The sequence below is a fragment of the Tauraco erythrolophus genome, chromosome 21, assembly GCF_009769465.1.
Source record: "Tauraco erythrolophus isolate bTauEry1 chromosome 21, bTauEry1.pri, whole genome shotgun sequence".
Classification (NCBI taxonomy): Eukaryota; Metazoa; Chordata; class Aves; order Musophagiformes; family Musophagidae; genus Tauraco; species Tauraco erythrolophus.
The window spans coordinates 6080949-6297495 of NC_141485.1; the positions used below are offsets into that span (position 1 = coordinate 6080949).

At 43.2% G+C, this 216547-nt stretch overlaps 7 protein-coding genes across 13 annotated transcripts; 5 read left to right on the forward strand and 2 right to left on the reverse strand.

The window, feature by feature from the left end:
• Positions 1–3006: 3006 nt before the first annotated feature.
• On the forward strand, positions 3007–31133 carry SLC43A2 (solute carrier family 43 member 2). Of its 2 annotated transcripts, none has more exons than XM_086624457.1 (13): positions 3007–3197; positions 10613–10786; positions 11798–11853; positions 12613–12689; positions 20219–20311; positions 21128–21261; positions 21703–21905; positions 22541–22684; positions 26237–26375; positions 26817–26949; positions 27903–27976; positions 29974–30097; positions 30968–31133. In XM_086624457.1, exons 1-13 carry the CDS (start codon positions 3007–3009, stop codon positions 31127–31129), a joined length of 1704 nt encoding a protein of 567 aa, XP_086480583.1. In that variant the 3' UTR covers positions 31130–31133. The 2 variants fall into 2 exon arrangements, with proteins under 2 accessions (XP_086480583.1, XP_086480582.1); XM_086624456.1 differs by having other exon boundaries at positions 3007–3166; positions 10597–10786.
• A 6407-nt stretch (positions 31134–37540) lies between these two features.
• On the forward strand, positions 37541–63190 carry PITPNA (phosphatidylinositol transfer protein alpha). Its single transcript, XM_086624411.1, has 12 exons — positions 37541–37578; positions 42857–42887; positions 48497–48642; positions 49236–49327; positions 53071–53078; positions 54010–54084; positions 54461–54544; positions 55934–56011; positions 56955–57065; positions 58717–58839; positions 59577–59646; positions 60959–63190. Exons 1-11 carry the CDS (start codon positions 37559–37561, stop codon positions 59622–59624), a joined length of 816 nt encoding a protein of 271 aa, XP_086480537.1. The 5' UTR covers positions 37541–37558; the 3' UTR covers positions 59625–59646; positions 60959–63190.
• A 771-nt stretch (positions 63191–63961) lies between these two features.
• INPP5K (inositol polyphosphate-5-phosphatase K) lies at positions 63962–82070 on the forward strand. 3 transcript variants are annotated; one of them, XM_086624640.1, is made up of 13 exons: positions 63962–64070; positions 66668–66775; positions 67431–67539; positions 70438–70554; positions 70913–71085; positions 72469–72580; positions 73088–73197; positions 73761–73787; positions 75492–75684; positions 75933–76070; positions 76832–76915; positions 78136–78240; positions 79315–82070. In XM_086624640.1, exons 1-13 carry the CDS (start codon positions 64024–64026, stop codon positions 79411–79413), a joined length of 1422 nt encoding a protein of 473 aa, XP_086480766.1. In that variant the 5' UTR covers positions 63962–64023; the 3' UTR covers positions 79414–82070. The 3 variants fall into 3 exon arrangements, with proteins under 3 accessions (XP_086480766.1, XP_086480767.1, XP_086480765.1); XM_086624639.1 differs by lacking the exon at positions 63962–64070 and adding an exon at positions 65952–66454; XM_086624641.1 differs by lacking the exon at positions 73761–73787.
• A 17536-nt stretch (positions 82071–99606) lies between these two features.
• On the forward strand, positions 99607–146289 carry MYO1C (myosin IC). Its single transcript, XM_086624384.1, has 32 exons — positions 99607–99724; positions 122445–122596; positions 123215–123330; positions 127442–127640; positions 128544–128624; positions 129403–129582; positions 129812–129910; positions 130165–130278; positions 130803–130874; positions 131173–131292; positions 131522–131604; positions 132265–132370; positions 132755–132835; positions 133231–133322; positions 134431–134525; positions 134745–134791; positions 135076–135156; positions 135340–135445; positions 135913–136030; positions 136254–136367; positions 136549–136625; positions 136808–136876; positions 137290–137374; positions 137651–137810; positions 138566–138649; positions 140179–140272; positions 140375–140430; positions 140901–141036; positions 142552–142622; positions 143087–143184; positions 143433–143532; positions 144623–146289. The coding sequence occupies exons 1-32, from the start codon at positions 99607–99609 to the stop codon at positions 144647–144649; spliced, it is 3231 nt and encodes a 1076-aa protein (XP_086480510.1). The 3' UTR covers positions 144650–146289.
• A 616-nt stretch (positions 146290–146905) lies between these two features.
• On the reverse strand, positions 146906–171987 carry YWHAE (tyrosine 3-monooxygenase/tryptophan 5-monooxygenase activation protein epsilon). Of its 2 annotated transcripts, none has more exons than XM_086624438.1 (6): positions 171822–171987; positions 159733–159932; positions 153896–154002; positions 152877–153083; positions 151906–152042; positions 146906–147843 (listed from the first exon to the last, which is right to left on the reverse strand). In XM_086624438.1, the coding sequence occupies exons 1-6, from the start codon at positions 171883–171885 to the stop codon at positions 147791–147793; spliced, it is 768 nt and encodes a 255-aa protein (XP_086480564.1). In that variant the 5' UTR covers positions 171886–171987; the 3' UTR covers positions 146906–147790. The 2 variants fall into 2 exon arrangements, with proteins under 2 accessions (XP_086480564.1, XP_086480565.1); XM_086624439.1 differs by lacking the exon at positions 171822–171987 and adding an exon at positions 166212–166382.
• Positions 171988–175494: 3507 nt separating this feature from the next.
• On the reverse strand, positions 175495–193099 carry CRK (CRK proto-oncogene, adaptor protein). 2 transcript variants are annotated; one of them, XM_086624365.1, is made up of 3 exons: positions 192856–193099; positions 184637–185172; positions 175495–178856 (listed from the first exon to the last, which is right to left on the reverse strand). In XM_086624365.1, exons 1-3 carry the CDS (start codon positions 193097–193099, stop codon positions 178719–178721), a joined length of 918 nt encoding a protein of 305 aa, XP_086480491.1. In that variant the 3' UTR covers positions 175495–178718. The 2 variants fall into 2 exon arrangements, with proteins under 2 accessions (XP_086480491.1, XP_086480493.1); XM_086624367.1 differs by lacking the exon at positions 175495–178856 and adding an exon at positions 181701–181738.
• A 4066-nt stretch (positions 193100–197165) lies between these two features.
• Positions 197166–213878, forward strand: NCBP3 (nuclear cap binding subunit 3). Of its 2 annotated transcripts, none has more exons than XM_086624720.1 (13): positions 197166–197312; positions 199041–199106; positions 200767–200872; positions 201860–201985; positions 204288–204416; positions 206465–206538; positions 207451–207559; positions 208316–208415; positions 208735–208841; positions 209942–210227; positions 211009–211166; positions 212376–212540; positions 213056–213878. In XM_086624720.1, the coding sequence occupies exons 1-13, from the start codon at positions 197166–197168 to the stop codon at positions 213289–213291; spliced, it is 1809 nt and encodes a 602-aa protein (XP_086480846.1). In that variant the 3' UTR covers positions 213292–213878. The 2 variants fall into 2 exon arrangements, 1 of the variants encoding a protein (XP_086480846.1); XR_015222766.1 differs by having other exon boundaries at positions 197220–197312; positions 212376–212908; positions 213056–213092.
• The last annotated feature ends 2669 nt before the right edge of the window (positions 213879–216547 follow it).

A 216547-nucleotide genomic window follows, 5' to 3' on the forward strand; every position in this document is an offset into this window, starting at 1 on the left:
TTTCATCTCCTTTAACTGCCAAAAAATTCCCTGTCAATGAAGTCCAGCCGTGTATGGCCACCTCCTCTGGCCCAGGACCTCGCTGGTGGGTGCTGGGATTATGGCAGGACTAGAAATCCCGCAGAGGAAAGCTCTGCAAAATAATTTAATGTAAAAAGAGGGCAGAGCTCTGGCGAGCTCGGATGCAAAGCTGCTCTCGTGCTTGCAACGATTTTACTTTTCTGTCATGAAACAGCTGGCTGCGCTCTGGGCTGGGGGGTCCCGCGGGATCGTTACCCGCCGTTACCCGCCAGCGCTCAGCCCCGGGCTGGGTCTCAGCTGCCTGCTCCCAAAATGGCCTTTTAACGGGAGACGGCTTCTCCGCTCCCTCCTCGGGCAGGGGAGCGGGAGCGGGGGGCTTCGCAGGACGGATCCGGTGCCTGTAACCGTAATGGATGGGAAATCACGCGGGTCCCTTTACCGAAATGGCTCCGCGTGCTCGGCCGGGGCCGTAGGAGCGACAGCCGCTCCGCGTTTCCGCGGTGGGCGCAGTGCGGCTCCCCCAGCTGCCGCCCGGGGCCGGCGGAGACCGGTAGCAGCCGGCACCAAACCCCGCAGGGAATTTCCCGCCGTCCCTGCGGGGCCGCGCCGCGCCGGGAGGTGGAGCGGGCGGGCCGGCGGAGCCGCATCCCGCTCCGCGCCCGGCATCACCTCCCGCCGCCGGCGGCGTCCCGTTTTCCCCTTTTTTCCCTGTAAGGCGCCGAGCCCCATCACCGCTCGGGAGCCGCTGATCCCGGCGGTGCGGGGGGAGCGCGGAGGGGCGGTGCTGGTGTGTTTCACGGTCCCCGCGGAGGGTTCCCCCCCTCCCCGCGCCCAGCCCCGGAGCGCCGCGGCGGAAACAACGGTTGTTGCATCCGGGTGCGTGTGGCCGCCCCGGGCGGGAGAGCCCCGGTGCAGCCCGGTGCGTGACTACGGCGGGGTTCCGGGGGGGGGGGGGGGGGGGCGGTGGGTACCGGCAGGGCGGGCGGCCCGGCACGTGCCCCGGTGGCACCGGCGCTCGCGACTCGGGGCCCCGCGGCGGGCGCCGGTCATTGGTCAGGGCGGTGACCAATCAGCGGCGGCGTCTGTTTGCTCCGGTGAACGGATAAAAACCCCGGGTGGGAGCGCGGAGCGGGGCGTGGTGGCGGGTAAGTGGGGCAGATAGCGGGGTGGGGGGCGCGGGAGGTTGGTATGGGGAGATGGGGGGCTTTGTGCGGGGTGAGGGTTGTGTGGGGTGTAGGAGCGGGGTGGGGTTTGCATCGGAGAGGGGTAGCGGGGGGGCTTAAGGGGGGTTGTGGCGAGGGAAGGGGGGCGTTGGGGGGGGCCAGAGTGTGTTGGGGGGTTGGAGAGGGGGCGCGTAGGGAGGTTCGTGCGTGGGAGTGGCGCGTGTTGGAGGAAGAGGAGGATTGATGGGGAAGAGCCGGGTGTATGGGAGCGATTTGCCGGTAGGGAGCAGGGGGGGATTGGTCGGGGAAGGAGGGAGGAGGATGCAGCAGGGCTGGTTTGGGAGAGCTGGGTGCGTGGGGGGTTGATGAGGGGGCGGAGGGCAGCGTGGGGGGGCTGTTGGGGAAGAAGGGAGCGCGTGGTGGGGTGACTGGTAGGGGACAGAGGAGGCTGCGGCTCTCGCTACAGAGGATGTCTGCGCTGAGGAAGGACGTGTGGGACTAGGGGGGCGTGCGGGGGCGGGGATGAGAAAGGAGGTGCTGGAGGAAACGCGTTGTGGGCTGTGTTGGGGAGCGGACCTGCGCGGTGGGTGGGTAGGAGGGTATGGCTGCAGGCTCGCTTCCTGGGGAAGGGGTTTCTGGACCAGCTTCTGTGGCTGGAGGGTGGCCCTGTCCTCCTGGCACCCTTGCAAGCAGCTAGACCAGGTTCCCACCCTCCCAGAGCAAACCAGGGCTGGGGGCCTCTGCCCTATGGAAAGCCCTGAGAAACTGTCTTGGGCTGTGGTGTGTAGCTGGCTCGTTTCCCTTTAGTGCCTGATTGGGATGTGCTCTGGGCTGGGAAAAGGCTCAGCTTGTCTAAAATGGCCACCTGCCTTATGACCTAGGGCAGGCCCTGGTGCTGTGAACCTCAGGGCTCCCTGGAGCTGCCCCTCAGCCAGCCAGGTCTGCTCCCAAATCTGCTGCTTGTTCTCCTGGGCCCCAAGGACTGGGACAGGTGGAGTTGAAGACAGTTAATCCAGCTGCAGCATCTGTGGGGCAGCCTGGAGATTCCAGTGTGCCAAGGTGGAGCAGCATGTGCCATGGGCTCTCCTGGTCAGTGCACCTGGCTGTCTGCACAGCTAGGATGAGGCAGGATGTGGCCTGCCTTGTATCCCAGCTGGGTGGTCTGGCAGTGAGCAAAAATTTCTTCTTGAGGAGCCATCTGTGATATAAACAGCATGCATGGGACCCATGGCACGTATAGAACCCATACTCACCTTCCAGAGCAGATCTGTGCTCCTGTGTGGGGCAGAGCAGACCTGGTGGGTCACTAAAGCCACTGTTAGGGCTGTGGGGCTGCTTCCTTTCCCCAGCCTCTGCTTGCAAGCAGCCAGGAGACTGGGGTGTTAGCTGAAGCCCCCTGCTCTGACATGTGTTTCCCTGCTGCCTTGCAAGTGGGCCACCTGCCCTGTACAGGTGATGGGGGAGTGGGCTCCAGGCAGTTATGTTTGCTGCATTTTCATACCTGTTGCTCGAGAAGTGGAACGGAGTCCTTGAACGCTCCTCTGTTGTATGGTGTGTGCACTGGAGGGGCTGCTCCAAGGGCACCTGTGTTCCTCCATCCCTTCAGGTAACTTGGCAAGCTGGTACCTGCAAAAATGAGTTTTACACCTGAGTGCCTTACATTCAGCAGGCAGGTTTGCTTGCGTTCCAGCAGAGAGATCTCTTCTTAAACCATGCTTTTTTGCACTCTTTGAGCAGCATGCGCTGTGTCAGTGGACTCACTGGGCGTTGTTTTGGTCCTTGCAGGTTGAGATTCTGAAGGAAGCCATCTTCCAACGCAGCAATGGCACCCACGCTTGCTACTGCCCATCGCCGGCGCTGGTGGATGGCATTCACAGCCATCATTGAGAACCTGCTCTTCTCTGCTGTCCTGCTGGGCTGGGGGTCCCTCCTCATCATGCTGAAAGCAGAAGGGTTTTATTCGTACCTGTGCCACGAGTCGGGTAAGGATACTCTGGAGACTTGTGTGAATAAGTTGCTGCTGAAGTTTGCTGGTGTGGTTCCCTGTCTTAGGGTGGTGTGGAACTGGCTAGAGAGGGCTGAGCTCCAGGTCAGTCCTGGGGTAGAAGGAAAGGATGTGCACGCCTTTCCAAAACTGATGGTGTCCTTGTAATTGTGTAGTGTGCCTGTAGTTGCTGTTGCTTTGCCCTGATTGGAAAAGAAGCCTTAAAGATCAGGTAAAGCTTTTCTGGACAGCCTTTTCTACTTGGCCATGAGTTCTTCCTCTGCTTGGTGGCCTGGCTGATCTCTGCAAGGGAAGGCCCGATGGGTTCTAGAAGATGATTATCTGTGGGGAGGATGTCCTGAGTCTGTAGGAGGAAACTATAGGCACTCTTTCTGTAGTGGCAGGAAAGAAAAGAGCACGGGTGACAATAAGATTAGGGGAGACCAGTGTTGCTGTTGAGGAGAAGTTGCAGAACTAAATACTGCTGATGTTTTATTCCTCTCCCTCTTCAGACATCCAAAATGTGCTCAAATTGGGCTGTGTTTCTATGAGGGCTTGAGATCCACTTTCTGGTCCAGCCAGAAGAAGCGGTTGTCCATGCTGCAGACACAGCCTTGCAGGGAGAGAGGCAATCTTGTGGTGTGGGAAGAATAGCCCCAGGAAAAACAACATGTAGGTGGGCATATATGCCCAACCTGGACATGGAGAGGACTGTGGTCTGGGGAATCCATGTGGTATGGATTTGGAAAGCTGCTTTAGTGACAGGTTTACCTGTGCTTGGAGAAGGGAATAGCAAAGTGAAGAAAGGCAGGATCTAGGTGTCTGGGCTCTGTCCAGAGATATGTGATGGTGGATGAGATGAGATGAGAAGGTGGATTAGATAGACCTTTCAGGGCTGATGAGCATGAGGAGGGGAGGCGGAAGCAGTAGAGGAAGAAAAGGAGCTGGAAATAAGTGCATGGACTCTCAGTGGTAATGGCTAAGAATAGCAGGGGAAATCTGAAATGTATGGAAACAAAGTACAAGCAAAAAGTGACTGTGAAGAGTTGTGATGATACTTTGTATTTTTTCCCTCGTTCATCAGCTGCTTGTTAGGCTCTTCTCTTCTGCTTTGTGTGCCTCTGGACGGCTGCCTCAGTTTTGTAGAGCCCGGGTCAGGGCACTTGGCAAATATGCTGGTGTTTGAGCCTTCTACCAGCTGTAGTTGGCTGCTTAATCTCCAGCCTGTGCTCTGCTCATAGTGTGATGCTTCCAAGCGTGTCTGTGTCACTTGGGTGTCCAGTAGTGTTCCAGACTGGGTGAGGGAGGGTCCTCAGAGGCTGGAGACTGTTTAAGACTTCTGTCTAAGGTTGCTTTGTTCTTCCCAAGTCGTGGTGACTTCGTCACAGGCCTGTATAAGGGCATTAAACCGGTCAGGTGGAGATACTGCTCCTGAGATAAAACACATGAGAGCAGATAAGCAAATGCTGACTGTCTCTGAAAGCAGCCATTTTCCTATCTGCTTCCTGAGATGTGCCCTGTTGACAAAAGCCCTGCTTCACAGGAGGCCCACCTCCTACTCTTTGCTTTGATTGCTTTCAATTCATCTGCCTTTGCCCCAAATCAGTGAGACTCACCTTGGCTTCTCACCCATGTTTGCCAATCCGCGGTTTGTCTGGCTCTCCCCATGGGAGTGCCCGTGCCGCAGGCCACAGGGAGGATCCAGATGTTTGGACAGTGGTGAAATTGCTGTCCCGAGGGCAGTTTCTTCCTCCCAGTGACCAGCCTGTGCCCTGAGGCAGGAGAACTTAATTCCTGACAAGAAATCTATGTAGTCAAATGTTCTCATTGTCCTCAAATATCTGGCCAAGTGTGGCTGAACTCAGTGATGGCTGGTGATGAGCACTGAGGACCAGTTACGCTGGTTTCCTCATTCATCCATGCTAACTCGCTGTCTTTTGTCTGATTTTGCCCTCATTGTAATAATCCCGGTGGCTTGGTAGGGAAGAGTCCTAGCTCCAAGTGTGGGGAGAACAGACTCCTTCTTGGCTGCCCTGCTGTGGTCACTGAATGATCAGCACTGAGCGGAGTTTGACCTTTGCTGGGATTGGGATGGCCCAGTGGTTGCCTTTTTCAGCATACCTATTGAATCCTGCAGCCTGAGAGGGTACTTGGCTGGAAGGTTGGTGCAAACAAATTGTAACCAGTAGCCTTTGGGCACTTGTTGTTCCTAATGCGGCTGTGTGCATGTAAGTGTTGCAAAAAAAAATTCAGACTTTTCCTAATGAGCCAAAGGTTCTTGGCAGGGCTTTTCGTTTGTCAGCAAAAGCTCTTGCACTTTGTGATGCCTTGAATGAAAGAGAAAACTAGACCTTGTCCCTTCTGCAGGCTCTTCTCCGAAGGTAGCAGCAGCTGCCCAGAAGGTGATTGCAACTCCTGAAGAGCTCCTTGTCTTCCTGTTGAATCCCTGCCTTTCCCTGCCTGCCTTTGGCTTTTGGTGTTGGATTTTACTCAGCCACTGTGCAAACATGCGGGGTCTGCCAGACTCTAACTCAAACGTGTGAGGGTGGACATGGACAAGTAGAAAAAAAATCAATGTAAAAAAGCCAAATATTTTTAAAAGCAGTTGTGCAACATGGTTTGAGTGGGGGGTTGTACCCGTTCTGGGTGGCAGGTTTGGCCACATCCTGAGAGGTATGTTTGCAATTTGCTGACAACGAGTCTGGTAGTGGCACTTTGTTCTCAAATTAATTTTACTACACTACTACTTGGCCTTTAACCAACTGAAGCAGCATCTTTTATTTGGTGCAAACGCTGATTCCACAGTCTTTATCAGGATTCAGGCCTTATCAGCTGTTGGGGAACTTGATTTGTTCAGGGTCTTGCATTGCTGTGATGTTACTGGGATTGGCAAGCTCAAGGCTTGGGTCTTTGAGACATGTTTTTTTTTTTTTAAAAAAAAAAACAAGTCTTGAACTTGATAATCTGTTCACAATGAGCAGAGCCAGTTGGACAGAGTGCCTTCCTTTAAGATAGGGCTGCAGAAAACCAAAAGGACAATAAGGTGATTCACTTCTGGCAGGTTAATGCGCCTTGACACAGACATTAAGGAGGAAGGTGCTGCCTTACAGCTCTTTGCTTTTATTTATTTGGGGTCTGTGGTGGGCAACTTGCAGTATGAAGGTCCCTTTCAAGCTGGTAAGATTTGACGATAGCTTGTGGAAAGGCTGTGTGTGCGACCCTGTAAACAGGAAAAGAGTAAACGTGGTAAATGTTCGATTTCTACAGGAAACATGCTACGTTGATTAGCAGCTGTCAGCGGTATCGGAGAGCTGCACAGGAAGGTGCCGGCCCTGGGTGAGAATTGCTGCGAAATGAAACTGCAGCTGGGGAGAGAATGGGAGTTTAACTGGAGACTGTGCCTCAGTGATATGAGTGTTTCAGGTGGGCGCACAGAGAGCGGGTCCTGGAGGTGCAAGTGGATGGGCAGGCAGAGAGGGAAACATGAATTAATTGCATTTTTGCAGTGGTATAAAACAAGAACATCTCCTCCCAGTTCCCAGAAGTATGACACCATCCTGAAAAGAGAAAACATGTTCTTATGTGGGCAGCCTGCAGATCAGTTGTTTGCACGTCTTTCACTGTGATTTTTTTTTTTTTTTTTAACCAATGCTCCCAGACTCTTTGGCCCTGATTTATCTCCCCCCATCTTTTTACGAAAAAAAGGTGGTGGTGAGGCTGTGCAAACTGTGTCCCACAGAGCTATTGCCAGGGCGGCTGGGGGTGTCTTGCCTGCTTGGCTCAGTCTGATCCAAGAAACAAGATGAAAGGAAACCTCCTCTCTGCTGTCTGAGATGGCAGTCGCCCTTGAAAAAGCCAGATTCATTCCTCTGGTAGTGCGGTGTGTGCCTGGGATTTGAAGGGGTCAGCAAAGAGTAGTTAATGATTGACCCTCTCATGAAACCTACAGCACTTAATTTGAGAGAAAGGAAGACTTTAAATGTTCCAGTAACAGCCTGAACAAATCCCAGCGATGAGCTTGACATAAATGATTACCAAGGCAGCCTTCCTCTCACCTAAGATGTCATTCTTTAAATAGTAACTTGAACTACTAATTGGACAGTAGAAATCCTGCTGCTTGCAGAGGGAGCGCTGTAAAAATAGGCAGTATGTTCTTGTAATTGCTGGTAAAGACTTCCAGCTTCTTCTAGCTTGACAGTGAGACAGCGGTGAGCGCATCACGGACCGAGCCTGTGCTGCTGGCTTACTCGGGTGGCACTCCTGCATGTCAGACCTGGCATGCTTGCGTGCAGGTGGACTTGGCAGGAGAATCTGGGGAGGGCACCACTGTCGGCACAGAGACAGCCCTTCCCCAAAGCACTGTTGCAGGTGGAGCCAGACACGTAGGAGACTCTCCAGCAGTGTAGTGTGTGCTGATCTGGAACAGGATCTGAGCTGTGATTGAGGGGAAACTGCTGTTTGCTGTAACCAGGTGCATTAGGTAGGTGAGTAGTTAGGCAGGTTGTCTGCTCATTAATCTCCTCCTAGCTGGATGTCATATGCTGCCACTTGCTCTCATGTGTTGGTGACCTGCTGGCACATGAATCTCTGCTCCCCAGTGAGACGGCTCTTGGCTGGACCCTCTGCACGTTGCACACACCTGCAGCCCCTCCAAAACATCCTATTTATGGAGGTGGCTCGAAAAGGATCAGAGGATGTCAGGGTGCCAAGGGCTGCTTGAATCATTTCCATTACGCCTCAGTGGATCATCTCTTGTTGCTTGGGGGCTGCTTCTATTTTCACAAACAATTTGTATTTCCACATAGCACTGTTGCCTGGCCCCTCCTTGGAGCTGGCGATGAGCAGCTGTAAACAAGGTGGCTGGTACAAGTGGGTACTGAAGTTTGCTGCCCTGTTCCCAGCCTTCTTGGCTGCAGCAAGTCTTCAGAGAGGGCTAGGTTTCCTTGTCCTTTCAGAGCTGTGTCCTCTTCACCTTCCAGTGTTGCTGCCCATCCTACATGCCATCAGAGGGTCTGTTAGCAAGTGTATGCTGTGGGAGCTCCTTGGGGTTGTGCTGCAAGTCTACAGGCCAACACATTAACAGTAATTCATCTACTCCAGCTTTAAATGCAGAATATTTCTGTTTTGAGATCTCTTTGTGGGGAGGGCTGACAAGCTGTTTAACACGTGCCACCAGAGGTTGTATGGTCACTGTACTGTCCGTGTCCCTCCACCCTTTTTCCACTCCACAGCTGAGCTATCTCTGTAGAGTGCTGACACAGGGAAACCACTACCACTTTGTCACTCTTTTTTTTTTTTTCTCCTTGTTTTCCTGAGTTTAACCTCTCACCCACATCTGTTTCCTATGAATTTATCCCTGCAGAGAGCCCAAAAAGCCTTGAAGCTGTGTGCCTGTGCCTGCTTCCTGGAGATGCTGTCAGAAGTCAGTGTTTAAGATCCTGGGCAACACCGAGAGTAGATTATGAGGGAAAGATGGATTAAAAAGATTGAGATGTAGTGTGAAAACTGCAAAGAGCCTCTCAAGTCTTAAGTCTGTCCAGGACTGATTTCTAAGGATGTGATGGGAGCCTCAGGCTGGAGTGCTCTCCTCCCTGCAGAAGGGTTGTTGATGGGACATGTTGCCTGTTGGGGTTATCTCTGATGCTTACTCTGACTATCCATGGCTAGCAGGGCAAGAGAGGGGGCAGATTAAGTTATCGATGAGGAGTGCATGGCAAAGGGAAGGAACAAACAGTCATCGCTGCCCACAGGCAGTTTGACACCATCTTAGTAAAAGTGTTGGTGAGAGCAATATAAATGGAGAGAAATGCCATGTGCCTTCCCTGCAGTGCTGGGAGGGGACAGAGGAAGGTTTGCAGGCAGCTCATAAGCTGCCTCAGATATCAGCATCTGAATTCCTGCTAATACCTGATGTCTGGAAGGTGGAGTGTGATTTGTTTGCAATGGACACAAAGCTGGGAGGGTTGTTTTGGCCAGCTAGGAGAATCAGGGCGAAACCAGTAACTGTAATGGTTCTGGGGCTTGGGTAGAAGGGAAAGAGTTGCAAGACAGGGCTGCGTGATCTCGAGACGCAGAGAGGGTGAGAGCAGCCAAGGGGAGCTCCTCTATGAGCCACACCAAGGAGTGAATGTGAAGTCACTTGTACATGAGGGATTCCTGCTAATTAACTAACTAACCAGGGCTCACTGGGAATCTCTAGTCTTGCTTCATGTAGATGGTTATGTAGATGACTTCTCTCTCTATTTCTCCTTTAATATTGAACTTTTTCAGATTAATTATTAAATACGGAGGAGAGCATTTTATGTCCCTGGCTTGTGGCAGCAGTAAAAAAGCAAGAGCTTTGTCATACCAGCAAAGGTTACTTAGAAGTCAGATAAGCGTTGGGAGGAGAGGTGGAGCGCACTGGAGCTCTGGGTTAATGAAAGTCTAAAGGCACACATGCTCGCTTGAGGAGTTGTAAGCCACTTTGGGATACACTTGTAACAGGAGCAGAGTTGACATGAGGTAGTAAAACTGCTGCTGTAAGGAAAAGGGAGCTTCTTCTTTACTTTTTTTTTGTTTCAGACTGTCCTGTTTATGTCTCTGTTGCACAACATGGGCTCTGTTCAGCGTGGGAGTTTGCATGCAGAGTTCCTCATGTAAGGGCAAGAACAGAAAACTGGAGATAGAATTGATCTACATGGCTTAAACCCACTTGGAAAGAATAGAAAATGCTAATTATGGGGCAGAAGTTAAAGCTGCATCAATCCTTTAACAAATGGAGAAGGCAGGTGAGCTGCCAGCCCTCCTGGGAACAGAGTAGTTAAATCCAGGAAGGATTTTTCAGAGCCAGGGCAGTCAGGAAGCAGGGTGGCTCTGCAAAGCCATTCCTCATCCTGATGCCTGCAGTGAGAGCAGGAAGCTTTTCATCTGAGCAGGCTGTTGCCCTGTGCCAGGCCTTGTCAGCCCAGTGTCTGGACCTGAAATAACTGATATGGCTGTAGTTATCGCTCCCAGTTTTATTACGAAAAAGATCTGTGAGAATATGCCAGTTGTAGATCAGGAGGACCTTATTTTTGTATTAGTCCCTTCAGGTTCTGCTGGCTTTAGTCCTCCGTGATTGCCAGGGTCTTGTATAGTTGTTTTCAGAAATTAATGAATCTCTGTCCTTAGGTTATTACCTGGCTGCTGCTTGGGATGCTTGTGCCCTGGGTGCCTGTGCATTCTTTTTTGTTCCCACCTGAGCTCATCAGGTTTCCCTAGTCCTTCTGCTGCTCTTCTTTCCCTTCTCCATTTCACACTGGTTATAATAAAAAATAGTCCATGGAGAGTGTATGTCCAGTGTGTTGTGGCACCCTTCGTGGGGGGCTTTTCTCTCCCCTCCTTCCTGCAATGCTGCAAGCCTCATCCTAACACACCGCAATGATGATCCTCTGTCATCTCATGTAGGAAACTCCACCAGCAGCCCTGAACATGAGAACAGCACAGCCTCAGAGCACAAATGGCCTTCCTGCAACGCCCAGGATGAAATGCTGAACTTGGCCTTCACCATTGGGTCCTTCCTGCTCAGTGCGATCACACTGCCCCTGGGAATTGTCATGGACAAATACGGCCCTCGCAAGCTGCGGCTGCTTGGCAGGTTGGTGTCCTGGGCTCCCTGGGTGGGCTGAGGGGTGAATTTACACGTTGTGTGGGGCAGACGGGTGCTGTGCGTGTTGCAGGGTCCCTGCAGCCTTGGGAACTGTCTGAGGGATGCAACTGAGAGCTGCTGGCCGTGCACAGGGCACTGGAGCAGCTCTGGGGTGATTTCAGCCAGCACAGTGAATTGCTCCATATGGGGAGGGCCTGGGACTCTGTGTCTACACTTGAGCTCTTCAGTGTTGCTCTGGGCTCCCTGGCCAGATGGAGCCTGGAGGAAGAGCAGAGTCATTTGTGAGTCATGGAGGGTAGCTTTTTCCTTGAGCTGGGAGCTATGTCCTGAGAGGCACAAAACCAAGATGTTGCATCATCGTTTGCAAGCTGGGGAGTTAGCTTGGGGATAAACACGTCCTGCCTGCCTTTTCTAGGTCTCTTCTCTGCCATGTGGTGTGTGTCGCCTTCTGCCTCGGATAGCAAGGACGTTAGCTGCTTCTGTCATGGCATGTAGGGGTTAGTGACTTGTTGGGCACAGCGGACTGTGCGCTCCCAGCACTGCTAAATTTTAATGCATTGAACTGTACCAGAAACCAAACTGGCCTGTAGGCAGGGTGGGAGAAACAGGGCAAGTCTCTGACTCAGGCTCCACTAGAGAGGAGCAGGTAAAGGCTGAGAGTGCTGTGGCTGCAGCTCAAGATGAAGGCTGCTGCTGTCTTTGGTCACCTCGAGGTGAGGGCTGGCAAAGCTCTGTGCTGGGAAAACCAGCAGGGAATTTGGGTCCAGCAAGAGCTGTGTCAGTACTGGGAGGAAGAGTTGCTGCCTCAGCCCTTGTGCAAGGTTTGTCTGTAATATTTGTGTATTTCCTTGGATTTTTCTTTCCAAATCGCCGGCTTCCGTCCCTCTAACAGAAATCACACTGCGCTTGCTTAATGAGGTGCTGAGGAGGTAGAAGCGTATGTAATTTACTGCATATAAGGCTGTCTGTGAGAAACTCACGGGTTTGGGTCCCTTTCAGTGCCTGCTTTGCTGTGTCCTGTGTGCTGATCGCGTATGGAGCCAGTAACCCGGACTGTAAGTAGGCGTTTCGGTGCTGAGCTGGGAGTGGGAGGGTTTGGGGGCTGTGACTCGGCTTTTTTGGGGGAAGCAGACAAGTGTGCATGGTGCTGCATGCTTCGACTGTCACATCTCCAGCCTGTCAGGCCTTCAGTGCTGTGCTGGGGTCTTGCTGAGGACAAAAGCCAAGCATCTGCTGGTCTGTGGGAGCTCAGTGGCTCTGGGGAGGGCTGGTGTGTCACAACCTTGAGTGGAAAGTGTAGCAAGGGCCCGACATCTGAGATAGACAAGTCTCTCAGCTTTGTGTTTGGGCAGGGTCAGATCCTGTAAAGGAGCGATTCTAAACAAGTTCATGGCTTTTTCAGGATTGGGAAATGGGTAATAGCACATGACATGTAATTGGCTTTCTCACCAGGGATAGATGGAGCTTGATCCTCAAGACCAGATATTGAGATGACACTTTGAATCCAATTCTTTCAAGTAAATCTTCCTTTTAAGACCATTCAGACAAGCTGTATCAGCAAGTCTGTTCATTAGAGAAAAACTCTTCCATCCTGGAGAGAGATGATCCCATCCTGAACTCTGTCTCAGAGGACAGCCCTGGCCCTCCTGCTCTGTGTGACTGGGGAGATGGGTGCCGGGTCAAGAACAGCATGGCATGTTCTGAGGGTGTTGATCCACTGAGGTTTTCACATGTCAGGACCAAAGCCCTCAGGACTCTGTCTCTTTTCTCTCTCCACCTCAGTAAAAGCTAAGGACGTTTTTTTATTGTTGCAGCTCTGTCTGTGTTGATATTCATTGCGCTGGCTCTGAATGGCTTTGGTGGGATGTGCATGACCTTCACATCGCTTACGGTAAGTGAAGAGTTATTACCTGGCTATGTTATTCCTTACTATGGCTGTGAGCTGGGCTAGCAAGAAGAACAAAGTGGATCTTTTGCCTGTGGCTTGAATAGCACGTGTTTTTGTTTGGTACAAAGGATCAGTCACTCTTTTACCTGAAAGCCTAAGTACTAGGTGGTTATTCTAAGACTTTTTTTCCCAGTCCTCTTTTTTTAACTGTCCCTTACATCTCAGGTGAAGGTGGAGGTGGGGAAGAGGAAGTGTTTTTATCTAGGACTCAAATTGTCATACGCCTGTACATGCAGTGCTCAGCTACCTGGCACAGGCTGGACGTGTTTGCACTGGATTTAGCATTGACGTACTGCAGGAAGAATCAGCAGGGCACAAGCCCTTGCAGCTGGGTATGACCAGCTTTCTGCAAGTGCAGTTTGCATCTTGCCCCAGGAAAATGGTTGTTCTTGAGAACAAAAGCTTTTTCTCTCAAAAGGGTGAGACTCTTCCATGTTTCCTTAGAAATGCGTTGTTGAATGCACCCAGCTCCACCTGCGCAGCCTGCTTAGACCTATTTAGTCTATGAATTGCATTGCAAGCATTGATCATCAACTGTCAGCTGAATCCTTGCATTTTGAGGTTCTTTTTGCCTGGAGATAGAAGCAGTATCGTTCTCCAAGTAACTCCTTTATTTTCCACCTCGTTACTCTGATCCTTGGTCAGTATGGCTGAAACAAGGCTAGATGGAAAGTCTCCTAGAAGACAGTCTGGGAAACACTGATGTTTCTTGAGCTGTGGCTGGAAACTTTCAGATTTGGACTGCGTTACCTTGAACTTGCTGTTGAAGTAAAACTTTCTGTTGAGGTTACTTTTAGTTTAACAAGGCTCAGACACCGGCTGAACTCATGACACCTAAATTTGGCAGGGGCTGGGTTTACAGATCACTGTGTGTACTGTCATGTTGCTACTGCTGTTGCTTTCATGAATGCAAAGCTTTCAAAACTCTGTGCACATGTCAGTCTCTTGTTCATATGTAATATTCTTCACTGGAAGCCTTGACCGTGGTCCCAAAAAACTACAGGGCAAATGTCATCCTGCCACGCTGCAAAAAAAAAAAACAAGTGAGAGAGGAGCACATCAGTACTTCTGTGGGAGAGGAGAAGATTCCCATCCTGCTCCTGCCAGCATTGGTTATTGTCTCTCTGGGTGGTTATTAAGGGGTCGCAGGTTATTTTAGAGCCACTGTGATGATAGCAGGGAGAGCAAGGATAGGGCAGAAATATATTGGCTGTGCTGTGACTTTTAGCAGCAGCAGCAGAAGTAACCAAAGCCACTTATTAGCACCCTCATTAGCGAGCCAGTTCCGCAGCACTAAGGAAGCACATAGGCAGGGAAAAACTCAAATCTTCCAAGAAGAGATCCAAGCTTTGAGGAGGTCTGAAGCAAGTAGTGATGCTGTGAGTTCACATGGGGAGACCTCAGGTGGAGCCCGTCCCCTCCAGATATCAGGGTGCTTTGTAAGGAGTTGAGGTGGCTTCAGGCCTGACTTTTCAAATCCAGATCCAGGTGTAGCTTCCTGTGCCTCCCTGCAGAGCCACAGAGGCATTTCGCTACCTGAGGCACGTGAATGTGATTAAAACAGTCTAAAGTGGGAGAGAAGCACTTCTTCACCTGCATCGCGGTGTAGTTGGGGCGACGACTGTTAAAAGCAGATCTATTTTGCTCACTGGCAGCTTTCTGGTTTGTCTCTGTGTGGTTCTGCCTGCAAGCTGGGGTGCTCACAGCTGGTGTGTCAGGAGCCACCTTCTGCAGTGACATGATTATCTCTTGTGGGTCACTTCCACCTGTGGCCCATGGAGATGGAGTGTGACAGCATCGGTGGACAAGGGTCGACCAATGGATGTCATCTACCTGGACTTGTGCAAAGCTTTTGACACTGTCCCGCACGACATTCTTCTCTCTAAATTAGAGAGTCATGGGTTTGATGGATGGACCACTCGGTGGATAAGGAATTGGCTCAATGGCCGCACTCAGAGAGTAGTGGTCAACGGCTCAATGTCCAAGTGGAGACCGGTCACGAGTGGCGTCCCTCAGGGGTCCGTGTTGGGCCCGGCCCTCTTCAACATCTTTGTCGGTGACGTGGACAGTGGCATGGAGTGCACCCTCAGCAAGTTCGCCGATGACACCAAGCTGTGTGGTGCCGTTGACACACTGGAAGGGAGGGATGCCATCCAGAGGGACCTTGACAGGCTGGAGAGGTGGGCCCGTACCAACCTCATGAAGTTTAACCAGGCCAAATGCAAGGTCCTACATCTGGGTCGTGGCAATCCCAGGCATAAATACAGACTGGGTGGTGATTGGATCGAGAGCAGCCCTGAGGAGAAGGACTTGGGAGTACTGGTGGACGAGAAGCTCAATATGAGCCGGCAATGTGCTCTTGCGGCCCAGAAGGCCAACCGCGTCCTGGGCTGCATCAAGAGGAGTGTGGCCAGCAGGTCGAGGGAGGTGATTCTCCCCCTCTACTCTGTCCTTGTGAGACCTCACTTGGAGTACTGCGTCCAGTTCTGGAGCCCCCAACATAAGAAGGACATGGACCAGTTGGAGAGGGTCCAGAGGAGGGCCACGAAGATGATAAGAGGGCTGGAGCACCTTTCCTATGAGGACAGGCTGAAAGAGTTGGGGCTGTTCAGCCTGGAGAAGAGGAGGCTCCGGGGTGACCTTATAGCGGTCTTCCAGTACCTCAAGGGGGCCTACAGGAAAGATGGGGAGAGGCTGTTCAGGAGGGCCAGTTATGATAGGACAAGGGGTAATGGTTTTAAAATAGAGGGAGGTAGGTTCAGGTTGGATATTAGGAAAAAATTTTTTACTATGAGAGTGGTAGAACACTGGAACAGGTTGCCCAGAGAGGTGGTGGATGCTCCATCCCTGGAGACGTTCAAGGCCAGGTTGGACAAGGCCCTGAGCAACCTGATCTAGTTGGAGATATCCCTGTTCCTTGCAGGGGGGTTGGACTAGATGACCTTCGAAGGTCCCTTCCAGCCCTAACCATTCTATGATTCTATGATTCTAAGGGAGGCACGCAGGGATGGCAGGTCCGTGGCTTGCGGGCTCTGGGTGGTGTGGCTTGGATGTGCCGTGCTCTGCATTGCGCCCAGGAGAGGCTGAAGGGATCGCTGGAAGGGGAGCCTCAAAGATCTTTTTTAAGGATGTTTGTTACCCAGAGGCAGTGAGCGCTAATCAACTTCTGGTGCCAAGTCAACTCGTTCTGGCTGACACAGGCACTGACTGCCGAGCGCACACGTGCGTGCACAAGTCAAAGCAAGGTGACTTCCTTCTCCTGCCAGCTGCAAGTGTCCCAAAGTGCTCCAGGAAATGGGTCAAGCCCACTGGTGCATGAGCTGGTGCTCTGCCACCCCAGGCAGGCTACAATTGCTACGAAGCCTTAGCAGGGTGGCTGTGAAGAGAGCCCCTGCAGCGTGTAGGGTTGGGTTGCTCCTCAGGTGCTGTGGCTCGGGGTGCTTCAACGGGTGTCGAAACCTCCCGGGACACCTGTGTGCCTGGGCCTGGTGTGATCTGATGGGACGGCAGGAGATGGGGGGGGGGATCCTCAGTGCCTGTGCAACGGATCTCTGAGGATTACAGCCTGGGACAATACTCCACGAAGCTTTGCCTCTTGGGTTTAAAGCCTTTTTCAGTAACAAGTCCCCAGGGTGTCATGAGAGCACATGGCATGCTGCAGAGCCAAAGCAAGCTGCCGTTCCTGGGTGCCTGGCGTTGTGGCTCGGGGAGGAGGAGGAGCAAGTGAGCAGTGCTGTTTCCAGTTCTGGGAACAAGGTCAGACTGTGCCTGTTGTTAAAATGCAGAGGGGAGATTTCTGCCTCGTGACTCGATCTTGGCCAATATAAGTGAAGACTGGAAATGGAAACAGATCTGTGTTGGTGGCTCTGACAGCAACACAGGAATCTGGCGCTGGTTCTGCTCCGAAGCTATTTCTCGCAAAGAAATAAACATGTGTGATAAATTACCACAAAGAGCCTTTTATAGATTGTTTTCTGTCCTGTTTTCCTTTCAAAGAATTACAGCTGCTTCGCTCTTATTTTCTGTTACAAACAGCACCCTTTAGTCAGAGTGGGGGGGATCTCTGTGTAGGGAATCTCTGCTTGAAAATATCAGGAAAACTTAGGGCTCTGTGATCTTTTGTTTGTTGGAGAATGGGAACAGGAATATCCATATGCTGTGGACAAAGTGGGCAGTTTGAGGCTTTCCTGGAGAACATATTTTTAGTGTCTGTATAGCTTCCAAATATACCCCTGATAGGGAAAACAAAGTTTAGCTTGGACAAAAATACCATTCTTCAGTAGTCTAGTTCTCAATCCCTTGACTTTTTCCGCTGCTCTTTCAAACAGTCCTTGCAAGAGGAGGGAAACTGGGTTTGGTAATACTACTGTGGTATCATTTGCGTATGGATTGTTTCCAGGAAAAAGCTGAAAATATTATAAAAAATGGTCAAAGGTTTTAAACTTGCTATGGGGCAGATGAGAAAATAATCTGCAAGAGGAAATTTTTTTTATCAGTTTAGGATTGCATACCTGTAATAAAGGACTCCAGGAAAAACAGTTATGGTATGGCAAAGTTAAGTTAGGCCATAAAGTTAAAAATAATACGTTGAGTATTATTGACCTTAAAACAGAAGGCGTAAGAGTTTCTGTCATTGTAGGTCTTGCGGAATTGGGGCTGTCATACCAGATTGGGCAGGAGTTAGTGGAGGAGTCCCTTCTTGCCTGCAGGGATAAGATCAGAATGAGGAGCAGATCTTTTTGGTGGCAGAAAAACAAAGAGCCTGCTTGCTCTGTGGCTTGTTTTTTTTCCTCTCTATGGTTCATTTTTTCCAATGCTCACTGCTGTAAAGACAGCATGAAAAATGGGTTAGTAGATATTGTGTGTTATTTTAGTAGCTGTCTTTGGATGAGACCTGCACAGGCATTGCCAGTGCTGGCACATGCAGTCTGAGAGGGTTTCTGTCTGGGTATTTTTCCCACTATTTTTTCTCCCCTCTGTCCCTCCAGGTAGTCTCAGTTTTCTTTTCCTCCCAAGTGCTCAATGTTTGCAGTTTCTGCTTTGACTGGGTTGAATAAGACCTTAAATTTCTTATGTCAATTTTTTTTTTTAATCTGGCTGCTTGTTTGGTGCCAAATAGGATTTTAGGAAATCTCCAGCTTCTGGAGATTCTGTCCCCATCAAGGCAGAAGGAGACTTGGGTTATCCCAGACATGACTGCTTGCTTTCAGGCCTGCTCTACGTCTCCAGTAGCCCTCAGAGCAGGAGGAACCACCTGGGAGTTGCTTGTCTGCCGTATGAAAAGGGCTTATTGTGATCTCTGGGGCTCTGGGGAAAACCAGCCCGAGCCAAGAAGCAGCTGTGTTTGTGGAGCTCTTGCCCTGCCCCAAGCTCCCCAGCAGGAGCAGCTAGCTGTTTGTTGTAATTTCAGGAGATTATTTTATGTTTGGGGTATTTGAGATTAAATGAATGCCCTGACAGTGACTAGCCTTTTTGCAACCTGCAGATATTGTATTCTGCAGATGCTGTTTTCTGGGGTGTGTATTTAGGCCACTGCTTCCAAGATGAGATTTTTTTGTGCCTGGTAACAGACCTTTGGATCCTTCGCCGCTTCCTGTCTGCAGCTCCTGAAAGCAGCCTGTTGGCAGCTCTCCCACATGCAGGGATGTGGGGATGGGTGTGGGGATCCTTGCTGCAGAGGAGTGCAGCTTTTTCTGCCTCTGCCATCTGTGTCTGCTCGGGGTTCACCAGCAGCATCAGGCTCAGCACATCATTGCTGCTGTTTCCTGGCTGGGGTTACGTGAGGACCTGGAGACTGCACTGCATAGGAAGCTCTGCAGTGAGACAGAGGGATGATAAACAGCCAGATGGATCCTCGAGTGTTCCTGCACAGGAATACGCGTGTTGTAAACACGCTGGTCCTGCCGTGACACAAGCCAGATTTGCTTGCCTTATATGCTACTCCTGGGAAAGATGGATTTGTTTTTCAGCAGCGAAAGGGGAATGTGATGACAGCATTCGCTTGCTCAGACTCGGTCTAATGTTCTCTGAATCGTTTTGTTCAGTAGCATATTTAAACAGATAAAATGCTGGTTATGCTTTCAGTCCTAGAAGGCACCCGCAGTGTCCTGCTTTGAGGCTCTCTGAGGCTGACGTGGTAGTGATGCCCAAGTGAATTTGGGGAGTTAAGTGACCTGAAAAAGGAGATGGGAGGGAAATCTATCTGCCTGCAGCAGAATCTCTGCCCATTGACCAGCTTCAGGAGGTATCAGCTGAGCTCTCTGTAGCCTACAACTTTGAAGCTTCACCCTGTAATTTCCAGTTTGCAGGCCATCGTTAGTCAGTGATGGAAACTTGTTCACTTCTGGTTGTTTAGAAAAATGGGGAGTTTCTCCTTTCCCAGGAGAAGTGGGAAGGTATCACAGCTCTTTCTGCCTACTCCACTCTGCTTTTGGGTCCTGACTGGAAGCAGAGGCCGGAGAGCCAGCCTGAGAATGCTTTTGTTGTTGGGGTGGCAGAAGTGGCTGCTGTGAGTTGCTACTAGCTGCCTCTGTTGAGAACTTTGCTTTCCCAACAGATCCTTGCAGAACCAGCCTGGTCTGCTCTCAGCAATGCCATCACAACTGGTAGGAGCCCAGGCAGAAAAGTGGGGCGGGTGGCAGAAATAACGTCATGATGTACTGTTGCCTGCTTCTTGCTGCAGAATTCAGCAACTTTGCAGCTACGCTGGGCAATAAATCTTGGGTATCTAGTGTTTGTGATTGCGTTCCTGCACCTAGCTCCAAGCTGGTGTTCTTAGGCATCTGAGCCCAACTGATGGAGAAATGTTCCTCTTGTAGAGGGAGTCTGCTTTCACAGAAGCAGCCAGGGACCTAGCTAGACATGGAAATGCAAACAGCAACGCAGTTCGTGTTTGCCTCTGTTGCTTCTTGTTATAACAGGAACTTTCTGGTCTACTGCAAAGATTTGGGTGCTGACCCAAGGTGCATGAACAAGCCTGGCAGTTCAAGGTGCAGGGTGTGTTAAAGACTGTGCAGCAATCACAGCCTGTGTCTGACAACTCTTGACTAAAAAGAGGGTGATATATAGAGAACTTGGGCATATATTTTTTGGAGAGGTAAAGTGGTGGCTACAGGCTTGGGGAAAGGAACTCCTAAAGAAAGCACAAGGGCAGGAGCAAACACTCCTGTGCTAAAGGTAATCAATGAAAAGTATGCTGTCAGTCTGGAAAGAAGCAATGTCATTAAGCACATAAATCTTGGAATGTAGATGTTGCCTGACACTGGAGATATCAATGTGACCTGCAGAGTAATATCCTGAAGAGCTCAGTCATTCTTGAGTAAAACTGGCTGCTTCAGGTTCTGGTATCCAGAAGTCTTAATCCTAAATTCCAGATTTGTCTGCCATTAGCTTTGTCTTCTCAAGAAAGCCGCCTTCCCTCTTCTTCCCTTCTCTTGGCAGCAGCTTGCTTCAACCAATTTTTCTTTCCCCAGCTGCCCAACATGTTTGGTGACCTTCGTTCCACGTTCATTGCTCTGATGATTGGCTCCTATGCTTCCTCTGCTGTGACTTTTCCAGGAATCAAGGTGAGGCTGTGAAATAGTGACTCATGACTGGTGATGTTGTGTTGGAGTTTTGCACCATTTAGCAATAATGTGGCAAGAAAGAGGGACTGTTTGTTAAAGCACTTGTTTAGAGACGTGCATTTGCAAGATTCAGTTCCCGTCTGTTGAAAGACTTCCCAAGTGACTGCTTCCAGAATTGAACAAACACTGCAAAGAGAATGGTCTGTTTGCTAACAGACGGTAAAATTTTAAAGGTGCTAAGTGAAAAAACAAAGATCTTTTTTAATGAAAGGTTGCTTTTTTAAAAACTCTAGGGAGTATATAAAAGTAGTTTTAATAAATGTGTGTATTTAATCTGTGTGATTGTCACAGATGGTTGGCTTTGACTGTAGTGCAGAGCTAGCAAACAGCACCAACGGGACAGAAGAGATGGTCACTTGGGCTGCCTTGGTAGACCACTAGTGTTTCTGAACTAGAGGGGTTTCATTGCAGAGTTAGCATAAGGGGGGATATAGTAAAAGTAAGGCAGTCTCAAGTGTGCAAGGAAGTTCCTGCTGGCTTTCCAAGGAGAAGGTCCTAGATGAAAACCTTTTGATGTCAGTCATGCTGTTCTAGCTGGACATCCTGTTGTTGTTGTTGCTATAGCTGCTGTTAAAGATGTGTACATACATCTCTGTCCAAGCCTGCATGTTACAAAACTGTTCTTTGTTACCACTTGAGTTAACTCCATTTTTAAATGTTGTTCTCTTCCACAGCTTCCTCTCAGACCTCATTCAAAGAATATTGAAGTGTCTTTCTGCTCTTATAGCCAAAACCATATTCCCTTGTGATTTCCAGGTTATATATGACTTTGGGGTCTCCTTCATCCTTATTCTACTTGTCTGGGCAAGCTGTGCAGGACTAGTATTCCTCAACTGTTTCTTCAATTGGCCACTGGAGCCTTTCCCAGGACCAGAAGACATGGACTATTCGTAAGTGTCCTCTAGACTGGCCTTGAGGGCTAATCTCATTCTTAATCCTCTAGAAAGTGCTGGCACAGCTAATTTAGAGGAGTGGACAGGGAACTCCCTGGCATGTTGTTTACTGCTGCTGTTCCTTCTTAGGTTGAGGATTTCTGTCTGCCATTAGTGTAATGCCTTGACTGGTGAATATCTGTGGAAAGTTGGGCTTTCCGAAGTGTAGGAATTATGAAGGAAAATGATCTGTCAGTAGTCATAAGTATTTCTGTATTGATGTGTGCCAAATTGGCCCAGGGGAAGTATCTCTCTGTGCTCTGGATCCAGACCATTTGTGGGTTTGTAGATGAAAATGAGTGCCTTAAATCCACACATAGCCTTTCTGACTCCTGCAACTTTGCTGCCTCTGATTCCCCACCCTGTGTTGCAGCTCTCATGCTCTTTACTGCCCAACAGGGTGAAAATAAAGTTCAGCTGGCTGGGATTTGACCACAAAATCACTGGGAAGCAGTTTTACAAGCAAGTAACGACTGTGGGGCGCCGTCTCAGTGTGGGGAGCTCCATGAAGGGCCCCAAGGAGCCGACAGCCTTGCAAGAGAACAACAAGCTCTGTCTGTCTACAGTGGACCTAGAAGTGAAGTGCCAGCCTGACAACGCAGGTGTGGTTCCATGAGTGCCCCAGGGAAGCTTGTGCTGGCACAAGGCTGTTGGTCTATTTGCTCTGCTCCAGATCTCTTTAAGAGATAGCGATACACGATCCATGCATTGCCAGGGCCACACGCCAGCCACCATTATTTAAATACAAGTGCAGTTGTATAAGGCATTCTGTCCTTGTATACTTGCCTAAATATACTATATGTTGTTGCCAGCGGTGGGGACAACAGCATGGGTGACTGGTATGGCTGTGGAAGGACAGTGCAGTTGGTCACTGCTCTCTCTTAGGTAGACTGTTGCCATCATGACCAAGCCTTCCTTAATCAGGGATATGTCCAAATCAAATGGTTTGAAACTCCTTTTGCTCTAGTCCACAGAATTAGATGAGCCTTCCTACTTGCTCCCTTGCCCCAGTTACTGGTAGCCAAGCTCCAAGCATCTATAGCTGTTCATTATGGGAGTTTGTAAACCACCGAGTAGTTGTTAACTGTGAACTCCTTGGAGCTGCCACTGGCATGCAGTGTTGGAATGACTAGCTAGGAGAAGACCTTCTAACCCAGAGTTCAAAGCCTTTGCTGAAATTGTACATGTTTATGAATGTATGTTGCCTTCTTCAGAGTCTCTATTATTCCTTCTGCAGCTTCTCCCTCCTTCATGAAGAGTGTCTTCAGTCCTATCTTGTTGCTCAGCCTTATCACAATGTGTGTCACTCAGCTACGGCTCATCTTCTACATGGGGGCCATGAATACCATCCTTGAGTTTCTGTCTGGAGATGAAGATCAAGGTGGGGTAACCTGAAGACTTTTATCTGCTTCCTTGGAACCAGTACCTGACCCAGACTTGGTCCTTGCAAGAGGCCAGGGAGCCTGATTACTCAGCAGATACACTGTGTATGGCAATTAGTAGTGTCAGAGTGCAGCTGACAGCTGCTGGTAGGGTCTAGTGGAGGGCTGGAACTGGCCCAAGACAGGGGCAATGAGGTAGATGCTTGAATGTCAAGCTAATTTTAGCTCAATATCTGTTAAATGCTATTCTGTGTTGTTTTTTCAGATGGATTATTGAAAGTAGCCTCTCAGGATGAACTGCAATAATTATATTTTTTTTTTTTACTGAAAAACCCGTTTCATCAGGTATTTGCTTTGCTTATCCTAAGCCAGCACAAAGTACAGACCAGCTGACTCTCATGACTAATGGTTGGACGAGGTGTCTCAGCCCAGCAACCGGGGGTGGGAGAAGTGAAGTCATAGCTGTTTTGTGCAGCTTGGTGTGTGCCGGGGAGGCTCGGGGGTGCTCACTGCGCTGGACTTGTCTGTATTTTTAGCTCTGATTCAGTACATGGAGCAAACAGGGAAGAGTACTTTAGTTTACTGTTGAAATTACCCAGAATTGCAAAACAAGACTTGGCTTTTTTTTTTGTCCTTTGTAGTAAGATCCAGTTTGAACTTGTTAAATCTGGATTGCATGAAGCTGATAAATCAAGAGGCACTCTTCTGAAAACAGGAGTGAGCTCTGGGGGAGGAAAGAAAACTCCAAGTGCCCTGGCATTCCCTGAATTGCTTTGTTTTTTGAGCCTCTGACAGCCTGCAGCATTCAGCTCTTTATCTCCTGGCTCAGGAGCCAATTTAGACATTAAACAGTAAACAGGACAAACTTCACACTGCCTACCTTTTCCAACACAGCTTAGTTTTCTGCTTACCTTGTAACTCCTTCACATTGATTTTTTTTTTTCCCCCTCTTATCTTTCTTTTTGGATTCTTCTAGTTATTTCTTTCATTTTTTTTTCCTCCCCTCATTGGTGTTTTACAATTAATATTAACTATATATGCTGCCAATTCTGTTTAGATCAAGCTCTGTGCTAAAAAAAGGATTGTGCCCTTTGGATGTATTGCGTTTTTTTCTGTGCCACCTTTGAGATTTCTTCCTGTTTTCCCCTTCCTCCCCTGAACGCAGCCTGGGCTCGAAGTGCAGTCCGCTGTCTTGGTGTTTCCATGGCATCAGCAAAACAGTGGTATTGTCTAGTTGCAGCAGTGTCAGGCTGCAAGAGCGGTTCCAAGACACGTGCAGCTCTCTAGAAATGTAATCTGTGCGGATCAGGAGAGGATAGGACACTGCTCCTTTGGATTCCTTGTTCTTGCAGTTATTTACTTGAATGTGATTTGTTTAGAGAGCTTCCTCCACCTGCACCTGCTCTTGGGAGCACTCAGCATGGGAACAGGGAGTTGAGTCAATCCTGCAAGTGTTATGGTCAAAGAAAACCTGAATATTCTTGGGGGTAGAACAGGAGAGAAGGATTTGGGGAAAACATTCAGATAGATAGTAAAGTCTTTAAATTGCAGTGAGGCACTGTGTCCTTGAAAGTCCTGCTTCCTGTGCAGATTATGGTGACTTAGACCTGTCATGAAACCTAGAGGTGGAAAAAGCAGTCAGCCTCTGGCTACTTATCTTCTGAAAACCCCCAAAAGGTGGGGGAGAAGCAAGGAGCTCAGTAGCTCTGTAAATGACTGTATAATTCTGTTGTAGGAAGGTGGGAGAGAATAGACTTGTGTCTAGAACTTGAAATTTGACTGCATCTTTCATAAATTGTCACGTTGTTTTCAAATCTGCTAATACTTGGAGACCTTGGGTAGAATCAAGGTGGACTGGAAAACTCAGCTATATGAGGTGCTTGCTCAGGAAAGTTCTGAGGAAAAGACATGTGGAACTGTGGATATAAAGGGTTGTGCCCATGTGTGCACCCTTTGTCTGTTTGCTCTATCCAGGCTTCTAATTCTGCCGTATCTACTTCTGCTGCTATTTGTTAGATATTGTTCTATTTTTTTTTTTTCCTCCTCAGGAAAGAATATTTTTTAATATGATAGATAAATTGGGGAGGCTCTGTCTTGTAGCAGCTACTATCTTCTCTTTTCTTGCTGACCTCATAAATTTCATTCCCTGCTTCAAGCTGGCTTTTGCTCTTGCTGTTTGGAGCATGAGATTAAGTGTTCAGAATAACATGAAGAGGCAAAACATGAGTGTGGCTTGCTTCTTACCTGATATTAAAAAAAAATAACCAGACAACAGCAAATCAGCTCCAGGAGTGTTTGTAGAGGATGATGCCACCTGTCTCTCTTGGCTACAGCAGTTGCTATAATGAGATGGGATGTGGGGCCACTTCAGGGCTTGCTTTTGCAGAGGTAATGGGGGCATGAATGTGAGTTTGGAGGTTGGAGCTGGAAGTTCCTCTCAGTTCTCTTGCCAGCAACTGGAGCCAGGAAAGTATTATCAGGTGCCACGCCTGGGCACAGCAAGGCAGTCCTGCTGGGATTTGCTACAACTGTATAGGAGAGAAAGGCTTGTTGGAAGCTCCTCTCCATTACCAAGTTGATTTTGGTATAAATCCTGGCTGTACTGCTTTGGCTAGATCTAGAGATGCATTGAGAAGGACAAACTAAAATTCTTTTTGGTTGTGTTTTGCTTACAGTGCTGTAACTTGTAAGCACTCTGTGCTGAGACAGGCAGTTTCAGAATTACATCCTTATTTCAGAGCTGTGGTACACCATGACTCACCAGCCCTTCTGTGTGATGCCTTCAAATCCATCACGTGGGCTGTGGAGAGGAAGTGAAAAAACCATTGCAGGGTGGGGGAACTGTTCAGTAACAGAAGGGGACACTTTCTTCCAAGTCTGCTGGCATCAGCTTTCCCATAGCAAGCCATGTAGACACTTCTCCCATTTTTAACACATGGGGAATATTCATCAGTTTGGGTTTTTAATGGTTGCTCTCAGATGCTGTGTTTTTTGCTGCTGATCTCCTCTCCAGACTTGTCTGTTTAGCACAAAATGTGTTAGTCCTCACATTCCCAGCCTGGTTTGTCCTTGCTGGAGCTTCCCAGCTGGAGAAGGTGTAAATGGAGCTCCCAGCAAGGCAGGCGAGGAGATGACTAAGGCAGGGTTGGCTATGCAGGACACAGTGCTTGTAAGAACTTTCCCTGTTGGTCCTAGCCAGAAGAAACCTCACTGGCTAAGCAGTTGCTGGGTCCCATTCCTGGAGCCCTACTTGCTGTTGGGCTGATGCTGCTCAGAACACTAGTGCAGGATCAGAATGGTTGAAGAAAGTGTGCCCAGTATGTCCACTCTACTGTCATGCCTCTGGGAGGGGAACTGATGGAGTGGGGCTCTAGTGTCCCAGCTCCTTCAGCCCTGCCTGTTACCCTGTGAGTACACAGGGTCTGGGCTCTTAATGAGAGAGGTGATCAATGGGCAGAACGGTTTATTTTCTGTCTTTTTTTTTTCTTGTTGTTGCTACAGTATCACTTGGACTGTCAACTTTTTTAACCTTTTTTTTTTTCCCCCTGCAGTGGCTCTCTACACGTCCATTTTTGGAGTATTGCAACTGCTGTGCTTGCTGACAGCGCCTGTGATCGGGTACATCATGGACTGGCGGCTGAAAGACTGCGATGATGGCTCAGAAGAGCATGAGGAGAGCAACGCTGATCCGTGCGTAGTGTGCACCACACGGGACGTGCAGCCGCGTAGCAGGCCTCCTCTGCTCTGCGTTGCGTGTTTTGTGATGAAAGACTGAAAGAACATTGGCTCTTCAGTATAGGAAAAAAAAGCCTGAAGGAAGACTTGATAATTGCAGAGGAAAAGACCAAACTATCTTCCATGTCCACTAAGATCAGTCAAGAAGAGTAAATTTAAATAGTAGTAGGGGAGGCTCAGGATTCCCTTCTAGCCTAACAGTAAGAGTAACAGCACTGAAATAATTGCCCAAATGTTCCTCAGCTTCCAGTGATGGAGATCCCATCCTCCTTAGGGGGACGTCCCTCTAGCCAAACTGGTTTAGGTAGAGATGATGTGATATGTGGAGAATCTTGCTGTGAGTTCCAGTAGCTGCTGAAAGTGCTTTTTGTAATATAGGTTTTGCTATCCTTCCAGAAGTGACAAAAAAAAGAAAAAACGTGATCGCCAGATCCAGAAAATCACCAATGCCACCAATGCCTTTGCATTCACAAACGTCCTGCTGGTTGGATTTGGAATCACCTGTCTCATTCCTAATCTACCGTTGCAGGTGAATAAGTCAAACGGGTGGGTGTGCTGGAGGGGCTGGCAGTGTGGGTCCTGACAAAATGACAGGCAGAGCAGTGCCAGGAGGTCCTGCAAGCCAGCAGAACCAGCAAGTGGCAGGAGGGCTTTCTGGCACTGCTGGGAGACTTCTGAACTGCTTTGGGAGCCCCAGTCTGAGAGCTGAAACAAGGTAATACTATGCAGTTTGCATTTCTTGAGAAAACCTAACGAGCCAGCTACAGTTAAAATGTCAGAGCTGATCCACAGTTTATTCAAACTTTGAAGTTTCTGCAGCTGAGGTCTGTAACAACAAACGCTTTCCTATTGAGGTCCTCTCAGCAGAGCCTGTGCATTTAACCTGGACCCAATTTAAGCTGCTGACAGTCAGAAAAGTTGTTGTAAGAAGCACGGCACTGCTATATACGGGAGGTTATTTCTGCACCAAATGGTACCCGTGGGATTATAAACCTGTTAAAATATTTATTTTGCGGCACCACCTGTTTCTGGCAGAGGAGTCTAGTGATTTTACGCTGTACTTAAACATACCTTGATGACGTAGGCAAACAGATACAGTTTGTTCATACTTGCATATTGTCCACAATAACTTGTGGAAAATTAACTAAATTGGCCACAAGAGCAATGAAAAAAGCATTGTGACCCTGGCCACAGGTTGCTGGGCACGTGTCCTTGCAGCAGAGCCATCTACAAGTGAGACAGGTCTTGTGTGTGGTTAACCTCAGGGGGCACTACACGTCAGCCTTTGCAAAGTAAGGAAAACAAGTGCTTTTAGAGATGAATACAAATTTCTTCCCTTGTGCTGGTCTTTCAGGTTTTGGTTCTGGGTTCCTCAAGTCCACCTTTGTGCTAGAAAAGAGAACAGTTTTTAGGAATCGTTTTATGTTGGGGTCTGGCACACCTGGTATCTAGGACGTGACATTTTTGTGCTTCTCTTTCCAGATTCTTTCCTTCATTTTGCACACAATCGTGAGAGGATTCATCCACTCAGCTGTGGGAGGCCTCTATGCAGCTGTGTAAGTCTCTGCTTACCTATAAAATGCAGCTGGCCAGATAAACTGGTTTGGGATGATAAGCTGCCCAGGTGAGAGGGAGATAAGGAAGTGAAGTCTTCGTGGTCAGAGAGGAAAAATGATGCAACTTGTTTCCTCAGTTACCACTGGATATAGTAGTAGCTGGACTGAATTCCCAGGGGAGGCTTTCCTTGTTTAGAAACAGCTAGCCCCTTTGGCACAGCTACTGCAGGGAGAGAGGCACAGCTATATATGGGCCCCAGGTGAGACTATGCTATTGACACTAAGGTTAGAGAGAAAACTCAAGGTTTTTTTGTCTTATAATGAGTAGCTATGTGTATGTGTCCAGGTGAAACATTAACATAATTGAATACATTGCTACTGGTCTGCTCTGAAATTACAGTGGTAAAGCATTGCTCAAGACACCATTAGTGATGCCTACTCCCTCTCCCAGGATAGATCATAATCCATCCTGTTTTCAACTTATCAAAATCATCACTAGATGAATCTAAATACCCTCTTCCTTATTAAGCAAAGTTTTTGGTTTTGAAAGCGGATCTACCGCTCTGTCCTGAGCTGTTGCACAGAGGAACAGAAAGAAGCTGATGTCTTTCAGAGAACTGCAGAATCGTTGAGGTGGGAAGAGACCTCTTGAGACCATCCAGTCCAACCCTCATGCTCAAGAAGGGTCAGCTAGAGCAGGTTGCCCAGGACTGCATCCAGTTAGGTTTTGAATATCTCCATGGATGGAGACTCCACAACTCTACAGACTCCTTCTGCCAAAGATTTTGGTCCCAGTGTCCAGGGAATCCAGACTAGAAAACCTATCTAAGACTCTGTTTCAAAAATGTGTACATGTTTGGTTCCCCAGCAGCTGGAAGCAAAAGACTTTTCATAGATTTCATAGATTTTTCTAGGTTGGAAAAGAACTTAGAGATCATCCAGTCCAACCATCCCTAATCCCCGTTAAACCATATCCCCAAGTAGTTCATCCACCCTATTCTTAAACACGCCCAGGGATGGGGACTCAACCACCTCCCTGGGCAGCCTATTCCAGTGGCTGACAACCCTTTCAGAGAAGAAATACTTTCTAACATCCAACCTGAATCTCCCCTGACTAAGCTTATACCCATTTCCTCTTAATTTTGTCTTAAAGTAAATGCCTGTTGCTGTACATATCAGCTTGCTTGTAAGCTAATCCTATTTGACCATTGCAACGCTTTGGAACTTCCTGGAGTGAGGTATTTTTGCTTTGAGTGTGACTTCTTTGAATATTGGGAGGTTTTGATCCACTTCTTTCTCTTTCCAGGACTGAGCAGTGTTTAAAAAAGGTCAGGTTAAACTAAGCTTGGAAAGAAAGATGTTAGACTGTTCCTGAAATGTATTTCTCTGTTAGCAGTATCTGATATTCAGCGCTTTCCAATCAACAGTATTGTTTAGTTTGACGTAGGATCAGATCAGACTTGTCCTCTAAAAATGAAAACACATACTAACCTGTTGTGCAGGTTTCGCTCACTTCTAAGGGGAGCAAGTTGTTATGACCAGATGACAGCATTTGCTGCTGAGCAATCATTTTCACCTGGATAAAGAGGCCCTGCTTTCAACTTGTAGATATCAACACTCTTCTCCCTTTGTAGTAGGATTAGTAGTTGTATAAGCACTTCCACCTGCCTCCAGTACAGCTGCAAAACAAAAACGAGTGCTGGACCTGATACTTCTTAAGTTTGAGAGCTCAGGATGAGAACAGTCTGGAGAGGAAGGCTCCAGCCTTGTCACCAGCTGCATTGTGCTCTAGAGAGCACTGTGCACGCCATCGGGTATAGCTAAATACTCTGTAAAAGAGGTACTTGGGCATAAGTCCGGGAGTGAGAAGTTCTTCATATTGTGCCTGTCTTGGGACTGTGCTCTGTCGTGTTAGTTGACTGGGAGTGTAATCTGATATGGATCATGTGAACAATCAAGGTGACATATAATAATGCTGTTGCTTTCTCTGTTGACAGATACCCCTCTACTCAGTTTGGCAGCTTGACAGGGCTGCAGTCGTTGATCAGTGCCCTTTTCGCCCTTCTGCAGCAGCCTCTTTTTATGGCATTGACCGGACCTTTGGAAGGAGACCCTCTCTGGGCAAGTTCTTCTCAGATTTAATGTGAAGGCTTGGTGGTTAAGATGATTTTGGCTCATTTCTTGGAAAACAAAAAGACTCCTGTGCATGGACCAAGGTTAAAAACAGCTGGAATTTTACATATCCCTCAGTCTGCTGTTACCTTGTTGCTGTCCAGGAGACCCTTCCCTCTGTGAGTAATGATTCCCTGGGAGGGAAAGCCATTAACCCTTATGCTGGTGCACGGAAAGAGAGGAAGGGAGAAGGCTGCATGAGTGCTTCCTGCTAACAGCTTGTGTGGTGAGTCAAAATCTGTCAGGTAGAAGTGAGTGAATCTGTGTGGACCTCAAAATACAGCAGAAACACTCTGCTCACTTGGGAGCTATTAGCTCCAATTACCAGTAAACTTTGGTTGGCTGACACTAATGTCCAAAAAGCCAAGTGGCTATTGAGGGTAGGGCTAACGTGCTGTCTCGCTGTCTCAGTGAGAGTCTGTCTGGGCAGCTCATTAAAATCGTGACATGGGTGGTCCTGGGGAGAGTTCTGATCTCTAGGCTACATGTGCCCACTCCAGCAGCCTGTTGCTCTTCGGTCAGCAAACCTGGTGTAAAAGAACTGCAGCTCAAACAGCCCTGCCTGTTCAGTGGAACAAGATTCCTGCAGCTGTAATCTAGAATAAGAAATTATTGCAGCATTTAACCTATGCCTGTGGTCCTCTGGGCACAGGAGTGTAAATATAAAAACAGTAGAGGTTGTTGCCAATACACTGAGCAGGGCGTCTCCTGGTTTGCCCACAGCTGAGTGACGTGGGCTGGGCTCTGACGCTTAGGCATGCGTGACTGGGTTGTCATCTTCCTAGCTTGCCTAATTTTGTTTTGTCTTTTTTCTTGCAGGTGAACGTTGGCTTGCTTGGTGTGAGCTTCCTGGGTTTCTGCCTTCCACTCTACCTGGTCTGTTACAGACGCAGGCTAGAAAGAGAAAAAAAACAGAAGATGGATGATGCCAAACTTTTCTTCAAAATCAATGGCACTCCCAATGAGGAAGCCTTTGTTTAAACTGGTGCTTTGGATACAACCTCTCCTGTACAGGTTCTTACCACATCCGTGGGTTCTACCTGTGGTGTAAGCCAGGCTTTTTCCCTCCTGGCTCTGCCAGTCTTTGCTCCTCACTGGAGTGAGGGACAGACATCATGACTGAGCTTTCCTCAGATATATGGCAGGAGGAGACTTCCCACTCCTTACTCCAGAACACGGGACACTTTTCCTTTTTATAAAGGCCACACAGATATTGTGTCTTAAATTATCTCTTCATCACACTCTCCAGCAGCAGAGTCTCTGCATTGTAAATTGGGGAGAGAAGGAATAGAGGGATGGGGGAAGAGGGAAGAAAGACCATCATTTGAGTTTCTAAATGTAACACACACTGAAGTCTGTTTTCTCCCCTTCTTCCCCTAACCTTGGCTGACATTGTCTCAGATGCAAGCTGCACTCTCCTCCCTCCCTGAGGCTTCATAATGGTCTTTCTGCTTGAAATGTAGCTGGACCTAGTGGTTTTACTGTCTATCCAGACATATCCCAGACTGTTTCTGAGGCAGGGATGGAAATTTTATTCCTATGTGTATGAGCACAGCTTCAGTGTATTGCTAAGTGTTGGCTGCTAGCACTGACAGCTCCCAAACCTTTTATTACTGCAAATGACACAGACTGAGCAATGGATCTGCCTTCCACACTGAAGTGAAGAGCCTAGTGGACTGCTTGGTCCTAGACTAAGCCTTCAAAGGCCTGGAATTCCTCTTCTTCCTGGCCTGCAAACCACCTGTACACTTTTTAAACTGTCTGCAGTCCTGGAACCTTTGAGATAGGAATTGGATCTTGTTTACCGATGAAGTGCTTTGAGACTTGATGCCTTTTGCCTCTTCTTCCCTCTGGCATGACCCTGGGAGAGGAGCAGCAGCATGTATTTAGTGGAAAAACTTCTTGAAGCTGAGTTCCGGGGCTCCAAATACCTTGGTGTTCACATGTTGTGAGCTGACTTGCTGTTGAAAAGAATCAAGAGCGCAGAACACTCCTTTGTGTCTGGTAACTGGATCCTGTGGACATATGGCAGGGCGATGCGGTAATGTAATTCTTCCTCTAGCCATAGCTTATTTACGTTGTTCTGATAATAGCCTGCAAGCTGCTGAACACCAGGTTGCTGCGACTGACCAAAAAGCTGCTGGTTTGGGTGTATTAAGAGCCTTCTATGATGTTGATGCTCTGTCTGGACAGAGTACATGGTGATTGATTGTGTGGTGAAGGTGGCTTACAGAGCAATACATGTGGGTAGAGGTGCCCCAGGCCTGTTCACCATAGAAGGAATACAAAGGGAATTCTTAACCTGCTTGTTTTTACAGAGGTTTTCCTAAAGTTGGCTTTTCTGCCCTTAACCTTCTTGTTGAGGTCAGTAGCTCAGGATCTGTAGGCTTGTGACTAGCATCACGGCACCATTTGGACCTGCTCAGAGTAGGACTGTGCAGCGCTGAGGACGAACATCACCAGCGGGTGCGCAGCAGTGTACGCACTGGGCTGGGCTGAGCTAGTGGCTGTGGGAAGTTTGGGGGCAGAAATAGAACAGTTATGAAGATGTAGCGGTGGTGCTTTCTGAACTGCCAACTCCTGCAAAACTGCAAAGCCTGGCAGGGAATAAGTCATTCAGCTTCTTTATGCCTGGTTGGAAAAGTACAAGACTCAATCGCAGCCCCGTTAGAGCTAAGATGGGGATTAGAAACAGCAGTGCACCCGGACCTTCCCTTGAGAAATTACCTGGGAACTGGCTGTTAACTCCTCTACTGATGGTTTGAAGAATGCGGATGTTCAGCCCAGCCAGGCCTTCACCTTCCCGAAATAATAAGCTTGGTGACTTCTTGCCCGGAGCCTCGCAGGACCGCTGGGCAGGGAGTCCCTGGCTGGTGGCCCTGCCAGCCCAGGGTGCCAAGGCAGGTTCGTGGGACAGCAGCGCCATCTCGAGTCACGGCCTCCCGCCAGCCTCCTGCGGCCAGCTGAGATGCTACTCCACTCCACGGTACCTTTTAGTCTTCAGCCACTCATTTGGAAATGACTTGCCACTTGAGTATTTTACACATTCGTGGAATTTTTTTAATGTGTTGCCTTTATTAAATGTGTTTGTTCCAAGACAGGCTTATTGCCTCCTGTCAACGCTTTACTCTTCTAGAACTTTTTGTCTTTTGTTAGCCTTTAGCTTTGGTGATGATTTAGCGACCTTCCCAGCTCTTTTCTTTTGTGTCAAGCAATAATTAAGGGGGCAGAGTTTTGATTAATTTTCCTGTTCACCTGGCATTCTTAAGTACATGTTCAGAGACCCACCAGCAGTAGTACAGCTTGCCTAGATTTCCAGAGGGCTTTCTGCAGATTTCTGCATTTCATGTTACTACACTTACTCCTAGATATTTTGAGAAGATTCCTACTCTTGCTCCAAGATATTTGTGATACGACAATGACAGATTAAGTGTGGCTTTTTTTAGTATGAGCTCAGACAGGTGAATATCTGAGCACAGTCCTCAGACTCAGTGTCTTAAAATAGAGACAGCTGTTGGAGGGTGTCGGTGTGCTAACTTAGCATTACTTCCACCTCAGTTTCAGAACATTGAATGTTGATAGCTTCCACTCTTATGTCACTTGGATTCCTGATATAAATGTCTTTGCAAAATGGCAGAATAGAGTGGCATATTTTCATGAAGTTGCAGTGGAGATGCCGCTGCCTTTGCAGTATGTGCAGCTAAACTAAACAAAGACAGTCCTTTTATTCCTGCCATTCACCTCCCTGCTGCAGTTCCCTGCTCCTGCCCTTTATTAGGAATCTCCTCTAACACAGTTTCATCTGATAAAATGGTGGACATATGTGCTTACTGTCTCTGCTGATGTGCCATGGTGTCCAGAAGCTGCTGGTCAGCTGTCAGGAAGAGAGCTCTTGCCTTTGAGTCACAGTTTCAAGCTCTGCAGATTGTGCATAAAGTGTGCCTTTGGCTGGCAATCACAAGGACTAGTGGGTACACAATGAAGTTTCAGTTGTTCGGAGTTGAACAGACAAACAGGAGTGCTTTCTCATGCAGCACGAAGTCCAACTGTGGAATTCATTGCTGCAGAACGTAGTGGGGAGCAGAAGTAGAAATATTTTTTTAAAAACAGGCTGGTTAAACAATGGTCTGATGCATCCACTAACTCAGGGAGATTTTAAGTTGCTGTATATAAGAAAATTATGCCAAGGAAAGATTACTTTTCTACATGCTCTGTCTCTTAAGAATTGGTCGAAGATGAAGAAAATATATGCTGGGCTATGTGAAACACTGGTCTGATCTTGTGGGGTTTAATCTGACAGTTCTGAACCAAACTACTTTTAAAAGCAGTTTCAAACTTGTCTATCAAAAAAATCGTATCTGCATGCAAGATCATAGAATCATAGAATGGTTTGGGTTGGAAGGGACCTCAAAGATCATCTAGTTCCAACCCCGCTGCCAAGATGTGCAAATACTTTACCGACTGTGGCATAACTGCTTCAATGCTGCACCTCCTGTGGGGTAAAGGGGCCTCAGAGGACAGAGTATTCTGGCTTCAGCCTCTCCTAAATGTTGTCTTGCACAGTGCAGATGCAAAACCATGGGGATGGTCCTGCTACGCATAGTTGTTCACAGGCAGTTTGCCTTGTTCTTTGATGCTTATGAAAAGGTAATTGTGGATTTCTTACGTTTGGAGTGGAAAACAGCATTGCTGCTTCCTACCCAAGTGATGCAAGGCCAAGAGAATTCCTGATGCACTCCTCTATGCGCATGAGCCACCTTGTGGAAAAAATGAATGGGCTACCAAAGACTAGAGCGCCACATCTAATTAAATCAATAATGCATTTACCTGTATAACTCAAATATAGGTCAATGTGTTTAACTACTTTCGTAATTCCTAAATGCTAGAGTTTGTGGGGTTTTTTTAATGCCCCTTGTACCCCCTTACCCTCATCCGTATGAGAAGCGCAAGGAGGGTGGTCACGGGAAGGACCTCATCTCCTCCAACAGAAGCATCCTCAAGGAAAGAGAAACCTGATCTGTGAGTACTTCCTGTTTGTAGGAGCCCTTAGAGTCAAGGGTGCTGCTGTGTAAAGGTGATTGCACCTTCTGGAAACACTGCTCCTGGCCTCTACAGACTCTCACATGCATTTAATATGCAACTGTATTAAAAAAAAAAATAATAATAATGGGGCAGGGAGGGTGACAGCTTTTTCATTTCACTAATCTGTCAGTACCTAAGCCCCATCGACACGGTCTTTATAGCACTAATACAATGATGCTGTCAAAAGCAGCAGAGAAAAATCTGTGCTGTTTTGCCGAATAGGGACACTTAAAACTTTACTCAGTTACTGTCATACAGTATCTGGATCCTTGAGATGAAACTGGACACAGACGTCTGAAAAAAAAAAACACAACAAAACAACCCAAATCTTGCTGAGACTACAATTTAACTGTAATGCTGCTACAGCCATTGAAATGTTTCACTCCCACAACAAAGCCTGGCCTCTTCATGCTCTTGTCTAAAAAGGAAAATTGTAGGATAATGAGATGTTAACTAAGTCAGTAAATGACTAAAATGTTTTAAAGTAGGAGATTCCCCTCCTGACAGGCTGGTGAATTTGCAAAATGTGCCACAAAATATAAAGCAGATACTGTAGAGTAAAAAGAACGGAATCTTTAAAACCACAAGTTGTGGGTTTTTCTCCTTTTGAATCTTTCGTGCATCTGCAGAGCTTTTGGTATTCCCTACTTCCCAGTTTAGAAGTGCAAGGTATTCATAACGGAAACGAGTATTACAGTAGGACTCCTGATAGGAAAGGACTGGGTTTTTTTTAAACAAATAACAATCAAAAAGACACTTCTGATTTATATTTCACGTTATCTTCTCTGGAATAGGTGAAACAATGCTGTGTTATGTAGATGCATTCTTTCATGTTAATTATAAACCCTACAGGTCCTTGTTGTTCTACCTGTTCTGCTCAGCCTGTCTCTGTACAATCTGTTTTAATCAAGTGTCTTCTACTCCACGTTGTCATCCTTCCTTCCTACTGTTGCTTGTCACTTCCTTGTGCCTGACCCTCTCTGACTCACTTTTATTCCTAGGACAAAACCCTTTTTTTCAGAAAAAAACCTCTTTTTAACCTGACAGCATTAGCCACCTCTACCTCCTCTGGTTCACAAGTTGTTTGGTTTTTTTTGTAGTGTTTGTCAAAGTTGAATTGTAAGCTCCTTGGGGCAGGCCTATGTCATCTTCTCTGTGTTTGTAAGGCGATGTGTGCTCTTGCAGTACTATATAAAAATAAATGTGGTATTAACTTAATCATTAGTTTGCCTTTTGAGGTTGAACATAATAAAGGTATCGCTTGGTTCCTAACGAGGTGACGTAAGCACCAATGTTACACGGTGTCATCTGCCGAAGGGCATGATTGTTGAATGTTTGCTTGACTTTTTCTTCTCCAGGTTAGGAGACGTCAATTAATCTCTAGTGGAGGAAAAAAAATAGTATGTTAAAAATATATATATTTAAATAATGTATAAAGCAGGTTGAGAAAGATCAAGCTCAGTTAGACAGGGTGAACTGGTATCAAATAGTGAAAAATGAACGAAAAATGAACGCCTGGGGCCTGAGACGGGCATGGTGCAGGAGAGATGCAGGTGTCGGTGGGAAAAGTGTGTATTTTGGTTATCCGTGCTTGAGCCTGGTGCTGCTAAACGTATGGCGTTTGATTTTTTCCAATCAAATAAAGACAATCCCTGCTCTGTGATTCCAGGGACAACCGGAGCTCTTCAGCTGTTACTGAGTACACGCCACGTCAAAGGTTGTTTTTTGAAATTGTCTTCTAACAGATATCTGGGGTTATCCTTACTGCCGAGTAGAGCTGGGGTGGCGGCAGTCCTGAAAAAGAAAGAAAACTTGAAAATGACGTAAATGACGACCCGGTGACGCGGCGGAGACGCGCTCACCCCACCCGACCGCGGGCTCGGCTTCCCGCCGGCTCTTCGCGCGCACCCCCGCGCCGTTTGCCGCCCTCCGGAGCCAAAAGCGGCTTTTGGTCGCTGATCGCGCGCAGCGGTTCGCACCGGGAGCGAACCGCGCTCCGCGCGCGCCGGCGGCGGCAAAGCGGCGGGAGCGCGCGGACGCACGCGCCCCCGCGGAGGGCGGGCCGGCCTCGCGCTCGCTCCCCCCTCCGCGGCCAATGCCCTCGCGCGCGCCGCTGAGGTAAGCACGCCTGCGTGGCGCCGTGACGCAGCCGTTGCCGCAGAGACGCCCCGCCTCCCTCCCGCCGCTCCGGCCCCCCCCCACCCCCCTCCCCGCCGCCTCCCCTCCCGCCGCCCCGTCCCGGTGCGGCGCGGTCCAGCGGAGCGGCCGGGAGGCGCCTGTCACCTTCAGCGGGGCCGGCCCGGGCGGGAGGCGCGCGGCGGCGCCGCCATGGTGCTCATCAAGGAATAGTGAGTGTGGGGAGCGACCCCCCGGCCCCCTTGGCCCCTCCGGCTGCGCCCCGGTCACCCCCCATCTCTGCTCCCGGTGGTGCTCGCCCGGGCCTGGCGCGGTGACCGGCCGCGGGGGGCGGCCCGGCCTTACCCTGCACTGCGGCCGGCGTCGGGCCGCGGGGAGGGAGGGGGGGGAGCGCTGTGTGAGGGCTGCGGCGCCGGTGGGGGCGGGAGTGAAGGTCACGGCGGCAGCGGGGCGGGGGCGGCCCGGGAGCCGGCGGTGCCCGCGGTACCCTCCGCTTGGGCGGGCACCGGCCTCCCGCCGCCTGCCTCCGCGCACCGCCGCCGCGGCTCCCCAGTGCCCAGTTTGGGGAGCCCTGCGGCGGGCGGCCCGGTTCGTGCCCCCCAGGGCTGCCCCGGCCCCGCGTCTTCACCTCCGGCTCCTCGCCGAGGGCGGGCGAGTGTTCCCGGTGGCCCGGCGTGGAACTGACGGCGCCGAGGGCCGTGCCGGAGCCCGGCTCGCACCCGGGCCGGGTCAGTCCCAGCGGTTTCGGTGGGAGCCGGCGGCATCGCGCCCCGCTCGCGTTGTAGCAGGGCTCCGCGGGGAGCCCGGTGTTTAATCCCCTTCCTCTCCTTCAGCTGTGTAGTTAATTCCCAAATAGAGACTCGTGCCAGAAATCAGGTAGCTCCAAAATATTTTTTTTTTTTGTGTGTGGAAACCTCACCTTGGAGTTAGTTCACTGCTGTCCCCGAGGCTGCTGCGGTCGTTCTGCCCCGCGATGGGGAAGAAGGGATGGAAAACAGACTGTGTCGTGACTCTGTGTGTGTGTAACTATTTATTAGTCACATCAGTCCTTCCTTCAGCTGCTCCATGCTCGCTGGCATGGGACGCTCTTTTGGACCGGTGTGCTTTGGCTGGGTGTCTTTGAGCTCTGCGTACCACTGCACCCACTGCTTTCCTGAATTCTTGACGTTAACTTAAGTGCATTCTTAATTTAAGTGCATTCTGTCCTTTCAAATTTCTTTTGACTGATTGAAAGGACTTTTTTTTTTTTCTCCTTACAGAAGACAGCTGTGATCCCAATCATTAAGTGGGTTTTCAGGTCTTCTCTTGGACACGTTTATCTGCATGGCAGCGTCCTCTTGATAGCAATTACTTGCCAGATCATGGACCATTCTGTGGATTTAAATATTAAAACTATGTTGGGGGTTGTACTGGTCCTTGTAGTTGTTGTTAATCTTGACGAACTCATTTTTTTTCCACCAATCCCGAGACCTTTGCTATTTTTATCCAACAATAGAGATGTAGAATTTAAGAGCGGCAGCAGAGATGGTCTTTGTAACATAGAGACACCGTTACCTTCTGAAATGTTAAACTGGATAGCAGACAGAAGCCTGGGCTGAGTGCTTAGTTTGAGGTGTATGAAAAGATAATTAGCTTGTTCTTCTATCACATCTGTTTATTGCTATTTTGGTATTAATTTAGTTGGTTAATGTGCTTTTCCTCTTACAGCTCCTGTCTGGTTTATTTTTGTTCACATTCACGTATCTTTTTCGTGCTTCTGCCTACAATCTCTTGCCTTGTACTGCAGTAAAGCTCACTTACCAGTGAGCTATGCTGCCTACAGAGCGTCTCGTAAAGATGGGAACATATGTACTTTGAATCTTCAGATTTCTGAGACTATGAGAAGTTCATTTTGATGGTGATCACTTCCAAAGTTGTTTTGCTTGATATGATTGTTTACCTCACCAAATCAACATATCTACTGGTCTTTCAGACTGCCTGTTCCAGAAACAAAGTATGAAGTGTAAATGTTAAGACTAAAGGTTAAAAGACCAGAATTACTACATTTTTTTTCTTTTTACAGGCTTCCATTTCTATTTTCAGAAGGGTCACCAAAGCTATTAAGCCTTGTTGTTAGCTATATTGTCCTGTTTCTTTTCTTCCCTTCTTTGTGTCTTTATTAGGACATATGTAGCTCTAAGGACAGTCAAGGTTGCTGCTGTACTTTAAAGATGTGCATTTATTTTTGATTTCTTGGGATTCCCAGCCAGCTCTAACAGTTGCACACTATGGGTTGTGTCACTGTATTGGTTCCAGTAGAAATCTTCCTTGATGTTGAATGTGAAAGTTGCCCATTTTACCTGCTGTTTGAGATGTTTTTTGACTACATCTCATGTTCCAGGAAGCAGTTGTTTAAGGCGTATAGGAACTACTCATTTTGGTGTGACCTAGATGTTTGAAGTACTTTGCTATTGTTTTATTAGTTCTCGTTGCCCCATCGCTGCACACAGGTACCTTACTGCCTGCCTAGTGTAGGTGGTAAAAATATAAGTGAGCTGTAACTGCGTGTCATCTGAGCAGATTATTCTTCCATCTCTGTGACCCCATGTCACTTCCTCCCTACTAAATCAAATGGGTGTTATTATGTGCTCCATAGGTATTTTAGGAGACGCTACAGAAATAGGGCGATGTATCAAAAACCTGATGTCACATCTTTTATCGTCAGACAATGTGTTATCTTTTCTGTACAGTTTCTTCTACTGAGGGTTACGCAGTGATAGCTTTAATGTTTTCATTTGATGTCCGATCAATCTTTCAGGCTTATCTTTTCTTTCTACCTATCCATGCTACAGATAAGCTGCATGGGTTTTGTTCCTTTGTTTGGTTGTTTTTTTTAGGGTGCAGGGTTTGTAAGTGCTGGTTGGGGTCTTGCTTCCTCTCCATATTTTGATTTAAACTGTGTCGAAAGACCTTGAGGAGAATCAGAGTGTAGAGACTCACTTCCCTTTCCTGTGAAGTGACGATAATGACACTGACCTTCTCTGCAGCTGTACTTCCCTTTGCTGTCTTTTGAGGCAGATTTTCATCTAGGAGGGATCTTAAATGTCTTCATAATTTTCAGGCCTTTGATGTGGCAGGCAACTGCATCATAGAATTTGTCGTAACTTGATCAAGTTCTGTCCCAAAGTTAGGAGTCTTTGTTCCCATTGCTGCTCCTGCGAAGCTTTTCCTCTGGATCCTCTTCAGTAGTCTTCCCTCCTCCTTCTTTATCACTTGGCTATGTGTAAGTGTTAGTCATCCCCCGCCGCCTTGGTTTGCTAGGGTAAACAAATTGTGAACTATTTAACTTCTTTGTGTTTCTTTTTCTCTGGACATTGAACTCTTAAGATAATATTCAGATCTAGTGTCTTCCAGTTTCCTGAACGGAATTTCATTAGCTTACATCAATCTTTTTATGCCAGGCTTTCTAAAGAGAGATATTTGAACTCCATTCCAAAGCCATTGTTTCTTCCCTGTTTCTTGGTCTTTCACCATTACTTATCATCCCATCCCTCTTTTCCTTCTTGCTGCAGTTTTATCCAGTTAACTAACCTAATGTCATGCTTGATGGCATGGTCTACCTGTGGAAATCCATCTTCTGGTTTTTGTTCTCCCATATGTAAAGAACACCATACTGAGTTGGACCAAAGGTCCTCTTCCATCTTGCCTTCTTTCAGATATTTTTAGGAAACAATATACAAATAGTGAGTAGAATGATTGTTGTTCAGTATGTTCTACCCGTAAGTGGCGTACAGACTTCCATGAGTTGATCAAATCCCATTTTAAAATTGCTTATACTTGTGTTTGGCAAGGAGTCCCCTAACTTAAGTATGCATGATGTAAAGAAGTACACTGGATTGGTCTTAAATTTGCTGCCTTATGATTTTTACTCTTTCTTGAGTTGTTCTATTGTCAGACATAGTCATTGTTCCTTCTCCATTCACTCTCTCACACCATTCATGACTCTCTAATGCTCTACAGAGTCTTAACCCTTTAGCTGTTTTTTCTTCCAAGCTGAAAAGCCTAGTCTAACTACTTTCTGCTCACACAGAAGCTTCTTCCCATCTCCAGTCATCATTTTTGCCTTCTTTCACTTATTCTTTATCCTCTTTGAGATGGGGTGACCAGAACCAGACCAGAACTATATGCAATATTGAAGATGTTGATGCAGGAGAGATCATAGTGGTGTAACTGTCTTTTTTTTGTGTGTGTATGTATGGTGTTACAGTTTCTGATGATGTGCTGACTTTTGAACTGCTGCTGAGCTGATGTTTCTAGATGTTTTTCCATAAGGACACAGAGATACTTGTTGGTGATAACTAATTTGGGGCTCATTAACCCCATGTGTTGGGGAAAGCAAGTGCCTATAGTGCATTATTCTGCTTTTATTGACACTGAACAACTTCTGCAGTTCTCAGTGGCTCTTTCTGCAGTACTTTGCAGCCAGCATAAAGCATTGCTGTCGTAAATAATCTTGCATAATCTGTAAATTTTTGCTCCTCTTACAGTTTGTTTTTTTGCTTTCTTGCTGGCAACATTCCTCTAGTGTAGAAAAAATCAATTTTTGCCAGTATTGCATTTTAAAAATAGGTTTATTAATAAAGAGGACTTTTTCCTGATTTCATTATATCCTAATTTCTTTGAGACTAATTCCCAAAGAACTGGGAATTCTTTGGCCTATGGTAGCCATATACATTTCATATCTGTATCTTGCTTTGGTTCCGTATTTCCACATAATCTTTACTGAAAGCAGACCTCAAATACAAATCTAGTTTTGGAGATAGATATAATATTTTTAAAGGCCTTAACATGCATGCATTTTTATCAGCTTTAAACTTAGCTTTATTTTTGTCTTTTTCAAGAAATCTCAGCGTGACTTCTGGCAGTTTTCACTCTGTAGTCCAGTCAGTTGAGTCTAAGAGGAGGCATTCAGGAAACCACAATGTGAAAAAAAAAAAAGTGACTCATGTATAGAAATGGCAACACCTTCCTTTGCAGCCAGCTCTGAGAAAGCCTTCCGTATAGTTCTCTATTCCAGTAGGAAACAACTGGGTAGGACATCTGAGCCATGGCCTGTGACTGTCACCGATCTCGGCAAAATTGTTGATGCTCTACAACTTGCTGAGAAGTAAGATGTGACTGTGGGAAGAACGTAGCGAAAAGGAACGTGCAACTGTTTTGATGCTGTGTAGATTTGTAGGCTGGTAAAATATTACCAGTAAGGGTCTGTGAAAATTGTATAGTTTTAGCATAATTGCAATCCTAAACTCTACCATGTATTGATTCTCTCTGAGGCTGTTACATAAACAGTCTTGGGACTAGAAAGTAAGCACTAGGGATGCTAGCACTAGGTGGATGCTGGAATGCTGGGGGAGAGGGGATCTGTGTAGCCATTCCTGCGAGGAATGTGTCATGCAGATTTTGCAGCTGCAGGGATACTTGTTAACTTTCTGTTTCTTTATTCCCTTTCAGCCGCGTTATCCTGCCTGTGTCTGTGGAGGAGGTAAGTCCTTTTCTTCCTGCTTCCTTTCTTTAGGACTGTAAATAAACTTGCGATCAAAGCAGTTTGTATGAAAAAAAAACCACAAAACTGCAGAATGCAAAGAGAAGGATGTATCTGTCTTCGGGACCCCTGTGTGCTGTTACTCATTCACCATCATTTTGACCAAATAATTGAATTTCTTTGAGCCTGAGAGTATTGATTATCTCTCCTGTATTTTCAGATGTGTTGATTACAAATCTTGACTTGTCAGACTGCTCTCAAGTGCAGTTTCCTTTTGATTAATACTACTGTTCTTTTTTTCTGTTTGTTTGGGGTTTTTTTAACATGAAGAGGAAGCTTTAGTACAAATTTAAATTATGCTTTAAACTGTGTTTTGCCAGAACCCTTTTGTTTTAAACTCTTAGACAAAACTCAACAATTTCTTCTGATTTGTGAGGCTGGTATAGCAAAAGAAAGATTTTGTATATATTTCCTAAGACTCTTTAAGACCTGTCTTCTCTAGCTCTTGCAGGAAGAAAACTTTCTTTTTATTTAGGTAAAGCTCTAATTGAGAGAAGAAACATAGTTTATAATGGAGATGATTTTGATCACCAAACTGCCTACGGAATAGCTGTGCAGAGCCTGTGGCTGAATTCCCTGCTGTTTTCTCTGACAGTTGTAGCTTGCTTTTCCTTACTCCCTTCTGCATTGAACACCACTCTTGCACAGAATCTGATCATATAAACGTTTTCCAATTTTTTCATGTTCATACTAGCAAGGTAGATGAGAAATTGAAATGACTGAGTCACTGACTCTATAGAACTTCTGTAGTGGTTTCCTTCTTCTGGATGTATTTTTTTTTCTGGTGATTCTTGACTGTAAGCCTTAGGTTTGTGAGCTCTGATCGAGGGCTTGTTCTAACTCTTAGGAACAGCTGTGGTAACAGCACTCTTGTTCATTTTTCTTTCCCCTGAATATAGCAGCTTCTGTGGCATAGACAGTGGTGAGCTGGATCGTGGCAGCACTGTTTTAAGCATATCTCTTTTATAACTCACTACTCTTTTGACAGAACACAGTTTAGAACTTGATGTAGTGTATTCCTGCAGCCATGAGGCTGGCTAGTAAAAGCAAAGCAATGTTTTAACGAGTTCCTTGTTCCTGTGGATCAGTCTGCTATGACAGGCATCACATGCTGATGGAAAGCCTAGACCTCTGATCAGAGAGTGGTTTTAGGTCTATGTTCTATGTTGGTGCAAGAATGAGACTTAATTCCAAGTCTGTCTGTTGCTTACTCCTGGCCTGTAGCTTATGTGTTTTCTGCATGAATCTGTTTCAAGCAGTTTTAACAGAAGTCTGACTAAAGTATTAGAGGAGATAAGTTTGCATCTTTTCTTGTGCCTGAGTGCTACTTGTGTGAGGAAGTCCTTGACAAAGAAATGACCAACATGATAAGCTTTAGCAAGCAAGCAAAGGATGCAGACTTGCAAGTTAGAGAAAGCTGTGGGTAAATGGTGCAGTACCGCAGAGCTCAATAAACAGAAGGCCTTAGCCTGAGTAAGAGGAGCCCTGCCTCGTAGCGATATGCCTCCTCGGTATCAAGCTGTGAAAAGAGAAAGTCAAAGCATCGCTATACAGATTGTTTCTTTGAGGAGGTTAGACTGGATGGAACCCAGCACAGGGTTTTTCTGAGTTCTCTGATACTGGGATTAACCTTCATCCAGTTAAAGCGAGTCCCTTGCTATGCTCTTTTCCCTCCCTGGCTGGCTGTTCAGTGCCAGGCGTGTTGGAACCTTGTGTGGAAGCTGCCTGTGTGGAAAATTGACGTTTTGGGCAGTATATAAATCTGTTGATCTCCAGCAACCTCCTTGTCTAAGAATGCCCTGGGGCCATCTGTTTCAGAAGTATTCCTCTCCTCTGGATCGGAGGAGTTCCAGAGAGTTGAGTAACCTGCTGAAAAGTCTATAAAGTGAAGAGCAAATAAACATCATTAGAAGAGAAGGAAGGAAAGTAGTAGAGAGACCACCTTAACGTGCTTGGATGTGCATAGACCGCCAACTTGAACAAACTTAATTTCTCGGCAAACTTGCGTATTGTCACCATGTCCCCCGAGTGACGCCCCTCTTCGAGATCTGGTGGTTCTCATGTGATGGGCCAGATTTCAGGAAACAGTTCCCTCAGTGGAAGGAGTTTTTCAGTTCACTAAGCTTTGGATATGTACTTGTGTGATATGGTAGTTTTAAAGATATGCTTGAGAAGAGAGGTTATTTCCAATATTGACTGAAAGGATGACTACTGCTTTGTGTCTTTCTTCCTCCCCCTTCCTGTGTGGAAAGATGCTGACACGTCTGTACCTCGCTTGGTCACTGCGCTGCTGTCTGTACTACAAAACAGCTGTTGCAGCTTCATTGCTTTCAAAGATTTCCTTGCGCACAAAACTCTAAATAGGGCTCTGGAGACTTGTTGTGGCTCTTGATGGTGTAGCTGCTCATTAAGCATCCCTGGCTAGCAAGAGAGCTTCTGATTTCACTTTTCTACGGGCAATTTTTGCTCGAAAGACTGAAGAGTTTATGCCTTCTGCATGCAAATTGTTGCCAGAGGTCTGATGCCAGTGTGTAAGATAGGGAATTAAATTAATTGTGACTCTGAGGCATAATAGGGCTCAGGGAGTCTTTTGTGTCATTCTGCGATATGCCAGGGACTCCGTGTTCAGTCTCCTCACCCCTGGCAAATGGAGCTTAACTGATAGTAAGGAATTCAAGAGAAAACCAGTGATCAGGAAGACATTGGAAAGATGTGACTTAATGAATAGAGAGATCAACGCAGAATAGTTAGCCAAGTAACTGCTAAGATGGGAACAAAATGGTGGAGGAGAAGCCCTGGTGATGACTAAAACTTGAAGGCTGGGATGTAGGAGTTAGGCTGTAGCAGACTGTCTTCTGCTGGGAAACTCTGCCAAAATGGGGTCCTGCTCAAGTGCAGGCTGCGAGCTGCATTCCTGTGTTGTTTTATACATTGTCGCACTGCAGGGAGCAAAAAGCAAAAAATCTTGTTGTGTCTTAGATGCAAACCTTTTACTTTTGTGCTCTGACCAACATCACGTTGCACAGTGCCAACTTTGAGAGCGTGGACTGGAGCGGCTGTGTGGGTGTCCTGCCAGCTGCCACTTTGAAATGCTGGTATGGATTAGAGCTGTGTGTACACGTTCTGTGCTGCCTCTTTGTTCCTCTCACATGGGAAGGAGCTTGCCAAACACAAAGGACTCTTATTTATTAATTGGGTTCATAGCTGCTTTCAGGAGAAAAACCGTTCTTGAAGACGGCTGCATTGAGATCAGGCCTTCTGAAAGAAATTTGGTGAAATTTGGTGAAGATATGCTGTCAGCTGTATAAGAGGTGTTGTGGCACAGATCAAAACAGATAACTTTCTGCAGAAGAGAAGGCTTTCAGGAGCTCTCAGGTCTGCAGGGATGGGTCTGCCTGACACTTAGGACTTCATGGAGCCAGAATCTGTTTTTCTGTTAACTTTTGCAGGCAGATGCTGTGGGGTTTGTTCGTTGGGACAGTTTTATTTGGGCCTTTTCCTCCTTTATCAATGCGATTAAAGGATCAGAAATAACAGGGAAGATTAAGTGATGAAGATGCCAAACCAAAGGGCTTATCCTCTTAGTGTGTGAACTTTGACCCACGTATTTAAAAGGGAGAAGTGAATGAGAGACTGTTACTCAGAGGAATTAGTTTGTGCCCCTGGATACCTGTCCTGAGACTTGCTGCAAAGTAGTCACAGCCATTCAGTCCTCCCCTCTAATGCTGTAGTTGCCCAACTCATGTTAAATTCTCTTCTCTGTGAGTGTACATGTGACTCTCACTCTACTAAACCAACTTACTTCTAAGATTTCACAAGTCTTATGTTTTGATTTTCTGGAGAGAGGTGAGTATTCTGTTTTGTACGGGTCATCTGTAGGGAGTCATAAGGAAAGCAATGTAGTGTAGGAAATGTCAGAAGGCAGAGAGTTGTGTCGCAGCCCGAAATCCAGACTGAAACCCAGTCTGCTGATGACAGTGCAGAAACTGTCCAACCAAGTGAGGAGGCCTAGTATAACCTGGGCCGGTATCTTCTGGGGAGAACCAGCAGAGCTTATAGCTTGAAAATACCCTGTGGATTGCTTTTCTTATAGATTACTTTTCCTGGATGGCTGTTTGTTTAGTTTTCAGGGATAGTCTGACAGGTAGGCAGGCTTACTTAATGTGCCTGTGTGTTGGACTTGAGACTGTATAGAGCACTTGTTTCAATCCCTCTGGCATGCTTTTTGCCCTGCCCCAGATTAACTGAGGCCAGGACATCTAGCCTATTACTGGTTTACCATCCTGCTACTCTCCCAGTAGGAATACACGTTTTCTTGGTTTTTGTTAGCACCAGATGGTACAAAACACCCTAGAGCTTGGGTACTGTTTTTATTTTGGATGCTTTGACAACAAAATTTTAATCACTCTAGAAATCTTCCTTCATTGCTAAAGATGTACCAGCCCAGTGAAGTATTTCTGGGTTGCCAGCTCTGAGCAGTATTCCACTTTTCCAGCCTGGGTCTCAGTGTAGGGGGTGGTAAGAGCTATTCCTGATTCTGAACAACAGCCCTGTGCTGGTGAAAAGGAAGACGGCCTAATGGGCGTTCCATTGCTTTGTAGCTATGTTTTGGAGTTTTTTGGGGGTTTCGGTGGTGTTGATTTTTCAATCGTTACGCTTCTGATGGCTAACACTGCGGATTACCCTTTCAGGCTGCCTCTCTGTACTGCCTTTGACAGTAGTTGCCGTTTTGCTCGCTTTCAGTTCTGAAGACTTAACTCTCTTTTGTTTGAACGCTTCCTTTTTCCTCTAGCTTCTTTGTCCTTAAGCCCTGCCTGCTCGTCTAACTCTGCCTCAGAGGCCTGTGTGGATTTTCTTCATTTGATCGTGTTTGTTTTGAGCTCTGCATCCCCTTTCTTAGCTACCAGAGGCAAGAGTGTATTAGTCTTGACATCTTCTGTAGAGAAGAATGTTCTGTTTTGCTCATATTCTTGATTTTCCTCTGCTCTGCCCTGTGAAACATTTGGGCACGCTTCCTATGAAAGAGATGATATAGTACAAAGTCGTTTGAGTGATTCCTGGGAAATAGTGTTGCCATTTTGTCAAAACCTTCATGTGAAGTTCTTTGGGATTCTTCTGAATAAAGTGGTGGATGCATGTACTGGCAGGGTGTTATTTTACATTTGACCTGAACAGTTGGGACTGTGTGCCAAAGAGATTGAAAACCAATGGATTTTGCTATGCTGTGCCTGAAATCTCCTGCATTTTCTTTAAATGTTGTCCTGAAGCTCCTTTAGTCTGTTTTACTTTCTCCTCAATTTGTGTTGGTTTGCAGCTTGAGATTTAAGAGTTAAAGGTAACTGTTCTATTGGCAGTGCTTTCCTTCTAACTACCACTCCAGCTTTCTATATCAAAACGAAATTAAATGAGCTACTTATCTGGACACACAAGTGGATGTCCTTTTCTCTGCCTTCTTTCCTGATAATAAATTTCTCCTTGCCTTCTTCTGATAAAGTTTCTACTTCGGCTAAATTATACCTATCACAATAATGTCTTTCTAACTTCTTTAGTATCAAGTGGGACAGCTGTATTCTGTAGCAGAAGCCAGTAAAAATGAAACTGGTGGAGGTGAAGGAGTGGAGGTCCTGGTGAACGAACCGTACGAAAGAGATGGAGAGCGTGGGCAGTACACACACAAGATCTACCACTTACAGAGGTGCGTGAAACATTTTATTCCCAGAGTCAGGCAAGGTTCCTCAGGCAAGAGGAACTGGAGGAAGATGCGATAGGGTTGCAGCGACTGTGTAAATCGCAGATTATGTAAAGTCTGAAAGATGTAGGGGTAAGACAGGTGTGTAACAGCAGCTGGCATATGGTATGGCTGGAAGTGAGCATCACTGGTACGCCTATCCGCCCCTCTAAGTATGGCTGTTGTCCCAAGAAAATCTCGCTCTGATCTTTTCAAAGCAAGTATGATCCTGTTACCCGGTATTTTGATACTTGAATTTGTCTAAAGAGCAAAATGCCTCCTAGATTTCCACCTGTTTTCAGCCTCCTTTTTTTCCTTCTGTTTTTCTTTCGTTTCATTATGTAAAGAAGTTTAGATTAACCTGTCCTAATCAGTAGTCTCTGGAAATCATTGTACTGTGAGTGGGGAGAACCCCCCCCAATTGCACCCGTGTGCACATGTGCAAGACTCTAGTGTCTGCATTTCGGGTGATGTTCTGCCTGTCTCGGTGTGTCTGGGACATAGCTCTTGTTACATGTATTTCTTGTCAATGCCTGCCTTCCTGTTTCCAAATTCTGCAGCAAAGTGCCAACATTTGTGAGAATGCTGGCCCCTGAAGGAGCTCTGAATATACATGAAAAAGCGTGGAATGCCTATCCCTACTGCAGAACTGGTGAGTGCATGGGGAAGGACTGTGGGCTGCTGGCTTTTTGGTTTCTTGGGAGTGGGGAGGAGGGCAGGAGGCAACCAGTAGGGAAGCTGTTTTAGCTCTTACCTTAGATTTCTGTTCTCTAAGCCGTTTCTGTGGTCAGGAAAAGCAAAATGTAGTGCTGTGAACTTAAACACCCTTCTCTGATGTGCTGCTAATGAATGACGGTGGAAATGAACAGACCACGAAATGGATGTTCGTCCTACTAAAGGAAGAGATGTGTAACGCTAGTGAAATGAGTGTACGAAGGATGATTTTTATGTGCTCAAGCGCAGCATAACCTGGTGGGGAAAAAAATGGAACATGAAAGAGGGGAACGAGGAAAATCTTGGTTGCCTCTTGCTCAGTGCAGTTTGATGGCAGCGACAGTGTTACGTGACTGAAATTTGCTCAGTTGCAGTATTCGAGGTCAGTGAAGGTTGAACAGGTGATGCTACAGTTGCTTCTGGGTTGGAGAAGTGACACAGATATCCAAATCTCATCCAACAAGCGTGCAGTGAATCCATCTGTAAAGTCTGGGGTGAGGCTCTGGAAGCTGTGTGAAGTGGTGAAATAACGTCAAACCCATTTTGCACAGGAATGTTTAGTATCTTATTTACTCTCTGAAGCTATCAGCCACAATGTTTAACCACTACTGGTTTTCCGGTCTTTGTTGCTGTAGGAACTGCGAATTTGACTTTGCCTCCAAACTTATGAAGTATTTCTGGCTGTGTTTTATGCTGTTCGTATCTTTGAAGGATACATTTTCTGTTATTTGGTAGTGGTACAGTTGCTATGGGAACTGTAAACTTAAAAATTCCAACTGTTCTTGAAACTATAGAAAAAATTACTGTTTTTCAACAATTTACTTAAGAGAATTTTGAATGAAGTGTTTGAAAAGAAGGAAAAAGCTTTGCAGTGGAGGAGGATAACGTTACTTCAGTACGTGAAATTGCATGCAGCAGTCTAGTGGAATGGATGTTTCGAACACAGAATTCAAATACTGTCGTCAGCAACTGCAGAATAAGGTTTTTAATGTGTCACAATTAAAGATGCTGAAACAAGGTTATTTACAACCGATCTTTCTCATTTTTATGCAGTTTTCTTGCTGCATATTACTTAAATTAGCTAGTAAATGTCTAGTTTATTACCATTTTAAGTACACTGAACTGGTTTATATGCAAACAGTTATTTTATTAATTCTTTAAATTGTGGAAACAGATCTGACTAAGTTGACTCCAATAGGTTTTGTTGCTAGCTGTGTCCTCCATCAATTTCTGAAACAAAGGTATGGAGTTAACTTGTTTTGTCCCTCTTAGCTGCTTATTCTTCAGGTACACACTGCTAGCATTCTACTTAAGTGGAAAAAATGTGATACTAAAATCAAGTACAAGACTTTCCAACGCAGTCGAAGAGATTTCAGATTTTGGTATGCTAGAAATGATAACATAACAAAAAACAAATCCTCAACAGTAATAAACACGGATATAATATGAGATAGAAAGTGCTTTGCTGTGGGGGTTGGAGCAGAAGGCAGTTTTTATGCGGAGGCTGACAAATCTGTTTAGAGAATCTGCCAGCCTGATGTGAATCAAGGAAAGCACAGAAAAGTTGCTGAAACCTTCACTTGCTAGTCCTGGGCAGGAGGGAAGAACCCATGTATGTGGTGCAGGCTGCCTTGTGCATTATCATTTTACTTTGGGACTCACTTGGATATTTCGGTCATATGTGAGAAGACTCGATGACCTCATGGGAATATTTGTGCAACATGAAATGCTGTGCTGGCTTTCAGTCTTCTCACTAGAGTTTGAGACTTAAGAGCCAGGGACACAGTAAGAACTAAACCTGGTTTGACTGTGCAGGAGTTGGTCGTAGTTCTGCCTGTGCCCTCCTGTACCACGGTGATATTAGAGTGCTGCTCTCTAGAACGCTGCTTACGTGCGTATCTGCCATCACATCAAGCCTTTTAAGTTTGAATAAAGCAGTACTTTTAGTTAATCTCATATAATTTAAAAAAAATACCATGATGCACAGTTATCCTTCTTACATTTCCCAGTATCTCCTCTGAAAAGCTCAGTTATTACTTTAATATGCATATTATATACCATTATTAATACAGAAGCACTGCAAGTTGAAGGAATTGAGATGCCTAGCTTAGAAATTCCTGCAGTTCTGCAGACGTGTTTGTGCTGTAATACGTTGGGTTTATGTACTTCGAATAGAAGCCTTGCTTTGCTCCTTTGAGAGTGTGAACTGTAAATTAGATTGTCATTGTATGCATTTACAACTTCTACAGCAAAAACGAAGTGAGGATTGCCTGATGGTTATAACTGTGGGCTGGTGCCAAGAACAGTGTTCTTGGTTCTTTTCTGCAGTCTGACTTAAATATTGATGTTGCTTAAGTGTTTTTAGAAAAGCAATTTGGTGTGTGTTCCACTCTTCTGGGTGTCAGCATGAGATGCCTGTGGCCAAATGTCAAGAAATTGAGAAGTTATAACTGCAGCTGAAATGTGTAGGAGTTGCTGCTGTAGCACCTCAAGTGCAGGCTGTTATTTGTAGCAAGCTGAGCATCTAAGTTTTAATGGACATTTCTAAAGACTTTCATTTGTTTGCTTTACAAATGAGGAGTCTTCTCCATAGAGAAGAAATTAGGAAGGTGAATTAACCTGTTTTAAGATACCTCCATAGTCATGGAAAAGCAGTTTGTCATGGGAAGGCTCTGATTTATAATTACTGCTGGTTTATTCAGTATTTTGCGTGGACTAGAAGGAAGAAACTCCTCCTTGCAGAAATAATGAAATGTTCTTTGAGATTAAGTTCAGCCTTTTAAAAATTAGCCTCAGCTCTGCTTGCTTGTTCTCTCCCTCCACCCCAGCATGTCAGTCTACATAGTTAGCCTTCTGTAAATTGTTGTAAAAAGCAATTTTCAAATTGTTACGGGTTTAGAGCAGTCCAAGGCCGAGCAGTAGGCAATGGAGGTAGCTGGATGTGTGTGATAGGTGATAAGGGATGGTACAGTCCACAGGGTGTTGGATTGGAAACTCACAAATTGTAGTAGTACCTTTAAAACAAAATTACTTCTTAGTAGAGTCCTCATGTTAGACTTTAGAACAACCCAGCAAAGTTCAACTCTAGATTCAGACATCCTTACTGGATGGAGGTAGAACTGCTAACGTGCTCTGATGGCTCAGGTAGAAGAGACGCTGGCTGTTACAGGATCTTTAATTGCTTTTCTGTGTTGAATAATTGAGCCTTACTATCCAGGGGTTTAGTTACCATGAGCAGTAGAGATGCAGAGGGTCTGGTTACTGCGTGCAGGAGCGATGAGGTCTGCACTGGCCTGAAGTCCAGCATGTGTTTACTTCAGAACTGCAGAGAGGTTTCTTATCTGCAAGCGGAGAAAGGATTGGTGAAATGCCGTCAGCTGGACATACTTATTCCATCTTCTCATCCAACTGGCTGGAGTCCAGAGAACAGAAGTGGCAGTACATAATTAATTGCTGCTCCTCTGGGTTTCTCCAAGTCTGAGAATTTCCAGAGAAGTGGGTGAAGTTAGCCGGGTTTTATTGACTTCTAGGTTTTTTTTTCTCAGTAGTATCAGCGGCCCCCTGGGAAGCTGAAGTTCTCGCTGTTTTGCTGATGGGGGAGGAGGGAAATGGTTGTTGTACATTCTTTTTTCACTAAAGTACTGTATCTCTTTCTTTTCATGTGTTGATTTCTTGGACCAGTTATTACAGTAAGTATTGTTTTTGCTGATGATCTACAGAAGCATGTGTTATGTCTGAAATGAAATGTTCTGGCTATAAGAAGCTCTTTAGCCTGAGCTAAAGGCACTTTAGCTTTTGTCATTGTAAGATCGTGTCGATTAAACCCCCTTTCCCACTGTGGCATATCCACGAACACTTTGTAACTAGGGACAGAGATCTTTCTTTACCGCAGCGATGCTCAGCTTTACACATGGGAATATGCCATTGCCCAGATAAACTGATTAAAAGAAGTTAGCTCATACCATTATGTCCCTTTGAGTAATCTGTCTTCCGAATTTGATATTTCCTTTTTACGTGCTGAGTGTTTCACTGGCTTGTGCTTTTGTTCCTACTCCCTTGAGGGAGGATAGGGTTACCTTTGGAAGTCCTTTTCTACTCACAGTAATAATGAGAAATGGAAAGTTTTTTGCTTATTTGGCAGAACCGTGCTTCTTGTCCCTTCCTTTTCCAGTGTCAAAAGCTCTCAACGCATCAGTTTAATATTGTCGTCCATTTGAAGAGATGCATCCAATATGTACTCAGTGCTAGATCAATAATCTCTTTGAAAATACAATTTCTGCCTGGTTAACTTACGCTACGCTTTCTAAACTCAAAATAGAGTGGCAGAAGAAAAGAAAAAAAGAAAAAAAAGAAAAAGCTATTTATAAGCTCCGAATGTTTCACTAACACAACTTAAGTTTTTTTTCAGTGAACAGCTTGTGGTTTATTTCATCTTATGTTTTTAATGAACAAACAATTTTTCTAAATGCCATGATGTGTTCACGGATAATTCTGAAGTTCCCTAAGTCAAATCCCAATCAAGTTATAATTCTTTGAGCTGACTTTCCTACTGCTTATCTAGCTAATAAGAGGACAAGTTATATATCCAAAGAATAACAAGAAGCTTTATTTTGATGACAGAATGAGTATATGAAGGATGACTTCCTGATCAAAATTGAAACCTGGCATAAATCAGATCTTGGAACACAAGAGAATGTAAGTACTTGTGTTGTGTATTTTATTCATCTCTTTAATGTCACAATGCTGCTTTCCGTACTAGATGAGAGAATTGCTGTGGGGAACTATTTGTTCACTGTGTTCCAGGATTTGAAATGCTTATCACACTAGCAAGGCAGACTCCCTCTCATTGGCTTCTCATATATGCTGAATAAAATTGTCCTCCAAACACTTGTTCTGTGTGTGCACCTTTGCTCTTTGAGAGATCTCATATTGTGTCTTTACCCGAGTGTGTCCTCTCCGCCTGTGGAAGGGGAACGTGAGTGTCTGCATCTCCATCTCTTTTTTTTACTGCCTTAGAATGGGAGTGGTCTGCAGCTGAATCAGTTACATTAGTCTTGTACTTTCACTGCAGGTTCATAAACTGGAGCCAGATGTGTGGAAGAATGTAGAAGCTATTTATATAGACATTGCTGATCGGAGTCAAGTACTTCCCAAGGTATGGTAGGTGGGTAAAAGCTCCCTAGTGTGGGAGGCCTTGTGCTGAGAGAGGGATAATGTGCAAACTGTGTTCCCAGGGATGGTCGCAGGTAACAGGACAAATGAGAGGATGGAAAGAGGGAGGAAAGGCTTTCCTTAAAAGTGTTTAAGCAAGCTAGAGGAAGAGCTCTTCAAAAACCTATGTCAAGACTCTCTGTGAAATGTGTTGCTTAGCCTTACAGTGCATGTAGCAGTGTATATATATATATAGTTCTACAGTGCAGCAGCTGATAATAATGCTTGAATAACAAGAAATGGCACTGCCCTTTCCATACGGGATCTTTTTTAAACTGCCTCCTTTTTGAAACTGACTCATGGCTTCACAAATATATCTTGAAATCATGTAGCTAATACTTCGTGCTAAGAATCACTACAGTTACTGTAAGAAACTAAGGAGTGTTTTTGTACTGTACTGGAAAAAAACTCCACCATATAAAAATGGAATGTTGTTTGAGTTTCCTCACTTAGTATTTCTGATACCATTCAAATATGGCTAATTTACCTGTTCTCAAACTTAGCCTTGAGTATTCAGACAGACTTAGTACTTATTTTATCTTTTCTTGCCAATAAAGATGAATTGGTAGAACATGAGTAGCATCTGATTCCAATAGATTAGGCAGATACTAATCTGTATCTGCAAATACAAACTATCTGAATTTACATGCTGTCAGAGAGCAAGGAGAATTCACCTGGACCAGAAGACTCCAGAAGAAGATGCTACCAATTGATCTCTTTTGGCACTAAACGAATGGTGATTTGAGTTTGTTTTTATTTTAATTGCATTGAGGGTAGGAGTAGAGTAGGCACTCCTGTTTTAATCCAAGATTCAGGAAAGGAATGCTGCAAATCATTTGCTGTGCAATAGGGAGCATAACTGATGCCTCTTTGTTCTTGGTGGCACTGTGAGTTTGACTGTGCTTGTCTTCTCTAGTGTGCAATATGTGAGCATCGTACTGATACGGTGCTGTGAAAAATACTGCATACCACAGCTCCAGGGAGCATAACTTTTCTGCAGCAGCAGTGTTTAGCTCCCAAAGGGAGGAGTGGTTACAGGAAACCTATCCTGAGGGTTTATAGATCTTCTGATAGCCTTACCCCAAAGGAGTCCTTACAGAGGTCATATCAGTTTGTTGCCACTTCTTCACATAGGTCTAGGACACAGCACGGGGGGCAGAAATATGTTTCCTTGAAGAGTGCGTGACCTAATGTTGAAGTCTGCAAACAGTAGCTCTTGAGAAGGCAGTTAGAGGTTAGTCTTTGCCCACCAGAAAAAGAAATCCTTTGTGACAGTGAGCAGCTGAGTAACAGTAGGATAATTTGTGTTTAATCTTGTGTGTCTCTCCGATAGGATTACAAGGCAGAAGAAGATCCAGCAAAATTTAAATCTGTCAAGACTGGTCGTGGACCTCTAGGTCCCAACTGGAAGGTGCGTATTGGATAAGTTGAGGAACTGCATCACCTTGCGTGACTGAAGTATAGATACTGGGGCCTGGAGCCACAGACACAAATGTAAAACATTGGATTTACTTCTGTAGAAGGAAATGCAAAACTCAGCTGGTGATCTGTTCTGAAGTTATTAAAGGAAACGGAAGAGTTTGGTACAAATAGATAGAATCAGTTCCAAAAAATCACCAGAGCTGTCTGGTGTTCAGCCCAAGGGTTCACCCAAGAGAATTCAAGGATGAAATAGCTGAGTTATGAGCAGCAATGTTTAAGCTTTCACTCAAAATTTTGGAATCTGAAGACTCTAGAAGTGCAAATATGATACCAGTCTTTAGAAGAGACCCTGAATGAAATCTGGGGAGCTACAGGTGTGCAAGTCTGATCTCTGGCAGGCAAACTTAGAATCTGGGATTGATATGATCCACTTGGGAAGAATGGATACGGCTCCTGTAAAAGGAAGTAGGAAAGTCCACCTGACAAACCTTGTGGAGTTTTCTTTAAGGCTTGATAATTATGTGGATGACTCAGGTGATATAACCTATTTCCAAAATGCTTTAGATAGGGACTTTGTCGAAAGACTTTTAAGGAAACTAAGTAGCCATGGCTTAACACTGAAGATACTGAAAGACAAATTTAATGGAAGAAAAAATGGAGAACAAAGGAGAGGAAGTAATGGTCCATTCTCCAAATGGAAGGAAAGCTACCTGTAAGAGGAAACTAGGGTCTATTTTCATCATGGTTTTAAATACCCTCGAAAAGGGGTGAGCAAAGATGTGACAAAACTCGTTGATGAAAGATAGGCAAGGTGTAAGGATGCAAGATGGTGGTGAGGAATTGTGGAAAGACTTCATAGTTATTACTGAAGGAGCTGCTTTCCTGGAGACACTTGATCTGAGTTCTGATGCGAATATCTTTGTGTCTTGCAGAAGGAGCTGGGGAAACAGACAGATTGTCCGTACATGTGTGCTTACAAACTGGTAACAGTCAAGTTCAAGTGGTGGGGTCTGCAAAATAAAGTTGAGAACTTTATACAGAAGGTAAGTGAGCTCTTTGATAGGGAAAGATGTGGAAATGAGACATGTTTCATCTCCCATCTGCTTTAGCACCTCAACTACTTCTATTACTGTATCTTGCTTGGAGATACTAACTTGAAACCCAGTCATGTCACCTCAGGCAATACAGTCAAGGTCTCTGCCTGGTGTACTGCCATCAGGTGAAGTTGGATTCAGTTTGCTGCTAAGCCAAGAGCAGGGCTGGCTAGTTGTTCTGAGAATTGGCTATTGAACTGTTTTCACTCTGATATATGAAGGTAAACTGGCTGTTTTGCTTTGTTTGATAGATCAGCCTGAGAATTGCAGTCCTTTGGTAGTTGATCTGTGAATGATGAGATGATGATGCGTGCGTACTAGGGTTATTTTAGTCAGGGGCAAGACATGTTTTTGTGGGAAGGTAGCTTCAGTTATCTGATCCTAATCAGCTTGGGATCTTTCTGGCAAGTCCTAGAGCTCTAGTCATGTTTTCCTCTCCCAGTCTGCTGCTTGAAAAACCTGTGTTAAAAAATAAGCAGATGGCGGGAAACTTCATTAACTTAAAACATGAGTAATTAGTATCCTGAAAAGAGCTTTTCCTGTGGCAGAGTTCATAACTCTTGAACTAAAGCAGGATGCTAGACCTGGGAATCAGTAGGTGCAATTTTCCAGGCAATGCCATGTTCATAAAATACCTATGACTTCAGATCACGGAGACTTCTCGGTGGTTAATATTGATAAACTACAGTGCTGCTTCTGCAAAAGCAATTTTCTGGTGATAGAATCTAAAGAGAACTCTAAGGGGGAATGAACATGCTGCTGTAGGATTTCAAATACCTGTAACAAAAGCCCTGAACAAAGCATGTCTTGAATCCCACTCTCTTTGAGTGTCTCTTCAACTACACGTTTGCATCAAAGTAGTTGAGCTGCTTTTGATGAGGGCAAGTTATCAGATGTGAAACCATAATTGGTAAAACTGAAGTGTCATTCCTTAATGAGAACTTTCCAAGAGGCATTGTATACCCTTGCCTAATGTAATGATTTTGTCTAACTTATCTCCTATGAAATGGAAATAAATTGCTCCTTGAAAACTTGAAGTAGCTTGTGCATATTAGTTACCTCTGTTGAAAGGTTTTCAACTGTGGAAAACAAGTTTAGACTTTTTTTAGGTCACTGCAAAAGAAGAAAGCAAGGTAGGTGCATGTCAGCCCTTTACACTTTCTAACCTCCAGTTTTTAGTAAGTCAAGGATTGTATTTTAAAAATACTTTTATTCTGTTTCTCCTTTTTTCTGCACCTTTAGGCCAACTGTTGTGCTTTAAGTAAACCCAAGCTGGAGCACTTTATTCAGCCAGAGCAATGCTGTCAAATCAAAGGAAATTACTAAAGCAGTCACTAATTCTTTCAATGCACTGTGCAGGCTGCTGTCTAGGCTTGACAAAAAACGCATTTCTCTAGGGGTTCAAAGCTCCAGATATTCTGTTAAAAGAATAAAAATTAGCCAGCTCCAGTTCCCAGTTGTGGCAGCTATATAGAAAGGTGGGTGAGGGAGCTGGTTATTCAGTGTACACGTCTCTGAAAATTGTTATGATCCAGTTAGTCCATATTAATTGCCCTATGAGTAAGCTCGCTTGTGTGTTTTATTCCTCCTCCTTTTGCAGCAAGAAAAGCGTCTCTTCACAAACTTCCATCGGCAGCTCTTTTGCTGGCTTGATAAGTGGGTTGATCTGACTATGGAGGACATTCGTAGGATGGAGGAGGAGACCAAGAGACAGCTGGATGAGGTCAGTGGAAAAGCAGGGCAGGTGTGGGTTGCGGGAGAAATTGTTTCTATCCAGTCCAGTAGAGAGAGGAATGACTGGTGCATTGTGGTAGCATAGTGTGTATTGTTCTCCTGCTATTTAGGTCATGCTGCTTGTGGTTTGAACGATAGTCTGTGACTCCATTGTGCTGGCATTTCCTTCTGATCGTTATGGACTTCTCCTTCTGTTTGTTGTTGAGCCAATAAATGTATTGAACCACAGGTGATGAGGGTGTGAGTGGCAATGATTCATTTACCCCTTTAATATATTCTGTTAGCTTTTACTCAAAGCTGAATGGTCATTTTTGTCCTCATTAGTTTAAAAAAAACAGTTCAAGAAAAGGATTTTTAGCTCTGAGTATTATAAGCAGGTAGAGGGGAGTACATAACAGAGTTCTTACTACGAGAAACACAAATTTGGTAGTACTGAGTAGATTGCTCCGTGATTTGTGTCCTGCACTGCACCCTTCTCTTCCTTCATGCCTCAGGATATTTCAGTATAGTTTCATGTACACTCTGCCCTTTGGATAATGGTTCCATATCCCTGGCAGACCTGCAGCTTTACCAAAAATGGTGCCTGCATATGCATATTCACAAAGCTGGTTTGGGATGCTCATATATAATCAGTGTCTTACATAAAGCAGGCAGCTTTCCATACCAGTAAATTTTGAGATAACATCATGTAAGAATCAGTGCTTCAATAGTGTTTTTCTCTTTCAGATGAGAGAAAAAGATCCAGTGAAAGGAATGACGGCTGCAGATGACTAACATGACTTCTTCCTTGTGCACTGTAGGTATTGAGAGACTTTGATAAAACTATATATTCCTCTATTTAGGAGAAAAAAGTACATTTGGGTAAGAAATGATCCTGTTCATAGCTTCTGGCAGGTGTTAATTGTTTTTATAGTGAACTTGTTTCACTGATAGGTTAATGAGTGAGTTTACTGTTTTGTTTCAGAACTATTCTAGAGAAATGTTTGACTGAAAATTGTAAGAAAAATGTGTTAGAACATTTTGTAGACTTTGCTGCTATTCTTATTTCTGTAATGCATGTGTTACTTTCCACGGCTTTCAGTCCTGAAAGAATAAGTTTGGCCTGCAAACACTTAAAATGCATTTGAAAATTGAAAAATCCTTGCAAGTGCATTTGGAATGTGTTTCTTGCTTTGTTTGTTAACAGTATTTACTAATACGTCAGGGTCTGGAGCAACACTTGCACATTGCAGGAGAAGCAGCAATGACAATTTTAAAGCTTTTGACTTGTTTTTTGTCTATTTCGTTATAAGTATGTTAACTTGGCAGGGGAGGGACTATCATACTGGAGAGTATGTATGAATTTGCCTTCGCTGGCCAAATCCCTGGGCTATATTCCAGACAGCATGTTGGATGATTACGTGTAAGCAGTGCTGAGAATGTCGAAACTTATTCTGTTAAATTGTGTAATCAGTTTGGGGTTTGGTTTTGGTGGATTTTTCTTACACACTGTACAAAAATGTCGTATAATATTAGGGAAGTAAGAAGGTGAGGAGAAAGAAGAGATTGTCCGTTTATGTAGAGAAGTCCAAGTTACTAGCCACAACTTTTCTAGGGCAGTAAAACGCCATCCTAGCTATCCTTGGAAGGAATGGGGTGGGGCAGAACCACAGCCTTATCAAGGACTGACTGTTTGCCTCTGCTTGTCCTCTGATACCTGCTGGTTGTGTGGTGGTAAGTGGGGAACACAAGGTGATGGGGTGTCTGAAGGGATGTCTTCTGGTAGACCTATTGTAATATTTTAATGTGACTTAAACCTTATTCGTTTCCTCTTCATTCACATTTGTTCTAGTTCTTAGAGAAATGAATTGGTGGTCTTCTCAATTGTACGGTAGCCTCTGGACTTGGTAGATTGTTTAAATTGCAATTTCTATTTGTCATTTTTAGGCTGTATGGGAAATTCTGCTCCGGATTAGTGCTGAAATGCAATGATGCAGTGGTGTACTGCCATTGTCTGCACTGGTGACTGTGTCTCACATTTGCTTTCTGAAGCTTCAGTCTGATGCTTCTTTTGACACCCTGCTCTTCCAAAGTGGTTCTAAAACGTTTTCCTGTTGTCTCTGTTTTAGTTTGTGAGACAGTCATCAGGAAGGCCCGGAGAATCCACGCACTTGACTGACGGACCATCTCTGGATCAAGCCTTTCTCTATCCAATCGGCAGGCGATTTTAAACCTCCCATAGCTAATTCTAGATGCCCCTTAATATTGTGAGCAAATAGACCGTCTGGTACTAAGCACTCCAATGTTAGCACGTGTATGAAGGAGGTAGCTCCTTGGAGACGTGTGACTTAGAGATCGCTGTATTTACGACTCCTCCCTCCTTTTTTTTCATTGTGTTCAGACCAATTTCCATGTGGCCCTGTTTGATTTCCAAGTGACATTTTTAGCTAAAATAGTCTTGTGATGTGGTGACTTAGATATTTTTTTTCTTTTTTTTTATTTTTCCAACTGGGATAAACTGCCACCTTTGTTCCTGCCCAGTCCTTCACCATTCTTTGAATGTCTGTTTGGAGAGGGAAACTGTCAGTATTTTAGAGTGCAAAACTATCCCACAAAATGCTATGCTCTGACCCTTGCTCCCAGGTGAGAAACTTGATGGCATGTAATCTGAATACATAATCAGGAGTAGCCAGGTATAGTTCTTGGTCTGTGATGAATCATGATAAGTGGCTTCTGCACAGCATTACTTTGTTCTGTCTTAGCACACATGAATTAAAGACTGCACAGAAGCTGCATTCAGTGTCCCCATGCTGGGGCCTTCAGCACATAACTGTTGAGTTACAATTTAGTGGTACACGGTCCCTTTGGCCCGTGTAGCTATGTTGTCCTTCAGCTGTGTGTGTCAGTCTTACAAAGTCATTATGAAAAGTTGCTTGACATATGTTGCAACTTCCTGGTTCTTTATTTACTAAGACTTCCCGTAACTTACAAAGCTAAAATTATTTTGACTAATAATAATGTGATTCTCCCTGGACAAATTGGAATGTAGCAAAAGCTGGTGTATAAGTAAAGTCTTGGTATCTGATTACCTCCAGGTGCCTGGGTCGGTGGTTCTGCTCAGCAATAATGTTCCTTCCGTTGCAAGACTGACTAAAATATCTCCTTTCATGCTATAAAAAAGCAACCTATAAAGACCTGCAGTTGTTTTCTAGGATATCTGTCAGTTATTATAAATCACAAAGGATACTGTTAAACAATATAAAGAGCTGTGGTTATTTAATGAACTCAAATACTTACTGTAACTGTCCTTATGTTGATATCAGCTTTAGACAATCAAATAAGCAGACAGAATCAAAGAAATGCTGCTTTATTAAATACATATGAGAAAAAAACAATTTCTTTGCTTATGCCTAAGGCCCAATGTTTGATTTTTCTTTTTTTTTTTCCTCCCCCCCCAGTAGTAATTACTTTATTTCCCACTTCTGTATTTGGTGGCACTCACACGCAATACTGAGTGCCAAGCACAGTCGTGGGTGTATCACCACTTTTGAGGAGCCTTTTTGGCATTCTGTAATACATCCGACTCCTTCAGCCCTTCACATTCCTGCAAGCAGGAGATCCTGAAATGATCCCGTGCCATGCGGAACAAGTATGTGCTGGGATCTGAACTCTGTTCAGTGCGAGGGAAGATGAGGCATGCTCTGGAGGGAGAGGATGGCGTTTGGTTTCTGGGGAGGGGGCAGTTTATCCCTTTATTTTTAGTTTGTTATTTTGCCTTACTCATGTCTAAGTGCAATAAGCTCTGAATTGTACCAGTAACTCTGGCAGGCTCTTCTCAGTGACCTCAGATGGTTTTGTGGGGTCGAGTTTGAGGGATTTTTAGCAATCTCACCAGGCAGAAGTAAAACAAATTTGTTGTAAAATAGGTGAAGAAACTAAATTTTAATCTGCGAGGCTATTTGGGACCAGGATGTTTCATGGCATCCTCTATAGCTCTTCAAGAAGTGTTCTAGGAGTGTAGGCCCCACTTCCAGTTCTTTCAGTTCAACGTATTTTTAACTGAGAATTTATGCGCTGACTTCCGTTCGTGTTTGTCGGTTACGTTTTGAGGGATTCTTACACTTGAGGACAACCCGAGAACACACATAGCACACTTGTTCTTTCAATTCGTGTGATCCAAGAGGCTTTCCATCCGATGACACTAATCGCTGTGGAAGCAGATTGTAACATTCCACCGTGCAATCCTTTTTTGATCCTCTGATTTCAGAGTAAGAGCTTTGTGTACAAAGCTTTCCTGATTAGTGGAAAAACTGGGAAAAAAATAAAAAAGCAGGAACTCTAGCCTGAATATTTCCCCACACACACTTCTTGCTTTCTTTCCTTCCAATTTAATCCAAAGTGAAAGCATCCCTCAGCCTTGGGATAGACAAATCCTGTGAAGACCTTTCAGCCTCGATGCTTGGTTCCTGCTCGCGAGCGAAGATGGCACCGCGTTGTGGTGCCACCCTGGGCAAGAACCCCTCGGCCTGCGGGGTTACGGCTGGGCTGTTTGTCTGTTCTGGGGCGCTGGCTGCGCCGTGACCCTCTCTCTGATCCACGCCGGGCGGGTTTTGGGGGTCCGGAGGCAGGTGCCTCACCGCAGCCGGGGTCAGGCCGGTTTGCCGGTGGGGCCGCTTGCCCCCACGCCCCCCCTCTCCCCCCACCCCTCTGGGTTCACCGCCGCTGGGCCTCCCCGACACGTTCTGATCGGTTCATCGCGCTCTTTCCTTTGGCGACACACGTTGTGGAATGGGTTAGATTAATCTCGTCGTTTCTTTAAATGTGAGTTTGTGCCTTTTTTGTCTCCTCAACCTTCCAATACAGGCCTATTGGAAACGAACTCGAATAAAACACTAGACAGAGCTTTACGCCTCCCGCCTCCTTTGTTGTGGGTGCTGCGGGGTTTTGGGGGTTCGGTGCATCCGCGGGTGGGGGGGGGGGGTGCAACGGCTGCACGCGCCGCCGCGGTCCTCCCGCGCGCCTGGCGGCGCCGCCGCCCTCCCGCCGCCGCCGTCCCGCCCCCTTCACACGGAGCGCTGCCGGCGGCGGGCGCGTCGCCGCGGAGAGGGGGAGCGAGGAGGCCGCGGGGGAAGCCGGGGCCTCCGCCGTCCCCTTCCCGCTCCCTGACTGGAATTCTCCTGGCGGCGGCGGGGAGATGGAACCTGCGGGCCCGGCGCGGCGCGGCGCCGCCAAGGAGCTGAGGTGAGCGGTGAGGGGCGGCGCGGCGTGAGGCGTGGGGCCGAGGGCGGGAGAAAAGTAGCTAAGTCGTTACGTAATTAGCGGAGAATTAGCGAAACTGGTGTTTCTGCTGATTAACAGGGAGTTACACTAATTGGCGACGTTACGTAGTCGCATGGAGTAGAGAAGAAAAGCCGATTTTCCGATGCGAAAGCGCCGGAGGCGTTCGGGGGACGCCATTGAGCATTGTTGGGGCCCCGAGGACTTTGCAGGGACCTACTTAGGTTTAATGAGGGCGAGATCCAGCCGTTAGTGCGCCCGGTGCCTCGGATTCCCCGCTTGCCGTGAGGAGGAAGGAGCTTGAACAAACCTTTGGCTTCCCCTTTTACTGTGTTTTCGTGTTGCGTCTCCGTGTTGTGCCTTCTGTCGCGATAAGCTGCGGTGTCGCACGGTGTGGGCTCGGTCTGCCGGAGAAATCTGCTTAAAGGGTTGTGGAGTAGCTGGCTGGAGCGTGAAAAATTAAAACCAACCACGCTGAGGTGTGCTCAGTGCTCTGAAAAGTCACCTTAAAGCAATATTGTAAACACTAGGACCCTAAAAAATTCTCCGTTATTAAATCGTTTCAGCAGTCGGCGACACTGAGTCGGCGACACTGAATAATGTTTTCCTTAGTTTGCTTGTATTTAGGAATGTGTTTGCAGAAAGCAGGCTTGAGTCTACTCTGCTGGTGCTGAAAGCTTCCAGAATGGTTCGAGCAGTGTCCTCCTGCCTGTGGTGAAGGCTGTCTTTGTGGCATCAGACGAAAATTGGGATCTGTCTGGCCTGCCCTCCTTCCTGCGGGCAGTACTTGCATGGCCTTGCATGATTCGGGAGCATCAGCAGACCGTTGGGCTTGCCTGATGCTGTAGGTTATTTGCTTTGCAGGTGTGTGTATGTTCCTCGCTATTAAGTTTTTCCTGTAGACGTAGTCATAACCTACAGTGAAACTGAATTATTAAGGATGTTCTTGAAAGTTTGACAAGTATTTTTTCTTTGGATGTAAATTCTAGCACTGCAGTCTTTCCTGTGTTCTTACCAGTAGTGTGGATACTGGGCACTTTGAGGAATTTAATTTCTGTCAGGAATGACTGATTACTTCAGTATTATTTCAGTTGTGTTTAATCAGATAATTGTCTTATGAAATTAGTAGCCGGAGAGAGCTCCAAAGTGATATATCGCTTTGATGGCAGAATCAGATCTGCAGCATACATACTTCATTATTATTGTTGTTGTTGTTATTATTATTATTATTATTTCCCTATAAATTTGTTCTAGAATAGCTTTTGGCTGACTTGAGTGTAATCTTACAAAAATAAACTATTGATGAGAGATCATTATGGATCGTTGAATTCATCTGGTTTGCAAGGTCACTTTTCAGCTCTTCCAAATACATTATGTGTCACCTTGAGCAGGCAGTTGATGGGGGGGATAAAAATATTGCCCTAATAATGGGCATATTGGTGGGATTCGTTATTTAACTATCTATCAGTGTTTATAGGCTACTTATAGGACCCTAAGATGGATGGAAAATTAAGAGCTTAAAATTTTTTTAGTCTGTCTTGGCATGTAACAAGACTGATGGTAAGGTGAATTCTTTTTTGGAAGCTCTGATATAGAAATTACCATCTTAGAAAAAAACAGACAAGTCCTGTGGCACGTGAATGTTTCTGACGGCTCGAGAGAAGCAGTGAGTTTTCTTGGTTTGGGTCAGAACTGTGTATTTGTATGTTTCGGAGCTGGAGATTGTATTTCTGCTGGCCTACGGATGGAGGCACATGATTGATTCAAATCAACAAATCTTTTAGATCTTGAGCTTATAGAATTAACCACATTAAATCTATTATGAAGAAACAGTTCACTGTGTGAGGTAGGGCGTGATTCCAGCTTTTGTAACAACCCCTGGAGTGTGGTGGTAACACTACAGTTTTTTTCGACGTTGCTGCATCTACATCTGTCCTTTTGCGTTAGAAGCAATGCTGGATTTCTCACGAGTGAACGCTTGCTCTGGAAGACCCTTAGCCATCTCTTTCTGTTATACTTAGGATTTTAATGGGCTGATCCTTCAGAGTGTAGTTTTTCTTTCCTTCTGAGCAAATGGCATCGTTCAGCAGCGAAGATGCATTTCAGGATTCAGCAGCCCTCTCCCTAAACGAGTTAGAAAGCCTGCACAACTTGCGCAGCCGCTCTGCCAGTTTCAGCAGCACGGGGTCCAGCGGCCGCTTGCAGCTCCGGCAGCGGGTAGCCCAGCTGATGGCGTGTGTAGAGGACATCAGCTCCGATGATGAAATCCACGAAGAAGTGTCTCGCACTCTAGATGAAGCTTTCCTCATCTGGGGGAAAAAGCTGAAGGATAAGTGGCAAGAATTCAGGTTTTGTTCCGTCTAGTTGATTGGTTTTGTGTTGTTGGTCTGTCCTTTTTAAGGCTAGCTAATAAATAGATTTCTGATTGATGAAAAGCGACAGAAAGTCTTTGTTTTCTGTAGATTGAAGTTCTGTGGGGAAATTAGATGCTCTTAGGGTTGCTCACCTGTTCATGTTTCAATTTTAGCATTGGTTTTGTGTGATTTTTGTTTTGTTTGTAGACTACACTTAGTTACCTGGAACGTGGGCACAGCTTCTCCACCTCCCGATGTCACTAGTTTACTTCAGCTCGACTCACTGGGCCCAACTATGGATATGTATGTTATAGGGTAAGTATATGCCAGAGAACTTGCCTTCTAAGCTTATTGCAAAACTACTGAGTCTCAACAGCTTCCTGCCTGTTCCGAGAATCACTGCCTGATAATAAACTGAGGTGGTTTAACATCATTGCTAACAAGGTGAAGACTAGTTAGTGACTTCGAGATAATTTCCAGCAAGAGGATCTTTCCTCCTTTCTGCTGCTGCTTTGTGACAAAATACAGAATACCTTTTTTCTAAATACACAAAAAGTTTTTGGCTGCTGTTTTGTTTGTTGGCATGTAGAGGCATATTCGTTTTAATATGAAAGTTACTCAAAATTCAGCATATTTTAAAGAAATCAGTGAAAGTTTATTAGGCACAATCTGCCATCGTGTTTTAAAGACCTGACAGTCAGGTTATTTATCATAACGTGTCTTGAGTCTGGCATTGTCTTAAACTCTGTCTTCAGGCATATATAAGCTCCTTTAACTGCATTTTGCGTTTCTCAGTGTTAGGTGTGTTAGACCTGCGGATGTGTTAAACTGTAAGTGAGAAACTAACAAACTTTAGGGGTATTTTTGGTGAGAGAGAGAGGTCTGTTAGGGTGTTGTGTGTGTTCTCAAAAGGTTATATGGATTCTGTCAAAACCAGGTGATGCAGTGTGACTAATCTTGATGTATTCAGCTTACAGGAGGTGAACTCAAGAATCACAAATTTTCTGTCTGACTTGGCATTTGATGATCCATGGAGCATTTTTTTCATGGCTGTATTGTCTCCATTGGGTTATATCAAGGTAATTGTTTACATCTCTTAATTGCCACAGCAGGGAAGGACAATATCTTCCCCAGCTCTTTTCAGATTTTTCTTTCCCTTAAGCTCTCTGTAAAAGATAAGTCGATGGTGTTTTTTGCAGGTGTCAGTCACTTCCATAGGTACATTTAGGTTAGAAGTGATTCTTCATCACACTGGTGTTTTCCTGGTTTGCTGATAAAGGCAATTTTAATTTTCTTTTTTAATAATAACGTCCTTAATTTTATCAGTAAAAATAGTCAAATTCATGCCGTTTTTCATTTCTCATTTGGAATAGTTGGGCGGTTTTGATGCTTTTGCAACTTGGATGACAAACAGCAAGAAGTTGTTCACATATACTGGCCATGGCCTGTGTAAGTGCTGCAGAACCATAGATTAGAAAAATAGTGTCACAGTAAGAACAGATTCTCAAGGAACAGAGTAATGATGATTATTTACAATGAAATGTGATGACAACTTACACTCAACAGCATATTTCCTGTGGCCACAATATCTCTATTTCTCTCTTGTTTGTAGAAAATTTTTTTGCTCTGTGCAATATTGGGGAACTATATTGTGATGCTTCTAATGTAGTCTGCTTAAGTACCTGCTTTCGCTGTAAATATCCCCAGCAATGGCAGTGATTTTCATTAAGATTGGTAAGGTTTCTTTTTCTTTTTTTTCCCCCAACTTGTTTGCAGGTGAAAATAAATTGCGTATGTGTAAAACAGAGTTTTAGTGGGTATATATATTTTTCTGTGGACTTTATTTTTAATTGAAGGCCTAGAACATTGTATGGTAGTTTAAATTACAAGATTTTTGGTAATATTTGGGGCATGAGGTCAGCTAAAGTGCTAGCTATTTTAATAATATGAACAGTAAACACAGGAGGATATCCTGAATTTCTCTAATAAAGAGATATTAAAAGCCTTTTGAGTGTTGTATTGGTTTTCTAAATCAAGCATTATTTCAGGGTGATTTTGCTGACATGATTGTATTATCTGCATGCTGATCAGAGTCAGTGGTTGTGCCTTTTTTTTAACTGTAATTAAACAAAACGACCCATTGGGAATTATAAGAAGGGAAAAAAACCCATCTTCATTCTAGTGTAAGTCATTGCTGATAAACGTTCAAAATCTGGCTGTGGGCTGACATTCAGGCCCTGCATACAGACAGTTAAAAAGAATTCCTAGTGGTGTGCATGGTTGATTTGAATTCTAATTTGTAAATGTGGCACTTTGGGCACACTAATGAATGGATGCTGCCATCTAATGGTTTTCAGCAGGACTTGATTAGCTCTAATAATGGGAGAGGACTGTCAGGCCAGCTCAAAATCAAAACAGGCAGCGAGGAGAGCTTATGCTAGGACTTATCTGGGAAGTTGGCTGAGGAGGAGAGGAACAGTTACCTCTTCTTTCCTGACCTGTGACGAGGCTGAACGTAGACGTGTAGTTGTCACCCTTGAGGCATTCTGTCCCTTCAGTAACAGGGTCCCTGTTCAGATTGTGAAGTTGGTTGGGGTTAGTCAATTCTTTCACCTTAAGCAGAATCACGTCCCCTCGATGAAAGATCTTTGGCACTGTGTATTGGTGGGACTAGTGCTAGTTCCAGCAGCAGAGGGATCCCTTGTGTTTTGACGTTCCAGACCTGCAGAGAGAAGAGATTTCATAAGGATCGTGAGAAATATCTGGGGACTGGTCCACAGCAGAATGAAAAGTAGCAAATAATAAAGGGGCTGAAAGATCTTAGTATCTCATGAACATAATTATGGAAAGGAGCATACTGGTTACACCAAACGTCTGATCAGATATAAGTATTAATGCACCATCTAGTAATTGCGATCCATCATTCCAGTACACTGGTTAGTATTTTATTGGGTTCAAGGACAGTGAAAACATTAACATATATTCTGAAATAATTTGTGTCGATGTGGAGGTAAAGAAAGGAGGAATTCTATTTTAAATTTTGCACTGAGTTTATGTACTTCTCCTGGGTTACGTAGTCAGTGTTATTCTTAATATCAGGTTTTATTCTAATGTAGTCTTTCTCTAAATTTATCCAGCATAAAATGGAACTACAGTTAATGAGTTTCAATGTCTGTATTTTAAATCATTATCATTAAAACAAGTACTTAAAATTACTTTTGTGTCTCATGCCATTGTAAAGTTCATAAATTTCTAATGAAGACCATCTTTGTTGGACTGTTTCCACAAAAAAAACCCAGAACATAACAAACGAACCAAAAACCCGCAGTATCTTAAAGCTGAAACAGTGTCTTACATGCTCCCTAAGCATTTTTCCTTTGGAAGTGTTCAGTAAATTAATTTTTACAGGCATTGCAGGCAGGAGTTACTGCCATTTGCAGCTCATCGTTTTTGCAAATGCCTAGAGTAGCTGCTGTGCTTTCTAGGCAATTAATGGCATTTAGAGTGAGCAGTTATATGCCGAATGATGTTTCAGTGTGAAAAACTTGCTTCTGTTGGAGGACTTGTAGGTGTGTGCTGTTAAGATTACAGATCAAAAATCAGGGATTTGGTTCTTCATGAAGAGGATGCTTAAAGATAGAAACGAGGCTGGTGAGGCAGAAGAAAGGTCTTTAAAGATGTTTGGGGAAATACACATGTTTGGAGGTCAAGTCTGATTTTTAATGTGATACACTGATGTTAATTAGTTGAGAGATTCATCAAAAATTCTTCATGAGCAAGCCTACCCAGAGTATATTCTTTACAGCACTGAACTGCGTCTGTATTTTCCGTGTCACGCTAATGAAGCCAGGCTTGGCAAGGGAATTGCATGACTTCTGCTGTGGTGTTCTTCACCTAAAAAGCTCCTGTGAAGTAGACCCAAGGAATTCCAAACACCTGCCTGGAAATGACTGTGCCCTCTTCCGTGTCTCTTCCAGCTCTCCTCCGTTCGCATGCAGGGTTTGCTGCTTCTGATCTTTGTGAAGCACGTCCACCTCCCTTTCGTACGGGACATTCACACCCACTACACTCGCACAGGCCTGTATGGATACTGGGTAAGGAGGTATCTGAGACTTGATTGCCTTGGTTACGTGTGCTTATGGTGTGTGCCCCTGAACGGGTTCACGGTGGGAGAGGGGATATGTGATTTACTTAAAGATTACTAAACTGAAGAGAATATATGGTTATGTAAAAATTACTGAACTGACAAGCAGCGAGACTCGCTTGTTTGAACCTTGTATGCAAGTGCCCAGCACAGACCATACTTTTACCAGTTTATTAGCTGATATACAACAACTTCTGTAGGAAAAAATTGTATTAAATAGCAAGATTTAAAAATGTATAAATGGTGTTAATAGTTAGATTTGCAGGTGTTGACTAGTTTCAGAGCTCATTGTTAATCTTCCATACCAGGGGAACAAAGGAGGAGTCACTGCTCGCATGTCCCTCTATGGTCATACAATTTGTTTCATGAACTGCCACTTGCCAGCTCACATTGAGAACACAGAGCAGCGACTGGATGACTTTGAGAAGATTCTGGAAATGCAGTTTGAAGGAGAAAATATTCCAAGTACCTTGGATCATGAGTGAGTTGTTCAGATCCTATTCTGTCTGTATAATTTTTGTCTGTTATATAGAATCATAGAATCACAGAATGGTTTGGGTTGGAAGGGACCTCAAAGATCATCTCGTTCCAACCCCCCTGCCATGGGCAGGGACACCCTCCACTACACCAGGTTGCTCAAAGCCTCATCCAACCTGGCCATATGGTAAACTCATGCACTGAAGAGTTTTGGTATTGGAGTTTTCATCCATTGTTTTTGTTCTGTTGAAGTTTCAGTATCTGGCTGAGAGCTGCTCAGCCTTTAAAACCTTGATTGATGATTTCTGTAGCTATAGGAATTACACTTCCATTGGGCGTCTCTCCAAAAAAACTAAGCCAAACCAAACTGAACCTGATTTGGGCCACTAATTGAGCTCTTGTTCCTTAATTCTGCAGGAATTATTTGTATGTTCCATTGTTTGCCTGTGCTAGTCTAAAGATGGTAAGAGAACCATTTAAAGCAGAGTTGAGAACATTTTAGTTTGGTAATTTATTTATTTTTTATACCCACAAAACTGCCAGGACAGTTAAATCTGGAATAGATATGTAATATCACTTTAATTGTTAATGAGTTCATTAAAATTAGATAAAAACATATGACACACGAGTTTCAAAATCATTGCATTTCTTACATTAGTATAAGTGTTTGATATTTTAATTTAATGTGATTCATTTTCTTGATTATGTGCGTGGGCATGTACCAAACCACCTATGTCTTCTAAGAAGAAATTACAAACAGCATTAAAATAAAAATTTTGTTTCCTTAAAGTCAAGTTTGGGGTATCCACCCCTGAACAAAACGTTATAAGTAGGGATTTTCAGAGAGAAGTTAATTTACTTGAAAAGACAGCTTTCCAGTTGTTTAAAACATTGCTGATGATACACTCCAGTGCTTCGTAACAACAACTTTCCCAATAACTATAGAACACCCAGTATGTATCCTTGCTTTCCCAAGGCACTGAACCAGAGCTCTGCCTTAGTGCATTAACATAACCAACTAGTTTAGGGGTCATTAATTCTGTGAATTATTTTACCTGCTGTTAAAATTTAATTCTAAATCTGTCTCTAATAGAGATGCAAGTCATTAGGAGACTCAGGATAAGTGAATACCTAGGCAGTAACGAGCAAGCGTCAGGAATGCAAGGGACTTAAATTACTGTTTCAATTCCTTTTTGTTTTTTGTTCAGCAGCAGGTTATCCCTGTGTAAGCTTATCTATAACTTCGTAATGTTTGTGTTTAAGCTGTTTAGATTAAGTAATATAAGTGATTAGAGCACCTAATTAGCGTAATGGCTTATATTCTTCCCTCGTGTTAATGGATTCCTATAAATCTTCCTTGGTTTTTGCCTTTTTTTTCTTTTCTCAGCATTCTTTTCTGGTTTGGAGATCTAAACTTCCGGATAGCAGATTATGGCATACACTTTGTCCGGGAATCAATAAATAACAAGCGTTACAATCTGCTGTGGGAAAAGGACCAGGTATGCTGTCTTAAAATTTTGTTTGGTTTTAGTGCGTACAGACACAACACGGTAGTTAACATTGCCTCTTGACTTTCTAATTTCTGTTGAAGAACACGAATTCAGAGTGGTCGCAAGGTGGAACAGATCTAGCAGTTCGCTCTCTCACTCCTCACTCATAAGCCCCAATTCATTGCAACCTTCTTCTGCTTTTCTTCAGTTTCTTACTCGTTTGCAATGGTCATGACTGAAGCTTTCTTTGAACTTCAGGGCTTGTGAATTGTTCCTCACCTTAATTTCTTCTCCTTTTTTCTTCTCCTAATAATTATTTTTAGGAGAAGCTTATATGAAATTTATTTGAGTAGAATTGCTACAAAACATTTAAACAGATCATCTCAAGTTCTGGCAGTAACGAAGAGGCACTTCTGAATTTTTTCTTAGAAGATGCTTTCTCAGCTCCTTTTGCAATTGCCCTTTAAGCTGTGATTTTTAAACCTAGTCTTTAAAAGTTACTTTTTATTTCTGCAGTTAAATATGGCAAAAAAGAAGGAGGCATTTCTTCAGGAATTCATAGAGGGTCCTCTGCAGTTTAAACCCACCTACAAGTTCGACCTTTATTCGGATGTATATGATACAAGGTAAAAGCATAGGAAGATGAGGTTAGACATGGAATAGTAGAGTGAATATGGTGCTTGAGTAAGCAAACCCGAATTTCCTGAACGTACTGATTAACTGAGGCTCTTGCACTGTGCTCTTAGGCTCATTCAGTGGTCAGATCTGAATAAATGAGTATTTCTGGCTGAAGAAGCCTGAGTCTGCTGATTGCATGAGGGAAGTAGTGAAACAACCCACCTTTTTTTTTGGAAAGACTAGATTAACAGAATAAACCAGCGCTTGTTCAAGCTATGTCTTTTTTATTCTTTAAAGTGCCCATTAGTTGTCAGAAATGAGCAAAAGAGTAATTGTCTGCAATTTTTGTTTTCCTTCTCTATTTAAGCATTTCATTTGATACAGCTGGTATTTGAAAATAAATGTGAATGTGTCTTTATAAATTGTTTGAAGTTGAAAATGGTGTAACTTAAGTTTCCAAACTTTTTTCTGACACTAAAATTTGTTATTAAGTATTATCCTTCTGTTAAAACATAAGACTAAGTTCCTGTCTAAACAGGGGTTTTGTACTGATCTTTTTTTTTACTTCCAGAGAGCAGAAGTCCCTGTTTTGGTTTAAGTAAGAAGAGAACTTTCTGGATTTCATAGATCTGTAAATATTTCAGAATCAAAGCAATGCTCCTTCCGGAGCTTTTGATTTGATTTTTGTGAAATATTTGAAAATCAGATGACAGCTGATTTTCTTCAGGAGTTTTCTGAACCTGTCTGAAAGCTGTCATGTTATCTACTCTGCTGTTGCACTGAATATTGGAAGTTTATTCATTTGGATCCAAAGACATTTTGCTCCCTAATTGAGTGCGGAGAGGTAAAATGGGACTAGCAGTAAATCTAGTTGACAAAAAACACGTAAAATAATCCATGCCTAGGCATTCTAGGAATGATTCATAGCCTAATGGTCTGTATTGGCTCATTTGAAGAACAAAAAGTATGCTTATGCATACTGTGTGCATTCTGTTAAAGCTAGCAGATATTTTTGTGGAGTGGAGGATGATCAGTAGACCTCAAGGCAAGTGCTCTTGAAAAGTGTGCTTTGTATGAAGCACACAGTATTTTGTCATCTTTGATACTTTTTCAGTGTGGCTTTTGAGGTTTTGTTTGCCATCTAATATGGCATTTTCTGTAAAATAGTGAATTAGCTTAAAGCTGTTCTTTTGGTGTTTGCTTGCACAGCAGAGCAGACATATGGCAGCTCGTAAAGATTGCTGTCGGTTTATGTAATTGCTGGAGTAAGTGGGATATGGCCCCTTAGCCATTTAACATCTTTCCACCTTATTAAAGGTGAGCCAGACGTATATGGGAAGGGGTAAAACAAAAGTGTGTTGAATATTGAACTAAATGGCATTTCAAGTTCATGATGATTTTGATATTCAGTTATTAAACTGACAGTTTTACTTACACGTCCTGCTCATTAACTTTTATAATTCAATCCAGTCCATTCTAATTCCTCTTCCATAGGGTATGATCTTTTCTCCATTTCAATTTGAAGTGATACATCCTTACAGAGAGTTGCTGTTAAGTCTTCCTCCCACTACAGAGAGAACCACGAAAGGCTCTTCTGTTGTTATTGCTCTGGTATAAAAGGAAACTCTGTGTTACGACTGCAGTTTGATGTATTGCACAGTTGCAAGTTGCAGATGCAGCTTTCTTGATGATGGAATTTTAAAGCCTTTTGTTATGAGACAGCAATAGCTTGCAGACTTGAAATACAGGCTAGTACAAATTACAGGAACTTTAAATAATTGCTGTGTCACCTGTGATTAGTATGAGCTACCTAAGTTTGTCCGTTTTTAGTCGTTAAAAGAAACTTGTTCTCAAACGTTTTGAATAATTTCAAACATCATTCAGACTCTTCCTACGTCTTCCTTAAATTTATGCCCCTTTTCTCAGAATAATTATACATTTGAAGCTTGGGGCAGTTGCTGTATTATCTCAAAGTTCTTGCATGTTTTTATGGAGTGTTTTAGGAGAAAGTATCATTTCCCATATGAAGCTAACCCATGGAAATGCCCTTCTCCCCTTCATTTTACTTCTCTCAGAAACCTATGAAATTTATCTGTGGTAAATGGAGTTGAGTTTAAATTAAGGAACCCTTGGTGGTAAAACATACTGAACAGAGCTGTAAAATGAAGCTTGGATGTGATTGCCTTCTTTTATTAATATAATATCTTGACAGTCTTTTAACTTTGTGTAGATTTTGCACAGTATTCTTAGCTTTTGGCAACTGTTTTTCTTCTCATTTCCCTTTTATCTTACACTTTTGCAGTGAGAAGAAAAGAAAGCCAGCATGGACTGATAGAATTCTTTGGAGAGTGAAAAGTCTCTGCCAGCATGCATCAAAAGAAGGTGAATTCTCTGAAGAAGAACAAACAATTTCTGTTACTTTGAATAACTATATCAGTCACATGAGCTATGGCATCAGCGACCACAAACCTGTTACAGGAACTTTTGGGCTTGAGGTACTGTCCCTGTTACGTTGTTAAGAAAAAGTTTGTTTTACTAAGTCTTGCCTTACAGAAGCTGTTTTCCTAAACTTTGTAAGTCATAATCTCTGTGTTTCGTTCTAGTTATAGTGAAGGCAGCAAATTGCTTTCAGGTTATTTCCATTCAGTTGAGTCCCACAGCAAATGTGGCAGAGAATAACCTGGAAAGAATAACTGAAAGAATGACAGACTTGACGTACTTCAAATTCTGTTCTTTTACCTAGTTGAAGCCTCTTTTATCGGATCCTTTGGTCACACTGAGTCCTGAGGGTGAGTGGAGTGCGGAACATGATGTTCTAATCAGCTATTCTGCAGTGCCTGAATTCCCAAGCAGTGCTTGGGACTGGATTGGACTCTTCAAGGTAATGTAACTGCATCATGGCTCTGTACTCTTAATAAAGGTGGTGAATAGTCTTCTGTCATAGGACATTGCAATTCTTGCTGGTGCAGAACTCTCTGAAATACTTGTGTATCCTTCATTGCTGCTAGTTTCTGTATGCTGACAGTTTCGTTGTGTAGCATGTGAGCTCTTTTGCACCCTTTAAATTCTCTGCTAAGATAATGTAGTGATTTAAATTAGATCTAAGGAAGAAATTTTTCACTCAGAGGGTGGTGAGGCACTGGAACAGGTTGCCCAGAGAAGCTGTAGATGCCCCTTCCCTGGAAGTGTTCAAGGCCAGGTTGGATGGGGCTTTGGGCAACCTGGTGTGGTGGAGGGTGTCCTTGCCCATGGCAGGGGGGTTGGAATGAGATGATCCTTGAGGTCCCTTCCAACCCAAACTATTCTGTGATTCTATAATTCTATGATTCTATGATTTAAGTAAAATGGTACAGAAGCTGTGAAAAGGAACTGTCCTCTCCTCAGGTGTGCAGTTCAAAAGATTTGCACAGCAAAGAAAGAACAAAAATAAATAAAGTGAGTGGAAGGGTGAGAGAACAGAGCGGTTGCACCCTCTCAGAAACTAAAGATGTGCACATGCCCCGAAAGTGTTCTGATCCTAACAGTGAAGTGGTTTAATTACTTCTGTGAAGTAGTAAACATGTCTCTCACAACTTTGGATTTTTCCTGTAGTATGTTTTTTGTTTCCCTCCGAAGGCTGATGGTTTGCATCTTTCTTTGCAGGTGACTTTCAGGCACGTGAATGACTATGTTACTTATGCTTGGGTAGAAGATGATGAAGTTTCTTCTAATAAAGACAGTAAACAAGTAAGCCAATTATACTTCTTTCTAATGTAGTTTCCTGTAGAGTAGCACTCAGGGTCTGTTTGTTCTATATCCCCTTCCTTTTACGGGTTCTCTATCCTCTTTCCCAGTCGGAGCTAGTTGGAGCGATGTTACTGTCTAAAACCCCTCTTCCTAATTCGTATTAATTTTCAGGTAGTCTAGCATACCTTCGCAGGGGTGATCATATTGCTTAAGGGAGGTGATGAAAAAGCAATTTATTCCTGTAGTGGCTTTTCATTGTCCTAAAAACTACTGTCATTTTATATTTGGGTCTGTTTCTGCCACTTAAATAAGTAACTGGACATTTTTTCATCTGGTTTTCAAAGTTGTCCTAAATACTTATTGTGTGATTTTCATCATGGTTTTAAGTACCTGATATTACTCTCACAATTAGTTCCAGGTATCTGATACAACTACAGATTAGGGTTACTTGGGCTTTTCTTTCTTTTGGCTATTGAGTGTTTTGGTCCTTCTTTAAAAACGGCTATTACATAGCTTTCTAGCAGTGATTACCTGAAATGATTTCAAACAAACAAACGAAACTTACTTTGAATACAAACAATCTGTTTCCAGAGGTATTTATCTGAACAAACAGAAATTCAAATTTAATTCTAGAGACACAGTGGTGCAAGGATGGATGAGATTTTCCAGACAAGAATGGAGAGCAGTTATTTCTTGTTAGAGATTTTGTAAGTTAGTGACCGGTTTAAAACAAGAGCCCAAGTTGTATTATATTATTGTATTATATTCTGAATCTCAAAATTTCTCTGATATCATGCTTTCCTATCACTAAGCTTAAAAATCTAAGCACTGTGAGTGTTGTTTTAGCAGGATACTGTGGGCTGGAGTTTAGGAACTTCAGGATCTTTAGGACAGTACACCACGGAGTCCTGCTGTTGCCTCCAGGAGGCAGTTCATCTCCCTCCTTGCTGCTCTGTGGCCTTGTTGCTTCCCTTGCAACAGCTCTGAGTTTATTCTCACTTCTTGCAGAACCAAGTTAGCTTGCCAGCATGGTGAAGGATATTCCCTTTTCCTCCCTGAGTTAGTTTTCAGATGGTTTCATGAGTTATTTCTGTCCTCATCCTTTTTAGCTTACACTTAAAAACGTGCTTATAAATAGTAAATACCGATTTTGGTGGCGTCCTGAATGGCAGAGACTGCTTTTTTGTAAGCCCATTGCCTGTTCTTGTTCTTGTTGACAGGTTTACATGAGTGCTGCAGAAATACCTGATATGGGAGGAGAATTTTTGCTTTGTTATTACAGCAATAATTTGCAGTCAGTAGTTGGCATCAGCCAGCCTTTTCAGGTAATACATTTGGAAGCTTTGATTAACGTTGATGTGATTTTTATTTCTTTTGCTTTCACATGCATCCAAGCATAGGTGTGTGCAGCTGTATTAATCCTGGGGGAGCTGGCAGCAGGAGTAATTGCAAAAAGGATATGTGCTGGCCAACATCCAGTAAAAGAATTTGCTGATATCCTAAAAGACGCTGAGTAACTATTTTTGCAACATGTTGTTGTAATGAAATAAGACAGGTTTCTCTCTCTCAGCTTTCATTTTTGGAACTCAGACTCTGTCATGTTAGGTCCCTAGTTTCTGTAAAGGTGAGAACTCAATTCAACTTAAATGCTGCCAAATTTCTGACAAATTGTAAGAGAGCTCTTAGTGCTCCGTTCTGTGGGAGAGTTGCACAGAAGTGTTTCCTGTATATTTAGTCATTTGAATTTGGGAAAGGTAGGAAAACTGGAACTCAAGTTATTTTTCTTACAGGCTTTTTCATTTAGTTTCTGAAAGAATGACTTAACCTGCACAGACTAGATGAAGCGACCAAGCATTGCTTCTTCTACACGAGCACTTTTTTGCCAAAATCATGTTGGCTGTGCATAATTTTATGTGCCGTCATGGCTGTGCTAATGTGTTATGGAATGGTTGAAACAGAAGTTCTGCATCTTTAGAAGACTGTGACATTCCATTTCCTTAGGGGATACAGTAATGAAAGTTACTTGACTGGCTGGTATATCTTAGTGCTGCTGTTCATATTTTTCTTCCAATATTGGTGAGAAACATTGCAGAGTCTGGTATTTCTGTTGTCTCTGAGCTTAATGTCTACCACAAACTCTGCAGGATGGTTGTCAGTTGTACCTGAGTGCAGCACACTATATGCCTTTCTTTTTGTGTGACCCTTAATGTTTTGATACCAGTTTAGTGGTTTTTCTAGATTTTTTTTTTTAATTTCCTAATTGCTGCATAGATGCATCACTTACTTGCTAGAAACTGAGAAAATTGTATGTAAGACATCTTTATATAATGATGTGTTGATAGTATAAAGCAATGCAGTGTTTCCGAATGTGTTAATTTTAACTACTGTGTTTCTTCTAGATTCAGCCTCACAGAACATTAATAGAAAAGGATGTGACACAGGAGGAGAACGATTGGATGCAGAAACCTGACAATCTGGAATCGCATAATGAGTTCTGAAGGCAGAAAGGGCATTTAGTGGTCCTGATTCAGGAGTCAGATGATTCTTTATGTCTTAGTGATTATAAGCTTTTACTCTTAGAAGATGGAGTAAGACAGTGCAAGTAAGACAGGTAGGATTGTTCAGAAACTTTGTAAGCTCTTAGATAATTTATTGTGGAAACAGATATTTTTATTGTTAGGAGGAGAGTAACTCTTGCACTGGATAAAAACGGTAAAAATAGCACCTAATGAATGCTGTGTGGTTTAAGGTGATAGTCATTTCTAATACGATGATTTAACCCAAGTAAGTTGCGATCTGTAAAAGATTTTTAGGCTTGTTCCTTTTTTGTAGAGGATATTTTATTTACGATACAATATTTACTATGCTGTAACCACTTAATTGTTGATTTCCAAATTTTGAGTTTCAATGAAGTTATTTAAAAATTATTTATTAGATACAGCTAGTCAGCTTGTTGTAAAATTTTATTTGACTTTCAGATATAAGCTAATTACCTTTTGGGAAACAAATGTGGCAACAAGTCACATGAAAAGAAAATCTTTGGAGTGTATAAAGTCTCCTTTGATAGTAGATCCCTTTTCTTTATGCCTTACTGATAACTGTAGGATTTTCCATTTTTAATTTTTCATGATTGAGATACATTTATCAAAACACACTTTTCCTGATTTTTTTGAATTCTTCTTTTATAAAACAATTTAGTAATTTGCCTATTGTGTTTCTCCCTCTTGATTTAGAAAAGTAAAATAAACCCACTTTTATGCTAGTCCCTGGCTCAGAGTTAACCAGGATCCCACAATTTCTGAAAGAAATTCCTTACATTGAGCAATGCTTTAGCGTAGGTGAGCAGACCATAGTTTATGAAGCATTTGTTGGCAGAGAGCTAATGATCATGATACTAATCTCAACTGTTTTCTGTGGTCCTATTGGATTTAGAAAGCTAAAGCAATATTCAGAGTACTTCCTCATACCATCCTGCTACATAATTGCTACACTTACTACAGAAATGACGTGAGTCATAAATGGGGAATGTCAGTGGAAGAAGTTCTTTCTTAGGGCATAATCTTCGCTACCAAAATCGTAAATCACTTCAATTTATAGCAATCGGTCTGCACAATTTCTGTTTTTCTAGAGGTGCTTAGACCTTGATGCATGCTGTGCATTTGAGGGTGGAGACGTAGTAAGAAAATTCGTGTACCTTTAAAAACCTGAAAGGTAGTTAGCTTCAGAAATGGTTTTGTTTCTTGATGAAGAAGTGGAGATCTTTGGAAGAATTGGAAGAGGCACCAACATTCCACAGTATCGCAGACTGCAGTGCCAGCAAAGAGCACTTGTGAGTCTCCCATGTTCTAGATACACAGCTTCGAGCTACCTGCTGTGTGTGGTGAGTAGAGTTAGTTACTGGTCACTGTCATGCTGGTTACGGATGGAAAAGAGAAAATCTGGCTCAAGTGGAAGAGCAAAGCAAAGGATGTTGGTGTGCTTATGCTGGAATATTGCTTCAGAACTGAATGGATTCTTTTTTGCTCTTTTTCTCAAAGCCTTAGTTTTTTCAGAATTCTTTTGAGATAGAAAGTTAAGACCTTGATATCACATTTGGTTTGCAGTTACTTGCTTATATCATGAACTATATAAAATCTTCTGGGATCTGGACATCTTTGTGTACTGTGGAAACTATAACATAGTTAACTGGTTAGATAGTTGCAGTGTGGGGTTTAAGAGCACCTAGCCTGTGTAAATTTTATTTAGTTGTGTCTCAGCCTCATGCTTGGTGTTGGGAACTGTTTCCAGTTGTAAGTAGGGAGCGCAGGTTCAGAGGATACTGTGTTCATTGCATGGATTAAAACTGCCTTGAGATTTACAGTTTGTACATTCCTATTACACTTTGGAACAAGATTAGAAACAGTTTTCAAATTTGTACCAGTCTTACAAGACTTTGTTTTGCACTAAATCTTTCAGATGTATGACTTTGTGGCAATTAGGGCACCGGACAAATCCCTACCGAACTGCAAAGAGCTTGCAGTTCCCGAGCTGTACTCTGTTTCTGATTTTACTGTGTAACTGTATTGCCATACTCCATGCAAGGAGAGTCTGTGGAGAGCTCAAAGAACAGTGGTCTTTGAATTCCACGCCACAGCTGTCGCTTTACTGTGGACCAAGATCCAGTTTCTTCTGATCAGGGTGCATCTGCTGTTCATGAGCAGCTCAGAAGGGGAGCCATACCGCTGCTTTACGGGGGCGAGGAACTCCAGAGAGCTGATAACCCTCTCAGTCACTGGACACAGAAGCTGCGTGGTGTAAACTAATCCCTTGAGCCACAGGACTTCACTGAAAACACCCCCAGCAGCTGCGATGGAATCTGCTTGTGTGTTAGTAGTATGCTGCACAGAGCTGTTTACTTCCTTCCTAAGCATTATGCACACGGTAGCACTTTGTTTACGACTGTTACCTATGGTAGCTTTTCAAACTATTCCATGACCTGTAATGGTGCAATTTCTGATGAAATTTCTCTTTCTTAAAACACCTTTAATTGGATGTTATAATCACTGGAAGTGTTTTTATACTCATTTGTTTTCTTTTCGTGTACCACTAAAATAAATCCTGGCAGTGAAGTGTCCTACATGGCTTCTGTTAATTTGAGAACGAACACAGTGGTTCGGGTGAGGAGGATTAATCTGTGAATGGTGGCCTTTCTCCCAGAAACTTTGGTCATGGTTAATGTGCAGATACAACAGTGTTTTAGAATGGAAATACGTCAGTCATAACACAGGTGACAGGGCTTTGGACTGCAAAAGAAGGGCAAGGGCAATCTTTTAGACAAAGCAGAATAATTTTTTTTTCTATTTAAATGAATCCAGCATTAAATGGACTTCTGTTTTGGATTTTCTGTCCCCCCTCCCCCATTGAGGAGGTTTTGATATTTTCCTTGTAAAAAGCCACTTAAATTGCTTTCTTCATTTTTAAGAACAGGTTCTTCTAATTTCAGTTTTTCGCAGTAATTTTTTCACTGTGTGATTTGAGATGTCTTTGTGAAAGATCTGCTACATTGTACTTAATATTTCAAATTTTGTGTCAAATTGTAACAAATTTGTTATCAAATCATTTCCATCTAAGGGTAACTTTTTGTTAATTCTCTGCTGTAGGAGAATTTATTTTAAAATAGGAAATATGTCTACCAAGGAATGTTGTGTCCAGTATAGCCTTATTTAACTTCCATATATTTCTGATTCCTAGCTAACCTCAGGATGTGCAGTGTATCATTGCACATAGATAGTACAGCTCTGTGTAAACAGGAAATATTTCTAAGATGTCTTGCGTGTTTGTTAGACCCTAAAAATACGTTCTGATAAAGACTATTGTTCCTACTGCCACTACTTCCTTCTCTGCTCTTGGACATTAAGTGACACTCAGATGAACTTGTCTTTATTAATATACTGCAGTGGAAAGGCCAGTTGAACAAAGCTTGAATTAGGTTTTCCTTGAGAGAGGAAATTATATCTTTTTTGAGAGTTCTACGTTACTAACAGGAATGGCCCTTTCTGTCCTTGGATATAGGGATTCGCTTTTTGAAAGTGATTGAAATGAAGCAATTTCTTTTGTAATAACAAGATACGGCGACCACAGAAAGTTCCTGGTACTCCTCACGGCATGAATACCAGTGGTGTTTAACTTTATACTCCTGCATTAAGCAGATAATGTCCTAGTTTCCTTATACCTGTTTTTTCTTCATACCAAGATTTTTGTGTAAAGATGGAAGCATTGGAGGCCACTTGTCTGTAGGCACAGCTTGATGAGGCTTTGGGCAACCTGGTGTGGTGGAGGCAGGGGGATTGGAACTAGATGATCTTTGAGGTCCCTTCCAACCCAAACTATTCTGTGATCTTTAACTCTCTTTCTTCAGGCACAAGCTCAAATATCGAGTCGCGTAGTGTACAGCAGTGCAGAGGGAGCTGTTCCGTGTGTGGCTGCTTTGCTCAGCAAAGGCCATGGCCCTTACCACACAGATTCGGCAGGTGGTATGCGTGGAGTTACTCTGGAAACGGATCTAGGAACTGTACTGAACTTGGTTCAATTGCTTCAGCTTAAGAAAAGTCATGTCTGTGTGTGTGTACGTCTCACCTCACTGTGGAACTGTCATCTTCCCCTTTCAAGGACTCTGCAATTAAAAGAACATCTCACACGTGCAATCTAGAAAGTAGCAAGGGAATCTATGTGGGAGCTTTTGGAGCTTGGAAGAATCACTGGAGGAAGACAGTGAAGTCAAAGGAAGTAGGAGATCTGGGAATGCAAACTGGCGAGAGGAAATGCAGAGGTGTGGGAAAAATTCAGTAAGCATTTATTAGTACCACAAAAAGAAGAAAAATACAAGAGCAAACATTTTAACCTGTTAACCATACTTTGTTTGAAACTGACAGTTATCCAGTACAAACATCGGCCCCAGCAGGGAATGCTTCAGCATGGTTATCAAGTAGGAGCTTTACTGTAACTGTGGTTTTAAAGTGGACTGCTTGCTCTTGGCAGAGACCACACCATGTTCTTTTCCCTCTTCTATTTTGTTTTCCTTTTTTTGTATATTATTTTTTCTTCAGCCTCTTTCTACTTTCTTTATCCTTCTCTTTTTTTTTTTCCTGTTGTTCTCACTTACTTCTAGCCTATTTTCAGAAGTTTTTTTTTTCATATAATTCTGGTGTCTGTGTCACAGAAATCATTCCAGTTAAACAGTCCTTACCTACCAGGCTACTAATCTTTGTAATTTCTCTATATAGGAAGAGTAGATAAGATAAGGCAGGTGTTGCTTCATATTACTGAGTAGAGTGGTTTTGTTTGGGGAAGTGACAGTGATGGTTCTTCTAAATGTGATAAAATCTCTTTTGCAGTAGAACATTATACTGGGAAGTAAGTGGTCAAGAAAACAATTGTTGGGCTGGAACAATCTTGTCTATAACAGCTAATGGAAGTATCAGAATAATTCCAGATACAAAACCCAGAACAGTGACAGACCATTTTTTTCAGTTACTGAACAGAGTGGCGTTCTCTTTGTCTGCTTTTAAATGGCCAGGCACTTGTTAATCTTAACGTCTAGGTAGCTTTTTTGACAAGTGCTATCATCTGGAATTGGTTTGTAGTAGAGCTGAACATTCAAATTTAGCTATTCCAAGAAGACAGAAGGAATCGTCCCTTAACAGCAAATCTTAAAACACCTCATATTTAGACTGGTCTTTTTTTTCCCCAGTCATTGGCAGGGTATCTGCATCTGCTCGGGGGGGTCATAGGTCTGGATACTGCATTAATGGGTGACGTGGCTGTAGTAAAGCTCTGTAATTGCACTTAAACCAGTGTTCACCAGATTATTTTTCTCATAATAGGAATTTTTGTGCAGCAACATGTGCAAGTTAATTTCCTTTGCGTGATTAATTAGCTACTCAAGGTCTCAATTAGTAAAGATTTAGTTCTGCAGTAATTGGAAGAACTTCCTGTAGTTACTGTGGGAGCAATCAATATTTTCTATTGCTCTGTCTCTAAACCAAGTATCTCAGAGACAAAGATTAAGAATCTTTTCTACATCAAATCTCTGGGTAGATTTGTGAAGTCGACTGTATGATTGTTTCGTGCTAATACCTATGAAACGGCATCCGCAGCAGCTTGACTGTTCTAAGTCCGCTGGGACTAAAGTGGAACATCAACAAAGTTTGTGGCAATAAACACCAACATAAATTTCAGCTTCTTGGAAGTGTCTTGACACATTGTAACTAGTGGAAACTAGTCTTGAACTTAATTGTTGTTTCAGCTCACACCTACCCTTAGTATAAATACAGAGGTTCGTCTCTTCCTCTCACAACAGGGCTCCGAACCAAAGATTGCAGTTAGTCCAGGTCTTCTCCCAGGCTACTTGGAGAACTCTGCTGCTGTGCTTTGAGATCAGAACTATCCGTAAAGAACAGAGAGATTTACTGACTTACCTTGGAAAGATGGAACTGCAAATCGAACGTATTCCTACAGGAGAAATCATCCGCGTGGTTAGTCGCAATGGAGAACGCAAGACTGTAAGCCTGGTTTTTATTCTCTCTTCCCTTCTTGTAGTGTTGGTGACACGGTAACCGGCTTCAGTCACCGTTGCTCTGAACTGAGAAATGCTGGTGCAAAAAAATGAGGCTTCTGCATTGGAGTGACTGTAGCTGTGTTGCAAACAGTTTTCTCTCACTAGGATGAACTTAGTAGCAACGAAATATTAAGTGACTGGGCATTTAGAAAATTATTAAAGTGTATTTCCTGCAGAAATACTTCAGTGTACCAAAGTTGGCGTGACTTACAGTTGGTGTTTGGCCCAGCCATATTTGTTCTATCAGAATTCTGGAAGCGCTTTCAAACTACAAAGGAAAGGGAACAGCTTTGAAAAGAGTATTTGGATCCTCTTCGATATTGATTGTTCGTGTTGTCACTGGATTCATGCCCTGAATGCTAGAGGAAGGTTCACACATCAAAAATTCAGTGGTAGACATATTAACGGCCTGTTATTAATATCTTGAGGAACTGAATATTCTGTTAACTTGTGACTTTTATTGACCCAGGTTCAGGGCTTGTATGTGAGGAAATGGAAAACCCATGAGCTGAGTATTTCTGGTTTGACATGGTAGATGTAAATAGCAAAGCAAGACACAGTGCTTTTCTAAGAATAATTTCAGTTTTCAGTATTGGAATGAACAGCCATTCTGTGTGTTTTGCTTCAGAATATTTTCTACCTGGATTTGTATACTTCTTAATTAAAGGAGTCTAAAGAGAAGGAACAGTGTAAAAACTTTAAAAAATTCTCCTTATGTTTAAATGTGCCTAAATGCAACTGTGAATTTATATCTCTTTGTCATAGGTACTTTTAAACTCTTTAATACATCTTCAGTTGCGGTAGCAGATGGCTCTGGCCAGAGCCATCATGTACTGAGTACACATCTGTGCACGTTGCTCCAGTTTCCCAGCGTTGTCTTTCTAGTCAGTAATCTGAAACTCAATCTGAAAATCGGCTAAGACATTTGCTGTGTGGGTTACACAATCTTTAGGTAGAGACGTTTCACTGCAGAAAAAACCGAGAGCTCTGCCTGGTAAGAAGAGGAGATAGTGGCAATTCTGGTATTCTTTGGTTTCCAGTAAATGGTCCAGGAATGTTACTGACTTATTTGCAGTGACAGCAGGGGACACGGACTGGACTGAATGGCCTTTCCCAGAGGGAAGTGTTCCTTTAAACCTTATCCCAAGTAGCATGTGCCAGGATCCTGGGGGAGACATCAGAGAGAGAAAAGCTATTAATTCAGCTCTCTAAAAAGTTTTTAAAACCCATTCACGGTCCATAAAATTGTAATTTGCTACTTTGAGAACAGCAGTCTGTGTTTGTCAAGTGCTGTTGGTGCTGCAGGAGTGGCCAGAGAAAAGTAGTTTCTGAGGAGCTGGGCTTTCCGACAAGCAAAGCTTCTGGTGGTTGAGGATGCTTTGCTGCAGGATTGGGAAGTGCAGAGCTTTACTGTTTCAGCTCGGTATGCCTCAGCCTGTTAGAATTAAATCATAGGCAGAATTGCCCGTGGATCCTGGTCAGGCTGCCTCGAGTATTTCATGTGTATGTGAGAGGAGCCGAGATGCGCGTTGTTGCGCGGAGTGGATGGTTCCCTGGGTTCCCTCTGGCTTTGGGGAACCGCTCCAGAGCTGAACTTCACCCTCCGTCCTTCTCAGGAAGATGCACTTCTGATGCTTCCAACAAACGGGCAGCAGTGGGGAGGGCACAGTGAAATTATCGGCTGTGCCCGCGCTTTATCTGCTGTGCGCCTGGCGGAGACAGGTGCGTCTGTAATTTTAAGCCCCAGGAACGCGACCCGATTTGTCGGAGAGGCTTATCGGCGGGATGCTGCTGTCACGACAATGTGATCAGCGCGAGCGGGTCCCTGCCCCCCAGCGCCCCGGGGCGAGGAGGGGGTCGCGGTGCCGCGGGGCGCAGCGCTCCCCGCCGCCGGCCTCCGCGGCGGGCGGGGAGCGGGGGCAGCTGCCGGGCTCGGCGGCGCGGCGGGGCCCGCCCCGGCGGGCTGGCGGCAGGTGAGGGCGGAGGCCGTGCCGCGGCCCCGCCGCCCGCACTCCGCATGCCCGGCGCTCGGACATGCTCACTAGCGGCGCGGCCCGGCGCGCTCCCGCGGCAGTCGGCGCCGAGGCGCTGGCGGAGCCGCCGCAGGGCCGCGAGCGGCGCGTCCCCGGGGCGCGGAGCGCAGGTGAGCGGGGCGGGGGGCAGCGCCGGGCCGGGCCGGCCGCAGCCCGGGGAGGGGCGGTGGCCGCGGCCGCCATCCGCCGCCCCGTGCTCGCCGAAAGGCGCCGGGGCTCGGCCACATGGCCGCGGGCTGCCGGCAGCACGCTGCCGGTTCGGGGGCTGCGCCCGGGGGGGAGCCGGCGGGCGGCTCCGGACGGCGCCGCGGGCGGGGCGGACAGCCGCGGCTCGGCCGTTCTCCCGAAGTCAGCGACCTTCCCGGAAACTCCAAAATTTCCACGGTAAAAACAAATGACCCTTTCACAGCAGCCGGCATCCTGGCGGCGGCACGGCGTGCCTCCGGCAGCCCGGAGGAGCCCGTCCCCTCCCCTTCCGTAACGTTACGGAATACGCGCCGGGAACGCTTCCTCGGTGGATTCCCAAGTGCGGGAGCTCCTGCCTGGGACGGGTGAATCCTGCCGGGGCTCGCGTGGGGAGCCGGGCCGGAGTGAGACAGGGTGTGCCTGGGCGTGGGGGCGAGAGAACGGCCGTTCCGATCGGAAACGTGGCCCGTGTGTCCGGGAGGTCCTGCCTTACCCTTCTGAGAACGGCTTTCTGTGCATGCCTAACTTGTTCTGTATGTTCTCGTGTGCGCCTACTGGTGATGTGCCCTGCTGTGGGTAGCACATACGTTTATCCTGGAATAATTCCTCCTTGCTTGCCAGTGCTTGCACAGGTGCCTAAAAGCACTTAATGAAGAAAGCTCCGTACGTTTAGTCCTCTCTTACAGGTGGAGATGTCGAACACCATCGCTTCTCCAGCTTAGACTGCAGATCTGCTTCCCCACTAAGACTCAGGGGTCCCTATCTGTTGTGCCACTTCCTATGCCAGTTTTTCCCTTTTCTAATATACCTGAAGTTAATTGCTTTAAGTAACAGTGATTTATGGAAGGAATCTGACTGTGTGCTGAATGGATGTCTCGTTCTAGTAACTTGAACTTTCCGAGCAAGCCGACTCGATCTGCATCCTCATGTTTGGGAGGATTACAGAAGAAAAATGGTTCTGAGATACAATACAGAGATTATTCTGGTGTTTATTCTTTCTGTGACTGTTGCTTGAGGTAGAAGGCTCCTCCGGAATGACTTGTAGATGACAGCTGCCTCGTTTTAGAAAGTGACAAATGAGAAAACTTCCTTGGTTGGTGGGACAAGCCACGAAAGCAGAACCACATCTTAGAGTAATTGGGAAGAAAGGCATTTTTCTTTTGTATCCTTTTGGAGCAATAGACAATTACCAGTTGTCAGCACCTTTTCAAAACTCTTTTACAAACTGCCTCAGGCTTACAGAGCTGATGAGTTCTTAATTTCTATGGTAGACCCTGATACGGCAACCACTGTCATAACACTTAAGGATTTTTAGATTTGATGCTGGATATAATCCTGTGTTTTAGAGAGGGGCTGTGTGAATACAAATCTTGTCTTCTATTCTGACTGGCAGGGGCCAACGAAGTACTAGACTGTATGCATGCTATCCTGATTTATCATGACATAAAGGATGGATTATTTTTTTTTAAGAAAGGAAAAAAAAGTCTGAATCATAATATACTAAGGGAGTGAGGGATCCCATGTGACTCAGGATCCAGAGTGTGCAATTTCTGTTCTCTTTTGCACAACTGATATCAAAGAAACTTGGGATATACGATACTTTGTCAGAATTTATAACATCTGTAAGAGAAGTTATGTAGATCCTGACAAAATTATTCAAGCCAGGTAGAAGACTTTTTTCTTTTTTCTTTGTTTTTAATTCGATCTAAGCCCACTGGAGGGAGGATAGTAAAAAGCTGAGGGCCAGGAAAGCTTAATAACAGATTAAATATGGTGTTTCTTTCTACGAACAAGCTCAAATTCTGTGGATGCCTTTATGCAGAGGTAAAATAGTCTTAGTCTTGTTCCAGTAGTGTTCAGACATTTGGGATTTTTCTGTTGTTTTGTAGTCTCATGTTTTTTCTAGGGCTTAGCCTCATTGTACTGGGAACATGCTTTCTAGGAACTGTAGAAATTCGACTACCGCTGTCAAAATGGACACTGTGCACCAAGGGTGGGAGAAACAAACCGCAGCAGCTGGCCACAGTCACGGAACAACATATAAGCCATAGTTCCCCATATGTTTCAGTCCATTGCCCCCTCCCTCGGCTGAGTGCTCTCACCGGGCACTTTTGAATAGTTCCAGCATGCAAAATGTTGAGGATCACTGGGCTGGTGCACTTTGCCTCCCAGTTTGAAGGAGTAACAGGTGAGGGCTCTTCACATGGTGCTTTCAAATAACTATTGTCTGTGCAAGACAGATTTATGTTTGGGAAGACGCAATGTGTTACTGGTGCTGTAGAAAAGGAGGTAGAGAGAACTTTAAGGTAGATTTTCCTCAGGATGGTGTGTCTTACTGCCCTTTGTAAGTGATGCAAATGTAGCTAAATCACCTGTCATTTCATATAAGCTAAGAACTCTCCAAAAGGAATATTTGTATGTTGCTAAACTGTTGCTGTGGGGAAAACTGTGTTGTGCTTTGGCTTCTCTGTATTGATGACAGTCAAATGTGATTAACTTTCCAGAACTGATCCAATTTAAAACTGAGTAGGCAAAACAAGCAGGTAATTTGTCTGGAGCAGTTTCCCAGCTCAGCTCTTCGTGTGAGCACATGAACATCTCTGCCGGCACCAAGAATACGATGGCGGAGGAAGAAATGACTGGGATCAGGTGGGGATGGCACTGTTGGTAGCAGCAGTGCTTGTACTGGTGTAAAGCAGTTGCAACTGTAGCACGTATTTGGCTTCCATCAGAGGTTTTACTGTGTTATATACTGCTTTATAACCAACTCGTTAGTGATGTGGTTGGCTTTGACTAGGATTACTATCCCTGACTTCGGCAGAAACCATACATCTAACCTTCCATCATCTTTTCTAGTGGATGAGGTTTGCATGGGTTGTCTTTCTGTGAGATTGTAACACAGTTATCTTTCTGCCCGGAGGGAGCCACTTTACTGGGCCTGTCTGGATTAAATGGTCTCTCTGCTGGAAAATAATCCTGCTATGCATTTTGTGCTCTCCTCTGCATACTTTACTCCTTGTTGATGCATTAGGGGGGTAGATGGCCAGCTCTTCCCAGAAAGCATTAATAAAGATGCAGGCGAGCAGTGTAAGTAAATGTGAAAGGCTAACAAAGATTGTTATGACAGAAGGTTCTGAGTGGACAAATCTCAAGTAATTTGTTGCAACTGAGTCATGTTCTGTGGGAGTGGAAGGTCTAGTATTCTTTAAAGCACTGCCTTGCATTATTTAAATACCTTTCAATACAGTAAGGAGCAGCATGGCCAGTACCTTTTCTGTTTAATATATATTTTCGGTGTAGTTTGCCCTGTATGAAATTCCTGTACCGAAAGGCAATAAAAGTTAGAATTCAGAACTCCTGTGACATTCAGGCATGCATGGATATCTCTCCCTGGCAGCTTTTTTGTTTAGGGAATCACTTGGTCATATGCGAATGACCAGCTCACTGGGGCACTTGCAGCCCTTTAACTGGTGTGTTGACCGTGGTCCAGCTTGGCCACCACCCTTCCTGAAATTTATTTCAGCTGATAATGAATGGACGTAGATTTTTAGCATTTGGCAGTACCTTTGGAGTGCTGCAGTGTTTGCCTTCTAGGCAGTAAGGTCTTGGAACTAGATGCTACAGCAGCCTGCAGCTATTGGAAAGTTTTGTTACCTGTTGGGCAGTTTAATTGTTGGTGTCAAAGAATGTTGTGTCACAGTGGGTGCTGTGTATTGCCAGGGAATGGATAGTCTGTGAGTGACAAAAAAAAATCTTCTATCCCCGCTGCCCTAAACAGGTGGAGGTTGATTGTTTGTTTTCTAAAACCACTGCTAAGCAAAAAGATGTGTGTGAACAAAAACTCCTTTGACTGCATTCAGCCAGCTGTTCGGATGCAGACTGGACCTCGTAAGCTATTGCTGCTTTAAAAGGCCATGCCTTTAAATATGATTTCAGTTCTTTCTTTTGGAGGCATTTTCCTGGTAAAAGTTTACCATGGATGTGTTTCCTTGTAGTGTTCTTCTGTCTGACCGGAGATTTCACCTCTACAAAAGGTGATACAGAGATGTCCGAATCTTTGAGTCAGCGTGTACTCATAGCTGGAGAACAGCCTTTGTAGTGGTTTTAAGACTTCAGGGAAACCTTTGTGTCTTAGCAGCTGAGGTTGTGTTTCATTAGTTAGAGTGATCTGTGGTGCCTTATGCCAGCTGACGATCACCAGGTGTAGTTGGCCATTTTACTAATGAAAAGGAGGATTATTGAGCGAGCTGTAATTCAACTTGAGACCAGTGTTTGTCAGAGGATTTTGGTGAGCTTACAGTTGCATTTTTTTCCTTCATTAGCATATACTCAATATTTTATGGTTGTCTTTACATCTGCTTTCATTACCACCTGCTGCCTGGTGTAGATGGGGTGTTCCTGTCCAACAAAGAATCATCTTTACTTCAGAGTTATAATGACAAACTGAGGAACAGCAAAGAGGGTAAACTCAGCTCTCTCACTGTGCGTATTGTTCAGGGCTGAAGGGTCCAGTTAAGTCAATGCCCAGTTATATAATAAGGAGATAATGATCTGTTTAGCTTTTTAGAAAATTAAATTCCACTGAAACAGTATAACTGGAACCACAGAAGTAGGAGGAAAACTATTTTCCATTCTAAAACATGTCTTTGTATAGTGTTGCAAGTTGGGTTTTTTAAACTTGCGAACAGTAACTAATAACTTCTATGTACACAGTCCACACTGAGTCATTGTTTGCTGGGGGAAGTGACTTTCAACAGCCAAACTCGTTTGCTAACTTTAATAACTAAAATATGCAGTTCCACACGTTATAAGGCAGCACACTATAATCAACGTTTTTAAAACCAAAACCTGATACATATTCGCAACACCACACAATGGTGCATTATAAGTAGTGTTTCTGCAATTCAGGTTTTGATCTGCAGCAAAGGCTGATGTGTCCAATGGTGCAGTTTTGAGAAGAGGGAAGATTATTGCACAAAATTACTGTGCTTTTTTCCTAGAGTTTTATTGAACCTTCCAAATTAGAGACCAGAAAGCCTTGTTCTCTCTCCACACATCTTGTTTTAAATAACAGGTTGTCTTACACCCTTAGGATTTTGGAGTCTGTTCAGAATTACCTCTTCTGCATCTTGGGAGGGAAAGCCACACCTTTGCACCAGGAAGCCAGGAATTCTCTCTCTGACAGAATTGGAACTTAGACAGTAAAACAGATGTTTCTTTCGCCTTGTTTTAAGTGAGCACTGAAGTTCAGCTGCGAGGAGTTTTCTGCCTTTTCTCGACTGTTTATCTGCTGGTTTGTGTTAGCACGTTGCTTTCGCATGGATGTTGCAGGTAGCTCTCCTACTCACCCATTGCATCTATTAAGATTATAATAACAACCAGGATTTGTATACCAGGTTGGGTTTTGGTATGCTGAACAAACAATGCCAAGTGCACAGAATGCGATGTAACAGGGTTTCTTCACCAGTTTGTTCATGGGGGAATGAAGTGGGGGCAGCTCAGCGTGTGAAGGGACAGTGTGGGAAGAGGGTTTGGACTGTTAAAATGTAACTTCTGAAGATATTTCAGACCTTCCTTTTGGATTTATGCATTTCTGAATTTTATGGTCAGTTCTCTTTTGTTTTTCTTCAAAGCTACTAAGTACAACATAATTTAAAAAATATTGCAACTTGGAAGAGAAGATTCAGAGCAATATGATTACTGGAAAAGCATAGTAATGTGTAATGAAGAACTGCTTTTATATCTGTTGAACCTTTCCAAAAACAACAAACAAAAAAAGTACTATCGCATTTCTCAAGTAAACCAAGCTGAATAGTGTATTCAAAATGTATATTCTTGATTTCTTCTAAGGTCAGAAGCTTTTTCAGCCACAATTTTGTTTGAAAATAGAAAGGAAAACTTAAGGTCTTGTGTGAAAATGAGGGCAAATACAAAATATGCGACTTCCAAAATCCCCATTTTATTTGTGCATGGATTTGTTGCTCTTAAAGTTGGGGGAGGGGATCAAAAGCAATTTCTGCAGAGAAGTACAGAGTGCTTTTTTGTGCCTGATCGTTAACACTCTGTGGGAATGCAGATTATTTCTAACTTTAATCTTGCTGATCTTCTGTTGGGAAAGCTTGTGGATAGGAACTGGGAACAGCAGCTTATGGAGCTGTCAGCAAGGCTAGAATGTCTATATTTGTTTAAACAGACATGGTGGGGGTTTGTACCCCTAAACCTAATGAAGGTGTTGTTCTGAAACTCAGAGCCATCTCAAAATTTCTCATGTTTTGCTTTTGTACTACCATTAACACAGTTAACTGTACAGTATTATGAGAGTCCTAGTAACTGCAAGTCCAGTGTGGTTCTTCGAGCATAAAGCCATGCTGTTGTGACTGTAGGATGTCTGGATGGGTGCTACCTCGTTTCTGGTCAGCTCGGGTGTAGAAGGAGAAGTCAAGGTATAGATGCACATACCAAGGTCAGACACTGCTGACTGGATAGGGAATTTACATATGCATAACCTTAAGGGGATTTGAATATTATGTGCTGGCTGAAGAGGTGGGAGTCTGAAAGAAAACGAGGGACTGAAAACTTGTGGGAGGCCAGAAAGTGGAGACCGAAAAGGGGTGGGAGACCAATAAGAAAAACAGAGACCAAAAATGAGTAGGAGGCGAAAATGTTGTGGGAGCTCAGCGAGAAAAGTAGAGGCGAAGAAGAAGGGGAGGCCAGCAAAGTTTGAGGGGGATAAAAAGGTGTGGGAGGCAGAAGAGGTTGGGAGGCCAAAATAAGCCCTTATGGCAGATCCGACCAGTCTTATTGGTGCTGCCTGTCAGTTAGATGTTGTCCACCTTAAAATACTGTTAAGATTACCAAAGTGATGTCTCCTCAATGCACAGAAGAAACGGTGCTCTCATGACTGCTTATGCAGGGATTGGAGAAAGCTAGGAGCAATTTGGGATAATAGAAGGGATAATTTATGCACTTTTATGAGATATCTCTAAAGCAGGTATGTTAGAGTCCTTAGAACAAGTATTTAAGAAAAACATGATGACATAATGACATGTACACAGTATCTTTTCTTTTTGCCTGATACAGTGAAAGAATACACGGGTTGATGGTTATGGGCCCTTTATATGTTGGGTAAAGCTTTCAGGTAGCATTTGTCTCAAGTATAAATTAATCTGATCTGAGATGATTGTGTCCTGACACGAGGAAGAAAGGAAAGGGGAGCAAAACGAAAAAAGAAGAGTTGAAGATGAGCAGCTCTTCCCAGAGATTGCTGTGGACTATGACCACCTTGAAACCTTTCTCTGCTGTGTTGCTGAGACCTACCAGAGCAGGGGATGTCTGGTGCTGAGAGCGGGGCAGGTAGTTCGTGTCGGGGGTGAGGACTTCTGTGTTGCTCTGGCAGCTTGGTCATGAGGGCACCATGTGAAGAGGAAATGTTGCAAGAGATGCGAAGTTCTGTATGCGAAAAACTTGCAGAGTGAGAGGGGCTGTTTGATCTCTTTTTCTCTCTTTAAACTGAAACCTGACTGGTTGCCAAGTGTTTGTTTCCGCTCTGATGATTCTTTGTCTAGGTGGGGACATAGAGGAGCTCCATCCAGCCCTAAGCCTAGAATGTAGTTACCTGGCAACTGCTGCTATCCAAATCACTTTCTTAGCTCAGCTTGCAATGGGAGGAAAATTCCTCAAAGTGGCTCCGCGTGGGATGAGAATGTGAACTATGTCCAGGCTGAAGTCCATGGAACTCAAAAGCTCTGTGCTCGTGTAACTATTTACTTTTTCTAGAGGCTTCAGTTAAGTCAGCTATTTGTCATGAAATGTCAAAAATGAACGCATTTTTGCCTGAAATACTAATTGTCTGCCGTCAGAGGTAGGTAGCCTCTGTGAAAGGATCACATTGCTGCCTGAGTGGAAACAGGGAGTAGAAGAAAATCAGAGTTGCTGCAGGTCGACTGTGCATGTCTGGAAATAAGTCTTTTCTGAGCATTGTACAAGCAAGCTATTACTTTCTCAGGAAAAGTTTTGTTGTGACAAATCTTGCTTTTTACTTTGGATAAGCTGGAAAGGTAAATTCTGGTGTAAAGCTCTAAAAGCAGCTGTCAGTTACTTCTGTTTTGAGCAGCGAATTTCTCTGGTTAATCTCTCTAGCACTGTGCTGAACTCTCAAAAGAGCTTTTCAGGCCATACTTTCACTGGCCTCAGACCAAGTTATCTTAATTGCAAACCACTTATCTGAACTGATGGTTAGTCAACACAAACGTGACACAGTGCTCATTAGAGTAGAAAAATCAATCACTGTTTAGTATGGGCTGGACTGAGATTCGCAGATTGGTAGGGAATGAGAAGGTTCATCTGGGTCAGTAGCTGGCATGGTGATGAGTGTGTGAAGTGAGCTTCCCCCTGCCGTGTGCCTGCCGTCAGAGTTCAGCATCACCAGCCCTCGTTTCTAAAGGCACGTGCCAAAAAGTGTGGATTATTCACGTAGCAGAGCAGTGTATTAGCTAGGCACGTTTCTGCTGGCAAATCTGGTGACATATATACCCGCGTGCGTCAAGTTAGGTAATTTATATTGCTGATTTCCTGATCGTGAAGCACTACAGCTGACAGTCTGCAGCCTCTAGTGTCAGTCCTGGGCTTGTCCTGGAAGCTGCTGCTGGTAATAATATACGGGCATCACTTCTCAAGGTTTTAAACGTTTGGAGCCATGTGTATGTGTACAGGGTAGGGGACGAAGCAAGCAGCCAGAGAGTCTTAGAGCTTCATTCACGTCGCTCTCGATGAAATGCCCTTTCTTTACTTGTCTGCCAGGAGGATGTGTTCCCCTGGTATCTAAGATAAGCTGATGCTGACATGAAGTTCTATTTAAATTGGTTTCGTTGTAGTTCTTCACTCCCTGCCTTGTACCTGCACTAGCATCTATTTGACCCTTGTGAATCAATCGAAACAAAGTTTGGAGAACAGTGATAAAGGAAAAAAAAAAACTTTTCTGTTTGTTTAGTTCCCTGAACTTTCTTATCACAGAGCTGAACAGATATCAGTCCCAGTACAGAGGAGAGAAAGGGTCAGGACAAGCACAACTGGGGACGGAGGATGGGCTGCATCACAGTCACATCAGCTGTGTAGGTCAACTTACAGCAGCCTGGGCTGCACTCGGGCACCTCAGAGGACACTTTCTGTGCTCTTTTCACCTTGGAGAAGTGTCTGTAATGTAATAATGTGGGAATGATGGATTGTGTAGCCATTCTCTTCTTACACTACTGGTTTTTGATCCTTGAAGTCAGTGACAGTGAGGAGTTCAAGTTTTCTAGAAGATTCTGCAGTCGTACAGGGGAACTTTTGTGCCCTGGGGTGTGGGCTGATTGGCACTAAAACCTCCCAGCCTGTGAATGTGGAGCTAGGCCAACTGTTTGGAACACAAACGGTAATTAGTTGTCTTCTAAATGTTGGCTTTATTAAGATTTACAAATAGTATCCACCATCTCCACTCCACTTCTTGTAATGGGGATTCCCAAACTATAATACTTATTATAGCTCCTAAGCAATACAGTAACCATCTGCCCGTGGAGTGCCTGCGTTGCTGTTGCCCATTAACGTGGTATCAGGTCAGGAACAGAGAGGCACTGATAAACGCTGGTACAGATAGCCAGGGTGAACACGCTTAGACAGCGAGTCAAGAGAACCTGGTGTCTGTTCTGCCTCTTGCCTCTGCAGCACGCCGAGTAGCCGGGGTTCGAAGAGGGAAGCGTAGCCCAAGTTGGAGGATTCCAGCTGGGCACTGATGTCTGGTGTTTTGCTCTCTCTGCCGCCTCCCAGAGTGTTGCTGTTTGTGGAAGGAAGTTGGGAGTGCCAGTGCAATGGGGACCTGGAGGGAGGGCACCCTGCCTAGCTGAGGATGCAGGGATGCCCGCTTTTGTACTGCTCTTCAACAAGGCTAAAGGTTTAAAGGACTTTTGGGCCCCGTGAGACTCTTTAGCGAGGTGTACGTGTGGGGTAGTAGGACAGGGATACTGTGTTGTGGTATCTGAGCATGACGTCGTGATTGACACAGGCAGAAAGGGTAAGGGAGAGGAATTCCTATTGCTGCCAAAACCTTTCGTGCGAGAGGTTGGATCTGGACGTGTGCCCTTTCTGGGCATACATGCAGGTTCCTGCAATTTGTGGCTGCTATTGCTGTCACCACCAGGAGTGGCACCCAAGTAAACAAAATTTGGGAATGCCATCCTGCAAGAGAAATTTCAAGAGGCTATTTCTAGATGGAATTGAAGCTCCATGTGATTTAGCGGACTGTAGCCTCATTGTGAGGGTAGAAGGCAACCAAAAGTGGTTCGAACTGGAATTCTGTAGAGTATTGTTGCTAGCACTGTAGTGGGCAGCTGGATTAAGCTATTTTGGAGATTTACTCCTTTTCGATACCATACTAGCACTCTTGTTAAAGAGGCTTCATTCATAACAAGCTAAAAAAGCTTGGCAGTTGCTAGTGCAAGCCCATATTTTTAGATGCATTATTGATATTCATTTTTTTTGTCCCCAGAAAGCGACATTCTGGCAAAAGACAATTAAAGAAACAACTTTAGAATATGTATACTACGCACAAAGGTTATCACCCAGCAGGTGAGCTGGAGCAATGGTGGTAGTAATGGGTTAGCACTTGGATTAGTGAATTTTGGAATAGTGAGGTTCAGCTTTGCAGGAGAGGGTAGTACCTGCATGTAGCTGCTCCTGTGACCCATCAGCTGTTCCAGTAATTCTCCAGAACCCGGAGTTTGTCAGATCACCAGACAAGTGTGTGCTGCCTATCACAGACATCGGGAATCCTGAGAATGTGACGGACTCTCAAATTCCAGTTCTGTGTGCTCACCCTTCCCCTCCTCTTCTAGAGGCTAGTGGAAGCAGGAAAGAAGGTCAGAAATACGAAGTCAAAGAAGAGGAATTTGTGAATATCGAGCAGATAACACCTATCACTCACTGTACTTTGCCACTCCCCCCCCTTCCTGGTGGAAAGTATGATTAAAATCAGCCACTCCGCCCTGACTGTCTGAACCATACATACACGCACAAATGCCAGATTCTCTTCATTCCAGGCTGCTGACTTCAAGAGGGACTTGCTCTGACAAGCTGGAAATGAGGGCTGGCAGCTTCGTCTGCAACTCAAAGGCTTTATCTCTCTTAGACACTCTTCCTAACATTTCCCACAAATACTGTTCTGCTGGTAGGAGCTGTTGTATACCCAGGACGCCATCAGGCACTTATGAATAAAGCCTTATGTTGTGTAACTTCTTAGAACAGGCAAGGAAAACTTCGTAGAGCAATTGGCATCAGGCCCATAGGAGAGCTTGCTCTCCTTGTGCTTCAGCGTCATTATTTGGGGAACAGTAGGGAGAGTCATCTCAGCCTTTTGATTCTTTTGTTGCCCTATCAAGAACTGGTGTCTTTCCTCCACAAAACTTCTACTGTCCAACCTTCATCTCCCACTTTAACTATTTCCATCAGCTCATGATGTGTCTGTCTCCAGCTTCTGCATGACGTTCCTGCAGTTCATCACGTTGGCCTCTCTCTTTCCTCTCTGAACTGAACTCCTACTTGGGTATCCCTTCCCTTCTTCCCGTCTTCACTATGGCAAGCACAAGTTTGACTTCTTCTTTGACTTCTTTGCTGATGGATCGTTTCGGCTCCATCAGCAACTTCTGTTTCCCTGATCTTGCCTCCCAGCATTATTGCTTTACTGCTGCTTGTGCTCAGTGAGGGATGCCAACTGCGTCCACCTGTTAGGGGTGTTTTGTTTGTGCTTTTAAGCTGTCTGCTTATGCTGCATATGCAGTCTTTCACTTACAATATTTATGCTCGCTGACCTATCTCAATCAATTGATGAACTCAGCCTTCAATAAATGCGTTCCCAGAGTGAAACCTATTTGAGGGACGTAATAATGGTTCTAGAGAGCGTCTGTGCCAGTAACTGCAAGACAGCCAACCTCTTCTTTGGATGTTGTTTTTATTTCAAAATTGGTATTAGAGCAAGTATGTTTTTACATTCATACAATATTTAATACATGAAATTGAGATAACTTTAAGCTTGATGCAGTAAGACGTGCCCTGATATAAAAATGTATCATAAGTCAAATTTGAGTAGTCATTATGGTTGTGACATGATTTCTGCTTAAAAGGGTATCTTTGATGTCATCATCATATTACTTCAGAAGCAGCTTGCTAGTGTTATTTTAGGTTGTGGAGAGTGTACATGTATGTATTTTCTAAAAACTGTAAGACCTACCAGTATCAAATGTCTGCCCAGTACTTCACACATTTCACAACTGGCTGTTCATAGTCAAAACTGGGATTTTTTGCCTGATTTTTGAGGGAAGGCTGTTTTCACAGGGGCTGTGGCCTTGACGTATGGCTATATAAAAAATGCTGTTGAGCAGAAAAGGAATCCCACTAGTCTCAGCTCCAAATCCTCTCTCCTGACCATGGACTGTGCTTTCTGGACATTGTGTGAAAAAGACTGGTGGAAAAAAAGCTCTCATTTCCCCTTATCTGGCTTAATATGTGCAAAGAGCATGCAGCTCTGAAGCAGTGATATAAGAATCAATGTTGTTGTGAGGATTTTGAACAAGAAGCCAGCATGAAGGAATACCTATAGCATTTAACCTCTGTGTTTTATTCATCCTGGAGTAAGTGTAATTTAAAGTGACACCTCTATAATTGATGAAGTATCTTTTTACCATTTGTTTAATTACCAGTTTCAAAGTCTAGAAAGCAGTGGATCAATAATTTACAGTGATCTTCCCTGTGTCCCTCTGTTTTTCTAGTTCAGCCATACAAACAATAGCTCCTGAAACAAACCCTCACATTTTGATGTTCTTTTTCTTTACGTCATTTAAAAAAGCCTAACCTTTTTTTTCCTGCCACAGGTGTGCTCCTACACAACTGAAGCTGATGGCAGAGCTCTCACTGACCTCAGTGAAGCAGGGTTAATTTAGGGCTCGCCATGTACACTGTATCAGCTCTCATCTTTTTGCAGTCTTCTCTCGTTGTTGTAGAGTGGCTAATGGTGGGCTGTGCTGATTCTAGCTGGGATAGGGTTAATTTTCTTCATCATAGCTATTATGGGGCTATATTTTGGATTTGTGCTGAAAACAGTGTTGATATCACAGGGATGTTTTCCTTATTGCTGAGCAGTGCTTACACAGTCAAGGCCTCTTCTGCTCCTCATCCCACCCCACCAGCGAGGAGGCTGGGTGTGCATGAGAAGTTGGGAAGGGGCACAGACGGGACAGCTGACCCCAACTGACCAAAGGGATATTCCATACCACATGACGTCATGCTCAGCATATAAAACTGAGGGAAGAAGGAGGAAGGAGGGATGGTTGGAGTGTTGGCATTTGTCTTCCCAAGTAACTGCTATGTGTGATGGAGCCCTGCTTTCCTGGAGATGGCTGAACACCTGCCTGCTGATGGGAAGGGATGAATGAATTCCTTGTTTTCCTTTGCTTGGGTGTGTGGCTTTTGCTTTACCTGTTAAACCATCTATCTCATCCCACGAGTTTTCTCACTTTTACTCTTCCAATTCTCTCCCTTTTTGCCCCGGGGAGAGGTGGGCGAGCAGCTGCGTGGTGCTTAGTTGCTGGCTGGGCTCATGTCGTGGCTACAGTAGCAACTGATGCTGCCCTGGTAGTATCTGAGAGCTGTTAGAACAGAAAACTCAAGTAAAGGAACTAAAGCTGCTGCTTTAGTTTACATTTTGTATGTCTTTCTTACATTTTACTCTTTGATAACGTACGGATTTTCTATGGAAGATACCTATTCTTGAGACTCTTGGACCCTTCGTTCAGGAAAGAGCTCAGATTCCCTCATGGTCCTGGATCTCTTGCTTTCCCCAAGGAGACTTAGAGAATCTATGCCTGTTGAATTAGAGGAAAGACAGTGTTAAGTTCCCAGTGGGATGAGATTCTGACAATTCCTGTTGTCCTAGCTGCCATGGAGAGTGGAGTTTGCTCAGCAGCATCAGAACGAAAGATATCCAGCTTCCATGAGATCTCCAAGTCTGTGTACTTCTAGCAGGATGTGGCCTTATGTGGAAAGGACTCCCACCTATGCACTGGTGACCTCAAGGCAGGAGGATACCTTTCACTTTTTTGAGGATGTGCTCATTATCCACATCAGCACAAGTGGATGCTTCCCCTTTCCTGTCTCTTATTCGTAGGGGTGTGTGTCCCCATCTTCTGATGGAGAAAAGAATGCTGTGGGACAGTTGGTATTTCTGTTAAGGTCACAACTGTCACAACCAGCTAATTATACCCAGGTAAGTGGAGCTGTGAATTCCTTCAGGTTGTCACAGCCCAGAAGTTTTCTTTGATATGGTAAATGTAAAGGGTCAATAGGAAGATGGCTGGGCCTGGCTGTGACCACCTATTTTGTCTGCCTCAGCAGGATTTATGCAGTTTTTCAACACCCAGTGTGGGACCATAAGTAAATCGGAGCAAAAGAAAGGATTTGGACCTAGCCACAGCTGGGGAATAAATGTTTCCATTCACTGCATAGGCCCATGTTTATCCAGATGTGGAACGTGCATTCCTGAGAACCACAAAGAAATGGGCTCCTTGATTATTCTTTAGTGTCTATTTTGTCTTTGGTTTCGATTAAATCTGTGTCCCTGATAATGCAGAACACTTTGAAAACGCTGTGAGCAGGATAGTGTAGTTCTCCCAAGTGAGCAGAGAGTTGAAGCCATGTCTTGGAGATGAGATATTCCTTACACTTCAAAGGGTGCTTACTAAGTTGCAAGCCAATGATTTTTTTTTTTTTTTAAACATCAATGTGATTACTACTTCTTTTACTTTAAAAAATCTTGATTTGATGTAGTTTTGATTCAACAGGAGTATTGGTTTTTAAAATGTTTTAAATGATCTAGATCCTTTGATCAAGTGCAAGCTGATGCTGGTGGATGTGGGACGTCCTTCTGAAGTGATGTCTGTATTTTCCAGGCATCCTGGAATACTTTTGCCAACATGATGGCAACTCATCATTCCGTTTACTGTTAACTGAGGATACATCTATTTTAGGATAAAAATGTTTGCAATTCACAAAAACACTAAAGACTTTGCCCACTGTGGGATCTTTGGGGTACTGTCAGACTGGCCAGAAGGAGATTACCTCAGACAATACCCTTCATCTGGTGGCTTTTACCCTCTTTTTCAGAGGCAACAGAACAGACAGGGTAAAGGGAAGCAGTTCAGACACAAGCCAGCTGCAATATCATCTGCCCACGTGCTCCCGTTGGTTGCCAGGCCTCAAGTCTGACTCGCTGCCAGATAGCCAGTCTGCACTGTGTGTCTGCTTTTCTGTCGTCTGCTTTTGGAAATTGCTTACGCCGTTTCTTGTAGCATAATCTGGAATTTCTACAGATCATTGGATATTCTTATTTTGGGTTCACGATCTAGTTTTACTCCAGACTGTTGTTGAAACTCTTTCCTTAATCTTTTCATAGGGCACTTATGCCGTCACGATAAATGTAAAGTGCTCTTTGTTCCCTCACGAAGAAGGGTTTGAAAGGAGTTCAGTACCATATGTGTTCCTAATAGTTTTATTAGAACTTATTTATAACTTTTCACTGTCCCAAAATAACTGCCTGCCTTAGGCCAACAAAGTCACTTTGGGACAGAGGAGAAAAGTCATAGAAGTACAAAGTGTGCCTGTAAACTCTACACTTACAAATCATCGAATTAAAAACTACTCCACTTGTTTGAATGTCAAAAGTGTTGAATGTGCCCTTTTTCTGGGCTCACAGAACTTGGCTCCACTTAGTAGTTTGTAGTTTGCTTACAGCATTGCTAAGTTTGCACTAAAAAAGTCACACCCACAAGGAGAATAAGAACTTGTTTCAGGTATCACCCGCTTCTGACATCAGAGTGAAATGTTGCAAGAATACTTGCAAATTGGCGTGTTGGGTTTTTTCCTCAAGGAACCTATAGACATAACGTGGAATGAACTCTGTGACAGATGCCGTTCCCTAAACGTGGGGTGCAAATCATACTGATATATACATCTTTATAAATTATACTCATACATACATCTTTATGCTACTATAAGCTTCCCATACTAGGGATTTTTTTATTACACTAACAGGAGTGGGGAGAAGGAGTAGTTGTTGGGGCATCACTCATGCACAAGCTATTTTATGAAAAACCCCAGAATTTCAGGAAATATATTCCATATGTGATCCTCTCTCCTGTGCTTTTCAGGAAAGTTTTAGCCATTTGACCTTTATTTTTCTGATATTGGAAGCTTGAATATACCTAGTATAATCTAGATATTACCTGTGCTCCAATCTCCTTGTAGCAGAAACGCTCATGGTTTTGACAGCAAACTAAGAGTTCAACAATAGCTATATTCAGACTTTATGAAAAGGAAAAACTTCTTGTTAACTGAAAGAGACAGTTTCATTTGGCTGTTTCGGAGGGAGGTATTTCCTTTCTGAACTATTTTTCACAGTACCAAATGGTCTGGTTTTGGGTGTGGTTTGTTTTAATGCAAAACTGCCTTGATGAAAGTTGTCAATTAAAAGAAAAAAAAGACAGCATAGGACAAGTCAGTCAAGTTTAGTTGTTTCCTAAAAAGCACTCTGATATAGTAGATAAATCTGCTACTTGGATTTCTGTGAAATGATATACGTTGACACAATTAAGAATAATGGCATTCAGATAGCCTTCCCGAGTTTCAGATTTAACCCTCTAAAGAAAATAAAGCAGCTTAAACTTAGTGTTTTGGTGCCAGCAGTTCTAAACAGACAATTCCTATACTTAGAGAAGAATTTTACGCTTATCATCAGTGGCAAATTCTCATAAGAAGCTGGAGGAAACTTGGGATCCTATCAGTGTAACATTAGTAGGGACAGTTGATCTCTGCTTCCAGACTCCTAGTCTCATACCTGTGATTCTTCTCACTTTTTAGAGCCAAGATAAATATCTTATTTCTCCTGGAGCAGGCTTTTTGAAACTGAACAAACAACTTACTGACTGCCTCCTTTGACTTGGCACGAAAAATTAGTAGAGAAGACACTGGCGTTAGGGTCCAGGCTTTAAGTTGAGACTTTGTACTGACTTAAATGCACAGGGAGCTAGTTCCCAAAACATTTTTTTTCTTTTTCGAAATTAATTAACTTTCAGATACCACTGACTACAAGCAATACCAGCACAGACCATCTTTCTGAATTGCTTTGTAATTGTTATGGAGCAGTTACTACATGAGAAAAGAGACATGAAAGTATGTACTAGAAATGCTTTTTTGTAGTTGCTTTTTTGTAAGAGTCGTAACCACTTACGTTTACTGGTTCTGAAAAAAAACTGCCTGTTGCCTGCACTTGTTTTCCCCCTACTGTGCACGCAAGAATGTGAAATATTTAATTGGACAAAAATTAAAGGTCAGTTTAAAAATTTCAGAAGTCAAGATGTCCCTAAAGATAAGCAAATACGAAACATCCTCTTGGGACAGAATTGCTGTATGCCCTGGAAAGCTTAACACTCCCATGAGTGCACACCCTTTTCTGGCTGGGTAGTATGGGGACAAGGGCAAGGTGTGAGCTACTGGTGAAGAACGTACCTGAGAGCCTGGTTACACTGGAGCAATCCTCTGGAACAGTACAGGGAACTGTAAATCTTGGCCACGTTCTCATCGGGACTGTGAAGCTCCTGATGCTGTGATGTAGAAGAGTGTTTCTGCTGTCAAAACTCTGTCTTGCTGTCTCATCAATGAGTCTTTCGTAAGGGTAGCCGAGCTTGCTGTTTTTAAGGCTCTCAGCCTGACTTTGCTGTGGCAAACTGACTGTTTCAGCTCAAGGAGGTCTTACTGGCTAACTCATTGAAAATCTTGGCTCGGATTTGGCCTCAAGTTCCTTTATAAGCTGCGTAACTCTGCAGGGGCTGCCTTGTTAGACAGAGAGGAGATAGGATGCAGCAAGCTGCAGATACAAAATTATTTGTACGTTTTGTCACAAACATCTCTTGCTGTCAGAAAAAAATTCTGGGGGATAAACCTGTCTAGGAATGTATATTGTACTCATTTCTGTGGCAGCTATGGGACTGTCAGACTGTTTGCTCAGCAAGCTTCTCTGCAGTGGGAGCTGAGAGCTTCTGGCCTTGTCCAAAGACAAAGCGGAGATGGAAAGATACCCCTCGCTGGAGATCACACGGAAATGTTCCAGTTACATCACTTTATCCAAACGAGGTCTTTGTGAGCGTTGTAGGAACTCCCTTTCATTTGTGTAAGAAGGAGGAAAAATCTGTCTTTAACTGGGCATGCAGGTTTTGTGTCTGCTGAAGTGACAGTAAAAAGTGGGCATGGGAGGTACGGGTACAGCTCCAGACAGTCGGTCTGACGGTTCTGCTGAGATGTACGCAGCGTGCTTTAGTCACACGCGGCCGCTGCTGAAGCAGTTGGCCTGCGAGGTATTAGTGTGTGCAATTATGTGGGAATGCTTTAAAAAGTAAGTGAAGTGGCTCCTTCCACAGGTGCCCAACTTCTCTACAGTTTAAAACAAAATGAGAGCGCTGCCCAGTTCACAAAACGCAGCAGCGAACTGTTGTGCTCCATGGATCTCCTGCCCGGGAAGGGCAGGTAGGGGAGCTGTCAGCCTTCCTTCTGCATGAGCACTGGCCACGTCATGCTTTGTGACGTGGCTGTGTCTTTTCCTGCCCTTTCCATATGGGAGATGTGCTCAGCCTGGCTTTGCAGGCGCTATTTTGTAGATTTAAAAATTCGTTCTGTCATTTTCCTCCCATGAAGAAAAGTAAGGCCATGATAGAAAAAGGACGTAGCAGCTCTAATTTATACATTGAGTTTTCTATTTTGGGCTGTGGGAGAGGCCCCTCTCTGCTCAAGAGAGGAGAGTCACAGGTTAAATGCTGTCCAGCTCTATGGAGGGGGGACCTCAGGTTGCTCCATGCTGCCTTGCTGGAGAGCGTCGATGTGTGAAGAGCTCTGCTCTGCCGGTTGTGTCCCTCCTCGGTACTCCTGTATGTTCTTCTTTTCCAGCCTGCAAACAGTTTAGTGCTGATCTGGCCTTATATAGTAATTTCCTATTATTAGAAACATTTCCTTGGGATCTTGCTCAGGGAGTAACAGAGGGAAATCCTGTTTCCTTCATCTAACATGCAGGCAAAGCACCGGTGTTCACTCTTTCTTTATCTAGTGTCTCTAGAACAAGAAGTTTTTGCTATGATTTGCTTTCCAGTCTTAATCCCTTTCTAACACTAAGCCTCTTTTCAGAAATGCAGAAAAAGAAATTTGAAGGAATAGGAACTGTCAGCCACCAATGTGAGCTGTAAAGCGTTGTGTGGAGCCTGTAGGTTTTGGCTGTTCTTTCTCAGCCATGTTTTTCTCTCTTAGGTTTAGTTGTTCTAGTGCTTTGGAAAACAAATTCTCTTTTTGATGTTGGCTTGTATGAAAAGTAATATGATAGGGTGTTTCACCTGGGTCTGCCAGAGTATTGACGGGAAGCTAATGGCTGTGTTAGAAAAAAGAGGAACAGCTTTATATAAGGAGAGAGGAGTTTTTGTTTTGCATGCAACAAGAACGTGGTTTTAAAGGAGAGATTGGTCACGGAAAGCACAGAGATATGCACAGGCTTTGAACACTTAATTTTTCCTGTGAAAACATTTTTTCCCCTTAAAAGGAAGATGTAGGTCCTGCCACTGGGAGGGACTGTTTAGAAAGTCAGTTGGGAGGAATGCACATCAGCTGAACTGAGTCAGGCTGTTTGTATTAACAGCTCCGTCAAAAGGGCTCTTCTTGTTCCTGCCACAGACTCTGCAGGGGAGCTGCTTAAAATCCTTGTATCAATGTAAGGGCAAAGCAATCAAACTGAATTAACTGTTGGTTTTCAACTCTTTGCTGTTGATGTTAGTTCATCAGTCCCTGTTGGATTCAGAAGGGGTAGGGTGTGTTTGTAAAAATCAGCTGAAGATTGTCGTGCAGTCCTGTAAAACAACCGACAGAGCCATAACACAGGGCAGCGTGCGAGTGGGACGGGGTGAGGGTGGCCACGTGCATCAGACAAACTGGCATCACATTAAAGGCATCGGGTAATTATAAAGTGGGACGTTGTTCTGATGGTCACTGTCAAAGCCAGTCATCCATTTCTGGTTCACTGGCTCAGCAGAGAGCAACAACAAGGAAAATTTATCTTAATTTGTTAGATTAACCCAGTTTCGGTTTTCACTCACGTCACAGACCCAGAATTATTGTGTGTGTGCGGGAGCCATAACTAAATACTAGGGCTGCATATGTGCTTTTAGTCTGCCGCTTCTCAAACATCTAGCATCAGAGGTATCAAAATAGTGAGCAGCACCTAGAGAGAAGGTGTAGGAGTCCAAGGAGAGGTGTGCTTCTCCATCTTCATTTTTTGTAATATTCTCATTTATTTATGAAAGACCAAGCTTGGGAAGAAGAGGTGTTTAGTGTTCTCACTGTTGAACCTTTCTTGAAACAAACAAAACCAGTATTGACAGTTTTAGGCATTATAAAGCATAAATTAGAATCAGAAATAGTTATTTAAATATTCTTTGTCTTCTGGTTTTTGAACCCTCTTGGCCACACCTATCATTTTTAAGCGTTTGTCTATAATCGTGCAAACACATTCACGCAGAATCGGAGAATTCAGAGAACTCGTGATGTCATGAAGTTTGCAGTAAAATTAAAGAACTTTACCATCTTGAGACACCTTTTCAGTGAGTATAGTGGGCTTTTGATTTAACCTTTATAGGTCTGCAGTCTCATAACTGACCAGGAATGCTGTGTCTCCGAGGACCAATGTCCTATGTCCAGGCTTCTGTTCCTAACTACTTGTTTGGGAGACAGCTGGCCCACTCTCTGCATGAGGAAAGAGGAGATGCATCAGTACAAACAAAAAGATGGTAGAAAACAGTCAGTTCTTAGCAGAGCTAATGGTGTGGGGAAGAGGGTCTGCCTTGTTGTCAAGCTTGTTACAATATTTAGTGTTGGTTCTTTGGCAGGATGTTGATTTGTCCATTTATTGTGCAGTCAAATGTTCATCCTCTGCTGGGACAGGGCTTTTTTCCGAAGCAATGGGCCAAATGTCCCTCAGAACCTCCACTTTCTGCTATAGGGTGTCTTAGGAATGCGAGGAGTTTTAATCAGTTTTAGGTCAGTATAGTCTGGACAGCAGGACACATGTGATAGGTTAAAGACATTTTCTATTTTTTTATTTAAGACATTCCTCTGACCTGCAAGAGGAAGGGCTCTCAAATTCCTGGCCTGTTTGGGGTGGTTTACTTCCCATGGTATCTTTGCCAAGTGCTTTCTAATTATGGAATGTGTGTTATTCTGTAGTTCTTTTACAAGGCAGAAATAATGAATATTATAAAAATCTAGAAAAAAGGTATGCATTGATAGATACGCTTGACTGCTTTTGCTTTTGGAGTAACGCAGATGTGATCCACGCGGATTTTTGAATAGCATAATCCCAAGCCAGTGCCTCTTACCTCCCGATTTGTGTCGTGCAGTGGAGTCTGTACAGCAGAGGGGAAGGAAGATGGGTTTGCTGATGCCAGTTTCACGGGGCCAAACTCTTTTTTTTTTTTTTTTTTCCCAGTAGAGCCACTGCTGGGGGTGTAGCTTAGCAAGTCATGCACTGCTCTGTGAGCCCGTCGGAGCAGGGCTGACAGGAAAGGTTTCCAGTCCCCGTGCTTTGAATGTGAAATTGTATGCAGGGAATCAGCTGCTTATCAGCAACGAGCAGAGCAATCCCAGTGCTCTAATCCGGGGTTTGTATGAGTCACTTCTAACTGGTGAGGCTTGGAAAACTTGCTTCATGCCTCTGCCTGTGGTTGCCTGTAGTAGTGGTGCAGACCTAGCCAGCCATCCTCAGCAGAAATCACAGACAAGGGCTGGGCTCTGTTGCTGGAAAGGAAGAGCCTGGTTTTATCACCTTAGTAGTCCAGGATCAAGATGTTCTAAATCAAAACTATATTGGTTATCTCTGCTTTCCAATTACGACCTTTTTTCCGCTCCCAATTTAGGCTAACCCACACACAGGAGTGTTTTCCTCACCAGCAGTGAGGTGAGGCAGTAGTTTGACTGCAGAAAAAAAAAAAAATGTTTTGAGTAAAGGTCTTCCCAGTGAATAAATAAATGAGTTCTCTTGCATAAAATGTCAAGGGAAATGTGGAGAAAAAAAAAAACAACACAAAAACAAACCAAAAACCTAAAACCACAAAACCAACAAACAAACTTCTGAATATTGAGCTCTCATATATTCTCCTCTTAACGTGGCATTTTCAGTGATGAGACATGTTCTGAGAAGTGTTAGGAGGTGTAAACTAGGGGAAGGGTGAAGTTGTTAATGTGAAGATAACTCTGTTGATACATCACTTAAAATTGTAACGTGAGTTTTATTGACTCTGTTGTTTGGCTACAGATAGACTGATTGGAGGAATTACGATGGAGAACTGACATTCTCTTCCTGAAGAATTAGGGCCACCAGGCTACAGCTCTAATTATACTTGGAAAACTCCTGGCTCTGGGCTTGCTGTTGTGATTCATTAATGGCTAACGTGGCTCAGTTTGGGAAATGTAGCTTCGATTACCTTTGATCTTACCTGTGCTCCTGCACTGAGCAGGGCTTTGGAATATTGTCTATTTCTTTCAATGTTCTGAAATAGACCAATGCTAAACCCACCTCTGAAATGTGTCCTGAGGCTGCCTCTGTTAATAATTCACCTAACTCCTCGGTTGGTTGATGATAAGAAGTGAACAAAAATCGTGCCAAATAGTTGTGCAAGAATTGAGAGGTACGATGAAAAATTTTTCAAAATAGAATCTGATGAGAGCAGAGGAGCTGGTGGCACCACAGCTCTCTTCAGAGCTGTTACCCAAGCTTCATCACAAATCCTTGAAACTGCTGGTACCTTCTTTCTGTGACCAATGTCATCCATCACAGTGCAGGACCTCTGGGATCAATGCCTTGGGTCAGAGCTAATTAGAGAGGAGCGCTGCACCAAACCACTGACAACATCTGCTACGTTTCGTGAGTTTTAAATAGCCTCCTATCCGAGTAGTGCCCGTGCACAGTCTTGTTTTACTTTTAAAAGCCTTAAAGTAAAGCAAGTAGCTTTTTGATTTAGATCTTTTTACTTTAAAGCTTGACTTTACCTTTTCTCCAATAGAATTTGAAAAGTACGTGTTTTGATAAGAAAAAAACCCAAAAACACAACAACCCTCTTTGAGCAGAGCTCACTCCAGATAGTGCCAGTCGTGAAAAATCAGCAGTCGAGCTTGGGAATGATTGAATGGCCCTGCATGTTCAGTGGTTAGAGCATCTGCCTTTTGGTGTTGCAAAACTTGAGTGATGAACTGCCACACGGGACCACTTTGAATGGATTCTGACAACTGAGATGCTTGTAATGTTGGTCCTGGGCAGACACATGGAGTTGGGCTTACTCAGTAGTGCTGCGTGCTGCCTGGGGTCCTGCAATCGTGTCTGATCTGAGACTAATACACCTAAGGGCCTTTTTGGAGAAAGAGAATTGATTTGTTTCTGCTTGCTTCTTTTATGGTCATGAGAAAAGCATTCCCCACTTAGAAAAGTAAAAAGAAAAGAAGATTAAAAAAAAAAAAAAATCCTCCAAAAGAGTGTTATGATGATGAAAGGACATTATTGAGTTTGCCACCTCTGTTCACCCACTTATGGTAGTGAACTGGTGATGGTAACTGACATTCAGTGTGATAGTGACTTCAGCGCGATACCTAAGTTTCAGAAGTGTTTGAGCAGGTGCAAGAGAGAGTCTGCAATAGACTCTTTTCAGAAGACCATGTGCAGCAGGAAAGACTATATTCCCATTAATTTTGATAAGGTTCCTGTGGAAAATTAGACATTGAGTTTGGATCAGGCTCATGTTTGCTCTGCGCAGATGTGGCTGCATGCGTTTTGAGCAAACAACCTCTGAAATTTCAGTGGGTGAGCTCGTAGGGTTGCGCTGTTTTGCCTTGTGTGTGTTGCCTTTTTTACCTGCATCTAGTTTGTAGCCATTTGTCACGTTCTTGGCTAATTGTAGAGTCCCATATTACGGATCCCTTGAAGAGAGGGGTCTGTTAGGAGGGTGGTATAAAGGAGAAACGGGTGGCAAGGTGCTGTGTGCAGATTGTGGTTATCTGTGTTGTGAGACTTGTAGGCAGACACCCATCTTCTTCGTTAGCTACTACCAGTCAGATCAAATGGCTGACTAATTTTTTTAGTCACTGATGCTTGGAAATGGAGAGTCACCTGGCTCAGGGCAGAACTTACCTCCTTCAAGGGTTTGCTTGGCCTCCAGTGCAGCTGCCAGACAGCAGCTTTGTGTGCTCTTATGTGAACTACTTGTGACCTGAAATACCTGAAGGGTAATGTGCTTTGGCTGCGCCCTGTGCCAGGGCAATGGGCTCTCTGTAGCAGATAGGCAGCATTATTTGCTATACCAGTAATTTATTTTAGGATGGACACATAGCTCCACCGAGGAGCAAATGAATTCATAGAATCATAGAATTTCTTCCCTCTGAGGGCGGTGAGGCACTGGGACAGGTTGCCCAGAGAAGTTGTGGCTGCCTCATCCCTGGAAGTGTCCAAGGCCAGGTTGGAAAAGGCTTTGAGCAACCCAATCTGGTGGAAGGTGTTGCTGCCCATGGCAGGGGGGTTGGAACTAGATGATCTTTAAGGGTCCCGTCCAACCCAAACCATTCTATGATTCTGTCAATAATTTAGGTTGGAAGGGACCTGTGGAGATCTCTGGTCCAACCCCACACCAAAGCAGGGCCAGTTTAGGTCAAGTTGCTCAGGCGTTGTCTGGTTGAGTCTTAAATATCTCCAAGGATGGAGTTTCACAACTTCTTGGGGCCTCTGTTCCAGTATTTGACACCACTTATTGTGAAAACAATTTCCTAATATCTCATTGGAATTTCACTTCTTCCAGCTTGTGTCCATTGCCTCTCGTCCTTTCACTTTCCACCTAATGCTCGCAAAGTCTGCGTATAGGTTTTGATTTTGGTCAGAATGCCCTTATCTCTGGGTGGTGGTGAGGACAGGTGTAATTGTGAGCCCGGGAGATTTTGCTGTGGTTGGAGTGGGTTCGGGAAGCCCTCTTGGTACCGCTGCTGCTGTTTCAGCGCCAAAACTTGCAGTAATGGAGCGTACTGCTTCCTGTCCTCTTTGCTGTGGTTTTGCATGTTTGGGCTCTGCACCAGGTCTTCCAGCGCCTGTGATGACTTTTCTTTCCGTTTTTCCCTGTCACTGGGCAGTGGGGACTCTGCTAGGCAGGCTGCAGGCAGAGGACAGCTGACTTCTCTTGGGCTGCTGCTCTTGATCTCTGCCCGTTGGTCTCTCCTCTTTGGGAGGGAGGAGAGTTCCTTTCTCTCTCCTTGGAAAACGCCCTCTCCAGGATGCTCCAGTAGGAGCTGGTGGGAGGGAGGGAGTTCTGGCTGCACCGAAAATGTCATGAAAAAAAAAAAGGCAACTGACAGAAGAGAGAACTTGTCCTCAGATTCCTGCTTTTTGCAGCAGCGTTAAACTAAGTCTCTGCAAGTGCCGCGGGAGCTGGCAGGAGGCAGAAATGAAGTTCAGAGGCGCGGTAAGATTTATTTAACTCTTTTGGTGATTTTACAGCTTTCAGATGTGTATCTAGTCAGAGAAGAAGGGAGATAAATTTCCAAGGTTTCAGCAGGAAAGTGAAATGCTTCAGCTTGTTAAGACCCCTTTATTGGAAAGTTACGTGAAAGGGGTTGAAATAGGAAAAAAAAAAACAAAACAGGAGGTACGTGTTTTGAGGAAGAAGCTAAGGTGGGAATTGAGAAAGTGGGAAGAGAGGGGGAAAGCCGTGCACTGTGTTAGGGGAGAAGAAAGGGTGGAGCTTTTGCTTGGGTGGAAGGGGCATGGGGATGTGAACGTACTGTCCTGGTGCTGGGCTCTGCTTGTGTCCTTCCCAGGGACATGGGCTTCTTTCTCTTGTGACTGCCACCCTGGGGAACAGCAGGAAATACCTGCTGAAGGACTCATTGCCACTCAGTTCCTCCAGGGTGTATTTACTTTAGCAAAACTTTGTCCGTGTTTTAGTGGCAACCAGAAAGCCTGGATCTGCGTACTGCATTGCAGGATAACCACTGGGAGCTTAGAAGAATCAGTATGTGGCAAAAGATTGAGATGACTAGGATTGTTACCTGGAAAAAAGAGATGAGTAAGAGAGGAGGGGAGAAAAATAAATATACAGTAGTGCCACAGAGAGGACAGGTCACGAGCTACCTTTTGCTGTGTTGTAAAATACGAGGAGGGATGTTCAGTTAAGTTAAAAGTTGCCAAAGAGATGCAAAGATTGTTTTCATACAGTGCGTAATTGGGCCACGGAATTCACTGACACTGGAAGATGTTGAGGTCAAGGATAAGAGAACATTATGAAAAAGAATGTATGTGGGTTTTTGTCTGGATAAGAATGTTCAAGGCTTTAATTTGTAAACTCAGCAAATTTAGGAAAGGAAGGGTTGAAAACATCATGTCTGTGGATTTAAGCATTCTGACTGTTGAAGAAGTGTTGGGACCAGAGTATCCCATATCTGCTCAATCTAGAGATCCTTGCGTGTTCTCCTAAATAGCCTGGTGTTGACCACAGTCTGAGAAAAGGCCTTGGTGATGAGGGGAAGCCCAGAGCTTCTGGAGGACCTGCCTCGTTCCTCCCTGTGGCAGCACGTTTGAAAGTGATGAATGGTGCTCGAGAGGCTTGTGCTTTTGAGTGTCTATTGGCATGGAGGACTGTACAGCAGGAGATGTAGAGAAAGGATTTCAGATGCGTTACGTGAGAGGGTGATCAGCGGTGATGTTGTCTAGGGTGGTGCTTGATGTTCTCTGAGAACATGTGGGTGTGGAAGTGCCCTTCGCATGCCCTGGGAATGCACTGGAGTGCGTGTTCTGCTTGGAAAGTTTTACTATCTTGAAAGACATAATGGTCTGAAATCGTTGTGTGGGGCGTGTGGAATCCAGTGGAGAAGGTGGGAGCGTCTGGTGTGGGGAAGGCCAGAGAGCTGCAAGAGTACTGGTGTGAGACCCGAGGGGATGTGTGCACGGGAGGGGAATACAGCAGCAGTTATCGAAGAACAGGGAATAAGGGTGCGGGGTCAGCGCCCCGTTGCTGCAGGCTGGAGGCAGGGGGAGCAAGCAGGTGCTGTGATTCTTACCTGTAAACCAGCATTTGGGTTTCTGCTCCCCTCTCACCTGCTCGCTCTGACCTAGCAGTCAGGGGCCAAATTTACTTGAAGGGCAGTGACCAGAGTTTTTGCTTTTTATGCCATCTGTTTGTGTTCCGAAGCAACTGTGGGATGCACAGGGCTGTGACCCGAGGTCACAGGTGGAACTGCTGCGTGTACTGTGATCAGCAACACCCTCTAACTACCAACCCCTCGTGTCATCTGCTCCCGAGCAAAAGTGTCAGCTCCCTAAATATAGAAATCCAGTGTATTTACTTTTCCAGCCTTGGTGATCTTTCTGGTTTGCCTAGTTCATTTTTCTTGCTGCTGTTTTATACTTAGCTTGTTGATTGAAGTATCAGCATCCCTTCTTAGGACTAAACGTTGTTCTTCTTCAAATCAGTTTTTAGAACTACCTTTTTCTTCTCACTACTAATTGCTTGTCTTTTTTCCTAACTTGCTTCCCACCCCCTCCCCCCCCCAAAAAAAGTAAAGTCTAGAATATATAATTTTGTTATAAACACTGAACAAATGATATTACTTACTTGCCCTGCAAATCTCTGTGGCTTTCTTTGGTTTCTGGTCTATCATAATTTGCATTTCTAACTTACACTTGAGCTCCTTAAATATAAATTTTTACTGTTCTAAGTGTTGCAAGTGTCAAATGTCATTGCTTAATATATTAAGTCATAATTAATTGCAGTAACATCCACACCCTGCATTATTGTTTCTCGAAAGACTAAATTTTTGCTTTCACAGTTCTAACTCCCCACAACCTGTGATGAGAGATACTTAATGCACACAGTGGGGTACTTTGCTCACATTTCCCATTCTGCCTTGTATTGTAGGGTGGGAGATTAAATGGTTCTGTAGCTTGGAAAGTGAGGGAGGCAGAACTTTAACTTCCAGGTAATTTACTAGTGGGGACGTGGCGAATCTTTGTGAGAGCAGAATAAGCTGGCTTACCCTACATTTCTGATTATTTCATCTTTTAATGTATTCTGGCTTGTTCCTAGTTAAAATATGGAAGACTTCAAAATAAATCATTTACAGAAATTAGTCAAGGAAGTGGCAATTCTCTCTCCTTAATATTTTTTGAATAGTGTATTCCATAGTTAAATCCATTCAACATGTGTTTTGGGATTAGGAGGGAAGTATCAGAGAGGGAGAACCAGGTTCTGAGCATGGGCAAGTGCTCCCTGACCCCAGACATTCCTCTGTTGGCGATGTATTGCTCTAAAAGAAGCAAGAATAAAAACTGATTCTGCTATAAATGGTCCTTGAGTGGCAGCTGCTGACATGGTAACTTTTTTTGCAAGTTGAAGTTGTTCCCTTTAATTCTCCTAGGCTGTGTCATCAGAGTTGTTATCTGGTTTTGATCCTGTTTGATCTGACAGTTCTGATTTTTCTCAAGTTGTCTGCTCAGAACATCTTACCACCTTGTGGGAGATACTGCACTCTTCATAATTAAAAGCAAAATAAAACATTTCATTTTGTTATTACGTTATTTCATTAAACAAGTCCACTACATGAGATTTGGTTCATATAAATGATCGTCTGAGCTCAGATGGCTTCAGAAAGCGCAGATAAATCCACATGGTTAGTTGCAGAGGATTTTTCTGTGGGATACGGAGCTGCCTCTCAGGGAGCTATCTTTCCAACCCAGCTGTTGACTAACAGTTTTTTGTGTCCAAAATGTGCAGCTAACGTTCAGTGTGGCAAAAGGGAGGAGGATCCTGAGTGGCTGCGCTTCAGTCTGTCAGGGATTCGCTGGCAGGTGGCAAGTGCTTGAAAAAGATCCCTTGGTCCAGGTCCACCTCAGTTGTTTTCATTATTGCTTTCTTTCTCCTTGTAGAAGGAAAGAAGAGCTATCCCATTCTGCACCTCAGGAATTGAGGCTCTGGATAAAATAGTTGATTTTTGTCTGCTCTGCTGTCTAGCCCATGCTGTATCCAAACCCTTTCCCAAACTGTAGAGTGGAGTAGAAATCAGAGGGTTTTTTTTCTTCCTGCAGCTTTGGCATGGCAGTAAGGAATGTCATACTATCCAGGAGACAAATGTATTTTAACTGCCACCTCCCCACAAGAAGTTCAGTCTTGGTTCAGACTTCTTATTGTCTTCCAGAATCTAATCGGAATTTCCCTTCCCACTCTCATTTCGTTCTTGCCTGCTCCTTCCGCTCCTGGCTTTGTAACTATTTCTGGAAGCTGCAGCTCAATCATCTTTCGCTTGATACCAAGATAAAGATGCCTGCTCCTTCCATAGGGCACCTGCTTTCTGTGGTTGTTTTGGTGCAGATCTACTGGATGCATTCCAGCTAATTGGTGAAAATGCATTGTCAGAGGAAAATAATAAAACATACCTTTTTAGATCTAGACACCTTGTTTATGTTGTGTGACTTTTCTTTCTAAATCAGATGATTATAAAGCTTCTCTGCTCCATAATATACAATTGACTTTGAGAGCTCCAGGTGCTTTCACATGCATCACTCATGGATGCTCCGGGAAGGAATGAGAGTAGCCAGAGCCGCCAGGTGCTGCCTGTTCTCTCTCCAGTTAGCAGCACTTGTGTCTGGGATTGCTGCACCAGCACTGACTGTTCAGGTACCCCTCTGGGAAAATCAAGACTGGGAAATTCTGGTGTAAAAAACCTCCTTCATGTGTACGCATGTTGGGCTACTGGCTATTGCATGGCCGTAGACCAGCTGATGGACAAAGCAGCGAGGAGAGTTTCACATCAGTTCACATCAGCCCTGAACTCCTGTGCTCATGGCAGAGTTGCCCTCCACCTTCCATCACAAAAGAAAATTTCCCCGATGTGCTGAGACTGAACTGTGTGACTCGAAAACTTTGGATTTTGTTGTTTAGAGCAAAAGGTCCTGTTTTAGGATTTGAAGTGTATTAGATCTCCAAGTCCTAAGCAGAGGAAAGTCTTTATCACACTTTGGCATTTAGTTTAAAAGGAAAATATTTGTTTACACCTTCACAATACCATGTCAGAGAGTTACTAGTTCAGTTTAGGAAACTCTTTGGTATAGTCTTGAGTGCTTTTGTACTCCCAGGAGCTGTTTGTGAAGGGTGTTTTCTGGTCTTGTTGACTCTTGTATGAACACAAAGAAAGGTTGGAACCTCAGCCAACGTAAACCTGGCTCTGCAGGCTGCATTCAGCAGCACCAATTTACGCCAGCTGAAAGTCTTTCTCAAAATGTAATCATACGGAAGAAAAAGGCATGTGGAAGTAGTACCGCTTTGGTAATTGCACTGGCTTGGTCCCCACCATTCAGGGGTGAGGGCTTTTCCTTTCCTGGCAGTGAGCCACTGTTGTGCTGGTGGCTCTGGAGAAGAGATTAAAAGCATGGAGTGGGTTAAAATAGTGTGGGAATGAGTCCCTTGGAACTGTACCTTGGGGTGGGTTTGAGAAACGCAGTGGCAAAAGTCAGCATTGTGCTCTCTCAAGCAGGAGTGACCATTAGGGCAGTGATTTTAGTGTGGGACGAAAGGCCAGTTTGGTTGAAGGCACAGGCACTCCTAAGCCCACAGGCACCCAGATCAGATGGAGATTGCTCAGATTTTTGCAATTCCCTGTTTGCAGCCTGTGCTGGGTGTGGCATTAGCGTGGTGTATCCTACAAAGGTTGGGATCCTGAGGCTGATCCTCCTTTTGATTCCTGTAGGCAGGGTGAAGTTGCTCATGGTGGAGCTGACTTAACTACCTGTTACTGTCAAAAGGAAACCTGTGTTCCCTTTCCTCCTTACCCTGCGTCTGACGCCTTGATCCCATGGTAAGGTGATTCAGCTCACTACATGGACAGAAAAATACCAGCTGCTTTTTTCCTGGTCATTGTTTTTGTTGGCTTGGTGATTTGCACTGGTTGGGCTCAGAGACAGGCAGTTACCTGCGTGAACACGTGCCGAGGAGGCGAAGTCCAAAGGAGGGGATGTGTTCCCATTTGGTTCCAAGTTCCTAACTTGCCTCTTAGGTGGTGGTTTCAGAAGCACTTAAAAATGGCAGTAACTGGTCCTGCTGCCGAAATGCTTGCTCCTGCCCGGCTCTGCTGTGGTTCCCAACCTTGTGCCACCGTGTCTGTTGGCCATTGCCAGTGATTATGCATGGAACCAGTGTGGGAAGATGACCTGGATTAAAATAATAAACAACTCCCTCTAAGTTAGTTTTAATCCATGTCAGATTTCCAGTCCAGTTTATTGCACAAGTACCAGGGCTAGTGAAAGCCAAAGGGTGCAGCTGCATGGAGGGCAGGTGGGACAGTCCTTTTGCCTGTGTTCTCAATGTCAGAACGGCTCGTCTACCACTGTGCTCTCTCAGCAGCTTTAAGGAAAACCGATTTTCACAAGGAAGGGTCTAATCAGACCTTCACAGCTTATATTCTCCTAATTATCTGGAATGCATACCTCCTGCCACAGGGCTTTCAGAGTTGTCCAAGCTGATCTCTTGCACAGCACGGAGCAGGGGATGTTGTAAATGAACTCTACGTCAGCTAGAGGCGTTTTGGCAGAGATAAATCTATCCACTGCAAAAACTAAGGGAGCCGGTCCTGACCATAGGCAAGCTGCTGTAATGGTTAATTAGCTTCACTGTGACATATTTAACCCCCCAGACTGGGTTTTCTAGCATTAATTTACAGCCACCAGATTTGATGTCTGCCTGCTAACATGAAATAACCACCATTTTAGTTAATTTATTCAGTGCCTCACTGTCACACTCATCATTTGGTAGGAACATATGGTCGTCATTGTGATTATTTTCTTCTAAATGGTGTCTTCTTCCCCACTTTCTTCCTTCTGCATGACTGTTCTATTTCCATTTTGCAAAAAGAATTGATTTTCACCTCCTTTTCCATTGCGTCTGTCAAAGTTATTGGCAGTCAAATAGTTAATGTTGCCATTTTAAGTTGATGGTAGACTCAGACATAAGCAATACAGCAAATGAGCAAATGCTGGCACAGAGAAGTGCATATTGCTGAGCTGTGGTTTGTGACTGACGTTTCTATTTGCATTGAACTTAGGCTTGGGAGGGTACAACACTGTGATTAAAGTTTATATTCTGGAGAATCTGACTGTGTCCTGTCAACTGGTCACATTTAATTATTGCTGACAAGTTGTATTTACTTTTGCGTTGTTTTTTATTAAAAAAAAAGCGCTGAAAATTTGTTCTCACGGAGAGGGGTTGGAGTTGAATGAGAAGGGAAAAAGCGTGGAGGAAGCTGAAAGCTACTTAGCCTTAAATGCCTGTCCCAGCGGACGCGGCCGAAGCGCAGTTTTCTGTGTTGTAAGTAGGATAGATGGCTTCTTCCCTCGGCTGGATGTGTGCAGCTGGGATCAGCTCGTCCTGAGCGGGAGGGAGTGGCTGATGAAAGAGCTGCTGAAACTGCTAAGTGACGTTTTCTGTGAAAGGCTTTAGGATTATATAAACTTGGATTAACTGCGCCAGGGTGGAAGTTTCTCCAAAGTCATTTTTGAGGCAGCTGTGTTTTAAAACTGTATTCATAAACTTGCCCGCTTGAAAACTAGTTATTTTCTTCTGGTTTTGCCTTTGCTCCCATTACCTTGCCTAGCACCTGCTCCAGGATTGCTGTGCTCCGATAGAAGGGTTCTAATTTCTAGGCTGAGTTTATTTGAACGTGATTTATCTCTATTTCTTTTGCCAATGTTGTTCTTTGTCACACCACCTTTCTTCTCCAGGGTTTATCCCTTTCCTCTTCACCTTGGCACAGAGGGTAGAAAACGACAGCAAAGCGTTTTGCTGATGGTGTGGAGGAATTGACTTGAAAAGTTTTGGGCATTTTAGAAAGATTTCTTATGACAGCATCTGCAGAATTCCTCCCAAACTGGATCTTTCAAAGCTTAGCAATCAGGCCTTCCAGACCGTGAGACTAATTGGAAAAAAATAAAAATAAAAATAAAAAGGGAAATTAAAATTATGTTTCTTTTGTGGTGTTTGAACCATTACAGTGGATCTGGATTTGAAATTTCCTAATAGCAAGTTGTAGGAACTAATTTTTCCTTCTGAAAGCTGCTAATTTTGTGCAATCACTTATGTCCAGGCACTGGGCTTTCGGGAAGGAAGCCAGTTATAACTTAAGGATAAGCAAAACTGCATTTGTAAATGGTTGGTAGGTCTGAACAACTGCAGGCTGAGGGAATTTGCACCCGTTTGGGCCCAATTTTATACTTCAGTGGGTCTTGCCTTTATTACTACTTAACAAAACTAAAGGTAAATTTTCTTCTGACCGAGGTTGTTGTTTATTTTTTTTTCCCTGCATGCCATCGGTCCCTGTGCTCTGACCACTATTATATCTTGAGAAGGAGCAGAAACGAACTACCTGACAACGTGAGTCAGCAAAAATCATCTACGTCGTTGTGCAGGGTTTTGGGGCTGGACGATGGTTTTGCAGCAGGGATCTGGCGTTCCCAGTTTGTAACACTAATACAGGAAGAGAGTGCCTGGGTATTGCTGTTAGTGCGTGAGCCCGTTTAGGAGCAAGCTCCAGTGGCCATTGTGCCAGTGATGGCAACATCCCAGAATATAACAACAGATTGTCCAAAATGTGTTAGTGCTTTAGGGAAATGGTTTAGGAGAAGGGTGCTTGCTGTGAGGAGTTTGCAAAGTAAGAAGGATTTAAGAATATGATGAGGAAATGCAGACAGATGTGAGGCAAATTGTTTAATACGTTGTATCTCCTGTCTCTGACTTCTGTGCCTCCACCATCGTCCGTCCATTGGGTAGAAATTCTCCTGTGGGTAGCGACTGAGTCACTGGGAGCACTTTTCCTCTCCCTTTTCCAGTGCGTGAGGCTGAGGGAAGAAGCCAGCAGACCTGTGTTTTCCAAAGATGGCTGTGTCCGAACCGCATCGCATTGAAAATGCAACCTTTAAAAGAGGGACAGGGAAGTGGCTTGATGCACGGGATGACAGATGTTAGTGTCACAGTCTGTGACATTGAGTTCGTAACGGTGGCATGGGATGCAGAAATGCCCGTTTCTCATACAGTTCTGAGTTTTCCCAGAAGTTTCCCATTCGGTGTCATGCTAAAGCTTTTAAACTGGTCAGCAGTGTGAAGCTGTTTGCTCATGACATGAATCATCATTAGTCATAAAAGATTCCTTACCTCGGAACGACTTCCCATTATGAAATGAGAGAGAAGAGTAGAGGAGAACACGTTTCAGTCTGTCTCCTGCTAAAGGATGCCTGGGAAACGAAATCCAAGTTTTATTATGAAATGCTTGTTTGGTTGATTGATTCCTTTAAAGTGATTGGAAATTTAGCAATAACTTTTCCCTAATGCTGGCTTGTCTTCCATCAAAGCAATTAGTATAAACCAATTAATAAAGTGTCAGTATACACTGAGTGGCGTTTTCAGCAGCAGTGGGGTTATTCTGATATCCTCTCCTGTTCATAGGTTGTCCGTGGTAATTGCGATTAATCGTTCTCGTGGACTCAGCTGTGTACAAAACCATGGATATCCCAACTTCCTCTGCTTTTGGTTGCAGGGAGCGGGGACTAACGGCATCCGACTGACCATGGAGAGCGCTCTGACGGCCCGCGACCGTGTCGGGGTGCAGGATTTTGTCCTGCTGGAGAACTTCACCAGCGAAGCGGCGTTTATTGAAAATCTCCGTAAGCGCTTCAAGGAGAATCTGATCTATGTGAGTAGCAGGGTGACAGAAGCCAAAGTGTTCATCTGAGACCTGAATTGGGGCATTTGCTACAGAGGACATTCCGTAGCTTTGCTCTGCAGTTGGATTTAGAGATGATGGTATCAGCTTTAATAGGCCATGGTTGCTTGTGTCAGAACGAGCCTGGGACACTGTCGTGTTGACACATGTGAGGACTCATCGCAGTGCTCCAGTTGAGGTTTGCTGGCATTTACAGGTCTTACCAGCACAGAAAATCCGACTTGCACAACATTCTTCCGTTTCACGAATTCACTCCGTGGTGGGCTTTTGGCAACACCAAGCTTGAACTTGATCCCAAATGATATATCGGAAATAATCCAGAGTTCTTGCTTGTTCAAGCTGTTCGTAGGTGCTGTTTTTTCAGCAGGGATAGCATGTCTAGCATAACTCCTGCAGTGTTATTCTCACTATGCCGAGAGGTCACTTCTGCAGCTCCCTCGGCCTTGTTGGAAGCCCTCAGCAGCGTCCCCAGCGCTCTGCTGCAGGCAGCCCTTGTCAACAACATATGGCCTTCGGAGCAGCCTGGGCTCTCGGAGAATCCACCGCCAGACCTTCTATAACCTCTCCACTTTGTGTTCTCTCTTTCAGACATACATTGGCTCGGTTCTGGTGTCTGTTAATCCATACAAGGAACTGGAAATCTACAGTAAACAGAACATGGAGCGATACCGTGGTGTCAGCTTCTATGAAGTTTCTCCTCACCTGTGAGTGGCCTGTGGGTAAACAGTGCTGTTCGTGCCATTCCCACGCAGGCATGTGCCGTAATGACATATGAAAACAATCAGTTAGGACTTTTCCATGTCCCAGATGCAGCACAAAAAATCGTAGGGATATGAAGGATCCTTCGGAGGGTGTGGTGTGCGGCCCTTTCTATTCCTGTTCCTCTCTCCAAAGAGGATGAGTTGCCTTTGCAGAGCAGTATTTGGAAAGGGAGTTGGTTCCTTCCTGGCTGGAGGAACAGCACTGCTTACCCAGCCCTGGCAGGACAGGAGTTCATTGTTCCAGGGTTACTCGGGGTCTGCGTGTCCAGGCTGTGAGTTTCCCCTGCTGCTACATCGCTCGTCCAGCGTAGGGCTAACTAGGGGAAAGAGTGTGTCTATATGTGTGGTGGTTTCTTTCCTACCTCTGCTGTTACTGCCTGACCAATATTTATCTGGTATTTCCCTTGTTGCTAAGATACCATCAGCCTGTTGGAACAAGGAATGTATTTATTTACACGCTCTGGCCTGGTGAGCATTCCCAATTTCTCATTTAAAAAAAAAAAAAAAAAGTTTGAGGTTTAAAGTTATTTTTGAAAACATTTGAATTTTTTTGTCAGACTGAAAGAGAAAGATGACTGAGAGCCAAGGACATTTGGCTCCAAAATGTTGTATTTCAGTACCAAGGGCCAAATTCTGAGCACCTCTTGGAGGATTTTTGTGCCTTTTTTTTTTTTTTTTAAAGGAGATCTTGGAAGAGTAAATGATATTATTTTTGAGTGAACTGTTTGGACTGTTTCTTATTACTGGCACGTAGCCCAGGAGAGTAAGCAAAACAGAACACGCTGCAAGCACAGAGAGGAAGAGAAACACCATCATTTGGGAAAGTCTGAACGTTTGAAGTTACATTTGTTACGATAAAAATGTTATTTTTATAGTTTTTCAGGCTTTTTGTGTAGACCTATATGGGGGACGGTTAAACCTGAAAAACCCTGCCTTCAGAGTTCTCTCCTTGATCTAGATGTGTCAATACATCGTGTCTACGTGCAGGTGCCCCAAAAAAGAGATCTGCCCCCAGAAAGTAGGTGGCAGCGGCGTAAGTCAGCGTCAGCATCAGGCAGTTGCTGTTGGAGCAGCTGGAGAGGGTGCGGAGCCAGCAGCTCCGGCCGTGGGCTGTCCGGCCTCCCCCCCAGCCCTGGCTCCCCCTCAACTCCTGCTTGCACACTGTTGCTGCTGCGGCGGTTACAGAATCACAGAATGGTTTGGGTTGGAAGGGACCTCAAACATCATCTAGTTCCAACCCCCCTGCCATGGGCAGGGACACCCTCCACTACATCAGGTTGCCCAAAGCCCCATCCAACCTGGCCTTGAACACTTCCAGGGAAGGGGCATCTACAACTTCTCTGGGCAACCGGTTCCAGTGCCTCACCACCCTCTGAGTGAAAAATTTCTTCCTTAGATCTAATTGAAATCTTCCCTCTCAGTTTAAAGCCATTGCCCCTTGTCCTGTCACTACATGCCTTTGTAAAAAGTCCCTCTCCAGCTTTCCTGTAGGCCCCCTTTAAGCACTGGAAGGCTGCTATAAGATCTCCCCGGAGCCTTCTCTTCTCCAGGCTGAACAGCCCCAACTCTCTCAGCCTGTCTCCATAGCAGAGGTGCTCCAGCCCTCGGATCATCTTCGTGGCCTCCTCTGGACTCCCTCCAGCAGCTCCATGTCCTTCTTATGTTGGGGACTCCAGAGCTGAACTCAGTATTCCAGGTGGGGTCTCACGAGAGCAGAGTAGAGGGGCAGAATCACCTCCCTTGACCTGCTGGCCACGCTGCTTTTGATTACCTTCCGTCCTGCCTTCCAGGCAGGCCTGGTCCAGCTGCAGCCGCTTTTGTCTGGGATCAGGGCGCTCTCCAGGGCTTCTTGGGCCTCAGGTGAGAATTTTGTGACTCTGGAACATCGTTGGGAGCATGGCTGCCTGTTTGTTTGTGTGCAGTCGGTACAGGGCTGAGCGTGCTGGCAGTGCTCACGTGGAGCGCTGAGCATCTCTGCTGTGGTTCCTGTAGGTGCTACACAGAGTGACTTAAATCACAAAGTCGCTGATTATTTCTTGGGCTCTTTCTTGTTTTGACTAGTCCCGTATGAAACCGTAAAATGTGCAGCTCTTAAGTAAACCCTTGAGAACTGCGGTGCCACATACCAGTGCTGCTCCGACTGGGAAAACATTTTTGATTAACTGTTTTTATCGTTCCATTAAAAAAATTACATTATTTGATTATTCACGTTAAATTATTTGATTTTTTTATGCATTTAAGAATATTCTGAGGAGCACTGAAATGCTCTGTAGTTTAGTACTCTGCTTCTCCTTTTACAGTATTCCAGGTGTCTTCTTTCCTCTTTCTCTTATTCTAAAGTGAAGCAAGAAAGCCAAAATACTTCCAAGATTGCTATTCCAGTGTCAAAGTAGTTTAAGGCTAGGCCTGAGTGGTGGGTGCTCTGGGAAGTGCGTCACACGTAGTCATTCAAAGGAGAAAAGTTATCTGTATGGGCTGGAAACACAGCATGCTTCCCAGAGTGATCTGTCACATCCTGTCCTATTTATAGCCCCCTGGCAGGGGTTTCAGGGATGGTGACTACAAATGGGACCATAAACATCATTAAGTAAAGTGATTCTGTATGTGGCATGCATGAACTTACAGTTCTGCTCGAACTTACAGTGCTGTAAAATCTCCCAGTAAACACACACAGTCTAGGGGCAGTTCTTAAAATTTAAATTAAATTTACATTTATTCAGCTGTTTTCAAAATGCTCCAGAGACAGAATTTGGATGGGAATAGGAGGACTCGATGACTTTAGTGGGGTAAGCGTGCAGTTGTGTTGCTAGGTAGCTCGTTTGGTGCTAAGGCAACACCAGTATTAATAGACTTGAGAAGGCCATGGCTGTTATTTTGGTGTGATTATTTCTAATTAATTTCACAGCATGAGAGTTTAAAAAAAAAAAAAAGAGCTACTAAAAGGTAGTCAAGTGTATGAAGACAGGATATCTGCTTGATTACCACATGTAAGACAGCTGCAAATACTGTTATGGAGGTCTTATTACATGAGCACGTTTTGAAGGGCTAATGCTCCTCTTTTATCCTCTACCATTGCATCCATCTGCTCCTTCTTTTCCTCTCTCCCTCTGCAAGCAGTTGCCACCACACTCATCCTCCTGCTCCCTGGTGTTATAAAAGTGTGTGTGATTCTTGGTGTAAGATCCTGTCTGGTCTGTCGCGGGGAAGAAAAGAGAACAGAAAAAAGAAGCAGCGAAGGAAGTAGCAGAGGTCCAGGGCCAGCAGCAGTAAACCCTGGCTGTGTGCAGGCAGGAAGAACCGTCTGGTATTTTGGGTAGTGCTTGGCCCAAGTTGGGTGGGAGCTTATGTAGCGGGCAGGATGCTTCTTAGTCTGTGCTGCTTATCCCACTCTTCCTATAATCCAAGAGAAGCTGCAAGAGGTTGGGCTGTTCTGGAGCCTCCCAAATAGCAAAGTGCAGTTGTGACCTTCTGAGTGTGCCTCTCCTGGTTTTGACTGGGCCGGAGTTAGTTTTTCTTTTCAGCAGCTAGACGAGCTCTGTGTTTTGGATTTACTGTGGGATTTGTGATGAGAAGAATGCCAAAAAGAAAAACTAACTCTGTCCCAGTCAAAACCAGGACAGCATCGTCACTTAAAAGATAAGCTCGAATAAAGATGGATGGAAAACAAGGCATTTCCTGAATGTAAAGCCTTTTTGTCCTGCAGGACCAGTGTTGAGAGATCATGTATATTTAGAAAAATAAGTTTATCTGCACCGTTTAGTCGTCTTCTGCAGCAACTCTTCTTGTCAGAGTCAGAAGAACAGTTTTAAAAGGAATTTGATAGATTTGTGCTATCACCCTGCAGAAACTTGACTCAGTGGTTAAGATGTGCATAGAGATGTTCACAGCAGTCTCCTGTGTCGTCACCAGTGTGCAGAAGCGGAATGCTCTTACTAAGCCCATGGACACATCCTTCTTTTCGAGGTGTCCCTGCCAGAGTTCGTACTGGGGGATAGTCTTAGCTGAGGAGTTCTGCCCTTCACCAAACTAACGCCTGGTTGTCATTGTCCCTTAGCTACGCTATTGCAGACAACTCGTACCGCTCCCTGCGCACCGAGAGGAAGGATCAGTGTATTCTGATCTCCGGGGAGAGCGGGGCTGGCAAAACGGAGGCCACCAAGAAGATCCTGCAGTACTACGCCATGACCTGTCCAGCCAGCCAGCAGGTCGAAACAGTGAAGGACCGCCTGTTACAATCCAACCCCGTCCTGGAGGTAACTCGAGAGCCTGCAGCACGGAAACTTGACGTTGAGTCATACCAGCAGCACTCACATTTTCCAGCTGAGGGGGTGGGAGGACAGCTGGACCCCACTGGGCACGACTGAGCTGTCTGTGCGGAGCAGACAGCGCATCCTGGGAACGCTGGTTCGCCGCATGTGGGCAGATCGTTTGCGCTGCACACAGGGGAATCCCGGTCTGGTTCCGAGCCAAAGAAATGGCCGTCTGCTGCTGAGCTCACTTGGCCCTTTCCAGTCCATGAGGAGCAATTCTGGAGCGGCCAGGCTACAGGGAGGGAGAGGCGCTTGGCACGGGAAGAGCTCTGATGCGCTGCATAAGTTGGCAAAGCCAGAAGCGGACGCATCGCGGTGGGCAGCGGTGCCCTCTGAGAAATGTGTTTGTGGGTGCGTTTTCTAGTGCTGTGGTGTCCTCTAGTGCCCAGTGCTGAGCTGTCTTTGTAGTTCCCTTTGATATTTCCGCTCCGTGCTCAAATACGTGCTGGAAAGGTGTGTCCCCAGGAGGGAAAGCCTGGCAGGGCCAGGCCTGTTCGGGCAGTGCCCGCTGTGAGCGGAGCTGGGGGTGATGGTAAGCAAATAGCTGTGATGAAGGAGGAAGCTTTGAAAAGACTGCCAGACGTGGCATATGTTGCCAGCAGTGAGCTGGCTTGTGGAGGGGGTGGAATTGTTTTCAGAGGCACGCTCCGTCTGCGGTGCTTACGCTGGGTGTAAAGATCAGTGTTAGAATTTGGGGAGTGATCCGTTTCCTTCTTGGTTCCCCTTGCAAAAAGGAAAAACTTTGGCTTTAGCAGCAGGAAATAAACAACCAGCAGCTTCACCCAAGTGTTTGTAAATAATCTTACTTGATACTTATTAGTTTTTCTCTAATCGTTTTAATTTCAGGCCTTTGGAAATGCAAAAACGCTTCGGAATGACAACTCCAGCCGGTTTGGGAAATACATGGATGTGCAGTTTGATTACAGGGTAACTTAAAATCTGTTTTACACGTCAGAACTGGTCCCTGTTGTAGCTGGGGACTGTTGCCTGTGCTTTCTTGTACTGATGTGCGTGTGGAGCGACTGTTTTGCATTCCCTTGGTGACGGTGTAAGCAGAGTCCGGTAGCAAAGTTTGGTTCCAGAGGGTATTACAGACCACACTTTCCTTTCTTCCTTCTCTACATAAAGAGACAGTGAGATTAAATCCTCTTATTTCGAAGGTATGTGTGTGCCATGCAAATGGGTTCTCCCAAAATAAAGCCACACAAGCCCACTGTGATCTGAAGATAATCTCTGTCCTGTGTAACTTTGCACAGTGTTTGTTTCGATTCCGGTTCTGATCCGGATCCCCCCGCACTGTGAAGATGAACGCAGTGCAAGAACTCAGCAGCTCAGCATACTGCAGTCTTTTCAACCTCTCAATATGGAATCCCTCCACTCTCACAGTTTTATTGCTTTTCCTTTGTGTTGAGTTCCTTCTGAGGAGGAATTTTACACAAGCCAAGATCCCATTCGGTATGCACTGTAGCCATGATCTGTATAATAGCGTGTTATTTTCATTCGATAGCTCGTTTTGCATCCACGGGGAAACTGAAATTGCCACTGTTTTAGCTGAAACAGAGATTGTGATACAAAATGACAGATAATTTTCCGTCTCTTTGTAGGCTGTCATTTTGAATGCATTTGTCTTTGCCTCCATCACCGAGAAGCAGAAACGTTTTCCTCTATGTTGATGAACTGTTTCAATGTACCTGGTTTGATTTAGGGGGCTCCTGTTGGGGGCCACATCTTGAACTACCTCCTGGAGAAATCCCGAGTTGTGCACCAGAATCATGGAGAGAGGAACTTCCACATTTTCTACCAGCTGCTAGAAGGAGGGGAGGAGGACTTACTGCGAAGACTGGGCCTCGAGAAGAACCCACAGCAGTATCACTATTTAGTAAAGGTGTGCATTAGCTAGTAATTCTTGTCATAGTTTTATGTCATAGGACTGATACGTTGTCAGTTGACTTTGTAGTTTCCTTCCCTTACTTAAAAAAATAATACTGAGATGAGTGCTATGAAAGGAAACACATGGCAGAAGTGCACTGAGCATGAGTTAGTGTATCTTTCACAATTATTTACTTATGTGAAGTATATTATATCATATATTATATGAAACTGTGTCTTTTTAGGGTCACTGTGCAAGGGTCAGTTCCATAAATGATAAAAATGATTGGAAGATTGTGCGAAGAGCTCTGTCCATTATAAGCTTCAATGACAACGAGGTGGAGGTAAGACATGTTTTAACAGCACAGCTGATTGTCCTACTCTGAAGGAATTTTTTCTGCTTTGATTTGTTATTTCTGACCAAACGCAGTCTTCAGAATGGATGTATTCTCTGCAAAAATCCTGTGGGGGAGAAAAAAAAAACAAAACAAAAAACCCCACATTCTCATAAAATGTTAATAAACACAAAAATCTCGCTGCCTTTTCTCACTGTGTGTTTATTTCCTCATCCTGGTTTCTGCCTGTTGTTCCATCCTAGGATTTGCTGAGCATCGTGGCCAGCGTTCTGCACCTGGGGAACGTGCAGTTTGCTGCCGATGAGCAAGGAAATGCTCAGGTCACTACAGAGAATCAGATTAAATACCTGGCGAGGGTGAGTATCACCATTTAGAGATATGGTACGCTAGAGATTAATTTCCTTATTTTGAAGTTGGTATCATCGTATCATTTTAGAATATGGTTTACAAGTTTTCATAGATTTACTTTTATTTGACCTAAATAAAATGCAAATATATAAAACACTTTAATTGATGACATCTCTGTTTATCACTTAGTCCGTCACTGACTTCAGATTTTTGCCTTCAGGCCGTGGGATGGGAATAGACCTACTCCAGAGAAGAGTTTTAAAGAAAGAACAACCCTGGTGGCTTTGCTTTGTCAGTTCTTTGTGCCAGAACAATCAAGCCATTTATTTGTTAGGTCATATCACCGCCAGAAAGGAGGCGGTGTGCGGGAGGAAAGGGAAGGATTGACGTTGCCAGAAATCTTGCCGCGTAAATGAGAAAATAAAGGGTTGTTTCACTTCATTGTGCTTTTGAGGACTAGACTTTCTGATCTCTTCACTGATAAATGGAACGTACTGCTTCATAAATTAATTTAATATTCTTCACTTTACAGCTTCTAGCAGTTGAGGGCTCTGTTCTTCGAGATGCATTGATCCACAAGAAGATCATAGCAAAAGGGGAGGAGGTAAGAACGTGAACTGGGGACCTGGGAGGCCCAGGGAATGAAATGAAGCTAGCCACACACCGTCAGCTCTCTCGCCAGAAATGGAGAGTTCACTCCCACTTGCCAAAGGAGGTTGTCGCTGCAGGAGTCCCACAGCCCCACGGTGACTTGCAGCCTCTGTGGCTGGGAGACCGTGGTGTGAGCCGAGCCCAGTCAGGATGCCATTGAGTGGCTGCTTGTTCACAATGCACCGGGGAAACGTAATCCTTCCATGGAACAGCTGTCAAATGGCTTTTTTTTTTCCTCCTTCTGCACGCAGCTCATCAGTCCTCTGAACCTGGAGCAGGCAGCCTACGCCAGGGATGCGCTTGCTAAGGCAATATACGGACGCACTTTCTCCTGGCTGGTGAACAAGGTTAACAAGTCTCTTGCTTACAAGGTAAGTGAACCTTTTGTTTGTTGATCCAATCAAGCATGAAAGGAATTTTTGAATCTTTTAGCTGCAAAGCAGAGAAATGCTAAGTTCCGTGCTGTACAGTGATTTCTAAATTAATTTGTTTTCCGTTAAGAAGAGGGTAAGGAGTAAATGCTGGAACTAAATGGGTAAGATCCTGCGATGGATCGTAGCTGTGAGTACCTACCAACATTCCGTTTTTGCCCTATTGCAGGAAGGAGAGTTTCCGGGCTGGAGAAGTACAACAGTTCTAGGATTGCTTGATATCTATGGATTTGAGGTTTTCCAGCACAACAGGTTTGTTTCAATCAGTGTCTTTGAGTTTTGAGTAAACTCTGCATGACTGCATTCGTTACAGTGTTTTCTCTCTGATGTGAAACAAGACGTTATTCCATCTGTGATTCTTACTAAGATGGCCTTTCAATTTTAGGAAATCAGTTGAATAACTGATAATCACAGGGCTTCTAGCACGGGGCATCCAGCTAATGCTTAGCATTTAGCACCGTTAATGTTCCTGGTACTTTAAAGAGACTGTTGTCTTTTTGGGGCATATCCATGTGATACCTTGAACTATGCCTTTGTCCAGCTCTCTGGCACAGCGGTGGCTGTTGTGGCATTTTCCCATGGGGGAAAAAACAGCTGGAAAACTCTGACTGTATTGAAGTCTGGGACCTGACTCAGATAGCAACAGACACTCTCACATTTGCAGTGTTATTGGGCTGCTCTTAAAAGTTTTTGTGTTCCTTTTTGTTCCATCCTTCATACCCATTTTTCTCTCCTTCTGGAACTCTTTCATGAGATCCACAAAGTAATATAAATTTATACATTCAGGAAATAAACGTTTCACAAAATCTGCTTGATTTACACAGAGATGTATTCATGCTGCTGCCCACTGATGGTAGCTTCTTTTACTTGTGGTACAGTGTTAGTGATTGTTTTTCTGATTTTTGTTCACAGCTTTGAGCAGTTTTGTATTAATTATTGTAATGAAAAATTGCAGCAGCTCTTCATAGAGCTCACATTAAAGTCGGAGCAAGAGGAATACGAGTCAGAAGGCATAGCGGTAAGAGCCAATATCATCACTTCCACTGTCTCCTGTGTAGCATCTCCTGCAGGTCAGAGGATAGATTAGAAAAGGAGCTGCTGATAATGGTCTCTAAAGTAAATGAATTAAAGAACTTTCCTTTCTCCTTTCTTTTCAAAACACTTTGGTAACTCTGTGCGATACAGCTAGAAGTGAGTAATGCCATTCTGATCTTTTACTGGTAGAAGATAATGCTTTTTAAAGGAAATGTCAGGAAAACAAGTTTGATGAGTGAAAAAGCTTTGTTTCAAATTTGACAGAAAGATTATTTAAATAAGGTGCTGTCTGAAATGTTCTGAAATTTTCATATTTTTTTCAAATCTAGAATTGTTTTCACCCAAGTGTGATTTCTTGTCTTTGTAGTGGGAACCAGTTCAGTATTTCAATAACAAAATCATTTGTGATTTGGTGGAAGAGAAGTTCAAAGGCATCATTTCTATTCTGGTGAGTTGACAACACTTTATTAAATTAAAATTTTGGGACAGTGTAGTGGAAAACAAGGGAAAGACCACAGGAAAAGAGAGATCTAAGCTTATATTAGGATTATTTGGGCAGGTGGAAAGAGCTACGATACACTGAACAGTGACACCATTAAGAGTCGTGTTGTCTCACCTTCATCTGCTCTCAGGAAAGAAGCTTCCAAGCCAGGCAGTCTGGAGAGAGGAAAGAGTTTTCCTTTTCAGCTCAATAATTCTTCATTTGTGGCACTAGGAGCTGGCCTACCTGTTAAGTGGCCAAGGGGTCAAACTGGGGCAGTGTTTCAGTGAGGTGGAATTAGAGCTGGGCTGTGCGCTGAGAAGCACGGTGAGAAATCAGCACTAGAATGCCCGTGTTCGTAGGATGAAGAGTGTCTGAGACCTGGGGATGCCACAGATACAACATTCTTGGAGAAACTGGAGGAAACCGTGAAGAACCACCCTCATTTTCTCACGTGAGTGTTGGCATTGCGGAGGGCAGTTAGAGGGATAGGATCCAAGTGCGTGACAGAGCCTGGAGCTTTAATTATTCCTAGAGACCATGAAAATTCACGGTGTGTATAGCAGTAGCATCCTACTTATACCGAGTCCCACATAGAAGATGATTGTGTTTTCTTTTGCAAAGAGACTAGATTGTGAGTTAAGATAATACACAGTGAGCTGTCAACACCAACGGCGTGGCTCCTCTCAAGACTCCGCTTGAGAACACAACAGGAGCAACAAAACTCTTGTTACTGACTTGCCTCTTCACCCATCTCTTCCTGGCATCCTACTGCTAGTATGTCCGAGGAATTTGCAGGCTTGCAGCTTCTTGAATCTTCCAAGACGCTGGCCCAATACTCCAGGTGTGACAAACTCTCTGGTTTGGAGTATTAGGCCAGGTCGTTCCCCAGCACTGTCAGGCCTGGGAATAATAGAACATGGAGCAGAATTTTACCAGTAAAAAGAGTATTGAGAGGTGTACGTGCATTAGAATGATGTAAGCAGCGTTAGCGCTTCTGCAGTCGAGAGGTTTGCATGGCACTGGGTCACCTTGTGCCCATCTGCTTCCCGGACGGTACCGATAGCCGGCTTTGGCTTCCGTAACGTATCCGGGTTGCCGCTGCTCCAGTTTAGTGGGTGTGAATTCCATGTCTCACCTTTCAGGTTGTTATTTCAGTTTTGGGGCTCCGAGTGTCATTTTTATTTACTGACCATTCTGCTTCTGCTCAGATTAGGATTTGTCTGGCATCTCATGAGTATGCCAGCCTGCTGCCAGCGTCTTCACTGCCCTCTTGCCTCCTGCCTTGACTATAATTTCATGTGCACACGGAACCACTTTGCAACCTCAGCAGGAAGCTGAAAGTTCATCCATTGGAAATAAACATAAATACGTTTTATGACATTTTTATGATTTGCTGGTTGATAACTCTTCATTTACTTCTGATCTTGAAAATCAGCAAGTCAGATTTTTCTGTTCACACAGTCCCACTCCGGGATCAAATGCCATAGTGCTTTTTGAAGTGAAGCCCCCTAACGAAGCAGATGTTTGTTTCTCATGAAGCTTCCTCACGTTCTCCCCAGGCACAAGCTCGCTGACCAGAAGACTCGCAAGTCACTGGGGCGGGAGGAGTTTCGGCTTTTGCACTATGCTGGAGAGGTCACCTACAGTGTTGCAGGTAAGTGTGCGTGTCGTCTCCGCAGTCTCTCACTCTTCTGTCCTCCTCCCCTCCTCTCCCTTTGGATTAAAACAGCTTCACTACATAGAAAACCTGGGCATAGAGTATGTCCACATATAATTTGATTAACCAGATTAATTTCCCATCTCAAATTCCTGACGTGTTGTGAAGTTCCTGTGGAACAGCGGTGGCAGCCTGAGCGGTTTCTTTTTCTTCCAGGTTTTCTCGATAAAAACAATGACCTTCTCTTTCGGAACCTGAAGGAGGTGAGTGTGGACAGAGGACGTTTCCGATTACTCAGCAGAACAAGGAGTCAGGTTTAACACGGGGTGGCACCTGAGGGAAAAGATTATTCTAGACACCACCTGGAGAATGTGTGTCCATTGGGCTGCGCTGTGAAATGACAAGCTGAGGTGCTCAAAGTTCATATTACTATTAAAACGCAAAACAAAACAAAAAAACCCAAACAAAACAGTTTTGTCCCATGTTTCTGTAATAGTTCTCTGAAGAATACTCTGTACTTTATCTCTGAACACGTCTCTCTCTGCAGACCATGTGCAACTCGGAGAATCCCATCATAAATCAGTGCTTTGACAGGACAGAGCTGACAGACAAAAAGCGACCTGAGACGGTAAGAACACCGGAGCTGGATGAACGTGGGCCTGTTGCCTCTTTTTAAGAGACATGTCCTGTCTGACACGGTAATCTAACCGCAAGCCTCTCGCATTTAAAGCGGGGAGACTGTTTGTTCCGCAGTCACACGCACTCGCTGTAAGTCATCGCTTCATACACGCTTTTCTTTCTTTTATCTCAGGCAGCAACTCAGTTTAAAAACAGCCTCTCCAAACTCATGGAAATTCTGATGTCCAAAGAACCCTCCTACATTCGTTGCATTAAACCTAACGATGCCAAACAGGCTGGTATGACCCTGGTGACTCTTACTCTTTTTTCTGTGACAGCTATGTATGGAGCACTAGATCCCAGTCAGTGGGGTACAGAAAGGAACTCGAGTGAAGAAGTCCTGCATGACTTTTTCATTTTGGGTCTGTGCCAGAGCTGCTTGTAGGGAGGTGGTGGCAGTACCAGCAGCCAGGAATCAGAATGGGAGCACTGGTCTTGGGTGGAGTGCCTTTTAATGACCTTTATTCTCCCGTACGCACAAAACATCATAAAGGAGAACTTCTTTTTAGAACTAACTCTAAATGTACATTAAAAGGGGGGGAAGACAGGAGACAAAAAGTGAGTTGTGTGGGACTTGCACCATGAGAGGATGGGTTAGAGGTTGCAGGTAACTGTTTGAGATATAACCAAGAACTGAGCATTCCCCTTCTCCATGACGGGACAGCTACGCAGTAATCACGTTTCTCTCTTGTCGTGCTCTCTCAAGATCGATTTGATGAAGTTCTAATCCGACACCAAGTGAAATACCTGGGGTTGATGGAGAACCTCCGAGTGCGCAGAGCCGGCTTTGCATATCGAAGAAAATACGAAGTTTTCCTGCAGAGGTAGGGTTACCTTGGACTTCTCGCTCCCTGCTGCTCCCTCCCCCTGGTCTCGGTCCCACAGATGTTTGAGGCTGCGGAGCTGTTCTGAACTGCAAAGAGGCAGCTCTTACACCTGAAACACTTATTTTCCCGAGGGACTGAGAAGTGTGCCCGCTCTCTCTTCCCATTGCCCTGTTTGGGTTGGAATTCTCTCCCCAGGGTTTCTTCTGCTGTCAATTTACAGGTACAAATCACTTTGTCCGGAAACGTGGCCTACGTGGGACGGCCGGCCCCACGATGGCGTGGCTGTGCTGGTGAAGCATCTGGGCTACAAACAGGAAGAGTACAAAATGGGACGGTCAGTTCTTCTGTTTTCTTAACTTGAGACTATGAATCACTGGACGTCCATGTCACTGAGCTTAGATAAGGCTTGTCTGGCTAATGCGTGAGGAAGAGATTAGAGATCCCAAAGGGGATGCTAAGGCCAGGAAGCAAACTTCTCTGGCATATTCAACATAATTCTGCATTTCTATTTCTAGAACAAAGATTTTTATCCGCTTTCCCAAGACCTTGTTTGCAACGGAAGATGCTCTGGAAGTGAGGAAGCAGAGTCTGGGTGAGTCACACACACTGCAGGAGCTTCATGGGCAGTTTATTATTTATTTTTCTGTTTGGTTGGGGGCACTGGTAGATATATATATATTTATTTTTTTTTTTTTTTTTGTAAAAAGTTGACCCTTTTCCTACTAAAATCTGCTTGGCCACAATTTCACATTGCTGGTTTTCTTGCAATTTCAGCAACAAAAATGCAGGCGACGTGGAGAGGTTTCTACCGTCGAAAGAAATTCCTGCACATGAAACACTCAGGTATGAGACAGAGGGAGGGGTGGCTGGGGAACCGCGTGGTTGGAAGTGGCCGTCGTAGTCAGAGGTGACTTGAATTTAATGTGCAAGAAGGAACACTCCCAAAGCCTTGCTGGAAGTAGAATGGAAGATGGTGTGGCACGCAGTCCTTCCACCTTTGGTCTGTGAGACTCGGAGCAAGAGAAGTGGCCTCAATTCACGTTCAGACAGCAGCCCCCGAGCAGCAGTTCCCATCTGCCGATGGTTTTTATTGCCATTTATCCATTATATCATATTGCTAAGAACCTCAAGTAGATTCTTCCCCATGTGCCGCTTCGAGGGCTGTCTGAGAGCGGGCTTTCCCGAGCCAGTTTTGTAGGGAGTCGATACTGGTACGAAGGAGCTCACTTAGTGCAATATCTTTGTGTTATTTTTAGCAATAGCCATCCAGTCCTGGTGGCGGGGAACCTTGGGACGCCGAAAAGCTGCCAAGAAGAAGTGGGCAGTAGAGACCATCAGAAGGTGCGTAAAGAATAACCCCCACCGTCAACTGGGTACTTATTTCTCAACAGTAAGATGATAAGAATAAACGTCCTTGTCATGACAGTATCAGAGTTTTTTTAATAAAAGAATTAATTTTAATAAAAGAATTAATTTTTAATAAAAGAATTTTTATTAAAAGAATTATGGAACAACTATTCCATAAAGCCCAGGAAAGGGTTGGATTGGAAGAGACCTCTAAATATCACAATTTTGATCACTTTTCCAATTTTCTAATAAAATTTTCTTCTTCCTCAGGTTCATTAAAGGCTTTATTTACCGGAACCACCCTCGCTGCCAAGAGAATGAGTATTTCCTTGATTACATCCGCTTCTCCTTCCTGATGAACCTCAAGCGTAATTTACCAAAAAATGTTTTGGACAAATCGTGGCCGACTCCTCCTCCGTCACTCTGTGAGGTGAGCACAACTGCACCAGGGTCAGGTGAAGGACATGTGGATGAAGGAGACTAATGGTGGTAGCGAAGACCATGGGCCACCACATGCCTGAGGGGCCCCTCCTGCTATGAGACTGGGTTCTTGCTCAAGTTCCACTGGTAGAATTAATCCAAATGTCATCACATGGGTGTAAAGCTTTTAAATCTATCAGAGCTATAGTATTGGAAGTTCTTGAGAGCGTGGTGCTGTTGCAACACCACTTTCTACTGTTTTTCTCATCTGCTTCTGAAATTTTCTTCCCCTCTTCTCTGAACAAATTAAGTTCCCTCTGGACAGTCAAACTGACTGCATTGACGAGGTGGTTGGTTGCCTGTGAAGAACATCCTAAACTTCCTCTATTGCCATTATTATTCTGCATCTGGCAGAGTTGCTTTTTTTATCTGATCAAAACAAAATAGTGCAGAAAGTCCCACTTCTCCAAAGGTGCTTGCTTGTTTGGATTGCAGGTACAGCTGGAAGCGAGGGAGGGCAGAGCAGTGTGGAGTGCTCCTGGTATCCATTCTGAAGTAGCTGGAGAATGTTGCAGGGCAAACTCTCTTAGAAGGGTGGAAAACAAACTTCCTATTATTTAATTTTAAAAGTGACTCTCAGTCACGAAACAGTATTTTAATTCAGCAGTGCGTTTCGTGAGGTTGCTTCCCATTTGTCCTCGCTGTTGGAGTGGGTTTGTCAGTAATTTTGAGCTGTTTTCATTTATTGGGCGATTCGTTCTTCAGGCATCCCAGCTCCTGCGACAGCTTTGTATGCAGAACATGGTCTGGACCTACTGCAAGAGAATCAGCCCCGAGTGGAAGCAGCAGGTACGAGACAACTTTGTGTTATTTCACCAACTACGCTGATGTCCCAAGAACAAGAGGGGTTCTCAGCATGATTTAGTGCAGGAAATGAAGGAGGGGAACAGCTGGATGGGAGGGACGAGGGTACTACAACAGAGGGAGTCACGGAAGCAGGGGGGAGTTGGAGGAACTCTTCAGTCACTGCGTTCTTCAGTAGTTGGTTAACAGTTCCACAAAACTTAATGATTTATTTTTTTTTAGGTTAGAGACAAACACTAAGAGACCAGAACATGCATAAAAAGAAAAACCATTACATTATATGTTTCAATAGATACTGTTTAGATATGCACCACTGTTTATCTATCTAATTCCCATACTGAAAGGCCCTGTTATTCCCATGGAAGATAAAACCGTAAGCAGCTCTATTTATTCTGGTTGTGCCATATAAAGTAGAGAGCAAGAATTCTGCAGACACAAACCCAGTCATTTTCCAAACAGAGAAGTTACCTGAACCGTTGCAGCTGCTGTTCTAGCTCAAAATAATAAAAATGATACTGAGATTTGATTCATCTTAGTCATGGAAAGGTAGAGGGGAGGAATTTTTTTTTTTTTTCCATTCAAAAAAGCTCAGTAAAAGGATGTAATAGAGAATGTATACATTGAAGTTTAGATGTAGCTGTTACGAGATGGTAGTAATAGTTGCCATTAAGCTTTTTTTTTTTTAATTGCACAGAATATCATACTGCTTATGGAGGCCTCCGAAGTATTAACACATGGAATGAAAGGCTGTAGATTAGTTAGCGGCTGAGCCTGTGATTAAGGACACAGGATTAATACCAGCCATTACTAAGCTGGAAGTGGAAACTCAGAACACTTTCTTTTTGCCAGCAAACCAGACTTGCTACTAATGCGTTATCTTTTATCCACGTTTTTACCTGTAAATCCTCTCAGGTACTTTATACTGCGCAGTAGCACCCCTAACCATGCATTTGCCCTAAACAAACCAGAGGCTTTCCTGTTTCCTCAGTCACTGGTTTCGTTCTTACTCTGAAGGAGCGCAAGTTAGGAGCTAAGAGCATAGGTCATATTTACCGTGTGAGGTGACTGTATCCTGGAATACCGCTGCTCTGAAAGGGACCAGAGGATTAGGGTGACTAATCATGGAAGCGGGCACCCCACCCACCCTTGAAGCCTATATAGTGGGAGAATTCCGAGACTTCGGAAACCTGGGCGTTATTAAACCCCAGAGATTAGATGCCATGTCCAGATAAATTCAAACAGGAAATACAATACACTTGGGAGAGAAAAGAAAAAAAAAATAATAATTTCTGCCCTCAGGATAGGATAAGCTGTTGAAAAGGTAAGTTATGTATGGAATATTTTGTGTAACTTTGTGACTAGTATGATTCAGGAAGTCAGAACTAGATGACAACTGCTAAAAAAACCAAAAAAAAACAAAACACAAAAAGGGAACACCTCTTTTAAGACAAATTCCTATTTTTATTTAAGGAGAAATTTTATACTAAACAAGAATACTTCTTTTGTCCTTGCAGTTGGAACAAAAAGTAATTGCCAGTGAGATTTTTAAGGGTAAAAAAGACAATTACCCTCAGAGTGTTCCTAGACTCTTCATCAACACTCGCCTTGGTGAGTAGGGATTTTGAAGTTGAATAGAAAGGATGGGGGGAGATTAATCTACTTTTGCTAGAAATTTCTCTTTCTGACTCCACCTCTTTGGTTTTAATGCAGGTAATGAAGAGATAAATGCTAAAGTCCTTCAAGCTTTAGAAAATGAAGCAATTAAGGTGAGATATTCTGTCCTAATACTTTTGTCAAGCTTCTAGAGTTATTCAGAAGACTATCACAAGATTAGATATCTGAAGAAAATGTAGCAAGAATTTTACATTTTATTAAGCTCATAATACCTGAGAAGATAGTCCATGGGAAGAGCTGACAGCTCAGAAATACCATTTGGAGATTTGGGCAAGTTTCATGATGTCTGTTAAGAACTGAAAGGGTTGTGGCTGGAAAGGAGTGACTAGGAAATGTACACGGAGCGAACCACAGTCAGACAGCTGTAGTCATCAAGTTATTGTTCAGAACTGCCCTCGGTCAACAAGGAAGTCTGTGGCAGGACTGACAATAGGACTCAAAAGGATTGTCTCCAGTCCCAGTTTACTGACCACTGGTCGGTACCTCCCGCAGGGTCTCCAGGCTAGAGGGAAGGTAGCTGACAGTTAACCAAGTTGCATTTTGATGTTAACGCTTATTTCAGTACGCAGTTCCTGTGATCAAGTATGACCGCAAAGGATACAAAGCCAGAGCACGGCAGCTGCTTCTTACCCAGAACGCAGTCGTCATAGCTGAAGAATCCAAAATCAAACAACGCATCGACTATGCCAATCTGACAGGTGAGAACGGTAGCACAGATGGGGTGTGACCCACCAGTCAGTCTTCACCTTGGCTACAGTTAATTAATAGTAATACAGTAACCAATTTCTCTTTGTACTGGACAAGAATGGAATTATCTGGTAGTGACAAGCATTTTAGGTCTGTAAGCTTAAATTGAGCTTTTCTAAAATTAAACGCCATAAAACGTCAGAAAAATTACTCAGTTCTTATCTCCCCTAAGCCCCCTCTTAAGTCATTTCCCAATGGCCTGTCTCTACCACAGAGGGAGCTGCACCACTATTTCATGGCAGCTGCTGGGGACGCTGCTACAGGTTTCAGCCCTCTATGTCTGACATGGGCTCGATACTTTCAGAGGGGGCAACTTGGTCAGAGAGAGAAAACTGCTGAGTCTTGTCTGGTGCATTGTAGTCACTCCCTGGCTGTGTCTGAAACCTCTCACTTCACAGCCTCAGCTCCAGCTCAGCTACAATTCCTCTTTACGGCCAATTTTGGTGCTAATCATTTCAATTTCAGCCTGATGCAACTGTCTGCTGCATTTGTAACTGTCACCATCTGAAGTGGTTTCCAAGGGCAACACTAATTGGGGGTGCTGTGCCTCCCGTAAGATGCTATTATGGCAGAGATGTATGTTTATCTGAATTTAAATAGCTAATGCAGTTTGTAGCTAGTGTCAGATACTAAACAAAGTCCAAGAATAAACGATGAAGAAAACAGATGCTCCTGAAGCACAGCACAGTGCTCCCACCTACCCAGGGAGCAGATTTTTTTATTTAGCAAAGACAAACAACTTCTGGGAGAGGCTAAACCTCTTGCTCACTGTGTGCTCAGAAGGCACTGCTGGCTGCATGAGCAGAGATGCTAAATTCAGAGCCCAGGTCAGTCACACAGTGCAGCATCATTGAGACCTGCAGCGGCTCAGAACTGGATCTGCAAGGACCAGTATGCTGCAAGTGGGTGTGGGTTCAGCCTGTCCCCCAGCCTCGCTGCAGGGCAAAGCAAGGAATTCGCAGCAATGACAACTTTCTGGAGCCAAGCTCTACAGCAGCTCCGGCCTGTCTTGCCACACGTTGGCAGTGGTGGGAAGACAACACTGACCATGTTGTTCCAATTGTCTCTCTCCTTTAGTACCCCAGTAATTACACCACTTGTTCACCTGCTCAGCTCCAATGAAGTACCTGTCCAGTGGGTGCTGAACAGTACAGTTTTGGTCATAGGTCCCTCATCTGGCCAGAACAGCTGTTGTGTCCGTGACAGTTTGTAAACAGGCATTCTTCCTACTTCTGATGGACAAGAGGCATCTGAAAGTTTCTTTTCCATCTTGAAGAACATAGTTAGAAGCTGATTTGTCTGTCACCCTGCAGCCTCTTCAGCCTCAATGCTTCTGTGCACTTCTCAGCTGTCGTGTTTCTTGCTGGGGGAACAACAGTTGCTGCGTTCCTGGGAGAGGTTCTGAAACACATGCACAGGTCCTGGTAGTGTTGTGTTGGGTGTAAAGTGGCCATTCTCTGTTGCAGGCATCTCCGTCAGCAGCCTGAGCGACAACTTGTTTGTGCTGCACGTGCACTGCGAGGATAACAAACAGAAGGTAGTGGGACTTGTCCATCATTTTCTCCAACCACCTCTAGGAAAATTTTAAAGGCACAAAGAAGAAAAGATCCAGCTGGGGTGGAGGGGAGGGCACACACAGTGACATGTATGTAACTAACTGTGCCAGCTCTAAATAGCATTTCACTAATATTTACTTGTGCTAACAGATGGAGTTCACCAGTGCCTTGTTCACCAACAGGACTGGTGCTGTCCCTTGCAGCCATAACTGAGACCTTGTAAATACATTAACTGCCACCTTGTAAATACATTAACTGCCATAGGTGCAGTGTGACCTGCAACAGAGGCCCTGGAGATCTCCACCAAGCCTGGTCTGCTTGGAGAAGGGTTTTTCCATGCTAACCTGTGGAGCTAGTTCTGTCCCTGTTAATTACTGCACAATCAGTTTGGTATACTGACACTGTGAAGACACCATCACGAACCACTGTCTCTCTTTCATCCCAGGGAGATGTCGTACTTCAAAGTGACCATGTGATTGAGACACTAACGAAAACAGCCATGCAGGCAGGCAAAGTCAATAACGTCAACATCAACCAGGGCAGGTGAGTGAAGCCGGGCCCCTCTTGGGAGCTGCCTTGGTTTTCTTGTGTTGGTTCGGAAGAGAGCTCCGCTTCTGCATCAAAACCTACCTAATGCACCTTCACTAAGGCTCCACTTCCTTCAACAAGCACATCTATTGCAGCTGAGCATCAGCACAGAGCAGCCACTTACACAGGAAAAGGGTAAAACTAAGCTAGTGGAGACGTCAGACACACTTGTCAAATCTGTTCTTACCTTTTTATCTTTCCAGCATAAAATTTACAGTTGGGCAAGGCAAAGAAGGCATCATTGACTTTATATCGGGATCAGAACTGCTTATAGCCAAAGCCAAGAACGGCCATCTAACAGTGGTGAGTACAGGCGAGGCTGGGAGGAACTGGGAGCTCCCTTACAGGAGATCCCAACCCCGATTTCGGCATTAAACCGTACCTGCAGCAGACGGCCCCATGACTGCCTTGCTGAGTGTGCTGCCCTGCTCTACCAGCCTTTCCCCAGCTGGAGCTGTGCACTGCACTTCCTGCAGTCCTGACGACTGCCAGGCTTACTCAAACTCATCAAGTGATTGTCCTAGCAATCACTTTTTTTTCCTTCCTAAGATACAGGCTTTAATGCTATATACTCTGTTGCAAATTAAGTTTTAGAATGACATTTAAAAAACACAGGAAGAAAAAAAAAAATCCTCTTCCCTTCTTAGATTGCTTGTATTCTTCCTGCTAGTCAGATATAGTCAGATTTATGCATTTTCTGATTAAAGATTATTCGGAAATAAATCCAGAACATATTCTGACTGCCCTCATTCCCCTTCCAGCACTGGAGCTGAAGGAGTGAGCTGCTGCCCTGTCCTACTGCAGGCTGACCACAGCCTCAGAACAGCCAGTGTTCCCCCTGGGTTCTTCCCTAAAAGAGCCCATCCTGTGCGAAGCCAGAAATGCAGCACTGCCAAGGGATTCTCTTGCTCTACCCATGGCTGTAGACTGTACGCAGGAAAAAGATGACATTTCCATAAGCACACTGAAACGAGGATCAGGTGGTTTATCTGCTATCAGGAACAGCAAACCACATTTTAGACTATGAAACACATCCCAGAATTTTTTTTCCACAGCCTTTTCAGACCATCCCCAGGAACACTTTTGCAGTATTGCCCCTCCCTCCTTAGCACAGCAGGGCCATCTGGTACTGTGAGCCTAGGGAGAAGTTTCCAGTATCACCCACAGGCACTGGGGCACAGGAGCACTGTAGCCTCAGCTCTGACTTACTGACCTGCCAGTATCTGCTTCTGGTTCCTGCTGAGACTGGGCATCCTCAGAACTGAGCCAGTTTATCTACTGTGGCATGACAGCTTCATTCTCCAAGCCAGTCTTCAAAGGTGTTTACGAGCTAAAACTGTCGCAGCAGCTTTGTTTTCAGCACACTTTCGAGCTTGTCTTTCTTCTCCTGCAGGTTGCTCCTCGTTTGAACTCTCGATGATAAAACATGCCACCACTACAGGACCTTTTCTTCCATCAGTCTGACTGTACCCTACAGAATTCGCTGGACACTGTTCCCAGCAAAATCCACCCCGCTCCTTCCTCGCTTTGCTCATTTTGTTTATTGTTACCAAAGACCTGCACTTTCAGAAAAACCACAAAATGCATCTTGCTTTCTTGTCTTAATATGAAAGTTCCAAGAGAGAGGCCTTCTCTTCCCTACCTTAGTGGCAAACACGTGGGTCCAACGCAGTGTCCATGGAACCGTGGCTCATGAAACATCCAGCTGGGCTTCGAGGGAGAGGTAGCTCTGGCTCTGTTAGTTTAAGCCCTCATGGAAACGACCAACATTTGTGCTTATCCTCCAAAAGCACAATCAGAAAACAAGTAACTGCGGGTTTGTCAGCCAAACCAATGAAATGCCAAACTTTATATTCAGAAAGAATGTTTTATGAAGAATTTTGCTCTGAGACGTTTTGATGCTTTGTGTTACAATATATTAAAGCCATATTGTGTAAATGAGTAAAACCCTGTAAATACTTTATAGCTTACAGAGTATGAGAGATGCACTACAAGAAATGGAGCTGATGTGGAAACTTTTTATGTTTTAGATTTGAAACGTTTGTTGGTTTTAGTTTATTATTATAAGGCATTAACCTGAGAAACCCATCATGTAACTTCTTCACTGACCTGGATCCACAGACTCTTTACCTTTTTTTGAAGTCACCTGTCCATTTCTTGCTCTATAGTGATATTTTTATACCGTAGTAACTTTTTCATATCCACACATCCAATCAAAACGTAAGTTACACAAACTGCAGAGGTTACCACTTCTCTACGCCTCTCTAGGCTGGAAATGAAACCTGTAGTCCTTGGCCACAGGATGTGCACACGAGCTTTCCCTCCACCTTGTACCTGTCTGGGAGTCACCACTGCCTCTTCCCCCACACAGCTCATCAGGCTCAGAGCAGCACCTTCAGAAAAAACTGCTTTTCCTCCTGTTTTCAGCAGTAACTGGAAATTTGAGTTCCCAGAGTAGACGTCCAGCATCTTTCTAGAAATGCCTCTTCGTACTGCCTTAACAGGGAAAAGAGGGCTAGTTCAGCACTGCTGGCATTCCTGACCCTTGCCTGGAAGCACCTTCCCAAGCAAGCTGTGTCACTTCAGTTCTAACCCAAGGCCAGAAGGGACACACGTTCTGAACACTGACTGGCCTCAGCCCAAGTCACAGAGGTTGATGCTGAGCACTGCCATGTAACAAAGAATCCCAATGGCAACACAGGGTGGACAGCTATGTGTCAAACACCTGCTGACTGCAAATCACAGCTCCAGCTTCCATTTCCAAGTTCTAGACATCAAACTGTGTTTGGCACTCTGCTTGCCTTAGAAATCCCTCACATTCCACCTCTATCCCGATGCAGTAACAACAGTTTTAGTAAGCCCTGAATAAACCGTAACAGAAAACGCTGCCACTCACGTACAATCCACTCGGTCTCCTACTTTTTGGTTTCTGACATGACGCAGTTATCACACACTGCCCCAGGCCTGGAATGCTGTACACACTCTGGTACATAGAGAGCACACCCCCGCGTATGCTCGGGTGTGTACAATACACAACGCTGTATACGCTATTATATAACCTCTTCAAGACTACGCTAAATAAATTTTTACCAAAAAAAACCCCACACCTTGTCTTTGTTGTAGAAACTGCTTCACCACATTCCTTTATTTTTGGAGATGGAGGGTATGATTTCCACCCCGCCTCATTTGTCACACAGCCCCACCAACTCTTTGGTTCTTGGGCACAATCTGACCACACACAGGGCAGCCCTGCTCCTGTTCATTATAAGGAGCTGATTATTCCTGGAAAGAGATTTCTAGGACATCACCTAAGCAGGGTGGACATTCAGATAATGTGTTTTCTTTCTTTCCATCCACATGACTGGATGAGGAGTGCTGTAAGGGGAAGCAGGAGGAATGCACCAACCACATGCCAGCTTTTTGTGCATTCCAGTAGGGAAAGACGGAATAAATGGTGTGGAAGAGCTGCAGACTCTGATGCAAAGCAGGCTGTCTGCTAGGAGGCTGGCCCCAGGGCTATCCTACTTACGTGTAAGACTGGGATCTTAACTTTATCTCATATCTGAAGAACAACGCTGTTGTTACTTCTCTGTGTGTGTCTCTCTCTCCCCCTCCACATGTTCCTATTGCAAGCAACAAAGGAAAGTTATTCTTGCTGAAATAACCAAAATAGAAAAGAAAGTCATAGTAGTATTTGGCATTTTTAATTTAGGTTTGTTTTATTTAAGTTTAATGTTAATTCCATGCTGTGTTTCAGTAAGAACAATACAGATTCTGTATCTGTGGCTCCAGTCAGATATCCAGTAGTACAAATTAGCTTCAAGTTACACATACTGAACAAAAGAGGTTGAGCGAGCGAAGGGAGATGGGGAAAGGGGAGGGAAAAAGAAAAAATATTGAACACGCATGCAGGCTTATCAATGCCACCTTCAATGCTAACCTGCTTTGAGGAAAAGTAAAGAACAGGCAAGAATGAGCAGCCACGGATTGTTGAACTGTTACCAGCACCATGATTTTCAGCAACATTTCAGCAGTTTGGAAACTCGATTTTATACAGTAAAACCACTACAATATATGTCCCAATGCAACCTGTAACTTCAAGCTATTGAACACCCAATTAAGTTTCAACATTGGTATAAAATTCCGTTTAAACAGTTATAAAAAAAGAAAAATACCACCACATGCGCACTACCTTGCCATAACAAATCACTCCCCTACAAATCTAACGGCCTTCAGGTGTCACATCCACTGCTAATGGTGACCTCACCACATCTGGCAGGAGACAATACAGTAATGCTGAAAGAGCCTTTACGCAGTCCTGTTAGTGTCTTAAAGAACCTAAAAGCTGGCACCAGTAAAATCCACAGAAATTCACTCTTGCCTTTAAGAACTTTTAAACTGTGTAAAAAAAATAAAAATAAAGAAACCCAACAGGGCAGGAACCTAAATTCTGAGACCCAATGTAAAAGTCAGATTTGGTGGTTCTCAGAGTGACACTGAGGGTTTTTGTGGGGAAGGGGAAGGGTGGTCAGAGATGGGTTCTCTTGTTGGCCTTTGTGTCTCACTGGTTTTCATCTTCCACATCCTGCAGCGCTTCTTTATTCTGTTCTTCACCTGTGAAAGTGTTGAAAAGGAAGACGTTAACTTTTAAAAGTGAGACCCGCACAATGGCTTAACAGGCATCTAGAGATTAATCGTTTCATGCAAGTACACACGCTCGCTCACACACTTGCATAAACCTCACACACACAGACACTCGTAACACAGCCAGTTCTGGAGTGAAGCATTTCCACGGAAATTAAGCCTTATAATCACCTCGTCATGTTTTGTACAGAACTGTAGCACAGGCTATTAGAAGACGCGCTCTGCTGTAAGGACAAACAACAAACCACAGTATCTGAAAACTGAGACTGCGCATGTGATCAGTCCTGTTGACCGAGACATGAACAGCCACGACAAAAGTCATCAGAATGGCTGTAGATCAACATCCTTCCATCAGAACCTACCTTCCCCAAAACCCCATCTCTACTCCAGAGCATGCCGAGGACATCTACTCACTAACTATGGAAATGAGACCAAAATAGGTTTTAGAAATTAAACTTTTTTCTGCCCAAGTCCACTCAAGTCTCAGCAACAGCAAAGTACTGCAGTCAATTTTATGAAAACACATTGACGGCATGTGTTATTAAAGGTACCAAAGTAAGTATGAAAAAACATCCCTACTTCAAGTCCAACGTGACAAGAAACCCTAGGCTTGAGGTTATTAAACAGAAATATTTCGTGAAAATTAATTTCTTGAAAAATGGTTGGTTTGGACCTATTTGACCAGGCTGCAACATGCAGTGAAATGGCAGTCTACCCATAAAGCCTCTCGTGGTAATATTTCAGTTGCCCCTGGGTGAGATGCATGCAATGCCTTCTGCACGTCTTTGCCCGACTTCTACTGCAGTGGGAGAAACTTCAACGTACTTCAGCTAGTGCTGTAACACATGCACGATTAAGTTAATTGGCAAGAGAAACTGAAATATGTTTTCTTTACAATTATCCTTAACCACGTGAGATGGTACTCTCAAGGGCCATAAACAAAAACTACCCACTAAAAAAAAAATTAATTTGCAATAAAATCCAATCCAATGAGACTAATGACTCTCAGCATATAGTCAGAATGCCTGCTCAGAGCATGTCCAGACTCAGAATTACCACCAGGTACAACGCAAGGTAGATTTTGGAAGAGGTGGCGGCCTAGGAACACAAGACATGACATTCAACAGCAACAAAATTTGCATTTAAAATTAAGTAACAGATCATTTAAGAGATGGAAGCGGAGGCCCTAACCCAGGAAGACAATTAAAGAAGATCTGAGCATGCTCTAGCCAATGCACTTAAGCAAATACTCCTGTAACAGGCGACAGTGAAAGTACTTTTCATGCCTGAATATTCTTAATATCCATCCAGGTATGCAGCTCAATTCCCAAACATGTAAGTTACTTCGGATCTTAGGCAAGCATGTTGGACCTGGGTAGGTGCAACAGGTCACAAATTGGTAGGACATTGCTTAGCCCTGGAATGGAGTCAAAGGTAGAAGCGATTTATCAGCAGCAAGAGAGTGACAGAGGCAAGCACGATTAGTGATCGGAAGAAAACTGACGCTGCAAAGTTCAATGAGCCATGACGAAGACTTACAAAGTAGAGTTTTTAGGAAATGAACAGTTGGACTTTCCTTTAGGAATCTATACAGCAGGAAAGAAGGGGAAAACAGGAATCATATGAAGACAACATTACAAGCATGAAAATAAACTAAACAGCTCATCTATGACATGGTTAGGAGATACAGTAAACGAGATGGAAAAGTGCAGGAGCTGAGTAACACCTGATTTTAGAAAGTCATTCCCTACAACCTACACAACTGAAATGGAAACAGGCAAAAACCTAAAGCAAAAGAATGAGTCTTTTTAAAAAAGTGGTGTCTCTCCCCCTTAGGAAACTGGTAATTGTCATCATCTTTCTGAATGTCCCTATTAACTTTTACCAATCTTCAAAGGCTCTAACACTTTTGGACATAGAGAGTTCTGGAAGCAACAGTTTTAAACACACACAGTCAGTGTACTTGCACGGCATGAGGGAATGAGAAAAGTTAGCTTTGCGCTTATGTCCTAACACTATGCATAAGCACCATGTTCTTTGTGGATCTTGTGAAAAATTGCACACTATTTTAAGTAGTTCTGCAGTGCTTTAAATTTTGTAATCATCTTTCTGGCATGCATCGTGAACATTAACTAGCCGAATCTGAAATACCTGAGGTAGAACAAAACACCCATTTTCTGTGCTATGGAACTAATTATGAAACAAGAAATCTGAATCTAAATTATGCAAAAAGAAATGTAAAAAGCCTCTGCTGAATTTCTACAATGGATGAGATACATGGGACATGTTGGTCAGTTCACATGCAAATACAGATAGCTTCTGGAAGATGTTCTAATGCTACTATCTTGCAACAGCGATCCAGCCTTGTTACTTCACCCAAATGGCTTCCTCAGTGCTCCCACAGAGCACCAGGATATTTGGCTCCATTAAAAAAATAAAACAAAAGGTCACATCTTAATTGTGAGAACTGAGAACAAATTTCCTTTTCCATTGCCTAACCACGGTAAGGAAAGCATCTGCTCCTAATACTGCACAGATCCATCCAGGATACATACATGTTTCTGCACCTTTAGATAATCTTAGATCTTTGAAAGCAAGATGCAGTCGCTTGCAAGAGACTTAAGCACTAGGATGTAGGGTAATTCAGAAGCCAAGACTCTGCACATTTACAGTTTTCTCAGTTCTGTCACAAGCCCAAAGAAATAAGGGTAAAGTGTGACCTGGAACATTCAATACTCATGGTCTGTGCAAAGAGCTAGAACCTATCAAGTAACAATAGTACTTTAAAACAAACCCATCAATCCTGCACAAAAACAAGTAGTCAGTAAGAAGTTAAGAAATTCTACAACTGCTTTCAAATGGACACTACACCAATAAAGTACTCCAAAGTAATGCTCTAAGACTATCACCATGCTTTGAGTAACTACTTACAAAAAAAAAAAAGAGACACTTATCTGAAGTGAAGCTGCAATGTTGTTTCAAACCTCCATGTGTTTCTAAGTACCTAACATACTTTAAACACGACTGACTTCCTCCCCCCAAATTTAAAAGTAAAAAAAGCCAGCTCTTTCCACTTGTCTTTCCAGGACATAATTTTTGCATAAGAAAACGCAAGTTTAATCTTTTTAGATAGAGCGTATGTTTAATTCACTACCAATAATCAGTGAAAAAGAAGGCATTAACTCAAAAAAACCTAAGCAAGTAAATTTATACTTAGCATTGCATGCGAAAGTGTAAGAGAAAAAAGTCCATTCAGAATGCCAAAAAACAACACTTTTGAAGATTTAAATAACTATCAGACATTAGTAAACAGAAGAAATCCATCTTCTACACTCTGGTACCACCAGAGGATATATTTGGTATTTGTTCTGGCAATAGCCCACCTAGCATTTTTAGGAGTATTAAAGTAAGTACTTCAAACATCTTGAAAAGCAAATTAGCTTTTTTTTCCTTCCTGGTAACAAAGTGTTTTACAAAATCCCTTTTCCTTTTTCCTCTTCATACTCAATTCTTCATAAGAAGAGCAAAAGATACGGAAAGTGCTGTAAGGTGAAGTGATTAGTATGATGGCAGTAAACCTTCCACTAAAATGCCAACAGAAATACTGAGTGACCTGAAAAAAAAAACAGGGGGAACTACATAATTTGTGATACTTCCTCCTGCACTGGAAATTCACATCTGGTTGGAATGACAGGAAATTCACATGTGGTTGGAGTGACAACCATAGATGAACACGACAAAAAAAGAGAAGCTGAATTAAATGGAGTCACTGCTTTTAAAATAATCACAGATGACTGAACAGCCAGGTGGGACAAAGAAAAAAACATTAATAATTCCACACCTCCTTCTTTCAAGTGAGAGCTGATAGTGTCACCCCTATCAACCTAACCAGTGTTAAGACAAGACAGAAGTTCAGAATCAATAATTAGGAAAGACAGAAGTAAACCACCAAACCAATCTACATTCCCTCATCCTCTTGTCTTCCAGGCAGAGATGAGAGGACAGCAGCATTTTAAAGCAGCGTTTACTTACCATCACCCTGCATGTCTGAAGTCCATAGTGTCAGATTATCACGTAACAACTGCATGATAAGTGTAGAGTCCTTATAGCTTTCTTCACTCAGTGTATCCAGTTCTGCAATAGCATCATCGAAAGCTGCTTTTGCCAACCTGTAAGGACAGAGTAAATCAGATTTAACCTATGTGGCTAAACAGATTCCAGAAGCACACAAGTTAAACCTGGGCCCCCAACACCTATGTTCTAGTTTGGCTACATGACATCCATAGCTTCTGTAATGAATTTTTGTATTATTTAACAGTGTTTAGATGTTCATCCAAAGATCTCCCATACTCATAACCAGTCACTTTGTGTGCTTAAGAACATTTTTACTCAAGAATATTGGTTTTATTAAATATTGCTACATCTTGTGGTACAACTGATCAAGGTCTGCCACAAGCTTAAAAGAAAGTAAATTGCACAACCTGCAATAACAGGAATGGAAGACAAATGGTTATTTGCTTCAATCCTCACTTTTATGCTCATATGAGCTGAACTCCTACAGACAGATGAGCTCTTGTCATTCTATACACGCTCAGAGTTCACACAAATTGGTAACACGACCCCCCCCCTTACCTTGTATAATAGTCAAGAGCAAGAGAGGCAAGTTAAATCACCTCACACTTTTTGCAGGATAAAGGCATATACAGAGTTAACACAGCAAGCTGTTAAATTGCCATTAGTTGATCAATCCAAGATTATCACTATTCTGCTTCTCATACATGATCTACTCCCAGATAAACAAATGGGTCTGGACTCAAATGAAAACAGCAAAGTTGAAAACCCTTCCCATACGCTGACCTCAAACAGAGCAAGCCATCAACTACTAGCAACAAAGCAGCCATCCTGGCATTCCCACTGAAGAAAAGCAGTTACCTAAGCAGCAACCACTTCTGGCTTGTTTGGTATTCACCTAAAATTTCCTCATCTTCCCAGTCACTACCTACCTGCAGGCACGATCAGGAGAATTAAGAATTTCATAGTAGAATACAGAGAAGTTGAGCGCAAGTCCTAAGCGGATAGGATGTGTTGGCGGGAGTTCTGTCATTGCAATATCACTAGCAGCTTTGTAAGCCACCAAGCTGTTCTCTGCAGCCTCCTTCCTGTCATTTCCTGTGGCAAACTCAGCCAGATACCTATGGTAGTCCCCCTTCCTGAAAAAAAGAAACAGTAAGAAGTCAGTAGTCCTTGTTTTCCCACCAGCCACTGAATTAACAGCTTAGTTCTGAAACTGACATTTATATATTCACACATGAAGGACACTGATGCTGAATTACTGTCTAGAAAACAGCGCATTAGTACTTGAGTGAATTTTAAACCATCAGGCTGGAAAAGCAGTTTGGGTTCACGTACTTTCTCACATTAGTACACAAAATCATAGCATTACCTTCTCCGTTACCAAACTGAGTCTCTATACAACTGCATCTCATCTAAGCTAGACAAGCTTGATCTGAAGGTAAGAGATAATTCAACTAGAGGGGGAAAACTCTCTGATCATTTTAAGATTTAAACTACGCTTCAGAAAGTACAAAACACACAAACTAACGACTACAGCAACATGCTTCAACGTCAAGTTTCATCTGATAATGCAACTTCGAAGTTGACACTATGTGACAGTCACTCATCTGTCTAATTTTCTTCTTTGAGGAGCGTACAGCTCATGCAAGAAAAACAATAAAGCAGTGATGTGATCTCTACATTATTAGCTCAATTAAAGAAAATGCTAAGAGCTGTACAACTGTTAAGTTCTCATGACCTTATTCCAAACAATATCTATCAGAAACAACACTATCAGGACACCAACATCTCCAAAGTAGCAAAAAAGGAATATTGCTTAGACATGACTAAACTGGCCTCTTTCTAGAAGAAATTACTGTGGTTGAGTAGGCAGAAAACACATCTATAGCTACTCTATTTCCACATATGATAACAGAAAGAGGTCCTTGCCTCACAAAAAGATACTTACATTTTGTAATAGAAAACCTTGGACTCGCCAGTGTTAGCTGCTGGAATGAGGTGTTTGTCCAGTACATCCAGAATGTCACAACAGATTAACTTCAGTTCAGTCTCCACCTACAAAAAAGCCCAAAACAAAAAGAGGAGGCAAGGTTAGCGCATAAGACTAACAGCTATTTCAAAAGTATCCAAATATCATATAGGCAACATCATAAAAATCCAAGGAGAGGGAGGACAGAAGGAAAACAAAACCAAAAAATTCAGCTGCTCCACAGGCACGTTAAGCAAAACAGTTGCATAATTAGCTGGCACACAAAAGAGGCAAGGAATGACGTGTGACACAATGCATAACTGAATAATGGAATTGTAAATTCCCTGAAAGACATCTTGCTGGACAGTTGCATTAAGTCTGTCTCAGGATGTAATTCCTTACTGCAAGGTTTGCACAACTCTTAATTCCTCAAGTTTTTGATCCTGGAAAGCTGCCCTAAAAGTAGCAACAGTGAAGGGGACAATCCAAAGATGATACAAATCAGCTAAACTCCACTCCACCTCAGAGTTAAATGGCACCTTCAGAAGAAGTTTCTAGTGACTAATTGGGAGGCAAAGGTCTAATAGGAGAGCCTTAAGACAAAAATCATGGAGTTTCAGAACAAAATAAACACATACCACACAAGCAAAAAGCTCAGATAAAAGAGGAAAACAAACTCCAGAAGATAGAAACTTCAGAAGCTGGCAAAAAAGGCAAAAAGGCAAAGCACAACAACTCAAGACAAAAAGCAGAAATCAACACTAACAGTGAGATCTGTCACTGAAGAAAACCAACATGTAAAGCCTTATTTAAAAGCAAATATTGGATTTTAATAGCCAAAGTTGAAAGCATGGTCACATCACCTTCATTTTTTCTAAATTTAGAATATAAAGAAAGGTCTATGAGGTTAGGTTTTACCACAAAAAGTTTCACATATGAAAGAAAAAAACCTAATGTATTCCCAAAAAAGCTAAAAACTGTCTTTGACAACAACATTGCCAAAACGAGACTTGCTCTCAGCATCCCATGTCACTCACAGTAGAAGTGGTTGGTTAAGTGCAGATAGTAACCTCCTGCTGCTCTTTCATGATTTTGCAGTAACTTTCATAGCTACAGCTGAAGACAACTCTGGCTCAAGATACTTATATTACTACAAAATAGAGGTTTTCAAGAAAAGTCATCAACATCAGTTACAAGCAACTACCAGTAACTGCATGTCTTGGATCACAAGAGCAGCCCCACTCAGTCCACTATCCCTTCCTATCCTCCCACCCCTGCAATTTTCTTTCCTTCTTTCTTCAAGCATTTTTCTTGCCATGTAATATTTTTATCACCAGATAGCTCCCACCCTATTCGGGTTTGTATCCACAACATCCATCCTCCAAAGCTGTTAAAATTATAGGTCCAAAATAAATAGTAAACCAGCACATACAAAAAACTGAAATGTACAAAATTACTTAAAAGATTTGCACAAGTTCCTTTAGACAAATTAATCTACAGCAAATTTCATATACAAACACTGTCAGAATGCCCTAACATTCGGAAGAAGGGTTAGATGCTGTACTTAAAAGTTATGTGACAAATGCTTAAGGAAGCTGCTGAAATACGGACACTTGAGAAGAATTTACTTCATATATTCTTGGGCTACAAAAGCTATAAAACCTTTGGCCAGCAGTCAAGTTCCTGCAAACTTCTTTCCTCTTGATCCTCTTTTTCAATGACTTCTTTTGCAGACAGATCTTCAGCAAAACTGCAAAGAATTAAATGAGTTTCTAATCCTCTTTTGTTAAATAACCATACATGTACAAACTTCTATTTAATCTCAAACAGACTTTTTTCAGCTTTGCTTAAAGGATCAATCACACAAGTTATCAGAGATCAACTGCTGTCCAAGGCAATGTAAATGTCCTGACCAAGCTTAGTTTAAAAACTTTTAATATAAATTAAGAACAAAAAACACCCACACACAACACAGACAAAACAACCCTAAAAGCTCTTTTACCAAGAGAATCTGCTCCAGACAGAGTGGCTCAAAGGGCTCTGCAAAGCAGCAAACCAGCACAAGAGCCCATACTAAGCCTGTTCGAAGCACTGAGATACAGTAGGTTTAGGGTCTACCACCATTCCAGATCCAAACATGACACATGTAGCACTACAAGTTCTGACTGGCAAGGAAAGACTGCTCGCCCCAAGAGGTGAGCCTCCACAACCTACCCTGCCTCCCTATTTTAGTGGTAGTACTGGCTTAATCAGATTCCAGACTGTGGAATCTTAGCTCTGCAGATACAAAAGCTTGTAAACCACCTGGTGATCTAAATAAGGAAACTTACGAGAAACAACCAGGGGAAAGGTGGCCTGTACTAGTTCCTTACCTGTTTTAATATATCACCCTCAAAATAGCTGTATCTCACAACTGAGATGTAACATGAAACCAGACTGGCAGGAAACAGTTGGTAAAGCCTGAAACCTTCCTCCCAACAAACAGACCAACTGCTCCCATTTGCACCAATTCATAGCCTAAACTTTATAAGAAGAGGGGAAGGAGAAGAGGGTCCTGCAGCCGACCCAGAATACAACCCAGGCTGTAAATCAAGAGCACCAGAAACACATTCTCATATGCCACTAACACAGACCAGTAAAAGGAAGGTGAATACTTGTCCTATGCTATTACGGAAGGGATCTGGTTTTACCTCAAGGAAGAGAACGGCATTATGTGCAGACACAGTCCACAAAGAACAAAAGGCTCAGCGTGTTCTCATCTAAAGAGATGCAGCCAGATGAGAAAGCCAGGGGCTCCACTTTTGTGCATCCAAATGGCCACAGGACACAGAAAAGCAGCCTGTCTACAAAGGAAGTGAGTAAGTGGCATTTTCCCCCATGGCTATTAATGTGTTTTGCTACATTTATCTTAAGTGGCTTGGGAAAAGGCACAGCCTGGCGTCTTCTGTCATCTCTCTGTACTGCCTATTATACACCCCAGACAAAACCAGCCTGGCTCTATCTTGACAAGATCATCATCCCTTGAGTTCTGCCCCAAGTCACATTGGCTAGTAGCTCAAACAAACTCCAAATGTTTTTAAGAGCCACGTGCTAAATTATAGTAAATACTGATGTAGACCAAAATCATCAAATCCTTTCACACAAACTACACTTTCTATTTCAACTCAAGCAGCACTCTATAGCTGAGCAATGTTACATCTAGTTGTGGTGGTAGGTGCGAGAGATGTCTTTTTCTAGAGATGCTGGTTCTCTCCCACTCGGCCCATCAGTCCCCAGACAAGTGGTTTGGGTTTGTGAGGGTTTTTTTTATTCTTCAGAGCCTTTCAAGCCTGGGAAAGGTCTCTCAACAATACTGAACTTACTCTAAAAAATGCTAGTTATGTGTTGACAAGATAGCAAAATAACCACAACTCTGCTGAGTCTGTACTGGACCTTAACTGTTCAGGGAAGCACTGAGCATTACAACTGGAGAGCTGCAGCAGCAACAGTGAGGAGCACCATCCAGACCTTTGCAGTATGTTCCTCAGGCCCTTCCTGCTTGACTGCCATCTGCCAAACTCATTAATGCTCTCCTTATAGCAGATGCTAACTCATAGCAAGCCTCCCAGCAGCTACAACCAGGATCTGGTCTTTAGCTGCAGACGATACACGGACATCTCTTGGAAAACTCTACCCTGAGTTGAGTAGACTCATCTGGTCTTTCTCCAGTACAGAACTACATGACAGTTCTCCACAGCACTCTTCCACCTAAAGCAACTGCAATAGCTATTTCCTTTAAGGATTTAACAGCTGAAAGTGTTCAAGGCCAGACTGGATGAGGTTTTGAGCAACCTGGTGTAGTGGAGGGTTTCCCTGCCCATGGCACAGGGGTTGGAACTAGATGATCTTTGAGGTCCCTTCCAAACCAAACCGTTCTATGAAATATTGTTGGCATGGCACTGCACTTCATGTAGCCTCTCTCTCAATGGATACCTCAAAAACTGCATAAATGCATTTCTTGCACACCAGTCTGGTCTGCATGGTGCTTGCTCTCTTTACAGAGAGAGATCCAGAACAATGCCTTTTTTACAGTCCTTTTAAAACCAAAAAACCATCTTTTTACTATTAAAGGATCTCTCGTAGAAGATAGTAACCACCCACAAAACATTGTGCAAAAGAACTGGTAGCACATAGTGTAAGAGAAATTTAAAGAATCATCAGATAGCTATTGTCTTGTTATATGTTCTGTTAGAAAGATTTTAGACGCCCATCAAGAAATGGTATTTGGGACTGTATGTAACTGGCAGAGCCTCATCCCATCAGCATGCCAGCATAAAATTAGAAACTCACAACTTTAACAATTCCACAGAGCAACAGAAACCCTATGAGTCAACAGAAAGTAGTCCAGAGCCATTCCTGAGAAAAGATTTCCAAGCCAACATCATTTCCATTGGTGGTATACGAATCAGTGCCAGGTGATATAATAGACTCCACTGTTTCTCTGGAAGTGAAGATCTGAACCATGTGGAGGCACTTGTCCTCAAATAATGGAGATGAAGCCTCTGCAAAAATGGGTGGGATTTAAATAGTATGAGAGCATGCCTGCTCCATGCTAAACCGTCATTTAAGAAAGGGGTGGAGGGGAACAACAACTCACTGTTCTAACAGCTGAAGGTTTCATTAGCCCTTACCAATGGAAGTCAAAGCTTGCTCCAAGTTCTCCATTTTAGGTAAAGTTGCACAGACTGACTAGACTCAGCATGAAGTTATGTGCATCAGTTTTTCCCCTCTCTCAAGAGAGAAAAAATAGCAAGGCCCTAGAGGTTATTACACACGCAAGTTTCACAGCTGAGATGACCCTGACATCTTAACATCCCCATTCCCAGGTATACGGAGCGCTTTATCTTAAATTAACTGCTTTAACTGCTATCAATGTAACCAACCACCTTAGGAAAAAAAATTTAAAAATATTTATTTTAAGAATTAGATGCTGTCAGAGAAGCCATAGTATCTCGGCACTCATTTCAACACAGGCATAGCTATCTCAGCTAATAGGTCTGCCAGTTCCACTGTACAAGACTAACAAGGCAACTATTCTTCATCGTCACCCAACTGCTAAGCAATTAGTTTACAGCCAAGTTTACATCTGGGTGGAAAAAAGTAACAGAACAAGGCCAACATACATGAAATGCAACTACTGCAGTGATAAAAGGTAAAGGAGTCAAAAGGAAGTGGCCGTATGCTTTCATGGTGCCTGACTTTATGCCAAGAACAAAACTGAAGATGCCACCCTGCTGCCATTTCAACTAACAGAGTTAATATTTTGAACTCTGTAGGACAGAGCACTGCAATAGCACCAAGTGCCAAACTGTATGATCCAAAGCAACTTTGATCAGAAGTAGAAGCTTAACACTCAAACACTTCCCTTGACATGGTTAATTTTCCAAGAAAAGTTGCTTGGTGTAAGTCATATTAGAGTGGAAAGAATAAAGGCTCCTGAGCATGTGCAGCCTCACACTTCAGAAAGAAGGGAAGAAACAAAGCACCAGCATGGTTTGAATATTTAGCAGATACACAGCAAAACTGAAGGGAAAGCCCTCCCTTTTTCCTTCGAGTCTACTGCCCTTTTGAGTGTTTACATGAACACACCCAACCTCTCCCTTTCACCAAGTATATTTACTCTCCAGACAAGGGACAAACTTCATCCTTTCAAGACTGTCACCTTATTGCCTGCAGTGCAGTGACCTGTAATCTAGAACACCAGGGCAGTTGATGGCAAGGGTTAACAAAACCGGACCTTAACTAAATAGCATTATGCCACACCAACTACATCTTACCATTTGCCGATATTCCCGAATCATTTTTAATTTATCTTCTCCACCTTTGTTTTCTTCTTTCTGTTCAATGCTGCTGATTATTCTCCAGGAAGCTCTTCTGGCTCCAATCACGTTTTTATACGCAACAGAAAGCAGGTTTCTTTCTTCCACTGTCAACTCCACATCCATTCCAGCCACTTTCTTCATTGATTCGACCATTTCTAGAAGGAAAAGGGCAGACAATTAGCTAAAGAATCTTTCAAACCATACACCAGAAGCTGTATGTTAATGATACCTTATGAAAATAGGCGCTCTCCTCCTTTCATACCCAGTCACTCCTCACTTTTACACTGGAGTGTTTCAAACAAATCAATGAGCACATACACAAAGGAAGTATATGATGTTCTTTTAAATGCACTTGATAGAGTCCCCCCCAAAATATTTAAAGATAGTGGTGTGGTGGTTTTGGGTTTGTTGGGGTTTTTTTGGGTTTTTTTTTTTTGTTTGTTTGTTTTTTATTTTTTAAGAGACAGACAAAAAACGATTTAGCAGCAAGCACATTTTTCACAGTGGATAATGTGTGTGCTTCAAAGTGCTTCAGAGAAGGCAGTGAATAGTGAGAAAACGAGCAAGTGTAAGCTGGCTTTCAGCACAGTAAGTATAAACTGAAGAATTACAGAATGCTCCACTGATTTGTCAACTAGGATACAGGGTACATGATAATTAACCAAAAAATGAAATCCAGATTTGAATAGATGTAGAGAAGCGTAAGTACTGTTATTAGGGAAGCAAGTCAAGAGTTCCAAGAGGAAACTACAGAAAGAAGAATTAGGTGCTTGGAGAAGTAACAAAAGAGTCATCCTGAGGATAACCAGACCAACCATACCTACACCCATGCCAACCAGCTATTTACACTGAAAAAGTAGCACACAAAATATAAATTAATTGATATTTGTAGTTGAAACCTTTTGAAAAGGACTTCTAAACCTGAGGTTAAAAATATTATCACCAAATATAGCTCTCCTATACTCAAGTGGAAGCAAAAGCTTGAACTACTTCAGGAAGGTTATAATCCTTTCATTACCAAGCCACATTATGATCACTTGTGACATATTAGGAAAAACAAAAGCCGAAAATGTTAAATATACAGTAACTGAGAGCCTAGTATGAGACATCCAGGAATCAGAGGTTTTGTCCTGTCACATAGTGCTTCCATTCAGCCACCATCTACCTTTCAGCTTCTAGAACTGGTAAGAATCCCACAAGACCATTAATGAACGAGACTAAGCCTCAACCATCCCATCTACTCAACAGGACAACTGTTTCATAGCCATCTGCCAGACAGAAGGACACTAGAATGACATATTTCACTGCTGCCAAAAGTACGATGATGTGATTAGGCTACGCCTCCCATAATATGCTACTTTACTGTTCAGTGCCCTATTTACTTTGCCCACTCATCATCCCTCTCTCATCATTTTACTTCCTTCTGTTCTGCTGTGTCACAGCAGCACAAGCAATGGGAAACTAATGAAGCTTAACTGTCAATATTTTCCTTGGGTGCCAAAACTCACCATCTTAACAGGCATAAGCTATTTCAACAATGGGAAACTGTAGGCTCAATCTTTCTCCCTAGAAGAAACCATGTTACCAATCTCCAACAGGCCTCCATGTGTGGGAAAAAATTTTATACTGGCTCTATTCTTACCAGTAGAGGAAAAAATCCCAACCTCTACCAGTAGATTTTGCTTCTCCACATCACATAAAGTAACAAAAAGTCTACCAAGCATTTGAGAAAGCTTTTACAAAACACCAAACGACCACTGCAAAACGGTGAACTGTTTTTGCTGAAGACTTCAAGAGTTGCCCTAATACTCCACATACTTACAGTTCATATTAACATAAGCATGCAGTCTTGTTATTTAAGCTAAGTTAAAGAATTTAAGCTAAGTTAAAGACAATGTGATATAGTTACAATACACAACTTAAAATAATGTGAGCACTATGACTTACTTCCTGAAGGATGACCCTACCATCTATACAAAGAATTTTTCAAAGCAGTACATTTTTTTAAATTACACAAGCTGTCATCTCATATTTTGAAGTTTCTTGAAACAGCAAAGCCACACCCAAGATAAGATGCCTGACCACCTCTGTGAACAAAGACAACAAACGGGAATTAAGACCTGCAGTCTCTACTACCTGGGCACCTTTGCCAAGCTCCAGCAAGAAACACAGGGCTTGTCTTATTAAGCTTGATGTTTAACTGCCTTCAGATAAGAGGAGTAATTGAAACTGCACTATATCTGCAGTTTAAGAAATTAACCTGTACTCATAAATACACAGCCCTTCCTTCAACCATTACTTGTAGAAGTTCATGAGCTGAAGAGATATCCTTTATGTAAATACAAATTATTTAAAATGTAGAAAAAGGAGAGGGTAGTCACGCCATACTATTAATCTATGATTCTTGTTCCCAGGCATCCACCATCACTCAAGATCTTTGGCCTGACCCAGTATGACCATCATACTTTCATCAAACATGCATGGTTTCAAATATCTAGCAAGCTCAACTAACCAAGACCACATTAACTTTGTCCCATTACATCTTCTCTGAAGTTACGAAAGCCAGAGGAAACCGAGCAACACTAACACATCCTCTGAACTGGCAGGTTTCTGATGTACACCACAACTTTTTCAACTACACTTGCTACCTTGTGCACCCTACCAGTAGCCTCTAGCAGTCACAGAGCAATAAGTAGATTACACAAGACCTAGCTTTTCTTTAAAACAGTTTGTATTCTTCCATGCTTTACCAACTGGGATTAACTACAGAGCATTTCAGTCATATTAAGGGATGTACTACAACACTTCTATAGAAATCCTGCCTCTTGATGAAGTAAAATAACTATTCACACTTATCTCATATAATAAGCAATGATTCTCATGTAATAATTACTACTGAAGAATGCAGGTGAGAAACTATATATTCAGTTTCCAAGATGTTCTAGCCTGTATCACAGGAAATTGCAACAACTGGGAAAAAAGTGGGCAAGTTTTATCAACTGTACCACAGGTTTGCTTCATAATCTCTTCCCTAGAAGTATATTTATCTAACATGGAAATTAAAAAAAAAAAAAAAACACCACAAGAACACACTATACACAAGATTTGCTGTTCCCTAATCAGTATCTGATTCTCAGAGCATGCTCAAACACGTCATTACAATCAACTGCTTAGCTTCTACAGGATTTTATCTACTGCTAGCCTGAATATCTACAAGCCCTTGAAAGAGAGATTCAACATCCCTGTGCACTGGATGACAAATTAAATTTAAGGTGAGCAATTGCTTTTACAAAGGCATACCTAAGACAAAGTCCTACCAAGAAGCACAGCCCGTCAGCACACAACTTCTGTTTCAACTCTTCAGTCTTCTACATAGAAGGTCGTTAACTATCACCTTGTAGAACAACCACAAGCACAGAAACAACAGTGCCAAAAGAAAACAGTCAACTCCTCAGAACTACCACCAGACAACAGGCCTTGTCATGCCAAGATTTTTTACGACCATGACTTGGCAAAAAGTCTATTTGGCTTATTAACAAGGGACAATCATCAAGAATAAGATGCTGGGGGGTGGGGGAGTGCCTGAGCTTTGCTTCATCTGTGCTGAGGAACAAAACTCTTAAACTTCACCAGCTCTTCATACTAGATACACAGCCTCTCTTAATACATTGATGAAAGGAATTGAAAGGTCTTCTCTTCAAAATCTTAATCCTGTTACTAGTTAAATACACAATGACAGATTAGAATCCCACCCATAAACAAGTGTCTTACCCAAAGACAAAAGGTTTATCAGCCTACCCATAAACCTGTTGGAAAAAAATATTTCTAGTTTAGTAAAGAGCCTGATTTTACTTACAATACGAAAATCTAGGCTGGTTCTCAACAAGACAAATAGTATTATGCATATACCTTGGTCTTCCACAGTAAAACCATAATCCAGCCCTGAAAGTTTAAACCTGATGAATAATCTTAAGAACTCAGGCAATACAAAAGCAAGAGGACTGCATATCTGCATCTTCTCCAATAGAAAACTAATTCTATACAAAAATAAGGCTAGATATGCCTGCCATCAGAACAAATATTTTATACTCTAAGTGCAGCTTTACCTATCTGGAAGACTCCACATGGAGGTGACAAACTCAGAGACTGTTCAAGACAAAATACAAGTCTGAGATAACATTTCGGTAAGAAGGTTTACTGCAGTAATGACAACTCACTGCATACACAATCCAGAGATGCTTACACTGCATTATGGAAAAAGCAGTGTTATGCAGATTCAAAGAGACAGAGATTGTAGTTTAAGTGGTTAAATTCCAGCCTTTCAGTTGATCGTGGCTGTCACCTTTTTATGCTACTTCAGATCATGTCACCATCAGAGCAGGAAATTCCAAAAGTGTAAAGTGTGGAAGGACAGGAGAATATTCTGGAGAATGACACACTTGCCCTAGATTTATATCCTTCCCCAGGCATTTGCTGTTGATTACAAAAAAAAAATCACAATAAACAGATATTTGGTCTGATCAGGTATTAATAGTTTGTATATTCTTACAGAAAAAGGCATTTAACAGACTCAAAGCAACTGTGTAAGATACTACAAAACTATTAAAAAATGGCATGGGCATTATTAATTCCTACATTGTACTACTACGATTAAAAAGCTTGGCTCCTCTCATTGCAAACACTGCTGACTCACCTCCAGCCACTGCAGAGGAAGAGTAGGGACACACATGCATAGCTTGTAGAGCACGAAGGATTTGGACAGTGGGTGCCACTACACTGAGCACTACCTACAAAAGATTTCGAAATAGCCTGGTACGTGGCTTGGGATTAGGGTTTTTTGCTTCAGTATTAAAGACAAAGATCAGATCTTACTCTAAGCTAAAAAGTAATACGGAAGTTTACAAGTGTTGAGAAGCAAACGTTTGATGACCACCCAACTAGGGGCCAACCCACAGAATTTGTACAAAGGGCACAGGTGATAAGGGAACATAGTAGGTCACAAAACAATGAATGCCTCTACCAGATAAAGATGAGAAGCTTTAAGTTTTGTTGCTTCTGAAACTCTAGAAATCCAGGCAACTCAGGTGAAGTGGAATGTCCCTGTGTAAGGAACTATGGAAACAGGTGATGTACAGCAAATTCGCTAGAAAGACTAAGAACTTTCCCAATGTAGGATACAAAACCTAAGAAACAGCAGACCATACCAAAGGATTAGCCAGTATCTGACAGTTCTGTCAAAGTTCGTGCTTGTAACAGAAACCACCTGGCCAAAACAAGGGCTGACGCACTTAAGAAGAGAAGCTGCTGGGGTAAAACTACAGTATTTACAACCTCTAGTTCAGATATCAGAGTGCTTAAGTCTCTCACTAATCATGATCTCTACTAATCATGATTAGCATCACTAATCATGATGCTACTGTGTCTGGGTTTTTTTGTTTTATGAAGTATTTAGTTATACAGCATACAATAAGACCCTCCTGATTTTCAACAATACACAGAACCTACTTAAGCCTTACTGCTGAAGTAGCTATCCCTTGCCACTGCAACACTGGTTCAACATTACCGCAGGAGAAACAAGAGCTAGAAAATCTATTAGTGGTGTGTTCTAAGTGTGTTCCTTCCAAAAGGAGGAACTACTTAAGCGAGAAAGCTTATTAAAATAAGAACAGAAAGAGCTTGTTGAATAAAGGTGGGATGGAGATGACTTGATGGTCATCCTACTGAAGGCTCGAATCAAAATGAACCTTAGGAAACCCAGAAGGTGGCATTCTTAAATACTATGAACTTAATAGTAGCCATAGTACAACACTTCAGAAAACTTAAGTTATGTTTTAAGTTTAATCCTTTCTATTCGCCTTATCTAAGAGAAACAAAGCAGACCAAGATCTTCAAGCTTCTAAGTTGCTGCTCAGGAGCCAAAAGGTGCAGATGAGCATCCCGTGTGATGTGAGAATGTGAAGGACACAGCAGAAAAAACAAGTCTTCCCACGTGTTCACCATAGAAGACTGCACCATAACAAGCATTCAGAGAAGATTCAGTACAAGTACCAGTCTTGTACTTGTTCATTCTTGGAATGGACAAAAGATGATCAGTAACAAGTCACAAGAACTCAAAATAAATTATCTGATCTTAAACTGCTGCGTATAACCTCTCAGTTAAGACTTGAGGAGCAGCAGCAAAGACAAAGCGACTAACACTATGTCAATTCTTAAGAAGGGTTCCAGCAGACACTCAAAAGGAACTACAGAACCATTAACCTAACACTCACAAGCAGCCAAGTTCACAGGAATTGCATAAAAAACCCGAATGAGTAGGTATATGCATACTATAGCACATGGCCTTCTGCAAACGCAAGCAGTGTCTCACAAATCTACTGTGATGCTTTGAATGAGTCAAGCATATGGACAAGGAAGACGATATTAATATAGTCTACCTGGATTTCCCAAAGGCATTTGACAAGGTCCCTCACCCAAGGCTCTTTAAGGAACTCAACTGCCATGCGATAGGAAGGAAAGTCCTCACATGGATAAACACTTGGCTGAAAGACAGGAAACAGGGTATGAGTACAAAACTCAAGTGCTCAGAACGGAGAAGGATCGCCAGTGAAATCACAGTGATCCGTGCTGGGAAGCATGCTAACATCTGTAAGTGATCCAGAAAAATGGAAGCAAATAAACTACTAAAAACAAACACAAAGACAAAAAAAGAGCTGAAGAAATAGGGGCAAGTGTATGTTCTTCATTAAGAGATGAGCCTAACTGTGAAGATCAATGCCCACAGACTGCATTTTCTCCAGAATTGCAGGCCTCCACCTGGCATCAGTGGGCACCATTTTATTCACTACAATGATTAGCTCCGAATTCAAGCCAAGAAAAGGTAGGACTCATCTTTTCATCTATTAGAAACTCTTCTTCTGAACACACTACTACATTGCCCACATTAGGTTTTTCCCTTCTCTTAAGAAATCCTGCATTTACCAAAGACTTAAGAGATGGCTAAACCAGTCCAGCAGCTTGCCGGGAAGTGGGTGGGTGACTTTCCCCTCTATGCCTATCAATTCTGTCATGCCAGCTCAACACTTATTTGACCTCTCAACTGGCTGATTCAGGTCACCAGCTCAGAAAACAACTACTCAGAAAAGAAAAAAAAAAAAAAAATCCTGCTTCTAAGTTAGAGAACTGAACTGCTCTGAAGGTCAGACTAGAACCCAAGTCAAGATGAGAAACTGCCAGGGAAGAGAGAACATCCTTCTTTCAACAGCAACTTGTCAGAATAGCTCACTCCATTTTGCAGCACCGCACCTTTAGTTTCTAAAAGCATAAAACAAACACAACACCCTTACACACTACACAAATTGCTGCGATTTTTCTTCAAAAGTCTTCGTGTGCTTGAAGCACTCTCAGTAGATTATTATAGGCAATTAAAAGCAAGGTGCAACTACTGAAGTACTAAAAATTGATAATCCTATCTGAAGCTCCCTGTAAGTGTGCGCCACACCTACCACAACTTATGTTTTACACAAACAAGCATAAAAGAATCTAACAACTATACTCCCAGAAGTTAAGACAACCAGGAGGCTGGGGGAGGGGCGGGGAGCGGAATACTGAAGAGTACCTACCCCGCGCAGTGGCTTAGACTATGATTTTGTGGAGAAAGCAGCAGGTTATACTGCTATTCCTTGTATAAGGTTTGTAACAGCTGGTGCAGCCAAGACACTTCCAACATTTGACTGCATGACTCTGCAATATACTGTTCCACAAAGCGTACTTGTACTTTTACACACAGAGAAATAGATGGGTTAAGGCCAAGTTATATCCAAGTAATGATATTTTCTGCATAATCAATCCTATAGACTACCACAAGTCTTTCTTGCAACAAGAATATGATTTTTAAATCATCACTATCATCTCTGTAAGCTGAGAACATACGCTTTTCTAAATAAAAGAGGGTTTCTCCAGTATTTGTAACAAAAATTGTGGTCTGAAAACAAACATTGGCAAATCTAAAGACAGAGTCTCACCATACATTTCTCTGCTTGATTGAGATCTTCTATTAAGCAACCTTCTAATACAAGTGCTCAAGTAACTTAATGCCAGCTCACCTTCTGGACAACTTGCAGAGAACCAAACCATCTAATTGTAGAGGTCTGTCTCCTCTGGTTGCTCTTGGTAGCTCAGGAGATTCAAGAAGGCCATTACAGAAAGAGACTCCTTCTCAAACAACTCTTCATGAACAGAAGTTAATTTTTATGGCCTAGTATGTAAACAATTATCACTTAAAAAAAAATTAACAATCTAATTCCTCCAATATTGTCTTGTCCATACTCTATCTACCTCTTGGGTAACTACATTTCTCAGGGATATGCTGAGACTCTTCTGCCTTTTAGCACTTTCATACCTACCCAATTCAGAGACAAAGACAGCAGTTGTGCCATGTCACTAGAACAGAAAGACCTTTGACAGACAGGCGTAAGTACTAACCATTAATGGGAGAGAAGAACATAAAAACACAATCAAAAAACCTTAAGCGTGCTTGAAAGAGACAGGTCCTCTGCAAACTGAAATTAATATGCAACTTAAATTCTAATTTGTGACTTAGTTTATTGATTGATTCTTCACTAAGCTGTAAGTTCAAGACTTGTTACTATGAGACAAATTTTTCTAAACCAGGTTCAAATCTTGAATTCAGTCCACTGCTGCACACCTTACTGCCATCATAATAAAGACACATTTCCCTGATAGATAATTCATAAAAACATAGGAGTCAGTTGTTAGCTTGCTGTACTGGAAGTTGGGAGAGCTGTCAAATAGTTTTGTGCTTTGTTTTGGTGGTGGTTGTTTTTTTTTTTCCTGTACGTTATCTGGGTTTGAGGAAAACAACAAACCCACCTATCTCACTTAAGTTACCACTTCAAATTCACATATGGTACGTACTTCAAGACCTATAGTACAAAACCACTGTTCAGAGTTTAAGTTTCTGCTTACGGTCTACCTTGTGTCACAGCACGTTTCTTACCCGATTAAAGACGTTATCTAGCTTCCACAATGAAGAATTGGTTTTGACATTCAGCAGCAGTCTACAGGAATGCAGATACATACTTCTCTTGATATAAACTCAGATATTAATAAGGCAATTTCACAAACGAATACAATGTTGTCTACTCCGACTGGGAATAATAGTCTTTGAAAAAACAGCAGTAAGTGAGATTTTTCACAAAGCTTCCTGTATTCTAAGTAAGCTTCCTGGCATTTTGTGATTTGTCATGACATGCCTAAGCAGATCCATGAAGACAGTCAGACATCCAAATCTCTTAATATCTCTAGAGATCAGGGCTTAAGTGCTATTTACACTGCAGAAGTACCTAGAAAGTTGTCCCCTTAATTGGGGCCAATATACTGAGGACAGTACAGATACAGGCGTAGATTTCCAACAATTTGCAAGTACAGCTTCCAAGACTTCGTAAATTCCGTTAAGTGGGTCAGGTAAGTACAGTTAGATGCCCATCACAAGCACTGCTATAAACACCATGAACCACACAAAAACAGCCCACCACACTCCACTCAAGTCTCAACGAGAAAGATGGGACAGAACTTAATGTTATCCTAACACTAAACGCAAAAAATCATCATTTCACATTCACATTCAAGTTACACAAGATATATGTATGTCATGTGTTTGCAGACAGTACTTACCATCACACCATTTTGTATGTGCCAATCAATAACCATGACTAGTTTCTCTCAAAGATCAAACTGAAGAGCAAAATTAAGAATAACTTATTCTACTTTCACCATACATCTCAGTAGAACTGCAGTATTTCATATAAACAAGAACAAATTATGCCAATATTTTTTAATTGTTTCAGCTGAACAAGAATACAGAATTAGATGCTAAAACAGTACCTACAGAACCTATTCTTCCAGGACATGGACACAAGAGACACAAAGATGCATTTAGAACAGATAGCAGAGTAAGAGGATGCACCTTAAATTTGTTTACCAAACTTGACTTCAACAAACTTTGGAAGTCTAAAATGCACAGCATTCATTTTAAAATGACAACTTTAAGTTTAGTGTTCCCTCTTAAATGGTAAGTCTCATCACCACTCAGAAGCGATGTAGCATAAGAAGTCTTCTACACTTTGATCTAGCCAGCTTGTTTTACAAACATCCAAGATATTGATAGAATAGACAGTCTATCCAGGGAAATGCTGCACCAAGGCAATCCTTCCTAATCAATTTTTATTAGTTGACAGGAAGTCAGATTGTTTTGCATTGCAGATCTCTACAATGGGGTAGAGTCTGATTACTTTCTAAATAACCGATTTACTGCTGACATAAGAAAACACCAGAATGACAGTCATGCCCCAAAAGCTCCCAAAGATGATGAATCCTCCAGGATGTTGGCCAAGCATCCAACTTGGGTTTCTACTCAAACCAAAGCAAACACTTTCAGTTGCACTGAATCATCCACACCAGGTGGAGAACCCTTTCCTCCCCACACCAACTCCAGGAACACTGCTGGAATTGGCACTGAGGGTAAGGGGGGAGGAAACAGAATTTTCCCATCTCATATCCTTTACAGTAGAGATACTGAAAAATCAAAAACCCTCAGCAGAAGTTACACACTTACTGTGGAATACAGAATTGCACACTTCCCTCTGCCTAAGTCAATTAATTTGTATCCCAATACTGGGGGAGGCAGGGAGGCTTTTCTTTTCCCTAAATTCTTACAGTTATTGTGGAGACTGTTTGACTCCTCTCATTTAGTAGAATTCTTAGTTCTGCCTTAATTCCCTATTGGAACTGTCACAGAAGGGAATCTTATTTAGGCCCTCTTTTTTTGTTGTAGTTTCTACTTTCCTCCCCAAAACACGCATTTTTCAGGTATTTTGCAATAGTGCTATCAGGACCTTTCTAAGCACAACTCAGTAAAAACGTCATTTGGCAAGAACGTGGTCATGTTGTCTATGAAAATTATGAACAGAAAGCATGTGGAGTGTCCTTATACCTCTAAATGAAGTGTAATTCCATTCACAATTTTTACATACAAGGGTATTTATTTCACTTTAAATGAATAAATATAAGGTCTTAGGCCAAAAGTAACAGTCCCATAAGAGTAACATCATCGAGAAAATTAAATGCCTTTCTATTATATGCAAAGGAAACACGCTTAAAGCAACAGTTGCAAGACAGACGTTTTTGGGGCAAGGGACATCATCAGGGTTGCCAGTTCCTCCCCTCTATCACTTTTTCCCCAGATACGAAACGATCAGGCATACTGCACAAACTCGGAGGAGAAAAAGGATGAGAAGACAATGCTGTAAAAGCAGAACGATCTGTAATCATCTCTACCACATAATGAAAGCATATGCGTTTTCTTTGGGCAATGAAGTATCACGTACTCGATCCCTCCAGGGTGAGAGCTTGCTCTCTCCGGGTTTGCCAGGGGCAGCAGTCTCTCCAACCCGAGGAAGAAAAGCGCCAGCCCCCTCCCCCGGGACTCAGCACGGCGAGCAAGCCTCTGCCCAGCATCGGTGCCTGCGGGGCGGGCAGAGCCGGGCACCCACCTTCCCGAGAGCCCGGCGCTGGGCGTTGTCTGCGGCGAGCCGACCTCAGCCCCACACCGCCGCGCCCCGCGAGGCCCGGGCCGAAGGCAGGCGAGGCCCGGGCCGAACAGAACCCCCTCGGGCCGCGCCAGTCAGCGGCACGAAGAGGGGCAGCGGGATCTCTTTGTCGGACCCCCCGAGGCGGGGGCGGCTCCCCTGCCCCCCCCGGGACTCGCCCTTCGCGGCCGCCATTTTATTCCCGGCTTCTGCCGCCACCGCCCCCCGAACCGGGCCCCGCCCAGGCCCAAGCCACCCACTCGCTCGGGCCCCCCCATCCCCAGCCCCACCAGCCCCTTGGGGCGCTCCCAGCCGCCATTTTGTCTGCGCCCCCCTCCTCCGCCCCTGTCCCCCCTCCTCCGCCCAGCCGCCATTTTGTGGCCGCTCCCTCCCTCCCTCTCCCCTTGGCCTCGCACGGCCTTCCTAGCCAGCGCTCACCATCGTAACGCTCGGCCTGCTCGGCCAACTTGGCCTGATAGACGAGGTCCTCCCGATCGTCCATGTCCTGCAGGCGGGGCGGCGTCGGGGACTGCGCGGGGCGGATGGAAGCCGATGAGTCTGGGGGGCTCAGCAGCTACCAGCTCGCTGCTCTCCTGCAAATATGGCGGCGGCAGCACCTCCTCCCGCTGCATCCGGGCACTTCCGCAAGTACCCGCGCATGCGCACTGCGGCCTCCCATGGCAACGGACGGCTCCTTGGCAACGGGCGGGAGGTGGCGGCCCGGGGGCGGCGGGGCCGGAGCCGCAGCCGCAGCTGCAGCCGCGCTCTCCCGCCGCAACCGAGAGGGCGCCGTTGTTGTAGAGAGGCGAGGGGCGAAGTGCGGGCGGCCGCCGATGGCGGGTGGGGCCGGGCGGCGGGTCCCCCCCGCCGGGCGTGAGGGCGGGCCGCCAGCCGGGCCCCGCGCCGCGGGCTGGGGGCGCGCCGGGAGAACGGCGTTTGCCTCAACGCGTCTCTTTCTCTCAGGGAACGTGTTTCTGCTGCCCTCAAACGCTGACAATACTATTTGAACACCTCTCGGTGTGTTTTTGTGCAAATGACCCGGGTATGCCGCACACGTGTGTAACAGTGAATCTGGAAATGGGCGGAAGGCAGCGAGTCTGATGTAGCGGGTTTCTGCGACCTCTCCAGGGTGTTTACTCAAGCGGAATGTCACCTCCAGTGCTATGTCTAATGGAGGACAGGATAATTGCACAGTTTGAAGAGGCTAGAAGAACTGGAACTTAAAATTGAATGTTTCACAAGCTCCTCACAGAATACATCTGAAAAAATGGAGCGTACGCTTAAATAATTGAGATAATGCCTCAATTTCCGAAATCACAATGGTCTGGGAAAACAAACGGGTTATGCTTGGCTGGCACGAATGTGATTTTCAAAGATTTGCTCAGGGTAGCTGTGGATGAAGTCTTGTACGTCTCTTTTTGCAGCGTCTCCTAGGATGAGCGGGCTAAACACTCGGCATTCCTGAGGTGTGGAAGTGCACAAAGGCCTCCGCAGTTTTTGATGTACAGCCGAGACTGAGCAGGTCCTGGATGCGGTGTCCGGTATCCTTTTATTTACTCTTCTGCATTGTGCCCACTGAAATGGGCTCCTGATTCGTGACTGAGGGCACACACTTAAAGCACAATCTAAAGCACCTTTTTTTGAAATAGTTTATTGTTTCCCGATTCATTTTATCATATTATTTCAGTTGGTGAACAGGAGCTTTAGGGTATGTAAAATTAACATAGCCTTATGGTTTTCTTACAAATAAATCTAAAAATGTAACGGAGTGAATTTTATGTCACTGTTTGCCTTCCCAGAAATTCAACAGTCTGTTTCCGTGGGACATTTTAGGCCACAACTCTTTTCCAAATCTCAGGATTATCTAATCAGAATTCCATAAAAGAAAAACCAAAGATATTAGGGTGTCTGGACTAAGGTGAAAATGAGGCATCAAGCCCAGAAAAAAATGGTTACTTTCAGTTTAGTTGAAATACGACCAGAAAGTGCTGATTTTGTTGAAATTGGGAATCATTATATACCTTTACCTCTGAATTGTTCGTAAATACAGGGTACCATTACCAAGGTGGTTCTCGCAGGCACCCAAAAGATCACAACAGCATACAGAGTCACCATATATTTGGATAAATATACTAAAACTGGTTGTGAGACTTGCAAATCTCCTCCGTACTTCACACATCTTAACCATAGAAGTCTCTTTTTCAGCCACTGAGATTAGTTTTGTACGGGAGCTGTGCACAATAAATTAGATTTGCATGAATTTAGGAACTTTTCTGTTATCCTCGTGTTCAGCAGGTACTCAAGTTGTAGAGAGCTCAACAATATAAATAAACCAGGCCACTTTAAGCATACTTACGCACCAAAAGTGAGCTGCATGTTTGACTTGATACACTTGTTGAATGATAGTGTGTTGTCTGAATAGTTCAAATAATTTCGAATGCACTTGTTACAGATGGCATACAAATATTTGGAAATTGGTCGGGGATTTGAGAAGCATGAGGAGTAAACAGTCTAACATAAGGAAAGGCTCAAAGCATAATCTGCTGATGCAATCCTTGCTTGTCCCTTGCACCCTCAACTTATCATGAGTCGATTCAACCACAACTGCAGCCAAAAAACATTGTTGAAAGGAGGGTGAAAGAAAAACAGGGGCAATAGTTTTTCTGCATGATCTGTGTTACATCAGCTCACAGAGACGTTCTGCAAATACCTCTTAAATTATCTCAGGTAACCTCATTAAAAGGCACTCTTGGATTGCAGCTCTGCTGCAGCCAAGGTGTACAAACACTGGAGCAAAGGTGGGGGCAGTACTTTTACCTATAAAAATTTAATTTCTTCCATATGAAGCTGATAGAATAGCCTTTATTGAGTGGAGACGTGACAGGAAAACTTGGCTGGCATCTTGGTATACTTAAATGCAAAGTCACTTATTTAGCAAGTCATCTCCTACTTGAAGACTCCACAAAACAGTATCAACTAAAGAAGCTGGCTGTAGTAGAAGAGCAGGAATCAACGAAAATATGAACCATCACTGTGGTGTAGTTAACTTAGAAAACAAATGCTGTCCGTGCTCTTACCAGCAAGGAAGATGAGCATGGCAGTACTAACGTAACGCTGTATTGTATGCTGTTAGAAACAAGATAGTGAAGTAAGTAGTGTTTTAATTGGGAACATACGACATGGCCTTTTCCATGCAACAACAGCCTGTGGAACTAGGGTGCGCCTCCAGAAGGCCAAATGCTTTGAGGGATTTGGAATGCCTCAAGGTTTTGGTCCATGATTAACTATGGCACACCACGCTGAGTTAAGGAACCCCGTGGTGTGGAGCCAGAACTGTTCTTTAGAGTACATCCCGAATTAAACTGCCTGGCTTTATATATAGTATTGCCATCGATTTTTATCCTTCGGGACCTAGGGGCCACTTGCCCTTGCAGCTTTTAAGGATTACAATGGCAAAAGTAGGTCTAATGCAAATTCACGTAACAGATCTCCCACATGGGAAACAGGCATTTTATTCCTCATTTTCCGTGCTTCATCCCTCAACAGTACACTGCACATCTCCAGGCTTTCATTGAAACAGTGCTCTCCCAACACCACACTTATAAAAAGAAGTCCTCCTGAACCATGAGTAGACTCTTGTACGAGACTCATGCTGGTTATTAATTTGTATACTTAATGTATATTTTTACTGACAATTCTATGAATGAATAAACAGCTTTTTATCTTTCCAAAGACATACATCATTCGAAGAATCCCCAAACTATTCCCTGATACACCTGCATAGGTAAAAGTGAGACTAACAGCTATGAAGTCTCATCTTAACATTCCTCATAAGAGTCCTCTTCTGCAGTGAGAATATACTTCCCCCCCACCTCCTTGACTCAAGGAACTCATTTGATTACAGAAAGTCACCTTGCTTCAAAAAGGCCGTAATATTTTACTCGTTGGCAAGTTATTTTAGTTGCCTTGGTTTGTCTTACTTCTGCAGGTGTTACGTTTAATTGTTTTCATGCAAGTATGGCCAATTAAAAATGGCCATACCCACAGTTCTATTTTTACATTATTAAATGCAAGTACTCCAATGACAGCTGATTGATAATGACACCAAATCAAAATTTTGGCTATACTTTTATTTACTTCACGTACTATGAACATATACATTACATGCTACAAAAAAATAAAAAAAGACTTTAACTGTCAAGAAAGTGGATAGTGTTATAATACAATGGCACATGTTCATATTTTTCTTCAAACTGGTTTGGTTAGAATCCTTCCCCAAAACCATTAACAAAAATGAAGTGTTTTACTCTTAAGATGATTAGAAATATTTGCATTATTAACAAATACAATTCAAACAGATTAACAAGATTTAACCAGGTCAAATATTAGTAAAAAGGCTGGGGTTTACCAAAATGAAATATATATTAAAAAAACATAGCAGCCAGTTGTACTTTTTAGTGTGATATAATGTGTAAATGCACCAGAAGAACACAGTGTAATTGAGCATTCTGCTTTCACGGTGTATTTCTAGAAATGATTATTCTAGTTCTAACACCTGCCTATGCACAAGAGACCAAAAACACACAAAGATTGTGACCAACATTCTTAGCGATGATTTTTTTTGCACGCACTGGGGAGAAGGAAGGGAACAAATAGAAGAGGATAAACAAAGGCCACAAAAGGATTTAATCTACGTGTTCATGAACATATGTTCTACCTATGTTCCTTTAAGAGCTTGGTAAGTTGAAATGTCTATTTCTTCCAAATGCAAACGTACTCATTTCTATCACCTATGAAACGAAATCACATTTTGGCTTAGAACTGAATAGTGGAAAACAGTTGCATTAACGTATCAGTTGACTAAGAAAAACTGCTTCATGAAAACTTAGATTCTAGTGCAACAGCAGCTATTAAGACTCCTCTAGTTTTTTTTTTTTTGCCCTTTCAAAGTGTACAAATACTTGCAATTTACACAGTCTTAACAAAAACACATCTACAAAGTTTGCAGGGTATTTGCTAGTTAATTCAATTTATGTCTCTCATATTAAAAAGGCAAGATTTGCAGAATAAAATTCCTTTCAGACAAGAAGTTCTTTCGGTATCTTAAAATAATTGCTGTTGGAAAGGTACAAACATATGGGCTTTCCTTAACTGCAATTGGAAAAAATACTTCAGAACAAACTGTGTTAGTCTAAGAACACACAGTTCATTATGTTTCTTCTGCAATACCTGAAGAAAAATATAAGCATATATGGGCAACTGATAAACTCAGGATTAAGTCTAAATTGTTATTTAGAGTGTAGCTATTGAAAAAAAAAAAATCATAGTAAATATCAAGGTCGGAGGAAAAATACAAATTACCCTTAAAGAAACCAATGTGTTACAGAACCTAGAGTTAGTTTCTCAATTTTTTCCCTCGAAGTAGATTTTGTACTAAGCTAGAAGAGATCCCACAATCACTGGCATATCACCCTAACCAGAAGAGCAATCCAAGCAGGAAGAGTACTGCAATTCCTTTGTTACCATTCTTCTTACACCACTGTCACAACTGTCAGTTTTCTAGTAATCTTCCGTAGCGCTTAGGAGATTGGTGATGGAAAAGTAAGATTAATGTACGCTGACGTTAGTCTACACAATTAACGAGTGCCCATTACCTGAAAATTAGTCAGACTTGCTGATGGATTAGTTTTGAAGTAAAACAACTAGTACTTAAATATAACAGAAATATCAGAGTTTCCAGCATGTTACACAGTTCTGAGGTAAAGTGTTACCAGTATTCTGTTGTATGGGTCGGTGCCTTGCAGCAACAGCCTTTGCAGTGGGAACTCGCCCTCACAACATGTACAACCGATGAACCATTAGAGTCACATGGTTTGTATCAACCAAAACAACATTTTCAGTTTGATACTATTCAGAAAAACTGTTCCATATAGATGACGCTGTAGTCAAAGTTACAAAATTTGTTTGCTTTTGGTTTGATCACTAGAGTGCTGTGTTTGGAAAACAATCCAGGGTACAGGCAAGGGATAGTTATTTCAGTGTTTAATTTCAGTTTACAAAACTTACTGAATCCATTCTGATTTATGTTAGAGAAAACCAGATCATTAGAAGAACAAACTAAAAAAAAAAAAGAAAATCAAGCAGTGCATAATATCACCTATTCAATGCACTGATTTTCATTATGAGCTATGAAGCCATATTTACTCTATTATGCCTTTTGAGAACAATCCAGAAGCACACGAGTATTTTCCATTAGTTTATTAAAAATAAAATCCTCATGAATTCACTATCAAGTATTTTACAGATGGGAATTAAACCAGAAGAGTCCCCAGAGTAACTTTAAAATAAAAGTAATATTTGGTTTGTCAGTTCACCATGTTTGACACTGATTTGTACTGTAAGAGTATTGTACAATAGGAGTATTGAAGAATTCTAGAAAAATTAAACTGTCCCTATATAATTTAATTTTATTGAAAAGCAGTGTCAATATTTTAGTATATTTAGTGAATCAAACACTGCTTTAAAGCTATGCATTAAAGTGCCACGCACATTTTTTCAGCACTGATATGGATGTTTACGCTTCCATAAGCCTTAGATTTGTGGATAAAAAGAGATATTGGCGTGTTAATAGAAATTTTAATTTTAAATCAGCTGCTATGTTTGAAGCATCAACAGTACTGAAGAAATCAATCTAGTGTCCACAAAATTCTAGAATTCCGAGGTTGATTTGATCTGTCATTTACCATTAAAATGGTAAGCTCTGTAAATCACAAGGCTGTCCCCAACAGGCTCTACATAAATCTGCACTGTGCATAGTTAACTGACCATGCAAAGTACTATATAGCCTTTCTTGGACAGAGAATTCAGGATGAAAAAAAAAAGGGGGGGAGACAGCTCCAGGATAAATTTGTGACATTTCTATCTCTATATTGAATTGTCAAAGGTTGATGTTCATTGCCTGAGGAAGAAGCAACATAAGCAATAGGACCGGAGAGAGCCATAAATGTTACCGTTAACATCTACACTCCTGCTTTCTCCAACTGCTGCTGCTGGCAAGGTCCAGTCTGCCGTGCACATGGACATAAGCAGGCATTACAGCCTATAATCATGTACTAGTTCTGCCACTTGACACACAAGTTATCTACTGTCGTACCCTGAATTACATGACCCTTGATTAAGGAATGGTGGTGTTCAGTCCCAGGGGTTTGCAGGTTATCAGAATGCTTAGACAAGCGATACCGCTTTCAACATCTGTCGGAACATAGTCTTGATGGCATCTGCAATTAAAACAAGTTGAGATTGTTCCCATCTGTAAGCGCAACTGTTGAGCCACACTCAGCTGAAGTCCTCATCAGGATTCTGTTGATCCAGCAGTCGGACATGTGTGAATGGAAAGTGACCACGTTTGCCATTACATTCTCCTTCCCACTGACCACTCATGTTAATCTTTGTGACCTTTACCAGCTCACCGACCTGCAGCGTAAGAAATAAGGAAGCGTTACGATTCATAAAAACACGTAGGATGAGCAGCTACCCCTCCCCTTTGGTGTTGTATCACCCAAGTGTACCAAATACACTTCTACAACAAGTAGTTTTAGTCTTGAACCATTTTTGACACACCAGCCTACCACCCAATGTTATTCACTCCTGAAGAAGGCAGAGAGGGAAAGAAATGTACCTAGATTAGGTGAGAACTACTTAAACTGAAGAGCCTGCAGTCCAACACTGATCTTTCAGAGCACTCTTGGGACTTGACATCAGCTGCTACCACAATAAACACATCTCTGAACTGACAGAGGTCTGCGCTCGGCTTGTACTTCATTAACAACCTCATTACGGGAGGGAAGCCTTGCAGGTGTACCAAGCAAAGACTCATCTGCGAGCTAAACAGCCCCTTAATTTTGAAATTCCAGTAAGTGCTCTTCAGGCAGTACTGAAAAAATTCTGGATAAGTGGGGCACACATATATAAAAATAAATATATATATATATATAGTGCCACAGTTTGTAAAACACTGGGAGAACATGCAGGGGAATAAGAAGCAGTGCCATAAGGCTGCTCTGTTCTTACTCTGAGCACCCACAACAAGCCACTTATCAGAGGCAAGGCCAGATGACATTTCAGTCTTGCCCACCATGGACTTCTCACACCAATAAATTCCATGGAAATTCCACAGAAAATTGATGCCCTCTCCCTCTGATACACAAATTGTTTGGCTAGAAAAATAAAAGAATAGTTACTACGGACTGATGAAACAATATGCTCTATTTTGAAAGTATCCAGTTTGAATGTATTACACTAAATAAAAGCACAGTAGTATATCTCATATTCTAATCTCCAACCTAATATTCACATGACCAATTCCAAAGCTGTTGTCTCCCTTTAGCAAAGGTGGAAAACTGTACAGCAGGCACCTTCCCAAGGCTGTGCAGTTGTGTAGCTCAAGTTGGGACCACAAGTCTAGGTCTAATCAGTCTCCAACTCTGTTGTATCTAGAAGGGTACTTTTATTAAGCAGCAGTTATACAACCTAAGAAAGCACAACTTACATTGTAAAGACAGTCACTGGAGAGTTAATAAATGCACCGTTGAAAAGCTACCCCTCTGTAGAATTTCATTGATAATCTTATTTGGAGGTAACAGACAACAGTTTCCAGGATTCTTCCTGGGTCACAGACAGAGAATGCCTTTGGGACAGATACGCTCTATTTTCTTTCACTAATACTGTAAATAAACTCCCAAGGCACGGCCACAAGCCTTACTGCATTTAATGCAGAAATCCACTGAATATTCAGTTACTAGTTTACACAGATGCTCATCACGGTGTTCCAAATTCATCCAAAACAGAATCTCATTATTCTCACTTTCCAGGCAGTGAATGAAGAACAAGGAAAACAATTTAAGATGTTACCAATCTCCATTAACTTTACAAGTTTTAAGCCCTTGCAATCTTTTGCCAGAACAGCTTTTAACAGTTTATAAATTCAAACAACTACATGGACATTCAATTAAGCTTCCCATACCTCTGATGATTACTTATCTGCTAATGAGAGGCACTCTTGGGACTCTTGCTGTAGCTTTATTTTTTCCTTTTGTAGTCATTAGTATGGACATTTTAATTAATCGTATTTTGAAGAAAATCCTCTTACATATTTGCTACAGGCAAAAAGGAAAACTTCCTCGACTACTGAATGCTAGTTTCAGCTCTTCAGGAACTATAATCATGCAGTATGTATAATTTTGCTGCTACTAATCACTGGGGGGTTGTAGCAATAAAAATACTCTGTTGACCAAAACAATACATCAGGCATAATTTAACAAGGGTAAGATTAAATGTGACAATACTAGAAGGAGAAAATCTTATTTCCTAATCACAACTGTTACAAGAACTCTATCCTACGTAACTTTAAATTGCTTCAGACTTAAGCTGCACTTAGCTTGTTATCTAGAATATAGTTTTCTCAGACTGCTCCTCTCTGTGCTCTCAATGAATATCACACACTACTTACGTTCATACAGAGTTATCTTGGATACTTTATGATGAACTCACCTGCAAAAGGTAAGTTCAACAGGGAAATGATAGTGAGTTACAATATGGGATGCTTGTGACACTCCCTTGCTCCCAGAAGCATCCTGTAGCTGTTTGTTTGGTTTTCAGAGGTGTTTCAGGGTCATTGCAGCAAAGAGATACCCATTTATAAATTCTCCTTACTATAAGAGGCTATATCCAAAATTTGCATTTCAATAACTTTTAGAAGGGAAAAGATCTCTGAGCTTAAATACTTCTTTTTTTACCATTACTGTAATTTCATTCTCTCTTTCTGATACAATCTTTCATTCATTTATATATATCTTTAAATCCATCAATGCAGGACTGACTTTAAGCAAGCATGGATCATTTCACAAACGCTGGCTTAATAAAATGGTTCCATTAGTTCTTTAACAACTTATAGATTTTTCTAGATCTGCTTTGAAACACTGCATATTAATCTATGGTTCAAATAATCTCCTGAAGGCCATACAGAGAACGTTTAAAAAAAACTACTCATTATTACAAGTGCTGGAATTTAAAAACATTTAGACTAGAAGTGTACTCTGAATTCTTCTCACTCTTGATGTTGACTTATGGTATCATTAATCTTAGCGTGCACCATTCCACCAAGCACAGCACCTTAAGAGCAACAGTGTACTCTGCTAAAAAGCCAGATTTGTCTCAGTTTTCATCAGAAATTTTAAAACTAAATATATTCCATATGCTTCAAAGCAAAACTGAAGGTTCATGTGAAGACTTCTGTATGCTGTGGTTTTATTCCAAGTACTCCTCTTTGATAAGGTCAAAATGGCAGAGTTCTGTTACTGTTATAAAGAAAAAAAAAAAATTGATCGATCTCAGAGTCATTCACCACATAGATCCTCCCTTTTCCTCCTCTCTTTTCTCTTAATTAATATAGACTGACAACTCCTTGAATAGGTCCAGTTACAAGCAAAATAAGTTATCTCCTCCTGCTGAAACTTTTTTCTGTAATACAGCACAGCCTTTTTCAGAACATCGTTTACTCTGATCCTCCTTCCTTGAGCTCTTCAAAACCACATCCATTTTAAAATAATACAACAGTATGGATATTCTGTTCACAGTTTGGGCTGAAAATATTTGATGCTAGAGAATCTGTTCTCCTAAGAGACATAGTAGGATCCACCTCCATCCATGAATACTGCCAGATTTAAGGATAAGAGTTTTCATTTGAAGAAAAACTCACTTTCTGTATTTATAGTTATTGAGAGGTCTGGGCAAAAATGGACTGATAAGATTTACATAATGCTTTCTACTAAGTGATCTAAGAAAGAGATCTCTAAAGAAACAGAAAAGGAATACCATAGAGTGAAAGGGAATGTGAAAAAAGGAGACAACAAGAAACAGTGCTTTGAGAGACAGGATGAAGAAAAACTTGGAGAAAGTGATGTGCATATTGCTTTTTTTTTTTTTCCTGCACAGACATTGAAAGCAACTCAGTAACATTGTGATTTGAAGTTAGAAAAGCTGCAAAGAAGCTAGGAAGGCCTGCTAGAAGCAGTGATAAATGGCTTAAATTTTAAAACTAAGATTTCCCAATATGATATACAGAATAAAGAACCACCACTTGCATTTCTTAAATGTAGCGCTGTAGCGAAACAGAATACATCATCCTAACCAAGAAGTTCAGTACATCAACTACTAAGTATTTAAACACATTTACAAGGCCTACAAGGGCCACTGTTCCAATATAAAGGTAGAAAGATGCTAAGTCTTACATGTGTCTTACACAGATGGGCAGAGCCTACACGCTTCTCACTTCCCCCCTCCCAAACTCTTCAGCTATTGAGCCCATTCTGATGAGTTCCTGAGAGACACTAGTAGCACAAGTTAGCTCAGAACAGGGAGATGTTCTCCACCAAACCACACTTGCTAAAGCACTGCATGCTTGCCAGATCATGTGAGTTTTAGCGAGGAGGACTGAACCAGCAGATCAGCCGTGGCATTCACAAGCTGTTCTTTAGCATATAAAGGATTTTGCTTTCACTCAAAGTCGCTTATGACAGTCTAGATTATCAGTATTTCCTCACTATTTCACTCCGCGCTACTGAACTGTTGAGTTGAGCAGTTTGTAGGGTTCTGCTTTAAGTGAAATAAAATTAAGTTAATTAAGTTAAGCTTAAGAGAACACTAGTAGCACACTAATAAATAAAAGCTTAAAAAACAAATCCAGAAGGAAAACCAAAAGGTTTTGATAAATACACTACAATATAATATCTGGTGGCTCAAAGGAAATCTAACATCTGGTAATTGCAACAGTCCACAATGATATTCAGGAACATTTCCAAGCTCCAAGAGGTGGTTGTGTGGAGAGAGTAAGAAAAAGAGGGAAAGAGACAGCGTTTTAGGCTGTATGAAAGTCTGAAGGTTAAAATCTTCACGTTTCCCAAAAATCTGGTAAGTTAGCATAAATTTCTATACATGCTTCTCAACGCAAAAATTTACGTTCTGTATCGTGGCTTTCTTTTGATTCAGAAATATAACAGAACGTATATTTACATTGCTTTCCCAGACAAATTTTTACTACAATGGGGAAAAAACTCACATGTCCCAGGTTGTACCTCAATGGTCAGATCTGTAGAACATGTTGTATTTGCCAGCTCTGTACTAAAACACATCCCTACAGTTGCCACATCACTAAGTACTGTAGTGCCTTTCGTGCTACGCACAATTAAACGAAGTATTTGAGAGTGAAGAGGAGATGCTCTGACTCAGCACAGAAACTGTTTTTTCCCAAGTACTTAAAATGTTATATAAACAGGAAGTCAATTAGGTATCAGGAAATTCCAGAGCCTTTAGCTCAAAGAAAGCCTAGATTAAAGGATACAATTTACATATCATCCTAAGGCAAAGGTCTACCACTGAGAATATCTTACTCTCAATTTCCTCACATGTATCTGATGTGTAGAGATAGAGCACTCTATTCTCCTTAAGAAGAGGGGAAAAAATAAATTAAGAAGGGCATGTACAAGTACTTGATCATATCAGGAAGTGAATCAAAGTTAGAGAAACTCACTGCTTTATTACAAATCATAGGCCATCAATCATTTCTTTACAGGAGACCTCCCTAATGAATTGGAATGTATGTTCCTGCTTCACAAACTAAAAACCAAAGTAATCTGCTAGAGGTGAAGATATTACAATAAAACCCTATGTGTGATCATCATCATCATCTCAGACTCTGTAAATTTAAAGTTTCCACTGATTGCTTTTAAACTGATGACAGATTAAAAAAACCCAAACAACAAAACACCAAACAAATAAACAAAAAAAAAAAAGAACACACAAACAACCCAGCACACCTTTTAGAGATTGGGGTGAGGCAAACAACAGTGAACACAGGTTCAGATACACAAGTTACGAACTGCTCCCTCTCCCCTAAAATATAGACTTCAGAAGTGAAAACATGGATGGGGGAAACACTTATATTAGTGATGTTTGACAAAAGACATGATATTGGTTCAGTAACCTAAACACGCTGTAATAATCAAACTCTAGTCTACAAGCGACTCTAGTCACTTATTCACTTAAAAAATAAAAGCCTTTATCCCTAACTTATTAATCATGATGTAAAACCAGTATTACAATGCTTTTCCCTTCCTCATTCCTACAGAACTATTACATGATCGAAAGGGAAATCCCTTGAACCGATCTCTTCTTTCTAAGTTTTGCCCATTATGTACCTCCAAAGCCAAGGCTGTCTTGTCGTAGGCATTAGGGACTCGCTTCTGGATAACCCGGGCATAAATAGGGCCATTCTGAAGGTTAGGGAGCGGAGTGTTGATGCAGGGCTGGGCATAGGGCCCTGGCTCCGGCCCACCCAGTGGTTGTGGGTGGGAACTATCCTGGTTACCTCCAATCAGAGTAGGTACTGAAGCAGAGGAAGGTCTATACTTCTCGACGTAAGGAACAGGTATCATTCCCCTCTTTCCTTCCATGTCTTCTGCATTCCACCATTGCTCTTCAGGTTTATCCCGGATTCTCAGTATGTCTCCTTTCTTAAATGGAAGATCTTCTTCATCGTTTCCATTAAAGTCAAAGAGAGCTCGCACATACTCAGCTTCCTCCTGCCTGAGGATAACGCCGCTATTCTGCCTGGATCGGGAAACCGGTTCTATCAAGGTTGTAGTGTCCAAATAGTGTATTTTGTAGAATTCCAGTAAAGATGGCAAAGAATCAAACTCTTGGTCACCTATTCGAAATCTGGTGGGATTCAACCCTGAAAGGAGAATGCGATACGTCAAAGAGAGTACACAACAATTAAAACTCCAGACTAAACATTTGGGAAGATGGAATATATTCAGAGATCAGTCATTTGATATTGAATTTGGTCATTTTTAGGTTAACATTCATCATATTCAACTCTTCTGTGTATTTCTAATCAAAGACAGCACTACCATGATCCTGAGGACAGAGTTTTATTTTTAAAGATTCTGTCAAAAAGGAAAAAAGAAATTCTTTGGCACTGTCAAACTTCCCGAATTAGGATAAAAATAACTTGTTTCCTTGAATGTTACGTGCACCCAACAAATAAGAAACATTCAGTATATCTGAATTTCTCAGGAGCCTATACAATACTCAGTAACAGACTGTTCCATACTCTAACTAGAAAGCAAACGAAATTTTGGTACAATTTCAAGTAAGTGATTTTTTTTAAAACTCTTTTTTTGTGGTTCAAAGTTATTTCAAAAGTATAACACAGTTATAATGGTTATTTACCTGTTGTAATGTACCTCAGGCTAAAGGCATGGACACTACAGAAAACTGCTCAACACAGCAGCAAACAATTTATGTGAATGAGGAGCAAATGAAGTTATTATTCATTTTGATAAAAGGTGCCATTAGAGAAAGTTATCTATATTTTATGCAATGCAAAGCAACAACATATGTTTTCGTAATGGGTATAATTCAGTCTTTTAATGTCAAGTCTTGTAGTTTCTTTGCCATTTTTGTCAGATGGAGCCTAAGATAAAAATCTGAACCTCGAATACATTAAAACACAGACGATGTTCATATTCAAGTCGTTAGAAGTATCAAAGTGCAGATATTCATTTCAGTTTTCAATCTGTGCGCTGCACTTTTTTTCCGTTTTATGTTCTTCAGGGTCAGCTGGGGAAAAACATACGCCTGATGTTCTATTTCCACCAGGCACCATACACTGTGTAATCAGTTATGGGAAGAACTGTGGAAGGCTGGGGGAGGGTAGTGGAGAGGAAAAGATTTATGCTTTAATGAGTAACTCTTTCAGTAAGAAAGAGATGCTTACTTTGCAAGTCTTTCTCTGCAGGGAATATCTAACAGTTCCGAGACTTAGCTCTCGAGTACAAAGCTAGCAGAATTCAAGCTGTCACTGATCCAAAACCCCCTTCAAAGTAGCACTGTCAGCACGGAAAGCTAACATTACAAGAAGTTCTTTCAAGAGAGCAAAAGGGGGCTCTAAGAGAAAAGGGCAGATTCAATAAGATCAACGCAGACAAACACCCGATAAATAAGTCTTGAAGTGTCCTGAAGGAACATAAACATCAATGAAGCTGGTTACAGGAAATTCAAATAAGCAGAACTAAGTCATTGGAAAATGCACATTTGCATACATTAACAGCCCTGAAAGACTTTCAAAAGAAATCAGCACAAATGCAATGGACCAAAAAACCAAAAGCAATACCCTGAAGAAATTAAAAAAAAAAAAACACCACCAAAAAACACCCAAACTGGCATCACCAAGAGATAAGGAAGCTAATTTAACTATCAGTAAGAAATACAAACCGAGCATGAAAAAAGTAGTAAGATTCCACCTTATTCTCCCAAAGCACAATGCTGAAAAGATGCAAAACCCCCTCAACTTTTGCTGATGAGATGTAACTTACAGCTCTAGACTTAGTAAGAACTCTGTAATTTCATCTCAGTGGCAGTTCTTAGCTCTGTGGTCTCACAGGAGATGACTTCCGGCTAGACAGGCAGCATCCCTACAGTGCTTCAAAACAGCTTAAGTTCACTACTACAATATGATCAGGGAATGCTGCACTTTCACTAGCATTAGAAGTGGGAAACCATGCTTTGTAACAAGTGGTACAGACAGCAAGTTTCAGACAAATCTGGTGACAGAAACACAAATGTGTATCTGCTACTATTTCAGATGTGAACTGTTAAGGACCAAGGCTTATGTAGACACTTATGTCAAAAGAACAAGTCACAGAAACTTTAAGAGTTATCAGCACAGCAAGGATCATTGAAGTCACAGAGGGAAGACTGAGTCTCAGGTAAGTTCACTGACATGGAACTTATTTCACAGGACACAAATATAGAGCCTGAAACATTAATTTACCTTTGCAAAACCTGCCACAAACTCAGTCAGAAGCCTGAGACCTCTGTCTCCAGCAAAGTAAGTGCATGCAGAAAATTCTGAAACTCGTACGAAATGAGCAGTTCAACAGTAGCATTCATTAGCCTTGTCAGCATCAAAATCTTCACTAGGATGAACAAGGTATTTTGGGGTGTCTTTTTTTTTTTTTCCTTTTCAACAGGTTCAGCCTCTTGAATTAATGCATAACAGCCTGAAACAGCTGCCTGAATAAAACTGAAGTTGGACTCTAAGAGGAAAGTCCACTAGAACCTTAGGCATGGAGAAGGAATGGCTGAAATCAGTGTACTGTATCCCAGAAAATCATATTCTAAAAGACATTTTGCACAACTGAAGAAGAGTGAGAGAACACAGACCCTCTACAAACATTCTAGGATCAGAAAGATCAATGCAATCCTTAAAGGGATAAACAGATAAGAAGCAGAAAGAAGAGACATTATCTTCACAAAGAGAACACTTCCAGAATACCACATGCACCTCTGATGCTTTTGTTTAAAAAAAAACAACAAACAAAACAGAAGGCAGCTTCAAAAACAGAAGGCCTGGAAAACCTCTTTGCAACAAGAAATCTACAAGAAATTGTAGAATCAAATCTACAAGAAATTAATCCAAATTAATTACCAAAGAATATAAAGGCAGCAATCTGGTCACAGTCTGGAGAATTTACACAGAAAACTTCTAAATTTAGCTAAAATAAACACAGAAGGGACAAAATAGTTGAAGGTTGCAGGTCAGAAATAAAATACAACTACACCTTACCAAGCAAGCGGTAACTCTCCATCAGTTTAAGTCTTTTGTGTACACTCTAGTTCAGCTACAGGGTAATGAGCGGAATGATGCTCACACATATAGTAGGGAAATAACTGTATTCACTATGAGCTTCAAAGTTTTGTCATTCCCTGGTATAATGAAATTCAAAGATTAACAGATTTTGGGCTCAGAGGAATCCTTCAGCTTCTTGTTTGAATTGCAACACTTCTCATACCTGTAAGGCCAATGGAAACGTTAAGGCAAGACCTACCACAAGAAAAAGTCAGAGCAACAGGCAAGAGTGTTTTTTGGAGCAGAGCTGTTTTCCGTCGTGATTCTGGAACAGCTTTCTTGAAGGCACAAGTCTGAGCAGCACATGTTCCGCATCTTCTGAGGGCGCTCAGGAAGAGGAGAAGGCGTGTAAAGGTAAGTCTAGCTACTGGAGGAACTTTAGTCACTTCCTATTAAAGCTGGACAACCGGAGTACTAGAAGTTCTCTTCCCTTCTCCCCAGGTCTGCACAGCCGAAGGAAGAACAGCTGCTCAGCTCACACCTCTACCAGCAGCACTACTTAGCTCTGTAAGACGACTCCCTTGAAGGAGGAGCACAAAGGGCTGAGTATCATCTTGCTTATTTATTCCATCCTAGCTGGGATGTATGGGGCTGGGACTTGATTTCATCCTTTTCAGCATGACAGAACAGCTACAGAAAGCTCTGCTCTCAGGAAGGTGAGGAAAGAGTTAAAATTCAAAGTGTCCCAGAACTTACAAAAATTTCAAATCTGGACCCTGTCAGTTCTCCATTTATCACACACATTCCCTCCTGACAAAACACTTTCAATACTGTGTTGGCTTCATTTCAGTCTGGAAAAGATTGCTTATGTATATTTTAAATATTGCACGGATACTGGGGAAGCAGAGGTATAAACCGTGTAATATTCTACTTTTTGAGAGTGCAGGCAGGTGACATAACCAGAGAGCAACCTCTCACTGTCTCAGGGGCTGATGTTTCTCTCTTTACTCCAACTGTGTCAGTGCCACAAGGCAGTTTTCCCTTTTATCCTAAGAATTGGTAAGCTTTCCTTTTCAGGGCACAGAAGACTTGACAGAAATACAGGTTTTCATTTTTATTTCTAGATCTAGCCTGTGAGGGTGTCTCCCTCCTCCCTCCCAACTTACAAAGCATGTTTTGGGCAAGAAAAGCTGTTCTTATCATTCACGGTACTGAGACACAAGGTGCTCATTTCAAAGACAGACACAGTGGTGTAAGCCAGTTTCCTCCTGAAGCACATGGGAACTCTGCTACGAAAGCACCACATTCCAGCTGGTGTGTTTCCCCCACTCCCACAAGGACACCTTCTTCCCTTATTCTTAAGTACCTCCCTACTCATTCTTGAGCAAAACAAGTACGTACCCCTGCATACTCTCTATAGAAACAGTAAAACCCCATTCACTGGCTCCTGAGAAGAGCTCTAAGCAACCAGGAGAGTATTCTTACAGAAGTTACATATTGGCATTCCTGCAGATAACCAGAGGATAAGAGGAAAGTAGATATCCAACGCATACACTTTCCAAGCTTCCAACAGTTTGCATTTTAAGACTTTAATATTAAAAAAACCACCACCAACAACAAAAAAAACCACAAAACACACACACAAAAACCCAAGTGTCAGAGTTAAATCATACTGCTCACACATACCTAAAGCCATTTCATAGAGAGCCAAGTATGGATATCATTATGTAAAGATTATAGGATTCCAGGAAGTACAGTCTGAATTTTTTAAAATCACAATGGAAGTGATTTAGAAGTGTAAGTTAAGCAGCATGTTTTTAAAATGCGTAATTAGGGAAAACAGAGAGGCAAATTCTACAACTCTAAGGTTTCTGCCTTTATTACATGGCACTTTCAACAGAAAGCATATCTTTCTTTAGATATTTTAGGCATTTTCGTTTAGTGTACATCATACATTTCTACCCTGGACTCATATGTCAAATTGCAAACATATGATGTATTTAAATATTTCCTCTATTGTCCATTATCATGCTAATCCCCGCATGGAGTACTTTGTCTTTTTTGCGATTGCTTTAGCCTGTGACTGTAATATTTGATCACAAATGATACCCTAATTCCAATTCAGTTGTTAATCGCCATCTCCACTGGAAACACAATGGTTTTTTTTCCCATAATTAAGTGATTTATCCTATTCTCTTTTAATGGCCTTAAAACATTTCAGGAAGATGTAGCTATTTTGAGAAGTTCCGTTAAATTCTTTTTTCTTTATGCTGAAAAATCATCAGCAAGAAATTAGAAACTGCAGCATATCAGGCAAAAGGTGAAGGCAACAAAAAGTTAGCAAGCTTTATACTTCAGAAGTGGAAGTATCATGGTTTTGTGACACTATGGCTTTTTATATCAGGGAAGTCAAAGCTCCTCATCTCATTCACTCTCTGTTGAATTTGGGTTCCTACTATCATCCACACACAGCAGTGTTAAACCAGTCATGAACTGCACCACACACTCACTGAGACTAACAAAAATCAACCTAAGAACCTGATCTGGCATACACAGATTTCCCAGTAAGAAGCGTGCATTTGCCAATCAATTGCTAAAAAAACCCTGTAACATACAATTAACATAGTATAGTTGTTCTTCCTCATGTTTTAGTTTGACCACAACAAATGACAATTTGTAAACATTTACCTCAGTTTACCGCATTAGCTTCCCTATTCAAACGTCAAATCATCTTCAATCTTCTACCAACATTTCCATCTCCCTCCCATTGCAGAATATCCCCCCCACTTACTCTTCTCTGAAATAAAAACTTAATTACACTTTGAGTGTAATTTAATATACACACCCCCCGCACCTTCTTTGGTTTGAGTGTGAAAAGAGAGCAAGATCAGCATGAGGTATGATTTCCTACAACTACTAAAATCTCAGCTTAGAATTATCTGTGCTGGAGTGATGAATCATCTATTCTCATAACATCTGGGGGAGGGGACTACACCAACCAAAACATAATTACATTTTTTAACATATATTCAGCCTACTGTGCCAACAACCTACACAGCTACAATAGCAGCTGCTCTTCTAAAACAGATAAACATTTAAAACAGAAGAGGATCATCTAAGGGACATTTAGTGATTTTTAAAAAGAACACCAAAACTCCAGAAAGTTTCAACACTGTTAAAAGTGTTTTCCAGAGATAAGTTGCTGTTTTTCCAGAGATAAGTTGCTCTCCAGAAAAAAACACTACCCAGTAGTGACAGGCACACATAATCCAGTATTCTTCATCACTACTGGCTTCAAAATCCTATTAGGCTGGATTCCACAGCAAACCATCCTGGTAACTTATTCTGCTCTATGTGACACCAGTCATGCATTTCAAGAAATCCCACATCAAGCCTCCACAAACCTATGGCAATAAACCCCTGTCTTCACAGATACGAAACAATTGGGAATCCACCACATCTTGGGGCAAACCATTTTACTACCCATGGCAGTAATGACTTCCACTTTACTTCCAACTGAATTCAGCCACCTTTAACCTCTACTTTGTCAAGCTTTTTGTGACTTGAGTGCACTCTGCAGCTGCAGCAGGCTCCTGGAATAAGCACAATGACTTCAGGCTTTCCCAAATTTGCCAATTTGAAATGTTTCCCTGAACAGGGGAAATTACTGTATAACGGTGAAAACCTACTGGCAACAGTTTTGGTTTTACTTTGTCTCCTCCTTAGTCAACTACAGTCAGTGCAGAGACTGAAAAATCCTTCCCATAACAAGTATTGTTGCATCTTCCCAATATAGGTCTCTTATTCCAACCATAGATCTACATCAGAAAGGGACTGTCTTGTAGCAATTCATACACTGTTTACTTTCTGCCAAATAAGTTCACCAAATCTCTTATTACATAGAATTACTGTGCTTCAAAGTTATGTAGTGGTTTCTTTCTGGGATGCTAGCAACACGCCCACATAAACTTGCACGCATTAATATCCAAACTTCAGTAGTTCTGCTATCAATTTCAGTAACGACCCCAGCAGGGATACTGGTGCCGTGTACTACATGTTCTCACACACCTAAGGATGCTGCATTGCATTTAGTCACACTTGCAGAAATGCTGCTTGTCATGGTACAGTTTTCCCTCTGACACAATCAGTATCTTCTGCTCTATAAACGTCACGTTTAAACACACTGTTTTCATAGCAGATGTTAGATTTTTGAGGAATATCAAACCTTCTCTTTCAACACACAGGAGGAAAAAAAACCTGAACTTCACATCTGATTTAAAGGAACAATTGCTTTTACATTCCTGAAGAGTTCCCACTACTTAAACTACCCACATACTACTTTGACTTGTGACTTGAAATCCAGCCTCACAGTCCGCCTCCTAACGCGAAATTATATTGTCAGAATTCAGACTTTTGGATGACACTTCCACAGGACCGTCCCCAGGCGAGATGTCACACAAAGTTATTAACTACAGCTAACTGGTTTATGAAAACAAAAGACCGTGCGAGTGCTGCAGCTGCAGGATCTTTCAGGAGGGCTGCGGTAAGCGCCCAACCCTAGTGTATGTTTTATGATATTAGGTCGTTGGAAGGCAGGTGCACGGACGGCTGAGCAGCCCCAGCAGCAAAACGCGACTTAATTCCTCTACACAGAGCTTCACGACTCGGAACGCCGCCCGGGAGGAGAGCGGAGCCACCCGGGAGGCGCAGCCCGGGGCTCAGCCGCCCTTCCCGGGGCGGCGGGGACGGGGGGGGCCGCCACCAGCCTTCGGGGTCACTCACCCGGGGCCCCGGGGCCCTCGCCGCCGGCCCGCCGGCCTCCCGCCGGCCCCAGGCTGTTGACGATGTAGTGCGAGACGCGGGAGCTCTCGGACACCGAGAGCACGAAGTCGCCGGGGATGGTGCCCGAGTCGCGCACCAGGAAGGTCCCGTGGCGCTGCCCCTGCAGCATCGACACCGCCTCGGCCCGGCTCAGCCGCCCCCAGTACCAGCTCGCCCGGTCCTCGGAGTCGAACTGCCCGGCCATGGGGGCCGCCCGCCCGCAGGCCGCGCTCGCTCCCCCCCCGCCGCGGTACCCCGCTCCGCTCCGCGCCCAGCCCTGCCACCCAAAATGGCGGCCCCTGCCCTGACCTCACCTACCGGATGTGAGCGCACGCGGGAGACGCGCGGAACGCGTGGCGTCATCTCCGCGCGCAGAGACGGGAAGGGAAGGGGGGGGGAAGCCGGCTTGGCGCGCTGCGCATGCGCTGTGAGAGCCCGCTGAGAGCGGGCGGAGGGGGAAGGCGGGAACGCGGTGCGAGAGGAGCGGCGGCGCTGCGGGGTGTCCTCGTTCGCTGAGGAGGTACCGGCGAGGGTTGCCTGTGGCCGGGATGGCCCGCGCTGGGTACCCCAGAGCAGCAGCGACCGTCTCTAGGGGCGGCCTCTCCTCACGCCTTGTCAGCGCTTTCATGGCGGCCTCTCTGTCACGGGCCGGCAGGAGGCGGGGGGCCGGGGGCGCCGGTGTAGCCTGGCCCTCGCCTCAGGAGGGCGGCTCTGCGGTTGGTACGTTCCGTTAGGGCTGCAGGGTGTCCCTCTGAGCGTCCCAGTTCCCCGATGGCTTCCCGGCTTCTGCAGCTGGCCGCGGCAGCTTGTGCGGAGCCAGGTTTGTCCTCCAGAGCTGTCCCAGCGGTTCCTGCCCTCGCCTTCCCTGCCACCCCGCGGCTGTGCCAGCACAGCTGTTTTCCTGGGACTGCATGCTGGGTTGGGCCGACGAGCTGTTCGAGGTTAAAAATAGCCCTGCAAAAGAAAAAGGTTATTTTTACGCAGGGCAGTCCACTGACTCTGTTACCGCAGGGGCCCGTGAACAGGGAAGAGCTGAATTTCCACTGGTGCTACACAGGAAAGCGTGTGTGTGCACAGGCACAAATTGAGAATGATGTCTGTAAGAGCGGAGCAATGTTTACTGCTCTTAGATTGTTCTCCAAGATCTGTTAAGTGCCACAGTAACATCTACAAACGTGGATTGAATTCTCTTCCAGCTCCGCTCAATGCTGTGAGCTTTTTGCAGAAAGGAATGTGGTTTTTTAAACCGTGTGATCTTCATGTGGCAGCACTTCCATAAACATACTGGTGGAGCACAGCTGTCCTTAACTGTGAGGGTGCTGTGTGCCTGTCTGCATCTCTGTTTTTGTGTAGGGCACTTTGGAGCCCTGTAACTGCCTCGTGGATGGGACTTTGGCTTTGGTTCAGGTAACCAGGGTTGTATTAACCTTCACAATATCCCAGTGAGAAAATATTGTTTTACATGAGCCTGTATTTCATCAAAAATATAAGAAAACACGAAGTGCTTGATTTCAGCTTATCTGGTTTAACAAGTGAACATCCTTCCTCTGCTGATCCTATTCTCTCTCCAGATGGACTGTAGGTAGGAGCCAGTTGTAATCTGATTGGAAGCTAGAGTCCCAGTTCCCCTGGTGACGTGTGGCATTCGCTAGCCAGCCAGTTCCAGAAATAACACACTTCCATGCTCAGGTTTTTCAGAAATTTGAAAAGCTGCAGGTCCTTGTTGAGAGCCCAGGACACTAGGAGAGTTAAAGCAGCAAGAAAAGACATCCATTCCGTTGAGTTGTTCACAGGCTTCAAACAAACCAGGATTTTCTTACAATGGCAAAACTCATCATTTTTCTGACTCTTGCCAGACCACTGTAAAATGGTTTCCTTTTGACTGCGGGCCCACAGACTGCTTTTTTTCCTCTCCCTTCCCAGTCCCCATCCTTGTACCCCATCTCCCCCTGTTTTCAGCTGAACCACAACACCACAGGAGTTTTGTGGTGGTGGAGGTTTTAATCATGTTTGGTTTTCGCTGCTACAAGCAGTTGGGAATTTTGTTCCAAGAGTTCCCTCTGGTGGTCAGTGACGGGGAAATGAGTAACACCTCCCTATCGTAAGACGCTCCTTTTCCTACTTTGATTTCTTATTCAGTCACTCTCTGACGTTCATTATTTGTAACAGCCCTTTCTTACTTAGGGCTTCTCCAGATAATGACTGGTAACCTTTTCCAAATTCATTTTTCCTCCCATATTTAACCCCTGCACTCCTCAGTAGTTTACTACCCCCGACCATCCTTTCTGCACAAAGGCTACAATAAAGGTGGAGCCCTTCTGCCCAAACCTGCTTCCTACACTGGTCTTTCACAGTCAGAGGGATTGCAGTCTCAGGTGAACGTGAAAGAAAAACAAATTTCTTGGCCACAGTCTCAGAAGAATAAAACTCAATTCTGAAGAATTCACTGTTAATAGCAAGATTCTGAAAGAAGCTGTAAAATACTGAGAGAATATTTCATTCTTCTACCTGGCAGTAAAAGCCCCCCTGGCACCCAGGCTGAGTTTTCCTCTCCTGACTTTGTTGTCCCTACCAGTCAGCCTAGGGATGATTTTTTTCCTAAGGAACTCTAAAACTTTGGCAGCTGATCTAAAGCTGCAGTTAACAGGTAGAAAGATTGTTGCTGAGTTCAATGAGTGAGTCCTGAAATTGTGCCAAGCGGAGAGCGGTGTAGCACAGTGATGTTCTAGGTGACATTCAAGGATGTTCAAACAAAATAAGGAAACATGTGGGTTAAGCAAAGGCTTCGTCTGCGAGTGACGGCACTGCAAGATAACCTGGTGTCCCACAGTACTGCCCTAACCGTTACTTGGGAGGGTTGGGCTGTGTACATCTGGCCTGGATCGCGTACGTCAGTACCGTGTCCTACTTATAAAATTAAAACTAAAGGAGGAAAAGCTGCATCTTTTGGTTTCTTTTCCCTGTGACCTGAAGAGAATAGTGTTTCTGCCACAGAAACGTGTTTCTTCTTGCAATTATTTCGGAATCTGCACCTCGCAGGAGGTCTCTGTGTCCTGTTTGCTACTGTTGTTCATGTTATGTGTGGGTGGCCTCTGCTGTAACCATTCCCACCTGGCTTGGAAGTACCACCTGTGCCCGGTTCCTGCCAGGTGCTGGTTGTGTGATGTCACCTCCAAACACAGCACTTGGTGGATGCAGGTGACATCAGCTATTGTGCACAGAGCTCTGCACAAGGACAGTTCAGAATAAACAACCTTGGAGTGTGAGGAGTGGCAGAAGGTGTCTCAGTCCTGCTGGATTACGTGTCGGAGGAGCCACTGTAATGTCGCCAGCTGCAAAATTTCTTCATGATCAAGTGGAAATTTGATGGGAAGTACCACCAATTTGGAGGGAAAGTGACGTACCAGAGGATTTTGGTCTGAAAAATAAGCAGAACTGAGGAATGGAGCAGCCTGAAACTGAGCAGGATAGAAGGGTCCTGCAGCCGGAGAAATGTTGGGAATTCTTAATTAAATCGGCTGGGTGTGATAGAAAGGGGGGTGACGATTCACGGTGACAATGAGATGCGGCTGCGGAGCCCATCAGCTGCGATGTCCGTTTTGGGTGAGGGGGATAGAGCTGATGAGCGTAATTAAGGGAATGAAGAACTTATTCCATGGGCACCAGTACAGTTTATTCCAGCCAAGAGGAGACCGGGCTTCTCTCTCCCAACAGCCTCAACATCTCGGCTGGGAAAACGGTACTCGACAAAGGGAATAACGGAGCCCCAGAACAATAGGATACAGGCTCACTGCAGAGAACTCTGAGCTCAAAATTACCTTTATTTATCAGAGATACGAAATTCCAGAGGGAACTTCCTATAGTATGGAAGGGAGGGGGAAGAAAAAGAGCGTTTTACGCATTCGGATCACTTTTATAGGAATCGCTGTAGGAAGCAGGGCCTGCCGCAACACGGCTCGGACCTCGCAGCCCCCCGCCGCCATCTAGTTCCGTGTTCCCACGCGTATGGCTCCCCGCCGCCGCCGGGGCGCCTGGGGAAAATGGCGGCGCCGTCTTCCCACTCGCCGTAGCGCTGGAGGACCGGCGGCGCCGCGCTCTCGCCGTGTCTCTATGGCCGCCGCGCGCGCCTGAACGCGCTGGCCCCTGACCGGCGATCCCTTCGGGCGGCGCTCTGTCCGCCCTGCCGCCTCAGTGGTGGTCCTGGGGGGCGGCGCTCTGGGCCGCGGCGGTGCCGTCTCGCTAGGCGGGCGGAGGGCGGGCCTGGCGGAGCTATGGCGGCGGTGCGGGGCCTGCGGATCTCGGTGAAGGCGGAGGCGACGGCGGCGGAGTCTCGCGGTCCGGAGCCTGAGCCTATGGAGGTGGAAGAGGGCGAGCTGGAGACCATCCCTGTGAGGCGCTCGCTCCGGGAGCTCGTGCCGGTGAGGGGTCACGGGCCGGGGGGCCGGAGGAGGGAGCAGCTCCCGGGGGGCGGCAGCGTACGAAGAGGGGCTGAGGGTGGTGGGGCGGGGGTCTGTAAGGGCGTTTAGGGGTACGTTCCTGGGAAAAGGGGCCACACGGGGAAGAGGGAGCGTGCTGGGAATGGGCCGAAGGTGGCGGGAGCGGGGCACGAGGGGGCTTAGGGCTGTGTGAGGGGAGTGGGGGAAAAAGACGTAAAAGGCAGCGGCAGGATGTGCCTGGGAACGAAGGGAATAAAGGAGATGGGGGAGAAGAGGATTTGGGGGGTAGTGGTGACCTGTAGAGGAAGGTTGTGGGTGGGAGAGTGTGAAAGGAGGGAATGCCTAGAGTAGGGAGCAGTGGGGTGAGTGGGAGAGCTGAGTTGGAGGCACTGGGAATGTGGGCTCTCATGAGTGGCTTTTGAGGGTTTCCTTTTTATTTCTTCCCCCTTTTTCATTTTTGCTGATTGGTCTTCTACAAGTTTTAGTAGGATCAGGTTTAATACATGAAAGCAGGTCGGAGTTCTTCTAACCTCCTAAGTAGTCTTTTGCTCTTAAAGCTTCTGTGGAAAGTATTTCAGAAACTAATCTCTAATTAGCTGATTTACCAACATGCTTGAGCTTCTACCAAATACGTGGCCTAAGACAGCACCCTACTGTACTTCTTTGTGGTCCATGAGTCAACCTTAGACAGTGGGGGGGTCTTTCACTTGAAAAATCATGCTTATTTTGCTTTTATTTTTCTTTTTAATAACTCTAAACATTTGGCAGCTTTAGAGAAACGTTGGTGCTGTTGCTAAGAAAGACAGTTAGATTGTGTGTACTCTGGTATTTCTAAACTGAGGCTGGCCTGCTTTCTAGAAAAAAGTCCTTTAGCTAGAATAATTATTGCAGCACAAGTATAAACAACATGTTTATCCCTAGAGAAGGCAAGATGTGTTCTTCCAGCTCCAGACTTTTGCCAGGTGATGGTCCTGAGGGTGCCAGAATGAAGAGGTGCCATTTTTACATATGCAAACCATGGCAGGGATGGAATTGGGTCATTGGTCCAGGATAAGTGTGGTTGAGTGCAGTCTTGTGAATTCAGCAGTCCTGATTGATGAAAACGAAACTTGTAATGTGGGTTTTTTTTTTTTCCAAATCATTTTCCATTTTTACTGCTTTTTAGTACAGTTGTATCAAAATAATTATGCTTCATCTTGCTGGTATTCGGAGGTTGACTTTGAAATATTGATAGGAATAAGGGTAAAAATGAGTTGTTTAGTTGTGGATGTGGCTTGGTGTTGTGACTGTTGAGACTAACAGTTGCAAATTGACACGTTGGAGTCAGATATAACTGTTAAATGGGTTCATGTTTTACAAGGAAATTATACCCTAAACCAAAGTTGTGGAAATTTTAGTTAGGAAAGGTGTTTGATGACTTCCTCTGTATTGCCGAGAGAGAGAGGGGAAGTAAAAACTGTAGCAGCGCAGAAATTAAATTTTACCAAAGGAAAAAATCGTTACAGTAAAGAAAGTTTGATTCAGTTCGTGCCCTTTCACTTTCACTGACATCAGTGAGAGTTATTGCTGCGTACCTGTCTATCTAGGGATGCAGCCTGGAGTAAGGATCAAGGAAAAGACAATGCATTTCTTGTAGAAATGGCCAGGGTTTCTTTTCAGCACAGTGAGTATGTTGCTTTCAGTGTTCATTGAGATTTTGTTTTGTTTCAGGACACTAGTAGGAGATATGAAAACAAAGCTGGAAGTTTCATTACTGGAATAGATGTAACATCGAAGGTAATTTTTGTGTTACGATTCTTCAACGTGTTCTAATTATTGCTACTGGGTAGGAGGAACCATTTCATTTATTTCTTCCCAGGCTTGCACAGAAGCTTAGCCTCATGGTCAGGTAGCTGACATCTGTCGACAACTGGGGAATTCTCCTTTCATTGGTTGTGGCCTGCAGCAGGAGCTGATATATCTTGTAAACTGTGAGAATTAGAGTTTTTAAGTTACAAAAGTTTGTGTGCCAAAACCTGAAACTGTTTCTATGGAAATTCCCTTGGTACCACTCGATATTACAAAACAGAGCCCTTTGAGACAAGTCAGCTGAGTTTTTTCCTCTTAGGTGAGCAACAAGGAAAAACAAGTGCTTGGCAGGAAAATCTAATTTCATTGCCTTGTATCTTCCAAGGGCATCTTGTTTAATTATTTAAGGTGTAGTTTGAAGAATATGAACAACTGTTGCATTGAAATAACTTGAAGTTACATAATTTTGTGGAAGTTAATTCTACAGCTTGTCTTTGTACATTTAATGGTGAATCGGCTGTTGTTTCGTATTGTACAGTTGACCGCTACCTCTAGCATCTGATCGTGGAGAAAAAGCATTTAGTCACATACCTTATAGGGCCGATACACTTTTACATGTTCTAACAAATGTGAATCCCCACCACAACAGTGTGTTGACAAAGCATACGTATTCCTCTTCGGTGTTAGTGAAGCTCAGAAGATTGTGCTTGTCAAAGAGTACAAAAAGGATTCCAGATGAAGACTGAAAATCAGCTTTTGGGCTTCAATATCTTGCTTGTGTTTATTGTAATTGGGTAAATAATTTGAAGTTCCCCTAGTCAGGAGAAAGCCGTCGTCTTTTGTGATGTTCTTTAATGATGCAGCTCTGAAAAACTTTAAGAAATCTGGTCAAAGATGTTTTGGCAATCTTTAAAAACTAATAAAGAGCCCATGTTTATTTGGATATCATTGGTGGCAGGTGTTTTTAATTACAGTTTGTGTTCCAAATTTTGGAACCAAACTTTGCTTAGTAAGGTCCAAAAATCTGTAATACTTCCTGACAAATTCTGTGGAATAAGGAGCTTCTCAGTCAGTTTCAGAAATTGCACGAGACCCACATAAGCTGCTGCTCATGAGCTACTTAAAAGCAGCTGGAATTGCTGGTCTAAATAAGATCTCTATAGTCAGCACTCCAGCGAGTGCTGTTAAATTCATGCTCAGAGAGACAAGTTTATGTTTTTGTATATATTTAAAAAACAGATGGAGAAAAAGCTCTATAATCTAAAAGACAAGTTTTCCATGTAGTGAGAATGCTCGTTTTAAGAGAGATTTTTTTCAAGCACAGCCTCTCTATGTTTGTTAGGAAGGAAGAGATAATGTTACTGTTTCATCATGGAGTCTGAGTGTTGTCCAAGGCTGCTTGTTTTCCACGCATTTTGATTCCCATTTTGTTGCCAGACTTACATTAAAACTATGATATGTCACAGAAACGTTTTGGTTAATTATTTCTACATTCCAAAACTTACAGGTCTCTTCAGTATTAATAGAATTATTAATATAGATTGTTGCTGTCTGGTAGATTTTATTTTAAATATCTGGTCCTTCAGTGCAACTTGCTGGGAATGCTGCTGTGATTCCTGTTTCGACTGAATTGTTTTGCATTTTGCAGGAAGCAATTGAGAAAAAGGAACAAAGAGCAAAACGCTTTCATTTTCGAGCTGAAGTGAATCTCGCCCAAAGGAATGTGGCGCTGGATCGGGACATGATGAAGAAAGGTACAAAGTTATCCAACAGTCAGGAGAAAAGATCCCTTGGTTTACTTCCTCACAGTTCCTTTACTTGGTTTATCTTATAGTATTTCCTGCTTCCCCAGAGGTTTTCCCAGATCATTGCCAAAAGAAATCACTTCGTTTCTTTTCACATTTTTATTTTAATTTCATTACTTTTTACACTACTTGACAGTTATCATTTTGCTCCTTGTTTTACAAACCCCAGAAAGAAGACGACATTTGTGTGTGCCTTGTTTACTGTTTGGCAATGGCACCTAGTGCTACATGTCCAAGATTCATCTCCTGGATCAGTGCTGCTTTAAGAGTCTTTAGTTTCTTTGGAAAAAAACAGACTTTGGTCAGTGTTTGTGTAGGAGTGGAGGACTCTGTGTCTCACGCACAGTGAGATCAGATTCCGTGCTGTATGCACAGTGGAGCTGGACTGATGGCGCATGTGCTCTTCGATGGTGAGCTGGACATGTTGGAATATAAGCAGATGAGCCAGGAGATGCGTGCACAACAGGTTGGCACTTTGGGCATCCAGTTAGTTCTCAAGGCTTTTTTTCCAACTGGCAGCTTGGACCCACTAAGCCATGGCCTGTAAAACAGCTCTCCTTCAGATGTGGAAGTGCTTTGTACACGTGTCCTGGTCACAGACCTCATGAGTATTCTGTCTCTTTAGTACTTAGTGGTAGCACTTTGGCAGCATTTAAAAAAAAAAAAAAAAAATCCATACAATTTGATTGCTATGCAGTACCTGCATGTACCAATGCTTGTAACATTACATCTTTTTAATTCTCAATTTATTAAAAGTTTTCCATTGTGGAATAATAATTCTAGTTATGGTGTTTTAGAATGGTAGACGTCATATGTTGCTTTAATTAGCTTCCCTTTAGGTTATTAAAACGTTTACTTTATAAACCCACATGTCACTAATATAAAAGCTTGCTCTGTAGAAATAAGTACCAATTTTGTATCTCTTCCTCCTTGCAGCAATTCCTAAAGTGAGATTGGATACAATTTACATTTGTGGGGTGGATGAGATGAGTACACAGGACATCTTTGCCTATTTCAAGGAGTATCCTCCTGCTCATATTGAGTGGTTAGATGATACATCATGTAAGTAAATGGAGTCTTTTGTCTAATTCTCTTTTTTAATATCGTTCGTAACTGTACTTCCGATGTTTGATGGCTTTCAAAGTCACTGATCTTTGTCTCTCTTGGTTTCCCTGTCACTTCCCTTAGTCAAAAGAGATTTAGAAGGAAAGAATTAATAGCATATGGTGAAAATCAAACCCACTATCTGTTTGAGTATTTGTTAATGAAAAGAGATAGCACAGAATAACTTGCAGGTCTCTAAGTGGGGAAAAAAAAAACGGTCTAAAATTTTGTCCTGCTTCCATCTTGACATAAATAGTATACCTGCTCGTGAGTGTCACAGAAGGTGACGTTCTGACAGCGGGCTGTGGAGCTGTGTGCAGTTAGGCAGGTTGGTACAGTTTTGTGCCCTGAAAGAGCAGACCTGTTGCTGTGTTTAGCGCGTTCGCAAGGAGGAATTAGTGGGTGGAAGAAGGTAGCAGCTGGGTGTGATTTACACAGATTGGAAAAGGAATGTAAATTCACGTTGCAAGGGCTGTTTCGGGGAGTAAGCGTGCCGTGAGATTGCCAGAAGGAGATAAGGCTGTCAACAGTCATGCTTTCCTCAGTGATACTAGGGAGTGTACAAGAGCTGTTTGCTACAGTTGGGTGCTGGATCATGGAACTGGTAGGCTCTGAGATTGTCATATGGCTAGAAATCCTGTAACTGAAATCATAGCAAAAGAAGTAGGAGCCAGTGCAGATTTTCCAGTTGGAATGGGATTGCTGGAAGCTGGTTTATTGACTAGTATGGCTAAGACCTGAGAGTAGCGTGGTTCCCTGGAATGATGCTGAAGGGATTACGGTCCAGGGCAAGACAAAAGATGGGGTGTGCTACAAAATATTGTTAACCTTGAAGTCACTGTGTGATGTGACACAGTCACTGTCATGATGGCTCGATGTACTGCCGCAAGCTGACAGAAATTTTGAAACAATGAGCCCTGGGTTGACAGTTGCAGTGAAGAGCTGCTAGATGAACCTGTGGTGTTGCATAAGCTAGCAACTGCACAGCCTAACTTGTGTGTCTAAGGCTGCATGTCTAAGATTGTCTGATTGTCCTTTTTCTTAAATGTTACATGAGTGAATTTAGCATGGAACCAGAGTGAACTTGCAGTGCAAAAATGCAGGCTTCGGAGTCGTAACAGTGCTTTACCCCGTTGTAGTTTAAACTACATCTTTTTTAGTGATTAATTTTCCTACTGTAGCTGAGTTAGCATGTCAATTACACTTGGTGAAAATTCCAAGAAAAAGGATTGTCTTTTCAGCATAAATTTGTCACAGCATGGTAAAAACTTTAACATTCCCAACTGGATTACATCTCAAGGTGTCTTAGTGCAAAGGTGAATTTAGAAATTCAGTGTTCTGTGTTTCAAACTGATGGACATAAAATGATAAAGGCTTTGAAAATTTGGAGATGTGAAGAGTAGGTAGGTATGCATAAATGACGAGCTATTAGCCAGTCATTGAAGTTAATATCTGGGTGTTCTTCACCTTGTAAATCTTGTCTGTTCAGGTAATTTAAGAAAGAATCTTTTATTTTGGGACACTGTAGTTTTCTCGATGTCTGAATACACTCTGCTTAAATGACATTTGTTGCTGTATTTGCACTGACTGCATCAGTGCAGAAAGCTTTTGTTCAAAACCTGTTTCTAAGCAGTTTTAGCTCTTGCATTTTACAGATGCAGAAATTGATTTTAATTGGTGTAATACGTTATGTTTTAGTCCTGTCTGCTGATACTTGAGGCATGTACTAAATCATATTGTTAACCTGTGTACACTATGTGTGCTTGAGCAGCCTCTCCTATTTTCCTGCTTTTTGGAAAAGATTAACAGAATTCTGCAAAAAGGTCCAAGGTTCTATTAAATTGTGAAAGGGGGGGAAAAAAATCAAGGCTGCTTTCTTCTTTTTTTCTCTTTAATCACATTCGTGTGCTAACACGTTCATGAAATACACTGACCCTGGTTCAGTATCCTCATTTGCTGTGCTCAGGAAGCAGTCTCCAATATACATGGCTGTGCATTTCAGTGATTTTCATTTTGATCAGTAGTTGTGTATGTTTTTTGGTAACGCGATGAAAGCTGTGTGTCCTCTGGCTTACCAAGTGTTTTAAAGAATATGACTTTCCCTGCAAGAGGTGTATCTGATTACTTTTTTTGTCATGTCACTTTATAAGAATGTTTCTGAGCTTTTTTTAGTCATTTCCCTCCAGTAAGGCAACGTATGTGACTGATCATACAAACTGCATTTTGTTTTTGTGTGTGTGTTTGTTTATATATGTCATAGGTAACGTGGTCTGGCTTGATGAAGTAACAGCAACACGGGCTCTAATAAATATGAGTTCCTTGCCTGATCAGGAGAGAACAAAAAGTAGAGAAAACAATGAAGAGAAGACAACTGAAAGAAACAAGAAAGGTAGATTGAGATACACGTATCTAGACATCATCCAGTTAAATCAATGAAACTTTAAACTTGTTCTTGGGTACTGCATAATCTAAATTACTGAAGGAGCTTCTATCATATAGTTTCAGGTAAATGTATTCTGCCACTTTAAAAAAGGCTTTCATCTTGGAAACCTTTTGAAGAAGCTGCTTCTTAAAAGGTGGGTTGGAGCTAGACCAAAAGCAGTAATTCAGTCGATACTGAACACGTTAGATGCAGAGTCATATTCAGATTTGGTATTTATAGTGGTACATGTTGCACAGAAATAGGTCTGTGTGATGTGTGTACAAAGGCAGCAAAAGGATGGATTATAAGAGTAGAAAAGCAGGTGTAAGAAGATGCAGTATTTTTGAAATAGCAGTTGATTCCTTTCTTGGTACACCACTATCAAACTTTAAGTGTATGGTTCACACTGATGTGACAGTGTCTCACTTCACCACTGTGGATATCATCTCTAAATTTGGCTGTTACACTTTCAAGACAGCAGCACACTGAAAGGTCAGTTATAAAAGAGCAAAGCAGCCAGCGCACATTGTAATGTTGTGATAAATCCGGTACCTGAATGCCTTAATTGTAAACTTATTTCACTTCTATGGGTGTAAATTACAAATCAGGCTTTTGCTACTTGAGAACTGTTTTGCTCTTAGGCTGATGTGATAAATTGCTGTGATTCAAAGTGCTGTACCACACAGTACAAAGCGAAGAGAGAGTTGTATTTATTAACACTTCTATAGATTTTGCTTAAACATGCTATACAAACAAAATGCAAGTAGCCAATCTCTCTGTTAGAAATTCACAGCGCTACCAAAAGCTGTTCTAGAAATGTTGGGGTTTAGGGCTTTGTTAAACTTGTGAATCCTTCTAACTCATCCCCTTTTCTTCTTGTTGCTTTTCTCCACAATACAGTGGCTCCTCAACCATCCATGTGACTTTAATTTTGGGGCAAATGTTGATAATGCTTCAAGTAAGACTTGTTACGAAGTTTTTGGAGATTAGTGACTGTCTTGTTAAATGGAGCATAAATACACGCGTTTAATCTCGTTGGCTACAAATTACATATTACATCATCATTGCATCACATCTCAAAATAAAAACAGTCATGTAAATTGCTCCTGTTCATCTGGAAAAGTGGGATATTAGATAAAGTACAAACTGTTCAGTGACATCTTAAGGTGTGAGACGAACAGATACACTGGAGTAATCTGGCTTCATTGTGTTCTTTTTTCAGACAGGAATTTGAGGGCTATTCGGGCATTTAGGGAAGCAAGAGACTAGTCTTTACTGTGAGAAGTGTGAGAAGGTTATCATTTGGGGGAGGAAAAAGTGTGTGAGTGCTGTCCCTGATAGAACTAATTAGTCAGGTTTGAATTTGGCTCATTTGTTTACCTAAATTCTCTCTTGAGTTTCAATTTGGTTAATTGTGCTTTACTCTTTTCTTCGAACTTGGGTGTACTTTCAGGATCTTTTGAACAGCTACTGCTCTCTATTTTAAGTTTTCAAGTCTATTGTTGGGTGAGATTAAGATGAGGAACTCTGAAATATAAAAGGTGGTGGTTTTTTTAGTCATGTCTATGAAGTACTTTGAGATCATTGTGAATGATCTAAGCTTTTGAATAATAACACGTTTTACATCGTTAGCATTGGATACTTGCAGATACTTGCAGCATTTTAGAGAGGCAGAAAGAAATAGGCTTTTATATGCCTTTTACAGTCTTGGCCTTGCTGATCTCTGTCATCCCCTGAAATGCAGTGCAATTTCATTTGCTTTCAAATAATTAAATTAATAATCCATGTGTGCTGCTGCAGGCAGTTATGTGCACAGGGGCTGTCTAGTTAATATTAGGCTGTGCTCGTGTGTGCTTAAAATTTCTGTAGACATTTACTGGTTTGATTATTCACTAGGCTGCACAGAAGGAAGAATAACACCTTCAGTTTGGTTTCAGAGAGTGTAGGTAATAATCAAATGTGACTGACACTAAAATGGAGGTTATTTTTTTTTCCCCAATTATTTTCCTTCTTAGAAAAGCAAGAGGAAAGCTCTGATGATGAGACAGAAGAAGGCGAGGTTGAGGATGACAATCCAAGTGACGTTGAGGTCAGTACAGAAGGAGACTGAAAACACTGTTATGGAAGTTTTGCTCTGACTGGTGTAAAGTCTTCATAATATTATCATTTAACCGTATCTATTTGCAATTCACAATTTAATTAAAGCAAATTAGATGGGGAAATGGCAGGAATTGCAGGTGTGCTGTTGGTGAGAATAGCTGTGTAAGTGTTTTGTGAAAGTAGATTTTGAAGAGTGATAGAGCATCCATGTAAGAGCTAGACTGGCTGCTCTTTTCTGCTGAGAGGAGCAATGAAAGACCATTAATGGAAGGCAGTGGCCTCTCAGAATGAAGGCAGTGCTTGGAGACAAGCAGGGTTTAGGCTGTCCATAGATATGTGTGGGAATCAGCATATGCATTGATGTTTTGTAAGTAATTTAATCTTCACTGGCTCAATATATAATAGATGTGATTAGTTTTTCTTTAGGAATGGCTCAGTGAACAGTCATACATCATGGAAGTCTGATTTCAGTTTCTATAAAGCAGATAAAAATCTTTTAAAAGTGCCTTTCAGTCATTGTGTGAGGACATGAGAACCTATTAGTAAAGCTGTTTAGATATGAAACGAGCAAAAAAATTTCAATAGTTGTTTTTCAGTGTCAAAGATGTGCTTTTTACTTCTTTCATTTCAGTCAGTAGTGTAGTGTCATTTGGAAATTATTGGATTTAATGATCTGAGATAATGTTATGAAGGAAGAAAAGGAAATATTTTAAATCTTTAGGGCAAATTAATACATTAAAAATTCACAGTAGTTTGACAAGAAAAAAAGCAGGGTTCATTTGAACATAATTTGAAAAGTAACTTTCTTAATAATCAGTCGATTGCTTCTCTGTAAGCAGTCCACTTTTGTTCAACAGTAAGTGTATTTTTGACTCCAAAATACCTTTTTTGCCCCCCAAAGTTGGATGCCCTCTCCCAGGTAGAAGAGGATTCTCTCCTGCGTAATGATCTTCGCCCAGCCAATAAACTGGCTAAAGGAAACAAGCTATTCATGAGATTTGCTACTAAAGGTAAATGAACGGCTTAACAAGTGTAATGAATTAATTGCTTGTTGTAGTTTTATTTGTTGACTAATTAAGGACACGAAGTACCTAATTTTTATTTGCAAAATTGTTAAGATTTTTTACTAATCATTAGGTATTAAGATTTTGCAGTAAATCCACACTTAATGTGTGAATTAAAACCAGTTCAAGTTGTATGAAAATTAATGGACGTAAAAAAATTTATCTGGGGCTCAGGACATTCTCTCCAATGCCATAGAATAGGTTTTATGATGCCCTTCTCCACAGAGTTAAATTTCACATTTTGTAAATATGAAAATTGTTTGAGATGCTGATGAGGTATGAGTGGAAATTATTGCTAAATACAGTTGAGATATTAAATGGTATTTATGGGTAAAATTAAAATCCATATAATTTCTGGACCATGTGGGTAGTGAATCCCTAAAGAAAAGAAAGTTCATAGATAAGGTAAGTATAACCTCCAGCAGTTGCAGTGGGATGTAGTGCTCGGTTAAGCTGATATGTAGAAACTTGATCTCCCTAGAATTAAATTTCTAAACACAAATAAAACTGTGATGGTAGGAGAAATTTCAGAGGTGTCAGCAAAATCGTATCCTTCATGAAGAAGATTGAAGTAATGCTGATCTGTAAGGCGTGTTCAGTCTTACTCGCACTCTCTGTGTCTTTGGCTGGATGGTTATTTATGCTAGTCTTGTAAGAAATATTCTAAGAGGGCAATATTCCTTTAATTTATGTTTTTTGCAGATGACAAAAAAGAGCTGGGAGCTGCAAGGCGAAGCCAGTATTACATGAAATACGGCAATCCAAATTATGGAGGCATGAAGGGGATTCTTAGCAATTCCTGGTAAGTACCGGATAAAGGAGTTGGAACGTTACAGGTAATTGGACAAGATAGTCTAAAACTATTTTAATTTGTGCATTTTCTTTCTATTCAGCTTATGTAAATAATGTTTTTGCAATGTGACCATGAATTTGCAAGGAGGGTGTTTTCTCATGAAATAAAGAATGTTTATATTCAAAACATTCAGAACAGATCTGTGACATAAATGTGTGTCTGCTATTAAAGTGAGTGATCGTTGCATATGCTTAATCCAGGACTGGATCTGGCTCATTTGTTATGCCTTTCCTGTGACAGGAACGTAATCCTTTCTGTGGTGTTTCAGGAAACGAAGGTACCATTCCCGTCGAATTCACCGGGATGTGATAAAGAAAAGGACACTTATTGGGGATGATGTTGGCTTGACTCCTCCGTACAAACATCGTCATTCAGGTAATGGATGCCAGTATGTCGTCCCTGTGAGAACACAACTGGGAAGTGGCAGGATGGAGAGGACGTTAATGCCTTATACAATCCCCCGATGTGTGTGAAATGGAAGTGTACTTTTAAAACATGTCTGTAACTGAAACATGTTTTTTAAGAATTTGCAGGGAACAACTCAGGCAGAAACTTCACGCTGCTCACTGGGTTACCAAAATAGCTGTTACTTTTTATGTGATGTTTTTTTCCTTTACAAATTTCAGACATGGAAGCTATAGCATCAAGGGCAAAAAGAAGGGATAACTTCTTTAAAATTCTTGGCAATTCTTGCTGTGTCAATTCTTCTGTTCTGTGACAAAGCAACAGTTAGATGTAGAACAAGAAAGGTTAGAAAATTGTTAATTAGGTTTGAATGCCTTCATCTGCTCCCTAAGGTGGGAGGTGTGCATTAGAAAAATAATTGCTGTAAAAATCTTTGATGCTGGACAAATGTCAAACTTCCATATGAATGGCCTGTTAAAAATACAGCTGTAGATTTATCAAATCTCATGGGAGATTTTGCATGTTGATCATGTACTGGTTTTTGAAAAGATCCTTGCACACTGCTGATGACTCAATTTTAAGTTGTTGATTTATATTTAAATCAGTGTATGTGATAAATTCGTGCTAATGATCCGTGTGTTCTTTTTGGCATTACTGCTCTCAGGACTTGAAAGGATTATCGTGGAGCCAGCAGTTACCACATTAAGCCCTGCGAGACGATGGAAATTGTTGTGCTTAGTTCAGGAAGTATGAACCACACCTGCTACAAGAGGCAGTTGTACTTCATGTAGTCAGCCCAGCTTTGTGCTTGAGCAGGCTTCTGAGCGAGGGAGCACCACGGACACTTTTTCTCCTGTGGCGATTTCTTCTGCTCAGGCTATTCTGTAATATGGAATCTACTTAGAATATTTTGCAAAATATTCTCTCCCTTTAGCCTTAGAGAACTACAAAGACTCATTTGTACTGGATCATTAATTACAGTGATTTATTTTGTTTGTTTGCCTTGATTTTAAGGTACCTTATATGAATGATAAAACTCAGTTTATCAGAATCAATTTGTTTTGATACAGGCTTAGTAAATGTTCCTGAGGAGCCTATTGAGGAAGAAGAAGAGGAGGAAGAAGATCAGGATATGGATGAAGATGACAGAGTTGTGGTAGAGTACCGTGATGAACTGCAAGCTTTCAAACAGTCCCGAGACCGCAGTGCAGCAAGGCGGTCGAGTGCTAGTGCATCTGATTCTGATGAAATGGACTATGACCTTGAACTGAAAATGATTTCAACACCCTCTCCCAAAAAGAGCATGAAAATGACAATGTATGCAGACGAGGTGGAATCACAACTGAAAAATATTAGGTAAAAGTTTCTTACTCTTTAAAAGTATCTGTGAAAAGGCATTCTGAATTTTAATTAGTGGCAGAGCTGTCAACATAGCTTTGTAGTAAATATTTTAAAAAGAAATGTAAAATACAGAAAACAGTGATACAGGCTTTTAATTACAATGCAGCCTGTACACAAATACAGCTTCCTTTGCAGGTTTCTGTAACCCTGCTGATTGATAATAATGGAGCCCAAAGTGGAATCCATAGAAATTTAGGCAAGCAAGCACAACTAACTTCTTGCATTTCATAGCTAGGCCAGGGAGAAATAGCTCCGCTTTCTCTTTTTCCTTTACTCCTTCCTCTTTTCTTAGAAGGAAGAGTAATGCCTAGGTGATGTGACGAAAAGGAATTTATGTTCATTATGGGCATATTAACCAAAATTGCATGGATTGTAGATTCCTAAAATAACTTTAACGTGCGTCCCTTTGGTAGAACAATTATACTTCATTATAACGTCAAACCTTTCAGAAATTTTGAGATTGCTTATCTGCTCTGAATTTTGATCCAGAGGCACAGCCTTAAGGAGACAAACTCAATACCAGCCTTGAAATGGATACTGAGGTATTCATGTGATTATTGCTAAACTTAGGACTCTGACTGGAATACATGCTCTTCTGAGTAATGTTTTTATCTCTGTTGCTCAGTAGAGAAATCCTGATATTACTGTTTTCTATGGTGTAATTTTACATACAAGAAGACTTAAGACTATACTGGATTTAATTTCATTTAAGGGACGTTAAATTTATTGTATTTAGGAATTCTATGCGAGCAGATAGCATAGCCACCAGTAACATCAAGAATCGGATTGGCAGTAAAGGATCATCGGAGAAAGTTGCAGATGTAAGACTACTGTTAGAAGAAAAACGTCAGAATAATACTGGGCCACGCCAGCCAAACAGTGCTGTAAAATCAGGTAATTTTAAGCTCTTCTTGTTAGGCAGAATTGCGACTGGATTATTAAAACAGATTCATTTCACATCTGTGCTCCACTACAACTTACAAACCAGAGGGAATTCTGCTCAGCAGCAGTTTGTGTGTTCATACAGCTAATTTTTCCTCACTAAGAGTTTGAGTTGGGGATTGCTTTGGGGTAAAATGAAGTGCATTTGAGTGAAAGAATGATGTTTCTTTTTATCTGTTTTCTTTGCTTGTGTCTATTTCCCTCCACTTTGTCCTTTTTGATTTGCTCACTCGTTGAGGCAGCGACTCTGTGCTACTCTGAGAAACATAACGCATTGGGGAGGCTCATGTACAAAATGAAACATGAAACACTAGCTATTTAGATGAAATAACGTGTATTACATGAATATAGTTGTATTTTTCAATTGGCAGGGTTTATTTTTGGGCTTAATTGACTTGCTTTTTTGACTCAGGTATGTGTAATTTCAGTTACTTCTGACGTACCTAGTGTCCAGAGGATTATCTGACTGAAAGACATTCTTTTGTATCATGTAATTTAGAAGTTATGTTTGTATATTTTACCCCTCCTGCACATTCTGGGGCTCTGACAAGTAGGCACATAAATCCTGTAACTTCCTTTGCCCTTATGTTTTTGTTTGGACCTTCTTTAAGACTGGGAATATCTACCTAAAGCAAACAAACTTTAGAATGTAAGACTCACATCATGGGTTAAGTATCAATATATTTAGCATTCTTAGATTCTGTTTTTCATTTCATTCTGTAAAACATAAAGCAGTGTTAGAATTCTAAAGCAAGGTATCTGTTGTCCAAAAAGAATCACTGAAGGCATACCGATTTTTATATCAGCATACCTCATGCTGGATACATAACATGCTGTGCTGCTGAAACAGAAATGTAGCAAGCCATGGAACAACTTACTTTTTCCATCTTCAGGACACAGCACAACCCGAAAACATTAAATGTCAAATTTATTGCCAAAAAACCCAGGAAAAATGAATCTGGATGAATTTCATTGCAGACACTGCCAGGATTGAAATCTGAGTTTGAAAGACGTAACGAAAAGACTACAGAAAAAATAAAACCAGAGAATCTGTCTAGTTTTAAGTTCTTCAAGTTGTGCAACGAGCATAAAATGAGCTGGCAGAACTAACGTTAAGTGCATCGTGATTTTTCTCATTTTAATCACTGAAAATATCCCTAGATGTGCGGCAAAGACTGGGAAAAAGACCACATTCACCAGAAACTAAACCTCCAAGTAGTACCTCTGCTCCTCGTCGAGAACCAATATCAGATGTACATAGCCGGTTAGGAATCCCCAAACAAGATGTGAAAGGCCTCTACTCTGACACCAGAGAGAAGAAATCAGGTTAGTTTTATGGAGAGAATGTAATAACTGCAATCCGTTTGATTTTAGAGTATAAGAGAAATTTCAGCAGAAAATCATGAAGTATGTTCAGCTGAGTAAAATAAAAGATTAATTAGCAAATGCTTGTTTAGAGCTTTGAAATCTAAATACATGGTTGAGCTGAATGTTTTTATGAGCAGTATTTTTATATAGGTATGCTTAAAAGTAGAGGACTACTTCAAAACTGGTCAAAACGGGGCACTAAAACAAGTGTAATGAATACAGTGGCACTTCAGAGCTGTGTGTAGCATTCTCTGCAAATGGGAAACACTGAACGAGACTGCACTGAGCCTCCCGTGTTTTAATGTCAGCTACTGCTTCACAGCATAGTAAGTTCCATGCCAAAACGTTAAGGTGGGGGAGTACCAGGAGTTTAAAAAGATGCAGTGAATTTAAGACTCAGCTCCTCAGGCTTTCTCCAGAATTCCTCTTAGTTCTGTCTTTGTTTAAAAAATGTTTATTTTTCATCTGATCAGGTAATTTATGGACCCGATTAGGGTCTGCTCCGAAGACACAAGAAAAGACTTCAGATAAACCTGAAAACTCTGTGGCATCTCCAGAGGAAGATGATTCAGAGCTTCAGCGAGTTTGGGGTGCTCTCATTAAGGAAAAAGAACAGTCTCGGCAAAAAAAGAGTCGACTGGATAATTTACCATCTCTACAAATTGAAATCAGCCGAGAAAGCAGTTCTGGATCCGACACTGAGTCATGATTGTTTTTACATTCTCATCCTCAAGATGGTGACTCTGCAGCGTGGCAAGATTTCCTTTGCCCGAAAGCTGGACACTGGCAAAGACTCTGCCGTGAAGGTTCCACAAGCATCTCTGTTCCTTTTATACCAAAACAGAGACGCGTGTACCACTTGAAACCTAAAGCAATCACGTTTGTCTGGAGTCTGTGGTCAGCCCTGTCGTTAGGGCGTCGTCATATGTGTTTATTACAGCAAACTCGTTAATTCTAGCAAAACACTTTTCCCCGAGCTTTGAACTTAAAAGAAGAGGCAGAAATGTTCTGTATTTTTAAGAAGACCTTTTTGTTCTTAATATTTTTAACGTGGAGCCTTTTAACAAAATAAGACACACGGTTCATCCAAAGAACAGGGCATTTCATAATCAACATCATTGCCTTGCCCTCCTGGCTCTTACCAGCACCTTTCCTTTCTTCTTGAAGTAATAACAATAATGCTTCCTGGGTAGGCAGCCAGCAAGGATAAAGCAGAAAGGGACTATGACGTTCCCTTCCTCCAAAACACTGAATGTAAATCTAAGTTAAATGTTTTAGTACAGTGAAATTTCCCGTAGCATCACTGCTCTCAAGGAATTCTGCTCATTTATTTTGGTAATAACCATGTTCTGCTGTAGTAGGGATTGAGATGAGCAAGACTGCAAAGTTGGATGTTTTGAGAAATATGTAAATTCCCAAGGGTTTAACTTTTTTTTGTTACACGATGAGGAATTACATTTCTTTCATTTCATCTGTATTATGTTTTGAAGAAATCTAACAATCTAAAAACATACATTTTTATATTTGTGAGAATCTTCCTGTTGGCCACGGTGAAAGCTATAGTGGTGTTTTCCTCTGTGCTGTTTAACTATATATATATATAAAAAAAACTGAAGGAGAAAAGGAAAACTATAGGAGCACTGTCTCATGTCAATATTTTTGAATGTTCTTATTGTATAGTACATGTGAATGTGCACATGGTTGACTTGTTACATTCAGCTTTTTTACCCACATACCCTCTATAGGTAGGAAAAAGGTTTGATCAGTGTGCAACTGCAGGTTTTTTCTTCTCGTTGCCTATGGCATTTATTTTGATTGCAGATAATTCTAAATAAGGAATAATGCCAGCACATCACATTCTGGTAAACAGAACATGTAGCAAAAACATTGTCTGCGATGTTTTGATAATCTGAAAATTTGTTTGCATTGGCCCTATTTCCTAGGTTCTGTCAGTCCACAGTGTCTATGCATATCTCTTCCCTTTTCTGCTTTTTAACAAACAAATGTTATATCTTTTTTTTCCCCCCTATTTTTGTACTAAGCTGAAGTAGGTCTGAGGCTTCACAAAAGCAGGGAATCTGCAATTAACTTTTCTTATTGCTTTATGATGTGTAAGAATAGCAGCATGTAAAATTAAAGGTAAAATGAAAGGTACAGTGACTAGAAGGGTAATCTGGGGACTGAGTGGGCTTTGAGCCTCCTATTATTTCTTTGTTTTGTGACACTCATCCTTGATTTTATATTTAATTATTGAACATATGTCTCATAAAAGTACTGTTGACAGTAAATGACTGCAATGTCTGATGACTGTAATAATTCATTTTAACGTGTGCTTTCAAAGCTTTCAAATAGAGTCATACCCATACCGTACTCGTTTCTCAAGATCCTGATAAAATTTATTTAACCACTGTCTTTTTGGCAGTAAACCTTTGTGTTGTATTACTGCTGTGGATCCATTATGACCTTTCCTTTTCCTGAAAGGAGATGGTAGAAAGGAATCATGCACCTGGTCCATGAAGGCAGGCTTCTGCATTGTGGTGAACCCTTGAAATTTTGGTTGTGGTCTGCTGTTAATGTTGCTGATAACCACTGTGTTTCCATGAACTTGAGCCTGGTAAAGGACAGACTTAACTGCTGTGGAGGGTGGAATGGGAGTAGGGAATCTTTTCAGCTGAGATGAAAGATCTGAACTAATGGATGTATGAAATCGAGAAAAGCGAGGTAGGCAAAGGCTTACATTTGATAAAAAAGAGCCATTAACACCAGTTCTGTCTTCCAGGTAGTCATAAATATGTCTTACAAATACCTCCATGTTAGTCAGGTCCGTGGTGTTTATGGTTTGGGAGGAGGGTTATGTATGTTAATGAGGCTGTGGTGGCTTAGCAGCAGGAAAGCCAGAGGTTCACTGTTGGAGGGACTTGCAGAGGGTTTTTTGGTAATCGTTTGCCTGGTTTTGCTTTTTGGTGATGTACACAGAAGCCTCAAAGTGTTTGCTGGTATGAGGAATTCTGGCTTCATGAACTGCTGGGTTTTGATAATTAAAAATGAGCACTGAATCTTCAGTGAACGCTTTTTCCTCAGCACGGTTAACTTAAATCTATTTGACCTGGAGAGAGATTGTATAAAGAATTTTGTTCTCAGTCCCCCCCTTTTTTTTTTTTGGTGGTCAGCTGTTCTGCTCTTCGGTAGTGTGTTCTTGATCTTTCGGTAAACTCCCAGATATTATCACCTTGAAGGAATTTGATGCAGAAATTCATGTTCTGAGATGTGCTACCCGTGTGTCTCGCTAAAATGAACTTACGTTGAAAATCGCAGGAAGCTCAGCTTCGGCTTTTGCTGGAGGATCAATGTCTGGGTGGAAAAAATGGTTCTGAATTTTAAGGTGACTCAATAAGACCGCACTAGTCCTTCTTCTAGGGAGTTTTTTGCTGTTTTAAAAGGTGGTTTTTTGGTAAATGGTTCAGGTGACTTACATTGTGCACAAGAAGCCGTTGTGGGGGCTACAGGCTCTGTGCCTGTGCGGCTGTCCTCAGGCCGACTCTGAACGTGTGGCATTGATGGTGAAAGTCAGGGCTTGTGGGTTTTTGTTGTTGTGGTTTGTTGTTGTTGTGGTGGTGGTGGTTTTTTTTTTGTGTTGTTTTGTGGTTTTTTTTAAGATGATGGCCGACATGTTTAATGGGGGGGGGTCGCTTTGCGTTTCTATTTTCAGTTCAAGGTGGCATTACGTGAAAATAACGCAACTTCTATTCAAAGAGCTGCTCTACCCCCACGAAAGCGTCTGACATGGCACTGACCGACCCAGGTTTGCTGCAACACGAACAACAACGGACGCCCCGGCCCCCCCCGCCTCGCCGCAGCAGTGGCACGGCCCGCCCCCCCCAGCCGCGGGGTGGTACGTCCCAGGCCTTTATAAGCGGCCGCCGGGAGCGTTCCCGCCCTTTCGCCGTGCGTGCGCGGCGCGGCGG

What these genes read in the sequence shown, in the direction of transcription:
- INPP5K (XM_086624639.1), top strand. Translation starts at nt 66,180, where the DNA reads ATGGCATCGTTCAGCAGCGAAGATGCATTTCAGGATTCAGCAGCCCTC. An exon ending in CAGGAACTTTTGGGCTTGAG is followed by an intron (nt 75,685 to 75,932) that starts GTACTGTCCCTG and finishes TCTTTTACCTAG; the next exon opens with TTGAAGCCTCTTTTATCGGA. An exon ending in CTAATAAAGACAGTAAACAA is followed by an intron (nt 76,916 to 78,135) that starts GTAAGCCAATTA and finishes TCTTGTTGACAG; the next exon opens with GTTTACATGAGTGCTGCAGA.
- CRK (XM_086624365.1), bottom strand. Translation starts at nt 193,099, where the DNA reads ATGGCCGGGCAGTTCGACTCCGAGGACCGGGCGAGCTGGTACTGGGGG. An exon ending in CGAGGGCCCCGGGGCCCCGG is followed by an intron (nt 185,173 to 192,855) that starts GTGAGTGACCCC and finishes TTCTCCTTTCAG; the next exon opens with GGTTGAATCCCACCAGATTT. An exon ending in AGACAGCCTTGGCTTTGGAG is followed by an intron (nt 178,857 to 184,636) that starts GTACATAATGGG and finishes CTTACGCTGCAG; the next exon opens with GTCGGTGAGCTGGTAAAGGT.
- MYO1C (XM_086624384.1), top strand. Translation starts at nt 99,607, where the DNA reads ATGCGTTCCCAGAGTGAAACCTATTTGAGGGACGTAATAATGGTTCTA. An exon ending in TACGAAGTTTTCCTGCAGAG is followed by an intron (nt 136,031 to 136,253) that starts GTAGGGTTACCT and finishes GTCAATTTACAG; the next exon opens with GTACAAATCACTTTGTCCGG. An exon ending in CGACTATGCCAATCTGACAG is followed by an intron (nt 141,037 to 142,551) that starts GTGAGAACGGTA and finishes TCTCTGTTGCAG; the next exon opens with GCATCTCCGTCAGCAGCCTG.
- PITPNA (XM_086624411.1), top strand. Translation starts at nt 37,559, where the DNA reads ATGGTGCTCATCAAGGAATA. An exon ending in ATGGTGCTCATCAAGGAATA is followed by an intron (nt 37,579 to 42,856) that starts GTGAGTGTGGGG and finishes ATTCCCTTTCAG; the next exon opens with CCGCGTTATCCTGCCTGTGT. An exon ending in CCAAGAGACAGCTGGATGAG is followed by an intron (nt 58,840 to 59,576) that starts GTCAGTGGAAAA and finishes TTTCTCTTTCAG; the next exon opens with ATGAGAGAAAAAGATCCAGT.
- SLC43A2 (XM_086624457.1), top strand. Translation starts at nt 3,007, where the DNA reads ATGGCACCCACGCTTGCTACTGCCCATCGCCGGCGCTGGTGGATGGCA. An exon ending in AAGCTGCGGCTGCTTGGCAG is followed by an intron (nt 10,787 to 11,797) that starts GTTGGTGTCCTG and finishes GGTCCCTTTCAG; the next exon opens with TGCCTGCTTTGCTGTGTCCT. An exon ending in TGACTTTTCCAGGAATCAAG is followed by an intron (nt 20,312 to 21,127) that starts GTGAGGCTGTGA and finishes TGTGATTTCCAG; the next exon opens with GTTATATATGACTTTGGGGT.
- NCBP3 (XM_086624720.1), top strand. Translation starts at nt 197,166, where the DNA reads ATGGCGGCGGTGCGGGGCCTGCGGATCTCGGTGAAGGCGGAGGCGACG. An exon ending in AACTGAAAGAAACAAGAAAG is followed by an intron (nt 204,417 to 206,464) that starts GTAGATTGAGAT and finishes TTTCCTTCTTAG; the next exon opens with AAAAGCAAGAGGAAAGCTCT. An exon ending in TCACAACTGAAAAATATTAG is followed by an intron (nt 210,228 to 211,008) that starts GTAAAAGTTTCT and finishes TATTGTATTTAG; the next exon opens with GAATTCTATGCGAGCAGATA.
- YWHAE (XM_086624438.1), bottom strand. Translation starts at nt 171,885, where the DNA reads ATGGACGATCGGGAGGACCTCGTCTATCAGGCCAAGTTGGCCGAGCAG. An exon ending in GCAGGCCGAGCGTTACGATG is followed by an intron (nt 159,933 to 171,821) that starts GTGAGCGCTGGC and finishes TTTTCCTTCTAG; the next exon opens with AAATGGTCGAATCAATGAAG. An exon ending in TTCGGGAATATCGGCAAATG is followed by an intron (nt 154,003 to 159,732) that starts GTAAGATGTAGT and finishes GCTTTTTTGTAG; the next exon opens with GTGGAGACTGAACTGAAGTT.